Source organism: Perna viridis, chromosome 7 (genome assembly GCF_037379345.1).
Source record: "Perna viridis isolate PV_CMFRI_1.1 ecotype Kerala chromosome 7, ASM3737934v1, whole genome shotgun sequence".
Classification (NCBI taxonomy): domain Eukaryota; kingdom Metazoa; phylum Mollusca; class Bivalvia; order Mytilida; family Mytilidae; genus Perna; species Perna viridis.
In genome coordinates this window covers 11,008,301-11,296,658 of record NC_142451.1, presented here as the reverse complement: position 1 = coordinate 11,296,658, position 288,358 = coordinate 11,008,301, and the positions used below count along the sequence as shown (strand labels likewise).

The 288,358-nt window shown below is 32.5% G+C and overlaps 8 protein-coding genes and 3 pseudogenes across 16 annotated transcripts; 4 read left to right on the top strand and 7 right to left on the bottom strand.

Annotated features, from left to right (window-relative positions):
* The first annotated feature begins 13,895 nt into the window (after nucleotides 1-13,895).
* LOC148611315 (uncharacterized) lies at nucleotides 13,896-15,237 on the top strand (annotated as a pseudogene).
* A 1,582-nt stretch (nucleotides 15,238-16,819) lies between these two features.
* LOC148611314 (uncharacterized) lies at nucleotides 16,820-19,823 on the bottom strand (annotated as a pseudogene). Its single transcript, XR_015924586.1, has 3 exons — nucleotides 19,503-19,823; nucleotides 18,397-19,053; nucleotides 16,820-17,776 (listed from the first exon to the last, which is right to left on the bottom strand). The product of XR_015924586.1 is annotated as an uncharacterized LOC148611314 (transcript).
* Nucleotides 19,824-28,489: 8,666 nt separating this feature from the next.
* LOC148611312 (galanin receptor type 1-like) lies at nucleotides 28,490-84,405 on the bottom strand. The gene is made up of 3 exons (XM_088591749.1): nucleotides 83,741-84,405; nucleotides 31,226-31,343; nucleotides 28,490-29,351 (listed from the first exon to the last, which is right to left on the bottom strand). Exons 1-3 carry the CDS (start codon nucleotides 84,045-84,047, stop codon nucleotides 28,601-28,603), a joined length of 1,176 nt encoding a protein of 391 aa, XP_088447875.1. The 5' UTR covers nucleotides 84,048-84,405; the 3' UTR covers nucleotides 28,490-28,600.
* LOC148611313 (uncharacterized) lies at nucleotides 66,249-69,452 on the bottom strand (annotated as a pseudogene).
* Nucleotides 84,406-109,990: 25,585 nt separating the features above from the next.
* On the top strand, nucleotides 109,991-153,120 carry LOC148611311 (glycerophosphocholine phosphodiesterase GPCPD1-like). Of its 2 annotated transcripts, XM_088591742.1 has the most exons (19): nucleotides 109,991-110,138; nucleotides 116,149-116,456; nucleotides 119,120-119,283; nucleotides 119,855-119,911; nucleotides 120,565-120,716; nucleotides 120,997-121,074; nucleotides 122,342-122,452; nucleotides 123,089-123,242; nucleotides 123,827-123,962; nucleotides 125,727-125,781; nucleotides 126,530-126,622; nucleotides 129,629-129,703; nucleotides 136,197-136,236; nucleotides 141,283-141,410; nucleotides 144,936-145,066; nucleotides 145,635-145,770; nucleotides 149,000-149,160; nucleotides 150,391-150,453; nucleotides 152,355-153,120. In XM_088591742.1, the coding sequence occupies exons 2-19, from the start codon at nucleotides 116,257-116,259 to the stop codon at nucleotides 152,539-152,541; spliced, it is 2,121 nt and encodes a 706-aa protein (XP_088447868.1). In that variant the 5' UTR covers nucleotides 109,991-110,138; nucleotides 116,149-116,256; the 3' UTR covers nucleotides 152,542-153,120. The 2 variants fall into 2 exon arrangements, with proteins under 2 accessions (XP_088447868.1, XP_088447869.1); XM_088591743.1 differs by lacking the exon at nucleotides 150,391-150,453.
* A 2,277-nt stretch (nucleotides 153,121-155,397) lies between these two features.
* On the bottom strand, nucleotides 155,398-160,349 carry LOC148611310 (uncharacterized). Of its 2 annotated transcripts, XM_088591748.1 has the most exons (4): nucleotides 160,258-160,349; nucleotides 158,951-159,219; nucleotides 158,313-158,489; nucleotides 155,398-157,821 (listed from the first exon to the last, which is right to left on the bottom strand). In XM_088591748.1, the coding sequence occupies exons 2-4, from the start codon at nucleotides 159,186-159,188 to the stop codon at nucleotides 157,607-157,609; spliced, it is 630 nt and encodes a 209-aa protein (XP_088447874.1). In that variant the 5' UTR covers nucleotides 159,189-159,219; nucleotides 160,258-160,349; the 3' UTR covers nucleotides 155,398-157,606. The 2 variants fall into 2 exon arrangements, with proteins under 2 accessions (XP_088447874.1, XP_088447873.1); XM_088591747.1 differs by lacking the exon at nucleotides 160,258-160,349 and having other exon boundaries at nucleotides 158,951-159,932.
* Nucleotides 160,350-160,581: 232 nt separating this feature from the next.
* LOC148611309 (uncharacterized) lies at nucleotides 160,582-178,987 on the top strand. Of its 4 annotated transcripts, XR_015924108.1 has the most exons (20): nucleotides 160,582-160,636; nucleotides 160,727-160,816; nucleotides 162,768-162,812; nucleotides 163,236-163,310; nucleotides 164,667-164,771; nucleotides 165,232-165,302; nucleotides 166,370-166,482; nucleotides 166,833-167,023; nucleotides 167,344-167,411; nucleotides 167,971-168,074; nucleotides 168,534-168,773; nucleotides 170,540-170,601; nucleotides 171,485-171,551; nucleotides 172,498-172,626; nucleotides 174,177-174,305; nucleotides 174,663-174,794; nucleotides 175,301-175,453; nucleotides 176,033-176,112; nucleotides 177,150-177,232; nucleotides 178,032-178,987. XR_015924108.1 is itself a non-coding variant. In XM_088591744.1 (19 exons), exons 1-19 carry the CDS (start codon nucleotides 160,610-160,612, stop codon nucleotides 178,104-178,106), a joined length of 1,959 nt encoding a protein of 652 aa, XP_088447870.1. In that variant the 5' UTR covers nucleotides 160,582-160,609; the 3' UTR covers nucleotides 178,107-178,987. The 4 variants fall into 4 exon arrangements, 3 of the variants coding, with proteins under 3 accessions (XP_088447870.1, XP_088447871.1, XP_088447872.1); XM_088591744.1 differs by lacking the exon at nucleotides 176,033-176,112; XM_088591745.1 differs by lacking the exon at nucleotides 177,150-177,232.
* A 2,744-nt stretch (nucleotides 178,988-181,731) lies between these two features.
* Nucleotides 181,732-188,792, bottom strand: LOC148611308 (perlucin-like protein). 2 transcript variants are annotated; one of them, XM_088591741.1, is made up of 5 exons: nucleotides 188,672-188,792; nucleotides 187,924-188,018; nucleotides 187,243-187,366; nucleotides 186,813-187,011; nucleotides 181,732-181,814 (listed from the first exon to the last, which is right to left on the bottom strand). In XM_088591741.1, exons 1-5 carry the CDS (start codon nucleotides 188,775-188,777, stop codon nucleotides 181,787-181,789), a joined length of 552 nt encoding a protein of 183 aa, XP_088447867.1. In that variant the 5' UTR covers nucleotides 188,778-188,792; the 3' UTR covers nucleotides 181,732-181,786. The 2 variants fall into 2 exon arrangements, with proteins under 2 accessions (XP_088447867.1, XP_088447865.1); XM_088591739.1 differs by lacking the exon at nucleotides 181,732-181,814 and adding an exon at nucleotides 185,152-185,395.
* Nucleotides 188,793-190,609: 1,817 nt separating this feature from the next.
* LOC148611307 (ubiquitin carboxyl-terminal hydrolase 1-like) lies at nucleotides 190,610-209,146 on the bottom strand. The gene is made up of 10 exons (XM_088591738.1): nucleotides 209,035-209,146; nucleotides 203,024-203,168; nucleotides 202,362-202,465; nucleotides 201,673-201,800; nucleotides 200,996-201,061; nucleotides 199,142-199,245; nucleotides 196,600-197,831; nucleotides 194,667-194,862; nucleotides 194,208-194,312; nucleotides 190,610-191,071 (listed from the first exon to the last, which is right to left on the bottom strand). The coding sequence occupies exons 2-10, from the start codon at nucleotides 203,155-203,157 to the stop codon at nucleotides 190,663-190,665; spliced, it is 2,478 nt and encodes an 825-aa protein (XP_088447864.1). The 5' UTR covers nucleotides 203,158-203,168; nucleotides 209,035-209,146; the 3' UTR covers nucleotides 190,610-190,662.
* Nucleotides 209,147-215,838: 6,692 nt separating this feature from the next.
* On the top strand, nucleotides 215,839-235,850 carry LOC148611306 (protein lifeguard 1-like). 2 transcript variants are annotated; one of them, XM_088591736.1, is made up of 11 exons: nucleotides 215,839-215,917; nucleotides 217,852-217,939; nucleotides 218,364-218,442; nucleotides 221,041-221,094; nucleotides 222,280-222,370; nucleotides 222,710-222,747; nucleotides 223,916-223,961; nucleotides 228,185-228,226; nucleotides 228,653-228,742; nucleotides 229,352-229,399; nucleotides 230,211-235,850. In XM_088591736.1, exons 2-11 carry the CDS (start codon nucleotides 217,858-217,860, stop codon nucleotides 230,361-230,363), a joined length of 723 nt encoding a protein of 240 aa, XP_088447862.1. In that variant the 5' UTR covers nucleotides 215,839-215,917; nucleotides 217,852-217,857; the 3' UTR covers nucleotides 230,364-235,850. The 2 variants fall into 2 exon arrangements, with proteins under 2 accessions (XP_088447862.1, XP_088447863.1); XM_088591737.1 differs by having other exon boundaries at nucleotides 215,852-215,922.
* A 4,689-nt stretch (nucleotides 235,851-240,539) lies between these two features.
* On the bottom strand, nucleotides 240,540-254,682 carry LOC148611305 (uncharacterized). Its single transcript, XM_088591735.1, has 4 exons — nucleotides 254,522-254,682; nucleotides 251,023-251,219; nucleotides 246,449-246,839; nucleotides 240,540-240,646 (listed from the first exon to the last, which is right to left on the bottom strand). The coding sequence occupies exons 2-4, from the start codon at nucleotides 251,113-251,115 to the stop codon at nucleotides 240,591-240,593; spliced, it is 540 nt and encodes a 179-aa protein (XP_088447861.1). The 5' UTR covers nucleotides 251,116-251,219; nucleotides 254,522-254,682; the 3' UTR covers nucleotides 240,540-240,590.
* Between the last annotated feature and the right edge of the window lie 33,676 nt (nucleotides 254,683-288,358).

The following is a 288,358-nucleotide window of genomic DNA, read 5'->3' as shown; positions in this document are numbered from 1 at the left end:
TATTAACATTCGACATTCCGCTTGAATCTTGGTTCTTTTGATTACTCTATGAACATTCGACATTCCACATCCCCATTCCTATTCACCATGTTTTATTCCTGAACCTCCATACACCAATCAACGTTCAACACTCATATCACATAATCACAACTTATACGTATACGTTTTTATCAATTTTATTTACCACACTATTTCATCTGTGAAATATAAGCGCCCTTTTCAATATTTCTAATATTCTTTAAAAGAATTTACAAAAAGGTTTTCTAGTGATAAGAAAATGTATACTGCACTTTCGTTTAACTGAATATCTATTGCGGAAATAATATAAAAAAGTGTTTATTCTTAAACATGAGACATCTTTATTGCGGATACAGAATAATTATCGACCTAAAAAAATTGTAAGCAGTTCAATTAAGTCATTGAGCTAAAAATTTAGGCTCTCATGCAATGATGCAATGAAAGTGTGAGGTTCAGGTTGCTGGGAAAGCTTAGTTTAACCCACTTTTCATTTTAAAATGCCTTTACTATGTCAGGGCCTTGCAGTTGTTTCCTTCTCTCTAGCTTTTACACTGATGTTGCCATTTGTTATGCGGACTTCTTTTGACAATTCCCTTTGACTACTGCCTACATTTCTACCAGTTCGGTAATTATGTCATCACCTTTCGTGCAATGACACGAGTTATCTTAGTGTATAAAAATTAAACAAATCGTTATTGTGTCAACATCTACATATATCAGGCAAATCTTTACGACTGTATTGATTTTAATCTTATTGAAGACTTTCTAGGATAAATTGTCTGTAAGCAATACAGTTCAATCAAATTTGATTGATTATGACAATTGTATGTATAGCATAAAGACACTAGGGCTTTTATGCGTATAACATTAAAAGAAAATGTTAAAAGTCTAAGTGTAGGAGGTTGAAAACTATAATCAAAGTTCTTGACTTACTGAAGAAAAAAAAATTCTACTTTATACATCGTGGTTTTTCCATAAAAGATGGTACACCTGGATACAAATATATAGTTCTTGGTAGAGATTCATCATGATTTGTAAGAAATAATTCCAAATCATCAAAATATACAGAAGATGTTTACAAAATGCTGGAAATTTCAATCGACAACATATTTGTCCAGTGTGGTGGACGTGTTTTTCAACAAATAGTCGGGCCCCGTGCAGGTCCGGGTGTTAAAAGAATAGGCCTGCAGCAGCGCTAAGCTTGTCGTATAAGGCGACTAAATAGTGCTCAGAAACCTAGCCGGGGGCTAGGCGCTCTGCCCACAGAGCAACTGGGATGTGTGCCCCGGGTGGTGGAATGGGGTACCCCTGGCGTGTTACATGCTGGGGTTGTCAGGCTATAATACGGAAAACCTGACCGCAAACCATAGTGGTGCACCGTGTTGGGAAAGATGCCACGTTTCTCGCACGTTAAAGAACCCTGCTGTGGTATTCGATAGGAGTAGGAACCTCTGCGCTCCGCCACAGGAGGCTAAATTGCCCTACCTTACCCATCCTCCCTTTTTCCAGTGGCAATCAAAATTTGTCGACCCTATTATCCTTGTGACTCATCCCTTTTGTTTTCGTTTCATGTTCATTTTATCACCTATTTCATGTTCTTGTCTGAATATAGCGGAAATATTGCTGCTCGGACGTTAAACCCCAACAAACAAACAAAACAAACAAATCAACAAACGATCGGCATTCCAATGGGAACAAATTGTGTTCCTTTTCTTGCTGACCTATTTCTTCACTCTTATGAGGCTGACTTTAAGTTATAGTCCACCAATTTCATCATCAATTTGGAACGTACGCAAAAAGGTCCAACGCCAAGGTACAAAGTAGTTCCTTTAGCATGCCATTATAAAACAAGTTGACCATGTTTTTTAATGAATGGACTTTTTTCATAAAGGGAATTTTTTTCTGATAATTTTGAGCCCAAAGTATGCTGCCTCAAACTTAAATGAACTAATTTGATGGAACTATAAATAAAGATGGTCTAAATAAAGAAGTTTTAGGATTCCCCAGGCTATTTTTAGGGTAGATGAGTTTCGAGTGTCAGTGCTGCACTGCAAGGTAGTAAACCCCTTATGAAATTTTGAGCGGCATAGCAGTATATGTGTTTGTTTCAGGTGATAAATTGTTTTGGTTAGGTTAAACTTAAGGTAAACTACTGAGGATCCACTGAAAATGCGCAAATTAACATGGAGAGTAATGGGAATCTGAATTAGTGGCTTGTAGCCTTAATAGCTGATCTGATCCGAAAGAAAGAATAGCGTATAGCTAGATCCTTTAGGTAGATGACGTGTTACCTTTAAACAATCCTAATTTTGGTAATTTAATAATTGCATCTACCCCAAAGAACTTGAGCTAAAGGACACTACAGTCACTGTGAAGTCAGCCTCATATCTTGACTTGCACTTAGAAATCGATGGTAAAGGAAAACTATTGACCAAACTTTACGACAGACGTGTTGATTTTTCATTCAAAATTGTCAAATTTCCTTTCATTTGTGGCAACATCCCTTCAGCACCTGCGTATGGAGTGTTCATAACACAACTCATACGTTATGCCAGAGCTTGCTGAAACAACGCAGACTTTTTGTATCACGCTAGAATTCTAACAACTAAGCTTCTGGGGCAGGGTTATGTTGCTACAAGATTGAAGACGTCACTACAAAAATTTTATGGTCGTCATTATGAACTCGTGGATCGATCGTTAAGGTGTATCCATCTGCACCATGAAAACTGATTTGTTCAACTGTTCATAGTTTTCCTTTCCTCGTTTGTATACCCCGGACTTGACTTTTTATGAGCAACTCGGCTGGTGTTTCTAGAAAAGCAGAGGACGTTTACCCTACCGGTGCACCTGGTCCATGCTCCCAGTTTTTAGTGGAGTCCGAGTTGCCCATTTGTTTTGTTACTTTGTATGTATGATTTTAGTTACTGTATGTTCTTTGTTGTGTATGTCTGTTTTCCTTGTCGGATCTTTGTCCCTGGATTACATTCCTTTGATTACCGCTATAACCCTGGTTCCCTTGATTACTCTTTCTTTGTTTTCTATTTATTCAAAATCTTATTGACAGAGACAATATGCAATAATAATATAAAAAAACTAAAACTGAAACAATACAAACAAAAACAATAAAAAACAGAAAAAAACAAAAACAAAAATACAAAAACAAACACAATAAAAGAAACAAAATCAGCAATATCAACAAACAAACAAAACAAAACAAAACAAAACAAAAACAAAAGATCAAATATATGATCAAACCATTCTGGTTGTGGTTGTGAGAGGATCATAAAATCCTTACTACTGAAAAATGAATAAAAGATAAAAAAAAAGTTCTTGCGATGCATACAAAACTTTAACAAAATGCAATGCAATAAAATTGGACGCAAGCGCGGTATATAAAAAGATAGGACGGTATATCATTCTTAATGTAAAGTCTCCATCTGAATAGTATAACAGTCATTTGCTATTTTTTCTAGTACAATATTTGTCGTTGTTCCGGTTTGAATTCATATCTTTTGTTTTGAAACTTTGAATGATAATTAAGTACGTGCGTGTACTGTAAACTAAAACAATGATACATATATTCACGTGCATTTGTCATGGCGGACAGGGGTACATTTCCCTATACTGCACCCTTTGGCAATTCTAAAACAAACTATTTGTCATAGGTCTTCAAATACCATATGCTCAGTGCCCACATTGTCAAATTTGAGCATTTTGTCTGAGCATGTGTTTGTATATTTTGTCTGAGCATGTGTTTGTACAATGTGTCTGGGCATGTGTTTGTACATTTTGTCCGAGCATATTGTGACAGAGTCTGGCACGGATAACAACTCCACGACGTGTACACTGACTGCTACGCTTATTACAATAGTAGAAGGGAGGACCACAGAATATACAACATGTTCCGAATATATACTATTCACTTATATAAGACATATCCTTAATTCAATGTACATCTGGACATAAATCTGGACATAAACATTCCATGTGTCCAGTTAACTATTCACTTATATAAGACATAACCTTTAATTCAATGTATATCTGGACATAACTCTGGACATAAACATCCCATGTGTCCAGTTAACCTGCCTTGCGTATGATTTACTGACCCATTTATTATTTGTGTATAATTAATTATTTTGTATGTGCCTTTGCTTACACTTTAATTGTTTAGACTTAGGTATTTTTGCTATTGTATAGTTACTTGTTTTGATAATACGTTCTTTTAATTCCCACTTTTTGGTTGTTCCATACCCCAAGCATATATAATTCAATTTATAATTAACATGAACAATACTAATTCTTAAAGTCACCAACACATTCCTCCCTTTCTCAAAATAACAATTTAATCATTAATGTTAATGTCTAAGTACTGTTCTATCACAATATGTTTGTACAAGTTTGCCTCATTCTTACAGATTCCAACACTAAAATTCTAAAATACATCTAAGTGAAATAGGCTGTACTCCATCTAGTAATTAATTTGTTTGAATCAAGTATGGGTACCCTATTTGAAATCCATATAATGGTGAGATCAGAACAAATGTGAAAAAAAAATGTCCCAGTACTTTGTAGCATTTTTGTATATTTTTCACAATTTCAAATACCAACACGATTTATGCCATAATTCTGCCAAAGTCACTGAACTAATTTCTCTTAAAAAACTGATACGGAAAGAGCAATACTGGATATACAAACGGTTTGGAAATTGTTGAAAAGACAATGACAAAAGGAAGTAGAGGAAAAGGGACAAAAATGAAAAATATAAACTTAGAAAACAAACATCACGAATTTGCATTGCTTTCTCAAGTTCCACTAAAAGAACATGGGCATACATAACAATTGTATCTGTATTGGTTTGAAAATGCCATTTAGTCCTTTGTCTAAATGAAGAAAAAAAATCAACATTTTTGGTAAAAATCTCTTGACCGTTATTTATTTTAAACATAAAACAAAGGTTAACTAAAGAAACTGTTCATTGGATACCAAATTTTCGTGGTTTTCGTGGGTAGATCAAACAACGAAATTTGGTTTCCAGCGGAAAGGAGATTTCCATAGTTGTGTATTATGAAAACCTTCAATAACGAATTCAAGAATCCATGAACTTGTGTTCCTTCCTTAATCCACGAAAATTGGTATCCACGTATTTAAGTAAATGTCTTTGTAAGAATCATGCAAAATCTGAAAAATGTGCTACACCTCAAAAAAGGCTACATATTTTTATTTTTGTAATTAAGTTGTTTTATGGGTCTATACTATAAAATGTGTAATTATTCATTCAATTTTGCCTGCTCTTAGGAGATAATCGACATTGAAAATACATATAAATGATTCTATTGTATTTGAGCGCCATTTACAGATTTATCTCTCTTAATTTTGAAGTCTATAGTGCATTCTATATAATTTTTATCTCCTAAGAACACGGGTTATATGAAAAACCACATGCTTATTTCTGTTTAATATGACATTTCAAAAAAATATCAAAAATAAAAATATGTAGGCTTTTTACCCATGAATCACATTTTGCATGATCCTTAGCTGGAGTGCTACTTAAGTACTTTCACAGTACTTTATTTGTTAAAACACCTCGCAATTAAAAAAAATTATCAAAACATAACAAAGCATAACAAAACAATTAAACCAACAGTTCTTATAGCTTGAATGAAGCATTGTACATTTATATCAATGTTAATTATCATCGATATTTTTCTTGGGGGGGGTGGGGGGGAGGGGGGGGAGTTACTTATCATTTGTAATTAAAATCACTTGAGAAGTCAATGTTCCTTATTTTGTGACAATATATTTTTTATAAACGAATAAATCATTAGTCAATTGATTCTTTCTTATACATACATCCATTTCACAACCACTATGATTAACTAAGGATTTACGATATATCGCTTCGTCACTTATATTTCAATATCTTATGTTATGAAGCAAACCAAAATCGTTAAAATTTCCGATGTACTACTGAAGTAGGGATAATGGTTTATTTGGTTTTAGGCATGATTATAACATAGATAGAGAAATGTCTTACGCACTACATTTTTTTTAAAAATTAATAGGAAATGCCTTCTCTTGCTACTCAATTTTGACATTGCTGATCACACTTTCTTTTGGTATGAATTTTCAAGTCATTCGATAAACGAATCCATTAATTAGTGCATTACGGTCTCCACAGATCTTTTTGTTTCATTGAAACTACTTTAACTCTTTCGAATGAAAGTTGATTCAAGCTTAAGGTAGATCTCATAGAAAAGTATGAATGTAAGCTTCGAGCGAGATCATTATCAAAAGTTAAGGCGTACGATTCGTGTTCGATTAATTAGCCATTAATGCAATGAAATTGCCTTCAGCCAAAGTTAGAAACAGTCAATGCGGTAATTATGATTTATCTATATTTGTTTGAAGAAATGTTAACACTACTTGCATTTTTTATCTTTGCATAACCAACTTCTACGTGTATAGTATCTTAACATTGCCAAGAACGAACAGATGTGGATGCAGGTCGATTCGACTCTTACACTTTCTGAAAGAGTAATCAAGGGAACCAAGATTCTAGCTGAATTAAAAATAATGTAATCCATGGCAGAGACAAAGACCCGACTTGGAAAACAGACTCACACAACAAAGAACATTAAATACTAGTAACCAAAATATTACATACTAAGTAACAAAAGTAAATGAAAATATTTGAATAAAATCAGACAAATTAACATTTGGTTACACTAGGACGAATTATTTAACCAAAATAAATCCTAGTTTATGTTCATGTCATGATTGTTGTCTTCTTTATTCTAAGACAGGAGACATGTTGACGTGCTGTAAAAATATCTGTTTTGTATGAAATAATAATAAAAAGAACAATATGTTATGGACAAAAGCATTTATATCATTTTTCAAAAAAAAAAAAAAAAAAAAAAGTACAAAGAAAAACGTCATTTAGTCATAGAAAAATACATTACTTCTTTACAATTACTCAGTAAAACCCATCAAGCTTATTAATCGTCTTATTTAACTTTTGTATACATCCTATCCTGACATTGTCATATCAGCATATCTCGGCTATTCAACGACCCCAATTGTATCTGTCGTGTTCATTACAAAAGCAAAAAGAATTCACTTATAAGATATCACTGATTCATTAAATATTTCCTTCCCTCTTATGAAGCTGACTTTATAGCTGATCTGATCCGAAAGAAGGAATATCGTTTAGCTAGATCCCTTAATCTCAGTTCTGCCTATAAAGATGGCGTATTATCGCAAAACAATCCTAGTTTCGGGGATTTGATACATCGAATCCATCCCAAAGAACTTGAGGTAAATGATATTATAGACAGTGTGAAGTCAGCCTCATATCTTCACATACACTTCGAAATCGAAGATAATGGAAAACTATAAGGAATCTCTACCAAGAACTACATATTTGTATCTAGGTTTACCGTCTTTTTTGAGTAACAACGATGTATAATGTTTTTGGGTCGAGATTGGGGAAAGAGGTATAAAGAGTCGAAAAATCATAGGTTTTAATGCTATTGTATTCTGATAATAATCTTGAATTGAGGGTAACCAGAAGATCAATCGAATTTTCCAGGAACAACATTGAATTAATACTACGACAGGAGTAACAAATGTCGTGATAGGACTGTAGACCCTCTTTGACACTTGTGAGTATAGAAATTAAAAGTTTTGAAAGGGGTTTGGAAGTGCACTTTGCAAATCAAGCAATGTGAGTCTCCTCGCGAATCCAGTTATCGTTCGAACGACGGCCGGCTGATCTTGCGACATCGTCTCCTCAAAAGTTTAACTCCTCAACAATAATACCAAGTGTTCATTTATTTCTCGGGAAATCGACGTATCATGGTCATGCTCCTCCCGGCATTACGCTGGTATTCTCGAAGTGAAGTGAGGTAGTCGTGCTTCCATTTGTTCCAAAAATGTTTCAATAATAATGTCTTTTGCAAACACCTCTTTTAACATTTCGTGATTTAAAGTCTCTATCACCTCCGGGGTATGGAATGGAAGAAATGCGTCTTCCAATTTCGACGGAGTTAACGGATTGTCTATTGGGTCCGATGATACATACGTAAGCGGGCGGTCGTTTGGGATGTTTTCAACTTCGGTAACGATTGTTTGAAGATTTTCGAGGGTGATTAACGAGAGTCCTAAGATCTTTTTGATATAGTTCTTATTTAATCCTACCATCCTCTCCCAGTATCCGCCAAAACATGGGGCTCTTTTCGGGAGGAATTTCCATACGTTTCCAAAGTTCTTTAGTTTTTTCCTGAATTGCGGAAAGTCCTTTCATCTATTGCAATGCAGCCACAAACGTCGTAGTGTTGTCAGACATAATCGTTTTCGGCATTGATCTCCTGCTGGCAAATCTGCGGAACGCCAATATAAATGATTCCTCGGTCAGATCGGTAACTACCTCGAGATGCACTGCGCAGTACTAGCGCATGTAAAAAGGCATATATAGACCTTTTTGATATCTCCCTCGGTTGATCTCACATTCAGTGTACCTGTAAAATCTACCCCTGTGGCTGAAAAGGGGGGAGGGTGATTCATTGAGTCTTACATGGCAACGGTGGTGGACCTCCAGTTTTGTACGAGTGTCTGTCCAGTCACTTCTCTGCATGTTACGCACTTGTGTAGAATTCCATTAACGACTTGACGGATAGACGGTATCCAATAGTGTTGGTGCAATTGTGTGACGGTGTCTGACAATCCTGCGTGACAATATTGCGAATGTGCATCCATTACTATTAATTCTGTGATTTTGTCCTTTTTCTGTAGTTGTAAAGCAAAATTTGCGGTAAGCTCTTTTGGTACATTGTAAATGTGGCCTTCACAACGTATCAATTTTTCATCATCCAAGAAGAGTTTGAGTTGCCGGACTAAACAGTTACGTTTTGATCCTGTTTTGATTGTCTATAGGGTGTCCGGGAAGCATCTCATTTGTGTGTCTTGTATCCATGTTGAGGCAGCATGTCGTCAATTCTCTGGAGTTAGACTGACTTTCGTCCTTCTGCCTGTTTTTCAGTTATTACTGAAGATTTGCACATATGCTGTAACACGTAGAAGTTTCTTGATTGAGCTAAACCGGCTGACTCCAATGATCCTATGTACTCCAAAATTCGTTTCATCGTTCGTTATGAACATCCACTTGTATTTCATCATCGGAAATTGTTGACAGTATTTTTACTTCCTCAATCAAAGTTTCATTCCATATTGGCCAGTCGGTTCGGCGAGGCAACTATTCAGGTCCTGTGTTCACAGCTGTCAAAGAGGGTTTCCAGTCCTACCACAACACTTGTTACATCCGTAGTGGTATTAATTCAATGTGGATCCTGAAAAATTCGAAAGATCTTTTGGAGACAATCAGTTCAAGCCTCTTATATATGATAGCATTAAAACCTATGCTTTTTCAACACTGTATACTTCTATTCCACATACTCAGTTAAAATCCCGACTTAAAAAATTGTACATCGTTGTTTTTTCCAAAAAGAGATGGTGCACCTAGGTACAAATTTATATAGGTAGAGATTCCTCATACTTTGTAAGAAATAATTCCAAATCATCTTCCAAATATACAGAAGAAGATGTTTACAAAATGCTGGAATTTTTAATCGACAACATATTTGTCCAGTGTGGTGGACGCGTTTTTCAACAAACGGTCGGCATTCCAATGGGAACAAATTGTGTTCCTCTGCTTGCTGCCATATTCTTTCACTCTCATGAGGCTGACTTTATTGCTGATCTGATCCGAAAGACAGAATATCGTTTAGCTAGATCCTTTAATCTCAGTTTCCGATATATAGATGACGTATTATTAAATTTGGAGTTTGATACATCGCATCTACCCCAAAGAATTTGAGATAAAGGATACTACAGATACTGTGAAGTCAGCCTCATATCTTGACCTACACTTAGAAATCGATGGTAAAGGAAAATAATTGACAAACGTTTACGATAAACGTGACTTTTCATTCCAAATTGTCAACTTAGTCATCACTACGAAAGTTTTATGGTCGTCATCATGAACTCGTGGATCGTTACGGTGTTTCCATCTTCGCCATGAAAACTGATTTGTTCAACGTGTCATAGTTTTCCTTTCGTCTACCTCGGACTTGATTTTTTATGAGCAACTCGGCGGGTGTTTCTAGAAAAGCAAAGGACGCTTACCCTACCGTTGCACCTGGCCCATGCTCCCAGTTTTTAGTGGAGTCCGAGTTTCTTATTTGCTTTGTTACTTTGTATGTATGATTTTAGTTACTTTATGTTCTTTGTTGTGTATGTTTTCCATGTCTGGTCTTTGTTCCAGGATTACATTCTTTTGATTACCGCTATAACCTTGGTTCCCTTGATTACTCTTCCATAATGCGTTATCTTTCAGATTGTCCGCGGATAATCCTCTTGGCCGGGTTTGATTCAGTCGGGCAATATCTTCATTTCCATTCTTCAGTAAGGTGTTTTATCTCCGTTACTCGATTGGCAATGAACGGTTTTAGCGTTTTCATTGGGTTTAACCAGCTTAGTACGATTTGGCTGTCGCTCCATAGTCATAGTACAGCTTTTGTCATGCCTAGAGTATTTACGATATGGTTCAATAGTCTACTCCTTAGTACGGCTGCCATGAGCTCCAATCGTGTTATAGTCTGTGTTTTCAGTGGGGCCACTCACTTGTTTGCCATCATTAAACAGCTTTCATTGTCGGTAACTATGTAAGCGCATTCTCAATATGCTTTTGTGCTTGCATCAACGAATAGGTGTACAGTTGCATCTGTGTTTCTCTCGGTCTCGAAGAAGTAACGGTGAAATTTGACCTTGATGCCTCTTGGATATCTTGTTTGAATCCTATCCACTTTTCACTCATGTCGTTAGGTAATGGCGCGTCTCACTATAGTTTCTTCTCCCATAGAGCCTGAAGAAATATTTTGCTTCGCACTGCAACTGGGCTGTTTATTCAAAGTGGGTCGTAAGTTTTCGATGATTCGCTTAATACTCCTCGTTTTGTAGGATTTTCATCTGAGTTACTTGTGAATAGCGTAAATCCTAGTGTATCGTCTCGTGTGTCCCATAACAAGCAAAGTGTTTTGATGGTTGTACTTTTGTTCTGAACTTTCTGAGCATTTATAAGTTTCATCAATTCTTCACTGTTCGATCCCCACGATTGTAGATTAAATCCACCATTTGCGAAAAGATTTCGTGTTTTGTTGAAATAACTCGACAGGTCATTTTCTGTATCAAAGCTTGATATGACACTGTCCATGTATAAATCGTCGTAATACTGGAACGGTTTTCATTCCGATATTTGGACAAAACGGCGTTCAGTATGAAGGGGAGCACGTTGCTCAGAATAAGACAGCTCTGAAAAGGTAAGTTGATAATTGACTGTTTGGATCAGTTGGGTTCTCTAACCAGAAAAATCGTGTGACATTCCGGTCTTCTTTTTCAAGTCCAACATTCAAAAAGGCTTTCCCGATATCTGTTGATACACCATACTTGTGCATCATGAATTTCAAAATAATTGACTTTATATCGTTTGGTTTTGGTGGGACATCTTGCAGACATTCATTCAGGCTTGCGGAATTCGGAGTTTGTTTGCAGCTACAGTCATAAACTATCCTAATGGGCGTAGTTGTAGAGTCCTTTTGACATTGTAATGGGGAATGTAGTGTAGCTTTGTAGGTTGATCGTCTTTTTTTCATCTGCTCTTTCTTCAATAAATCCACGGTTGAGCTGTTTTTGGATGATCTCTTCATACTTCTGTAACAATGTCTGTTCTTTACTTAAACGTCGTATTACGTTTTCTGTTCTTCGCAAAGCGATAACCTTGTTTGTGGGTAGTGCAGGGTGGTCATATCTGTTCTCGTCCAATGTTATGCTAGTATGCTCGTATTCGTATTGATATACATCTCGTACTGTTGTTTCATTTCCGATCTCGTTTTTAAATCCTAAGGATTCTAATTCCCAGAACTTCTTTTTTCTTGTTTGTGTGAAATCAATAGCGTCCGTAATAAGTCCTGATAGTACATAGCCTATTTTGGATTCAACTGCGGTAGGTCCGTTACCTCGTATGATTTCGTTTCCAACGATTTGCCAATAGTAGTCAGCTCCAATTAAGAAGTTGATGTTGAACGATTGATCTGCTGATGATGGGTGCGCTAATCTCGATCCTCTAAGGTGTTTCATGTTACGACGGATTTGATATGCGTTTGTATTGGGACGGCAATTTCTGGAATGATCAATACGCTTATCGGAATTTTCCTGACATCACTGGTTGTAAGTCGACGTCGGCTTTCTTCAAGTGTCGGACTTGTCTGTTCTGTTTTCCAAATCCTGCCAAATGTATCACTTCGATTCCTGTGCTTTGTAAGTTAGGTTTACTTGCAAATTCCTCTGATATGAACGATCGTTGTGCACCCTCGTCTAGTAAGATGTTTGCGTCGGTGGAATATGCAACTGACTTCACTGCAGCTACGGCTGTTTTCAACAATACGGTCAATGTTCTCTGTTGGGCGAATGATGAGTGAAGAACGGTATTCTCCTGCTCCTGTGGTTTCGGTTTAGTGGTCTCATTTTTCGTGCATAGACTGATATGACGACGTTTATCACACTTTCGGCATTTTCTATTTGACCTGCAGTCACTGATTTTGTGATTGCCAAGGCAATTAAAGCAAAGTTTCTTTTTCTTGACAATGTTCATGCGTAATTCAACACTTGTGAATTTTGTACAGTAAATAGCAAAATGTTCTGGGTCTTCATAGAACGTACATAGCTTTGGACTTCTCTTTGAGTCGTTTCTGCTATTATCGGGTTTTCTTCTCTCGGGCTTCGGCCTCGATTTCGTATGAGTGAGGAAAGTTTCTGTCCTGTCTCTAACACATTTACCTCGACGTAAATTGCATGGCGTAAATCATTCAGAGTCCAATTTGTGGATTTGCGTATTCTTGCTAAGCTTTGACAAACTTCTGTCGGCAGTTTATCCAAAATTACGGGGACAAGTAGTGATCCGTATGACCCATTGGTTTAGCCTAGCGATTCAAGTCCTCGGACATATATCTCTGTTTGATCGTAGAAGTTGGGCATTCATGCATGTACTTGTAGATTGTGGTTATTTGACATTGATCATTTGGATTAAAGTTAGTAACATGTAGTTTGAGTGTTTGAGTTTCTGTTTGTGTTGGGCGATTAGCGTTCTTGTACGTATCAGGCAAATCGGTAATCTCTCGTAATTTAAAATCTAACTCATAGGCATACTCATCTGCGTCTTCGAGTTCCTGCGCTACGTTGTCCTCCGATGTCAAATCCAGAATTTGTCCATTAAGTTCCTCGAGAATTTCCTTCTTCTTGTTCACAGGGTCAATCATTATTGAAAGTTCTCTCAATGTCATTTCTCCGTTCTGTTGAATTTCCTAGAATCTTTTGAAAGTTTTCGTCAGTACCCCTCTGTGTCTGATAGAACACAATATTTAAAAGAGGAAATATGCCTTTTTGTGAATGTGCATATCATTATTCGTGGGCAGAGCTTTTTATATTGTACGGAAAACAACTCTCCTGAGAAGCTTGAAATATCATTCCTGTCAGCTGATCGCACTTCCTTTCAACAAGCGAAAACAAAACTACGTTACAGAACGTAATGTTTCGGCTTTTTCAATGTATCAACATATGAAGTGACAGCTAAAGGTAATGTTTATTAATTCTATCAATCGATATAGCGTTTGTACTGATTATTCGATATGGCTAAAAATAGAATATCGATTGCGCATGTTCATCCGCCATATTGATTTTCGGACAAACAATTCGGCAAACCCATTCCTGGCATACCATGACTTATGTAAAATTCTCCGATAAATAGCCTATTTTAGTTAAAAATGGTAACAACTAAGCATTGTTCCTACGGAGTATGTGCCAGCGACTCTCGATATCCTCAACCTGGGGTGTGGTTTATCGGATTTGGGAATGGCTTTCCTAATCCGACCAAGGACAGAGAAAAGTGTTTACGTTGGGTAAACAATTGTGGACGACAAGATTAGTCCATTAATAATGTGAACAAAGACACACACATTTGTAGCCTGCATTTTGTAGGTGGAAATGGACCAACAAATTAAAATCCCGATCCGATCAAACTCGGAATAGTGGTAGGTTTCAAAAAGTGGTTGAGTGATGCTTGGCTTCAACCCAGTGCTTGTTTTAATTGAATTATCAGCTTTTACTTGAAAAAAAAACTGAAATAACCCCGTTTCAAGAGTGTAATAGTTCAATTTACTGCAGTGTTTTGTCAACACGCTTGTAGAAGCCGTAACTGGTGCATGCACTGTCAGTTCATACTAAAACTTTATTTGACTATACATACATATAACATAATAAAAAAATCATATAAATAATGAACTGAAAAATTGACCTGTGTACCTGTAACTTTTACCTACATACATGTATACCTATCATCTGTTGTCAATTTGTAGGCATGCTCTATTCCGCCCGCCTTTATCTGTTAATTGCCTGTAATTGCATGTTCAATACCTTACTACATTTATAATTGGATATTTTATTTATATTACACGACCAAAGAAAAAAAGAGCTCCTGTTGAGAGAACAAGACCAGTGTTGTAAGAAAAAAAGAGAAAAACTGAAGGTGTTAGGGAAGTGGAGTCGGACAATATTGCACAGATTCTGCTCGATTTGTCTGGTAAACTGGAAAATCCTACTGAGACAACATTGGAAACTCCTTCAAGAGTTGATATTCCGACTAGTATGATTAAACCAAATCTTGTTGACAGCAGCACTCAAACTGATGAAAAACCGGTCTCTGAAAATGTGTCTTTAGCCATTGAAAATAAGTTGTTACAAAATGAAGTAGAGGATCTTAAAAGTCAGTTAGATTTACATGTACATGTATCAAGTTGTAAAAAGAGTAGGAAAGACTTGTTTCCTTATGCTGATGTTGAAAAATCTGAATACTGTAAATTTAATGAGACTATAAGTGTTGAATTAATGAAAGAGGAGGACAAAAAATTTCGATTTTACACTGGCTTGACATACACCAAGTTTCTTTCATTGTGGCAGGTTTTATGTCCTGCTGCTAGTAAGCTGAGTTACTGGAACACTGATGTCTCAGACCCAGAAAAGACTCCAGGTAAACGCAGGGATCCAAAGAGGAAACGTTCGCCTCAAAATGACTACTCCAAACTGATTTGGGATATCGATTCGACATAAGTAACAGTCAGGTCTCAAATTCTTTTAACATGGATACAATTTTTGTGTAAAAGATTCAGTATTCTAAAGTATGAAATGTTTACATCCAGGTATAAACTGAGACAGCATTTACCTAAGTGTTTAAAAAAATACTAAAACCTGCGTTGTATAATCGATTGTACTGAGGTACGCGTGCAGCAACCGAGTAATTTTGGAGCTCAGGGTAATGCGTACTCTTCTTATAAAGGACATACGACATTTAATTTTTTATAGGTGTGGCACCTAATGGATCTGTTATGTATCTGTCCGATGCATACGTAGGCAGACAAAGAAATAGTAAAACAATCAGGATTTTTTGAACACCTTGAACCAGGAGACCCGTGCGGGTCCGGGTGTCAAAAGAATAGACCTGCAGCAGTGCTAAGCTTGTCGTAAAAGGCGACTAAATAGTGCTCGGAACCTTAGCCGGGGGCTAGGGCGCTCTGCCCACAGAGCAGCTGGGTTGTGTGCCCCAGGTGGTGGAATGGGGTACCACTGGCGTGTTACATGCTGGGGCTGTCAGGCTATGATACGGAAAACCTGACCGCAAACCATAGTTGTGCACCGTGTTGGAAAGATGCCACGTTCCTCGCACGTTAAAAACCCCTACTGTGGTATTCTCCCGGAGTAGGAACCATAAGGCTCCGCCACAGGAGGCTAAATTGCCCGACGCTACCCACCTCTCCCTATTTCCAGTGGCAATGAAAATTTATCGACCCCATTATCCTTGTGTTCCATCCCATTTTTCAATTCATCATCATTTCATGTTAATTTTATCATCCACTTAATGTTCATCGCCAGAATATAGCTGAAATATTGCTGATCGGGCGTTAAACCCCAACAAACAAAAAAACAGACTGAACCAGGAGATGTTATTATGGCTGACCGTGGCTTCCTCATTAATGATCTACTTAATGAGAAACAAGTTAAGATGATTGCATCTCCGGGGAAGAGATAAGCTGACTCCTCAGGAAGAGTCCCTTACTAAATATGTTGCAAAACACAGGATCCATGTTGAGCGTTCTATTGAACGCACGAAAAGAATTTTATAGAAGGTCATACCTCTTTCCCTACAGCCTGTATTTTCACAGTGTGTGTTCGTAATTGGATGTTTAGTTTCCAAGATCCATTGGTACAATAATATTTCAAGTGTGTGTTCTCGTGTAATTTATGCAAAATACTTCAGTGTTGATTAAATTTTACTTTTTTTAACCACTTTAGTCTCGATTTTTGCCAGTTTAGATAAATCAATTAATTACTGCTTTTGAGAGACAGAAGGTGGCACAATGTATAATATGATATATGTGTTTTCTTTTGATCTTAATTATCATTAAGTTTTGTGTTAATCATAAACTTACATATGCAAGAACAAAACTCACAATGCCATAATGTACAGTTGTAATTCAAGAAAAAGTTCAACAGACATATCCAGTTAAACTGGATTTAATATACTAGTAGAGATAATCTATGTGTACAGGAAAAAGATTTTTAAAAGATGTAGCCAAGGACTGAGACCACAACAAACAAATCATACATGTACATTTAGTTTAATACAAGATGGTTTGCAACATAAAAACAACTGCTTTAACAACAGTATTACTGTTATCATTTAAACATGTGTCAGAACATGACGAGGTAACTGCGAACTCATGTATGTCAATTTACACACCTACATGTACAGGTACACACAGTATTCAATGAGTAGAACTGGATTTGGTCGGCAGTTTGATTGGTTTTAGTTCCCTTGGAATTTTCATTTGGAAATGTTCGGGACAAATGTATTGGTGGTGAAAAGAAATAATCTTTTTTCCGAAGAGAATCCCAAAATGTGTTGTCAATTTTTATCCTCTCAACAAACGTGCTTGCAGTTGACCATATAGCAAAATAACACTATTGCCTATTCATAAGGCCCAACTGCATTTGTACCTGAAAATAGTACTGGTGTGACCTTTTAAGACATATTTCCCCATCTTTTCTTTGTAAACAAAACCGTGCAAGTTGACCTTTGTCTAAAAAGATTTCGAATTCAAGAATGTCATTTTCCAAAAAAAAGTCCATCGGGATATTCTTCACTGTCATCGAACACTAATCCATCAGGACTACAACCTAGCTCGGGATATTTAAAGTTAATCCAAATGCCTGTTTCTCTACATTCAAGGTTTGGGTTGATAGTTTTCATATTTTTAACATAGTCTTTCCGTGGCATGTTTTCACTAGCTTGTCCATATACAATTGCTGAAGTTTTAATTTGGTCTGTATTCCACATGACTTTATGTAATATGTTTGATAAGCTGGATGATGACGTTTTGTCACTGACAGTTCCAATAACTTTAGCATTTGAAGCAGTTATTCTCAATCTTCTAAACAAGAACCAATCTTCAGTTCCCTGTTCATTGATCACAGGGTCAACTTTATTTGTGTCAGAACCCTTAACTACAGACAAATTTTCAAGTAATAAGGTTACAGACCACCAATTCAACCAATGAGCATTTGGAACGTACGCAAAAACAGTCCTACGCAGAAATTACCCCTGTTCCTCATAGTGCTGTGAAAAAAGTTCTCATCTTATTTAAAACAATTAAACAGTTTCTGAAAGGAAAACCATTTCTGTACAATTTATAGGTGCATTTTGCTTCTTGTGATGTGAAGCCTAATCTCCATAATGATTTCTATATATACCCCTATCTTGTGAAAACACTGGGATTTCCCATGCTATTTATAGACCCTTCACTTCCGGGGACCAGTACTGCACTGCAAGTCTGCTAACCCCACATGCCATTCTGAGGATTGTGAGCTGACATATGTAGAATCATGCTGATATATAGTCCTCTGCAGGTTAAAGTTAAGGTAAAGTCCAGAGAAGCCATTGAATATTGTGAAATTAGCATGGAAGCCTATGGGAAGTGGAATAAGTGGTTTCTAGCCATAATCTCCTTTGTTGTTCTAAGACGCCAATATCGGAATCGTCCAATTGAAAATCGGTACAATTATGAAACAAAATCGTGTTCCACATACTTTTATGCAATGTATGATCGCCTATGCTCCGTAAAAGTTCATTCTTTGAATCCTCAGGTGTGCCTTCTCGTAACGAAGGAGGTCGGGGGTCAAAGGCTATGACATCGTGCACTTTTTTCTTCTTACCAGATAGTTTGACAGAATCTTGAGCTTTTTGTGGATTTTTTTCCTCTTACGTCCAACATTCCATGTGCATTTTTATGATGTAGAAGCTACTTGCTCATACCAATACTTTTCAACAAAATCGAGTAGAGCAAATAGCAAAGCTGCGACGTGATTGCACCTTCCCATGCCAGAGGCTCTACAACTACACCATGCGTCTTTGACAAATCCTGATACATGAGATAAAGTGATAGTAGTGTCATACAGAACGTCCGTCTTGTATAATGCCATTACTTTTGCTTTCAAGAAATAAAAGTCATTTTTTCTGCAGTCTTTCATACCCTGAACATGGCAACTATTAAAATACACCTTTCCCTTTCTCATAGGTTTTGAGGTGTGAAAGTCCTCTACATCTTCACCACTGTCAACTTGCTCAACTGTTCCAATAAATTGTACAGATTCGACTATATGATGATGTATATGGCCCATATTAAAATGTTGTGGTAAACTAACTGACGGAAAAATCCCCCAACCGCTGACAGGCAGAAATGGCACCGTAGACTGTGAATACTCAATATTCACAGATTGTTTTGGGACAGAAACTTTTTTCCATACCACTTTACACCATCTATATCTACTGATATCTCTTTGTCATTCCCCGCAAGAATGCATGTGTTTACCCTGAAAGATATATAATGAAAATTACAAAATGTATGAAGACATATATGCGATAACGATGACTAGCCACGGGTGGCCCACTTCAACACGCATCTGCATGTAATGTCATATAATAAAATACATAAACGAATTTTCTCATATTAAATGTATTTTTTGTATTAATTTAACAGGTTAGTATATCACATTTAAACCCATAGCAAAAATAACTTGCTACTGCATGTACTATAACTAGCGTATTTACAAATTAGAAATTTCCGGTCTAATAGTTACGGCGGGGTTCAATATCTACAGCTCACACTCGATATTTATACCCATGTATTCAAAATATAGTTTACTGTTAGTTAAGAAAAAAACTTATCAAAAGGGAAACGTGCATCGGGTATAAAACTATTCAGTTTTTTATGTAAACGTTACATAGATCTCACACTTTGTTTACATATGATTCCTCTTACCTATTGATCAACTGAGATCGATTTCCCGATTTCGGCAATGATCTACATTTTCACCAACGTTGCAATTGAACATTTGAATGTTGTTCAACATCAGGATACACCAACTTCGCTCCGGGAACATCATTTTCAGTCCATGTAACTGCTTGCTGACATTTTGTTTACAATGCTTGTCCGAATGCGCGTGCTGTGCTATTTATAGACGAAATATCTGACCTTCATGACGTGATAGCCACTGTTATCAGTACACAAGCTATTCGATCATTTTTGCTCATACACAAAATTTTGCCTTTCCTTGATCCAAAAACGATGACCCGACTTCGTACACAATCTTGACATGTTTTTAATTTTCAATATCAAGGTTTGCCACTAGAGTCGAAACTGATTATAACCATGCATATCTTTGCAGTGTATAACCAAAGTTATTTCAGTCTTCGAAGTTATCACAGAAATATGGTACATTAAGGATAACATGTATGACACATATATCCATGTATATCCATGTGTCATGCTACATTCTGATCTATTCTCTGTGACCATTACATGTGTACAATTCAGCACTAGTCTACTAGTCTATAATAGTAATTTTTGATTTGGGTGTTTGATATGCTAGTGATGTGATATATACATGGAAACATGCAGACTAAAAACTCTGAAAACCCTTAATCATAATTACAGGACATTGCCTGTGAAATTGAAATTTCTGTACCAATGGTTTTGAAACTTTGAGAAAATTCTTGCAATATTTTGCCTTTAAAATGCATGTAATTTTGTTCTGCACTGAACAGCAGTTTAGATTAAATGAGGAATTTAGCAGTACATGTATGTGTATGTATTCAGGAATAAATTCGCATTGAGATTTCATAACAATTTTTCAGGAGTGTATTTTCTTTTAAACTGATTTCTTCTAGTTACAAATGCATTAAAAATTTTGAAAGAGTAATATGTTTGCTTGATTTTCATCAAAATATAACTGTTGTTAACACAAGATATTACTATGACAACCCATTTCATACATGTTTGCTATTTATCAGCAAAATTGTTTAATCAGCTCACAAATATATATTTTAAAGAAACACATGGGACTCAATTTGCATTTATAATTTTAGGACCCTCTCTTACTACCTGAACAGTTTGAACATGGATTATATACATACACATAAATGTATGTATGTATGTATTATCCAGTAGAAGATGACCAAATATGAAAGACATTTGCCAGTACAACCAGGTGATTTAATATATTTCATAATTCAAAATGCATTTTAAATTTACACTGACACACACAAGTGCATATAGGTGATGATGAATTGCAGCACTGTCCATTAATATTTCAATGATAACATCTTGTTAATACATGTATCTAAGTACCAGTAGTAAATGAGACTACAACTAACAAAGTACAATGTACATATTACCTGATTTTGATTTTTTTTAAATTGTCAGCTGTGTCTTCAAATGTTTCATTTTTAATTTTAGCAAATTTGTAAATAGTGTGATGTGCTGGCTACCACATTTATAAGGCATGTACCCTTCTTACAAATGTACAAGCACAATTACAATCATCTTGTCTGTCTAGTAATACTGTTGCTTGCAATTTTTTCTTAGCTTAATTTATTCTTACATATTTGGTCCATAGTTATAACATAATGTGTTTGATATTTTTTTTCTGGTTCTTATTATGGTGGACTTGGTTTTATTAAGTGAAAATAGTTAATACCTTGATATAAAGATTGTAATGACCTTTAAAGAACCCTGATATTAGGTGTCTTATAAGCTGAATATAAGATGACATGTACTCCATTACAGTGAGAGTCTAAGTATAGATGTATAACTATATTATGTATATTTATATATTTCAGGATGCACCAAAGTAAATTGTATAAAAGAAGTAATATACATATTCATACATTTTAGTGCTAGCTTTAAAAATTAAGTACATAACTTTGCACTTGAAGTGCTTTATTATAGTAATTTGTACTTCTTGAATAAGTTTAGATGTATATATATGATTCCTTTATATACATGTATAACAAAGTTATAATGGTGAACTAATTTATTTTAATTTTCTATGTATGACATTTTTTATTTGTATAATCACTATTACCACTACAAATTAATAAATCAGTTTTCTTCAAAAGTTACATAGTTTTCTCTCCATATAATTGTAAAATCCTCATTGTAGATGTGTAATGGTAACTGGTTTGTTTGATTGTTATAAACATGTATGTAAATGTAAAAGGGAACAGTAGTTACAGTGACTATACAAACTATAAATGTTACTATATAATGTTGGATCATAAAAATATGTCGTTTTACGACAAAGCTTATCTATAATCAATCATACAGACTGTCTAAGTTTTTTGAGAGAGAAAAATTTCATCAATACACCAGCTTAATGATTATCATTTATTCACAGTTAGATGTTCCTACATGTGTCATATAATTCGAAGCATGTTTAGGTGACACAACCCCTATCATTTTATCAATTTAGATTGAAAATCAGAAATGATAAAGCAGTCGCCAGAACCTGAAGATATGTAGAGCATGTTAGCATATAAAATTATCGCTACACCAGTGCAAGTAAATAGATCCATATATTAAAAAATCAAATTAGTTTCCGCATTTTTTTTACCCAAATAAACAAAAGAAAACCAGAAAAACTTGTTAATCTGAATAGCACATGGGCGGATTCAGGCGGGGGCGTACTGGGCGTGTGCCCTCCCCCCTAAAATTTGCAAAACATGGGTTGTCATGGGTATATTATGGCGGTTTTAGATTGAAACTTAATAAACCCGCTAATTTTACCACAAAAAGATATCTACATTGAACCCACCCTAGAGGAATATTTAAAAAAATTAACCTAAAGAAATTTTAACTGTGCGCCCCCCCCCCCCCGCCCCCAATATAAAAATACCTGGATCCGCCTCTGGAATAGCATATTATTTGGTTTGAATAAATAAGATTTCATTAAAAAGCGCATGATGTCTAACCTTTTACCAGTACCAGTTGTTCATTTCTATTTACATGTATTCACATGACTACACCAGTCGTTTACTTTCGATATTCAAGTTGTCTACAAATGTTGGACGCATACAAAACCATTTGATGTTTAACTAGGTAAAGAAACCCTATTAGATAGCACAATTTCACTAGTCCTAAAGGGAACAAATATTGAACGCCGCAACTGTCTTTTGTTGATGGTTTTCTATATATTTCTCGTTATACACAGTACATTTTATGGTATACATAGTGTATTTCACATTATACGTGGTCGTGGACTCTTTATACGCGGTGCATATAACTTTATGTGCAGTATAGCTGTCATTATACGTGGTGCGTTTTTCATTATATGCAGTACAAAACTGGGTATACGCAGTACTTTTCACATTATACGTGGTACATATATCGTTATACGCGGTGCATTTTGCAATATACGCTGTACATTTCATGTTATACGCAGTACATTTTCTAATATAAGCAGTATATTTCACAGTATGATGCGAGACATTACACGCAGTATTTTACGCCTTATTTGCAGTAGTTTCAACTTTATACATAGTACTTTGTTTTATATATGCAATGGAAAATTCACTGGATATACGTGGTTCTTTCGATATTATACGCAGTAGATATTTCGTTATGATGATGATCATTTATTCTCTTTACTTTCCGTAAATGTACGACTGTAACCGAGCCCGCGGACTATTTTGTTGGAACTTTTTTTACTCTGGCGCCCAAAATGTCGTCTGTAAAACTGAAGGCCTGTCTGGAAGAAATTGGTCTAGGAACCCTTCTGTAGAATTTCGTTGACGAAAAGATTGATGATAAAACATTCTCTTTTCTTTCTGATTTTGATCTCTCAAGGATTGATATCTCAACGATTGGGGACAGAGTAAGGCTCAGGGAGAAAATGCAGCAACTTGTCGCTACTACAGATGTACCAACCACGAGTAGTGGATCGACGATGTTTGGAGGTGACTTGTATTTTAAATAGCAGAAGGGGTCGTTTTTGCAGATTAACTTTGGTTGAATAGTCAAATCCATACATAGTAAATTTATGTTTAACAGGTCGGGAACAATAGTTTGTACGGCATTCGATTGCATGGCCTTCATTTATTTTAAAAAAGCGTCCATTAAAAAATGTAGACAATAGTTTGGTATGAGGCTTCAGTGTGATGAGTTGTACTGTGTATCTTTATTTCATAATGGTCGCGCATCAACCTCCTGTTTAACGGACATTTAACTTAGAATAACATGGCCAACACATACATTTTAATCAAGCATAACTTTAAAACCATTCATCAGAATGATTTGAAATTTAGTATGAGGCTTCAGTGTGATGAGTTGTATTGTGTTTCTTAATTTCATAAAATTCCTATTTTATAAACCTAGAATTATTTTTATATTTGATGCTCTAAATCTAAGAAACTCTTAAGATTGTAAAATTCTTATAAAACAAACAAAAAAGCAACAACAAATAAAAACACGGCAGTTCAAACAAACTAAAATCTGACAGTTAGGTTGAGACTGATCTCTATTTTAACCAATTTTGAGGGTAGTTATCGATCCATGACATCGGGAGCCGGGAGACAAATAACAATTGAACAAGTGGCTTGGTTATTTTAATAATTCAATTTTCCCACGAATTGTAGAAGTCTGCGGTCTTGTGTTATTATAAGTTGTAATTATTATTATATTTCGTTATTTGGCCACATTTTATGAAACGTTTTGTTATTTCAAAACTAGATGTAACTTGGATTATATGTGAAAAGAGCTGTACAAGAGTGTAAAGGGACTTTAAAATGCATAACTTGTGTTTCCTTCATCTGACCTTGTTGTTGAAATCATATTCTAAGACTTCGGATTTTATGTGCCAATTTGTAGCATTTCAGCTCGGTATGTAAATATTATCAACTGAGAGATGACAAGTAAATATTATGTGGTAAATGTATCTAAGGCTAGGGTTGCTGCTCAAGTTTGAATGAATTGACAGACAATTCAGGCCAGAACACAGGATGTTTGTAAGGGGGGACAAACCTAATCCACTGGAGGTCTGGAGGACTTTGATAGTCACTATTAAATCAAAGTGACGAGTTATATAGTACTCGTGCTTGTTTATTTTCATAGGGTCCGGCGCTCCCCTCTGTGAATGCACCTGGAATCTCGACTTTCTGTTTGCGACACTGAATTTCGTATTGAAGTTTTATGTTCTTTGATTTTAAGTGTACCATGCAATCACTCTCGAACTTGAAACAAACGCAAACTTGTGCACTGCTTCGATGCCACATGAACTTTTGTTTTAAATTAATGTCATTTATGCTGAGCATCATGGTGATATTTCATAAGTGGGTTTTATGTTAATAATTTAATACAACAAATTTGTGTTTTGATGCGTTGATCCTGGTTTCTTCTGTATATCTTATCCCTTTTTTATTCTAAAGTAAATTTTCAAACAAGCGACACAAATTGATTCAGTACATGAGTATTTTGATTTCAATTAGAACTTAATTATTTTCCATTTCTGCCTTCGTGTTTTAATGAACTTGTATCAAAATTTAGTTATTTAAAAAAGTGAACATTTATTTCAACATAATGAAGAAATACGCTGGATATGCTACTATGTCATATGTCGTAGTTATTCCATATCGAGATCCGATATTAGAAACTGATCACCTGAGCGCTTGGCAAAATATGGAAGGACGATTTTTTGCCACGATGCAGTCCTGGGTAATAAGCCCTACAGATTAACTCCTTCCTCATTTTTCAATAATCCTCGATAATATGGTAATTAAAAAACTGCTGTGCCTACGGATATTAACCAAGTATAAAGTTTGCAGAGCGAATTGAACAGCGGGAAAGTCAAAATTTTTTCAATGAATTTTATCAAAAAATAAAATATTAAAACTTGTTAATAATCGTAGGCATAGCACTTTTCTAAAACTACTTTAACGCTGCATGTTTTAAGGTATTGGTTATATGGATCTGTTGGGATTATCACGCAGGACTTTTCGGTTTTATGTGAAGTTTGTCCACATGTCTTTAAGTGCCATTTTACATGCTTACTTCATATTCTAAATATAGAAACAATAAATAAAGTAATTTTTATCGCTTGTTTTCTTATATCATAACTTTTACTGAAACATATTTATCATGTGGAAGAAATAAGAGAGGTTTAAAGTGATCCTTAAAGTACCTTAACTACCCTTCGTCCTAAGATGGAGTGATTTCAACGAAGACCTGACTAATAGTTGTTTTCCCTTGTACAATATGAACCCGGTTGATTGTAATTTAATCTGACCATTAATGCCATTTCACCTGATTTTAAACAATATTTATCCTGTTACATGTTCACTGGTATGACCCAATACCATTGTCACAAATTGTGGACAGAAAACAATTTCTTACCTTAGCGCACCAACTTGGAATAATTATAGCATAGTTTTCCGTCGTTAAATAAACCAGACAAGAGGTTCTTGTATACAATGCCTGATTGTTAATCTACTCAATCAGCCACTTCAAAAATTAAATAAAAGGCCGTCTTGTTTCTTTAAGCAATAGATGCAACTTCATTTTCTGACAAACCTACGAAGGATGTAATTCCTTCAGAAATTTCGTTTGCAGAATAAGCTCAAATTACAAAATGTACTGGATATAAGTTCACTTTCTTTGCTATTCTGGATGTGGAGGTTTTGACCAGTCTATCAAATTTCAGTCTTCATGATTATGAAAGTGTGTTGAAAAGAGCTATCGAGGTCTATAAAAAAATCATTGGTACAGAACGTTGAATGGACTACCTAACTGGAGTATCTACTCCAAATATGTAATATATGCTTTGTCAGATTTATTTTAAACTCGACTTGATAATGGAGTAGTGTTCGGTAATTTTGTTGCAACCCTTATATAAAATTTAGATAAAATAAAAATGATGTGTCAAATATTTATCATGGCAGAATGGGCTTGCGTAGATTTTTCAATGTACATAGTGTATGTATACAAGTTGTCCAACCATATTCAACAAGTCTAAGTTGTCAAACTGGCTCTTTGTGTCAAGCAAACGATTGCTTGCAGAATTGGGTATGAAGTCCAAAAAACCCGAAAGTCAAAATTATTGATTTGTCTTAGCTAGGTCAGACATTTTTTCATTATTTTAGCAAGATATCTTCCTCTCAGTGACAGTTACGTTAAGAGCATTTGGTATCTTATTGGTCAGTAGATTTTCTTTTAGAATGTGTGAAATAAATGACTGCATTCATTAAATCTATATTCGATGCGCTTCAGTGTAAATATTCGTATTTTTTTTTTCTTTACAAATGGTAAACATAATGATGGTTTAATAAAATAAAAAAAATAAAAACAAAACAACTCGAAAGACCTAAAACTTAAAAAAAAAGATCACCCAAACGTTAAAAAGGCATACAAATTTATTGTTAACGGATTTTATATATGTAACTTAGCAGTAGTATACATAAAAATAGACAGGGTTGGTTTATGCATGCCAAAATCATACTTAATTCATTGTCATTTATAATTAAGTACTAATTACAAACACATTACCAGGCTTTTTTTCTCCGGATGTTGCACGTTCGAGATAAAAAAATATATAGATTGTGAATGAAGTTGGCACTTTAAAAGTTAAGTTTAATTTGTAGATGTTAGTGGGAGATGAATGAATGTATAGTTGTCTAAAAAAAACAAAAACAAAAAAAAAAACAAAACGGATCTGAGGTCCTTTTCACAAACAATCGAAAGTGTAAAATTAGTCGTAAGTTATGATGTCCTAATAGAGTTAAGTATTGTGCCGTCCCAACTTACGACTAATTTTACTCTTACAATTTTTTGTGAAAAGGGCTGCAGTATACAGAAAGAGCTATCGTTACGGAAATCACCCTTTTGTCCATTCGACTTTTCCTTTGATTTTTGTTTATTTTGAACATGAATCTCTAAAAAATAAGCAGTATGTGAATGTGTTTCTAGAAAAGCAAAGGTCGCTTACCCGAGTTGTTCATTTACTTTTGTTAATTTGTATGTATTATATTCTTCGTGATTGTCAGTTTTCCATACCTGGTCTTTGTCCCTGGATTACATTCTTTTGATATCCGCTAGAGTCTTGGTTCCTTTGATTACTCTTTTATATGGATTTGTACTTAAATACCAATTTAATTTTTTATGACATGGGCAATTTTACAGTACATGAAAAAACATTCTTTTAAATTTTTCATCATACAATCATTAGCATTGATTACATTGACATTATATCTTGAAGTTTTATGATTTTCCGTTTGTTTTTTTATGAAAATCGATAATATTGTGTAAAAAGTCAGATTTATCAGTTGGCAACAAGTATTTTGTCATATGTCAGGTTTGTATGTCTCGCTGAACATCAAGTTTTGAATTATGTCAATTATACATAAAATGTATGTCGCTTTTACACAGTCGGACATTGATATGATAAATCAATTATAACCTATGGTGTGACGCCGTTCTGGTTTGGTAATTAAAACATACACAGTGATTTTGATAGAAACATGTCTAAATGCTTTCAATTACAACGTGAAATCATTTTGTAATGCATAAAAAGACGTCCCAGATTCTGTCATTAATCGGCAGATGCTTTGCCAGATATAAATAGCAAAAGTACAATTCTACAAATTAGCAATTTAGTTGTTAGATAAGTAACCTTCATACCTAGAGTCTGGTTGACATGTCGCTAGAGACAACAATAAAAAAAAAGGGACAATACAAACCGGTTTTAATTTTCTCGTGTGTCCATATCCCTTTGCCTGTACACCAACATAATTATTGTCGTGAACAACATCTTTAAAAACCATTCAAATAGAACTATATTCTCTTTGATATGTATTAATATTTTTGAAACAAACTGACCAGTTTCATTATGCGTTGTTTGTTTTGCTCATATGATTTGATTGTAAATATGGTACCTATTTATTATGTCATAATTTAATGTTATATTAACATTTAACCAAAACTTGAACAAAATAAAATATTTAATATAAAGAGCAATATTACAAAGTCAACAATATATCACAATAAACACTTTAAGGCAAAATATAAAAAAAAAACAAAAATCATTGATGACGCTATTGACTCTCATCAAGCTGGAGAGCTTCCGTTTCCTCAGTTTGATCAGTTTTCTGTTCTTTCTGAACTATTGGTCTCTTTTCTCTGACCCACGATTTCATTGCTCGGGGTGTTTGTGTAGATCTGTTTCTAACTGCTCTTAGTTCAATCGCACCATGATGTCTGTCATGTGTACTGACCACGGCGTCATCAACAAGTAATGATGACGTAATATTTATTGACCTACATTTAAAGGTAGCCTTGAAAAATTTTCTAAATGTTTTACTCATGAAAGAATAGATAAACGGATTAACAACTGAATTAGCATAAGAAAAACATGGTGCTAGGTTTTGAAGGTGATAAGTAAACGAGTCGTTTGTATTAACGCTGACAGAAATAACAGCCGCCATGTGTAGGGGAAGCCAAGAGATGGCAAAGGCCAGTGCAACAATTGCTACCAGTTTTACTAAACGACCTCTTCGTTTCATTGACACGAGTGTGACTTGATTTAATCGAGTTTTTGCCATCGTTGCTTTCATTTGACGAGCAATTTGTAAATAGCAGAATCCTAATATACACTCTGGTATAGCATAAAACAAAACCAGCATCGTTATCTTGTAGGCTTTACTTTCAGTCTTTGAAAGTTCCTCTAGACAATATGTTACAGGTTCGATGTATACCATTTCTTTATTAATAAATATGATAGGTATGAAAGCCAACAGGGAAACTATCCAAATACAGCCAATTACAACTATACATCTTCTTTTTGTCCTGAAAATATAGCAACAGTGTTACAGTGAGTTCTAACTGATGTTTTCCATGCATCTTTGCGGATGTTTCTAGAGAAGCAGAGGACGCTTATCCTAGCGGTGCACCATGTCTGATCTTTGCCCTTTGATTACATTCTTTTGATTACCACTATAACCTTGGTTCCCTTGATTACTCTTTCCAAATGACAAGCATATCAATTTTATGAAATAATGTCAATTAGATGCAGACAAGACAAGATGCGACCGATTTTCAATGAACTAAAATTGAATCGCATAAAACCGTAGTAATAGAATGAACGGGATCTGCCGCCGTACATAGAATTAATTCTAATTAGATCCTGTCATTGCATTAATTCCCAAGACTTAAAGATATAATGCTACTGGAGGAAGAGTCTGAAATATTGCATAAGAATATTCTTTTATTAGTTATTGATGAGATCGTTCTGAAGAGATGCTCAAGTTAAAAACTTAACTTGTATGGTACAGCTTATGATTATTAAAAAAAAAAGCGTTAAACTATCACTAAAAATGATTAAAAAAAGTCAAATGTTTACTCGTATTGCATTTGTTCAATTCCGGTATTTCTTTATTTTTAGTTATCTCGCCCTTTTAATAAGTATGGTGTTCTTTTGACAGACGACAAAGGAGCTTTTCCTTAATAGTTGTTCTACCTCCGTTCTACGTGCAGTGATGTAGTAAAACATATATTTAGTAATAAGGGTCTGAAATATTCCCAACGATGTTAGAACTGTCAAATTTGCTTCGCAAATTTTTGGTCGTTCCCTAAGCGGGACTCGAACTCGTACCGTTGTGCACGGAGATCTTTTAACCAAAACTCTTCCCGCTTCAACCTTTGTGGATCGCACCAGATCGTATTCTGTTCCACGATTAGGATTTGCACGTTGTTGAAATCCTCGAGGAGATCGTAGTTTGGTAAGTAACCGTAACCTGAAATGTTGACTTATTGGAAGTAAGGGCGTTTTGTGAGGTCGCGCCTGTGTCCATTTAAACGTTTGTGAGATGGTTGTTTGGATTTGTCAACATATTGGAGATCACAGACGGGACAGCGAAGTAAATACATCACATTTGCACTTTTGCATTGTACGTTACAAAATGTTTTATAACGTTTCCCCGTGACCATGCTAGTTATTCTTGACGATTGGTGCATTGTTTGTAGCATTTACACCTTTTGTCATCACAGGATCGACTTGCACCTGGAGATAAGCTGGGCTTTGCATATATTTATTACATATGGTGTAACAGTCTTCTTTGTTCATTGGTGATCATGATCACATGTTGCAAAGATATCCCACGTACTTGAAACCTTATTTCTATTTTTAAATATATTGACGCTATGTTTCTATTTATATGTTTATTAAAGATGTACGTTTTAATTTTTATACGGAATTACTCTCAGCCAATCATCTCAAGTCCATATCCAAAATACATTATCTGCATATGTAATATTTAAATTAAGGACTTTCACTCAGTCAATACCTTCGTTAAAAGTCCATAATTGATAAATATGACTAAGCCGTTTTCATTTCATTGCATTAAATTGGGATTGTCAACAAATCTGACAGTCTTTTTATGCCGATGTAACTTTAACAAAACTTTTACACTTAGAAGCATGAACAATTAAGTTTATCGTGTTGCTTTAAGTTTTTTGTTTTTTGTTTTGTTAAGTTTTGTTTTTTGTTTTGTTTCTTTTTTTGTTTTGTTTTGTTTTATTTTGTTTTGTTTTTGTTTTTGTTTTGTTTTGTTTTGTTTTTTTTTTTGGGGGGGGCGGGGTTCATTTGTTATTGAATTACTACTTCGATTCTGCACTAACATTTTTTTACAGTAAAATAAAATGTACTGGTATGTACAAATTACCTAATTGACAATGCAATAACAGGGTGCACAATGGCCAGGTACCTGTCTATTCCGACCGCTGTTAATGTCAATACATGTAACGATAAACACACTGTCATCATATACTGTACAAATTTACCTGAAAAAAAATGTAAAAAGTTACGCCTAAGATCGGTTTTCGTAATATATCTGAAAACAAACGAGTGTGAAAATCTTAGTTTACAATAGGTTTTCGTAACTGGTATAAAGAGGGAACGTCATGCAAAATAATAAAATTAAAATAATGTGGAAACGGCACAAAATGCTTAGATTTCTTGATATAAACAGAAACAAAAATATATTAAGGAAAACTACTTTAAAGACACTTTGTTCTTTCTCAAATTTTAATACATTTAAGACTCCTTTAATACAATTGATCTCAGATCTAAATCTTCAATGTGAGAGAAATAACAATTCTATATTATATTGATGGTAAGAATTACCTCCTATTCATATTGTTTCATATATACCTAGATATGTAATTGTGTTAAGTACATTGGCATTGTAAAAGTCAGAGAAGAAGTTGATAAATATTGAGTAGAAGCATTATAAAGTCTCTTATAACTGACAAAACAATCTTATCTCATATGCAATCATCTTTCAACTAATAACTAATATCAAGATCACTTACCAAAAAAAAAGTGGGCAAGAATAAAGAAATGAAGAAATTATCAATTAATGTCATACTACAATAGAACACGTAACCCAGGTCTAAATTACTGCCGTCCTAACCTTAATTCATTATATAAAAATAGCAAAGATAATAGATTGAAAGCTTTTCTAACGGCCCGACTTATATGATAAGTGATTTGACCTAGTCTTGCAATCAATCGTAATAAAAACAAATGACCGTTTGTCAATAATTTTGAAACAGAAGAAACAAAGTGAAGTGTACTTTTTCTAACAAGTCACAATATCTTCTTAGATGTATATTAGATTGAGACAAATGTAATAAAGCGTGCCGTAATTGCCTTAATACTCAAATGGTAAAAGAATCGATCTTTTGCTGCACATGAATGCCATAATACAAATTAAAAAAAAAACATTTACCATTTCAGTGTTACTTGCAACAGAACAAAGGGCTTATTTGTTTAGGTTTTTACAATATTACGACACAGAATTCGCCACAATTTAGGTTTTCATGATTTTGTAATTGATTTTATAAAAAAAAAGTAAATGTATGCGACGGTAATTGTTTCTGTACTCTACAGTAAGGAATACTGGAGTTGAACAGTTAGATGAAAAGTCAGGCATAAAAAATATAAATGACAAGTTTGTCTTGATTTAATATAAATGAGACAGACTTCAAAAATTAAGTATTATATACCGAAGTCGGTAGGAATAGTAATAATGGTCAAGATTTGTTTCATTTACTTAAAACCGAATGTGTAATGAATCAAAAGTTTTTTTTAATTAACACACATAGAATCAGCAAGTTTTTAATATATAAGTGCAGTCAAAACCAAAAATATTTAAATAAGAAGTCAAGTCCAACATCGATAAGTTCCATCAGAGAAAGTCAAAGGAGAGTAGATATTGTGAAAACTAATTGGAAGTACATAAAAAGGGAACGATTGGAACATAGTAAAAAACCATAAGCATTTCATTTGTGAGTGGTATGGTAAGGGCATCTATTGTGGGGCATATTTATGTTAAGATGCATGGTTGTGTTAATAAATATGACAAGAATATGATGTTGATACTTCGAATTAAAAAAAAATTCTTTCATACATTTTGCTCAAGTTTAGAATTTACTCCTGATTATATTTAAACAAACGGGTGACCTCGTAAGCTTTTAAACAAATATTTCATATATTATCTGTAATCCCAGATTTCATATGATACTATTACAAATATTGCCCGTGTTTCACATGTATTGAAAACCTGATATCATCTGGTTTATGTTCATTTAATATTATCCTAGAGATACATGTATTTCTGTACTGGATCATCCTTCAAATTTCTTTTCAGAAAATACCCTTAAGATGTTGATTTCATGACGAAAAAGGAAGTAGAATATGACAATTATCGTAACGAATGTTCATTGCGATTTAATAGGATGATGATACTGATTCTATCACAAAACCATATCAAATTGTCAAGTTTCTGTATCAATATAACGTTGAGCTTTTTAAATTAATTTATTTTGTAGCACTTACGTTTTTTTTGTTGTTGAATTGAATGGCCTTTTTTTGTCTGTAGATGAAAGGCGGAGGACAAGATAGGAAACCGATTGACCATTTTGAAATAATAAATTCAGCGTGCCGGGTCTAGATACTGTTGTCTATTGACAGCAGAGTTTGGTTTTAATTTCAGTTTAAAGGCAATTTTCACTTTGATTCAGTGCCCTGACCAATTTTTGAAGACATGTTTGTTACCATGTTCCGATTGTGTGAACGTCTAACCATTGGCCTACCAGGCAATGCTCAGTATAATAACAGAAAAGATTTATTTCCTTTAGAATACACTAGTTGGCCGAGTGGTATAGAGCGTTGGACTTATCGCCCTAGACCAATCGGCCAGCTAGGCCCTAGTGGTTTAGGGCGCTGGACTTTGTGCAGGCGGTGTTGCCATAGATGTCACAGCGCTACGAGTTCGAGTCCCGTGGAGGGAACCAAATAAACAAAATTGATTACCCGGTATATGTCGGTTTATGTTTATGAATTACTAAACTGTGCCTCTAGACAACATTTTATTAGTATATTTTATGAAGCGGATGTTAAGGTTTTTTTCATAATTTAGTGTTGAAAAAAACATACATCAAAATAGTCCCTTTTGGCTTTATTTTTTACGGTATTATCATTTAATAATTCTAAAGAAGTTTTAATTTCTGCAAACAAACTAATTAATTGTTTTATTTATAGAACGAAAAGTTGTTAAAATATATATAAGGTATCTTTGATGCATTTTACTAAACCCGCAGACCTCTCTACTAAATAACACCATTGTTTTAACGGTTAACTGAATCAATTATGTCAATGACAGAGAAGTTACTTTAAACGAAATATTTATATTTCTTGGTGTGTGTTTAATATACCTTTAAGTAGCAATTGATCAATTTATAATAATGTTTTTCTTTAAGTCTACCATAAAATACCATGCCTTAACAACATTTACAGGATTTCTTCCGTTCGAGTGATTGCCAGACTATGTGAACTTTTTTTAGGGCTAATATATCTATATAAGGCAAAATAAGATAGATGTTTATAGGAGCAAGAAAAGCTGCAGAGAAAGAGGTTGGTTTTGAGTCAACACAATTAAAGGCCTGATCAGAAAAGGATAACCCATAAAAAGAGACGATTTGCAGTATATTTTCTGCTATATGCCAAAATCTTTTTAGTACTACGACCTAAGCTACAATCAATGATTTAAGTAGCACAACCTCCCCACAAGAGAGAAAACAAACTGCCAGGTCATGCGACTTCGTTATAAATGTAACAAAGATAAATAAAACCACGGGTTTAACGCATCTCCCAGATCTCAACTTATTCTTAGTTAAATGTTGCTCCAGATACAATGAAATTCATCGTAGTCATTAGAAATCCGAATCTTCAAAGAAAATTTATTTCTGTTAATACAAAAAGATAAATGATCAACTAATGACTATTACATTGAGAGAACTTTAATTTTGGTAGTTATCGTACCTAAATGATGAGGAATCAGACACAGTGTTATGATTAATTTTAAACATATCCGTACCGTAGTTTTAAGTTTTAAATAAAAAAAATAACACAAGATACCTTGACTATATTATCGCAACTAGTAACTTGAATCATTCTCTATAAGAACCAGGTAAAAGGCAAAACATATACAGTTTTTTTCTATGCTCGGTTCGCCCCATTTAAACCACAGATTCGTGATCAATTATTGGCCCGTACCCAGTGGTTTCAATCAAAACCATACCAATTGGAAATTAATCAGTGAAAGACGGTTCGTGCAAACGCCATTTTAAAAACGAAATTTACCATGTTTAACATCTTAGTAAAGAAATAAATGAAGAATTTATCACAGCGATTTGAAGAAACAAATACCCCAATACAGCAAAATATTCTCACACTAATTAAAACACTTTCTACAAAGCTAAATAAGTCGTTATAATACATCGCTTTAAATGCAAAGAAATTGTCAGAACAAAGTTTCTTTTTATACATATTTGTTTCCTATTTATAAAATTTTACTACTTTGTAGCTCACATGGTCGTAGGTTATGTGACCTATTGCCATCACTTGGCGTCCGTCGGCGTCGTCGTCGTCGTGAACAATCTCATCAAATATCTTCTCCTCTGAAAGTACTAAATGGATTTCGATGAAACAGATGACAGAAAAAGATGATTGTTTTTTTTAGAGTATCCTGCATAAAATGACCATTTGGATTTTTGAACGGTTAAAAAAATGGCTGCCGTTACTGTAATAGAACATAGATGTCAGAAGCAGATTTTTGCATATATCTCAAAAACGGTGAGGTTTAACCAAATTCTGACAACGGTGAAATTATTCAACATGCCGAGATCTATCTGTAGTCAAATTTTGGTGAAAATCTGTTGACCCATGTTTGAGTTATTGTCCTTATGGACTTTTTTTGGTGATTTTGATGTTATTACTTTCAAAAATATTCTCCTCAGAAACTATTATACAGAATTCAATGAAAATTGGTATTTTTGTTTTTATATAGTATCCTAAATAAACTGACCGTTTGGATTTTTGACCGGTAAAAACATGGCCGCCGTTACTACATAGAACATAGGTATATAAAAAAGAAAAATTTTTTTTTTGCATATATTTCCAAAACTGTTATGTTCAGCCAATTTCTTTCAATTGCTGAAATGATCTTTATTATAAGGCTTATAAAAGTCTCCAAGGGATCAAAGTTGTCAGGTGATTCCATGTAAGAGTTATTACCTTTGAATGTTGAAAATTGACTTTTTACAGTTTTCATCCAATATCTTGAAAACTATGATAGATAGAATAAAACTTTCAATTGCTGAAACGATTCTTATTATAAGGTCTACAAAAGTCACCAGGATCAAAGTTGTCAGATGATTCCATGTAAGAGTTAATGTCCTTGAAATGCAAAAAAATACGTTTTTAGCAGTTTTCAGCCAATATCTTGAAAACTATAATAGTCAGAATGAAACTTTAAATTGATGAAATGATCCTTATGATAAGTCCTATCAAAGTCTTTATGGAGTTAAATTGTTGGACAACTCCTTGTTAGAGTTATTGCCCTTGAAAGGCAAAACTTTAACCAGGTGGGCGATTCAGGGATCCTGGGAGCCTCTTGTTTAACATAATTTAAATTACATAAATAACATAAATTAATCAATTTTCACAATTAGTATTATCGAATTTTATACCCCAAAATGAAACATTATGTTAAGCACGTCACGTCAAACCTTTATGCAATGTCATTTAGCACACTTTTAATGTATAAGTTTTAACGTTTCCTCATGCATGTTTAATTTACATACGAATAATATTATTCTAAGCCCACAAGTTATCTCTTTGGAAAGGAGCCAAACAAGTATCTCAAAGTTAACCCTGATCTTTGCTGTTCAGCTGAATGGAAATATATCTTGATATAAGGATGTGCTTTTTTCAATTTTTATGTATAATATTTTATCATTATATGCGTACAACCCCGTACTGAGGAGGAATATTACTGAAATAACTGGAAAATATAATTGTTCATTCAAAGACTTAGGACAATAAAAAATCACAAACTCATGCACTTTAATTGAACATAGATTCAAACCCAATTATAAACCAGACATTGAAATAATAGTTAAAAATTAAAGTGTCATTCATCTGTGCAACGTCGTATATCAGAATTCACGACTTTTCTTTCGCAGATTTTTATCAGTGGTACTTACTACTTATTACTTTTTGCATTCTAGATGGCAGAGCTTCTAAACAAGCGGGGTGGGGGGGGTAACTTAGTTATTCAGGAAACGTAGCAGTTAAATCTGCAAAGGAGAATGTAGACGAATTGATCATGTCATTTCCAGTGGTTAATGAAAGTATATATCATAGTTTACTCTTTATCTCATGAAGTCACCGTTTAATTACTATTTATATAGGATTTTTACAATACTTTCATTTGAGTGCCAATAACTAATACTAGTATTTGTCGAGTAAGAGTAATCAAGGGAACCAAGGTTATAGCGGTAATCAAAACAATGCAATCCAGGGACAAAGACCAGACATGGAAAAAAAAAGACATACACAACAAAGAACATAAAGTAACTAAAATGATATATACAAAGTAACAAAAGCAAATGAGCAACTCGGAATCCACTAAAAACTGGGAGCATGGACCTGGTGCATCGGTAGGGTAAGCGTCCTCTGCTTTTCTAGAAACACCCGCCGATTTGCTCATAAAAAGTCAAGTCCGGGGTAGACAAACGAGGAAATGAAAACTACGACCCGTTTGAATAAATCAGTTTTCGTGTTGCAGATAGATACACCATAACGATCCACGAGTTCATGATGACGACCACAAAACTTCTGTAGTGATGACTTCAATCTTGTAGCAACATAACTCTGTTCCAGAAGCCTATTTGTTAGAGTTCTAGCGCGATACAAAAAGTCTGCGTAGTTTTGGCAAGCTCTGGCATAACGTATGAGTTGTGATATGAACACTCCATACGCAGGTACCGAAGGGATGTTGCCACAGATGAAAGGAAATTTGATAATTCTGAATGAAAAGTCATCACGTTTGTCGTAAAGTGTGGTCAATAGTTTTACTTTACCATCGATTTCTAAGTGTAGGTCAAGATATTAGGCTGACTTCACAGTGACTGTAGTATCCTTTATCTAAAGTTATTTTGGGTAGATGCGATGTATCAAATCCCCGAAATTAGGATTGTTTAAAGATAATACGTCATCTATATAAATCGACTAAAAAGTATTTGGAAGATGATTTGGAATTATTTCTCACAAAATATGAGAAATCTCTATCAAGAACTAAGGTTCGAATATTAACCTAAATATGGCAATACAATACAAGTTACAAAAGTGCGCTAATACGGAATTTAGCCGACAAATACGGCCTTTGTCCATAACGGCCTGGTTAAAAGCCATATTAAACTGGTTAGTACATAAAAGTAAAATGAAAGTCGTTACCATTTCATGAAAGACAGGCATGGAGATATAACGAGAATAGGTATGGTAAATGTCTTAATTAGACAACAACCCCATCGGAATAAAAATGTCAGCCCAAGGCCTATTATTGGTCTTCAATGAACGACAAGAAAACCCTCACACCACAGAGCAGGCTGCAGCTGGCCCCAAAACATCATTATACATAGGTACAGCAAAAGACTTGTCACTATATACTCATGTAACATAAAAATAAATTAAAGGTGAGAACGAAACAAGACATACAGAGGCCAGACATTCCTGACTTGAGCCATGCGCACAAAAATGCAGTGGTATTAAATACTTTGAAATGATCACGACCTTCCCTTCAAAATCTGGTCACTGTGGAAAAATATAACACAATTAAACATACCTAAAAATCAGTTCAAAAAGGCCTCAAAATAAAGAAAATGAATATAAATAACACAATTGTACAAACTAAGGACTACTAACAGTTAACTGACATGCCAGTTCAGACCAGTTCAAACTTACGAAAAGTTATGTTGTCCCCATCTTATGAATAATCAATCCCAATTCTTCCCATGCGGGGTTGAAAACCATGGTACATCATAAGTCATACAATAAGGACACAACCAATTTATGTCCAAAACTGCTTTTATATATAGTTTTTTTAATTCCTATGTAAAGACCCTATGAGCGAATCAATTTTAATACTACAAAAATGCTATCGTAACTATTTGGCAACAATATCATTACTATATCCCTTACGAATGAGATATTCATCTGTTAAGTTAACTTATTGATTGGGTATCGAGCTTTCCGTCTTTTGTGTAGAATATTATCATACAAATGTACTCGCACGTATTAAGGTTACAGACCACCAATTCAACCAATGAGCATTTGGAACGTACACCAAAAATAGTCCTACGCAGAAATTACCCCTGTTCCTCATAGTGCTGTGAAAAAAGTTCTCATCTCATTTAAAAAATTTAAACAGTTTCTGAAAGGAAAAACATTTCTGTACATTTTATAGGTGCATTTTGCTTCTTGTGATGTGAAGCCTAATCTCCATAATGATTTTTAAATATACCCCTATCTTGTGAAAACACTGAGATTTCCCATGCTATTTATAGACACTTCACTTCCGGTGACCAGTACTGCACTGCAAATCTGCTAACCCCACATGCCATTCTGAGGATTGTGAGCTGACATATGTAGAATCATGCTGATATATAGTCCTCTGCAGGTTAAAGTTAAGGTAAAGTCCAGAGAAGCCATTGAATATTGTGAAATTAGCATAGAAGCCTATGGGAAGTGGAATTAGTGGTTTTTAGCCTTAAGCTGAGGCCATGGCAAAATGATAAGTTTCTTGGAATAGCTTTAAACTACTTGAATATCTTGTAAACTTTGCCATGAGAGGAATACACTACAAAAATCCTTCCAAATATGCATTTTTTTAAGTTGTGGGTCCAAATTATGGAAAATTGGTCTTTTTGGCTGAATTTTATGTCCTATCTTGTGAAAAGTGTAGAAAATTTAGTAAAAATATTAAATATTTAACTTTGAGGGCTATATTTACTTAAATATGGTGGTAATCAGCACTTGAAATCAAGTTTTGTGTAAATTTGAGCAAAAATTTGATTAGAAATGAGCAAAAACTCACTTTCATTACTGCGGTTAAGGACATATAAGCATTTCCCTATGGCAACATGGAAAATGCATTTTTGAGTACTTCTTTTGCTTTAGGTGCCCTTTACTTGTCATGTTTTATTGTGAAAACACTGTTTTTACAAATTTAAAGCCAAAGATATCACCTTTTGCGAAAATTTAAAGATTTAGGGTTTTTGACATGTGATCAAGAAAAAGGGGGAGACATGTCAGAAATAAATTTTTAAAAATAGACCAATTTTTCAGAAAATGACTACTTTTAAAGGCTATCTCTTTATTAATATTGTTAAAAAACAAGTTGTGATTGATTTTTTTTATTTGAAAAGTCAGAAAAAGTTCTTTGCAAATATTTAATGCATTTAAGTATGGTAGAATATTGTCACTTTTTTGCTCGCGCAACTTGGTTACCCTATATTTAAAAATCAAATATTTAAAAAAGTGCTTGTCACATTTCACTGAAACTTTGCAAATGCATTCAGTATGTGTATAGGAATATACTTGTATAGTTATTTATTTTTTCTAAGACAGAAAGTAATCCTTTAGGTTACAGACCACCAATTCAACCAATGAGCATTTGGAACGTACACCAAAAATAGTCCTACGCAGAAATTACCCCTGTTCCTCATAGTGCTGTGAAAAAAGTTCTCATCTCATTTAAAAAATTTAAACAGTTTCTGAAAGGAAAAACATTTCTGTACATTTTATAGGTGCATTTTGCTTCTTGTGATGTGAAGCCTAATCTCCATAATGATTTTTAAATATACCCCTATCTTGTGAAAACACTGGGATTTCCCATGCTATTTATAGACACTTCACTTCCGGTGACCAGTACTGCACTGCAAGTCTGCTAACCCTACATGCCATTCTGAGGATTGTGAGCTGACATATGTAGAATCATGCTAATATATAGTCCTCTGCAGGTTAAAGTTAAGGTAAAGTCCAGAGAAGCCATTGAATATTGTGAAATTAGCATAGAAGCTTATGGGAAGTGGAATTAGTGGTTTTTAGCCTTAATCTTTTACAGGTACATCTGTGTTTCAGAATTAGTTTCTTGTATCGGTAAAAATTTGAATGTTTTTACGAGCTTACCTTGATGCAGTAACCGTTCAGTTATATAAAGATTCCATAATTTAAAATCCGAAACATCATTAAAAATACAAGCAAATCTACCAATTGTAATATGAAATAACCATATGATGGTGACGGAAACGTCACCATCTAAAAACGGATAGTTGACAATAGGGGAATTAAAAATCATCCCTATTATCGTAAATTTTTGCTTTACGTTTACCATTATCTCAATACGAATACTAATATCAAGAAAGAGACATTCTTTATTTAAAGACAGTTCTACAGGATATGTATATCTCTAGTATGAATAAAATTCACTTCCTGATAGACAGATATGGAGCGAGCGTCCATTTTCTAATTTACCCATATGGAGAATCCATTCCAACCATGATCCGCGACCTAATCAGCGTGCTGCTTTTATCTCTATGTATACGATTTTGGGTTTGTCCTTTTTGCTTTGTGGAAGATTTTTTTCAGATATTACACCTTAGATCATACTGCGGATTCCACAATGAGAAGACAGTGCTACTTACTCTAAATGATGACATTGTTATTATATGATATCATGAAGGGAAGTAACACAATTACTGATAAACTTTAGGCAATTATCACAAAGACTATTCAGGTATAACTGCACAAGAAAGGAAAACTTATAATGGTAAAATCAAGATCGTTTCGTTTGTCACATGTTTTGTACTGAGATGATTACTGTCGTCAAAACTTTTTAAAATGATAAGGAGGAAGCTATGTCAGTAGTCTTTCATATATCTGATTCTGATGGATAAACGAAAAAGCAATTCTCTAAGTTTAGGGATATCATGGATCGAATGGTTGCGGAAATAGATAAGATAATGAATTGAAAATGTACCAAAGACTGTTTTTTTTTCTGAATAGTCCATGGCATGAAATTAAACAAAAAGACGCATTATTGCATGTTATCTTTCAAAAACAAAATTTTGTAATTTTTGTTTTCTTTTAAGACTTGTTGACCCTGATCATCGTACATTAGTATTGAACGTTTTTTATATGTTTTATCTGTTCTTAATACATAGCAGTAACAAAAGGTTAGAACACGTTTTACCATTGATGTATACATTTGAAAACTATAAAAGTCTCTTTGGACTAATTTATTGATAATTTATCAATATCAACACACAGTAAAATTTGTAATGGAACAAGAAATTTCCCGTAGGTGTTTCATTCATGAATGGAAAATTGAGTTTTCATTTAGCTGTGCGAACGTAAGGGTTTACGTTAAGATTACCGATCAACTTTGGAAAATAAATAAGATTTCTCATTCTGCAAGGTGATACAAACGTGTTACTTTGTTATAAGACGATAAAGGCAACCAAGGATACGAATTGGTTATTATTAATATTATATAATGAATAGCAGATTTATTAAACAACGATAAATATCTATGCAGTAATAAATGTGGTTCAAAAATTACCTAATTGACACAAACGGTTTCTTAATGCACATTTCAACCAATATAAGTAATATTTGTCCTTGATAAAAAGCTTGTCATAATGATATCAATCAGCTAAATACAAAACGGACACGATATTCTTATGCAAAACAAGCTTGAATGAACAGATATCCAGATAAATTATAACATGCATAGAAAGTTACACTCTTTACAGTTACATTATCATACCTTTTCAATTTTTATCCTTGTAGCATGAACACTTACCACAATCAATGTAAATTGACATAAAATATAATAGAAAGAAGATATAAACTTAGTTGAGATAAACTTAACGAAATAAAAAAAATATACCATAGGAATCAAATAAATTCTATTTATAAGCTTATTTCATCAGCATCATATTAAATTCTGCGGGCTAGGGAACGAGATATCGGAAAGAACTACATTATTCCATTAGACAAAAACATTAATTGCATTGAAAAATACATTTTACTTAAAAGGGAAAATCCTTTATATTGATATTATTGTTGTGGAAGTTTGTATTGCCTAAGGATACTAATTAACAACCAACTGTTAGTCGGTAGAACATTTTCTCATATTGTTAAATAAATTTTAACGAGTATAAAAATGTACAACCTACGTAAACTGGACCCTCATCTGACTAAAGATTTTGTTTGGTTTACACAGGTTTAAAAACTGTTGCCATGAAATTGAAATGAATGGAAGTAACACGTTTGTCTGGTTTACATAGGTTTCTGGTTTTCTAGAGTTCGATTTAGGCAGGTTTTCGGTTTTTATAATTCAGTTAAGGCAGGTTTCCGAATTTTCTAGAATTCATATTAGACAGGTTTCCGGTTTCCCTGAATTCTGTTCACTGTATTTCTATGTGTTGGAATTCTGAAATTAGGAAAGATTTTGCACACGTAGGCAATTGATCCAAGACTAAAATTATTGATAAATATGAGACTACACGGTTTTTGAAAATTAAAACCTTGATTGGACTTACATTCACCTTTCATAGAAAATGTGCATTCAGATATACTGCCAAACCTTATAGTTTCCATTGGCACAAACAAATCCTTATTTAAAGTAATATTATGAATCGGTGATTTTCAAATTGATTTTTAAATTACAAAGAAATTTTCTTCTTGAAAAAAATATAATTATAACTTAATTTCAATGATAAAACAATTACTTTGCCCATAGGAGGTAATCTTAGCAATTGTTGGAATTCTGAGTATTAATTTCTTCTTCATTCCATGTATTGCACATGAATCGTTTGATGATAGTTTTCATCTCCTATTTCGATAGTTTTGAGCACGTCTTGTTTCTATTAAAATTAATCTTACTGTTTACTAGGGTTAAAAAAATGTATAACATATAATATTTTGCAATATTAATATGATTTTAATACTGTTTTGTATGTTATTTTTCAAAAGACGCAAAAAAAGAAAGATTTCTTAAATTAAGTGAAATCAAAGTTCATTACAGTTGCAGATTTATGTAATTAATTCAAAGTTTCAACTAAAATTTCTCACATATTTTTTTCGAAGATTTTCCAAATAAAAGTTCTTTCAAAGATATAAAATTGAAATCTACAGATTCCCATCTGATTAAAAAGATAAATCAATCATTTGTTGCAGAATAAAACTAACAAAAGAAAATTGAATGGCGTTTTAGAAAATTTAGTTGTACAAAAATAAAGGTACGTGGGCGCCGATTGATTTGTTTAGTGCTGAAATATTACAATAGTCAGACAGTTTTATAGTATCGGTGTTATCATAGTGTGCTCTTTATAGAAACAAAGTGTTGTAAATTAAGTTTCCATATCAGTATCACAATCGAACCTTTAATAATTTACTATTAATCAATACTATTGCAGGGTATACATTATTGTTATTTTTTCTAAAATTTTACATTAAAATATAAGTAATAGATGTCTGGTATAGTCCGACTTTAAGTCAACAGGTTTCACAAACGTATAAAAGCAATAATATTTTAATCAATATTCCTATCGACGTGTTTGAATTCAAGGCTGATTTTCATCATAGAAAAGGATTTAATTGATAGGCATACTCATTTTGTTGTTAATATTTCATACATTTTCATATGTATATGCAATTGCTATTCATCGATGAAAGGTTTATCAACAAGCTTTGTATTGACCTGCATATTTCACACGTTACTTTTCCAGGGTATTAATTATTGTTATATTTTTTTTCTGCAATAGACAAATAACTGCAAGAATAGTATCTGTTGAATTATATTTTCATATTTATATACACTCCTCATCTATTAAAACCGCGAAAAGTAATATCCGTTTTTTAAAGCAGTGAACAGAGTTTTAAAAAACCAAACAAACAAACAAACAAACAACCCCCCCCAAAAAAAAAAACCAAAACAAAACAAAACAAAACAAAACAAACTAGCTAACGCAAAATAATGCAAAAACAGTTACTATATGTGTTCGAATGAAGTTTTTATTTTTTGGTTGATTAATATCCTCCAAACAACTGGACGCGTTTGTAAAGTAATCCACGTATACTAAGCTCAGATTACCGTTTACAAGATTGCAGTTTAAAATACAACTCTTCAGAAGAATCGGAATAATAGTTTCCAACATGTATGTCTGTCAAGTAAAGCATTTCCTATGTTGAAGTCGATTTCGAATCAAACACGTGGATAGGAATATTAGAAAAGAATCATTGGTTTGATATGTTTGAGAGTGTTGACTAATAGTAAGACTTTAACAGACATCTATAAGGGTTGGTTACCAAGGAGAATAAGCAATACAGTTCAACTGTAATAATTAAAGAAGCAAAATGCAAAGGAGCAAGTTAAAAAGCTTGACAGGCCGCACTTAAAGAATACTCCTGTTTAGCATCATATATGGCAAGCGCTTGATTAAAATAAACAAATGCCAAAAAAAAAATCTAATCCATTTTAAAGGTAGAAGAGAACGAGACTGAATGAATTCAATCAGTGGAAAAATCCTGGAACAAAGCTGCAAAGAAAGTAGATTGAGAATGACCACAATACCATGCTTCATGAGAAACGAAGAAAAAACTTGGTATGTAAGTATCAGTGATGACTTCCTTTGGAAAATTACAATAAACAAAATAACACAGATATAGACAAATGGTACAACACAACATTTTTGTTGACCAAGTTTCACAACGGACAATGTAGTAATCGAGACAAAATGCCTAAAGTTTAGAAGTGTCACATTTCTGATTCTGCTCGAATAGTCATTTTTCTTCCTTTCAAGCCAAAACGACATATAGACTTCTGAAAGAATTGCATTATGTAGATTGCTTAAATGAGAGTTATATAATTCTATTTATGATAAGTTCTAAGTATCTTTTATTCATGAATTTTATCAACGACAATGATATTCTCATTTCTAATTCCGTTGAACGTTTTAGTATGAAGAGGGAGGTATTTCTGTAGCCTTTTTATGGTTAATCTTTGTCATGAGATATATGTATTTCTTGAAATTATTCAACATTTAATACATTTCTGTCTCCGTTTCAAGGGATGGAATCTATTCTCACTATTCTGAGACAAGAATGGAAATAACTATTCTCTAGAATAACAATAATTAAATACATAAATTGTACATTTAAAAAAAAGTACGAGTGCGTTCCTGGGTCAACACTAGAAGTTTAATCGTAAGGGTTATCGAAAGAATCTTCTTCAGTCATTAACATCAGTAATAATCAATATCCCGATGTGTTGTGTTTTATGCTAAAACTTTGGATAGTACATTTAATAATAAAGTTATTCAACAGATTCCGTCATCTTTATGAACTTTCATTAAACATTGTGTGCCAATCATTTATTATGAGAGAAAATATGTATAATTTTCAATCTTGTAAATCTACTATGAAATTACTTTAGTTCGTGGAAAGGAAGAAACATAATTTACTGTTTGACAAACCTTTAGGCTAAAGATTACGATTTTCAGATAAAATATTCCATTAGTGTAAAACAAAGGCAACACCAACCATTTTCTTACAAAGTAAATATGTAAACTTAATCAGGAATAAAGAACTTAATAACATTAGGGATCCATTTTTTTCAATATCGAGATAAGGTTAAATAGAATTTAAATGAAGACCCAGGAAATTAGTGAAAACCTAAAAAGGGTTATTATGAGTTGATACGTCCTGAATGGTGTTTATAAACATACGTGACATTTAGTCACCAAAAAAAGTATAATTGACTATAGTTAATTAGGTGCAGGGGTATTTGCTTCAAGCACACTATCATTTTTTTTACCGTGGTACAATGGATTTGATGAATATAGGCTGCGTATACCGAAACAGATTATGATATTGCCTTTCCGTGAGTCCATACAAGGCTTTTTTTTCTTTTAAAAACAATGCAAAATACTTGATTCGTTTATTTATTGAATGGACAAACTTTTATCATCATTTGATTTATAAGAAACAAGAAAAGACAATAATATTTTATTCCGCAAATTATGTTTTAGTTCTTTATATGGCTCGGTCAGGTCTCGAGCTTAATTTTAGCACTGTTATAATCAAATTCCTGCTAAGAATACTGGAAAATACGAAATAATGATCATGCGATGCAGTGTATATATCTGTCATTTAACATGCGTTACGCAAAACCTTACATATATAGTATGTGTTTTGTAAAGGCAGGAGTGCAAGCTTTTTATCAAAATATATAAAAGCTTTCGTAAATGAGCCATTATGAACTCGATTTTTCTCATGTCATAGTTTTGTAATGGTTTAATCTCCTGAAAAAAGCATCTTGTAATTTATATCATTCTTAATGGCAAGGTATCATTTGCGCAGTTTAAGATTTTCTTAACTTCAAATTATGTAACATTTAATTCGATAACGATTCGAACTATCCTAATACACAATTATTCTCTCCATTAAGAAGTAATGAAAGTACAATTTAACATAGTTTAAGCTATTAGAGTTATACAATTCTGACAGTATTAAAAAGCTCATTGCATAAACTTAATACGTGTACATCTTGGCACTTAGTTTGTCTAGATATCATAATAAAGTTTTCACACAGAGAAAATTTCTTTTCCAGGAATGAATTTGTCTTTGGTTATGCTATTTTAGAGAAGAAAGTAGTCACATTTTATGATATCGATATTATATACCCATTTTCTTACATAGAAAAAAGGTTTTAAATGTTATTACAATGAGAATACGACCTGAATGAGAGATCAAAAACCCATTGAAAACAAAATGAAAAATATTCATTTCGGTCGGCATTCTAATGGGAACAAATTGTGCTCCTTTACTTGTTGACCTATTCCTTCAGCTTTATGAGGCTGATTTTATAGCTGATTTGATCCGAAAAAAAGAAAATCGTTTGTCTAGAAACTTTAGTCTCAGTATCCGCTATATAGATGATGTATTATCTTTAAACAATCCTAATTTCGGGGATTTAATGCATCGCATCTACCCCAAAGAACTTGAGATATAGGATACTAAAGACACTGTCAGGTCAGCCTCATATCTTAACTTACACTTAGAAATCGATGGTAAAGGAAAACTATTGACAAAACTTTAAGACAAACGTGATGACTTGTCATTCAGAATTGTCAACTTTCCTTTCATCTGTGGCAACATCCCTTCAGCACCTGCGTATGGAGTGTTCATATCACAACTCATACGTTATGCCAGAGCTTGCCGAAACTACACAGACTTTTTGTATCACGCTAGAACTCTAACAAATAGGCTTCTGGAACAGGGTTATGTTGCTACAAGGTTGAAGTCATCTCTACAGATGTTTTGTGGTCGTCATCATGAACTCGTGGATCGTTAAGGTGTATCCATCTGCACCATGAAAACTGATTTATTCAACTGTTCATAGTTTTCCTTTCCTCGTTTGTCTACCCCGGACTTGACTTTTTACGTTTACCCTACCGGTGCACCAGGTCCATGCTCCCAGTTTTTAGTGGAGTCCGAGTTGCCCATTTGCTTTTGTTACTTTGTATGTATGATTTTAGTTACTGTATGTTCATTGTTGTGTATGTCTGTTTTCCATGTCTGGTCTTTGTCCCTGAATTGCATTGTTTTGATTACCGCTATAACCTTGGTTCCCTTGATTACTCTTACTAGTTCATTTAGGTCATTTATTAGAACGTACTGAGTTGTTTATTATTTTGTTTTATTCAACCAGCTATAGCAGCATCTTAGCCACCATCGACAATACTGTAACAACATAATTCGAAGGGGTTAAAATACCGAAGAGTACAGTCTTAAATTGACTATTTACGAAGACTTTTTACTTTTGATCTTGGATTTCAAAACTACTTGATATAAATTGCTTCAAAAGGTTATGACAAATTATGGAACTGACAAAGTCTAAGTAATGTTCAAAAGGCCAAAAAAAACAAAAAACTTCACATAACAAATGGCAATATCAAGGTCAAACCCTAATATTAGCATATTGCCGATAATACTAACTACCAAACAACGGATATTGTTACCACTATTGATAAAACTATAACAGCATGACCCTGTAGATTATGATTTAACCATCCTTTCAGGGACTATAATGTCGAAGAGTACAGACTAAAATTAATATTGACATTTAAGTGTCAGTCTCTTTAAAAAAAATCATTCAGTGGGTGAAACATGGTATAAAAACATTATTTTGATAGCGTAAATTGGACTATTTGCACCGTCAGAATCACGGAAAACAGATAATATTTTCCATATCAAGTTGGTGCATAATTTCATTGAAACGCACTGAAAATGAACATTTCAAAGGTAGATAACTCTGTGAAAAACCTCATTTTACTAACATTCTATTGAAACATTTCTGACAAAGCCAGTAATGCAGAGATCAAATAATTATCTTTTCAAATAAAGAAAGCATCCTTGAGTGATATTATATTGTTTCTGATTTTTCCCATTTTGCCTGATACTTACAAACACTTACTCTCAAGAAGACTTTAACCTTACCTTGAATTACGACCCACTCATTGTGATTAAATGCTTATCAGGATATCATGTTTAATATAAAACAGCTGACAATGGCTTGTCACAAGCTCTTTACATTACGAGGCTTCCTTGAATTTAGTTATATAAATTTCTTATATAACTATAGGAGTTCTATTTATAGTAGAAATTTATATTACTAAAAAACAAGGATGTGCGTTAACAGCATAAACACAACGACAATGTGTGTTTAACGACGTATTTAATGATGCAATGTTTAGTCCCTTTGTCATATGATGGCATCGTGATATAAATAATAAAAAACACGATAGGCATTCTCGCCATTTAGATGTGCAATTGATTCAAACTTGATGGCATTCAACCGGAGATTAAGATATAAACAATATCTTTTAGGTATCTTGTTATTGCATAAGATGTGTAATTTATACCACTACTGCCGGTAAATGTTCTTTTATGTCTTCTCTAAATTCTCTAGGAGTACCCTTTCGTTCATTTTTGATTTTGAATTATTATACACCTTAAATAGCATTTTGATTAAAAAAAGAAGTTATAAAGATGAACTGTACATTTGATCAAAATAAACAATTACATTTGGTTAAAGACAATGGCAAAGATACGCGAAACGGCTCCAATAGCAAAGACACAAATGAACTAAAAACGTGAATTGATCCTAAAACATTTAGAGACCGATGATTAATGGAAGACGGCGATCATAAATCAAAAGAATGTAATCCAGGGACCAAGACCAGACATGGAAAACAGGCACACGCAACAAAGAACATAAAATAATCAAAATAATCAAAGTAATACACATACGGTCTGGGCTTAAGCCCTTTTGCGCCCCACTTTTATTCCGGCCAAATTAGAAAAGCCAAAAACATTCGTATACACATTTGCTTCAAAATTGCCAAAGTTTACACCCACCAAAATATTCCGTCATACGGAATCATTTTTATCACCATTTGAAAAATAATAAAATCCCCAATTTTTTATCAAGAATTAACGAATGTTTTTATAGGTTTGTGCTGTTTGTTTTTCTATGCATACTTTATTTGGTCCTTTATTGTTGTACCGTTGGATTGTCGTGTATTCCTCTTCGTCCTTTCAGAACTTAAACTTGAATTCGAGAACAATAGCCATCTTTGTAAAAATAATACGACAAACGAGACAACTTTGAATTTGAAATGAAAAGTTTCCTCCTTCCATGTGCAGTAATACCAGCTTCCCCTGCATATTGTGTTTATATTTCTCAGTTGTTAGGTAGAATGCACTGGTAGTCACTATTCTGATTTTTTAATACGTCATCGTTGCCTGCGAGGCAGGCTTGTGGACCAAATTTATAAATAAATATGCATCATACTCTGCCTGAAAAAAGTTTAATTTCGATATCCAGATATTATTGCGAAAATATTCTTTTTCTCTATCATAGATAAACTTATACACTAAAATTATACACCTTTAAAGTTTATATTATACTAGTTATAACACTATTTATGACACATTAATTTTGCTGATTTTTCACATGAATCTGTACTAAAATAGTTGCTAAGTATTTTAAGCAATTATTCATTTAAATAACCCTCCAGTTATTTCCAATCAAATTATTGCATTTATCGTTAATTCGCTTAGAGCAAATAACAAATCAATTAAGTGATATTTGCTCGTATACATCGTCATAATTTTTAGTGATGTTTTTTTTTTATAATAAATTATGTGAATATTGACAAAGACAAATCTGCCGTGAATAGACAATTAGTCAAATAAAGGAAGAAGTGATTTTTTTTTTGTCTTTTTGTAAAGGTAGTAGTTTTCATATATTATCCACGTTTTTGAGTACCTTATGTCCATTTAATTCAACAAATACTAATAAGTTGGAGTCGTTGTCCTCCAGTTCTAACACAACGTGTTATCGAACGAAATATTTCTTCTTTCAGTGCTTATATCGACATAAATACACAGGAATATATACATGTATTTCCAAATGTTCAATTTAGATTAAAGCAATGATGAAAAGAAGTTGTGTGCGAAAAAAGTCATGGCTAATCTAATTTAGCACAGACAATACAACTACGCAAAGACCTCCAAGTCTGATTAGTAGGAGTTGTGGTTTCTATATTTCGCTGTTTAGTGGACTCACATTTTTCTTTGGATTTCATTTCGCTGTTTACGTTCGCTTTTTTTACTTAAAAGTTATACATCACCACATTAATGCCATTACATAAATCCAATATAATATTAAGTTATGAAGACTTTTTAGAAAAACTAAAATTCAAAGTTCAAATTTACACACATTTGAGATGGAAATGATACCTGTTCATACACATATACACAACAACATTTTTTTTCAGTTTAAGAAAACCCGACACCAAATGCATCTTGATGGTAAAGAAACGACTCACATGCACAGTTTTACTACATATTCATTTTGAATTTCTTTTCTAAAAATCCCTCTAATTACCAAAACAAAGTATAACATTTTATATTCGTATGATTTTGATATTGTTTGTTTATTTTGATGTAATAACATCTCTTTTGTATAGTTCAATTGATAAGAGGAATGCAGCCCTGCTATTTTTAATTCAAATATTGTATCTATCAATCAAAAAAAAAGAAAAAAAAGTCACCGACAATATAAGCAAAAGAATGATTAATGTCTTAGTTTACTGTTGCAGGTGTAATCGTTATGGATGTAATCTTGCTTATTCTGATAATCAAAGTTGCATGCGATTGTTCGGAGTATTTTGTCAAAAAAAATGATTTGTTATCTAACTTAAATGTACCAAATAACACATGAAATTAAAAACACCCAACAACTGTAGTAAAATTGATCGAAAAATAACCCAAACCAAACCCAGTCCACTTGACTGAGTCTGCAAAATATCAACAACCGCGAAAATTAATTCTTTTACAGTAAAAGTGCCAACATACACTACACTTCATTCGTTGTATTCATTAAAAGAAGCTAACAGTATTTACACAGTTCGTAGAGTAACTGCAGATATAGTCTAAATCTTAGAGTACCTGAACCCTTCTCCACAAGCATACTACATTCTTTGTTATAACATAGGTTAAGTAATAAGTAATAAAATCTCAGTATACACTTACCCTGAAAACAAATGTTTAATATGAAACCTTTCTGTCTACAAGAAGTCATTTTATATTGTGTAATTGTGTATATGGACCTAAAAGCATCATTACCTCTATAAGGGAAAAGATAATTACTATTAAATAGACTTTCTTGACTGGCATTTACATGTACCAGCTGTTAAACATATATGATTAAATCAGACATTCAAACTTCTTTCAATGAGTCATAAAATAAACCAAGGTTATAAACCAGTTAACCACTTCCAGTCATTTAAACAGATAATTGATATTTAGTTTCTGTGCTAATGATTCTCTTTCATTATATGAAATCTATATTTCCAATCAAATTCTCAGGATATTTTTTTTTAAATATACTAGGACAATCGGGATTTTTCTGTTGAATTTTTTCTACACATCAAAACATTTACACACATTCTCTTGTTCTGTATAAAATATACAACTTTAATCGTCTCCTAAACAGAGCTTTTAAGCAATTATACAAAGAAATCTACAGAAATGTTAAAGTTGATATAGGGATCAAGAGCATCGGCTGCTTTAAAGTAAATCTTGTATAAGGTTTAAAAGGCCTTTATACTTGAGAGGATATAAGTAGAGAAAAAAAAATAACGAAAAATGTTGGTAGAATTATTGTTTAAAAAAATAACAGCAAGTTAGAGTTGTAGATATATTTTTATGAATGTCAGCATTTTTTTCCTTTGAAGTATACACGTTCTTAGGAAAATCATCTACCAAGAAAATAAATCGAAATCAATATATATCAACTTCAATGAAATATTTAGATGTAAAATTTATGACGTCAACAAGTCTAAAAATATCAACAAGTCTAAAAAAAATGATTTTTTTCTTAATTACCACAGTTAACCACTGTAAGTGTTATATTCAGTCTCAAACATTCATTTATAACTATAAATAAATGTTCGAGATTGAAGAATTAAAACTTTAATATAACATAAGCATAGTTCTCAATAACGGGGGAAAATATGTCACCCACTGTCCTTTGAGAAATATAATATATTCTTTTTCTTGTCTGGTATAAATCGATCTTGGTAAATAACATAATTATAAATCAAATATTTTATTTATATATTTTTTTTAAATTGTTATAAATCATATGATGAAATAAGAAGCCAAAACCAGCACCGGTAAGTACCGTTAGAGTATGCCATAGAAGTTACATTGGTGTAGTTCCATGTTCAATAGAAGGAATGAAGCCTTGGTGTTTTATTGGTTTCGAAATTTGTGCTACAGCAAATTTCGGTCAATAAAATATAGTTCTATATAATGTATCGACGCACTGTGAATATACATTTTAAAGGTATTTTATTTCTGTTACGTACTATATGTACTTTCCATGTATTATTTGTATGGATAGAATTTGAGTTAAATGTAAAAAGGGACTCCCTAAAAAAGACTTGAGAATTAGTATTCGGCAAAGGAACGCAGTAAATTCATCGCCAACAAATGACATGCAATTACTATGGTTATAAAAAAAATTCCTGAAAGATAAACTCCAGAGCGATCCTCTTAAGGCTATAAATAGCATGTAATTATTTGCAAACAGCTCTGTAAAGAAACATTTTAAAACCACTCAGCTCTACGCTAAGTAGGATGTAAATTGAATGTGTATTCAAGCGATGCCATTACTTTGATTTGTCTGTATATTTTCTATTCATTTGTCATTTTATCTATAGAAGCATTGAAAACATTGAGAATAATACCACACTGATCATTAACTAGAATAATTACTGAATCAAAGTTTTAAGAATTTACTAGTATTTGAAACCCGGTGAAATGTTCATTGCATAATTAAATAAACAAGTTAAAAAAGTTGATTTACTTTTTTTTTCCAAAAAAAAAAGACACCCAGTTTTAATCAAAATTGAAATAATCTAAGCCTAAACGTATATTGAAAATATGTTGAGAGTGATCACTTGACTATAAATGTTCATTTACCTCATGACGTTCCCAACACAGTGTTCATGAAAAAAAATGAAGATCACACAAGAAAGACACCACAGAAATTCGCATTAATATGATAGGTATTTTTGTATTTGATAACCACTGGGTCGATGCCACAGCTGGTGAACCAAAGGTCCTCGAGGATATTCACCGACCTAGTAGTCAGACTTATTATTATATCATACAGTATTTATCAAACCTCGCAGCGTTATAAAGGAGGAGGCGCTACAAGTCCATGAAAATGGCTTTAAAATATTTTGAATATTAGGAACTAAATGATCCGCAATATGTTTTTTTTCATTATCACTGACTATTTCAATGTGTTCTAACTACTGACATTTGATCCCATCTAGAGGTCAATAAAGTCGTCCTATGGCTTAATTAGTACCATGGGAAAATGATGTTACATATTTATAATGTCTAAGCAGTTATATAAGCCTCAATAGTGATCTTAAAATTATAAATAGAAATTTGGTGGATATATTTTTTAAATGTAGTGAAGCATTTAAACATAGACAGATGTGATAAATGTAATGGTAAAATGTGTGCATGGAATTCGAATGGCGAATGGTATCCAGAACGTTCAGCCCCAGCCGTATTAGGTTCCCTTCTCACCATCACCTGGCTGTTTTCAAAATACCATATTTCGCACGTACTTTCGAACTAAAATTGCGAGAAAAAAAAATTTTCATCCTGTGCTTGTGTCTAAGTGCCTGATATTTCATAAAACATAATATTTGGCTGTTAGTTTTTTAACTGCATCTAACTTTCAGTAATATTGCTTCAGTATGTTACCACGGCTACTATATTTTATGACAATACTCACTATATTACTTGAACCTCCACACATCAAGGATTAGGAAAATTGTATCCGTTGAAAACAAAACTTAATATTTCGGTGCTGACTGCTTTAAACAGATTCATTTCAACGAAATGAGACACAATTTGCAGAATTGACCTAAATATGTAGTACTACTTAATATACAGTCCTATAATACCGCTGTCACTCTCATAAACGTTTCCCATTCGATCGTACAAATATGAACGATTTACAAAATATCAAACAAAGCATAAATTTGCTTAGAGAGAAGATATTGCAATGAATAGAAATGCATGATTTATATTAATTATTTTTCTGTATCACCTTGTCGTCGCCATCGTTTGCATCCGTAAACTTTCGTAAATTAAGATTTATTTTAAAACAAAACTTTTCTGATATTTAAGAAATTTCAACATAACGTTTTCACGACATGGCCGGAAGACCTTTAAGATTTTCGGAAGTTGTTGCCCCAACCTCTTTTGAAAATATGGGATTAGAGGAGAAAATATGTGTTATCTGTAGATTCGATTCAAACCAGGTGTTGTGTTCATAACGAACTGTAAAACATTGTTGAAGTGTGTAAAAAACTAAAATAATTTCCACACTTGCCCTAAGTGAACAAAGTCCAATGTGCTGCGGTCGTACTATGCTGCGATTCTTTAAATGTGTTCATTAGGACAGAAACCAACAAACACACAAAATATTTTAAATCGTTAAAAACCAACAATAATGTGAACGGTTCAAAGAGTATGATCTAGAAATCAAAATAAAATTGTAACGGAGAAGACAGTTTTACACTTAACTCAATTTATTTGTTGGCGCATGACTGGCGCAACGGAACTGTAAACAACCAGAAATCAGTTTTTGTAACACAATGACTCTTCAATCTCTCTTCAACTAAACCCTACATCCGAGCTCATAACGATGATTGAATGTTCATTGAATCGCTTGACTTTGCACCATCGTCATGAACACTGGACACCCTCGCCTGTCTGGACATCTGAAGTTGTTTACTTGAAGCCTTATTATCACAAAAATGAAGTCAGTGTTTGTGGTAATGTTACGTATCATCGGACTCGTTTGTAAAATCGGACATGTTTGTGGAACGCGGACACGTTTGTGAGTCCTACATAAATAAGAGATAAGATGAATTGTTCTTAACCCACATTTATGGCCTTATCGCACCTCCTCCATACAAAATCCCTAAAACACTGAGGCTTCATTCCTTGTATTACAAATGGTAGAACCTCTTAATGATGGATTTGGCTTCCTATAGTTTTGGTTTAGAGTGCTACTTGTATGCAATTACTTTTGCATGGATTTAGATCTTCCTATTTAGTTGAATATATTGCTGCTGGATAGAGGTTAACTATTGAAACACGTGTATAGCTTAACTTGCAATATTAATATCAATGGTATTTTCAGCCAAAATGAGATAAAGTCTTGATTAGTTAAATTCATGCAGTGAGCATTTTACTAATGTACAAAATGTGCTTAATCGTTGTTTATCTCGTATGGTTTTGAATTTTCGAACATGCACCGATAATGTTTGTTTAAATCAAATGTTTTTTTTTTTTCTTTGTAACATTTATCACTTAAAGAGTAATCAAGGGAACCAATGTTATAGCGATAATCAAAAGAACGTAATCCAGGGACAAAGACCAGACATGAAAAACAGACATACACAACAAAGAACATAAAGTAACTAAAATCATATATACAAAGTAACAAAAGCAAATGAGCAACTAGGACTCCACTAAAAACTGGAAGCATGGACCAGGTGCACCGGTAGGGTAAGCGTCCTCTGCTATTCTAGAAACACCCGCCGAGTTGATCATAAAAATTCAAGTCCGGGGTGGACAAACGAGGAACGGAAAACAAAGGACCGTTGAATAAATCAGTTTTCATGGTGTAGATGGATACACCATAACGATCCACGAGTTCATGATGACGACCATAAAACTTTTGTAGTGATGACTTCAATATTGTAGCTACATAACCTTGTTCCAGAGGCCTATTTGTTAGAGTTCTAGCGCGATACAAAAAGTCTGCGTAGTTTCGGCAGGCTCTGGCATAATGTATGAGTTGTGATATGAACACTCCATACGCAGGTGCTCAAAGGATTTTGACACAGATGAAAGAAAATTTGACAATTCTGAATGAAAAGTCATCATGTTTGTCGTCTGGTTTGGTCAATAATTTTCTCTTACCATCTATTTCTAAGTGTAGGTCAAGATATGAGGCTGATTTCACAGTGTCTGTAGTACCCTTTATCTCAAGTTCTTTTGGATAAATGTGATGTAGCAAATCACCGAGGGTTGTTTAAAGATAATACATCATATATATAGCGGAAACTGAGATTAAAGGATCTAGCCAAACGGTATTCTTTCTTTCGGATCAAATTAGCTATAAAAGCAGCCTCATAAGAGTGAAGGAATAGGTCAGCAGGTGAAGGAGCACAATTTGTACCCATTGAAATTTCGACCATTTGTTGAAGAAAAACGTCCACCACACTGGACAAATGTGTTGTCAATTAAAAATTCCAGCATTTTGTAAACATCTTCCTCTATATATTTGGAAGATGTTTGGGAATTATTTCTAACAAAGTATAAGGAATCTCTACCAAGAAATATATATTTGCATCTAGGTGTACCACCTTCTGTGGAAAAAAACAACGATATATAATGTTTTTAAGTCGGGATTTTAACTGAGTATGGGAAATAGAAGTATACAGTGTTGAAAAATCATAGGTTTGAATGCTATTATATTCAGGTAATAGTCTTGAACTGATTGTCTCCAAAAGATCTTTGGAATTTTTCAGGATCCACATTGAATTAATACCACTACGGGAGTAACAAGTGTTGTGGTAGGACTGCAGACCCTCTTTGACAGTTGTGTATAGAAATTAAAAGTCTTGAAAGTGGTTTGGTGGTACATTTTGCACATCCAGCTATGAAACGTTGTTTGTATGGATTCTTGTGGAATTTAGGAATCCAGTACATAGACGGTAAATCACAATCATCGTCCTTGGTAGAGAGAGGATAGCACAGATTTATGGTTTTCCACAATCTCTTCTTTGGAGAGTGTGGTAGCAGTATAGACCTTATCACTGCTATTATTTTCTACGTCTGCCTCTGATAATAAACATTGGATATGAAACGGTTTGCAGACAAAAACAATGTTGTTTTGGGATTTGTCTGCTAGTACGACAACATATTTGTCATATATTGTAGACAATGTTTTTGCTACACCGGGGTTTGAAAACTGATGTAGCCTTGGCACTCATTGACCTACTTAAAACGTTCATTCGTTTCAAAATCAAAGACCTCACGGCCTTTAACCACTCTGACAGAGAATCAATGTCTTCTTGTTCTCGTTTTATCCATTTGCTTGCATAGTCCTCGATGGCATTTATAAGAACTTTAAAGTTATAATTCCAATTTATGGAGCGTGGTTCACGGTACTTGGGACCTTTAGAAAGGATATTACTCAGAGATTCATTTTCGATGATGGTTAAACCTCCCATAACGACGTGATCAGAAGGACCATATTTGAATGGAGAGCTTTTGTAGTCAGGTGGTTTTGCCTTGAAGTCCTCAATCTCGAGGTTCTGCAATAGCCTTTTATAATTGAAAATTTTGGATGCAATGGGTGAATTATAGGAATATGAAATAATTGGTATGGATTTGTCTTTGAAATATGGGGGAAATTTGTTGGTAACGTTTTATTGATGGAGGATGTTAGCCAAATTAATTGCATCTATACCTTTGTTGACAAACGATAGTGGAAGAAATGATCGTTTTTCTTCATCTTGACCTTTCACACAAACTGGTTTAAAGAGTCTGTGGAAACCAATATCCAAAATGATGGCAACAAGTCTGTAGAATGATGAGGTGGGGTCAGAAACAGGAGTGTCAAGACTTGTTTTGTAAAGGGAGTGTAGTAGAGTGAGAGGTATAGAATAAAGTTTGGTTCTAATGTGATGAAGTCCAAGAGGTTTTTTGTATGAAAGGAAAGAGACCATCTATGGAGAAATCATGTAACTTAGATGACGTATAGTGGCGATGGCCATGACTCTTTTCCCGTCTCGGATTTTTGTCAAATAAATTCATCACATTTATGCTATTGTTATATCGGCGTATCCTGTACTCCTCTCTTTCCCTACGATAGTTTTTACTTAGAACGGGATTGTTCGTAGGATGGTACATTTAAAAAAAAATGTCATCTGTAAATCTATATATCTAGAAATATCTCAAACCAAGGCCTTTAGAATACAATAAAAAATTTCTGGAAAAAAATTACCCACAACAAATAGGATTACCATAGAGACAATGCAACATATGCTAGAATTTGCGAAAAAGTTGATAAAATCAGGTTTAAGGATATCAAATTTACACAAAATATCCTATTTTTTTTTATTTCATGCCCTAAAACTGTCAAAACTTTTTTCTTGAAAAATCCCTTCCTTATATGGCATCGCCAGTTAGATTTTTTGCTATTTCAATTTGTAATCCACTTATCAAATTTAGCATGGTGAAAAATTGACTTACTTTCACTTTCACAATGAAATTAAATTGTCATTGAAAAAAAGCATTGAAAATATATGAAACATTGCAAAAAACTAAACTAAACTGTGTGGTGCTGGCTGAATGTGAACGACTGAAAAAAAAATGTCAAAAAAAAAAGAAAAAGAATTTGATTACTAGTATACAACTAGTTAATATCGATATATTTTTAACGAATTTATTTATAACCTTATACAAATCCCAATAGTATGTCTCGAGTTTTCCTACAAAAATCTCAGAAGATGGTGCGTGCAACATAATTGTTCTACGATATCATACGAAAAGAAATTATACTAATAATATGCATATTGATTGATTGATTGATTGTGGTTTTACTTCCTATGACAGACAGTTCATACATGTCAGAACGATCACGTTTTTTTAATTCAACTGATTCAAGTTTTGTTGTGCTTTAACAGCCGTAAGAGTTTATATATCCTGTCTGACACGCGCTTCATGGGATGCATAGGTTATCAATTTTAAAGTCTTATGCGTGGCCACATCGGTTATAGAACCTCGCACATGAGGAGAACAAGCTTCCATGAGACAAACGAGACGGTGATAAAAAAACAAAAGGAGAAATCTTTCTCTCACTAGAGAGACTTAATTGAAGTATGGTTAAACAACACTTGTTCTGATTAAAGATATATAAATTAGACATTTTATCCTAAACTAATAATTGTACATCAGTGTTTATGTTTAACAACATTTGGATAAGTCCTTACACTTTTTCAACCAGTGAAAGAATACAAATATCTATCGACAAAAAAATTCTTAAGTTATGAAAATATCTTCATAGTGTTGACATTTTCATGATATAAAGAGAAAGCTAAATCTTGGATAAACTGTTAGTTTTGTTAATGTGAAATGTCAAGGGACGAGAATCTAATAGAGGAAGGAACAAAAATATACAAAAGAAAGAACATCATAAGGGTGTTTCTATAAAAACAGAGGACGCTTACCCTACCAGTGCATCTGGTCCATGTTCCCAGCTTTTAGTGGAGTCCGAGTTGCTCATTTACTTTTGTTACTTTTTATATATGATTTTAGTTATTTTATGTTCTTTGTTGTGTATGTCTGTTTTCCATGTCTGGTCTTTGTCCCTCGATTACATTCTTTTGATTACCGCTATAACCTTGGTTCCCTTGATTACTCTTTGTAAAAAACGAGGTATGAGATAATGAAACAATCAGGTGGGCACAAGTTCTTCATTAAAAACGATTTCATTACAGAGAGATACTATATGAATAATGTGAAATCAATTCCTTTTAATCATCCTTTTATTTACTTGTAAATATCAATATTTTTCTCATTCTTTGTTTTAATTTCTCCAGTACGACTAAATTTTACTAGTCTCGAAAATGGGAAAAACGGTTTCTACATGTTACTTGCAAACTACAAATACATGTACACAGTCAAATTGTGTTCGCACAAAATTTAGTGAATGAAGCTTCCTGTTAAATTCAAGAGAAATTGATGTGAATTTCTCGTGAAAGTTTCCAACTTTGGGTTGGGTTGGATACCCTGATATTGTAACGTTTTAGGTGTGTTTGAATACTTATCAAATTCAAAATAAGTTAAAATGCCGTTCGTATCTGTTTTCACAGAATCTGAGGTGCTTCAATATTTATGACACATATTGAAACTTGATTGTTCTAAATTAACCGAACTACCTAGAAAACCTTAAGCCTAAACAACAAACGCAAACACTAAGTAAATCAACTAACCACTTAGCCTTAACCCAAGTTCCTGGAGCACCTAGCTCCCAAGACACCTAGTCCCCGAACACCTTGTTTCTGAGACACCTAGTCTCGAAGCAACTTACTCCCCAGACACTTATTCTCGGAACACCTAGCTTCCGAGACACCTAGTCTTTGAAACACTATGCTTCAAGCAAGCCCATAGATAGTTGCAAACCACCTGTTCGAGGGACTGTGACCATTCCCTAACTAGAGAAATTACAGTATCGAACAACCCGGTAGTTTGTAACTATCCTAAAAGCTTCTTGAACTACTTGTTTGTAAACCACAAGCTTCAAAATTATACTGGAATTTCTAGGCTTTAGTGAACCAAACTTACTTGTTGGCTTCTTTAAGTTTCAACTGTATCTACACTTTCGGTTATAATTTCTGTCAAACCTTTCTCTGTTGATTAAACTAACAAACTTTTGCAAGGAATTGCCACTTTATATACCAAAAGCGCGTACCTCTCCGAAAACATCCAGAAACTGAGAAAGCGTCTATAACAACCGCAAGCGTGAAGTGATGATTTCCAATAATGTTTCCTCTAAACCAAACAAATGGTTATCTTATTATAAATTTGAACATTTTAACAATCTGCAAATGATTTGTAATAAATAAACTGCATTTTGTCACATTACCCACGCCTCCGATTTCATGCGTCCTCGCATGACCAACAATTAAATATCATATTCAAGTTACTTTTGCAAAAGTAAGACCTGTAAATATTGAAACAATTTTGATTGTCACCGTTAAAGAATGTTTTATCAAAAAATCAAGTTCTGAAATTTAGCCTCGACAAGAAGCACTATTGGCTTACATGAGGGTTCTTTTACATGCACAGGGCGTGAGGTTTCCCTGTACATGGGACATCGGTTTTACGTCTCATCCGAAGGACGCATAGAAAAAAATAACAACAACTGATTCGCATAATTTCTATAATTTCTGGTTTCCTCCCTGCAAATACAATCAAAGTTTAACCATATGTACAGAATTCTTCGAAGACTGTCTGCTCTACTTCCTGTTATTTTCAATGTACTAAGTAACAGTTTTTTATATATTTCCTGCGCCGTAACCCCTCTACCAGTACGGCCTTATCTTCAAAGGTTCTCTTTATGTTTCTTGCTTGTGCAACATCTGGGTTAGACTCCTATTTTGTATTGCCGTGAGCAATTGTGTCTGGCTCTTTGTCACTAAACAAGTCAACACCTTGATCTTTCTCAACTTCAACATTTTTGTTGCTTTCTAAGCATGTGTCTAATGGCTCCGATACCACCTTCCTTGTTGGCGCAAATACTTTTGCTGTCGTGGTTTGCTCTTCTCTTGAGCACAAACAAGGACATGGTTCTTCAAGTCATCACTGTCACTACAGTCCTTCTTACATATGGGGCATGTCTCCTTAACAACAATCTTTACCTCCTAGGTAACCCTTCGTGTTGTCTTGCTTTTAGCCATATTCTACAAAATACACAGAAATTGCAAACACAATAGGACTCAAATCACACAAAAGGTTCTAGAGTTTCACCTCCTAAAACTACAGCATATACACTAGGCGACGTTCAACAAATAATATCTAGAAATCACAGACGAAATCCTGGTATCGTTCAGGACGACGAACTTCTCGTCTCGAGCGAAATTGTTCTCTAGTCTCAGGAACAGCTTGTTCCTCAATATCATATTCACCCTCTTGGTCAGAGTCCTGTTTCATATATAAGAGGAATCAAAATATTCCCCTCTCAATTTTTAGATAGTTTCTCCTTTAACCCTTCACAATGGATGATCTGTGATTTACAATCTCTTCCACAATCAATTTCATACAATACATTGGATATTTTCCTCAAAACTTTAAAAGGACCCCTCCAAAAGGATGTAAGTTTAGGCGAACAACCAACCCTTCTTTGAGGAAAAAATACGTAAACCTCATCTCCCTTTTCAAATTTTCGCCAAAACAACTTTTTATCATGATACGTTTTCTGACGTAAAATAGCCTGCTGTGTACGAGTCCTGACAAATGTATGGGCATCTTCTAGACGCTCCTTTAGTTCCCATACCCAATGGTTGACAGGCATCGATTTCACACTGGGATGCATACTATAAATCAGATCAAGAGGCATTGTTGTTTCACGCCCAAACATGAGCAAATTTGGAGTTCCTCCTATGGTTTCATGCTCTGCAGCTCTATATGCCATCATCACGTATGGCAAATGTGTATCCCAATCCTACATACGAACTGAGCATCACTTCTAGGGTTTGATTAAGTTTTCCACCATACCATCGGGCTTGGGAAATGTAGTTCTCGTCTTGTAAATTTCTAAAAGATTACACATTTCTGCAAACAAGTTGCTTTCATATTTTGCACCTTGATCTGAATGTATGGAATACGGTATTCCAAAACAAGCTACTATTTCTTCACCAAGTATCTTGGCCTCAGTTCGAGCTATCATATTTGGCGTTGGAAATTCCTCAGTCAACTTAGTGAAGCAGTCTGAAATAACTACTGTATATTTGTTATGGTTTTCCGTTTCAGGTAGTTTACCTACAATGTCAGTAGCTATTCTCTCCATTGGTACGCCTGCTTGAACTATCTGCATAGGAGCACGTTTCTTTTGCAATGGCCGCTAGCGCTTTGTACAGTTTTCACAGCCCGCGACATACCTTCGTACATCATCTTGCTGACCAGGCCAATAAAACCTTTGCCTTATCTTACCTAATGTTTTTGTAACTCCAAGGTGTTCCGACGATCGAACGTCGTGACAGTATTCAAGGATCTTTCGCCTTTCACTTAAAGGTACTATAGTTTGACGATAAACTATGTTTGTACCCATGATCTGCCAGACCATACAAACCAATTCATCCTCAATAGAAAGTTGGTTAAATTGTGTCCAAAGGCTTCGCATAAAATAGCAGGATGGTCTTTGACCTTTTTCTAACCATTCCTTTACCATCGTTATGTCCTTATCCGAACTCTGAGCTTCTTTGAGCACAGAAACAATCATGTCTTTGTTTGACCTTTTACTATTCTGACACGGAATGACCTGTAAATACCCTGTTTCTTTGTCTCTCACAACATTGTAATGATCACATTGTTTGCAAGGTAATCGACTAAGAGAATCGGGCTTTTCTATGTTTGACATCTGGTCTATGCTCGATTTCCATGTCGTAAGATGACAGGACCTGTAACCATCTCGCCATTTGTCCCTCTGAGTTTTTAAAATTAAGTAACCAGCGAAGCGAACTATGGTCTGTACGAATTTTGAAGGTTTTGCCATAAAGATAGTATTTTGAGAAATGAACCACTGCAAGAAGTTCTCTTCTTGTAACGCAGTATTTACGCTCTGATTTCGACAAGCTTGTGCTGGCATAAGCGATAACTTTTTCAGTGCTGTCTTGAATCTGGGAAGGTACAGCACCAATGGCTGTGCCACTTGCGTCAGTATCGAGTATGAATGACTTCGTGAAATCAGGATGAACAAAGACGGGTGCTGTGGTGAGGCACTCTTTCAGCTTTAGAAAAGCTTCATCACATTCATATGACCAATCAAACTTCTTATTTTTCTCTGTAAGTTTGTGGAAGGGTTTTGCGACAGCTAAAAACTCGCGATGAAACGTCTGTAGTAACTACAGAAACCCGGAAATGATCTTACCTCAGTTACGTTTGATTGCGTTGGCCAATTCTTAACAATTTCTGTGGATCAGTAGAGACCCCGTTCTCAGACATAACGTGATTCTACCTCTGTGGCAAATAGCGTACATTTTCGTGGTTTAAGCTTTAATCCAGACAATCTCAATCTTTAAAAAACTAATGCAAAATTTTTCAACATCCCCTCAAAACTGTTTGCAAACACAATGATATCGTCAAGATATATTAAGCATTACTCCCATTCCAACCCTGCAAGTACTGTTTCCATTAGCCTCTCAAAACTGCAAGAGCATTGCAAAATCTGAAGAGAAGTACTCTGAACTGAAACAAACCCTTTCGTGTTGCAAACGCAGTCTTGAACCTGTCTGAGGCTTCCATCTCTACTTGCCAGTACCCAGAACACAAATCCAGAGTCGAAAACAATTTAGCTCCGGAAAGTTGTTCAAGTGAATCATCGATTCTTGGTAATGGATATGCGTCCTTGACTGTCGAGCTGTTAAGCATCCGATATCTACACAAAACCGTGTAGAGCCATTTTTACTTTTTTATTAAAACAATCCATGAGGCCCATGGATTAACAGATGGCTCAATGATGCCCTTTTCCAACATGTCATCAATTGTTTTATCAACCTCAGTTTGTAAAAGAAATGGAACCCGTCTTGGTGGTTCCACGTGAGGTCTGACTTCATTTGTCTTGATGCTGTGTTTAACAACAGTGGTCCTGCTTAGATCAGAATCTGTTTTCGAAAAGACGTCTGAATATTTGATAAGGAAAGTTTTAACCAGTTTCCTTTTGTTCTCAGATAAATCTTTAACTGTATTAGTATACAGTTGCTGCATATGAGAGGGCCGTGCGTTCTCTGTCACAGTGCCCTTGGTTCTGGTGTAATTACCCCCTCGACGGGACTTAGTCGTCTTACTATAGTGCCTTCATGTATTGTTTGAATTTAATCGGACAAATTCATAAATCCAAGAGGAACCTTCTCACGATTCTTTACCAACATTCTACTTAATAAACCTTTATTTGAATCTACAAATTCTTGTGTTGGTTCAACAATACCAACTTCTTCATTGGAAAGAATTGGTTTTTTGACGGTCCCAGACACTAGTACTTCACTACGTAGGGGCAATTTTACAGTCTCTGCTATATATACCCTATAACGACCTACCTGAACTTCAAACTGTAAACTGGTTTCTGTACCTTTAACTAAAACTACCTTTAGTAACATCGAATGACACAATTTTGGGCTTTCTGAAAATCTATTCACAATATACCGTCAACAGTTATGTCAGCTACTACAGCTATGTTTGAACAGACATATCCATTAATGTCTATATCAATTATGGTTTTCCCACATAAAGTCAATGGAGAACCATTGCCAGTAAGTATTTCTCTGTCCATTTGTGTCATTACATGCGAATGCATGCTATCAAATAGTTTCTTTGATATGAGAGTTACTGTTGTCCAGTATCAATCAACATTTTTGCATTGGTACCGTTGACTATGGTTTCAATGAACATTCCGGCTTCAGTGGCCAGTTTGTTTACCCCTATTGTACCATTCTTTTTCCCAGATGTGGTTTCCTGAGCCTTCACTCATAACCCTACTTTCCGGACAATCTTTCTTGAAATGATCAAATTTCCCACATTTAAAACATCCAGCTTCCTTGTCCTTTTAAATCTGTTATTCCTTCTAAAAGGAAACTGTCCAGACCCATTGGAATTTTCCTTCAAAGTCTTTACTTCTCTCTGCAAGAGTAATCAAGGGAACCAAGGTTATAGAGGTAATCAAAAGAATGTAATCCAGGGACAAAGACCAGACATGGAAAACAGACATACACAACGAAGAACATAAACTAACTAAAATCATACATACAATGTAACAAAAGCAAATGAGCAACTCGGACTCCACTAAAAACTGGGAGGATGGACCAGGTGCACCGGTAGGGTAAGCGTCCTCTGTTTTTCTGCAAATCAGTCAGTGCTGTTTGCATATTCTTGAGGAGATCTAACATCCCATCGCTTGTCTCTATAGTGTCACTGTCAAGTGCAGTAGTCCTTAAGAAACCCTTATTCTCTTCTCTCTTAAGCTCTGCTTTATTGGAAGCTTCTAATTCGACGGCATGTCGTATGGCCTCATTTAAGTCTGATGGTCTAGCTTCTTTGACTCGAAGTCTCATGTCAACACGTTTAAGTCCGTCAATGAATTGCTCCGTAGCAAGTGTTTCACGAACGTCATTTGGACCTGTTGGATAAGCAAGGTTTGCTGAGCGCCCGATGTCCTGGCCTAACTTAGGAAGGCTTTCCGCAGCGTTTTGACGGCGTTCACGCAACTGCGTTCGATAAAGTTCAGTCTGGTTTGCAGGAGAAAACCTCTCCTCAAGAGACCTTACAAGCTCTTTATGATTTTGCCTTTGATCTTCAGACAAATTTCCTAGAACTCCCTGGGCTTGTCCCCTTAATGACACAGTCAGATACAAACCCTTTCCAGTGTCTTACTAATCATTTATACTTGAACAGGCATCAAAATGGGACTTATAATCCACCCATGGCCCCTTCCGGTCATTTAGGCTTTACAACATTTTTGCTTCAGGGATAGAGCTAATTTTCTTTTCAATTGAGTCCTCTGACTTAAGCACAGCATTCTTTCGTATTTCTGTGACGAAGTTTGTGTCAAGAACAGAATCAGAATAAGCTCTATTATCTTGGACTACTTCCAGTGAAGCAGAATCATTTACACTAGCATGATATAAAATCTTTGACTTTGCCCCTATCCCAACAAGTTTATGTTAACGCGTAGCCTTAGTTTTGTCAAAGTCAGGTTTTGGAGTTCTAGACCTACCAATCCCCGAGTCACTTTGCCTTGAACTCATTGTTGGATAAATTGGCGTGGATTGATCAAAGTCTGTGGAGTTTTTATGACTACTCATTCTCATGCGGTCTATTTCCCAGTTAAGCTTATCAATGTCCCTGGTCAGTTGTTTAGAATCATGAATTTCAAGGTCATACAACAGTTCGTCCCCGTATGTTCGGGACATTTTGGCAATAATATAAAGACAACGTATTTACGAATATTTTATTTCAAACAATCTATACGTTTATTCAATGACTAAATTGCTCCTTGCAAGCATATATATATTCTATCAAACAATGCACACAAAATAATGAAGTTTCTCAGATCCCACCCTGCCACCAAATTATGTAACGTTTTCGTCGTGTTTGAATACTTATCAAATTCAAAATAAGTTAAAATGCCGTTCGTATATGTTTTCACAGAATCTGAGGTGTTTCAATATTAAAACTTGATTTAAAACTAAATTAACCAAACTACCAATAAAACCTGGAGTCTAAACAACAAACGCATACACTAAGTAAATCAACTAACCACTTAGCCTTAATCCAAGTTCCTGGAGCACCTAGCTCCCGGGACACTTAGTCCCCGAACACCTTGTTTCTGAGACACCTAGTCTTGTGGCATCTTGCACCCGAGACACCTAGTCTTTGAAACACTATGTTTCAAGCAAGCCCATAGATAGTTACAAACCACCTGTTCGAGGGATTGCGACCATTTCCTAAGTAGAGAAATTACAGTATCGAACAACCCGGTAGTTTGTAACTATCCTAAAATTTCTTGAACTACTTGTTTGTAAACCACAAGCTTCAAAATTATACTGGAACTTCTAGGCTTTAGTAAACCAAACTTACTTCTTGGCTTCCTTAAGTTTCAACTGTATCTGCACTTTCGGTAATAATTTCTTTTAAACCATTCTCTGTTGATTAAACTAACAAACTGAACTCAATTTTGCAAGGAATTTGCCTCTTTATATACCAAAAGCGCGTACTTCGCCGAAAACATCCAGAAACTGAGAAAGCGTCTACAACAACCGCAAGCGTGAAGTGATGATTTCCAATAATGTTTCCGACTCTAAACCAAACAAATGGATATCTTATTATAAATTTGAATATGTTAACAATCTGCAAATGATTTGTAATAAATAAACTGCATTTTTGTCACAATATTATCATTTGCTCTACGGACTTTCCTTTTGACTGCTGCCTAGATTTTATCAAGATGGTAATTGTATTATTACCCTTCATTCAGTGTACATGAACTTTATGTAAAATAATAACAAGAAAATCACGTTTTTACATTAACTTTATGTGAACTTTTTCATAAATTTTAATTACCAATATCAGGTGAATCATGTAAAATTCACGTGTAAATAATTTCAATTAATTTTCATTAGACCAAATGTAATTTAGTGTTTTATACTAAAACATCTAACGTTAAACAATGAAATTGTCTTTGCTCGCACAATTCCGGAAAAAAAAAAAACTGATTGGTATTTAAGGAAAAGAACTTGCTGTTGTATATAATTTGTGTTTTTACATAATTTACATTGATTTAGCTGTGCAAAAAAAAGTACCATGGGTTCATTTTTTAGTTAATGAATGATGGTGCTTCCAGTAGACATTACGTTTGCTTTAAATTACAATATATTATTATCAAATGGGATTTGGGTATGTAATTCTTTGCCTACATAAAAGGATTTAAATATAACTCTACAATTATTTGGAAATATATGACTAAACAGGCTTCATGTTTCTCAATTATTTTGTTGATCAGTTGATATGAGGGTTTTACAGAATGCGTGGAGTATTTCCTCTTAGAAGAGGTTTATTAGGAACTTTCAAGTAGCATGACAACGACTTAATATAGTGAAACCTTTCTAAATCAAACCCCATTTAAGATATTGAATTGTTCGGTTTTATAAATACCCACCCTTTATAAGGAAAAGCAACGACCTTGCAAATTAAAAACACAACTCTGCCAGTAAAAGAAGAAACATTTGTAACGTGATGGTTGTTGACTATTTGAAAAAAAGTTTTGATTTGAAACCTTTACTGACAAACTCGTATAAATTGAATACCATGAAAACCTATCTAAAAAGGAAAATTTTGGAAGTCCTATATCAACCTGTGTATATCAAAAACCTGTCTAAACAGGAAACATTTGGAATTCCCATATGGACCTGTGTATACCAAAAACTGTCTAAACCGGACATTTTCACAGCCTAAATGGGGTTTGGTTTAGAAGGTTTCACTGTAGGTGCATTCTTCATATTTCCAGAACAATAATTGAAGAACGAATTGGGAAGATTTAATTAAATGCTATAAGCAATGATCAAATGTCATAAAATAAGCACCTATATGACAAATATTTCATTTCAAATGCTGTCTGTGCTTTAAGACTCGCACACTATAATCATGATATAACTTTACAATAAGCAGTCATTATGTAACCTTTAACTGGCATAATATTGCTTTTAAATGGGAACAGCACAAAATAATTCTTCCCCGTCGGCTTCTTTGGTTTTACAGCTTGTTCTATATAGTATTAATTTAGATCTATATGTTTGACATTTTACATGGGAAAATATAGATATTGGAGGAAGGGAAGCCGTACCAAAATAGCCATCAAATAGATGAAAGATCTGCTTTGAACTGTAAGTAGTTCCGATAGGTAAACGCAACAAACGTCTTCATTTCAGTTTGAAATCATACACTCTTTGATACATGAGATGCCTTAGCCATGTCAGCTGATTTCAAAAGACAGTTAACAGTAAAAAAAAGTGCCGTATAGTACATCATTTTAAAGTTTTTATTCGTGACTTTTTATTGTCAAACAAAGTCAAAAACACTGAGACATTGTCAATAGAAGGTGAAGGAAAACCAACCAAACCAAACGGTGCTTTCTATATCTACATCTGACATATTTTACGTTACTATAGTCCTTTCTGCTTACGTATCTGCATTTGTTTTATCAACCAAATGTACAACGATATATTTTTAAAGTGCCAAATTCACATATAATCTATATGGTTTTATCTCACACTCAAAAGTGCAACAACCGAATGACAAACTAAGACTTGTTATGTAGCACTCCAGCTAAGGATCATGCAAAATATGATTAATGGGTAAAAAGCGTACATATTTTTATTTTTGATATTTTGTTTGAAATATCATAGTAAACAGATATTAACATGTGGTTTTTCATACCGTGCTCTCAGGAGATAAAAATTATATAGAATGCACTGTAGATTTCAAATTTAAGGGAGATAACTCTGTAAATGGCGTTCAAATACAATAGAATCTACTAGATTTTCAATGTGGATTATCTCTTAAGAACAGAAAGATTTGAATGAATAATTACACATTTCATAGTAAAGACCCATAAAACAACTAAATTACAAAAATAAAAAAAAATATGTAGCCTTTTTTGGGGTGTATCGCATTTGTCAGATTTTGCATGACTCTTACAAAGACAGCTACTTATATGGTCTGTAACGGTTTCTAAATATGAAATAAAACTGAATATATCGGTTTTTATGGCATGCATGAATCACCTCCTGTCTGGTAGTTATAAAGGCTGATTCTTGAAGGGTTGACGCGAACAAGAAAATCATAAATCAATTGTTAATACTTGTTAAGCAAAGAAGTTTTCAATGTAACCATCGAGTCCAAAAATAGTTTTGTTACTGTATTACGTAATAAGTTTGTGATTATTTTATGAAGCTTAGCAAAAACGTTTTTCTTAGCATTGTCTTATAAATGATATCACATTAATATGCATATAATGTATTAGAATATTATTTTCCGTAAATAAATAGTCAACTGATTGTTGACTACTTAATAATATACTAAACACAGCCATAAGCTTTGAATTTATTATCGACTTAGAATAACAGTTACATATATGTTTGCTAATATTATGATATGTGAATAATCGTAAATGTGTCGGAAACGTGAATGTATTGCATATCTTTACAGCTACTGCTTATTGATTTATTGATAATTTGAAGAAAACATCAGAGGATGCTTACCCAACCAGTGCACCTGGTCCATGCTCTCAATCCAGGTTTGTGATTTATTTTTGTTTCTTTGCACATGTTATTTTTTTATAGTTTGTGTTCTTTGTTGTTTGCATCTTTTTCCTTGTCTTATTTACGGATTATTTTTCATTTGATTACAGTTATATAAGTTTTAATACAACCGTTACTATTTCTGGCATCATTTATATTTATTATGCGAATTTCTTAGACATATTCAAGAGCAAACCAACAACTCTCAAAACAATTCACGTCTGTTGATTTTAAGATACATATAAAAGAAACCACTTTCCTGTTCTATTATAACAAAACATTTAATTTCATAAACAAGCTAGTAAGGACTTTTTGATTGCTGTTGCATGTACAATTACTCCAGTAGTATAATAATGTTCTGACCCTAAGATGGGAGAATTGCCGATGTGGTAAGGCACTGTGTTTAAAAACAAGTTCGTCATCATTGAATCAGTATACATTACATAATTAAAAGATTATTTATTGAAAACAATCTACAGGGGAGGATGAACGCACAACCTTCCGTCTAAAAATTGATTTGTGTTTTTTTTTTAATTCTTTTTCTACGTTTATATTTGACTATATAATTTAGTTTTTTTTAAGCATTAACAACTAACACTTTATTTTATTTGTTTGTCTGATTTGTTTGTGTCGGCCTTCACTAGTGAACTCACATTCACAAGAAATGATGTTTATATTACAAAATTACTATGCTGTTTGAATTAATGGAGCGTGAGAAAATTGAAGCTAAATAACTTTTTCTTCTCGTTTAGTCCTATTATTTAGAACACATTATATATCAATAATCTTATCAATCTAAACAAATGGTACTAGTTCTTATTGAGTTTCAGAAATTCATGCATGCTTTTCTATATTTTAATGACTTACGACTTTACTTAAAGTGTCATCGGTTTGATAATAATTATCAAGCAGCTCCTTACTTTTAAGAAAGACAACCTTCTTGAAATCACTTTGCACATAATGAATTTGCCAAAGCGTTTTCAGTGTACATGGTAAATTATAAAATTAATAATAAAATGCACGAAGTTCAATAACGGGAAATAGATAACATTAAACACCACAAGAACACAGAAACTACATCAAACATTTTATATTTGTGTTTTTTATGGATATTGAATTGCTAAAGTAAAGTATGCATTCCATTACCATATAGACCATCTTCGGATTTCAGGTTAGATTATTTAATGCGGTGTTTTTCAAAGAAACAACACGTGATAAAATATCATGCATGCATTATGTAATGAGATTCCCTACAGTATAATACAAGGAAAATATCACAAAAGAAACCAAAAAAAAACTTATTATATGATTTCCTCCTAGTTCTTTAACTACACGATAGTTCTTCAAGCAAAAAAAAGATATACTATAATGGAAGTACTGTTTATGTGGTATCAATTGCCTTTATATTCTTTGTAAACCACGTTTATATCCCCCACTTATAGGAATTATTTTAAAACACATAAGCCTTATTGCCACCATTTATTCGACACGCACGATTCAAAACAATAGTGCTTGAACGATTTGTTTAATAGCAAAAGTCTGTATTCACCAACCAATTTGCAGCACACATGATGTTTACACGTATGGTCCTAGTTTGAAGTGTGAATCTCTGACCACCCTTCTCACACCCTCTATAAAAGACAGTTGGTCTAAACAAAGAATTGCGTTTTAAAGAAACCTACTTCTGATTAAATTTTGTTTATTTGAGTTCGTTAAGTACAAAATTACCATTCGTATTTTAGTTCATATTTCGATATGATGCACACATCATATATTTCGTGGAGTAACAGTAGCACCATTACAACAAAGTACTTAGTCGCAAAAATTAAATGAATGCAAGAAGTGCTCAAAACCAAAAACATCAAAATAAGAAGTCAAATTCAGCTCTAGCAGCGAGAGGTTCGACGACGTGCAGTACAATTAAGTCATTATTTAAGGAGTTTTGATAGTTTTTAACCGTTTGGACAGAGCGGGTAGAATGTGAGACTAGAACTTTGAATGGCTAAAAAATGTTCTGATAGAAGTGAGTGGACATGAAAGAAGATTGTGCGAGTGCGGATGCACTGACACAACTCTTGAAATCAGTAATATGCTTGTATCATATTCAATGTCACAAAAGCCTATCAAGATTTCGTTTGAAACAGAATGAAATCAATCCAAGTAACTTTGGTGCTTACATGTAAAATGCTGAATACAAACATTTCAATGATTTTAAGAGTCGTGTCCCTTACCCTAGGTCTACCTGCTTAAAACGCACCCGAGAAGTGGGATGGGAGGGGCGTTCATAATTGTATTATCAACTGGGTTCTGTTACCTGTTTACTACCAACAAAAGCATCAATGTCCGGTTTACGTAAACGAAGAGAATCTATAAAGAGTTAATCGAAACGAAGCAACTCGAAACAAAATGCATGAAAATGAATTGAACTCTAAAAAACGAATTAAATCGCGCCAGAATGAAACAAAACGAAATGAATTTTTTTTAAAATCTTAAGAAAAAACTTTTGTAGTTTATAGGTACCGTGTATTTAACCTATGCCGGACAATTCGAACGAAATATATTTCGGACCATATCAATAAGTATCATGTAACAAGAAATAAGGAGAATAAGTGAAGTTGGCATAAACTTATGTTTCTTTTTGAGCGTTTCAGGATTCACCTGTCTCATATTGATAATTTTGAAGTCATTGGCTATGTAGAAATGTATTTAGCTTTCCCAGAAGAAAGTGATTAGTTTCATAGTTTGTGGGCACACATTAAGCTCCGTCCATCATAGGCATAGCCTAAAATCAAATTGTAATAAAAATACAAATCATGATAATGAAGGGTAATTACAAAATTACTGAACTGATAAACTCTCTGCAATAATAAAAAGGAATAATGAAGAAAAAACGAATGGCAAAATCTTGGTGAAAAAAAAACAGAAAGTTGGAAAACCCCCCATCGTCCTAACTTGATACGGGCATTTCCAAAATAAATGTTGGGATAACTTGGATTTTATAGCGCACCTACCCCCTCTTTTCATTACGGTTAATTATTCCCGCTATATTTCAACGCAAAATACATGTATTTCAATACTAAATCTGTAAAATCAGAAGTCAAAACAGTACAGAGGATATGACCAATTAATTACATAAAAGAAACCAAAAACAATTAAAATTAAGCTAATCCAAGAAAGCACCAACTTCAAAATAAGTTATATTAGAGAATATTATAAACGTCGTCTCAGTAACCTAACATCTACTGCATGATATTAGAACCAAACAGAAAGAAATATTTTAATCGACAAATCAATCAAAAAGTGTCTTTGCAAAAAAAAAAAAACAAAACAAAACAAAACAAAAAACGATGAAACCAATAATTCTGAAGAAAATTATTGTGACTTGCCTGATTTTTACATGGATAACCTCTTATTTTTATACTAAACCAAGAATAAAATTATGATTTATGAAGACGTTGTAAAGGCTTAATATTACCTTGACATACTCGCGTAAGAAATGAAATGACTGCACCTATCGTATTGTCAGTATTCCAACTCCCAGTTGTATATTTTTAACTATTCCTTGTTTAAGTGGTATTAATCTTCCTTAAAAGTTGTACGCTTTTAGAATTGATATTGCCTATCTTGCATTTTTTCTTCGTGCGGAATTTCTAACTGATGGAAAAATGTTATGTATCCTCGAGATTGACTTTATTATTTTTTTCTTAAAGTTCTACGAACTCCACTGTGAACATGTTGTGTCCATCTGGACCTACAAATTATATTGGTAAAAAAAATTCCTCTCCTCTATAACATATGTGACGACTGTAATACGTAATTTATTAAAGATTGAACAGTGTGTATTCTCCGACACTCTAGATTCTACACACCACCCTCTCGGAAATTGTTTCCATAAGTTCGAAGTCAGGATAGCAAAATTTAAAAAAAATCTGATTCGGTTCCTTTCAGCAATTTGCCATATTTTTCTTTTGCTAAACTTTCCGAATAATGTAATACTTAGTATAGTTTATTTTTAAAGCCAGGAGTGATCGAACCGTGGTAGAAAAAAACGGACATTTTATTGCAGTTCTTGATCTGAATAAGCGCAAAAACCTGATGCTGAATTTTAGGTATTGATTTGAAGAAAGGAGACAAAGATGATATAGCAAGCATTATGAAGGATAGTAACTCTTCAATATTGCAAGTAAAATATAAAAAAAACCCAAAAAACAAGTACTATCTTTAAAAAAAAAGATAGCTGACGCAGTAAAATTTTGTTCTTTTTTACTTCTAAGTTTCTACATTTCTTTCAAGAAAATAACACATGGCACGCAATTTTTGAGGTTCCGATAAATTATTTTTCGAACGCAATTCCAAATTTTCGATACAGATTTTTCGAACGTCACTAAGTTATCAGTATTTAGCCAATCGGGAGAAAGAACTGCGATCAGGGGACTTGTGTTTTCATAGAAGAGCGTCCTTAAGGTGAAAAGGGTTAAAGGCAAAACTATACCGACAGCGTCGGAAAAAATGATTCTTTTGTCCAAATCCATTATCTCATTTTACCTAAAACATCATAAAACAAAATAATTAAGAACACAACCAGTCCGGAATATTTGTTTTCTTCAGATAATCAACAGGACCAGCCTGTATTTAAATAGATGTTCTAAAAATATCAGATTATGTTTTATGTTTTAACTGTTGATGCCCTTGAAATGAAATCGTTCACGAGCAACTCGGCGGGTGTTTCTAGAAAAACAGAGGGCGCTTACCCTACCGGTGCACCTGGTCCATGCTCCCAGTTTTTAGTGGAGTCCGAGTTGCTCATTTACTTTTGTTGCTTTATATGTATGATTTTAGTTACTTTATGTTCTTTGTTGTGTATGTCTGTTTTCCATGTCTGGTCTTTGTCCGTGGATTACATTCTGTTGATTACCGCTATGACCTTGGTTCCCTTGATTACTCTTTCATAAGACGTAAAAGGAGTTTTATTTTATATTCTGATAAACCTTTTTTTCAAAACCGAAATCAAAGTCTAGGGGATATATCTTTGAATAAATTGAATGATCGACATTTACCATGCAGCATTAACGATAGCCTGCTAAGAGCAAACGCCATTAATGAAGCAATGAATGTCACTCATGTTTCTTAAAAATATCTGCTTACTACGACAGAAAGCAAAAATTGATACTATAACGGTTTTGTTGCTTTACGATGGCATAAAACATTTCTGTTTTTTTATGTAGTGGAAATCAAAGGTGGCTGTGATTTATGTGAGTAGGCTGTCTCACCGTCGTTTTCAGTATTTTCTGGTACACAAACCCATCCGAAGGAACAAATGTATTTTTTTTACTATGTAGACACTACTTGTTCCCCAAAGTTTGAGTGTATTCTGAAAATATAATAAAGGATCTACAGTAGAAAAGAATATTTATTTTGAAATGCAATTTGTTTTAGATTTTCCCCGGAGATTTATAGATCTCAAACGGATCATTATAATAACTTTACTACATGACATAAGACACATTTAAGGTCACAATATAAAGATTGTAATTGGAAATGATTCAAATTGACTATGCATTATTATTTGGGTCGAATAGATTGATTTAAATTTATGATGTCATTTGGTGGATCAATTAATTCATATACGAAAACCTAAACCGTCTTATCGATTATGAACCTGATATTTTACTTAATTTGATTGTAATTTAATGTGCGAGGGACAGTCCAGGAAATACAACTATATATCCAAAAAGAAAGGAAATATTACTGTATCCTTTAAAAGTATGGGTCTCATTAACTACTTCTAACGGTTCCATTACTTTATATGTTAAACAAGTAATTTTCAATGTTTCAAAGTGAATTCCCAGGACAAATGACACCTTAAAGTTGCATACCATAGCAAAGCTTGAAAAATAAGGCTTTCAAATTCATTATTCTAATGTCACGATGACTATAGAAATTCTTCACAAAATTTGCCTGAATAAAAAAAATGAAAATCAACATTTTTACCTTTTCTGCTAACTGACAGCATGAAGGCAAATTACTCAAACATGTAAATAATATTCATACATTTTTGCAGTAAATTGCGCATATGATTATAAAGTACACATTCTCAGCTTTATTTTTGACTACTTTTGATCAGAATAATGCACCTACAATGCATATTTCTAGGTTCAGTGTGTTTTTTGCTATATAGGGAGTGGCCATTTGACCCAGAAGTGGTTAGCGAGACCATAACAGTATCCGTTCGAAATTATATCATGTTTGCAACAGTAATCAGGAAATGGATTCTGGCAGAAATCGAATGTAATCCATGGACAAAGTCCAGACATGGAAAACAGACACACACAACGACAAACATAAAATGACCAACATAATACGTACAAAGCAACAAAAATCAATCAGCAACTCGGGCTCAACTAAAAAATGGTATCATGGACAAAGTGGATAGGTAGGGTAAGCGTCTTCTGATTTTTTAAAAACGCCCACCCAGTCGCTCATAAAAAGTCAAGTCTGGGGTGGACGAAAGAGGAAAGGAAAATTAATACTCGTTGAACAAATCGGTGTTCATGGTGCAGAAGTAAACATCGTAACGATTCAAGAGTTCATGATGACTAACAAAATTTCTCATGTTTGAGTTTTGATGTACTTAATGCATTCTCATTCATTTAATGTAATTAAATTGAATTAAAATATTGACATAGAACAATTTGTCCAATTTGTGAATACGATTAAAATAGAACCATGCGCAACAACATACGACGTCATTTAACAGGACTTACCTTTACCTTTAGTAATGGGATGTATTCATAACTTAAATGTTACGCAATAGAACAATTTATGATACAGTATCTTCTCTGTTTTTTTTAATTGAGTTTGAAGAGCTTGTTTTTTTCTGTGTTTCCTTCTTTTTGTCTTGTGTTGTGCGACTTTCTCATCATGTATTTTTGTTATAGTGTTTCCATTTTTATAACATCAAGAAAATCCCCATCTTTGTACATTTAGTTTCACCACTATATCTATAGCTTGTCAATCCAAACAAATCATCCAGCTACATGTCCATCGTAGTTAGAACAGACAAATCATTCCATGAGGTTTTAACTAGTAAGGGAATACGTGTTTCTTAATATAAGAACGTCAACGCCCTGGAATAAACCCGATATTACATGCTGTTTTAGGCTACGTGTACTTAGTTAAATGTCCACACCTTACAAAAGACAGATGTATTTGCTGATTTGTTTTGAAAAAAAATGTCTCAACAGCTAACATTCTTTACCCTTTTGTTACCTCTTGTATACATATACTGTCCAAGGATCGATCTTCCAAAACTCATTTTTTCTTTATTTCCCTAAATTTTAAATTTTCCAAATTTTACTTCTTTGTGTTCAAGTATTATCACTAACGGCAAGTGTTTCAGGTTGTCAATTGACTATGAATATACAGCACACACCATCTCTTTTCAATATCACAACATTATTTAATCAATGTCATAACTTATTGTACTTAACCTTTATACATAACTTCATCATAGAATATCACAAGAAGGTACTTATAAGATATATGTATTACCTAAGTTTCTTTAAGGATGCTTGCAGATCATGTTGAGTCATTTTTGTTAGATTTTCGGGAACCAATAGATGCTGCTTGTAAGATCTTAATCGAAACAGGTGCAAAGATAAACGAAAAATTAACGTTTGAACATTTGCCCGATAAAAATGATACAGATACAATGACTTTGACATCGTACAAAAGGCCACTATAAGTACTGATTTCAGTGAAATTTAATTGATCCAGTTCGAGACCTCATTTTAGTCTTAAATCACATTTATTTACAACTTCATACATGTCTATAATTGTAAATTGTAAAAATGTGTACCGTTATGCGTAGTTTCATTACTGAGTAAGACAAGGTTTCTATTATACTATCGATGTACCTGGCGTCAAATTCACAAAAAGTCGTAAGTGTGAAATTGATCGTAAATTATGAAGTCACAATTCTATTTTAGGTTGTGACGTGATTACTTACGAACAATTTTACGCTTAAGACTTTTTGTGAAAATCGACGCTGGTATTTGCCTACAATGACCTGATGTTTTGTAGTATTTATGTGTTCAAATTGATTTAACTAATACCATATTGGGACAGGTAACGGTTTCTTCATGGCATGTACTGTGAATGTATTAGTTTTATTTAAAAAAATGATTAAATCAAATATTTCATGATATGCAAAATCATTTAGTTAAGATGCCAGTATTAAATTTAATTTGTTTATCATTTACTTCGTCATTTTACCCACATGTAAATAAATATATGACAATAAAATCATTGGTCATGATTACGTAAGTCTGAATAAACAAGAAACAGTTTCTTGTGGCTTTGACTCAAATGCATTCTTATGCTAGCGGCGACAGTATTCCTATATATCAAACACTAATACAAACATCATTACATTTTCGATTATACTGGTAGTGTTATTTTATATAATGAACTTGTCAAAACTGTTAGTATCTACACAACGTATTAACTGCATTATAATCTATCTGATTGTTTAGATAAATATGCGGTTTTTTTTTTATTTAATTGATTGCATTTGAGTATTTTTGCTGACGTTCTACAAAACCTTTTTTTTTTAATTTTATGAATGGGAAGGGTAACGGCAAAATTACCGAACACTAATCCAATCCAAAATCAAGTCAAGCCCAATATAAATCTGACAAACAGATCTTACATCACCGGAGTACTTGGTTCCACAATGTAATGGTCCTGACTTGGAACAAGCATTTCAAATGAAATAGTGGGTAAAATCTGGGATTTACAGCACGCAAAACCCCCTATTCCATTGCGGCTTGAATATACTGGTGATGATTAAATACCATATGCTTTAGTGTCATAATTGGTTAATCAAGTGATCATATCAGTAAAAGAATAATTTACAAATAGCAATCATTACTCATTGTTTTAGAAGAAACTTTTTCCACCAAGGACTGATATTTGAAAAAGAATTTGGTGAGAAACCTTTTCAGACATATTTCCTGTGGGGGTTTTCAAACAAATACAATGTTGTTTGAAGCTTTGTATGCAAGGCATAACATATGTGTCAAAGACTAAAGAAAGTCATTCAGTTGCCTAATGATTGTAGAAAATTGGCTTGGATCTTTTATTGACAAACTTCTTGAGATTTTCAATACGATCCGATCTGACAAGGACTAGACTTCTGGTACTTGGTCCTTTTCTCTCCTACTCAATGATTTAGCATAATCTTCAACAATACTCAGTTATTATGGTTTTGAAATTTATATTTCCAATTGAGACGTGTGGTTCTCTGAATTTTTGACCATGAGAAACTACCTTGCGTAGGAGTTTAATAGTATCAATGTCTTTAAAATATTGCATCATCAAAAATGAAGACATGATAGCGGTTATCGTTGAAACTGAATAAAGCCTTTATCATATACTAGTACTCCCGCATATGAATTGATTGAAGATTTATTTGTATCGACTCAAATACAAACGCGCTTAAGACAAAGATTTGTTGTTGACCTATTAAATAAATATACAAGATGTTAGGTTATCAAAACTATATGTCCTACATTTAACTACTTTATGTTAATCGTCAAAGAAACTGTTCTTTTTATGCTTACAAAATTACGGATATAATAGACCATCTGCATTAGAGCCCAGTTGTTCAAAACTTGATATACTGGATATCCTTATAGATTTTACTACACTTATCTAGCATATACATCTTTTGAACAATTACTGTGGTTCCATCCAAATAAGCATATGCTATTTACTACGCAAATCATTTTAACCCATTACCAAAAGGAGGACATTGAAAATCAAATAAACAATAAAATTGTGTTAACGTTTTGCTTTGACCGTATTAAGTTATCTCCTTTTGTTATAATGGTTCCCATGTCTCTAAAGGAAAAAAATATGTATATTTTCTAATCAAGTAACAAAATGTTTTATGCTTATGTGTTTGGGGTAGATTTCTATTCTTAAAAAACTGAAAACTGATTTATTCGACGGGTCATAGTTTTCCTTTCCTCTTTGTCTACCCCAGACTTGACTTTTTATGAGCAACTCGGCGGGTGTTTCTAGAAAAACAGAGGACGCGTACCCTACCGGTGCACCTGGTCCATGCTCCCAGTTTTTAGTGGAGTCCGAGTTGCTCATTTGGTTTTGTTACTTTGTATGTATGATTTTAGTTACTTTATGTTCTTTTTTGTGTATGTCTGTTTTCCATGTCTGGTCTTTGTCCCTGGATTAAATTCTTTTGATTGCCGCTGTAACCTTGGTTCACTTGATTACTCTTTCATAGGTTTGTTTTATGTCAAGGGTTTTAAGTCCTTTTAGTTTTATTCGTTAATGCATTCTGTAATATTTCATTCAGGAAATTATGTTTGGCTGGTTAGTTTTCAAAATACATCAATTTCAAACAAATATATAAGTAAGAATCGAGAAATTCAATCCGGTACATTTAAATCCTTTCGTTAAATCAATACATTCATTATATTATCTGGTAAGAGTAGAAAAAAAGTACATTATACAAATTATACAAACATTCTTAATAATATGCATTGCAAAAGAAACACATCAAGGATTCGATTTTAAATGTTATTTTTGTGTTTATTATAGATCCAATACAACTGAAACTTTCTCATTAAAAGGTATAATTACTAAGTTCCATTCTAATACAGTTAATAAACAAAGAAATAAACATGTACTATATTTTAACATGGTTTATACCAAACCATGCAGAATATAAAATTTGGGAAAAAATTTTCGTAACTAATGTAAAGTAAGAAACAAGACTTGTTCGCCGTGGGGTTTTTAAAACTATAAATAATTTTCCAATTCTTTTCCGTTTAAGGAAATACTTTAATTTGATATACAAAATGTCACTTCAATCGACCTGATTACAAATTGATTAAATGTTTCGTAGTGTTTTATAAAGCTTTCAACAGTTTTAGTTGGACCACGCTGCATAATTTACATGGATATAGCAGTCTACAAAAATCTAATCATAGAACAAAACCAACTATCAGAAAAAAACCTTTTAATTCATTTTTGGTAAAAAAATATATTTACCTCCTATTGATTATACGATTATCTATAATCATTACCCCCCCCCCCCAAAGGAAGATAAAAACAAATCAATCTACCATTTTTTAAAGAAAGTAAGGTAATACCATTATCATTAGCATAAGGTTGACTCTATCGAGACTCCCAAAGTTATGGTATTATTATATCTTCCAAATAAAATATAAACCGACCTTGTATGAACTCATGGTTGTATTTCACTTCCTTTCAACTGTTAATGTGCCCGTATATAAAGTGTGCACGGTTTCATTATACAAAATTTATATTCATTCAGTACGATTAACATTTGTTAAATATGTTTAATGAAATTTTTGTTTATACTTTACTTAGGCTGTCAATAAGGCTTATTTTGTTTTGGGTGAAAAATAACATCATCGCCTATATTACTGCTTCCAAATATTTTATCAACCTATAATTACATTACTTACATAAAGCATTGCCAAAAATCCAGTATCCCTTGTAGTAATTAGTAGCTGTGAATGGAACACAAAACAACAAATACATTAAATCTGTCACTGCTAAATTCAACAAAAACATATTAGTGATAGTACGAAATGTTTGGTTTTTGATAAAAACTAAAACTACTAGCCCATTGCCTAGCGTTCCAGTAAGCATAAAAATAATAAATATAGCCGGAAGTACGAATCTATATTCCCAATTTGGTTCATTTGAAAGAATATCTTCAGCACTAATATTAAGGTCTTCAACGTATTCAATCTCAGTTATATTTTCCATGATTGTCTCTATCAGTCTGTATCATTCTGGTTCTAAATCTCTCTATTGCATGGATCAATCTAACCACGTGAAGATGCTTTGTATTTTATGCGGTTATTAAGTTTATGTTGGTCTTCAGTTACAGCAACACAAGTTCCTTATGCGGAAGGCCAGCATGATTAGATTGCATTTCAAATCGGTTTAAAAAGAACATTTTACACAAACATCAGCGACAACCAGTATGAATGTAATTCTTTATATTTTATTGCCTTCCTACAACATTTGTCATTATAATAATTATTATATCATAGGCGGTCGATCAAAATCGGACCAGATTCCAAATAGACGTGACGAAGATAATATTTTGAGGATTATTTAAATGTCATCTAACTAGTACATACCTATCAATATTTCGTTCAATTCATAAAACATTTCATATACATTTATACACAATGCAATCTTTATACTCCTATTAAATTTCATGCAACACATGTTTAGTGTCATAATTAGCGCTTTAAAAATTAATAAAAGGGGTTATATACAATATCGTTATAGAAGTTGTACGATGCTAAATTCCAATCCTTAATTAAATATATCAATATTCACAACAATCTTAGACTGTAAAATAGAATAGGGTTCTTTAAATAGCTTTCTATTAATTTAGGCTCAGTTAAATTAGGAGCATTGTTAAAATGAGGACGATCATAAATAATCAGTATCTTTATTTCTCATTTATGGAACAGACAGGTATGAATAAATTATAGCCTTGGTATCTGATTGAACTTAATAAGAAAATATAATCAGGTATTCCAGTAGTAATCTTTCTATGAAGTAAACCTTGACTAATTCATATCTAGTTATCATCAAACATTTATCGAGCATTATTTAAAAATCATCTCCATCTCTTATAAGGATAGAGCGTCAGCAATGTCCTACGATTAATATGTGTAGGGAGTATAAATCAATAAACAGTTCAGAAACGTAATTCTAGAATATTTCTTTGACCTTTAAACGCAGCCGCAGACCGGTTCAATCGCAATTTTTACGCCGATATCAATTGCAAACAAGCTTTACGGTTTTGAATGAGAGATTCGAGCTTCGTGTTCGTGAAATGATGCTCAGAACAAATGACTGTCATTTAAAGGAATAGCCTTAAATCATAGTATGCATTGTTAAACCACTGACCACACAAGAATCAAAGCAGCTGGCGCAAACTGATTTTTGAATGTTTCTTTTTTTTTTTTTATATCCTAACTGTCCTTGGAACATTATTAAACCACTTAAACATTAGGGCTTCATTCTTTGTATTGAATTTGGGTCTATAATTCGGTATCTCCATAGACACACTCAGGTACATGTGTCGGTGCTGGATTTGGAATATTCGTTATTTCCATAGACACACTCAGGTACATGTGTCGGTGCTGGATTTGGAATATTCGTTACTCCATAGACACACTCAGGTACATGTGTCGGTGCTGGATTTGGAATATTCGTTATTTACATAGACACACTCAGGTACATGTGTCGGTGCTGGATTTGGAATATTCGTTATTTCCATAGACACACTCAGGTACATGTGTCGGTGCTGGATTTGGCTTCTTATTTTGATGTTTTTGTTTTTGTGTTTCCTGGTAAACAGTTCATATCTGATCTTGAACTTTCGTTCAAGTATTTCTTAATTTTATGCTTCTAATGAAAGGCCATTCTGTGAAACACGATATATGATAGATATTTTTGTCTTACCTTCCTACGTATATATCATTTTGATAGCTAAGACGTTTCTGAAGCGTCTGTGGGTATTTCCGTATGATAATAATACGGAAGTATAATTCTCTGTATTGTAATTTATGAAAATAAAAGCAGAACGATGGAAGACATTTAAATTACTATCAATAGATTCCCTAAGGGTATACTATAACGAACAATCTAAAGAATATACATCGGAAAGAAAATATATAAGTGAAAAGTTGTCAAAACCATATGAAAAGACATCTCAAATTTTATAGTCGCATGCAAACATTAGTCATAGAAACATTAGTGATATAAATAAGCCGTAAATGTGTAATAAAATTAAATTAAAATAAAAAGCATGCCAGTGTCTTTGCGCATACTTTTGCAATTTTTCGGTTTGTTCTATAGACGTATTATATAAAGTTGAACACAAATATTACAATATAAGATTATACCGTGTTCATTTTAAATTCTAAAAAGATGTGCAGAATTGATTTTTCATTAATTATGAAATTAAAATTTGGTATTTGTAATGATTACTAAGTATGAAATCATTGACCTGTGGTAGACATGATACTTACGACAATCACTCATCATTTTTTTTAAGTTTACTTTTAAATAATTTGTCTATCAATTATTAAATTTGTAAAATGATACAACATCATGTCAATCAAAATAAAACACCGATACGTACAAAATGGCAATCTAAATAAAACCATCTATATACACAGCATCATGGCATTTAAAATACATTATCGATAAATACAGCACCATGTCATTTTAAATACTGCAGCAATACTAATGTTATTTAATTTTAAAAAGTCGGAGGTAGTTGGTGTGTTGCAATTAATACAAAATAGTCAATGCCAACAAATTGAAAGAGAACTTTTAATTATTCCTTCTTTATTATTTCAAGCTTTCTTGGGATGAATTATTGTCAGAAATATTGAAATCTATCATTATAACGAAATTATTTCATTGAATTGTAATGGTCCACATTTTGTTTAAAAAGGGCAAGTTATAGCAGAAAAAATTGTTGAATTGAAAATGTTTAGTTGCTGTTAAATTGATTAAAGAAGCAGTCTTGAGGATTTTTAATGCTCTACAAACCTATTGAACTCACTCTAAACAACTTCATTATGTTATTTAAAGGGAGCAATATTTGATTTCTTCGGGGAACATTGGATGTAAATCAGACACTAACCATTTTCAAACGAAGATAGAAAAACCAGCGTTATTTAAACAATCCCTTTTGTTTGATATAACAGCTGTTGTTTCCGGTACATTTTTGAAGCATTCATGTCAACACTACGTGACGAAAATTCTTTAACAGTGGAATCTGTTCTTTCGACATTGATATATCAGTTCATTTATTGTTAAAAAATGATTTAATTACACATGCAACATATAAACAATATATCAAAGGACCCAAAAATGAATATAGACAATTCAATGTTCTGAAATAATTTGATTTTGGATAAGACGTTTTACCTTCAAACAGTATATGTATATATAAATATTTTTGTTACGTAGAGCAAAATTAACCAGTGCAGTAATCTTGTTTTGCATCATATCACTACTGAATTCAACTATAGACGTATAATTAAAAAGACTTGCAACTGAAATCTCGCATTAACACGCGGCAAGAAACGAGATCTTGCACTTACTTTATCGACAATGATAACTTGATTTTAAATGATCATATCTCAAAAAAGAAATGCGAATATTTAAATAAAACCTTCAGTTTCACACTTTACGACATCTAAGCCCAATTTTTCTTTCTATCAAAACAACCGAAAAAGAAGTATTGAAAACAAGTTACCTACCCTCAATTTTTACGAAAATGAAAATAATTCAAAATTAAATTAATAATTTTCACATTAACCTATTACAACTTTTTAAAAAGATATTTGAATAAAGCCTTTAGTTTCCCATTTGTATGTCTTATGAGCATGTGCTACAATCATTTCATCAATAGAGGAAAAAGTAATTTGATTAAAAAGAGGAAATGTCAGGGAATTTTGTTCTCTGCCGCGTGATAATTTGATCGATAAACCTGCTAACATTTTTTTTTATAATTATCTCTTTAATTATAAGTTAGTTTCTGATACAACACCTACTGTTTGTGTAATTTTACTTCATAAGGTTGTAATTTTGTGCATAAAGTTGTATCACATAGTTTCCAAAAACCTTGGAAAAAAACAACTGCAAATTATGTTAAAATTGTATGTAATAAAGGTTTATCTCAAAATACGTCAATAATCTCATTTATTATTTATATCAAATATCATGGGCAAAAAAGTTTTCAATAAGCTGCTTTGTATGAATAATTCACGAAACTCATTCAATAAATTTGAGTGGTTTTTATCCTCAGTTTTAGTTAGGAAGAGTAATCAAGGGAACCAAGATTATAGCGGTAATCAAAAGAATGCAATCCAGGGACAACGACCAAACATGGAAAACAGACATACACATCAAAGAACATAACTAAAATCATACATACAAAGTAACAAAAGCAAATGAGCAACTCGGACTCCACTGAAACTGGGAGCATGGACCAGGTGCACCGGTAGGGTAAGCGTTCTCTGTTTTTCTAGAAACACCCGCCGAGTTGCTCTTAAGAAGTCAAGTCCGGGGGAGACAAACGAGGAAAGGAAAATTATGACCCACTGAATAAATCAGTTTTCATGGTGCAGATGGATACACCATAACGATGATGAGGACTATAAAACTTCTGTAGTGATGACTTCAATCTTTTAGCAGCATAACCCTGTTCCAGAAGCTAATTTGTTAGAGTTCTAGCGCGATACAAAAAGTCTGCGTAGTTTCGGCAAGCTCTGGCATAACGTATGAGTTGTGATATGAACACTCCACACACAGGTGCTCAAGGGATGTTGCCACGGATGAAAAGAAAATTGACAATTCTGAATGAAAAGTCATCACGTTTGTCGTCAGGTTTGGTCAATAATTTTCTCTTACCATCTATTTCTAAGTGTAGGTCAAGATATGAGGCTGATTTCACAGTGTCAAGTTCTTTGGGAAAGATGTGATGTAGCAAATCCCCGAAAATAGGATTGTTTAAAGATAATACGTCATCTATATAGCAGAAACTGAGATTAAAGGATCTAGCCAAACGATATTCTTTCTTTCGGATCAGATTAGCTATAAAAACAGCCTCATAAGAGTGAAGGAATAGGTCAGCATGTGAAGGAGCACAATTTGTACCCATTGGAATGCCGACCGTTTGCAGAAAAAAAAAAACGTCCACCACACTGGACAAATATGTTGTCAATTAAAAATTCCAGCATTTTGTAAACATCTTTCTCTGTATATTTTGAAGATGATTGGGAATTATTTCTTACAAAGTATGAGGAATCTCTACCAAGAACTATATATTTGTATCTAGGTGTACCATCTTTTGTGGAAAAAAACAACAATATATAATGTTTTTAAGTCGGGATTTTAACTGAGTATGGGGAATAGAAGTATACAGTGTTGAAAAATCATAGGTTTGAATGCTATTATATTCAGATAATAGTCTTGAACTGATTGTCTCCAAAAGATCTTTCGAATTTTTCAGGATCCACACTGAATTAATACCACTACGGGAGTAACAAGTGTAGGCCCTCTTTGACAGCTGTGAGTATAGAAGTCAAAACTATGTTATTTCTGATATAAGAATATAAGAACAAATCTATTTTTTTTTAACAATATAAAATTATATGAATCTAACCTTAACTGTTTTCCATGATCCAAGACAGTGACTGTGGTATACTTTTTTTCTTTTTGGTTTAAACATCCGTGTATACTTTCCAATTATAAATGAAAGTAACAATATTATGAAAAAATGTGTGTTTCGATTGAGCAGTTTAGCGTATATAGTCGTATACCAATAGATATTGCGTGCGTGCGTGCGTGCATTCACACTAAAGCATGATCTTGAAATAAAATGAAAAAAAAATTGCCAGCATCTCTGCATCACCCTTTATTATTTGAATAAATAAACATGCAAAGGGACATTTGCTCTATGTATGTTCCATTCATTTCATGTATTATGTATAAATATGCTTAGCTTCTGAATTCAAGGAGTTCAGACTCCAGTCAGATGTAACTCTCTCTACCACAAGAATGTTTAAAGGTTTATTTTGCAATCTTTCCCCAACATGCCAACTTGATTATAGCTGTGTTAATTAAGTTTTGAGTTGTCTTTCTTCTAATGGGGATATTTTTTTATTTATAAATTAAAGAATTATTCAGTGCCTAAAATAAACGGAGTGTGTATGAAAGTAAATGGAACTCACTACCTAATCAGGTGAATACCTGTGCCGTATTAAAATTTTATTGTCAGTTAACAAAGATCTTGAACATTGTATTATAGACACACGTTGTGTGGTGATCTTGAACATTTTGTAAAACTATAAAACTAAAAATATTTAAAAACACTGTAATAAGAAACTATACAAAATAGGAAAAACTTATTGGTTTTTTTTTCATTAATTCTGTGTGGATGTAAAACACGAAGTTCTTTTATCCAAAATCCCTCCCGCTTCACTCCCTGTAGATCGCTCCAACATATTGAAGGTCACAAATGGGACAGTGAAACAAATATATTACATTAGCACTCTTGCAGTGCACTATACAAAATATTTTGTAACGTATCCCGTGACCGTGGTGGTGGATTATGATCAGTAGTGAATTTGGTTGCAACATTACACCTTTGTTACCACAGGAGCTACTCTCGCCTCTAATCAAGTTGGGCTTGGATATTTCAGCCCCCACAAGCAGACTACGCAAAGAAGAACTAAAAGTTTTTATCGCACGTGCCAATAATCAACATCTTTCAATTAAGTTAAATTAAATTAAATTAACATCTCATTCCTCGATACCTCTAGCACCTTATTGGGAGGTGAGTTCTCCACGGACCTATTTTCCAAAGTTAACTGTCAATAAAATTTTAATACGTCACAGGTATTCACCTGATTAGATAGTGAGTTGGCGTCCGTCTTCGTCTGTAGTCGTTACCAACTTTTCAAAACGCTTCTCCTCTGACACTACTTGACAAATTGGAACCAAACTTGGTATGAATGTTCATTGGGGTATCCTGCATAGAAATGATGTTGTGATTTTTATCCGTCGTAAAACATGGCTGCCGTTACTAAAAATAGAACATAAGGGTCAGACAGTCGTTTTTCACATATACCTCCAAAACCGTTAGGTTAAGCCGAATTCAGACATGAATTGTGTATAAGTGTTCACTATGATGAGATTTATCTCTGGTCAAATTTTCGTTTAAATCTGTAAAGCTATGTGAGCTATTGCCCTTTTTCCAGGTTGTTTGCTACTTTTAATGTTATTTCTTTCAAAAATTCTCTTCTCTGAAACTACTTGACCATTTGGAACCAAACTTTTTATGAATGTTCCTTGAAGTATTCTGCATACAACCGACTTGGGGATTTTTGATCCGTGGAAAAACATGGCTGCCGTTACTAAAATACAAAGTAGATCATATGGGTCGGACATATTTTTGCATATGATATCTTCAAAACCGTTAGATTTTGTCAAATTCTTTCAATTTCTGAAATGATCCTTATTATAAGGCCTGTAAAAGTCTCAAGTTGTCAGACGGCTCGTTGTACGAGTTATTGCCCTTGAAAGGTGATAAATGACTTTTTTTTTAAAGTTTATAGCCAATATCTTGAAAACTATTATAAATGGACAGAAAATTTCAATTGCTGAAATGATCATTTTGATAAGTCGTACCAAACTCCTCTTGAGTCAAAATTGTTGGACGACTCCTTGTTAAATTTATTGCCCTTGGAAGGCAAATTTTAACCAGGTATTCAGAATCTTGTTATGATACTGCAACTTAATTGAGAGGATTTATGGAAGTCACCTATCCCTCAATATACCTAAATAGCCGATCCCTGTCACAATATACCTTAATAGCCGATCGATCCCGATTCCAGTAGTAAAGGGTGAAAATCCTTATTAAACCTTTAAACATTGTCTTTTCTTTGAAAGATAATGTTGACGTTGTGTTGGGCTTATTGTAAACCGTGCTAAACCTGTTGCTTTTGAAGCAGGGATGTGCAAGGCAGTTTCAGGCAGCGTCAATGAGTTTAAAGTTATATGTACATTTTCTTTGATGTTCTTTACCATGGAACCTGTTCTACACAAGTGTAGAAAAAATATCAGAGGACAGCAGTTCTATTGCTTTACAAAAGAGTGCAATCCCAAGAACTCTACACAGAAAAAAACTAACATGCATGTACAAAAGCAAACCTGATTTAACAAAATCATCAGTGGCATAACAAACACCTTATCAAACAAAAAATGAACCAATTTACATGGACAAAAACGGAACAAAACAACCATAATATAAATATCGTATTCCTGAGAAGTACAGTACAGAAAGGCTCTGTCGTTTTGTATGCAATGATTTACAGTATGATTACTGTGCTCTTTTAAAAGGCATCGTTCAATTTCAATGCAGGAAATAAATACTCACCCAGTCATCAAATGGGTGCTTTTAAATTAAATTTTTATACTGGGGTTCTACCAGTATTTAGTTTGCTTCTTTTTTCATGACGTCTTAATTATAGACTTTTTAATGACTGATTTCCTGGGTCCAAGGAAGCAAATATGTGTTGATATAAAATTATCAATTCTATTTCTATTTTTTTTCTTTATGGTGTGACTATGTATATTTTGTTGTGTCATGGTGTATATTTTCTAGCTTTTTGTATCTATATTTTATTTGTGTCTACAAGCATATTATAATATGGTCAGAAACCGATAAAAATCATATGTTTGCTCGACTGTCACTAAAATAAACCCCTTTTAAATTCGATTCTGTTGAGATTCTATTTCTCTTTAATATTTTGATGTATAAATGTATTTCAGTCAATAGAAAACTGCTAGACGAACGCATAGAAATGCCGTACTGAAGTAGCAAATGAGTAGAAATTCTAATATTAGTGATAATTAAAAAAAAACATCCGGAGCCATTAAAGAAGCAACTAAAAATCGGGGATGGTCTCAAATGTTCTGTGAAAGGGGAAACATCATTGAAAGATGAAGGTCATTTGTCATATGAGAAACTGCATGAAGGTCGATCAGGTCATTTGTCATATGAGAAACTGCATGAAGGTCGATCAGGTCATTATGTCGAAACAACATGATAATCCATCAAGGTCGGTACTGCACGATTATCCATCAAGTTCGATCAGGTCATTATGCCAAATCTCAAGGTCGATTAGGTCATGATAATCCATGACGGCCAATCTGGTCATTGTGCCGTACAATCGACAATTATTTTCAAAACCAAAACCGTAGCTAACTGGTAATATAGCTCTGTCCAAATATCTTTCATATCCTAAGCTTCTGTGTCCTGTCATTAAAATCTATTTGTTACAAATACAAAAGGGTTGCGTTAGGAGATAATAACCCTACATTTAAAGGTAAATCAGGAGAATTGAAATAATAATTGTAATAATAACAAGTGGCTCTCAATAAGAGCCTGCATCGCTTACCTGACAAACCATACCCTAAGTAAGTATAGGTATCGTGCTTTGTTACCACGTTTGACAAAAGATTGCTGAAAAAGAGCATATATTGAATAATGCTGGAAGATAAATAGCGTACCTAACCACTAAAAAAAGTTTGAAATGCCTTCGAAGTGTTTTTAGAACATCTGGAAAAACTTTGGCATGGGTCCCCCGTATACCCTGTTATTCGTTTACTATATAAACCAATTATCTTTGAAATCAAAGCAAGTATAAAAATTAGCGGAAAACTGACCGCCAAGAACAATTTTTCGTCATCACCATTCAACTTAAAACACATAGTTTCCTAAAGATCTGAGTAACTGGTGAAAATGGTCGTAAAATGGTAGCCATTTTGAAAATGGCCGCCTAAAAAATAAATTCTACATTGCCCGTCAACTAAAAATATTATGTGTATCTTATGGGTAGCTTTCATTTTCATTATTCTTCTATAGTTGAGAGAGAAAAAAACAAGTTTCAGGGTCATAAATCCTACAACAGGCAACGAACCATTTTGAAAATTTTGGAAAAGGTCCGTTTGGCTAAGTTCAAGGTTTTTTGAGTTATTCGCAGTAAACCGTATTTCGACCCCTTTGTTCTATTTTAGTAACAGTGGCCATGTTTTTTTCATCAATCAAAAATCCAAACGGTCACTTTGTGCAGGATACCATAAAATGAAAGTAATAACATCAAAAACAACAAACAACATCCAAAAAAGGCAATAACTCCAACATGGGTCAACAGATCTTCACCAAAATTACATCACAGATGGATCTCATCATACTGAATACTTTTTGCACAGTCAGACTTTGGTTAAAACTAACGGTTTCCGAGGTGTATACAAAAATCTGCTGTCTTACCCCCTATGTTCTAGTTTTAGTAACGGCGGCTATGTTTTTTCACCAATCAAAAATCGAAACGGTCATTTTGTTTAGGATAACTTCGATCAATTTCACACCTACGACTTTTTGTAAAATTGACACCAGGTGATCAGGTAGGGTAATAGTACTCAGCTTTTCCAGAAAAACAAACGAGAAACTCCCATGGTGCAGTTAGGTACACAACAACGATCTTAAATGTTTTGAAGTATCATTTGCAATCTAATTTTACTACACGGAAATATTCGAAAAGGTCAATATATACACTAAGGAGTTTTTTTTCACACAGTAACATTCGTGTCTGTAAATAACAAAATCCTATAACGTGTGTTTTAACTCTTAGGTATTAAAGATAAAAATCACTTATTAATATTAATAAAAATAAACAAAAACAAAAACAAAAAAAAAAGCAAGAACAAATACATCAAAACCGACTTCCCAATTTTAGTAAAAAATTATATTCTGTATCTTAGACAAAATTTTGATGTTAAATTCCTGATTAAGTAATTGTTAAAGTAAATTTGGGCTTATTGAAAATCGTGTTAAATTTCTTGTAAGTATATCTTAGAGTAACCAAGGTTATAGCGGTAATCAAAAGAATGTAATCCAGGGACAAAGACCAGACATGGAAAACAGACATTCACAACAGAGAACAAAAAATAACTAAAATCATACATACAAAGTAACAAAAGCAAATGAGCAACTCGGACTCCTATTTAAGCAGGGATATACATGTTTTGGAAAAGGGTCCTTCATTTGGGTCGGCGTAATTAATGTGAGGACATACTTGATTTCGAGTTTTAAACACAGTTCCATACAAAAAACAAACTTTGAATTGCACTTGTGGGTTCTTAAATAAAAGTTTAAGGCGTTTCTCACCCAGTTTTTACAGGGATATAGTCTATGAAGCACATTCTTTGAAACAAACAATAATGGATTCATCAACTGCCTTAACAGACTTTTACGTGAAGAATACGATTTTCAAAACATTGTCTATTCTTTGACCCTTGTTTTGTTTTGTTTTGTTTTGTTTTTTTTTTTTGTTTTGTTCTGTTTTTGTATTTATTTATTTATTTTTTTGTTTTGTTTTGTTTTGTTTTTTGGGGTTTTTTTTGGTTTTTTTTTTTTGCAAAAAGAGATATTCGACCCTTAGTGTATTCCTATGTAAAAACTAAGTCTTTTTTTAGTATTGCAGTACATCAAATCTTGCCTATTTATTTCTTGATGTTTCTACTCCAGAAAACACTGTCGACTGGCATGACCGATTATTTCTATAGGTGGTTATTTTGATTGCCATTCTGTCATATGTTCAGAGATAGCTTACCGTGGCCATTCTTAAAGGGAATACCCCATTTTGTCTATATCGTGTATATTGATGCATTCCAGGGGCAGAATTTGATGTATTATTGAGTGACTTTTGTGATTTGTTTGTTTGTTGTTTCGGTTCATGTTTGACCTTACTTTAAAGGGCGGTAAAAGCTTGTAAAACCAGTTTATCACCACCGCAGATTTCATACCCCTCTCTACAGTCAGGAGATGCTGGTCATTAATGTGTCTTTGTGTCGTTATGTTTTTTTTTAGTTTGATTTAAAAAAAATGTCATTGTTACTTTGCTGACATCAGCGTATAACCTAAATAACAAAAGGTCTGTGAAAGTACTTACTATTTTGGATTTAGGTTATACGCTGATGCATTTTTTTAGAGTTGCATCCCCTGATTCAAACAGATTTGTGATTAAAGTTGTCAATGTAAATATGGCGAGCCGCAAGTCTGCTCCTGACGCAGAAACACGATTTGCATCGCTTTCTGAAACAATAAAAAAATCGAGGATATGGTTCCTAAATGAAATAAACATAATAGTTGTAGATAAACTGGTCAATATCGTGATATTTAGACTGTCCGTAGTCTAAATATCACGATATTGACCAGTTTATCCTTCATCTATCATACAAATAAAATTCATGAACAAATGTTTAGATTATGTACACAATTGAGAAGGAAAGTGAATACCACTTAAATATTGACATGCAATTTCTCAAAATTTTGATACACTTTATATCATCTTACTATTGAATAAATCAATGAAACTAGCAACAGGTGAAAATGTATGTCTTTCATCATTGAAAAAAGTACAATAAAATCTGTAATGAAATTCTTCACCGGATTGTTCTCAGTTACATAGATCACAGACTCTTTCTAGTCTATCTATACTAAAAAGCTTCCTCTTTTAATTGGTAACCTATGACTACTCGTCTAAATTTACTTAAGTTGTACCTTAAATCAAATGAAAGTACAGTTCAATAATTTTCCAAACCGAAATCAAATTACATGTATACATTCATACCTTTTTGTTTTAGTTTTTTTTAAAAAAAAACTAAAACTTTTAAAAGTAACATGAATATATTGGAGCAACTCTTTCTTTGTACCTGTGTATAATGATGTTTTAGGACCTGCCCTTTGGTATACAGATTTCCTTGTCTTTCATTGAAGATCAATGGGTGGCTTTGGGCTGACATTTTCATCCCAACAGGGCTGTTGTCTCTTTGGTATATACACCATACCTATTCTCGTTATATTCTATAATTTAAACATTAAGATGTAATAAGTATTTGAACTTTCTAATTGTTTACAAATTGTGGTAAACTTATCAAGATTGATTATTCCAGGCATCAACCTATCCACATTCAAGTAGTATACTTTTTAGTCAACCATTTGGAATGATATACATTACCAGTCAAGTATATTCATAACATAAAGAGTGCTAGAAATTTTCTTATTTTTGCCCGTATTAATACGTTTCCAGAAACAACCATTTTTACCTCGATACAAAAAGACATGGGTACTGCATTGCAATTAGGTGTACAATTTTTAACTTTCACAATATACTTACAAAATTCTATCTTTAATGATTCTATCATATCACTTTTTTTTCATAACGCAAAACCCAGCTTCAATATCACTATAGGTGCAATCATACCATCAAACAATGTAATAAGCAATCTATCTATTAGCAAATGTTTCTTCTTGCTTTACGCAAAATATAAAACCTAGCTTTTCGGATTTGCTGTACCAGTGTAGATTTATTACAGTGAAAAGTACCTTTTCAAGACAATTCATTATTGTACATGTACATAAAATAAGCATTTTCAGCTTGCCTTCTCCTGGATATTATAACAGCATGTATTAACTTCCCATTTTTGACAGTATAACTACATTGCATTCAAGGCAACTGTAATTCAGCATATGATTCAGCGAAAATGACAGCGTCGTCCTTGTCAGCTTATGAAAAAAATAAACTATAATATCATCATCAAATAATAACAGTGACATGCTATAAAATCACTTAAACCTATTATCTTGTGGCATGAAATCAGTTATATCATTGAGAAAGATAAAAAAAATAACAGAGTTGAAAGGTTTTCTACTTACCTCACACCAATGTTTAATGCAAATAAGATCTGTGGCCCTTTTCACAAAAAATTCGTAAGAGTAAAATTATGACGTCACAATACTTTTATTTACTATGACGTCATGACTTACGACTAATTTTACTCTTACGATTTTTTTTGTGAAAAGGACCACAAAACAATTAGAGCCATCTGTTACACATAACTTTTATATACAAATTTTGTACAACAATCAGCATTTTACCATCAATACTATCACATAATACTTCTGTCACAATAAAACTCTGTTTACAGAATCAAAAACTTTGCAATAATCGACAAAGCCACAAAATTTTCGAATTAAAGATATGGTCAATAATGCCATATCCTTTTCTAAAGCATACTTACTCTTCGAAATGCAAGTCTAAACTTTCTAAATAATTAAACAAGCTATAATTCAATATACAAGTAAACAATACCAAAGCAGTTATATGTTGTAATTTAAGATTTGAAGAATCACCTATCTATTCAAAATCGTATTTACGGTCAGACACCGATGTGAATTGTATATTAGCAATTACTCGTATTAGGGAATACTCGTTACATATTTGCCATTATATACATGTACTTATAAGACTTTGTGCAGACGGTGTTGTCACAGATGTCGCAGTGGTACGAATTCGAGTCCTGCGGAGGGAACGACCAAAAGTGTGCTTTGCAAATTTGACATCGTTGGGAATTTTGCAGACCCTTATACACGATGTATACATGATGAACTGCAGGATTTGTTGAGGACAGTGACGTGAACCATCCACATAACAACTGAGCCAACCAAAATAAAATCTTGAAAAAAAAATGAACTTGACTATGATACACGGTATGGTATGACCAGGAAGTCACACTGGTGTAATGCGATATGAGGTCGCCGCACACCGCTGTACCTACTACATAACCCTATGACTTGGCACAACATCAATAACTATTAAAAGGAATAGTATGACCAGCAAGTCACACAGCGGTAGTTTAAAATGTGGTCACCGCAAACCCTTGTAACAGTTCTACAACCCTATAGCTATTGTCACCGACTGTGTAGAATGGTGTGACCAGCAACACGCACTTCAATAGTGTGTTATGAGGTCTCCGCATTTCATGCAGCAGTTTATGTCCCGTTGTCGTCCTAAGTTTAATATCAAACTAGCATTACCACTAAATTTATAAAGCCAAGTTGCAGAATTGATTAAATTAATAACTCTGCAAAAGTCAGGTCAGTTTTTGATACGACTTTATATACTTGAACTTAAACTTGATGCAACTTTTTCATACCTAGGAGATGCTATGCCTTAAAATTCCTCTAGATATTCTGGTTTGTCTGTAGTCAGAAAGAAATAAGTAGTGAAACTGATGCCATATTTGTCGAAAGGTAATGAAGAACCTTAAACACACTGAAAGTACCACTAACTGACCAGTACATTTGTTTATATAACGGATGAAAATGGCGCAGATCTGTATAGAACGCCTAAATTGTCTGATGAGATACACATTTGTTTATGTGTTGTCAATTTTGTATAACTTGCTGTGGTTTTATTACATGTGGTCATTTTGTATTTACGTTATATAGAAACATCTTTACATTATGTCGTTTTGTCTTTACGTTCTGCTATTTCGTCTTTACGTTCTGTCATATCGTCTTTACGTTCTGTAATTTTGTCTTTACGTTATGTCGTTTTATGATTACGTTATGTAAACATATATTTACGTTATGTGGATTTATCTTCACGTGCAATGGTTTTCTTATAATGTGAGGTCGTTTCATCTTTACGTTATGTCGATCTCTAAATACTTTATGCGCATTTTCTTTTCTTTACGTGCAGTTATTTCTTCTTTACGTGATGTGGACAAAAATTTCATGATGATCTGTGACCCCAGAACTCTTTGATCGTGTAAACAACGCCGATTAGGAAAATGCTGAACGAAATACACTTGAGTAGTCTATCCAGTCACCCTAGAGTATTTATTCTATAGTCAAAAATAGCTTATTAGCTATTTACGTTCAATATTATCACAATTGATACACCTGGGACTCTGTTGATGACTTATGTCGATTTTCGTAGTCAGAATATATTTTTCTTAATTGCAAAAACATGGAAATTTCGACTCCCGCGAAAATTTACATAAATTCGACTCTACAAGTTATTGCGTGACTAAATTTAATTTTCTACATTAATGTAAACCACTAAAACAAATTTTCAAGAAAGAATTTTTAAAACTGTTAAAAATATAACCCCTACCCTTGGAAAACTGGTCTCAGTATCATACATAATTCTCAGTCACAGCATACCGACATTGTGAAACTCATATTTTAGGTATTCATAATTAAGATAATGATTTACTCAACATGTCTGATCAATTCAGGCGTTTGAATTTCTTTATAGGATTGCATTTACTATAAAATCAAGAAAAGGGGAATTTACAGAATTTCTTTATCACCCGTTATTATCTTTCTACAGAATACTGTAGTTTAAACAAGTGTTTGTGTGATACAGTGCACGTATATAGTGTCTAAGCTTTCAAATGAGCCAAAGTAATTGATAATTTAACTTTTCCAAGTCAAATAAAGTGAGAAATTACTACCCCTATCCATGAACAAAAATACCTCAACATGAACCAAAATGTTAGTTTTAAGTTTATTAACGGTGTGCAATAGGCATGCTGGGTGCTATTGTTTTCATCATTGATATATCCAACATTACTGCTCATTTTATGAGCATATTATTTTAGTTTCAAGGCGACAATAATGTGTTTTCGTATATAGAGGAATTTTCGGAATTTCATTTTTCTTCCATTTCACTTTTAATTGGCATATTTTTTTAAAGTACCGTACTTCAAAAAAGCTTTTGTAAATAAATACTACTTTATAGTTTAGTAGCATTCTTGTCAGCCTAAGTTATAAATATTTGAACTTTTTCAAGTCAAGTTAGTACAAGAAGTACCCCCTACCCATGAAAAAAAATACCTCAACATGAACCAAAATGTTTTATTTAGCATATAATCGATGATAAAAAGACATGCTGGGTACTACTGTTTTAATTATCGACGTATTCAACTCATTTCATAGGCGTTTTGTTTCCAGTTTCAATTTGCAAATATTGTGTTTTTCATAGTAAAGAGGGGATTTTTTTTTTTTTTTTTGATTTCATATTTTCTTTCATTTTAAAACCTGTTATGTGCAATTGTTTTAAGTACCGTACTTCAAACATGCCTTTACGTATCTAAACATATTTTTTTAGAATCTTAGCTTTCTAATAAGCATAGGAGATGTGCCGTATTAAGGTATTTTTTATGATGGGTAGGGGCAATATTTGCACAGACTTGACTTGAAAAAGTTCAAGTACTTATATATCTTGGGCTCATTACAAAGCTACTACAGTATATAGTTGTATTTTAATATACAAAAGCTCTTTTGAATTACGGTATTTGGAAAAAAAAGTACGCCAATTAACGGTGAAATGGAAGAAAAATGAAATTCCGGAATTTTCCCTTTTTATGAAAAAACACATTATTGTCGCCTACGCTCCTGAAATTAGCAAATACGTTGGATGCATCGATAATGAAAGCAATCGCCCGCAACATGCCCAGTGTACGCCGTTTATATGTTAAAAATTAACATTTTGGTTCATGTTGAGGTATTTTTTTTCATGGGTAGGGGTGGTAATTTTTGCACCAACTTTACTTGGAAAAGTTCAAATATTAATTACCTGGCCAATTTGAAAGTTTGGCAATATACAAATCTACTGTATCACACAAAAGCTTGTTTAAACTACGATATTATGACAAAAGTCAATAACGGGTGATATAGAAGAAATTCTGAAATTCTGTAAATCCCACTTTTTACGATTTTATAGTAATTGTAACTATAAAAAAAAATCACGCGTCTGAATTGTTCAGATATTTTGGGTAAATAATTATCTTTTAAATTATGAATGCCTAAAATATGAGTTTCACAGTGTCGGTATGCTGTGAATGAGAATTATGTTTGATACCGAGACCAGTTTTCTCGGGGAAGGGGTTAAACTTTTAAGCATGTAAAAAAACAAATCTTTCTTGAAAATCAGTTAATGGTGCTTTATTAATTCAGGAAATTTAATTTCTATCGAAATTTGAGATTTTTTAGTCGAGTAATATTTTGTAGAGTCGAAGTTATGCGACTTTTTACGAGAAAATTGAAATTCCCATTTTTGCATTATTTATTTTTATTATTATTATTATTATTATTTTGTTTTTTTGTTTTTTTGTTTTATAAATTCTGACTACGACAATCGCCACAAGTCACCAACAGAATCCAAGAAGTATCAGTTGTGAATATCCCGGACATAAATAACAAATACTAGTAAGCCATTTTTTACTGAATAATAAATACTCTAGAGGTGTTGACATTGAAAAAGATGTCAACTTAAGCGATTTCTATGAGACAGAGTTCCATTGCATTCATTTTGATACAAAACCCAAGTGTTACCACAACTTTCTAGGTATCATTGTAAAGCTGAGACATTTGGCAGCATATGGATACATAAGTGTGTGAATTTACTTCGTATTGCAGAAAAAAAAGAAGTTTGAAGTATAAAAAACGGAAACAAAATGCTCCAAGGACCCCAAATAGCTCACCTAGTTATTTTGTTTTTCAAGGACAACAACTCTAACGAGGAGCTGTCCAACAATTTTGACTCAATGAACACTTTGGTAGGACTTATAAGAAGGATCCTTATATCAATTGAAAGTTTCATTCTATCTATTATAGTTTTCAAGATATTGGCTGAAAACTGCTAAAACAAATCTTTCAAGGGCAAAAAATGTAACAAGAGTTCATCCAAAAAGTTTGATCACCACAAACATTTGTAGGTCGTATCATAAGGATCATTTCAACAATTTAAAGTTTTATTCTATCTATCATAGTTTTCAAGATATTGGCTAAAATCTGTAACAAAAAAAAATCATTTTTCACCTTTCAAGTGCAATAACTCTTACGAGGAAACGTCTGACAACTTTTCTCCCAAGAGACTTTAGTAAGCCTTATAATAAGGATCATTCAGCAATGAAAAGAATTTGGCAAAACCTAAAGGTTTTGGAGATATATACAAAACAAAACTATTGTCTGACCCCTATGTTCTATTTTTAGTAACGACGGTCATGTTTTTCAACAAATCAAACCTCCCTACATCAGTTCTATGGAAGACACCACAAGGAACATTTATACCAAGTTTGGTTGCAATTGGTCAAGTAGTGTCAGAGGAGAAAATTTTGGAAAAAATAATTTATTCATTAAAAATAGCAAAAAAACATGGGAAAATGGCAATAACTCCATCATGGCTTAACAGATTACAACGACAATTTGACCACAGATAGATGCAAAATACTTTTAGCCTGTCAAAATGTGGCCAAATTTAACGGTTATGCAGATCTATGCGAAAAAATACGGTATGACCGCTATGTTCTATTATTAGTAACGGCGGCCATGTTTTCGCCGAAACAAAAATTCCCATTTCAGTTCTATGTAGGATACCACAAGAAACATTCATACCAAGTTTGGTCCTAATTGATTAAGCAGTTTCAGAGGAGAGGAGTTTTTTATAATTGTTAACGACGACGGACAGCGACGGGTGCCAAGTGAAGGCAATAGTTCACATGGTCTTCGGACAGCTGATCTAAAATGATTGTTGCCTCAACGAGGTATAAAAAGTAGCCAAAAATACAAAAAAAAATTTGTTTTGAATTGATCAGATATGTTGAGTAAATCATTATTTTAATTACGAATGCTTAAAATATGAGTTTCACGGTGTCGGTATGCTGTGAATGAGAATTATGTTTTATAGTGAGACCAGTTTTCTAGGGGTAGGGGTAATATTTTTAACATTTTTTGAAAATTCTTTCTAGAAAATTAGTTTTGGTGGTTTATTAATGTAGAAAATTAAATTTAGTCATGTAATAACTTGTAGAGTCGAATTTATGCAACGTTTCGCGGGAGTCGAAATTCCCATGTTTTTTTAATTAAAAAAATATGTATTCTGAAGTCATCAACAGAGTCCCAGGTGTATTAATTGTGATAATATTGAACGTAAATAACAAATAAGCATTTTTATAATACAGAATAAATACTAAGGTGACTGGACAGACTACCCAAGTGTATTTCGTCCAGCATTTTTCTAATCGGCGTTGTGACGTCTATTTTGCCTTTTACGGACTGATTTTAAGTTTACACGATCGAAAAGTTCTGGGGTCACACGTCATCATGAAATTTCTGTCCACATCACGTAAAGAAGAAACCACATCACGTAAAGAAGAAATCACTGCACGTAAAGAAAAGAAAATGCGCATAAAGTATTTAGAGATCGACATAACGTAAAGATGAAACGACCTCACGTTATAAGAAAACCATTGCACGTAAAGATAAATCCACATAACGTAAATATATGTTGACATAATGTAATCATAAAACGACATAACGTAAAGACAAAATTACAGAACGTAAAGACGAAATGACGGAACGTAAAGACGAAATGGCAGAACGTAAATACAAAACGACATAATGTAAAAATGTTCCTACATAACGTAAATACAAAATGACCACATGTAATTATAAAACCACAGCAAGTAATATAAAATTGACAACACATAAACAAATGTGTATCTCATCAGACAGTTTAGGCGTTCCATACAGATCAGTGAACCTAATTAACTTGTATCTGGGATTTAAAATACAACTATATGCAATATGGAAAGTATTATTATTGTAATAAATGATTTTGTTTTATCAAATAAAAAATTGTTACAGCTAATGTATGTCTTTTTTTAAAAAATGAAATTCTATTTTTGTTTTGTTTTTTTTGACACATTTAAAACAATAATGAAATTCTATCTTTTTTTTTCTTTTTTTTTACACATTTAAAAAGGCAAACAATTGGAAGAACATGTAGAAATAGAGCATAACCCTGTCAAATTATTTTTATTTATCAGAAAATAATGAGTGCGTTGAGATACAACAGTTTTGTGCGCTGACACTGTTGAAATTATTCAATACGGGTATGAATTATTGCAAATAAGAAAAAGAAAGACGTAGAGCTTGCTCTAGAGTTATCTTCAATGCCCTCTTAAAGATTTTCAGGCCAGTTGGGTTTTATGAGGTGCCAAAAATAACTACATCTATGACAAAGAGAAGGCTTAAAAGGCTTATATAACACTTTCAAGAGACGTATTTAAGAGAAGTAATTGTACACTTGCATGTTTATTATTTTAGAACAATTTTCATTATTTGTCATTTAGAAAGGAATTATAGTATGCATGCATGTTAGCATACCGATATCACTCCTTTGGGTATGTCTTGTATTGATCGTGATCAGAGTATTTGCGGCAAATTAAGAAACGATCCATGTAAAACACAGACAGATCTCACGCAGTAAAATTCATCCCACCATGTTTCGTTTTTGTTCAAATATCATGTTAACTAAATTCATTATGATGTCAGGGGAAAAAAACTTTTGTATCGAAAGCGGATGGCTAAGATATGTTCAAAGTTCCTTAACAAATCAACAAAATCGCGAACATATTAAAGAGTTATTTCCCTTTATTTCAAAATGTATTGTGCTTTCTATCTGACTTATTTTATTCTTCCCATTTCAATAAATTGCACACCAACAATCATTTCTTAGAAAACATTACTCTATTATCTCTAATTTGCGATTTTTTATTTTTATTTTTTAATCAAAATTCGGCATGTGCCACCGCTGCCTAGGTCTTTCATGGACACCCTCCTAAATATATTAATTAATGTGAGATATATAGACTTGAGTAGTCTATTGATAAATGCATATAAGTTATAATTTTTTTATCTATATATTTCAGTATTGTTAATTATTTGAAAAACTTTAAATACGGGCTTGTAATTTATGTTTATATACAAGTGGATCATGCTTTATGCAGTTACATTTGTAACTTCAATTATGCAAGGTACAATATTACTTTATTTGGTAGAAGTTAACAAAATGTCCAAAAACTAATTAATATATATATGTAAATCTAGAATTTCTGCGTATTGACTAACAAATAATTCAGACCAAACGATGAAAAAGAAACTGTCAAAAAACAACCAGTCATACTTAGTCAACCTTTAGTTAAATGTGTGGTATTACAAATGACTATAGCTAACTACATATTTTTATGTGTACTGGTTTTCTGGCGAGGGTGCTACAAAAATTAAATTAAAAAAATAAGATGTTGTATATTTATGTGGGTATAATCATGTGTTACCACTATAGTTTTTTGGTCACTGGCTGTATGTAACAGAGTTTAAAATACAAATTAGTACAAAACACAAATTAAACCACAGATCGCGATGTGTGTGGAAATATCAAGACCTTATAATTTGATATAAAATGATAAGAGGGGACTATAATAGCGACAAGAAGAATTTCAAATATATGTAAATATTAAACTTAATCGTCCCCTAAGGTACTTATCATGTTTTACCGGCGGGGGAGGGGACTCCTCATTTCTGAGGAGGGTTCATTTTTTCTTGAAAGAGTAATCAAGGGAAACAAGGTTATAGCGGTAATCAAAAAAATGTAATCCAGGAACAAAGACCAGACATGGAAAACAGACATACACAACAAAGAACATAAAGTAACTAAAATCATACATACAAAGTAACAAAAGTAAACGAGCAACTCTGACTCCATTAAAAACTGGGAGCATGGACCAGGTGCACCGGTAGGGTAAGCGTCCTCTGCTTTTCTAGAAACACTCGTCGAGTTGCTCATGAAAAGTCAAGTCCGGGTAGACAAACGAGGAAAACTATGACCCGTTGAATAAATCAGTTTTCATGGTGCAGATGGATACACCATAACGATCCACGAGTTCATGATGACGACCATAAAACTTCTGTAGTGATGACTTCAATCTTGTAGCAACATAACCCTGTTCCAGAAGCCTATTTGTTAGAGTTCTAGCACGATACAAAAAGTCTGCGTAGTTTCGGCAAGCTCTGGCATAACGTATGAATTGTGATATGCACACTCCATACACAGGTGCCGAAGGGATGTTGCCACAGATGAAAGGAAAGTTGACAATTCTGAATGAAAAGTCAACACGTTTGTCGTAAATTTTGGTCAATAGTTTTCCTTTACCATCGATTTCTAAGTATAGGTCAAGATATGAGGCTGGCTGAATTCACAGTGTCTGTAGTATCCTTTATCTCAAGTACTTTTGGGTAGATGCGATGTATCAAATCCCCGAAATTAGGATTGTTTAAAGATAATACGTCATCTATATAGCGGAAACTGATATTGAAGGATCTAGCCAAACGATATTCTTTCTTTAAGACCAGATCAGCTGTCAAGTCAGCCTCATAAGAGTGAAGGAATAGGTCAGCAAGTAAAGGAGCACAATTTGTTCCTATTGGAATGCCGACCGTTTGTTGAAAAACACGTCCACCACACTGGACAAATATGTTGTCGATTAAAACTTCCAGCATTTTGTAAACATCTTCCTTTGTATATTTGGAAGATAATTGGGAATTATTTCTTACAAAGTATGAGGAATCTCTACCAAGAACTATATGTTTGTATCTAGGTGTACCATCTTTTTTTAAAAAAAAACAACGATGTATAATGTTTTTAAGTCGGGATTTTAACTGAGTATGGGGAATAGAAGTATACAGTGTTGAAAAATCATAGGTTTGAATGCTATTATATTCAGATAATAGTCTTGAACTGATTGTCTCCAAAAGATCTTTCGAATTTTTCAGGATCCACATTGAATTGATACCACTACGGGAGTAACAAGCGTTGTGGTAGGACTGCAGACTCTCTTTGACAGTTGTGAGTATAGAAGTTAAAAGTTTTGAAAGAGGTTTGGTGGTGCATTTTGCAGATCCAGCTATGAAACGTTGTTTGTATGGATCCTTGTGGCGTTTAGTAATCCAGTACATAGACGGTAAATCACAATCATCGTCCTTGGTAGAGAGACCAAAAGAGGATAGCACAGATTTATGGTTTTCCACAATCTCTTCTTTGGAGAGAGTGGTAGCAGTATAGGTCTTATCACTGCTATTATTTTCTACGTCTACGTCTGATAATAAACATTGGATGTAAAACGTTTTGCAAAAAAAAAAAACAATGTTGTTTTGGGTTTTGTCTGCTTGTACGACAACATGTATAGTAGACAATGTTTTTGCTATATCGGGGTCTTTGAAAAACTGATGTAGCCTTGGCACTCATTGACCTACTTAAAACTTTCATTCGTTTCAAAATTAAAGACCTCACAGCCTTTAACCATTCTGACAGAGAATCAATGTCTTCATGTTCTCGTTTTATCCATTTTCTTGCATAGTCCTCGACGGCATTCATAAGAGTTTTAAAATTATAATTCCAATTTATGGAGCGTGGTTCACGGTACTTGAGACCTTTAGAAAGGATATTACGCAGAGATTCGATTTCGAAAATGGTTAAATCTCCCGTAACGACGTGACCAGAAGGACCATATTTGAATGAAGATGTTTTGCAAGAACAGTCAGGTGGTTTAGCCTTGAAGTCCTCAATATCGAGGTTCTGCAATAGCCTTTTATAATTGAAAATTTTGGATGCAATGGGTGAAGTATAGGAATATGAAATAATTGATATGGATTTGTCTTTGAAATATGGGGGAATTTTGTTGGTAACGTTTTTGTGATGGAGGATGTTAGCCAAATTTATTGCATCTATACCTTTGTTGAAGAAATGATCGTTTTTCTTCATCTTGACTTTTCACACAAACTGGTTTAAAGAGTCTGTGGAAACCAGTATCCAAAATGATGGCAACAAGTCTGTATAATGATGCGGTGGTGTCAGAAACAGGAGTGCCAAGACTTGTTTTGTAAAGGGAGTGTAGTAGAGTGAGAGGTATAGAATAAAGTTTGGTTCTAATGTGATGAAGTCCAATAGGTTTTTGTATGAAAGGAAGGAGACCATCAATGGAGACATCATGTAACTTAGTTGACGTATAGTGGCGATGGCCATGACTCCTTTCCCGTCTTGGATTTTTGTCAAATAAATTCATCACATTTATGCTATTGTTATATCGGCTTGAAAGGTTTCCTATACTTTTGATGTTGTCATTGCATCCGTAAGGTATTGCAGTACCTAGCCTGCGTATCCAGTACTCCTCTCTTCCCTATGATAGTTTTTACTTAGAACGTTTACTGTTCGTAGGATGGTAATTTTTTTTTTCTAAAAAACGAACTTTCATGGAGAGGATTGAATGATCTTGTTGATTAAAGTGTTGATAAACTGTCGGGAATTTGGTGGTGTTAATTCGCGAACGATGACCGCACATTTATTAGTTCTTGCGTTTCTCCGACATATATTAAACCAAATAAGTTGCATTCTAATCCATATATTAAGTTTGTTGATTTGCAACTTAAGTCATCGTGACTTCTTGTATGGGAGGTTTTGTTTGTAAGGGAACTGGAGAAGTAAGGGTCGGTTATAAGAATGTTGCATGTTTTGCAATTTTTAATACAACATTTTGATATGGTACAATGTGGTTCGGCATCATTGTAGTCAAGTATATCGTTTAAAGTGATGGAACATGGTTTGATAATTTTTAAAATAGTCAGAATTTTTGTACTGGAATAGATGGTCTGCAGACTGAACGTGTGATTGGGTACTTTTAGTTGAATTGGTCGGAGCACTTTCCAGTGTGCTAAGATTCCCATCTGTGGACACCACATACTTAAAAGACAACAGAGTGTCCGATCTGTTGTCAGGTTCGGACTTTTTTTATACTTGAAGCTATTAATGGGGGATCATTTTTATGTAGAAAATGAAAAAAGGGGGAGATAATATTACAATAAACGGGGGTCAGTTTTTTTTTTGTGTGTAGTTGTGTCAGAAGGTCTGTCCAAAAGGCGTTACTTGTAAAGAAATTTTAGTACAAATCATGATGGTAAAACAGAAACGACAGATGAAAGTGATGAGGAAAAACAGTCACGAAGAAAAGGAGGATATGATGTAGGTGCGTAGGTATTAAGTCTCCAGCTTTTTGGAGTACCTGCCAATATTTCATTAAAATTTTAACAACCTTGCGCTTATTAACCCTACTTTAAATAAAAATTACTTACTTACTTACGTGTCCATGTCAAAGTGGAAGATTGATCCGCATAATTTGCATGTTACATGAATTCATTGCTACACCTGTCCAGGGAGTGAATATTAGATTCAAAGGCTAGAAAATTGTCCCGTTCAATTATTTTATAGTATACTGTAAAAAACTTAAACATACTCCAGCATAAAATCTGAATACTTTTAACTACTGTATTGTTATTTTTAAAAGAACGGAGGCTTCAAACCGGACACGAAATTGTATTCATTATTTTTTCTTTTTATATGGGTCCCTGTCAACCTACATCAGACAGGGACCAGAAGACAAGGAGTAGTCACGGATGAGAGAATATTTATCGTTTTATTCATTAATCTTTCCATGATTGAGACATCAATGAATGAGTAAAGATTATGGAAATGGCGTAAAGGAAGATATGCACTGGAGATGGTAAGTGGTATGAATTGTGTGTATATTGTCAAAGCTAAAGCTATTACGAATATTTCTATAAAAATATTCGTGAAAAAATATTCGCCCCTTGACCTTACATTGATTTTTTACTGTCATGTCATGAGCAAAGTTTTAAAGAAAATTTATTAGAAAAACTGTTTCTACATTCGTGAATTGTCCAATTCAGTAGCATTGCACATCCCTTTTGTCAATAGAAAGAACCTGCAAGTCTTGTAGACATTGTAAAATGTACAGAATGTATATTATTTGTACTGTATAATGGATAAACATGAGAAAGAAGACAAGAAAGCCTTAGATTCTTTCTTCAGAACAGAAACTGATACTATGATAATAGTTGACATCCGAATAATTATTTTGATAAAAACATTGCTCCTAATAAGTAACATCAAAACCATTCGTATTGTTTATAAAATGGATATAACGTGAGAAAGAAAACAAGAAAGCAATATTCTTTCTTCAAAACAGTTATGAAAATAGTTAAAATCCAAACAAAACATTTTGAAGGACACTTTAATCCTAGTAAACAACATCAAAACCATTCATATTGCATAAAATGAATAAAACGTGAGAAAGAAGACATGAAAGCAATATTCATTCTTTTAAATAGTTATGAAAATAGTTGACATCCAAATAAAACATTTTGAGAAACACTTTACTGTTTACGTGTATAAATAAAGTCAATATTGAATTTCCCAAATAAAACACAAAGTGAAGGAACTCAGCAAGGAATTTGTTTTTGTTCCTGCACATAAAGCTGCAAATAATATTGTTGTAGCTGAGGCTAGTAGCATGGAAGATTCTACTACAATGTATGTTCTGGTTTCCCAAACTTCACAAATCACCTTATAAATATAGATTCATTTCCTCTTCAAGTCATTGCTCTACAACTAGACTTTCTATTTTACTTAATAATGTGCTCAATACCATAAAAAATCTTAGTGTAAATTTTTGTAACAAAACTTACGAAAATAGTGGAATTCACTTCAAAGGGTATTTTTTTGAGTGTTAAAAACTTACTTGAGGTGCTTGATAAATTACATGTCCATGTGGGATCTTTGGAATCTGTTCAAAGTTTTGACTTTTCTACATTACACACTACACGTCCACACAATCTCATGAAACAAAAATTCACATATCTATCAGATGATCATTGGATAAATCAGGGTGTGATTACATTTTTTAAAATATTTGTTCGAATTCTTTTAGATCATGTTTTAGTAACGTTACATTTTCGTACACTTCGGCAAAACTGATTATTGTCAAGTTATTGGGATTCCCATGGGGACTAATTGTACATCACTTATTGTGGACTTATTTCTGTACTGTTACAAATCACAATTTATTGCTAGAATAAATAAAGACCCAAACAGCATTTGGTAAAAAAAATTAATATTTCTTTTAGATATTTGGACAATGTTTAGGCTCTAAACAACGATGACTTCAGTATTCATACTAAATATATTTATCATGTAGAACTGTCTTTGAATAAAGCAAATATTGATAAGAATGTCCATTTCTTGATCTTAGTATTCATATCGATAATGGTAAACTTAATACTAAAATCTATGATAAAAGGGATTGTTTTTCATTCCTTATTGTCATCTATCCGTTTTTAGATGGTGATGTTTCGTTGTCACCAAGGATCCGGAAACAGTAAAAAATGCCAGTCATTGACAAGTAAATTTTGCAAATGACTGACGACCATTTTCCAATATCGGGCATAAAAAATTGTCAACCCTTATAAATTATAGTCTGCGTGGTTTTATTAGTGTATGAACCTGTATCGTAATTGTTTATTGGATATCAATTGACAGCTGTGCATCAATATTACCTGATGTGCAGCCACCTATGACTGATTTAATAACATAATTAAATTAACGGTACACGTGCAGACCCATTGTGTGTACAAATTAATTGAAGTGACTCAGAGAATTTTCATACATTTTTTACTTGATTTATTAAAAAAAAGGTTTACAAGTCCATCATTTTCCCGCCAATCTTTCAGAGGTAACAAAAGCACATGATGAATCAGTGGAAGTTTATGATTATTAATTTTTTTATTGAATCTTTTTAACAGAAGTCAACAGCCCATTTAAATCAGTATACAAAATTTATTCACGATTTTCTTTTATAAAAATCAACATTTTTTTTCACCACTCAGAAGTTTTTCGGCTGTTTGCCGATGTGATGAAAAAGTCTAAGGGATACAATGTTTTGTTTACATTTTAGACCATCCACATGTGGCTGAAACCAAACTCTTCCACTCGTTCCGATATTTTGTGAAAGACAGAGTATGTTATGAAATAACACAAATTCCAGTTTTTATCTTAAAATACATTTAACTACATAAAAAGTTTTTTTCAAAGCTTATTTTTGATCTGAGCATGTAAAAGACTGACACAAAGGTCTGCTGAAGTTTGATAAAATGACCGGAGTGGGCTGTCAAAATTACTGGGCCCTTGCTTGTCACTATCGTATGGTGTTTTCATATCATAATTAGTTTGATTTGCTCATATTTGTAACAATGTTTCAGATTTTAACAATAGGAATCTTTATGTACAATGTAACAGAGAAATTATTACATCAAGGTTTTTGATATCACAAGCTCCTAAAAACATTCACAAAATTTTTTAACTGATACAAGGAATTCACTCTCAAATACACATGTACAAAATGTACTTGTAAAGGATTTATATGTGTGGGTATCTCTCACCCTTCGTTTTACGGTAATATTCTACACAAAGCACAGAAATCTTGATACTCATTCAACAAGTTAACTAAACCATTGAATAGACTCATTTGTAAAGGATGTAGTTATGATATTGTAGTAAAATCGTTAAAGATAGCATTTTTTGGTTTTTGAACAAAATTTGTAAATGTGTTTGAAGTTGGATACCATTTAACTATCGATGGCCGATTTTACTTAAGAAATCAGTAATTGATTGACATCAGTTTATTTAGAAAAACAGTCGTAAATAATATGGGAAGTGCAAATGTATGATTATAGTTTATTTTACATCATTTAATCTTTTAAATTTTGTTCATGCTACATGTAAAATTTTCATTAGAATCTAAAACCCCCAATGCTAACAGCACTTTGATTTGGTATTAACATTGATTTATAGGGTCTTTACATAGAAATTAAAAAATAAGAAGTCTTTACATAGAAATTCAAAAATAAGAAGTTTTTGGCATGACATGTCATGGGTTGTGTCCTTATTGTATGACTTACGATATATTATGATTCTCAACCCTGCATGGGAGGATTTGGGATTAATTTTACTTATAATGGGGACATATAACTTTTTGTAGGTTTAAATTAGTCTGGAGCTGGCATGTCAATTACAAATGTACATGTAACTGCTAGTAGTCCTTAGTTTGTACATTTGTGTAATTTATAGTCAGTTTCTTCATTTCCATTGTAACAAGGGACTCAGACCTTTTTGAACTGATTTTTAGGTTTGTTTAATTGTTTAATACCTGTACAGGTATTTTTTCTATAGGGGCCAAATTTTAAAGGGGTAGGGTTGTGTATATGTATATTACAAATCTACACAATACCTATTCATATTATATGTTATATTACTGTTCAGATTGGCTCCACTCACTTGCTTTAAAATTAACACACTATGTCATCCTGCTATTAAAAGTGCATGTATTACATGTAGCATCATGGAATCCTTCTTGAAAAATCTATGGACATCTGAAACTTTTCTGTCAATACTAATACTCATGACAACCATTTTTTTATTACTATTTTATGCATTTATAACGATTTTTATATGTTTTAAAATTGACAAATAGAAATATTTGAGTTATTGTTTTTAAAATCCGGTTTATTTTGAAAGTCCTTTTGATGTTGTTATTTATAATAAATGCTTTTCTATAGGGTATGTACATTGCAAGTTGCATAATGTCAAATGACTCCATGGTTTCATAAGAATGAGTCCTTGTCTACTATTCAAATGCATGGTGATTTGTCATTAACATGCTGTTGTTTAGTTTTAAAAGCATTTATGTCTTTTTGTGTCAAAATACCAATGAAAACTGAAAAATATATAATTTTCTCTAATTTTGCTTCAATTTTCATACCGCTTGACTGATTTGGAAAAAAATGTTCTCATCACTAGTGACTTTTTTGTTCTCTGCGTTCGATTTGCTGAGAAATCAATTGTCTTGGACTCCTTCTTCAGGAAACATTGTGTTCTAAGTTGAATGGTGATGATGAAAAATTATTTTGAGCAGCCATTTTCCTACTAATTTTTATTCTTACTTTGATTTCAACGATATTTGGTATATAAAGTAAACATGGTCTCATGAGTTGAATGGTGATGATGAAAATGTTGTATAGCCATGGTTTAACTTCATTTTATATTTTTTCAGCAAATGTATACTAGGCTAATGCACCCTCAAACCCAGTGGAATAACAGGGCATAGGAGGACCCCTGCCCAAATTTTTCCAGAGGTTCTATAACACTTTGAAGGCATTTTCAACATTTCATAGTGCCTTAGGTCCTCAGTTGAACTGAAAGCATCCATCAATATATGCTCTTTTTCAGCAATTTTTTGCCACACATGGTACAATTTAACACAGCATGATACCTTTACTTACTTAGTTAATAGGGCATGATTTTCCAGGTGAGTGATTCGGGCTCTTCGAGAGTCTGCTAAGGCCTGAGTCTCCCTTGTAAAAGTACATTGTAGCTAAACAGCTGTACATGTACATAACTAAGGTTTATGTTAACCCTTTTTCAGTCCACCCAGCTGTAAGGGCAATATGAGCTATTTTGCATTCGTCCTCATCAATGGTCATTCTGGTCTATTGTTGTTAACAATTTTTGAAAAACCTTTGATAAGTTCAGTACTATGAAATACAGGTTACTGTACATGTAAGTTCAATTTTTAGCAAAATCCAAAATGTAGTTTTTGAGGTAGACCATTTTGAACATTTTGGGATCCCTCTTTTTTCACCATTACATGGGGGGTTACATTTAATGTTCCCTTTATTCTCTATTTTTTGCCTTTATCATGTTTATTTCAAAAACCGTTACAAATATACAAAATGTAAGAAAACTAAGAATTCTTAGGTTCTTCGTCTGAGTAGATCCATATTCCCTACTTTTAAGTTATTTGTATGACACATATACTATGTAAGAGTTATTCTTCCTTTTATGCCATTTTTACTATTTCTTCATAATTTTTAGTTCTTTATTTGCAAAAATATAGCAGTTGGATGGAGATGTTTTCATGAAGTTCTGTTGACCTTTTTTGGATTGATTGTCCTTTTTTATGTTTCTTTTTGCATTACTTATGTTTTCATTTTTAAAGATCAACTCCTTAGAAACTTCTAGGGCCAATGTTTGAAACTTTATAGGGAAATTGAACTCAATGCTCTTTACAACTGATTCATTGTTCATGTTCAAATGGCGTAGCAGATAGCAGGAATGGTATAAATACATATTTATAGGGTCTCTTTAATTGATGGACTAAATGTATTTATTCTTCCAGGTGAATGATTCAGGCTCTTTATAGCTAGGAGTTAATTCAGTGGGTTTTAAAAGCACTTTTCAATAGTCATTATTCATGTACATGTACGTGACTTGCATAAAGGATTGCAAAAACTTAAGTATTATATATACAATGTACGGTATTGCCTAGCTCAGTCAGAAAAATGTAAGTATTCTATGTACAATGTACGGTATTGCCTAGCTCAGACAGAAATACTGGCAAAGTACAAGATTATTTTGGTTTTACTGGCTATGAACATGATGAATGTAGTAATTTAAAAGAAAAAAACTGCTTCAGTCACGTTATTATACGGTTAATGAATATTTCATTAAAGACTTTGTACAGTCATGTGCATGCATATAAAAACATCATATCTTTGAACACCATTTCAAGTACGGTGTACAGGTTTCCTTACACAAATTACAAAAAAAAAACAATATTACCTTTCTAATTTCTGAAAATTTTATCATTTTTATTTCAGGAACAGGGTCTGCCTTGCACTAGAATTTGATAGAGTTAGCTAACATATAGCTGCTTCAGAGGAAAGTCAACTATTTTGTTTAATAAGCTGAACATTTTTATTGTGAAGATGCATATGTCTGTATCATTTGAGGTTACATTTTGTGTGAATGCTGACACAGAGCCTGGTGAGACTGTATGTATAGTTGGAGATTGTGAAAAATTAGGGAACTGGAACCCGCATCATGCTGTCAACTTGAAGAGAGTTTCTAGTCCTTTCCTTGGTAGGAAAGCTTATAATGAGAAGAACAACAAAAAACCCAGTGGAGTGTAAGTTATACCTTACATAATATATGTTATGTTGACTATTTAACTGATTTATTCTTCTGTCCTTTTAAATAAAAATACAATTTCTGCAATCAAGCTAATTACATGTACATGTGTATTTTAAGATGCCTAGGCATGTACATTTATACCTTTTGTACCTGCCAGATTCTACATGTGTACATTTATACCTTTGTACCTGCCAGAATCTACATGTACATTTATACCTTTTGTACCTGCCAGAATGTACATGTGTACAATTATACCTTGTGTGTACATTTATACCTTTTGTACCTGCCAGAATGTACATGTGTACATTTATACCTCTTGTACTTGCCAGAATCTACATGTACATTTATACCTTTAGTACCTGCCAGAATCTACATGTACAGTTTGTACCTACCATTATATCACCATGTTTGATGTACATCATAACATGTATACTTTGTGCCTGTCAATATATCACCATGCTGAATGAACATGTACAATTTATATCTGCCAGTACAAATATATATTGCGATGCTGGATGAACTTCAATATGTACATTTTGTACCTGCCATTATATCACCATTTTGGATGTACATTGTACATTGTATATTTGCGCTTGCCAGTAAAACTACAATTTTGGATGTACATGTATAAAACTGCATGAATATAATGCATACAAAAGCTGATGGATACATGTATAATGGCAAAAAGAATGGATATAGCAAAAAGCAACAAATGCACCAGTGTATAATCTAACTCAAAAATAGTAAATACTTTCCAAAATTACAGGTCTTCATCAAGTGTGAACACACCTTTAAGTAAACTCTGAATATATCTGCCATTCAATATACAAAAAAATGTATATGATAGAATTTGACTTTTTAGCTAGACTAAGATGTACACGTACACTCTACATTTATATACATGTACATGTACTGGTAGATCTGTTATTAGTCCCCTACTGGTGACTTTCACTGGAGGGGACTTTAGGTTTGTACTCTGTCGGTCTGGAAAATCAGTTTTCCACACTTTTTATCATGCTTGCAGATATGCATTTGGTATTTGATACTTTGCTTAACCATGGCAAGTTACAGTTCAAATTTTGTTGAGGTCCATTGATTGTTTTGCTGAGTTATAGCCCTTGGACTTGTAAAACTATTGTAAACTCAGATTTCACACTTTTTTCGTTAACAAAACGCATGAAGTTTGCATTCTGTTCTCTTCAACATAAATTTCTTCTGGTAAGCTCTGATTATTGCTGATTACACTACATGTACATGTAACTATGATATAGACTGAAATTGTTGAAACGGTCTGTTTAAGGTGTATTTATTTACTTTAGATGGTACTAGTATAGTAAAAATCCGTTTAAACATTCAATCAATCATTTTCTTTTTAAAAACATCTGTGGTTATGTAAGATCATTATATATAGCTTAAACCTAGTTACAACATGTAATGGGTAACCATGTCCTGGTATTACATTGGAGAATATTTTGTTATTTAATATATGTTCCTTAAATAGCTTTGATAGATGTAAATGTCTTAAAAGGTACAAGAATTGCAGTGTTTTTATATGAAATTTTGTATCTAAATGATCTCGATCACTATTAAAATACCAGTTTAAGCTTTCTTTAAGTTTAGATACAACTATGCAAAAATAACTAATAATTGTGTTGGTTAGTGTAAAATAATGATTCCTGGTCCAGTAGAGATTGTCTCAACATAATAAATCATTTCAGTTAACCACAAAGAAGTGGGGTCACTTCTTGGGAAAATGCCTATGTGAACTAGGGAACTGCTTATAAAAATTATGAACACTCAACATTCTTATATATTATTTCTAAATTGGGAAATCATACCCAATCATAAATTATCTATGTAAAACCAATGACGACAGAGGCTATCAGCTGCTGCAGGCAATTATAAGTTAAGCTAGTAGGAGTACAGCCTATTGGTTTGTACATGTAGATGTATATTGATTTCCTAAAACTACCTCTAATTGTCATTTAAAAGCATTACAGTACTTTTGGTATTGTGGTGTACATCATTTGTGATGGTGGAAAAATCAGATGATTGATCAAAATAAAAACATTGATAAATCTGTATTTTTGAAAGGATAATTAATTGGTAATCATGAATACCCTAACCGTTTTCACTCATGTTGTGAATGCTAGAGGATTGAAGTTACACACTATTTTTTACACAATCTTTAGCCATTTCTGTCATAATCTTAATGTTCTTTAGCACTCAATACTACATGTACAATAAATTTTGTTACTTACTCTTTCCAACTTATTATCCTATAATTCTGCTACCTGAGGAGAATAAGTAAAACTATAAAAGGCATACAAATATCGCCGCATCCAGAGACAGTACAACATTCTTAGTCCAATCATCTTCCACTTTCAAGCCTCCACTTTAAATCAAGATAGTTGCACTTAGGTTGGCACCACTTTCTGAAAATTGACAACAAAATTTGGCAGCTTGTAATTTTTCTGGCAACATGATAACAACCCCCGAAAAATGTGATTAATGATCATTCCAAAGATGCACATACATGTACACTTTACTTTTGTGAGAAATGTCTTGGTTACAGCAAAATAGTTAAATCAATTAAATGAACATACATGAGATAGGTCACATTTTCAATTAAATAAATTGTTTATCTCTGTATTACAGAAATCTATGGAAAAGAACTGTGAAACTTACGGATGGAATGCATGAATATAAGTATCGTTATTTTATCGCTCGAATTGTAGAATCAGATAGTGAGGAAAGTGAAAAAACAGTAGATGTCATAAGATGGGAAACCAACATACGACAGAGAATATTCTCACCCAGATGTATGTTACTGATAAATTAAGTCCTTTTTTTGTTATAAATTAAAAGTGGAGTATATGTATTTTTTATCTGTTATTATTTTATTATTATGTTATTTTTTTTTATTTCAGAAATTTTTGGTGATGTATGACAAATTTATAAAAAGCAAAGTTGCAGGTTGAATGTACCCATTTTTTTATTTTCTTAATTTGATACCTTTTTCAAAGTTTAAGTAAAATATAGGTTATAAGTATGTTGTGTGTTAAACACCTTATTTATACTGAAATGCCTTATAAGATCAACTGGACCATATATATAAGTATTAGCAAGTATTGAATTTTAGAATGTGTAATACTGCACATAAAGTTCTTGTCGCAATTTCACAAAAAGTCGTAAGTGTAAAGTTGATAATTAGTAATAACGTCATAAACTAAAATAGCATTGTGACATCATGATTTACGATCAATTTCACACTTACGACTTTTTGTGAAACCGACGCCTGATCTATAGCAGTGTGACTCAATTTTTTTTATGAACCTGTATTGTTTTTACTTAGTAATGTGTATGTTATAAATATTTTTACTATATTTTCAGCTTATCTAGATGAACCTACAAAGTATGAAAACACAGTAGATACCTTTGGTGAATATGGTATGTAACAAAAAAAAACATTGATATCTCAAATATTTCAACAATATTTTTTGTTTTATATTTTGCTGTGGCCTGCCCTACTACATGTATATGACAGTTTTAGTTTGTTATATATTCTAAATTTTATGTGCACTCATATTTCTAGATCATAGAATTTTTTGTATCCCCCCATTTCTAAGAAGTGGCTTTAGAGTGGGTATACTGATTTATCCCTGTCATTCTGTCTGTACATGTATGTTCATCTATCCATAACATTTTTTTTTCAAAATAATCTTTCCACAGTAACTTGATATTTTTACACACGCTTTATATTGCCATTATTCAAATTTCTCCCTGCTTTAAGGGAATTAATTATTGGTATAACTTCATTAAACCCCTGAAAACAAAATTTTTTAGATGTAATTTAGCAATCACCATCTGTTCTTTAAAATATGCTGCTTGTACTAAAATGTTTATTGAACTTTAATGGTACTTTATAGAATGGTTGGGTGTTGTATGTAAACAATTATTGTCTGATATTTGAAATGGGAGATAATCCAGATTAAAGATTTACTAGTTATAGATAGCTATTGAAGGCAGATGGGGTATCTTTTTGTGGTTCTGCTCACAGTTATAGATGAAAATTGTGCTAAAAATTCTCCTTTGGTAAATAGGGAGTAAGAAGCATGTGACCAAAGGATGGTTGATTGATCAGACTGAGATTCATATACGTCTCCATAGCAACCCAATACAGATGTGGAAACCACGTCATCGCACACAGACGTACAGCATTAAATGTACACCATTAGATCACAGATTCAGAGATGTAAGTATTTTATGGTTTAAACTTTTTCTTGTATGGATAAGAATAAATAGGATTTAAACAGGTCTCTGAATGCACATGTTTTATGTTTTGTTGTGCTTCATCAGAGATTTAGTGAATTTAGTGCATATTATTACTTGTTTACACCTGAATTTTGTTAAATCATTTTTATTAACTGGTCCAAGATCTATTTATTTTATATTTAATTTGAACTTCTTCCATTGGTAAATGTTTTATACTATATTGTTGTTCTATGTTCTCAATTGAGTTTTAATAAATACAGATTATTGATGATGATGAGGAAGATGACTATAAACCTCATACTATGCCTCCACAGACATTTACTAAAGTTTTTGTTGCTGTAAGTATCACTAATCAGGATCTTGGCAGAAGTGATCATAAATTGAAAAATTTGTGGGGATTGGCAATTGCCTTTTTGGATTGTGACACTACTATCGTGATTTTAACAACATAATAGGCTAGAATTGCATTTCTGCATGCCAAAGTATGGCACAAAGTCAGAACTGAAACATTGCTAGTTACTGCCTCTATGTTAGTCCATGCAAACTCAAAGGGAAGTAAAATTTTGTTGGTTTAGATTATAAAGAATGTGTCTTCTCAGTTTGATATGTTTGTGACTGGTCCTTGTATCAGCTATCTATTAGTAAGATTTGTTTCAGTAAGTAGGTTTAAATGGTTTAAGGCTTTGGTACTTAAAACACTAGAAATGCCTGCCAATGGACTACAATTTATCAAACAAATATCAGTTGTAGAGACCATTAGTAGTAATTCACTAAACATTTATTCTTCATTTAATGATTTTTATTGAAATAATAAAATGCAAAATTTTTGTTTCACATTTGTGGTTTGTTATTTATTCATGTATTCCACCTGCTACCATAGTGGTATGATATATTAAATCATATACATTTTCTCATTTCATATCTTTTTAAATACAACACAATTTATAAAGTTTCCATTTTCCATATACATTTTGAAGTCATATATATTGATTCCAGTCTCTTTTTTAATTTTTTATTAGAACAAGTAACCCTGTTTTGACTTTAATTTTTTTCAATACTTTTCAGTCAGTTGTCAGCAATTTTTTTTTTTCAACTCGTCTTTACAGACATTTAATAATATACTGTTGTCTGTGTGTCTGTTCCCCTGTGCTACAATTACTCTAAAATTCTCTCAGCAATATCAGTAAAACTATGTAGTGAATTGTTAATTATTCTTCCTTCAAACTAAGTATATTTTTATTGATATAAACCCCCTTTTTATTTTTATCAATTTCTAATTTTACATTTCTGGGTAATGAAACTTATATAAGGAATTTCCGCTTTTTGTTTTTGTTTTGGATAATGCCCCAAGTTTTGAGGAACTTAAGTATAGATCATTTCTCTTGATGTAGACTCCTGTGTGAGTTTTTTAAATTTCTAATTTTACATTTCAGCAGTTAAGAAACAGTGGTTTTTTCTTTTGAAGACAGAATCTTTATTGATTTTTATAAACATCTGATTTAAAATTTATGGAAATTATAAATAAAAGATAAGGTGATAATTGGAAGGCTTATCATGCACCACTGATAATGCAGCTATTTAGTGATATATATGTTGTTATTACAGGAATTAAAAGATGGTAAAGAAACCCCTACAGTTCAGGAGCATTATGGATCTATCTACAGTTCTCATGATTTCATGATCTTTTCTGCTAGAACACTAGATCCGGAGTATTTGGTAGGATAGTTTACAATGGTCTGAGCAGTTGGCAACATTCAGTGTAGGGTCAATCAATAAACGATATTTTCAAATTACAACATTTCCCTCACATTCATCAATGAACATGTTGGAAGATGAACTATTGACATGGTAATGCCCTAACATATAGGACAATGCTGATGATACATTGACATAATCATTGCCCTTACCTATATGTAAGAAAATTGCCAATATTAAGTAGTTTCTTTTATCATCAAGACAAATTTTGTTATTGTATTTAGAAACGAAATTTTTCGTCTTCTAGGAGCGTGTTCTAACATTACAAAATCCCTAGCACATCATCAAGGCAACTGTTTCATGAAAATCAGTTGAAAGTGTTGAAGTTTGAAAATTATCTTGTTAAAAATCTGACTGGAATGTTCCATATTTTCATAGGACTTCATTACCGATTACTGTAAATTTATAAAAGACAAAGTAATGTTTGTATAACATGATCCACATCTATAGCAAAAAATGTGATTTATTTTTGTAATTAGTAATGAAAATTACCATTATGGAATGTTTACATCATTTAAGCTTGGTTATCTGTTAATGTAGTAATTAAGTGATAAGCACTGTTTTTAGTAATTTAGAATTAAGTTCTCATTTTGACAGGGATTTCAGTTTGATTTCTTTGTTTATCTACCTGAGAGGGAACCTAAACATGTTGGTTACAGTTACCTGTTACCCATGGAGATGAAAAACTCAAATGATACCAAAGTTTTACCTATCACTGGTCTCAAACATAAACCTATTGGACAGATTAAAGGTCTGGCTAAAAAATATGCACTTTTACTTTTATTATAAGTCAAGTAAAATGTATATAATTCCACTGAATTAACTTATACTAAAGGAGAAGGTTAGGTAAGGACTCCCTTTGGCCTCATAATTCATGCATTTTTTTAAAATTTGATTAAAGCTGATTTCTAGGTAGTAGTAGAATAGTAAAATGGTCGCAAACTCTGAATATAAGATGTTTTTTGATGAGATTTATGCTGTTATTCCAGAAATAACAGTATGCATTTTATTAAACATTTACAAAAGCCTGTAACTTTTAACATTTCTGCAATATTTTAGATAGTTTTTTTGTGGAACAGAAGTTGCCACACATATGTTGACTCAAGATATTTTTACACAAGTTGTAACTGACAATTATACACAAAATTTATGAAGTACAAGAGTCACCACACATTTGGCAATTGTTAAAAGAGTGAAAAACTGCACGAAATTTTGTGTATCCCAGCCATTTAAAAAAAAATCTCAGCTATGTTTGAAGGGTAAATATGACAATTTATGTTCAAATTATTACCATAAATCAATCAAATCAACTATAAATACATTTCTTTTTTTCAGTGGATTATCTGTTTATTAAGCCTCTAGTTGGCCTGCCTATGTCTATGGAAGTGTCCTACCAGAACTACTGGAAGTTTGAACGTGCTGCTTTAGATATCGGACATAAAGGGATGGGTTCTTCATACAAACATAAAAAGTAGGGTACTTTTGTTTAATTGATACTACCTAACAGGAAGAAGTGTTTCTTCATTTATTATATAGATAGCAATCCTTGTGTAATTCATTTCCACAATTCACAATGTGAAATACATTTGGTGCTGTCACTCTAAGACTATCTCCCCACCAAGATGTCATAGCATGAATATCAGTATGTAGATCACAAAATTTAAAAGTCATGTTAAAAACAGCAATAAATGATGGAGTAAATCTCTATGATAAACTGGATAATCAAAATATAACAAATTAACACTTAATGATATAATTCTTTTGTGGAATCAGATGAGGGTGTTCTTTGGCATTCATGATCAAATTTTAGTTTTTCATTCTTTCCAGTGGATTATCCTACATGTATTTCTATTTTGATTTTTTTCTGTTTACTCAGCTAGCTTTCAAATCCAGTACTGTATTTAGCCCTCCTGGCCAAAGGCCATGTGAGCTATTGCCATCACTTGGTGTCCGTCATCATCCGTCATTGTTTGCAATTTTTCAAAACTGTTCTCTGAAACTACATGACCAATTAGAAACAAACTTAGTATGAATGTTCCTTAGGATATTCTGCATAGAACTGATGTGGGAATTTTTTATCGGTCCAAATACATGGCAGCTGTTAATAATAGAAATAGAACATAGACAGAAGTTTTTCCCATATATCTCCAAAAGCGTTAGGTTTAGTAGAATTCTGACTAAGGTAAAAGTGTTCAGAATGTAAGATCTATCTATGGTAAATTTTTTGTGTAAATTTGTAAAGCCATGTTGTAGTAGTTGCCCTTTTTCTATCTTTTATTGGCTATTTTGAACGTCATTTCAAAACTCTCCTCTGAAACTTCTTGACCAATTTGAATTAAACTTGGTATGAATGTTCCTTTGGGTATTCTGCATAGAACTGATGTAGGGATTTTTGATCTGTTGAACTGCATGGCTGCTATTACTAAAAATAGGACAGAAGGGTCAGACAGAAGTTTTTGGCATATATTTCCAAAACTGTTAGCTTTCATCAAATTCTTTCTATTACAGAAATGATCATCATTATAAGGCCTACGTAAGTGTGCACTGGATTAAAGTTATTGCACTTGAAAGGTTGAAAATGATGTTAATTTTAGTTTTCAGCCAATATCTTGAAAACTATGATAAGACAAAAAGGAAACTTTCAATTGTTAAACTGATCCTTGTGATAAGGCCTACAAAAGTGTGTGGGGATTGAAGATGTAGGACGACTCCTTGTTAGAGTAATCACCCATAAAAGGCGAAAAGTTATGTTTTTAGCAGTTTTCAGCCAATATCTTGAAAACTATAATAGATAGTAAGAAACTTTCAGTGGATGAAATTATCTTTATGATATGTCCTACCAAAGTCTTCTTGAGTCATAATTGTTGGACAACTCTTTGTTAAAGTTATTGCCCTTGAAAGGCAAAAATTTAACCAGGTGAGCGATCCAGGCTTCTGGGAGCCTGTTGTATCTAATGTTTTGATTATGAATATATGTTATTTGAATCAATAAATACATGTATATATGTTAAATTAACATAAGCTCCCTCATGGATGTCTTTTGATCCCTTAAATTGAATGCGATGATCCCTTAAATTGAATGCAAAAAAAAAATCATAGGATTTTATTTTATTAATTTTATGTGAATATTTTAGAAAAATTCTCTGGCATTTTACAAAATACCTCTATATATCAAAAATGTCTAAGTACTTTTTCAAATAGACAATTAAGGTACATTGGTAATATATTTGAACAGATCAGATGCTGTGAGAGAGAATACAATTACATCTTTACAGTCAGCTGGTAGTCATGTAAGTTTTTTGCATTATAAGACGTAGGAATGTTTGTAAAAAATTTGAGCAAATTCTAAAAGAAAAACAAATAGGAGCATGAGGGCTAAAAAAATATTTATCCATTGCCCAAAATATACATAAATAAAAATGTCTAGTAAAGCATGCATGCTCTTTTAAATCTGACATTTTTTTTTAACATTCATACAATAAATTACAATAATCTTAATTATTCATTTTAATAATTTTACATTTTACATTCAGTTCATCTTGACTGTAATTTATTCCTAGGGAAACAATGAAGTTTAACAAAAGTGTACAGTTGATTTAAAATTTTGACATTTTGACAAATATAAGGAATTTCATTAAAACATGATTTGAGGCTTTGCTTATGAAGGACAGAGTAATTTTTGCTGAACGTCTCATTAATATTGTAGCAATACACAATTGATGCAACCGAAGCTTTATCATAGATTAGCAAGAGCAGGCAATATAATCCTAATAACAACTTTGTTGATTATTTCATGTTAGTACGGGCTATATTTTGACCAGGTGACATGCAAAGCTTTTCACCTGCATTAAAAGGTCAAACAATCATTTTTCAAAGAAAGATTTAGTGTCGTTCATGTTCCAGACCCATTTAGATATATATATGTTTTTTATGCTCCATTCCTATTATAAATGTTTTTTTAACTTCTATTAGTTGAATTTGAAAAGTTGTGTTTCTACTGGATACTTATTAATTCAATGTTCATTTACTTCTATATAGGGTGCTGACTTTGTAGAGTTTGATGTAATGCTCAGTAAAGACCTTGTACCTGTTATTTATCATGATTTCCATGTTCTGATTACATATAGAAAGGTAAACTTCAAAAATATTATGATGCTTCTAACTGTAAATGAAGAACATTTTTCTTATCTACACTGTGCTCTTCCAATTAATGCACATACATGTAACACACAAATACCCAAAGTTCATTTTCAGAAATTAGTTAAAGACACCGGTAGCTGAAATTTGTAGCATGCAAAACAAAGCAATATATTGGCCTACTGAAACATTGTTACACTAACCAGTGAAAATTACTTCAACTTTGAAAGAATTTTGAAGAAGATTAAAGCAAAGAACAAAGCTTTTCTATCTAACAGTTTACTCACTGGATTCTCATGTAACTTTATACTGAATACTGTATGTGTTCAATTTTGACACTATTGGCTCTAGACAGACATTTTCAGCTGGCCATCTGACATATTGTTTTCATAAGGAACTAAATTTAGTGTTAAGTCAGCTGGCCATCTGACATATTGTTTTCATAAGGAACTAAATTTAGTGTCAAGTCAGCTGGCCATCTGACATATTGTTTTCATAAGTAACTAAATGTAGTGTCAAGTCAGCTTGCCATCTGACATATTGTTTTCATAAGGAACTAAGTGCAGTGATAAGTCAGCTTGCCATCTGACATATTGTTTTCTAAATGAAGTAAATGCAGTGTTAAGTCAGTATATATAGATTTATATGCTCTCAAGAATTTTTCGATGATTTTTGTAAAAGATATGCTTTTGAATTCATTTTACAGCTTGTTGTCTGACAAAATGTCAAATAATGATTATGTTGTATTTTCATTTCACATTTTGATTCTAAATCAAGTTTCTGTATGTTATTTATCACAACCTGCTAAACTGGAAGGAATTTTCATTCTCTTCAAAAACCACTGTTTTTGAGACACCATATTTTTACTAAAGAAACAAGAAAATTTCCTTAGCCAGCACTCCACAGTTTAGTTTAGTTTCACGCATTTGGCTAGGGATAAAAAATGACATTAATGGAAACCGGTGGTTACTATAGTGATTAAAAATGAAGAATCTATTGTGGATAAAACATTTTCTGAAAAAGGGGACTTTTCAAAGTATTTTGCAATGTTTTATATATTTTCAATGTTGAAGGGGCTTTTTTCAATGACAATTTGACTTCATTGTGAAAGTGAAAGTAAGTCAGTTTTTTACCATGCTAAATTTAATAAGTGGATTACAAAGTGAAATAGCTCAAAATCTAACCAGCGATGCCCATATGAGGATGGGGTTTTTGAAGGAAAAAGTTTGGACAGTTTCAGGGGATGAAATAAAAATTTAAGATATTTTTCGGGAAATTTGATATTTTTAAACCTGCTTTTATGAACTTTTTTGCAAATTTTCGCATATTTTTGCATGGTTTCTATGGTAACCTATTTGCTGTAGGTAATTTTTTCCAAAAAATTTTTGCTGCATCCTGAAGGCCTTGGCTTGAGCTATTTCTAGATATATAGATTTACAGATGCTTGACAATTTTTTAAAGTGATAAATGTTATAAAGCATCAGATTACAAGACCAAAATTAGACAGTTCTACAATACTGTGGAGTGCTGGCTTAAAGGGAGTTGCCAATACCCCTACTTATTTAAAAAATTGCTTTACATCTTAGAAACTAGTGTTTTTATGCTATGCTTTGATACAAGGGTTAAAAAAATGTAACTTATGGTATGGACCTATGTTGTTGTTAGCTAAGAAGTCCCTAGCAACCAATTATGCTGATTTTTCGCACAGTAAACAAAACAATCATTGAACTGATTCATATGTGAATATGGCTCTTGCCATCACAAAGAATGGAATATATTTTTAAAAGCTAAATATTTGTGCAGGTTACATGTAAAATAGTTAACCGGGCAACTTTAAAGTGCACAATAAGCAAAGGTTTAATAACCTTAGACCTAGAGTGGGCATTTGGTTTTCAGTCCATTCAGATTTCTGTGATTTTTCATGCGATGAGCTTCAAATGCACTATTTTGGCATAAAACCTGTGTTAAAAGCTTACAAAACCATAAATTTAGGGTTCATAGGTACATGGGTTATAATTTTATATGTTTCAAGTGAAAATTTTCATTTAAAAGATGATTATAGCAAAACAAGTGAAATGCATATCTCTACTAATGATGGAGATAGTCTAGTATGAGAATGCCTCTAAAATTGTTATGAATTGTCCAATTTTGATAAATATGGTATCATTTTTTACTCGTAAGGCAGTAAGCTTTCAAAAAATAACTAGAAAGTTACAGTATTTTATATTGCATTCTGCTTAACACACCCATGGGTTGAAACACAATATGCGCTTTCCTGTAAAAAATTGGCACACTTGAATTAAGTGTAAGTATTTGTAAGAATCAGGCAAAATGGGAAAAATCAGAAATATGCATGTCAAAATCCCACCGATCTGACAATGTAATATCACTCATCGATGCTTCCTCTATTTGAAAACACCATTATTTGATCTCTGCATCATTGGATTTGTTCAGAATTTTTTCTATAAAATCTTAGAAAAATGAGGTTTTTATTACAGAGTTATCTGCCCTTAAAATATTCATTTTCAGTGAATTTCAATGAAATTGTAACTCAATGGTTCAGCATGATATGGAAAATCTGGTTCCATGGCAAAACATGGACTTTGCCTTTTATGAATATTGGGTACCTATCTGTCATCTTCAACTCCTCCTACACCATAGAATTCATATTTCATAGAATCTTTAATACATGTACCACCAGCAATTTTAGATTTTTTTCCACCATATATTTTCTGGAATGTTGAGCCAGATATCATTTAGCCAGCATAGCTCACAATTTTCTAATTTATAAACAACTTTGCTTTTACTTTTTTTATGCAAATTTAAGCTCATGCGTCTTTTAATGAGTAAAACGGGAAAAGAATTATCTTGGCAACTGATTTCACATTTTTACAACTGAGTATTAATGAATGAACTTTCATTAAAAAAAAAACAGTTAGTAAAACTGATTTGTAAATATTCTTTTCAAGTTGAGTAAATATGTTCAATTTTTATTTACAGAAAAAGCGACACGAGTTGGAGAACTTTCAGATATCTGTGAAAGATCTGAATCTATCAGAACTTCAATCTATGCAGGTAAGGACATATTACTTACTTCCTTGGTAATCCAACTGCCTAATTCATGATCTCAGTCCTTTCATTTTTTAAAGCTTTGGTTCCTTAATTATCTTAAAAATTAAGTTATTAAATTACCATAAGATATCCATGTTTAAACTGTTGCTCTAAGCAAAGGTTTGATTGGTAAAATGACATTATAATTGGTGCTACTTCTTCTGTTCAACAGTGACTTAGACTCTGTCAAATCTTTGATATTTTTAATCCCTAAGCAATGGATGCATGTACTTAAATAATCTAAATGATTGAAGGATTCAAGCAATAGGCTTATGTTTACTTCTTCCCACTTAAAAGTCACAATATATTCCATGAATTAACATCAAATGTTACCATATTATAATAAAACCAATTTCAAATCATACAATACTAACATACATTAAAGCCTTTTTGTTATTTATTTAGATATTCAACAATTTATTTTTACATAAGATATTACTGTCTTGGAATTAAAAGAAATAATTTCATTAAGTACAAAACTTAAAAATCATTTTTTTTGGTTACCTATATATTTTTTTGGTGACCTATATATTTTTTGATTACCTATATATTTAAAAAAAAATAGTCTAGAAAATGTTGTAGTTTACACAGTTCATAATAGTCATGTGCAATTGTATGGAAATAAACTTTTTCAAAATCTGTTCACTTTAATTCCTCATTCTGCATATAAAAATAAAAAAAAGGGATTTAGAAAGATAACAGTCGTTTAAGTCAGAGACATTATCATTAACAGATTATTTTTTCTTGTTTGCTTTGGTTATTCAACCAGGATGCTAATTAATTACTGATTTGTGTTCTGATTTCTTGAAATTCATAGTTGTAATTTATTGGATTAATATCTTGTTAATATAGTTAAGTAAAATCAGGGAAACTTTACAGTAGCTTTCTTTGATGATACATGTATTCAATTCTTTACCACATTGTTTTAGGCTCCGATGGGATACAAATTTATGAATTATGTCCCTTGGTAATGCATTGGTAACTTCCTGCTTATTAATATTGGCTTACAGGTTGTTAATAGGTTTTAATAAACTAAATATATCTCATTTAAGAATAAACACTTGTTATTAGACCACATTTTATAACAATAAATACGTTACCATCATGAATTCTGAGTAAGTCCATCTGTGCAAGTCAAGCAGGTGGAATCCCCTATCTAAAAATTTCATCCAATGGGATGACATAATAGTAGCCATCTACCCTTTATTCATCCATTTAATTTCTGCCTGTGCAAGAAGACGCATGTGGTAAATTATATTGTGAATAATATTGAAATTTTGTAATATTAGAAATCCTTTTTTTTTTGAGGAATTTTCTTTTATATATTTATTATTTTTGTATATTGATACTTTATTATGGAGTTTAGTGTTAATAGCCTATTTCAAGCCATTACTGGCAATGAGCCCCCTATTGAAAGATATTGCTCTTCCTCCTGAAGTAAAACCATTTTTACTTCAGGTTGATGAAGCTCTAGCCTCTTCTAAGCTTTTACTTATGGGAAGTTTGGCAAATTTTACTTTATCCAAAATATCTGAGATTCTAGATAAAGCTAGAGTTTCAGACAGCCTGAAGGATTCGTTGTTAAAATCTCCATTGGATGACGAACTTTTTGGTCTTCCTCTTGTCGAGATTCAGAAACAGCTTAATCATACTCCAGCACCAGTAAAGGTGAACGTTTCTCTCTCGGGAAATAATTCTAAGAGAGGTGGTTCTTCTACTGGTGGTCCTCCTTTCCTTCCAAAGAAAAGAGAAGGAAGGTTTTCATTGAGGGTGGCATGAAAGGTGGTTCTAAGAAAACGGTTACGAAACGCCAAACAGGTAATTTTAAAGGCGGTAAAAGGTCTAATCCTTCCACCTAGGAAGTTACCCTCCCTTACATTACTGACAAAACTCAATCATCCAGAGGTTTTTTACAGAACTCCTCTTTTTCAAATCCCAGTAGGGGCGAGGTTAACTCATTTTCTGTCAAAAGATATTACCTCAGATTGTTAGGTATTGTCAGTAACTTTGGGGGGGATTAACTCTAAAATTCAAGGAACTACCACCTCTTTCACCAGTTTCAATTCCAATGTCCAACATGACTGATCTGCAAAAAATATCAGCAGAGATAGATTGTCTTATGACAAAGAAAGCAATAGAGGAAGTTCCTGTATCATCAGTAGATCCAGGTTTCTGTTCTTGGATTTTCCTTGTTCCAAAGAAAACAGGAGGAATGAGACCAGTCATCGACCTGTCCATTCTCAACGTTTATCTGGTTGTTCCCCATTTCAAGATGGAGACCAATCGTTTTATCAGAGCTTCAATACTTTCAGGTATGTGGACCACTTCCCTGGATTTGACAGATGCTTATTTCCATATTCCAATATGTCCTTCTTACCGAAAATTTCTTTGTTTTGTCTGGAACAACAAGGTTTACCATTCAGAGCTTTACCATTCGGCCTATCTACTGCAACTCTAGTTTTCACCAAGGTTATGCAGACTGCCATAGCTCATCTTCACCCTCAGGCCATTCAGATTCATTCTTATCTAGACGATTCTTTGTTGAAAGACCTTTCTCAGGACAAGCTTCTCGTAAACATAGATCTTGTCATCAAACTGTTTCTTTCCCTGGGATTCATAATTTCCTGGAAAAAGTAAGGTTTGATTTCTTCTCAGGACTTTACTTTTCTGGGAGAACATTACCTGACTCATCTAGGACTAGTTCTACCTCCTCAGGAAAAATTTCAGAACCTCAGCTTGAAAATTCATCAGTTTCTTTCTCAGGAAACAAGTTTCGGCTCACCAATTTTCTCAGCTACTAGGTCTCTTGAACTCTTTAGCAGATGTTGTTCCACTTGGTCGACTACACATTCAACCTTTCCAATTTTATCTACTTCAACATTGGCTCCCATCTTTTCAGAATTGGGAATATCAAATTCTAATTTTTCCTCAGGAATTGGCTCCCCACCTTTTATGGTGGACTGTTCAGGAGAATGTTTTGAAAGGCCAGCTTCTGTCCTTTCCATTTCCCAATCAGACTCTATTCACAGATGCCTCCAACCTCGGTTGGGGGGCATATCTGGAAGGTCGTTCAGTATCAGGGGTCTGGAGCCCAGACTTACTGAAAGAACACATCAATTTTCTAGAGATGAAAGCAGCTCTTTTGGCAATCTCTCATTTTCAGCATATTCTACAGAACATGTCTCTTGTTCTTGCATCCGACAATACGACGGTTATTCTTACTTAAAAAACCAAGGGGGAACTCATTGTTTCAAGCTATTTCTTCTTGCAAAAGAAATTCTTCTTTTTTGCAATCAACTTCAGCTTCAGCTAGTAGTTCGTCATGTTCCAGGGAAACTCAGTGTCTTAGCAGACTCTCTATCGAGAACTCTAGCCCCAGTGAATACAGAATGGGAACTTCTCCAGTCAGTATTTCAAGCAATAACTCTTCATTAGGGGTCTCCTCATGTAGCCCTATTTGCAACAAGTCTCAACTTCAAACTTCAGGTGTTCGTGTCTCCTGTCCCGGACCCAGAAGCTTATGCAGTAGACGCCATGAGTTTTCCTTGGGAAGGAATGTTTGGATATGCATTCCCTCCATTCAGATGTCTGTCAGCAGTTTTTTGGAAGATTGCTTTGGAGCAATGTCTGATCATTCTTATTGCTCCAGCTTGGCCCAAGTAAGCTTGGTATCCAGATCTTCTTCAACTGTCTTGTGCTGGTCCACTCTTACTACCGGTAAGACCCAATCTTCTTTCCCAGTTCAAGGGCAAGATTCGTCATCCCAATCCAGAGAATCTACATCTTTTCGCATGGCTTCTCTCAGGGATAGTTTCCAGGAGAGGCTTTTCTGAACGAGCAGCCAGACATCTCTCACGAGCAGTCAGAGGCTCTACCACTATCGCATACGATTCTAAGCGGACAATCTTCAGTAGTTGGTGTAGTGAGAAGGAAATTGATCCTCTCAAAATTACTGTTCAGCAGTTAGCTGAATTTCTTATCTACCTTTTTGAAGATAAAAAATTCCATAATTAAAGGTTATCGTTCTGCTTTTTCCAGAACTATCCACTGGTCTGGATTTTGGTAGTAATGAGTACATTTCTATCATCTTTTATCATCTTTAAAAACCTTTCCTTTTGAACCAGCTGAAGAAGTAGATATCAAATTTTTGTCATATAAATGTTGTTTTCTACTGGCATTAGCTTCAGGTAGAAGAAGAAGTGAAATACATGGTCTGTTCATGTCTGATTCATGTCTATGGTTCAATAGAGATAAATCTTCTGTCACTCTTTTAACTGATCCAGCTTTTTTAGCCAATAATCAGATTCCTAGTAGAGGTTCAGAGCCAATAGTTATACCTTCATTGCCTATTGATACTACTTGTAAACTACTTTGTCCTATCAGAATTTTACTCATTTATTTACAAAGAACCTGTAGTATTCAAGCTGAGACTAATACTAGGCTATTTATACCTATTAAGAAAAATGTCAAAGATTTATCAGCAAAAACATTATCTATCTGGATTTGTAAGACCATTCAGTTAGCTTACAATTCTTCTAGTGAAGAATCTCTGTCTAGTCTGAACATTAAAGCCCATGATGTTAGAGCTATTTCTAAATCTCTGGCACTGTTTAATAATACTTCTTTAGAGGAAGTTTTATCAGCAGGTTTCTGGAGAACTGAAAATTCATTCATTTCTCATTACCTAAGGTCATTATCTTCCTAAGCCGAGGGCTTATTTTCATTGGGACCTTTGATAATGGCACAAAAAGTTGTTTTATCTCCTACATCTTCTGGTTTAGGGGATTCAGCTTTACGTTAGATTCTGTTTTACTCAGAATTTATGATGGTAACGTATTTATTGTAATAAAATTTAACATTTTTAAAGTAAAATGGGATTTTATAAAATAAATACTTACCATCATAAATTATAGGTCCCTCCCAGCCTCCCCTTCATCCCCTGTTATTTTTTGTATAGATTCTTGCTCACTTTTGAAAATTAAATGGATGAATAAAGGGTAGATGGCTACTATTAGGTCATCCCATTGGATGATATTTTTAGATAGGGAATTCTGCCTGCTTGACTTGCGCAGATTGACTTACTCAGAATTTATGATGGTAAGTATTTATTTTATAAAATCCCATTTTACTTTAAAAATGTTAAAATTAATATCATTCCTTGGGCTAAAGCCCTCTGGGCTGATAAAAGTCCTTGAAATGGTATTCAGGTCAATATGAAAAAGGCTTTGTATTAATCATTAATTACACATTTTATCTATAGTATATATATATGTTACCTATATTAGTCTTATTTCATTGTAAAGGCTTTTCCGTGGTTTTAAAAGAAACAGGAATACTTGTACATAGATTCTTATAAAGGTTTACCTTAAAGCATGGAAAAGTCTGTAGAAAATAATTGTTCAATATAATATGCATGATTTACAGTGAAATCTGTCTCATCAAAACTTTGTCTACTTTTCTACTGGTGGCTTTTTTTTTCATTCCCTTTGTTTCAAACAATTCTTTTACAAACTATGTTGTACAAATATGTACTTAATTCCTTATACAGTAATAGACTCCTTTGCTGTATAATTGCAGGGGAGTCTATGAGCTTGTGACATATACTTCTGCAGGGTATGGAATGGTATAGAACAAAAGAATTGTCCTCACAGAAGTATGTTTTATTCATGCTCATGACTACCCCACAGTTTACAAAAGGTCTAAAAGTTACAATATGAATGGAAACACTATGTACTCATCTAGAGGAAAAGTGTAAACAAGTCTGTTATGACTGGAATTTTTACTTCCATATTTTGTAAAATTAATGGTAACTATTCCATTTGGCAAGATTCTGTTAAAAGTGAAACAAATGCCTTAAAATTGAGAGAATTGTGCTATTAAGATTCATACATGTATTAGAGAAAATGATTAATCTTTATTAAATTAAACCTTTGGAGTTTTCCATTATGTGGTTCGTTCTATTTTTAGTTTGTTCCCAGTTGTTCATCTCAGACACCATACCAGACAAACCAAAAGTAGAATTATTGAAAGTTGGTTCATACTGTTCAATGGAAATCAAGCTTTGTTTGTTCACTCCTTGCCAAGAAGTATATTAAGTCCTTTTGAGATCATATTTTTACCTTTGACAAAACTTGAGGAATAAATATTAGATTTAACCTTGTTGGCCCACTCTTTTCTATGATGGAGTTGTCCCTTTGTGTACATATTTTGGCTTCTGATTAAAGTTAAGAAATAAACACCAAAGATAGAAAGAGTTCAAAGTATACCCTTGCTACACTTTGAACACTTAAAATAGAAGGAAGATAATTTCCTGATTGTTTTATTATAAGTGTTTGAATAAGCATTTATTATAAGTGTTAAGGTGAGCGAGTCAGACTGTGTGGCTGTAACAAACATGGTACTATACTTTGGGGTTTGTGTTTTATGTGAAAATGCTTTTCAAGATTCTCTTTTTTAGTTGTCGAGTGCAGAGCATAAGATGGATGACAACGATCTTGGTAAGTGGGGGCATCTTCACGAAGTAACTTATTACCTATAAATGATATCGGTTTGATACCTCTTTGAAGCACCCATCTATTTCCTTTAGTACAATGTAACTTAAATGAATTCAGATTTGTCAAATGTATTGTACTTCTGTAAAGAGTCTCTTCATAATGCAATTACAAAGCCTTTTCATCTTATATTATTCTCAGTGAAACCTGTCTAAACTGAACCCTGAATAATAAGAAAACCTGTATAAACAGGACACTTTTTAAAACTACTATATGTCAATTAAAATGTGTTTTGAACCTTGGTAAACCAAACACATGTCAAAATTGAACCAGTACATAAGTGGTTTGTTTTAGACAGGTTTACATTGTAACTCTATTTTCTAAACCTTTGAGCTTTATCATATTTTCACAAGGTTTTACACTGTTGAAATGGATGTTGCTAGAGATACCCTTAAGGGATAAAACATGTAAAGTATTGAGAAGTGCTGTAAAGTTATTAACCATTTTGAGAGGGAGGGGAAAGGGGGGTATGTGGTTGGATTTTTTTCTTTTTTTTGGTGGGGGGAAATGTTCAAGTTATTCATTTATTGAAAAAAATTCCCCCATAAATTCACAAGACAGTTTTTTAAATAGAAATATTGATTTTGCTTGCTGCTTAAATATGAATAAAAATATTGCACTTGCAAAGCAAAAATTTTCATCCAGGTCAACCCCCCTCCCCCCCTCATTGTAATGTCCTTTATTATTTTTAAGAGTCTCAAATAGACAGTACATATATGGTAAAGTTCATGGTGCTCGCTGGTTTAGGCAATGCCTAACCCATATAAATTGGTAAAGAATACCTTTTGTTGCCAATATAAGTTGTAAGCTCCCAAGTGACCGTCTGTGGTTATTTAGATCGTCAGTAAATTCTGTTGGAGGGTGAGGCATTAATCAAATCCCTTCAACAGATCTACAGGCTGTCTGAATAATTATAGACAGTTATGGGAGCTTATAACATTTTTGTATGATTTTGCTTGTCTATATTATGGGAAAAAATTAACTATATTTCTGTGGATTATTTTTCAAGTCATTTGACTGTTACTATTTTTGTCTTGGTGTCCAGGTCAAATAATTGAAATGTACACACTAACTGGTGGCATGATTGAACTATAGAACCCAGGTCAAACTGTTAAAAAGTTCACCATCAGCGTGATTTGTCTGAACTGATTGCTATATAAGTGTCATTGTCAAGGTCACATTAATAACAAACTGTTTATACTATTGTTTTCATTGGTTGATTTTCCCTTTAGTGTCTTCATTAATATGTAGTTCCAGGGCATGAACATTCCGATTTCTCATTACCTGAGGAAAGTGAAATATTGCACAGGAAAGCCAGGTTGTTTGCAGTACTTCCCGTTGGAAAGTCATTTTTAGTTCACCAGGCCTATTGCCATCACTTGTCGTTGGTTGTCGTCGTCGTCCACCATCGTCTTTAACGATTGTACAGAACTCTTCTCCTCTGAAACTACTTGACTGATTAGAACCAAACTTCTTATAAATGTTTCTTGGGGTATCCTGCATAGAACCTGTGTGGGGATTTTTGATCCGTCGAAAAACATGGCTACTGTTACTAAAAATAGAACATAAGGGTCAGACAGTAGTCTTTCGCATATATATCAAAACCGTTAGGTTTAGCCAAACTCTTTCAGTTGCTGAAATGATCCTTATTACAAGGCCTTCAAAAGTCTTCAGGGATCAAAGTTGTCAGGCGACTCCTTGTAAGAGTTGTTGCCCTTGAAAGATGATTTTTTTTTTTTTTTTTTTTTCAGTTTTCAGCCAATATCTTGAAACCTATAATAGATAGAAAGAAACTTTCATTTGCTGAAATGATCCTTATGATAAGTCCTACCAAAGTCTTCTTGAGTCAAAATTGTTGGACATCTCCTTGTTAAATTTATTACCCTTGAAAAACAAACTTCAACCAGGTGAGCAATTCAGGCTCCTGGGAGACTCTTGTTTACAAATAGTTTGATTCTGTCTTTCGGTAAAAAGCTGTACAGGGCTTATGTTTATTAATGGATCCAACCGAATTTCCATGTAAACTTCGTATTTTTTTTTTGGCATTTTACTAGCTGGTACCAGATGTAAAATAATTTTTGTAGTTCAGAAATTACGTTATGTGAACCAGTTTAGGTGCGTTCAAGTTTCAATCAGTGGATGTCTACGAGGATCATTATTTTAGGGTTACATAAATTGTACCAGTAATGCCTGTCCTTGTTGGACAGTTACCAACTTTTGTAATATACAACAACTCTGAACTTTAATGAGATATAGCTTACCCGAAGTAAGACAATGGTTTACAGTGTATTCATATTTCTAGCCATAAGCATTATATAGAAACAAATTCAAACGCATCTGCACTGGTTTACGATAATGTGAAGCATTTCAAAGGGTGACAGTTGTTGTAACAAAAATGGACAAAATCGACATTTTCCCAAGCATATAAAACCGCTCCAGGTAGGCCTCAGAGTGCAGGATTTTGCATCTTGTTTTTTAAATTTTCTCTGGTGGGGTTGGGGGCATGCCCCTTAATTCCTAAGGGATTCAGCCAGGGGTAGTGAAATTTCTTCAGGGAAAGTGAATTATTTTCATAACCTACCCAAGGGAAAGTGAGGTTTAAATAAATTCTTCATGCCCTGAGTTCAGTGATCATTTCATCAATGGTGAATGGATTTTCTTCGTATGGTCTTCAGTTGCATATTGCTGCTGGTTATTTGGATGAATGGTTTTATCCAATTACAACTGATCAACACAGTGCAAAAATCTTACAATTTTAATTAAACTCTCCACATTAGGTTGAAAGTTAGTTAATCTATAGTTCTAAATTACTTTTTTATGTCAATTGTTTTGTTTTGATCCTACAGTCTAAATGGGGTCAAGCACCTATCTCTTTATACATTTATTTCATTATAAGCAATGCTTGAAAGAAATAGACCACTTTCATATGTTTTTCTGGTTGACATGGTTTACCACTATGTTCCATTTACAATAAATATTGATTTTAGAGTCAAGGCTGTTTAAAATACTTTACAAAGATTTTTTTTCATAAAGACTGCTAACAATTTAATTTTTAGCAATTTAATCATTGCATAAATAAAACCCCAAGAAAATGTATGTTGTCTATAAGTCCCACTTTTTGCAAGTTTGGTGCTGTATCTGTCAGTTCTATGATTATCCCTTTCTTGTCATTGTTTATGTGTCTAGATAAAATATCTTCCATCAATATCTCAAAATCACATTCTAGAATTACTCATTGTTTCTGACAGACATGACTTTATTCTTCTGAAATTCATCTATATTGTTGATCACATGACCTCGATATACTGATGATGATTTGCCATGATATCACCTAGAGAACTGTTTGGTTGTCAGGATGTTATATATACTTTACTCATTTATTAATAACATTACACTCTACACGTTGACGTACTCCCAAAGTTAGAGTGGGGAAACACTCTCGGACCCACATGGGGTCTGGGAGTAGGCCAGAGCATCAACACAGCAGCCCAGCTGCTAGTAGGACATACTCAGACTGAGTTCTTCGGTCAGGTATCCCAAAGGCTGGGCTCCGCTACCTTCTACTACTAACCGGCATTACTAACAGAATCCATGTAAGGAGCGGTCGTGCGAGATCCGAAAGGAAAGTCAAGATCATAAAAACCCCCAATTATCATTAATAACATTAGCATACTTTACTCCTTTAAATTGTCAAGTTTTGGTTCAACTAAATACAGAATTTCAAGCTACAAAGTGAAATACTTGTAGATTGAAAGTTTCTTTTTATTTGAAACTTAAGTTCACATACTAGTAATCCAAAGAGCATTTTCAAATGCTGTTCAGTTGTATATTTATATCTGTGTTCATCTGCCTATGGCTTATAAATTAATTCACAATTGCTTTAGGAATTCACATAGTTTCACTTTTTTTTTTAACGTGTGTTGATGAAATATACGCTCACTTTATTTATTTGTTTTGAGTTATAAAGCTTTGTTATTGTCAAAATATTGGCAACATCAACTTTTTCCTTCTTACCGCAAGGATTTCTGGATATTTTCTATTTTTTTAGTCTGTTAATGACCTAGCTTATACAACATTCTAGTACCAGCATCAGTATACCATCAAATTACTCCTCATTATAAATATATATGTTGTTATTAACCCATGACCAAGTACAAAAAATTTAAAAAAAATAATTTGTACTATTTTACTGTTTGCAAAATGTCATTATCCCTGAAATAACAATGTGATACTAAACATTGTATATTCATACAACTATTATTGTCAACATAGTAATGAAATGTTTTTAAAGATGTATATTTAAGTACTAGAATCTATAAGAATCAGGCAAAATTCATGCACAGAAAAAAACACATGAATTTAACAATGTGGGCACATATGTCATGGTCTGTTGAAGACAAATTGACAGTTCGTCTGTCTGAATAGTGTCAAAGGATGCAGGAAAGTGAGTTTATAGTGACAATGAAATGATAGGGGAATAGTGAGTTATCTCCCTTTGATGATGAAATTGCTATTCATTCAATTTATACCGTACTTCATATTACTGACACTTTAAATAGCAATGAACTCCATTTCTGCATTTCAGATAACATTTTGAATAAGGTTTCATGTGTCTTTTTTTCCCCCATGATTCACTAACTGATTCTTACAGAGAATGTAACTAAAAACAGGTTTGTAAAGAGTTATGATATGATGTTGTATATGGGTTTAGCTTCTACTAGCAAATACGTTGCTGTGTCTCAATGACGAATATTTCCCTACATTTTTTTAGTATGAATGTTATATATTATACCTGTTGACTTCACCCAAATACATAGTTTGATGTTATAGGGACCAGTTTCATGAAAATTTAAAATTACAAATGATTACATGTGAGAAGTCTCAACTGTAATCAACGACTACTGTTATCATTTGTAAACTTGAAATTTTCAAGAAACTCATGGGGAAATGTTGTGGCTCTGTTCTAATGGCATTGTATATATGTCTTTCCAGATGAGAAATACGCTGATGATAGTGATCCCTTTGATCTTCAGCCTTTCCCAACACTAGAACGCTGTTTTGAAGCAGTTGATCAACATGTTGGGTTTAATGTGGAAGTTAAATATCCCATGGAGAAATTGGTATGTTACATTTTTATTTGACCAATATTGAAATTTTACAACAGTAAAACAATTTTCTGCAGGAGTTTTAGTTAGTCTTCTTATGATTGGATGACCATTACCTGATGAACTTCCTTAGGTAGTTGAATGGATAATCAAGTATTAGGGTATTTCATTACCTGATGAACTTCCTTAGATAGTTAACTGGATAATCAAGTATTGGGGTATTTCATTACCTGATGAACTTCTTTAGATAGTTAATTGGATAATCAAGTATTGGGGTATTTCATTACCTGATGAACTTCCTGAGGTAGTTAACTGGATAATCAAGTATTGGAGTATTTCATTACCTGATGAACTTCCTTAGATAGTTAACTGGATAATCAAGTATTTGGGTATTTCATTACCTGATGAACTTCCTTAGGTAGTTGAATGGATAATCAAGTATTGGGGTATTTCATTACTTGATGAACTTCCTGAGGTAGTTAACTGGATAATCAATTATTGGAGTATTTCATTACCTGATGAACTTCCTGAGGTAGTTAACTGGATAATCAAGTATTAGGGTATTTCATTACCTGATGAACTTCCTTAGATAGTTAACTGGATAATCAATTATTGGAGTATTTCATTACCTGATGAACTTCCTTTGGTGGTTGAATGGATAATCAATTATTGGGGTATTTCATTACCTGATGAACTTCCTGAGGTAGTTAACTGGATAATCAAGTATTAGGGTATTTCATTACCTGATGAACTTCCTTAGATAGTTAACTGGATAATCAAGTATTGGGGTATTTCATTACCTGATGAACTTCCTTAGATAGTTAATTGGATAATCAAGTATTGGGGTATTTCATTACCTGATGAACTTCCTGAGGTAGTTTTACTGGATAATCAAGTATTGGAGTATTTCATTACCTGATGAACTTCCTTAGATAGTTAACTGGATAATCAAGTATTGGGGTATTTCATTACCTGATGAACTTCCTTAGGTAGTTGAATGGATAATCAAGTATTGGGGTATTTCATTACCTGATGAACTTCCTGAGGTAGTTAACTGGATAATCAATTATTGGAGTATTTCATTACCTGATGAACTTCCTGAGGTAGTTAACTGGATAATCAAGTATTAGGGTATTTCATTACCTGATGAACTTCCTTAGATAGTTAACTGGATAATCAATTATTGGGGTATTTCATTACCTGATGAACTTCCTGAGGTAGTTAACTGGATAATCAAGTATTAGGGTATTTCATTACCTGATGAACTTCCTTAGGTAGTTAACTGGATAATCAAGTATTGGGGTACTTCATTACCTGATGAACTTCCTGAGGTAGTCAGCTTGATAATCAAGTATTGGAGTATTTCATTCCCTGATGAACTTCCTGAGGTAGTCAGCTTGATAATCAAGTATTGGAGTATTTCATTCCCTGATGAACTTCCTTAGATAGTTAATTGGATAATCAAGTATTGGGGTATTTCATTACCTGATGAACTTCCTGAGGTAGTTAAGTGGATAATCAAGTATTAGGGTATTTCATTACCTGATGAGCTTCCTTAGATAGTTAACTGGATAATCAAGTATTGGAGTATTTCATTACCTGATGAACTTCCTGAGGTAGTCAGCTTGATAATCAAGTATTGGAGTATTTCATTACCTGATGAACTTCCTTAGATAGTTAACTGGATAATCAAGTATTGGGGTATTTCATTACCTGATGAACTTCCTTTGGTAGTTGAATGGATAATCAAGTATTGGGTTATTTCATTACCTGATGAACTTCCTGAGGTAGTCAGCTTGATAATCAAGTATTGGAGTATTTCATTCCCTGATGAACTTCCTTAGATAGTTAACTGGATAATCAAGTATTGGAGTATTTCATTACCTGATGAATTTCCTTAGATAGTTGACTGGATAAACAAGTATTAGGGTATTTCATTACCTGATGAACTTCCTTAGATAGTTAACTGGATAATCAAGTATTGGAGTATTTCATTACCTGATGAACTTCCTTAGATAGTTAACTGGATAATCAAGTATTGGAGTATTTCATTCCCTGATGAACTTCCTTAGATAGTTAACTGGATAATCAAGTATTGGAGTATTTCATTCCCTGATGAACTTCCTTAGATAGTTAACTGGATAATCAAGTATTGGAGTATTTCATTCCCTGATGAACTTCCTGAGGTAGTCAGCTTGATAATCAAGTATTGGAGTATTTCATTACCTGATGAACTTCCTTAGATAGTTAACTGGATAATCAAGTATTGGAGTATTTCATTCCCTGATGAACTTCCTTAGATAGTTAACTGGATAATCAAGTATTGGAGTATTTCATTCCCTGATGAACTTCCTGAGGTAGTCAGCTTGATAATCAAGTATTGGAGTATTTCATTACCTGATGAACTTCCTTAGATAGTTAACTGGATAATCAAGTATTGGAGTATTTCATTCCCTGATGAACTTCCTTAGATAGTTAACTGGATAATCAAGTATTGGAGTATTTCATTCCCTGATGAACTTCCTGAGGTAGTCAGCTTGATAATCAAGTATTGGAGTATTTCATTACCTGATGAACTTCCTTAGATAGTTAACTGGATAATCAAGTATTGGAGTATTTCATTCCCTGATGAACTTCCTTAGATAGTTAACTGGATAATCAAGTATTGGAGTATTTCATTCCCTGATGAACTTCCTGAGGTAGTCAGCTTGATAATCAAGTATTGGAGTATTTCATTCCCTGATGAACTTCCTTAGATAGTTAACTGGATAATCAAGTATTGGAGTATTTCATTCCCTGATGAACTTCCTTAGATAGTTAACTGGATAATCAAGTATTGGAGTATTTCATTCCCTGATGAACTTCCTTAGATAGTTAACTGGATAATCAAGTATTGGAGTATTTCATTCCCTGATGAACTTCCTTAGATAGTTAACTGGATAATCAAGTATTGGAGTATTTCATTCCCTGATGAACTTCCTTAGATAGTTAACTGGATAATCAAGTATTGGAGTATTTCATTCCCTGATGAACTTCCTTAGATAGTTAACTGGATAATCAATTATTGGAGTAATCATTGTCATTTCTACTTTCTATTTGTTTTCATATTGATTTAGCTGTCCTTTTTTGGCTCAAATTGTATTTGTTTATGTTCTCTGTATCAATTTATTTGTGAGAATAAAGACATACAGTGAGGATGTTGATAAATATTGTGACTGTAAATATTTTTCGCTATGTACTAATTTTTTGCTATTTTGGCAGTGGACTGAAAATCATGAAAAATAGTACCCATGAGATTGATTTATAACACCATGTAACAATAATCATTGTTTAAAACTGCAAAAGTTGATATCTGTGAGTAAATCTACTTGACAGAGTCTGCGAAAATTGATATGTTTACAGTATCGCCATAAAAAGTCTTTGTTTTCGAGTTTTGAAACATCCAGGGTTCAAGGGAACTTTCTTTTGGTAAAAATATTCAAATTTCTCTAAATTGTGATTAATATGTGATGTGCTTACTGTAGGGTCTTAATTTTTCAGGATGGCACCTTTGAAGAAATCAACTTCTTTGACAGGAATAAATACGTAGACACCATTCTGCGATCAGTTTTTAAGAATGCCGGCACCAGAAGGATTGTTTTCTCAAGCTTTGATCCTGATACTTGCGTTCTGTAAGGAATGTAAAAAACTCTAACCACTAATATACACAGAAAATGAATACAAACCACAATATTAATCCATAAAAATGTAAGATGATAGCTAAGCATATACATGATATACTTCAGTGAATTTTGTTTTTAGCAGTCTTCTAGATATTCATTTTTTGTATCAAAATAAATTGTTTTATAATATGTTTTTTACACATTACTGACTTGGAACTCCTGAGTTCAAATTAAACTTCAAAAGCACAAGCTGTGAACCTTTCAAAGTTTGAAATCAGTGGTCCACTGATGTAATACCAAAACTCCTTAAAAAAAAATATGTCAAATTCCAGGACTTTGGTAAATTAAATGTCAAAATTTTTAGGTTGGGGGAGGATCTCTTACCACCAGAAAATTGAACCTCTGCACAACCTAACAATAATTTACTGACCTGAGTATTTCCTGTAGTGAATTAATTTTAATAAGTTTCAGTATAGGCCCTTAAAAATTACATGCAAAATATTACATGTACATGATACTATTTTTTTAATTTTAAAACAGGTGAAATGCCAGTAAAAATAAACTCCTCTTTTCACAGGTTGAGATTAAAACAGAATAAATACCCAGTATTGTTTTTGACTTGTGGACAATCAAGGCATTCCAGTGATTATGCTGACCCTAGGTCTAAACATGCTAAAACAGCAATTAGTTTTGTCAAATATGCTAACCTGTTGGTAAGTTACATGTATATTTGCTCATATTTGTTCAAAAATCAGCAATTCAACTTACACTGCACATCAACTGAAAGATAAATCACACTATTGTTTATTTGCATTGTATGGCGCAAACTATTATATCGTTGTCAATTTGTGACATTGCTTTTTGCATGAAATTCGTGATTTATCTCTCTTTGACCGTAGAAGCAATATGACGTTGAGATTCAAGGGCCACTTTGAAAAATCTTCCGTAAATGACATATGTCCGTCTGTCCTACACAAACTCACGACTACAATTTCACAGTGGATTCCGAGGAAACTTATACCAAATGTTAATAATACTTTGACTTTGAAAAAATGATAATCAGCATTGTACAATAGTTTTAGAAGGAGTTATGCCAATTTGATTATCAAACATATTAGTGAGGATCGGATGGGAGGTATGGAACAATGTTCTTTTCTTGGAGAATGTGAGTTAGTTTTTGTAATTCTGACAAGATGTTTAAATGAGGAATATTAAACATAGTCCTGTATTATTGCAAATAAAACATAATTTTCTAGTACATTTACTGAGGTAAAAATGTAGTAAAAGTTTCATGCAGAGTATCTAATCAAGGCATGTATTCAGAGAGCCGGATCCAGTTAATGCTCCTTCCTTGAAATTTAAGGATATTTTTTTGTATGAAATCATGATTGATTGTCGTCCATTTGCAAAAAAGTCTATGCAGTATCAGAGTAGGAACAATGAAAAAATAAGATAGCCTTACAATCAGGACGTATGTTTATCGACAAGGATGGCCTGCCAATATATTTTATTTGATTCTTGGATCAAATTTTCTGTCCTGCCCTTTTTTTTTTAACTTTTTTCTTCTGCATAGAGCGCCGAAATATTATTTAATGTAAAGGAAAAATATTAGGACAATAATAGGTCATGCCTTTTTATTTCTTGAAAATTTCAATCCTGAATTTTTATTTCAAAACTGACACAAAATACGCCACAAAAAGACACAAACTTGTACAACTTCACATTGGAGGTGCACTCTCTTACATGGAAAATACTTCACTGGCGGCTGTTGTGCGATATTTTCTTCCTATTGTTTAGTAAAAATATTACTACTAACTGTTGAAACGCACTACATACATTTATTCAATGTTGAACTTTAGATCCCGATAAGTCATTCGCCATTGAAGTATTATAAATAAACATTGTAGTACGTGTACTTAAAATATGAATACTAATTATAACATGTTCATGCGAAGAGACATGGTCATGCAACCAGATTAGTTTTATGAATATATCGCCTTTTGCCCAATTTTCTGTTCTTTCCAGTTGTAATTCTTTTTGTCCTCCACTTATTTCTTCACAGTCAAGTTTTGTATTTCCGTTTTAATATTCTATTTATTCTAAAGACATTCCGTCACTGACTATGACGTAACGTCATCCAACATAACATTTGGAGCAGGAAACATCCAATAACCAAACAAAATTCTGCAGAAATTGTACTCAAATGTGATGAACTTTATTATTTGATCGGTGACCCCCACTTATAAAGAGTTAATAACATCAGCTAATGGATACATTTTCATACCGCAAGTTTGAAAAATATCTTAACGTGAGAAGTATTTCAGATTATATGGTTCAAAAGTTAGTTTTTCTTTTGGCGGGAAACAATAAAAGGTTCTTTTTAGGTGAATGAAACTCATTGTATTTTGTTTTTAATGTTTTATAAATGAAATACAGACAATTTTCAAGCTACTGGTATATGGCATGTGTCATTCATAAAAATATTGGCGTCTGAATTGAATTCGGAAAATGACAAAAACTCCTGATTTTACGAATTTTTAAACTGCTAAACCTTTGTTAAAAGCAGGGTGACGTATACTTTTTAAAAGCCTTTAGACTGTAAAACCTGTCTAAACTGAACCCCTCTTGAATTTAAAACCTGTCTAAACTGAACTCCCTTTAGACTGTAAAATCTGTCTAAACAGAACCCTTTAGGTTTTAAAACCTGTCTAAACTGAACCCCTTTAGACTGTAAATCTGTCTAAACTGAATGCCTTTATACTGTAAAACCTATCTAAACTAAACACCTTTAGACTTAAAAACCTAGCTAAACTGAATGCCTTTAGACTGTAAAACCTGTCTAAACTAAACACCTTTAGACTTTAAAACCTCTCTAAACTGAATGTCTTTGGACTGTAAAACCTGTCTTAACTGAACCCCTTTAGACTGTAAATCTGTCTAAACTGAATGCCTTTATACTGTAAAACCTATCTAAACTAAACACCTTTAGACTTTAACACCTATCTAAACTGAATGCCTTTAGACTGTAAAACCTGTCTAAACTAAACACCTTTAGACTTTAAAACCATTTTAAACTGAATGCCTTTAGACTGTAAAACCTTCTAAACTGAACCCCTTTTAGACTGTAAAACCTGTCTAAACTGAATGCCTTTAGACTTTAAAACCTGTCTAAACTGAGCACCTTTAGACTTTAAAACCTGCTAAACTGAACCCTCTTTTTACTGTGAATCCTGCCTAAACTGAACCCCTTTAGACTTTCAAACCTGTTTTAACTGAATGCTTTTAGACTGTAAAACCTGTCTAAACTGAACCCCCTTAGACTGTAAAACCTGTCTAAACTGAATCCCTTTAGACTTTAAAACCTGTCTAAACTAAACATTTTAGACTGAAACCTGTCTAAACTGAACACTTTGACTGGAAAACCTGTCTAAACTGGACCCTTTAGACTGTAAAACCTGTCTAAACTTAACTCTCTTTTGACTGTAAAACCTTCTAAACTGAACCTTTTATATTGTAAAATCTGTCTAAACTGAACCCCTTTAGACTTTAAAACCTGTCTAAACTGAACCCTTTAGACTGAAACCTGTCTAAACTGAACCATCTTTTGACTATAAAACCTTCTAAACTGCTGAACCCTTTAGACTTTAAAACCTGTCTAAGCTGAACACCTTTAGACTATAAAACCTGTCTAACTTGAACCCTCTTTAGATTGTAAAATCTGTCTAAACTGAACCCCTTTTGGACTTGAAAGACCTTAAAGAGGATCTGGTATAGACAGCTTTTATTGTATTTGTAATGGGTTATATAAGTTACTGATCAAGTTCTCTGTATGTGTATATCTGAATTAAATTTCATGAGTTTATTCCTAGTTTTGTAGAATAAGGGTGTTTTTTTTATTATCAGAAAGCCTTCTATACATTTTATATTGTTCTGTTTTTGTAGGGTATAGACATTGATTCTAACTTCGTATTGAAAGAACCTGAAGTACTGAAAGACATTAAAAAACATGGACAAGTCGTGTTTTGTTGGGGAGAGATGAACAATGACTCCAATGTGATAAATGAACTAAGACAACTTGGAGTTGATGGAATTATTTATGACAGGTGAGTTTAACTAAACTGAAACCTGGAATTAATTTATTGTGAAAGTACTTTAAATTGTGGATACCAATTTTCGTGGATTAGGAAAGAAACACAAGTTTGTGGATTCTTGAATTCCTGGTTTTGAGGTTTTCACTATACACTTCAATAGAAATCTCCTGTTCATTGGGAACCAAATTTCATGGTTAGGCCTACCCACGGAAACCATGAAAATTGGTACCCCATGAACAATAGTACTTTAACAGTAGATTACTGAGAGAAGGTTTTAATAATTTTAAGCTGGAAATTTGCCATTATACTAGGAGTTTGGTAATTGTATCACACCAATATACTTTAAATGTTTTGGTATCTTTGTGTCAGGAAATTATTCTGGGTTTACCAAACTGCATGGGCTCTGATTATTCTGGGTTTGCTAAACTGCATGGGTTCTAATTATTCTGGGTTTACTAAACTGCGTGGGTTCTAATTATTGATGACCTGAGATTCTTAGAAATTTTATTTACCTGGGTCCTGGAAATTCAACTCATATAACACTTCTGTTAACTCAAGTAGACCATTGATTTGAAATTATGAAAAGTCCAGGACTTTGAAGTAAATTTGAACCCCGGGTAAGACTTAGACTTGACAGATCTATTTGGCTCCATTTTATGAATGACTAACTGAAATTGTTTTTGAAGTTTCACATATTTATGAAATTTTACAGCCAAATGTGACACATGATAATCATGTGATTTACCTATGTTAGTATGAATGAGTATCATATTATTCTCATGTGTTTATTTTGCCTGTGAAACATGATATTATCATATCACACATGTTTCATAATATTACCACATGATTTTCATATGTGACACTTTTGGTTATGTAGGTCAACAAAAAATGTCTGTCTTAAAGGAACATTTTGATTTGAGGTTTTTGAATGAGTAGAAATATGAGAAAAATCATTAAAAGATAAGTTACTGGCAATATTTAAACATTTTCCATTGTTCTTTTTTTTTATCACAGCCATAGGCTGGAATAGAATTTATAATGTATTCTATTCCAGCCTATTTCTGTAATAAAAAAAGTAAAATGACAATTTCCTGTGTTACTGCTATTATTCTGTATTTAAATTGACCATAGCTGACTTCACCTCTGCCATAATGTTAGGTAGAAGTTTGTTTTCCCAAGGTTATATTAATTAATTTAGTGTTTTAATTGACTTTGTGTGACAGATAAACCTTGTTATTGCAGATGGTTGGTACATGACGACATTCATGAATTGTGGGAGTTTACTGATGACAAAAAAATAATTGGGTAAATTTGTGTGGATTTAATTTAAACCTTTACTGTAGTGTCTCACTTTAGTCTGTTTTATATTAGAGGTTGACCATTTTTAGAATTTTTTTTGACGTCTAATATAAAACTTTTCGGTGTTTCCTGGTAATTTAGCCACATGTTTTTGCTGGGATGATTAATGAAAAGAAACTTTGTAGTTTGTATTCATTGTTTTACTAATTAAGTCTTAGTTTCCTCCACCACTCATTTAGATTTAAGAGATTGTTAAAATTATGTATTATGTATTCATTTGTATAAAATCTACACATTGGATCTATGTGTGTGTGTGTTCAGAAATTTTTTTTTCCTGTACATTAAAGCTAGATTTAATGGCTTCATAATTAGATCCTATTGAATATCCTCACAATTTATAATTTGTGTACAAAATATATCCAGTACTCAACAGGGAAGTGATTCTAGTGGCTTGATAGTTTAAAATGGCTTTAGAGGGAAATGGATATAGAGTTAGTTTGCTTCTATGTACTGTCAGTAATGATAGAGGCATATTACAGTAGATTTTAGAAAATGTGTCTGTCTGTCTGTTCATCTGCCTCAGATTCTGATTTGTACTGAAACCCTGAAATACTCTTTATAAATGGTATATATTATGGCATACTTTAGTACAACTGTCCATCCATTATTCATACTTTGACAATACATTTGTAACTCAAAATCACTTTCAGTGATTTCCACCATACTTTACTGTATTGTTTATTTCCATAGGTGTTAGATATAAGGTATATAAATTTTGTATTTTACATTTCCCAGTATTGGGATATTATTCAAAAGAAACTGATTTTTGTTTAAAGACAATTACTCCAAATCACTTAAAACAGTTTCCTTGACACTTTGATGAACTGTTAATGTCTGCATTTGCCATTTATGTATGTAAAGATGAACTAAAAGGTAATGTCATTGGCTGATTGCACAGCCGTCTTTTTTGTATATAGAGAGGGTCAAATTTGTTTGGTACACATTTAATATCATGTATCCCATTAATTTGATCTGATTAGTGGTGCTGCAGTGATGTATTAACACATTTTCTTGTGCATCTTCTATTTACATAATGAACACGTTAAATGATAATTTAATGAATTAAGATGGACTTGTTACATTATACCTCTCCCAATCATGGTTAACAGACTTTAACTGAAGCCTGCCCTGTGGTGTGAGGGTTTTAAGGCCCATGGATGGTCTTGAGCTGACATTTTTTATCCCAGTAAGGTTATTGTCACTTTGACATATTCACCATTTCCATTCTCATTATATTTAAGTTAATATCATATCCTTTATAACATCATTAACTAAGAAACTTGTGTTGCTGTTAGAATTTTTAATTTTTCCAATCACCAATTGTTTCAATAGCAACTTCAGTGTTCAACTTTCTCCCTATAAATTATAGGAAGATCAATGCCATACCATGAACAATTATATCACCTTTCAGTAATGATAAGCATTTTTCACTCCTGAATGGTAGAACATTAGAATTTCCCTTAAATAATCCCTATTTAGTGACGTTAATCTCTTAATGAATTAACGCATCATGTATCTACTATAATTGTTTGTTTTATATAACTTTAAATGTTATGAAAATGATTTGGCAGCTATACTCGATAATGACAGCTATATATTTTAGTATTAAATCTGAATCTTTTTTGCTTTATGTTGAATATAATTTTGTTTAAATATAACCAACTAAACTTTATTACAGTTTCTGAATTTCTTGCAAAATAGCTTACCATGTTTTAACAAAGAAAACTTTTTTTCCATCCATAATTTGTAAATTGAAAAAGTATAATGATCCTGACTCTTGTCTGGAGTTAATTATGTTGGTATTAAGATGTCAGTATCATTTTTTTTTTTTTTTTTTTTTATTGCAGAATTGACAGATTGAAAGGCACAAAAGAAAATGTTTTCATGGTGGAGAAAAGAATAAAAGAGAAGTTACTGCAACCATTAGATGATAATAGGATAGGGAATGGGACAATTACCAGTGAGTCAGACATTAGTGAATCTGACACTCCAACTTCTCCGATTACCGACCCTATGACAGGTGCCCCTTCGTAACAAAATTAAGGTCACAACAAACTCAGATATGCAATGTACTATTTGACATTCATATTTTAACTTTATTAATTTGTGATGCTGTGTATTTGACCAGTAGTACATTTACATTTTATATGTACATTTTTATTAACTGTATTTGTATTAACATCTGTTTGATAATTGATTATTACTGTTTCTCACTAAACATCTATGGTAAATCCAGGGAGAGGGTTCAGGGTTTTGGAAGTTGATTTTGTTGGAAAACTTTGTTAATTTTGTGCAAAGTTTGGACAAAATGACCAAATGATAGTCTTTACTCCTTTTATATATCTCTTGAATGGATCCCTCCCCCCTTTTTAGAATATATTTCTGGTTCCATCCCTGACAATGCAGTTTGACATTACAAATGTTAAGGGACTGAAGATCTTTTTTTTTAAATAATTTGACCATTTGCTTTGTACTGTTCATTCCTTGTCTTTTGTTAATGAGATTAAAGACCAATTTTTGAATGAGATTGTAAGTTTCAACAGTTGAAGTAAAACCAATAAATTTAAAATAGGTCACTGCTACTTATGTGTACAATAAAGATGTGATGATTTATTTTGTTGTACATTTGTAGAACATATCACAGAATCTCATATTGAAAAAGGAGATTGAAGAATTATTAAACGGAAAAAACAAACATCTGAAAATGCATGTATTATGGTGTTTTAAATGGTTCTTTAGATTGAAAAAGCTGTTAGGTTATTGATTGTAGAGATCAGATGTACTTTTATGAGTGTTGATTGAACTTTAGAGTTCTGCAAGTTCAAAGTGCATAGAAACTGATTGGATGTTTGGTTTGGTTTTTACAGGTATTTGGTTATGCAGGTCTTGTTTACACAGGTTTTTTTTTTTTTTTTTTTTTTTTTTTTTTTTTGCATTTGTAATCATTGCATCAACTTGATATTGTTTTCTGACTGTAATTTACATGATATGTTTTAAAAGGTTTTGGTATGTTATGTATACACTGATTTGAATTGTTATTGTTTTAATTCTGTCATTCTTTGTTAATTTGGAAAATAACTTTTATGATTTTACTATTGTTTATATACAGTACATGTAGAATGTTGGTTACAATAACTAGGAAATTTGTACATCCTTAAAGAAGAAACAAATCTTATTTTAAATGTTTACTTCTTCTAGTATAAACATTGAATTTCAAAAGATTTCACTTGGTATAATTTATAGTGAATTTTCACTTGCATTAAAAAACGCTTTTCTTTATTTTAATATAGGGCTAGCAGTAGTAGGAACAGATCACAGGGACTAGCTTCCCCTATCAAATATGCATCCAAGCTGATATGTAAACACAGAATTATGTATGTTATACTGCATATTAATAGGGTGAGCAGCACTGTGCATGTACTACAGAGATCTCCATGATCTAGAGCTATATGTATGTTAATAAATATAATCTATGTATTTTGTTCAAAGATGTTTATTGAAAAGATACATTAAAAATGCTGGTCATGACTACATAAGTTCAGAAGATTCAAGAAAATTAAAATTACATAGCAAATAGACCTCAGTGTCTTGAGACATCTTGTGATGTCTTGAAACATGTTAAATTATGTCTTGAGACACATCTAAAGACACGTCTTATAGACACATCTTCAAGACAAGTCATCAAGATACACTTGCCGTGTCTTCAAGATGTGTGTCTACAAGACATGGCATAGTCCAATTCACTGAAATAAGTTTAAAATCAATTTTGGAGGCTCCTGATCCTTTTTTGACATCATGTCTTCAAGGCACGAAAAAAAAAAATTTGGTCTCGAAGTCATTTTTGATTCCAGGGATGTCTTCAAGACATGAGTCTTGAGACATCTCAAGACACATGTCCATTTGTCCATTGTACAATAATACAGTGGATTGGCTCTTTGTTGATTATTATAAACAAATTACTACATTGTACATGTATAGCTCTATTTGAGCAAAAATGGCATAGTACCTATAGAGCTTTACATGAAAATTACTAATATGCATTTGTCAACCTTGTGTTCATGCATTTAACTTCAAATGAACAAGATATTATTTGAATTTGAAATTATTGTGTTGAGTTTAGAAAATAACTAAGCAAATTATTTGTGATACTTACCCTTATTATGGTAGTTAGTTATGTAGGTATGGCTAAGGTTTTTTGGATAACAAGGAAAACCTACTTCAAAATATTATTTTTATACCTTCCGTTTGCAAAGTGGTTTATTCTCCTAAATCAAAATAATGATAATTCCAAATTCAAATAATACTTCATTGAAGAATGGCTTCAACATCGTACTTATTGATTGGCTTATTTTTGTTTAGATTTATATTTAACATTGGCTAACCATTCATGTGTTCTTGTTCATGTTCATAGATTTTTATGTTTATGAACAAGCTTAGGGTTTTTCCATAATGTCCTCCCTGCTCTAAACAATTAAAATTAGACATGGACAAAAATTGTTTGATATGTAGTAGTTATAAATGACTTTTGGTAAGATTCAAAGTACCATGATGTAGTAAGCAACACATAGTTGTCTCGAGAAAATTAATAACATAATCATATTTCTTTCAAGTTTTTATTTTCTTAGAGTAAAGGTAATGAACGAATCCTGATGATTTATTTAGTTTTATTTCATATTGTTCCACAGTTTTTTGTCAAGACAGATTGTGATAAAAAAAAATGCATTTTCTTCTTTTATTCTTACATATGATTGATTAAACATGGAGCCTTGGTTTCATTGAAGAAAAATCTCAAATCTTTGATTTCAAATGATCTCAGTGAACAAAGTTAAGATGGTCTTGTGTACTCTGTAGATGAATAGCTCTTATGCTTTCTATATTATGAAATGTATGTTTTGTTATTTTTTTTTGGTGACACATTGTATGCAGTTCAACTTTCAATTTATATACTGGTTATTGCAGATTCAAAATACTGTTATCAGCATTTTATCTGTTTAAGAAATTGACTACACTATGCTACCATCTAGATAACTTGGTGAGAATACAGGTGATATGTTTGTTTAATTAAAGTAAAAACAGTAAAGTAGCAGATTCCTTATTTTAGGTAGTACATATGACCTGAACCAAAAAAATTGTAACCAAAAAAAAGTAGGGTTTACATGTACAAAGAGACTTACGGGTATCCGATATCACCATTAAATATAATACTAATTATTATAATATACCAGTACATGGTAGCCTTCTAACACTACACTAGTATAGGTTCTCTTTTAGTCATTCTTGGCTCTCAAAGATTTTGTCCTATAATTTTGAATATGTGTCATGTAAAGTTTTGTTAAATCTGCATGATGTAACATTTAATCGTTTGTATTGTCATTAATGTGGTTTGAAGATTCAATTATACAATGAATGATATTAGACTTTATTTTATTATACATGAATTACTGGGGTAAGTTGAATTGATTTGAGTGTGGCCGGCGACTGGTCTAGGAGCATTCTATCATAGAAGGTAGAACAAGTCTGCTTTAGTTATGACTACCTATTGAAGGTTGGTTAGCCATTCAGAGCTAGGATTTATAGTGTGTTATTAATTAATTATCATATAGATTGATCAACAATGTATCAATTATAAAGGTTTTGGGACATACCATATACAGTGATAAATTCAGAAGTTTGATATCTTTATGCTGTAATCACAAGCCTTCATGGTATATTCAGGAGAGGGTTATTTAAGTTGGACTCCCCTTTTTGTTATTGTAAGGTTTTATAAATTTTCTTAAAATGATGTATCTTGAGTCCCTGTGGGATTTGAGTTGGACCCTTGAACCCAATTGTGTGATGTATATGGTAAAAAAATAACATGAGACACTGTTGTTCAGCATGTTCAGTTTTAGATGAATGGTCATTCACAAATTTGTGAGACAGTGCAGTATACCGGTGAATGATCAATACTCTATAAAGCCTTTTGTTTCCTTTCCGTATGAAAATCATACCCAGTTATATTTCATTCATAATTTTAATTTACACTCATACAAAGAGCAACCAAGGGAACCAAGGCTACAGCGGCAATCAAAAGAAAGTAATCCAGGGACAAAGAACAGACATGGAAAACAGACATATGCAACAAAGAACATAAAGTAACTAAAATCATACATACAAAGTAACAAAAGTAAATGAGCAACTCGGACTCCACTAAAAACTGGGAGCATGGACCAGGTGCACCGGCAGGGCAAGCGTCCTCTATCTTTCTAGAAACACCCGCCGAGTTAATACATCTAGATATAAACAAGAAGAAATATAACCCCAGAGGTGATCTACAACAAATAATGATAAATGGTGGTTAAAAGTGAAGCTTAAACCAGAAAAAAAAAACACATGAGTAGAGTATAATTATGCTGAACACTATGTAACAGTTACTAATGTATTTCATTTTTATGTAACAGTTTGTTCTCTTTATGAATTATTGCACACTTGAGGTAATATGAATATTTCAATTATATGTTAGATGTACTTTTATGAGTATTAATATTGGGTTAACCCCAGAAAATGATAAACACATATCTTGACAAATAATAACTACATTCACATGAATGGATTTGTTTTTAATTAGCCCAAATTCGGTGTAATAGGAGGTTTTTTTAATCGAGAAAGTCTTCATCTTGTATTTATGTATGGAGCATATATGTAGTAAAAATTGTATGAACTTCATACTTTGCAAAAAAATTAAACAGAAACAAAAAAACAAAAAAAAACTTCTAAACCTGTGACTTAAAATTGCCTGAAGTGTCTTATTTTAGTTTATAGGATGTGCCTAACGGGGAGGGGTGGAATCCAGAAATGTTTTTAAAAAGGAGTCCGATCCAGGTAGTTGTTAGAACGGGGTTCAGGGTTAAATTTGCTCATGTGTTCCAAAATTCTGCGCAAGAAGGAAAAAAAAGAGTTAACACTGGGGAGGGGGTCCCACCCCTGGATCCCCATCCACCACTGCCTCAGCCATTGTAAGCAATTAGTTCTTACTTATATTACTCAATCGATCTACATAATGATATAGTTAGGAATACGACTTGTTTAAAAAATTCACTGAAGTTGAAATTTAATTTGGTTACAGAAGTATCTGACACACATATCCCATCAAATCAGTGCCTGAAACATCCACCATTTTTCCGTTGAACGCATTTAATGCAAGATAGTTCCCATTAGCCCCAGTTCTCCCTGGGGACCACTCAAAATGAGTAAGCATTTCTCCATTATCTAACCACCACGTTCCTTGGTCATCTTTTATTCCTTGTATAAAATAATTCTTTACATAACCATTCCCTAAAGAGAAGTGAATTTACTAGATTAGTTTTCAGGAGGGAGGTACTAGTAATCATTTCCAGGATGTATTAGTGATCATAGTAGTCACTGTTCTACTACTTCCATTAGTTCTATGTTTAAATAGACTGTTCAATACCTTCCTTCCCATTTTGCCTAAATACAATATAATGTCTTGTTATTAAAAAAAAACGTAACCACGGGTAGTTGCTCCTACTATCAAAAATACAACCCGACGACTTTGTAAACGCAAACACTTGCACTACTAATATACGAATCGGGCTAAACACTGGCATTAGCTAATATAACGGTATGCATTCCCTGACTGCTTTAAGGTGTTTTCAATTAGTTCATTTTCTTTATCAGGATGGCACAAGCTCAGAAAAAAAGCTTGCCAGCCAAGCTCTAGTATTACTATATTCTAAACTTTCAGACACACACAAATGTAGTACTTAAATAGTCTGAGCATAATCTTATTTTGTAAATTAATTTACCAATGACAGATGCAATGAAATTCAGGTCATCGTAATCGCGAATCCTGGCCAGCTCTGCTCCCTTGCGTTGACAAAATGCCCTTGCGTCTGCATTGTTAGCAAAGTTGGTGTCGTACAGATGTACACATGATTCGGTTACCATACTATAAATGTACCTGTGTATCTTTTCACACACTTCTTAAATAAATGTTTGATCAATTGATTGATTGATAGATTGAATAAATATGATTTAAAGTCCTTTTGCTGATATTTCATGCATTTCAGGTGAATTAATTGTTTGAAAAAAATACCAGTGTACCTGTGTATCAATAGCTTATGTACAAACTATTCAAACCGTTTTATTATATTGTTTTTGTTTTGTTTTATTTCTGTTTTGTTTTTTTTTTAATTTAAACTTTTGTTTTTGTTTTGTTTTGTTTTGTTTTCTTTCTTTTTGTTTGTGTTTTGGTTTGTTTTTTTTTTTTTTGGTTTTTTTTGTTGTTGTTTTTTTTGTTTGTTTTGTTTTGTTTTGTTTTGTTTGTTTGTTTTTGTTTTTTTGATTGGTTTATCGTCAGAAAAGCGGAAAACATGATAAAGCGTTACAAATATAGAAATATAGCATTTTATAGAATTGAAAACATCTTCATATAATCATTTACCTTTAGGCGTATATTCTGCCCTCCTGTAATATCTGGAACCATAATTAGGCCTTATCAAATCCGTTTCATGAATCGCTGAGAACGGAAAAAGTCGACAGTAACCCGTGTCATTGTGATAAAAGAGAGATCCACAACTGTCAGTCTCAAGACATAATCGAGCACATCTTACCAATGTCGCAATATTGTTTGCATCCCGCAATATACTCATATGGTCAGATATTCTGTTCTGCAGGGGCATATATTCTTGTATGCGTAATGCACCTAATTTGCTAGAATCAAATCCTAAACTATCAGCAAGCCTTGAAATCGAACAGATTAAATATAAAACGGCGAAATGAAGCATCCTCGGTTAACTTTTGTAAAAAGAGACATAAATTTTACTTTCGTCTTGATATAACTACAAAATTATTCGTACGAATCTAAGATTAACAACTTAAAGAGTGCATATAAATTCATTTATTGAATAAGTTTGTTTCAACTTAATGTCCGCACATCACTGATTTGCAAATTAAAATAGGTTTAAGTTAAACTATGAATCCATTGCCTTCTTTTTTTTCAATAGAACAGTGGCTTGATGGCTTTACGTGGACTATTTGTTTCTATTTTGAACCGAATGTTCAGTGGGAGATCATCATTCCTAAACAAAAGTTCATATAGGAATAACCTTGTGACCGAATGTTCTTTACAAGTGTCAACATAATAAGAATATAGATTAGTTAATGAGCATGTGCGACAAATTTGAACTGCTTATTTTTCCCGATTCCCTATAGCTAGGTTACCGTATTCATGGGGCAATCTTTTAGCCAAATACGATCACAAGTTATCGATCCAAACCTAAACCAAGAAAACGATCATATAGGCTTTATTTTATTTTATATTTAGTTTTGTATGGTAAGCTCTTAATACGATACTATAAACAGTTTTTTTTATTAATTTTATTTGTCGATATCTTCCACATTTTATAAAACATCTTCAAAATTGCTATATCTTTTAACCTTCATAAGATATCGAATAAAACAAACAAGATATTTTTACGGTGTGTAAGATATTCTGTATATTATAAACGTTTAAAGTGTAAATTTTAAAATGTTATGTGAAAACTAGTACACCATATTAAGATTTAGGAGTTAATATTGAGAAAACAAAACACAACAAAACAACCTTATACTACAAATGAATGAATTATGTATGTATAACCCAACCACCAATAAAAACACCAAACAAATAATGCTTATAAGACTATCTGAAAAAATCTAATTCCATGTTAATATAATCCCTGTTCTACAAAATGAGTTTTTTATACTTACATTTACCAGTGTCACCTCTCAGACTGACGGTTATGTTATGTGTAAGTTGCATGTGTATTTACGTATACGTATTAAATTGTACAATCATTTAACTTAAAAACAAATAAAACCGACAGGTGCGCGAAATATAAATAATTACAAATGTGAATTTTAAAATTTCAAAATATGGACAACATAAAGAAATGTCATTTTTGCATCTTAAATTACCTAAGTTTTGCCCCCCCCCCCAAAAAAAAAATAAAATAAAATAAAAAAATAATTCGCTTGGCGGATATGGTGAAACTCTAAATCCGTTTTGGTTTTTTTTTCTTACAATAAGAAAGGCGACACGCATGCGCAGTAGGAAAGCTTCATGTTGTCAAGTATGGAGAACTACAAGGTACTGAATTACGCTTCTTACTCGAGAAGTTGGTTTTACTTTTGTAGTTTATTTGTTTTCTTTGTTCTAATTATTCGATTTACCTTTCAGTTGATTAATCAGTTGGGGCAGGCGGCCCAAGCTACGATTTATTTGGCAGAAGACATAAAAAATGGAAACAAGCAATGTGTTCTAAAGAAGGTAAATAAATAAAATAAAGTCTTAACCAATCGGTTTACTAAGTAGTTATCAATTAATAACACAATTGTATCTGATATAAAAGAAATATTAACATTGTGTATAATGAGCCTTCCAAACAAAAATTACAATAATCAACTGATCAACATGAAATCCAAGAATATACTGGTCATGAAGCAGTTTGAAGTTCTGTCTATTTTCTTGTACATGGTGGTTTGGGGACTGGTACCTGCTATTGAAGCAGAAGATTACCAGAGTCCAGTCCAGCAAACATGCCTCATAAGATCTAAGAGATATATTGACTTTCAATCCCAAAATATCATTGACAAACAAGTGGGGAACAATTCAAAGTGTTTTGAAGTGCCTCCTAACTCCTAGTAAATGAGTTGCTCATTTACTTTTGTTACTTTGTGTGTATGATTTTAGTTACTTTATGTTCTTTGTTGTGAATGTCTGTTTTCCATGTCTGGTCTTTGTCCCTGGATTACATTCTTTTGATTACCGCTATAACCTTGGTTCCCTTGATTACTCTCTAACAAAACACAACAAAATTGGAACTTTTTTGTAAAACCGTTATTGAGTGGATTCAACTGGATAACACCACAATAAACTCCACTAGCACAGAGAGCTTCAAATCCACTCACTAGCGACCACTAAACTAGTTGCTCTCTCTCCCCATCAAATAATAGCCAGATTTGAGTTCTACGACATAAACATTGTACGTACAGGTACAGTTCTTACTGGCTAGTAATTCTTATATGTATAAGTTGTAACATGAATATAACATTAAACGCAAGTTCTGATGAGCTTTCAAAACTGCAATACTGACATGCAAATGTATCTACATTGTAGTACATACATGTAAGATAAAACTATACAAGGAATGTAGTTTACCTTAAAAAAAAAGCCAGAAAGGGATTGTTTAGTCTATTAATTTGATAATGGAGAAAATTTTTAGACAGTGCGCTGTGCTGAGTAATCCTATTTTGGTCATGTCACCAACAAAGAATTCCCAATATTTCTTGTTGTACCACTGGTCACTTTTAAGGCAGGAAGATTTTCAGTATCACCGGGTATACCGAACTTTACATCTCTACAAGTTTCTCTAGCATACTAGACAATATTCCTCAGTAGACAATATGATAGCTGTCAAGCGTATTCAAACTAGTCAGGATCCTTTTTAATACATTAGGGTGTTAATAGGCTTTTGGCATATTTTCATATACACAAATTTTGAAATTTTAAAAGACAAAAGTTAAAATAATCTCCAAACTAAACATTTTAACCTCTTCACACATGAGATGAGAAAGGGCTACAACTTAAAAGAGGGTAAATTAGTTTTCAAAATACATTATAGCTAGGTCTTTTTTATTGTCCTTTGAACATATAAGAATGCCAGCATACAAATAACTGTTTTGGGTACATAGCCTACATGCTGATCTTTCCTAACCACTTGTTGAAAATTAAATATACTGTGAAAGTATTAATGTTCGTGAGGTACCAATTTTCATGGTTTTCATGGGTTTGGTAAACCATGAAATGGTCCCAACAAAACGGAAATTTCCCATTCATTTGCATGATATAGTTCTTAAATCCATGAAATCAAGAATCTACGAACTGTTCATTTTCCCCTAAACCACGAAAATTGGTGCCCATGAATAAAAGTACTTTCACATTTATGCACAAGGCTTCTTACATAGAAGAATACGTAATAATTTTTTTTGATGATATGATGTTGTTTTTTCTGAATAACAAAAATGAGGTCACAAATCCTATCAGTTGAGGTAACTCAGGTTACTTTGCATTGTACAGTAAGGTTTTCATAAATGGTTGATACATTTTGTACATACAAAACTCAAAATATCTGTAAGAACCCACCTTCGATTTACATTAATACATGTAGGTGAGAACAATCCAACCTTTATATTATCAACTCTTGACTTTTCACTTTTAGGTTGAATGTTTCGATGAAAGTGAAGCAAACAGTGCATTTAGGGAAGTAAGTATTCTGGTTGATATAGATAAATCTACAAAATTTTCTACAGTGGTTTATATTCCTTTTGATTTAAAACCAGAATAAAATAAATATATGTTAAAAGTGTAATCAATTTCCTGAAAAAAACATAAGAAATTTTGATAGATTTATCTATAATCATTGATTGGAAAAAATGCTTACAGCAGTTTATTCATTAGTTAATAGTAATTTGCAATTGTTTTATTTTACTAATGAATCATTAGTCAAGCCCTTGCAAGAGGAATTTCATTGACTTAATGAAAAATATAACAAACCATGTTCACTTAAAACTATTCATTTTTTTATTAAGATAAGACAAGTTGAAGTTTCACCCTACACTTGTTAAAAAATCGGCATCTCTTTCAACATGATAATCATGGTATTTAATCTAAGCATGTTTTCTTGTAGTCCATAGCACTGCAGAACTTGGACCATCCTTATGTATCAGGCTACAAAGAATTCTTTGTCATGTGGGCGAAAGAGGTAATTACAAGATTCTTATAGAATCAGTTAATCTTAGTTCCATGGTGTATAGTTTCATCATACATGTATAAATGTTACAAAAATTACCAGCTTTTGCTTTGTAGCATTGCTAAAAAATATGAAAATCCCAGGCCATGGTGAATAAAGTTATTAGTTACCAATAAAATACTTGAACAACGTACATTTTTGCCAATTAAAAATTGTTCACTGTGGGACTGTATTGCCGATTTGTATTTTTTAATTACTGTAGGTAAATTTTTTTGTTACCACTAGCTTAGAAAGTTGGATAAAAAGCAATATGATAAAAATCATAAAAAATCAGCACAAAGACTGTTTAATTTTATCAGAGGAATGCAACTAATATCTGAATATTTTATAGGATTAAACACTGTTTTTTCCAAAATTTATCAATGTGTAAAATCCGACCATTCACTCACAAAACAAATAAAAGTCCAAAGGACTTTTATATCAGGTTTGTAAGTGAATGGTCCAATTTTACACATCCAAAAATTCTTGAAAAACAGTGTTTAATCCTTATGATTCCAATCCCTAACTATCTGAAATGTAGTTATAGTTTTTTTCTTGTATAAATGCTCATTCTGTGAAATTGACACCTGAAATCATTATTGCAAATGTCGGCATTCAACCCACAATGTGACATGGTTGTCATTTTCATATTCAAAGCATTTACTTGCTACTTATAACTATATTCATTAAAAATTGTTGTTTTGAATGCTCAATGTCCAAAATGAATGGAATAAAACAAATAATGCTATTTTAAGTCTCTAAATGGCTCTATCTTTTGTCAAAGCAATGATAGCTACATCGTTTACTATTTGTGCATTGAATTTACACTGTTGTAAAAGCTGTCATTGTTTAGGTCTGTAAAAGTGGATAACCAATCATAATGCACGGAAAAAGGCATATGTTAATTAAATTGTATAAAGAACTTACGTTCTATTGTTGCAGAATAAGTGCAGGTTTATGTTATGTGTAAATCAAATCAAAGTTCTTTATACCAGATATAAATTGATATTTTTGGCAATACTATGATAAATTCATATTAAGTTATTCCAATACACATGACTTTTTTCAGACACAATTATTTCATTGGTAAAAGTAGTTCTGTTAAAAGGGGCATGGTTTAAAGTTCATGTATTTGTTTATTGATCAGGTGATAGGGAAATTATGTATCCAAGATAAAATAAAAACAATGGCATCTATTAACAGTGAAAGTGTTCATATTGAATTATTTCCACATGCAGTCCAAATGCAAGCATAGTAAAAAGTAAATTACTGTAAAACAAATAAAAACTGTTTCTGTTATATCTTTTTCCCTTTTTCCCCCTAAAATAGGACTCATCAATGTACATGTGCATTGCCATGGAGTTCTTTCCTAAAGGCCATCTTGGTGACTATATAAATGAAAAACGACAGAGCAAGGAAGTTATTGAGGAGGAGGTTAGTATTTTACATGAACACTAACTACAAGAAGTTATCCTTAAACCAAACTATGTTGCTTACAAACAAATAAGGAAGGTTCCAATATTTGAATCCCTCCTAAATTTTTCATGTACTTTTGGGACATTGATTAGATCATTGCAGCTTGCTGTTGTGAACATTCAAATGCAGGTCAATTTCTATTTAGTTGGATTATTTGCATTTGTTTACTCTTCTGTTGCAATTGTAATTACACTTGTTTTAAAAGTTTGGAATGCAGGGATATCTGTGAACAGGTAATAATCTGTGAGTTTGTCATTTACAAGTACTGATGTCAGATTTAACACACAAATTGTTTACTTTTTTTATTAAAAAAAAACTTGTTTACAGATATATGGTAATGAAGTCAATTTGTATGACTAACTAACACAACTACAATATAAAAATTTCAATTATAAATTAACCAAATTGTTTATTCCAGAAAATCAAAAACTGGATTGGACAGATTATTGAAGCTTTAGTGTATGCTCATGAAAAAGGAATTATTCACAGGTAAAATCAGTTTTAAAAAAATCTGTAACTCATGTCCTTTTAACTGACCCATTTTTATGGCTTAATTAGTGATTTCGGCAGAAACATTTGGTTCTACATTTAAAAGCAGTGATAATTGAACTTTTACTGTAACATACTTATTTAAATACTGTTTTGGCCTTTTTTTGCAACTGAGCAATCATTAAATGTGCACATGATAATTACATCCAGTTTGTCACTGAAATGGGAAATAGTTCAACCAAAATAGGTAAAGAAATATGCAAGGCAGCCATTGGGCTGCAATATTTAACCAATCTTGTTTTGTAATTGATTTGGCCATTTTATGATCTTAATCTTACAGAAGAAGCTTGTACACTGTGAGGAAAATATTTTGTCCTTTAACAGTGCCAAATATAGACACTGATGACAAGGAGAAGTTTCAGTAAATTCTGTTTGAAAAATAATTATATTGACATTTTTCTATGTAATCTATTACAAAAACTTCTCCCTGTCAAAGACAAATGGGAGAAATGAGCACATGCAAGGAGAAATTTTTGCTCATTTCTCCCTTTAGATGAGCAAATTTTGGACATACTTTTATTTGAATAGGAGGTACAGTATATGTCAAAATTTTCTTGTTTCAGACCTGATTTTTTCTGCTTTAAAACAGAATTCCGTTTTTTTTCAAATGTGTATTTAACTGTTATGTTTTTCTTTTTACAGTATTTTATACTTCAGATTTCGTCAATTTCTGCTTTTTTGTTGGCTTCATAAAATTGTGTCTGTTGTTTTCATTTTTTATAGTAGTGTTTACAACGTTAGCTTTTTAAGTTATTAAATGGGACACATATTTATGTACATAATAAATAATTGATTATAGATTTGGCAAAATCTTATAAATTTATGGATTGCATGAAGCATGAAATTATTGTTGAAAATTTTATTGCATTTAAGTATTTTTGAATCAGCAATTTAACAGAAAACCTTGAAAATTAGCAATCCATAAACTTAAGTTCTTTAATGTGTATCATTTTAAAAGGAATTAAATAGATATCATATACTTTAAATAGATTTTTTTACTATTTCAGAGATGTGAAACCAAATAATATCTACATGAATGAGGATGGTAACTTAATACTTGGAGATTTTGCTGTGGCCTCGGTTATGGGAGATACCAGAACATGCACAAGGTCGACATTGGGTAAGAAATATCAGCAGCTTTTAGTAATTAGCTTACACATTGACACAGAATATGAACTTTCAGTAATACAACAACAGACATGTTAAATTTGTTACCACATTTTCATAAACAAATACAGGTAAAATTTGTAAAATGTCTTAGGTCTTCATTTTTTTTTACCAAAAAAATTGAAAATCTTGCAATATTTAAATTGTGAATGATGTATGAGATATGAAGACAAATGGTTAATTAGGCATTTACCAGTTAAATTGTTATGCAGACTACATAAATTTAGTTGTGTAGCATCAAGCATCATAACAGAATATTTTGTCCAAGTTCAGAAAAGGAGGTCAATATATATTATATTGCAGATATCACTAATTTCCTTGCACCTGAAGTGACAGACAAATTTACACAGGCTTCTGATGTGTGGGCCTTGGGATGTATCCTATTAGAGCTGACCACAACTTCTCTGTACACCAAGGAAGAAATCATGGAAAAAATCAAAGAAATTAAAGAAGATTCTTTTGTTATGGAGCAAATATTTGAAGAAATTTCAAAGGTAAAGGAACTAGTGAAAGAATGCGGCAGGCTCAATAAGTTTGGTTGATTATATTGAAAAAAATAGAAATCACTGTAGGGGTGGCCTTAGGCATCACCTACCCCTTTTCAGAATTTCTGGATCTGCCACTGTATTTGAAAGATGTCATGGCTGATTTATAAACCTACTTCCCAATCTTTTACAAATTTATAATTTATTTCCAAAATAAATAATTACCTTAACTTATTTACATGTAAATGAATATCTCATGTTTTAAAGCAAATGATTCACATATACATATATATGTCAATATGATCATTACAATTTATTCTGTCTTCCAGTTCTATTCTGGGGAGATAATCACATTAATAAGAAACACCCTGAAGAGTAAAAACAGACCAACAGCGAGGTTTGTATAAGTTAAGTTTGTGTGTTATTTATGGGGTTACTATTGTGAAAGTGCTATTGTTCATGGGGTACCAATTTTTGTTTTAGTTGATAGGCCAAACCACAAAATTTGGTTTAAAACAAAAAGGAGATTTCTATTCATGTGTTTACTGAAAACCTCAAAACCAAGAATTCAAGAATACATGAACTTGTATTCCATGAAATTTAATATCCATGAATTGAAGTACTTTCACAGTATATTTTATGTATTTAAATCCTAAAATTTGATAATGCTTTTAACTTGTGATTATTGTACTAATCTCCCTGCCTACAAGGGATAATATATTACTACAGTACCTTCCATAACACCCTTTTGATGAGATAGAGTTTTCTTCAAACCAAACTTACATACTTTATCCTATAAAAAAATCTTATACACTGTTGAATTTGAGGATCAAAGGTCAGATATCAAGGTTACAATTTCAAAACAGCCTGGGGATGTCTTACTTTGCATTTCAAGCCCTGTATGATATAAAATCCTATTAACTTTCTAGTTAAAAGGAAAGATTTAATTGTTTCAGGGAACTGCAGGATAAAAATGCTTATGTAAAGGAATGTGTGAAGAGGAGTGATGCATCACAGTTAGAGAAGAGAAAGAGAAGAGAATCTCTAAAAAAAGAAAGAGGTAAGAAAAAAAAGGGACAGAAATGACCTTAGCTTCATTGTATATATTCAATATATATAGCGAACCACTTGGTAGATCTTTTTTAATCAGCATTATATACTACTGTGTTAAAGTATAATATAATATTTTGTTAAATAAACATAGTCTTCCTAACAAAATGTGTCTTAAAGTGCTGCAGTTTGTAAGGCTATGATGTTGTCTTTAAGAAAGTCACATACTGTAAAAGTACTATTGTTCATTTGGTACCAGTTTTTGTGGTTTTCGTGGTTAGGCCAAACCATGGAATTTAGTTCCCAACGAAAAGGAGATTTCCATTGATGTTTATACTGAAAACCTTAAAACCATGAATTCAAGAATCCACAAACTTGTGTTTCTTTCCTAATCCACGAAAATTGGTATCCAGGAATTCAAGTACTTTCACATAACTCACAATTATGCATTATTTCCTTATTAATGCAGCTGAAGTTCCAAAAGACCAAGGAGTTCGGAAGGTTGTACAATATCTTGCCAATATGGTTGATTATGAGGACTGTGTAAGATCCGCCTTAGAGTATTTGGTTGAGTTAGCCAGAGAAATGGAGGTGTTTGAGATTGATGCAAGTGGAAAACGTATGATCAAAGCTGCTATGAGAAATAATCTGCTAGATAAAGACATACAAATAGCTGGCTTTAATATACTTAACAGTCTTATAATTACAGGTAGGATAGTGTTAGCTGCTTAGTGTAATGTAAATTAGTGTATTGATTTGTACAGTAAGGTATTCTCATCAAATCTGCAAAATAAAATTATGCAAACTGTTGTAAGTATTATTGTCATTAACCTACTTTTGAAACTACTAGAAATTTTAATTTTGAAATCATATGTGTTGATTACCTTTTTAGAAGGCAACATTTATAAAGATAGGGAGATAACTCAATGATATTTATGATTAAGGGATTTTTAGCCTTGTAGTTTGAAGGAAGAAAAACTAAGCTAGATCAATTTAACTTAGTTGTTGGTAGTATATTAGATAACAAAGTTACCATTTACATTTTAGCCTTGAGAGAAGGTACAATGTGTTAATGATACACTGTATGATATACCCCTCAACTCACTCTAACATACATACTGCTTTACTGATGATTAGTCACTAAGGGAAGATCTGCTAAAATCATTAACAGTAATGTCTTAGTTCTTATAAATATTCCCAAATGAACCTGTGTTTAAAAGATGGGTCAAGAACATACATATTAAGTTCAATACAGTGCTGGTCCATGTAATTAGTCTATTCATCTGGTATACAGAAACTGAAAGGTCTTATTAGAGAGATATTGCTATTTTTCTATCTTACCCAAAAAATAACTTTAAATTATTGAGCTTTTGTTTGAAGATACTTGTATGTCAAACCCATTTTCTCATTAAAATATTGCTCCTAAGCCTTTTATACATTTGCTATGATATTGTAAACCTGCCCTTAGTGTTAATTTAACCTTCCCAAATCTTTTTGTTATAATTAAAAAATGATATTTTGACACCTAAAAAAGGTTGGATCAGGTGAAGCTCATGAATCAGTCTTTACATAATAATTTTTCCACTTTTTGTCTCCCATTGAAGTGTTATCACATTCACAAATCCTACACGTGTTATTCAGCCATGTTTTTGACTCATTGCTAAATTTGTTTCACCAAACAAGAAACAATCCTAGAATATATTTACTTCTTATGCTTTATCAATTTTATAATATTTGGGAAATTCATGTACTGAAGATATTTAAACTGCTTTCAGGCTTCATTAGTAATGAACTTAATGCTACCGAAACATTTTTTAATAAGAATTAAAGATACATTCAGTAGAGGAAAATGATATTAGTTTTATGATTCTAATGCTATTTGTATTTATTAAACATTGTATATAAATACAAGTATAATAAGATGTGCATGTTAAATTATGTTATTGACAAGAAGGCATAGTTAAATGCTATTTAGATTTTTAGTCTAAATGCTATGGTAGCATTAATGATACCTAATTAAGAAGGCTAACACTTTGTAGAGGGGAGGAGCCAAAATAGATATAAACAAGACATAAACATGCACTTCACCTTGCCTTCAGAATTGCTCGATTTGAATATAACATTAGAATACTTTATCAGCATGAAAAATCATACAAGTTCCTCGTTAGAAGACACTTTGTATAGAATAAAATTTGGAACAAGTATCTTTACTGTAGTTTGGAATGAGAAATATGATTATGTTTCTGTTTTTAAGGTAGCGGTCTGTGCGAGAAACCACTCGCAAAAATTAATTTCTCTGTGTATAATTCTTTAAATAGTAAATAAAGACCATATCTGTTTTATCATGTTGTATAAATGAATAATGATTCAAGGCTTTGTCAGCCTCACTTCCAAATTGTTCAAAACAAGGGCAGATAATTCAGTAAAAGCCTAGTTAATAATGCATTAAAATTTTATTTTTTATATTTTTTTTAGCTCAAACAGATGATATTTTATTCACACCAGAAATCATTTCTATTGTTCCCATTGCAATGGAGGTAATGTACAGTTAACTTATACATTTGTACTTATATAAATAAGCAGTATGAATTTAAGTTTGTCTTGAGTGAAATTGTAATGAAACTCATATAGTACCTGAACCAATACATGCAACAAAAATTGTGATCGGTCATCGATCTCGATCAGTTTCCTATCATTCATTGATACGGCAAACCAATCCATTAAACCGGTGATAGCATCACATGACTACATAGCGGTCAATATATTTTATAGTTCCCGTTGTTTTCTTTGTCAATTTACACTTCTTTACATAATGCAATAGATTTAAACATCAATTTAATAATTTGTTTTACATTTGTTTTATTTTTGAAAGATCATCCATCACTTAACGTAACAAAACTGTAATCAGACTGGTTGCCGGTCATAGGTTATCGATCCGTCAGCAATCAGTTCAAGGACTGTATCACTTTGTTTAAATATTTACTGGTTCAAAAATACATGTTTTATATCCTAAATATAGGTTAAAAAAAACTTATTATCATTGTTTACATGAATGATAGTTCCCTAAATCCTTAACATTTTTCTCTAATCAAACATACTTACTAAAAGCTTGATATATTTCTCCTTGCAAATCAAGTTGATAGTATGTGACGTAACTGTGAAATATCTGAAGAACTGGATGACATTAAAACAGTTTGTAAAATATGGATGCAGACAGTTTAGGATTTATAATTTATATAACAAAAAATCTTAATTTGAGATATTCCTTAAATCTTTCCATAACTGGATTTAAGACCAATCAACTATTTATAACTTTGATATTAGAGGAATACTCAATGGTTTTAGGATAATCTCAAATTGAATTTCTTTCAGAAAGCCTGGTAAATTTAGTTTAAGATATATTTTCCTGTGTATTTGCAGCATCATGTATCATCAGCAGAACTTCAACAGTCAGGAGCAGCACTACTGATGGCATTAGCATCTCAAGGTATAAGTTAAATTAAAAACATTCTGAAAGTTATGAATTTATTGTAAAAAACTAACATGTTTGTTGCCATAGCAACTTTTGGAATCCTAATTACTATTCACATGATAAGCAAAATTTAAGTATGCAGTAATAAATGCATTTAAAGATATTTTATTGTGAATTCAGCTGTTATTACTGAAATAGTTTCTTTAAATGGTAATCTCAACAGAAGAATGTTTTCTGTCTATAGAATCTGCCATAGAAGTGATAGGTTTATATGGTGGCTTGGAACATACCATCAATGCTTTAAAGAATGTTTTTTTTTTCTTAGGAGCTGCCATAGTTTGGTGGTATGGAACATACTATCAATGCTTTAAAGATTTTTTTTTTCTTAGAAGCTGCCATAGTTCGGTGGTATGGAACATATCATCAATGCTTTAAAGAATTTTTTTTTATTTTAGAAGCTGCCATAGTTTGGTGGTATGGAACATATCATCAATGCTTTAAAGAATTTTTTTTTTATTATTTTAGAAGCTGCCATAGTTTTGTTATGCTTTAAAGAATGTTTATTTTTTAATACATGTATTAGAAGCTGCCTTAGTTTGGTGGTATGAAACACATCATCAATGCTTTAAAGAATGTTTTTTATTATTATTTAGAAGCTGCCATAGTTTGGTGGTATGGAACATATCATCAATGCTTTCAAGAATGTTTTTTTTTATTTTAGAAGCTGCCATAGATATGATAAGTATATATGGTGGCTTAGAACATATCAATGTGTTTACAATGGGCTTTCTATTTATAGAAGATGCCATAGAAGTGATAGGTTTATATGGGCTTGGAACATATCAATGTGTTTACAATGGGTATTCTATTTATAGAAGCTGCCATAGAAGTGATAGGTTTATATGGTGGCTTGGAACATATTATCAATGCTATATGGAGTGTTTTGTTTTTTCTTTTATAGAAGCAGCCATAGAAGTGATAGGCTTATATGGTGGTGTGGAACATATCATAAATGCTTTAAAGAAACATCCAAATAACCCAGAGTTATGTGCCACTTGTTGTCATGCTCTCTGGAGTCTAGCTGTTGTTGGTAAGGTTTTAATGAAAATCACATTACTGTAAACATAATTATTATTATGAATACGTCTTTTGTGTTTAAGGATTTCAAGTCAATTCTGAGGCTATTTAGATTTGCAAAAAACACTATTTATTCATTTATTCAATGATAGAGGACTTACATGTTTGTATTTGCTGTGATCTATTTTCACAGGTTTTTCTTTCTTGCAATATTATGAAAAAATGATTGCTTACAAAAAATTGTTTACAATATAATTTTCATCTTTTCATCAGTATGTATTTTAGCAACCATAATGCAAGGAAAGATTGGCATATTATTCGAGTCTGTACTAAAATACTTTTTCACTTATAGCCACTACAGCTAATTTTTTTCCTATAGTTTTCTCTGTATATTCAGCTTATGATTATTTAATCGTTTGTCACTAGCTCTTATTTTTATACACCCATTTCAGACAGGATGTATTATGTTATACTGTTGTCCATCTATCTGTCCGTCAGCAACACTTTGGACAATAACTCATAAACAGTTTCACCAAATTTTATGAAACTTTGGTGAATTGTTCATATCTAATGACGTAAGCTCTGTTTCGATTTTTGATAAATTTCAGATTTTTCATTTCCGTGTAATGAATTTTTATATTTAGAAAAAGGGGATTTACAAGTTTTCAAACAGTACCTCAAAAACACTTTCATAAACTTTCATGAAACTTTAGTGAACTGTTCATATCTATTGCCATAAGCTCCCTTGCATTTTTTTTTTTTTTTTATAAATTTCAGATTTATTGTTTTCATGTTATGAATTTTTATACTTTAAAAAAGGGGAATTTTCAAATTTTCACACAATAAATCAAAAACACTTTCACTATCTTTTAGTGAATTGTTCATATCTATTGAAGTAAGCTCCCTTCTGATTTGTATAAATGTCAAATTTTACATTTCTGGGTTATGAAGTTATAATCTTTAAAAAAAGTCTGAAAGGTTGAAGGAAATTTATTCGTTGAAAAATTGTTGAACCATTTGTTATGATAATGCCAATTTTTGTGTGAATTTTTATTTCCTTTTTTGTGGATGGGGAGGGTATTTGACAGGACTCGTAGTATTTCTCGTTGATCATATAAATTCATTAAAAGCAAAAGGACAAGTTAAAAGGGCAAAGGGCTTAAAGCGCAGCTCTTTATTTTCACAGTAATCATATGCATGGTATAGGGCTACTGATTAAAGTTTGGGATTCTAAATTATTTTAACTGACTGTCTAACTTACAAACTAAGCATGATAAAATTGTTTGAATTTATATACATATGTACATTGTAGGTCTCCATCCATATTTTCATAGTGTTGTTGTGTAAGTGGTCATATTCATACATTCAGTTGACAGAGCTGCGAGTTTATTCACAAAAAATAGTTCACAAAAAGTTAGGTATAAGCTTTACTCAACTATGTGTTTAAGTAGAGCATTTAGAACTATTGTACCTCACTTGCTTCAGTGCCTGGTCTTTAAAAGGAAAACAATGAATTTTTTTAGGGGCATGTGTAGTTTCATAGATTTTATTTTACTTTTTCAGAAGATAATGTAAGAATAGCCACAGAACAAAAGGCCCTTACCCATATTTGTGAAGCTATGAAAACACACATGAACTCTGCAGATGTAGCAGAAGCAGCTGCAGCAGCCATAATGTCACTCACATTAAATGGTATATTTATGTATATATTATTGTTTATAATGGTAATGACTTATTGTCTGTTTCCTTTAATTTGACCACTAGCTGTAGCTTGAGCAGTAATAAAATGGAGTTTTGGCCTTTGATTTGAGGTAAAGTGGAAGTTAAGAATATATGATTGATGTTTTATGGCACATAGCACTGGTACATGTTCACCAAAAGAATTTCTTACATTCACATTTGCACTGGGCAAAATTTTTCACAAAACATCTTACATTTGGGTAAAGTATATAAATGATATGATCAATATTTTACATACAATCTTAAGCTTGATACAGTACACACAGACAATAAACACTGATTATTTTGTTCCTTTGTTTTGTTTTTAAGATGAGAACATTGATAGTGTTGGAGATTTAGACTGTGTGGGATTATTGATCAGTGCAATAGAAAAACATATGAAAAATGCTAAAGTTGTGAAGAATGCCTGTCTGGCCTTAGCCAGCCTGGTAGAACCTGATGGTAAGATGTACACTGCAATGTTACTTTATAAGTATACTTTGCTTACCTTGTCAAATATGGAGAGGAAGGTGAAGATGGGGAATGTTGTCAAAGCAACAACTACTGTGTAAAATAACACCCAAAGTATTGTTTATTGTGGGTAAAAATGTTCACGTACAGTCAGTCTAGTTCTGCTTAAAAGAATTCCATGATGTTAAAGTGTTGTCAGACCACATGATTTGATATGAATCATTATAAAGAAAAAAATCAATTGTCATTTTGTGAAACTAGGTGATTGTCCTAGCATTTTCTTGTTTTTGTAACATTTTTGGGGCAACCATTTTACTTTTTTGAGGTGGTTGATTAGGTTTGAAATAAATTGGCTGTACTAAAATTCACATTAGAAACAGTAATTAGTTCTATTAGACAGCTTTAAATAGAAAAATTAAAGTAAAAAATCAGGACAGAAAAACAATTAAATAGTAAAAAGGGAGACAACGTATTAGAAATTATTGAACTGATTACAGAGGAAAGTGCTTACAGAGTGTTGACCAATGAAATACCATCTGGGGGTCATGTGGCTGGTGTACCAATCATAATGAAGGCGTATGAACTTCACAAGGACAATGCTGAAGTTGTTGAGAGTATAGTTTCACTTGTAATGGAGCTTGCAGAATATGGTAAATACCCAAATAAATCAAGTAAAAAAATTATAACATAGGAATGCCTGAATAAACTGTTTAAGTATGTTCAAACGTTTTCTCATATACAAATGCAATTTTGTTTGTTATTTTTTATCACAATCTTACCCATTCAGCCATTCTCTTTGCACGTATGAATTATTTTGAATGTGCAAGATGGAGGCCAGGAATTCATGCTTTTTTTTGTCAATTAGGATCTAGTTTTTTTTCAACTGGACTGGTTCCATTCCTTTACAATAACCTACTTTCTCAGATTTTTTACAAGTTCCAAAATTTTAGGCAGCACAAAAGTTGTTAATGTATATTGAAATCTTGCTATAATTTTTGAGTGCCACCTATAAAACAGAACTACTTTTTGGTTACAGATTGGTAAATTTCTTGCAAACAATATAAAATTAGTATAATTTTTCAGAGTACTGGTAGGAGAAATGGCCAAGGAGCTTTGATTGTTTTTATTCACATACTAGTAATTTTCATGAATGGTTCAGGTTGTAGTGCACAAAATTATGTCTTATAATTGCTTTGAAGAACATTTATCAATATTTGAATGTATTTTAGATGAAATTTGTGGAGATTTGTATTACTATAAAATTGGTTTTAATCTTTGGGAAATCCAACAAAAGTTCACCAAGAATAAGGTGAGAGACATGGGCATGTTGTGTTTACTATGGGAATGATATTGTATGTTTTACAGTGTTTGCAATGGTGAATGGATTCATCCTTGACATTGAATGGCAGATGTGATCAATACTTAATTGCTTTTATTTCTTGCTCTATGCTTTTTATTAATGGAGTGACGCAATTATTTGCATGGCTTAAGTTATGAAAATTTATGCCAGTTGCAAATATAGAAAATTGATTTGCACTGCAAGATTTTACTGAACTGATTTAGAAATGAATGTAATTCAATTGGACAATGAGTCTTACTCAAGGTGCATAAAATTGGCTATTTTTTAAAATTCATTTCTCAATCAGTTTTGGAATATTGCAGTATACTTGTAATATATTATAGTGTTGTCAACTCATACTATGAACTTTTTTGTTATTTTAAAATGCTTTTTTTCATGTTGCTTATCTTCATATTTACTTAAAGCTTTATTTACACCTTAAAAGAGTTAACTAGATATTCAAGATGAAGATTTGTTTATTAACTTTGATAATATAATCATCACCTACATGTATTTTTAAGAACCATTGCCCCCCATTTTTATGCGCATAAATTTTCTCATGACGAACATTGACTTGTACCTTGAACTTTTTAAACACTGCAGATATACCCTTTTGGACACAAATATGATAATTAAAAAAAACTCAGTGCTTTGAATGATATTTTATTTTTGTTCCTTTTCTATGGTATTCACAGTTTTCTTTACAGAGTTGTTAGACTTTAAAAACCAAAAAAATGGAGGGCCTTGGCTTTTTCAAGGTTTAAGTCAATGTTACTCTTACAATATTTTGTGAAAATGGCTGCTGGACAACCACTAATTTGAAACTCTTAACTATAAAATAATACTCTCCACATGTTCTCTTTTATGGTTTATTGATTGGTAAATGAGAATCTAATGATTTAAAGTAACTGTAATTGAAAAAACTTTAACATTGGAGTATGAGTTGACATCAGTAGTGTGTTGCTTTTTTGTGGTGATTGTTTTAACCAGAGTGATGATGTTTACAGATGATGTTTGTGCAGAAATGAGACATTTAAATGTAGGACCAAACCTTTTATCACAGATATTTAAACGATTTAAAGAAAACAGGGTAAGGTTTAACATCCATTGCTGCAGTATTATAAATGTTTTTAAGAAACTTATTAACACATTCAATGGGATGAATGTGAAGTAATCTTGTTAAAGGGAGATAACAAATTGAATTGTGAAGTGATGCCAATAATGTCAATAATGTGATTTTTAATTTATAGTTAAACAAATTAATTTCCTGAAGCTGTATGATGAGGTCAATATCATTTCTTAATTACATAAAACTGAAATTTAAAACTGCAGTTGTGTATTGTTGCAAGTGGTTAATAATTTGATGCAAGTGTTAAAAAAAATTGATAAACAAAAATGTTATTACTGCATGGTCACCCATAATTTGTCAGAAAATGAAAGTAATAATAAACTAGTAAGTTTGTTTTTTTACTTAAAGAATAAGCAGAAATTTAAGTATGCAACTATTTTGCTTAATTTGTCATTTGGAGAAGACTCTGGCACCATTATTTTTTTTTTAATTCAGAAGTTTTAGTTGATCAGATTAGACCCTTTGAATTCAGAAATTTCCAAAAATATATAATTGAAGAAATTTGTCTGCCCAACTTCACTGAATCTACTTTACAGAATTTCATAATACAAGTGATGGGTAGTTTGGAAATATTTTAGATATTTTGATCATCTATATACTTTGTGGAAGAAGACATTTACCAGGTAAAAACAAACTTGATTTGGAATATGCATTTAATATTTATTATACCTTTTGAAAGTCACAATGTCCAGACAAATAAATACTTTAATTTTTACCAGCATTGTACTAATTCATTTAACTTCTTAATGTTTAATTCCAGGACATAATGGAGCCATGTGAGAAAGCCTTAGGAAAACTACAGTTGATATCAGGTCAGAAATCAATTCCAGCATAAAGACTCTATTACCTGACTCAGAAATATCAATACAATAACTCTGGGAAATACTATACAACTATTGTGTTTCAATGCTAATGACATTAGAGAAAGGTCTTGCACGCTTCAAAAGATAAAAATTAGTCATTCAATACAAACTTGGAAATGATAAATATTATTTCAGATAGATGTGGGTTACTTGATTTTTTCTTATTTCATTCACTATAGCTGCCAAGAAATGTTTATTGACTGTCAAATATGCACTTAAGAGATATTGGTAAGAAATATAAACTTTGAAACACTTATACATATGTTACTTAGGTACATTTGAGTAGTTATTGACTAACATTCCAATATTAGCCTAAATATGATCAAAACTGCCAATTCAATACAAAATAGGGAAGTGCACCAATATTGGATTTAGCCGTTTAATATGTCATATTGGCCTGGTTAAAATACATATTGGCCTAGGCCAATATACCTATTGGACTAGATAGCCAATAGAGGTATAATATTGTTAGCAGAGGACCAATAACTCAGCCAGTTTGGAAAACTTGACGTAATATATATTATAGTACTACTTAAAAAACATCTAACCATTTAAGGGATTAATAATACAAACTGTAACATATCATAGCTTTTTGATAATTTATCAATATTCAAGCTTTACTTTTAGTTTTGGTATTTAAATTCACTATACTTATAAAAAAATGCACTAAATTTATACCATTTGAAATTTATGTACAAAATGCATTTTTATAACTAGAGAGTTTTATTTTGTTATAAATGGTACATGTAATCTGTGATATTGACATAATGATTGTTTTTGTTTTGTTTTATAATGTTGAATTTGTATGAAGATATGCAAAAAAAAAAAATAAACTGAAAAGATAAAAAAAAAATAACTTGATGGTTATTTGTTTGTCTTCTGTTTTTAGGTTTATTTTTATCTGAAATTCCATTGCTTTTATTTGTCCTGTCTGATTCCAGATTCTTGTAGTTTCTTTGCATTTTTGTTATCCCATTGTTTTCAGTAAAATATAGACCACAATACAGGGTTGATGTATGAAAGTGCTTCTATGAAACAATATTTCAGTTTTAAAACTTTTGTCCCATGAAATTATAAAGTCTTCCAAATTGATCAATAATGAACCTGGCTCCGTTGATCTACCAATTTGTGGTACAGGAACTGAACATTATTGAAAGGTATGACCATCAAGCCAAACCAGTTTCATTTTTTACAGCAAAAAATTAGCAGTTTCGTAATGGTATGGCTCTGTTATCTTCAGTATTATCTTCATCATCAGCAGACACTTGGTTTTTGTGCCATAACTTGAATATTGATTTTTATCAAGTTTTACAAGAAAGTTCCATTCCACAAAAGGAAGATTGGTGTTGATTTGAGGGGTGGGGTAAGAGGTTTATGGCCCTACCCAGTTTTGAATTAGGGGCCAAAAACAAGTATTTCATAGAATTTAACTATACAACTCCAGTAAAAGCATATCAATGTCTCTAATATTGTACCAAAATACTTAAACCTACAAAGATAAGACTGTGGTTTAGATTTTAACCATTTAGGAAAGATGGGCCAGAAACCAGCATGTTCCCTATGTCTGGATAATACTTGACTAGTATAGTATAAATAAATGGTTTCTTTTGAAATTGTACCATAAGGTGTCATACCACCAAAGGACGGCTGTGATTAATTTTGGGGGTTGTGACTTAATCAAATGAAGAATTTGTACTAAAAAGGGGTCAGAAACAAGCCTTTTACTGATATTTGAATGATAAATTGAGTAAAAGCAAATTGTTTTCTGAAATTTCACCATAAAGTGCCAGAGCTAATTAGAGGCCAAAAAAAGGGTCACTATAATTCTGGTAAAATTCTTACCCTGTGTAAATAACTTAATTGTCCCAATAAAAATTCAAAGCTGTATCAAGCATGAATGGTGTGTCGATCCATATTTGCCTCATCTGTTCGGGTCCTCTGTGGTCGTATCAGGGTACGTATTGCGTAGCATTTTATTTTAGGTTTGAAAATGTTTTAAATAATCATACAAAAACTACTGAAATTGAATTTCAGCTAAGGTATTTGATATTAATAAAAATCGGAAACCTTCATTAAAGTGCAATTTCAAGTGCATCATGTAAGATAACATTTCATGTTTATGAATATATTATTAATGTCAATGGATTAATAAAAAGGAAGACGACTGTAATGAACTACATATCTCAAATTCACAAATGGTCTTACAACGATATATAGCTAGATTTGTCATATATTTCATTTATCTAAAGCCTATTTTATAATTGAACATCAATGTGAATATTGACCATCAGAGTTACTAACACAGGTTATACAAAAATGACATAAATTCCGTAATATTAGTAATTGAAGTCTACGCTAGTTAGTAACTTACTTGACTACAAAGCAAATGCATTATGATCATTGATTTCACTAACTATCATACCTTTATATAAATTCTACATGAGGAATTGAAATCTGAAATAAGAGACGTGATAAATGTATGCATGTATACCCGGTAGTCGTGTGGGCAACTCTCTCTATTTCGTAAGTATATACTTGCGAAGTGCTTGGAATGAAAGACACTATATTTGTCCAACATGGTCAAAGTTATCAGGTTATTTTGTCAATTACTTATTTGTTTATCTACATACATCACAACTACCTCACTGACAACAACAAACTGTCTAGTTACACAACTCAACCGCACCGATGTCAAATTACTAAACCAAATCGAGGTAAACGAAAAAAAGACGGCAAGTAAAAGTTGTGCACCTTATGTTATCAAAGTACGGAATGCATTAAAAACTAGAAGCCCTGTTTGTCACAGAAGCCCCGCGTCATTTGTTAGGAGTGATTTTTTTAAATAAATCAAATGTGTCTGTAAGACACTAATGATGCCCCCGCTTGCTAGATATGCCAAATTCAGAATATGTTTATTTTTGTATGAAGACATGATTAAGGTTATGTACTGTGATGTAGTAAATATTTGGTATGTTAGTAGGCTAAGCACTGCAAAAATACTTGCTATGAGAAAAAAAGGACTGATGGACGGACTGACGGACACATACAAAACGTTGATACCCCCAATAACAAATTCCTAAATTTGTTGCTTGGGGGTATATTTCTGACAAAAAAAAGTCCAACTATCACCCACTTCCGTAATATCCCCCCCCCCAAAAAAAAAAAACAAAAACAAAAACAAAAACAACAAAAAACAAGATCATTTGACCTTGCACATCATCATTATGTGTAGAAACATCCTGCAAAAAATATTTCAGATATATTTATAAAAAAAAAAGCCGGACAAGCCATATAGCCCTATTTCTGATGAAATTGACTGACTATCACCAATTTCCGTAATATTTCATGAAAATCAAAATCCTTTGACCCTGCACACTTTCATCATGTGTAGAAATATCCTGTAAATATTTAAGATGTTGTTCAAAAACTGTACGAGGAGGACAAGTCATGATCCATATATTTCTGTGTAAAATGACTTAGTGTAACTATCACCAATTTCCATATTATTTCGTGAAAATCAAAATTCTTTGACCCTGCACACTTTCAACTAAGATGTAGTTAAAAAATTGTACGAGGAGATAGCCGGACAAGCAATGATCATGTGTAAAAATTTTTAATTATGGAATCTTTCGAGTTTTCTTTGGTTGTATCGTTATCCAATAATTTCATGTCCAGTCAAACTGCAAATAGAATATATATACATAGGTTGTATAAATTCAGTGTTCAAAAATTTTTCAACACTGTATACTTCTATTCCCCATACTCAGTTAAAATCCCGACTTAAAAACATTATACATGGTTGTTTTTCCAAAAAGATGGTACACCTAGATATAAATATATAGTTCTTGGTAGAGATTCCTCATATGTTGTAAGAAATAATTCCAAATCATCTTCCAAATATACAGAGGAAGATGTTTATAAAATGCTGAAATTTTTAATCGACAACATATTTGTCCAGTGTGGTGGACGCGTTTTTCAACAAACGGTCGGCATTCTAATGGGATCAAATTGTGCTCCTTTACTTGGTGACCTATTCCTTCACTCTTATGAGGCTGACTTTATAGCTGATTTGATCCGAAAGAGAATATCGTTTGGCTAGATCCTTTAATCTCAGTTTCCACTATATAGATGATGAATTATCTTAAACAATCCTAATTTCGGGGATTTGATACATCGCATCTACCCCCAAAGAACTTGAGATAAAGGATACTACAGACACTGTAAGGTCAGCCTCATATCTTGACCTACACTTAGAAATCGATGGTAAAGGAAAACTATTGATCAAACTTTTAATTACGACACGCCCTGGCTCTCACCAACCTTGCCCCACCTATGGGTTAAATAGATCACTGCCTTGTGATGGACTGTTGAGTCAAAGGCTACGGGAGACAACCCAGACAGAAAACGATGGTCAGACTGGGATCAAACCTTTGGAAGGGAACCTGTCTAGGAGAGGAAACTCTGATGTAAAACCCGGCTAGAAAGGAGTCGTCACCCATGGTATGGAAACTATCTAGGAGAGCAAACTCTGATACAAAAGCATGTGAGGGACTTGCTGACCACCACATTAAAATAAAGCTGAAGCTAGAGGGCCAACCCCCCACTAGTGGATCCAAATGGTTACAGAAACGATTACAGTAAAAGTCATTCCTCTGACTCGTCAACGACTAGAGAAAGAGGACCAAACCAAACATCGAGGACAGCAAATGACGCGAAAGCCGATGAAGTTGTTCTCACCAAAACAACCAACAACCATAGGCACTTGGAATGTTAGAACAATGTATCAAAGTGGCAAAAGCTTGCAAATTGCGAACGAAATGGATAGATACAATATCGAAATTCTAGGACTCAGCGAAGTAAGATGGAATACAGCTGGAATGACAACACTATCTTCAGGTCATACGGTAATATTCTCAGGAAATCGAAATGAAGACGACATACATGACAAAGGCGTGGGATTCATGCTTACAAAGAAAGCCAAGAAATCGCTTTTGGAGTGGAATCCAATATCTGCAAGAGTGATATCAGCTAGATTTGACACTCGATTCCAGAAAACAACATTTATACAGGTGTATGCACCAACAAACACCGCAGACGAAGATGATAAAAATGACTTCTACAACTTATTACAATCAGTTGTTGATGCCGTTCCTAAAAGAGACATCCTTATCATCTTAGGAGATCTGAATGCCAAAGTAGGTGATGACAGAGGAGGTAGAGAAAGGGAGATAGGACCACATGGAATAGGGCAAATGAATGAGAACGGAGAGATGTTTGCTGACTTTTGCGCTATAAACAGTCTAGTAATTGGCGGTACTTGGTTTTCACATAAATCTTGTCATAAAACCACCTGGATTTCACCATCTGGAGACACTGAAAGCCAAATAGACCACATAACAATAAGCCGTCGATGGAGATCTTCATTACAAGATGTACGAACAAAACGTGGAGCAGACGCAGCATCAGATCACCACCTTGTAATTGGAAAAATTAAACTCAAGCTTTTAACAACAAAGAAAAGAGAGACTACAAAAAAGAAGTTTAAAGATCAGAAAGTGAAAGAAAACTTCCAAATTACACTCAGGAATAGATTTAGTACTTTATTAGATCTTGACAACGAAGAAATGAGCAATGATATTGATGACATCTGGAACTCAACAAAGACAGCCATTCTGGAAGCATGCGAAGAAACAGTTGGTTTCATTCAAGTGAAAAGAAAGAAATGGATGTCAGATCAAACATGGGATACAATATCTGAAAGAAGGGAAATAAAAGAAAAGTTGATGAGTGCCAAAACCAGACAGCAAAAGAAAAACCTGCAAGACCTTTACAGCGCAAAAGACAAAGAAGTGAAGAAAAACTGTAAAAGAGATAAAAGAAACCATGCTGAAAAGTTAGCAGTAGAAGCTGAAAACGCCTGCTTAAAAGGAGACATCAAAACATGTATAACATCACAAGACAACTCAGTGGAAAGATCTCTCAAAATGAAAATTTACCAGTCAAAGATAAAAACAACAATACCCTCACAAAGCTAGAAGATCAGCTTGACAGATGGAAAGAACACTTTAGTGAGGTATTGAACAGACCACCACCAACAAATCCACCAATACTTGAAGAAGGTCCAACACTTAACATAGAGACTGACAAATTTACCGAAAATGAAGTAAGAAAAGCCCTAAAACATCTTAAGAATGGGAAAGCAGCGGGAAGCGATGGCATACCACCAGAAGCCCTCAAGTCCATGAATGACACTACCATTCAATATCTTCTTGGGCTATTAAATCAGATATGGGAAAAAAGAAAAAATTCCAAAAGACTGGCAAAAGGGACTCTTGGTAAAACTACCTAAAAAGGGGGACAAATCCAATTGCAACAACTGGAGAGGAATAACTCTTTTGTCCATTCCTAGTAAAATCCTATGCAGTATAATCTTACAAAGAATGAAAGAAGAGATTGATAGCAAGCTGAGAGATGAACAAGCTGGATTTAGACAAGAACGATCATGTGTCGACCAGATTGCTACACTCAGAATAATTATTGAGCAAACGATCGAATGGCAGTCATCCCTATATCTAAACTTTACTGACTTCCAGAAAGCATTTGACAGCATAGATCATCAGGTCTTGTGGAACATTCTAGGACACTATGGGATTCCACCTAAGATTATTTCCATGATTAAGTTACTGTATGAAGAATTCTCTTGTCAGGTCATACATGCTGGTACATTGACGGATCCTTTCCCTGTAACAACTGGCGTACGGCAAGGATGCATTCTCTCTCCCCTTCTCTTTCTCATAGTCATCGACTGGATAGCAACAACAGCTTACAACGACCCTCATGGTATACATTGGACACTTAACATCTCGTCTAGAAGACCTCGAATTTGCAGACGACATATGCACATTATCGCATCGTCTTCAAGATTCCCAACACCAGGTCAACCATCTCGAAGAACAGCTAAAAGAACAGGATTGTATATCAACACAGCCAAAAACAAAGCCATGAGAATCCAACAAAACCAGATGGATCCAATATTGGTAAATAACCAACAGATAGAGAATGTAGATAAATTTACGTACCTTGGAAGTGTCATGAGTACAACTGGAGGCACTGACGAAGATGTACAAGCCAGAAAGATGAAAGCATTACAGGCTTTTTCCATTCTAAAGCCAGTATGGAAAAGTAGAACACTGAGGACGGCTACTAAGATCAGAATTTTCAACAGCAATGTTAAGTCTGTCCTGTTATATGGTTGCGAGACCTAGAGAGAAACAGAAAACACCATGAAATCTATACAAGTCTTTGTTAACAAGTGCCTAAGGAATATACTGAATATCAGATGGCCAGAAAAAATAACAAACAAGAAACTCTGGCAAAGAACAAAACAACAACCAATAGAAAACACCATTCGAACACGAAAATGGAAATGGATTGGTCATACTTTAAGGAAGAACAATAAAAACACTACAAAGCAAGCTTTAGATTGGAATCCCCAAGGGCAAAGAAAAAGAGGAAGACCAAAGAACACCTGGAGGAGGGGTTTGAACTCTGAACTGAAGAGAGTAGGACTAACGTGGAAGAATTGTAACACCATCGCCCAAATCCGAAGCGAATGGAGAGAAACTGTAGTCGCCCTATGTCCACCCATGGACGAAGTGGAATAAATCCAAAAAAAATCAATTACGACAAACGTGATGACTTTTCATTCAGAATTGTCAACTTTCCTTTCATCTGTGGCAACATCCCTTCAGCACCTGCGTATGGAGTGTTCATATCACAACTCATACGTTATGCCAGAGCTTGCCGAAACTACGCAGACTTTTTGTATCGCGCTAGAACTCTAACAAATAGGCTTCTGGAACAGGGTTATGTTGCTACAAGACTGAAGTCATCACTACAGAAGTGTTATGGTCGTCATCATGAACTCGTGGATCGTTATAGTGTATCCATCTGCACCATAAAAACTGATTTATTCAACGGGTCATAATTTTCCTTTCCTCGTTTGTCTACCCCGGACTTGACTTTTTATGAGCAACTCGGCGGGTGTTTCTAGAAAAGCAGAGGACGCTTACCCTATCGGTGCACCTTCTCCATGTTCACAGTTTTTAGTGGAGTCCGAGTTGCTCATTTGCTTTTGTTACTTTGTATGTATGATTTTAGTTACTTTATGTTCTTTGTTGTGTATGTTTGTTTTCCATGTCTGGTCTTTGCCCCTGGATTTCATTCTTTTGATTACCGCTATAATCTTGGTTCCCTTGATTACTCTTTGTATTTAAAAGGTGGACAGCATCCTAAGCTAGAAGAAAATAATAAATATCGATCCCGTACTGTCTTTTATATGCTGTTGATATTTCAATTGTATAAATTTAATGTTAATATGGTATGTTTGATTGACTACTAAGGACATGACTGTATTTTTCAAACTAAATAGTTACACGTTTCTTTTTCTGAAGGCGACAATGGAAGTTGGCTAAACACGTGAGTATGTGTTTTTTATACAATGAATATAAATAGATATAAAAATATCTGAGTGCATGCTTCAAGAGAATTTGATCTTTTATATAATATCCAAAAAGTAAATTTGTACCAAGCATATATCGAAAGTCTTCCTTCATTGAGTTTCGAATTCCTGCATTGTTACCGGGAGGACCCGAAAAAGAGACTAATGATTTTCTCACCTCTTTTCACATATGAAAAATTCCTCTTGTGTACATACATAGTCATTCCACATAAACTGCTCGTGAGAATTTATATGCATGCATTGTTCGTGGTTATTATTTGGTTCTCCTGGAGCCCAGAAGTTTTGTGTTATTTTATGCCCGCTTTCGCTCCAGGTCCAACCGCCATGTGGAGCTTGTCTTCCACCAAGCCAATAACCTAAAGTTACGAATATTCGTTGTAAATAGTTCAAATAATGGCATTGTTTTGACTATTTCAACTCACCATTTAATTATTAGAATGAATTTCGGTATGAAAAATTATATGGTGACGCACACATTTAGGTCATATGATTTTTTCCAATACATTCCGATTGAGATTTGTCAACCTATATATACAGCAAAATAAATCTTAAAGTTGTTTCGTGTAAACGTCATTTTGTGCCCTTACCATAAATAGTGACACCATGTGACGTGTTGGCATGGTAATTGTGTTGCGCCAGATTCCGAATATAGCGGTTTTCATCGGTGGTTGTTATTTCTGCCAGATACCCACTGAATTCTCTGCAGTACTCCTGTCAGTTAGGTTAAATAACAAAAAAGTGAGAATATGACAAACAGTATATCAAATTCAAATAAATCTAGATATCATACTTGAATAAATGCAGTTTGTGTTTGATCAGTGTTTTGACTTACTGATTGATTGATTATGGTTTATTATCCCATGGCAGATATTCCCACGTGGATGTTTCATGTATTTAATGACGGGAGCGATTGAACAATCGAACAGACCCTGCCTTGTACCTGTCCGACTAGCTCACAAAAGCAACAGTTTTTAGACTGGTTCCCAATCGCAATATACAGTATGTTACACATATACAAATATATTGAGAGTGTATTGCTAGTAGCTAATACCTGGAATGTAGTCCCGGGAACCAGGATACTCGTTTTTCAAGTTTGAAGTAAAGTAATTTTTTTCTAACAGTGTTTGGAAGTTGTTTCCTAGTCAATATAATTGTTACATAGAAAAGAAAAGCTATGCAGAAAAAAAATTGCCGAGCATGTTTTCATCGTCATGAAGTGCATCATAAATAAGATACTTTTTATTACCAGAAAACTTCAATAAACAAACCTGTGCATTTGTCCAGGTTGACACGAATGTACTGAGGTAGTAACAACTTGAAGAATGTGATGACCATTGTGGTGGACACTCAGAATAAACTGCTCCTTAAACAGCACAAACGGACGCAGATTATCATACGACACATATCGAATACTGATTTGTAAAAATAAATGCAAAGGAATTCATCAAAGTGATAAAAGAGTAATCAAGGAAACCCATGTTATAGCGGAAATCAAAAGAATGTATTCCAGGGACAAAGACCAGACATGGAAAACAGACATACACAACAAAGAACATTAAGTAACTAAAATCATGCATACAAAGTAACAAAAGTAAATGAGCAACTTGGACTCCACTAAAAACTAGGAGCATGGACCAGGTGCACCGGTAAAGTAAGCGTCCTCTGCTTTTCTAGGAACACCCGCCGAGTTGCTCATAAAAAGTCAAGTCCAGAAGCCTATTTGTTAGAGTTCTAGCGCGATACATAAAAATAATGCGCTAATCAAAATCTTCAAAGCCGGCTTCCAAACTATAACATTATAAATATAGTACGCCAAGAATTCTAAGTGAATACTTAGATAAGACGCAAAAAAACTAAGCAAAAAGTGGCCAAGATTTTGATAGTTTTAGGAGAAATGTTTTCGAATATACACCACTTGAAAGTATATTGTATTCCGTTAAAATATCTAGTACATGTATATTTTCTGTGTTTATTTTTACATTTTTGTAACTTATCGACACATATCAGAATACTTGCCAAGTAAGAAATGTAAACAAACCAGAAACCTTGTGTTCATCGTCGTTGCTCTGTGTCTTATCTGTTTGACCTCTATTATAATATTACACTGTCTTAGGTCGGACATATGGTCTATTGTTTCAAAAATATAATTTGTCTAGCAGGATTTCTTCTGTTAGAGAGTACTTAAGTTCCGTTATTAAATATTTGCAGACAATAAGACAATAACACATATTGTACCCTCCCAAGATTTTCTATGAAAGCAGCATTGGTTCAAATCATGAGACATTGCAGTAAAAATCAGGTAAAATAGGTGTGGAGGGGGCCTATTATAGATCATACAAGTATAAAGTTCAGGGGAGATAGTGTGGAGGGGGCCTATTATAGATCATACAAGTGCAAAGTTCAGGGGAGATAGTGTGGAGGGGGCCTATTATAGATCATACAAGTATACAGTTCAGGGGAGATAGTGTGGAGGGGGCCTATTATAGATCATACAAGTATAAAGTTCCGGGGAGATAGTGTGGAGGGTGCCTATTATAGAGCATACAAGTATACAGTTCTGGGGAGATAGTGTAGAGGGGGCCTATTATAGATCATACAGTTCCGGAGATATAGTTGGTCTTCCCATGATTAGATAACAATTACCTGGTGAACATGCCAAAGTCGGCTGGACAAATCGAGAGATTTTAACTTCTTTTGACATCTATTGCTGTCGGATAGAAGACGACGGAAACCATAACAATCTCCAAGCATAATCATTGTATGCGCTGTAATATTACACAAACGAAAAAAAAACAAACATGTTGAGGGTGGCTTGTAATTAATGAATCTACTGATTTTTGTAGTGCATAAAATCAGTTTTTTGTACCCAATATGGTACAGATCTAGACTTATAATTATACAAAACCAAAAGCATATTAAGAAGCCTTATTACTTATTAGTTTCACATATATTTATATTAATCTCATAATTTGTTTTTTACGGTCTCTCATTAGGTCTACCATTGTGTGGGTCCTTTTTATCATATTCCTTTGAAGTGAAAACATTGAATTTGACCTTGAACTTTTTATGTTTTAATTGTTACAGTATGTTTTGGTTTACAATATTTCAATGTAGCTATCCCTTTCCTTGTTAATTGTGTTAATCTTTCATTTGGTTATAGCCACTTCACTATTCTTTTCTTTATACTGATCTTCAGATGGTAATCTCAATTTTTGCACAGCTGTTGCAGGGAAAAAATCTCTCAAATCTATTAAAATGCTGGACAAGTGGTCATCATCACACCATCTTTAATGTATACAGTCTCCAACTAAAGGGCTCGCCAATAATAAGTGGAGCTCGATACAAAAATGGTTGAGATATTAAATCAAAATCACACACAGGAGAAGATGGGATGTTTCCACAGATAAATGGGAAATTCAAATTAAACGTAAAAAATTGAAGATATTTTTTATGTTTTATATGTATTTAATATGTATGTGGTTCCTCTATACCTTTTAGATTTGGCTTTTGTTCACTTATTTATTATTCTTATCTAAGCCACTTCACAACATATATTATTTGTTATTTTTAAATGGGAAATTAACATCAGGAAAGGAAATATCAGGTTTCTCTAAGAGTTTATTCTGAAGATTTCCACTTGCGATCATTTTTAAAAGTAGGCAAATTCCAAGATTCAGTTAACATCTGGCATTAAATTGAAAATTATAACATTAAGGAAAAAAAAAAACACAATTTACTTATATTTTCAAGGTCTTTAATCAAACTGAACTTTTGAATGTCATATTTATATTCTGTGGAGTTGTTTTATTACATATAATATTTCTGTGAAAGCATCTATAACAGTCAAAACTTTCTTGATTTTTTTTTAACTTCATAGATCCAAATGATGCAGAAAACATGAACAATACAGGCACAAAGATTGGGATAGTAGAATGGTAACTAACAATTTCTTCAATATATACTGACATTTTATTTTTGTTAATACACATACATGAAATTCCATTTCATTAGATCTTAGGACACAATACTTTATGGTAAAACAGTACATAGGGTGTCCCTAACAGCGACCCTTCTTCTCCCTTCAACATTTGACAAAACTCTTCCTCTGAGTGTACTTTGATTGCCTCATCATCACATTCTAACCAACTTCCTTCATACTTCTCAGATGGTATCAATACAAATTTGGATGGACTCCTGGACTGGAGACTAGCTGGAGAACTAACAAGAGCTTTCTGAGATTGTGATTCCAGAGAAAGGTGAGAGTTTCTATTGTAGGACTTGGATGGGGATTGGTTGAATTCATCTGACCCTATCACATGATTTTCCAGTTGATTTCCCTTGACCTTCACATATGTCAAATAATGTCCTGAGGTTAAGGTCACACCTGCATGAGCTATTAAACCATATAACTGGTACCTAAAGAAATAAGAGTAGATATATTTCAGTAATAATGTTTGTGTACCATTACAATTTCCTTATATTGGTACATGGACTTGATCAGATCAAAACAATAATGATTTAGAAAACAAGAGGCTCCCAGGAGCCTGAATCGCTCACCTGGTTTAATTTTTGCCTTCAAGGGCAATACCTCTAACAAGTTGTCCAACAATTTTGACTCTATTTGATTCATTGGAGACTTTTGTAAGCCTTATAATAAGGATCATTTCAGCAACTGAAAGATATTGGCTCAATCTAACAGATTTGCAGATATATGCAAAAATCTGCTGTCTGACCCCAATGTTCTATTTTTAGAAACAGTGGCCATGTTTTTTAACCGATCAAATATCCAAACAGTCATTTTGTTAAGGATACCCTATAAAAAAAAATACCAACTTTCATTGAATTTTGTAGAGTCATTTCTGAGAAGATTTTTGAAAGTAATAACAGCAAAAACGTCCAAAGAGGGCAATAACTCCAAAATGGGTCAACAGATTTTCACCAAAATTTGACCACAGATAGATCTCATCATGCTGAATATTTTTACGCGGTCAGATATATATATGCAAAAATCTGCTGTCTGACCCCTAAGTTCCATTTTTAGTAACAACAGCCATGTTTTTTAACAGAACAAAAATCCAAACGGTCATTTTGTGCAGGATACTCTAAGGAACAATCATCTTAAGTTTCATGCAAATCCATTATGTAGTTTCAGAGGAGAAAATGTTTGAAGAAATTATTAACGATAATGACGGACACCAAGTGAGCTAAAAATGGCCATTTTATTTTCAAAGAACGATTTCAATTAAATATTTTAAATGTTTTTTTTTTTCAATTGTAAAAGTAATTATATTAGAACAAGAGGACATCAACATTTATAAAATCTTTTATAAAATTTAGTAATTACAAGAAGTTTCCAAGATAACAGGTAAATTAGTTGTAAATAGAAAAGCAAGCTACTTAATAATAGAAAAAATGATCTGACAAAAGTGAATTAAGAAAAAATCCAGAAAGGTGTTATTGTAAAAATTTTTTTAAGGTCAAAGGTATATGAATAAATGAACTAGAGGCTCAAGAGAACCTGAATCACTCACCTGGTTAACCATTTGCTTATTTGAAAAACTTGAGGAATGAGACAGGCTAAGTTAAAATCAACTGAACTGTCAAATGTAGGAAATGCTTTTAATAGCATTTTCATGACCTGAACCAGAATTTTGCTAAAGGCAACATTTTTTGTATTATTTTCAAAAATCTGTCTTCCGACCCCTAAGTTCTATTTTTAGTATAGGCAGCCATATCTATTCATGGATTAAAAATCACAACAGTCATTTTGAGCACAATACACTGAAGAACTATTATGCATATTTTCATTCAATGATCTTAAATGGTTTTAGAGAAGATTTTCAGAGTTGTACATGTGAAAAAAAAAAAACAACAACAAAAAAACGGTTTCAGGGGCCATAACTCCTACTTCAGTCAATGAATGGTTTTGAAAATTTCGTCATAGGTCCTTCTCATGATGCTTCACAATTTTACCTTTTTTTTGAGTTTTTTGCAAACAACTGCCATCTGACTCCTATGTTCTATTTTAAGTAACAGCAGTAATGTTTTTTTCACAAATAAAAAAACCAAACGGTCATTTTGTGTAGGATACCCTAAGGAACACATATGCCAACTTTCATTGAATTCTGTTCAATGGATTTTGAGAAGATTTTCAAAGTTGCACATGCCAAAAATGCAAAAAAAACTGTTTCAGGGGCCGAAACTCCTACATCAGTTGAATTGTTTTGATAATTTCAGCATAGATCATGATACTGAACAATACAACCCATGCCAGAAATTTGCTAAAGGCAACGGTTATTGAGTTATTTGCAAAAAACTGCCATCTGACCCCTATGTTCTATTTTTAGTAATGGCGGCCATGTTTTTTCATGGATCAAAAATCCCAATGGTTATTTTGTGCAGAACACCCTAAGGAACAATCATGCCAAGTTTAAAACTTGTCAGTCTAGTATTTTCAGAGAAGATTTTCGAAAATTTGTCCACGACGACAACAACGGACGCCAAGTGATGGCATAAGCTCACTTGGCCTTTGGCCAGGTGAGCTAAAAAAAGGTAAAATCAACTGATCAAACAATAATAAATCTTGGTATATTGACAAACAAAATGTCAGCATACCAACTGTATGAAAAGCAGTTTTAGTAAAAAGTAGATATTATTGAGATGAGAGCCATCTCTGTGGGCCTTGCTGTCAACGGTTCTCAAGAAATAGAGTGGACACAATTTGTTAAGAATGGACGGATGGACAGTGCGACCAACAGACAGACCTTTGACCTAGTAATTTGTACATACATTATGACATACCCTCTAGCGTTGGTTAATATACATGTCAAGTATAAACTTTGAAATCATAACGGTTCTCTAGATATAGAGTGGACATGATCTTTACCACAGGACTTGGGGTTGTCAACTGAAACCAAAGTTTTTGACCTTGACCTTTGACCTAGGAAGTTGTACATACATTGTGACACACCCTCTGGTGTTGGATAATATATGTGTCAAGTATAAACTTTGAAATCATAATGGTTCTCAAGACATAGAGCCGACACAATCTTTACCACAGGACATGGGGTTGTCAACAGAAGCCACTTTTTTACCTAGACCTTTGACACAGGAAGTTGTACATACATTATGACACACCCTCTGGTATTGGTTAATACACATGTTAAGTATAAAGTATGAAATCATAACGGTTCTCTAGATATAGAGCGGACACAAATTTGTTACGGCGGACGGATTGATCACTATGGGGCGACCTGCCTATGGAGGGGCCCTAATTATCGTCTTTCATGCAATTCATAAAGTCAAAGTCCTCCCAATTTGTCAAAAAATGTTTAAACATAGCCACAATTACACTTGATCTGTAAACCATAAATAATAGTAATAATAAAACCAGACATTACTTCAATATATGCTACCTATTCTAAAGATTGATTGAATGAGTTCACACCTATAGCCCACATTCCAAAAGCCAATAGTGGACTAAAAATTGTCACACTTGAGTCATAGATACATACTAAATTGGTACAGAGGAGACAAGTATTTGATGACCTACCTATGGTCAGCTCTGCTACAAGGTCTGGGACACTTGTGTCGTAAACATGGTAAAAATAGTGGTATTCTGACATGGTCATTTATTTTTGATGCATAACCAAATAATCTGTAAATTAAAAAAAAATAATTAGAGGTACTCTGTAAATGTGTTTTTCGGAAGTATTTGTCTACATTTTTTCTTAGTTTGCTACTACTATAGACCAACCTTACTGCTGATAATATTTAAATGTCATTTGATAAAAGGTTGTCTAGTAAAAATGACAACATGGCAATAATTAAAGCACCATTTTTTTTTTCTAAATTTACATGCCAAGTTAATTGGTCTATAAATCTCTTTCTCCCTGAATTTGTTTCATTTGTTCATGAACGAACTAATATACATTTCTAACAAACTCAAAGAAAAGGGGATAATAAGATGTGCCTCATTATAATATTTCTCTACTTACAAACTTATGCTTACCCTGATGATGCTGAGAATCTTTTAAGATGTACACATAAAATATCTGGTAAAACATTGTAGTGTAGAGACCTCTCAGCCTCCACCAGATGTTGACACTTGTCACAAAAATATTTGTTATCTCCCCTGAGTCTCTCTACCTCACTGAAAGATTCCAGCAGCTTTGGCAGGGATGAGTGATCCTTCTCCTCCTCTTCATCTACATGTATAAAGGTCAATAAAGGTCTTGAGGTCAATTGGACAAAGGCCAAAATAGATCATAAAATACCTGGTTTTTTTGCCTATTGAACTTTTTACATGTAAGAGGAAAACATTAAACAGATATTCTCAAGTCCAATGCAATTCACTCAAACATAAGAACTTAAACAACAAGAAATTTGGCATGCACTCCAATGAAGACATTTTAAGTATTTATTAGCATAGTAATCATTCACTAAAAAAAATATGTTTTCTCCTTATGGAAAGACCTCGTTCAACTCCAGCAATTAACTCTATGAACTCGATCAAAATTAAATTAGGCCTAAAAAAAATTCTGTGTTTCCAGCAGCATCTCCTTCAAAATTAGAGTTCGTAGGTAGGGTTTTTAATGAATTTGCAGGACGTTGAAACCTACCAGTTTTGCTGCCTCCATTTAGTACTATGACACCACTGTAATATGTATTTTCAAGTACAACTTGCAAGTACAGTACTTTCTACATTTTATGAATTTTGAACCTCCACATCGGAGAGTAGGTGATTCTAGTAGAATTTCGATGACAAAAATGCTGAAAAAAAAAATCTGTATTTTTGTTTTGTTTTTGTTTTTTGACACCATAGAAAATTAGGGTCGGCAGGAAAAAATAGGGTTGGTCGGGTTACCGGAAACACAGAATTTTTTTAAGGCCTTAATACATATGTAAGTATATCACTATTAAAATGAAAAAGAACACCTCCCCCCACCTAAAAAAAAAACAAAACAAAAAAAAAAAAACAATACCACAAATATTCTTCTTTATTCAGTGATAAGTTTTACATGTACATTTGTGTATTTATCATTAAATTTTGGTCACAATAATAAAAGCCTACACAATTTTAAAACCACTCAATTGTAAATAATAATGCCACAATACTGGTTTTTATTCTATCCTTTGCTGTTCTGATGTAATGTTCAACTTCTTATGATGACTCAGAATAAATGTTCATTAACAAATCAACCAGATTTAAGGTCTCACTAACCCCTTCTAACGTTTCTATTACTTTACATGTTAAAAAAGTAGTTTTCAAAGTTTCACTGTGAATTGCCACGACAAATCACATCTTTAAGTTGCACACTATTGTAAAGCTTGGAAAATAAGGCTTTCAAAATCATTATGTTAATGGTACAATGATCTTAGAAATTCTTTACAAAATTAACTTGAATAAATAAACCTGAAAATCCATTTTCACCACTTCTGCTACTTGACAGCATGGAGGTGAATTACTCACACATGTAAACAATATCCATACACTTTTGCAGTAAATTACAATTATGATTTTAAAGTAAACCTTCTCAGCTTTATTTTGAATACTTTTGATAAACATACACAAAAATTATGCCCTTACAATGCATAGATCTAGGTTCAGTGTGTTTTTGGTACTATATAAGGGGTAGCCATTTGACCCAGAATTGGTACAAATGTAAGTGAGACCTTAAGTAAATCAAAGAGTTATCTCCCTTTGTTTTGGATGTTTTGAGTGTTTTTGTTGTTATTCATTTCAATCTTACCATTGCAGTAACTTACAAACCAACATTAATGTTTAAAAAAACATGAGTTTGTGATCTCAAATGGTAATTAAAAAATATAAAAAAACATAATTCTTCCTTGGTCTTCCAAGTATACCCTCTTAATACACTCAAGACTGATAATCAAATTGTTTACATGTCAACAGTATTTTTTCTTTCTTAAATGATACTAACCTGATTTAAATCCCTGATCCCCATCCTCTGTATCTGAATCATCTTTTTTTTCTTTCTGCACTGCTACACTGATGTCATGGAATTCCTCTATCTTCTCTCGGGAAAACTCACATTCTGTGCATCTCGTTCTAAGCATCAGTGTACCCATGAACAGTTTTTCAACAAAATCTTTCTTCTTTTTCTCACTTTTCTTACACATGTATCTTTTTTCTGTAAAGTCCAACTTTGCAATTGCAGTTGAAATCCTTGATCTTGGAGAATTCAATTTCATGGGACTGAGAGTTTTAGTTGCCATGGTAGCACTTACAGATTTCTTTGGACTGTCACATACATGATCACATTTTTCTAATTTAACAAAAGGCATACCAGCTTTCAAAGGAGATTTTTTTCCTATTGTTTTCCTATGAGGAGAGGAACTATTGTCTATTTTCATCTTTTTCAATATCTGTAGAGAATTTTTACTGTCAGGGTTACACTTTCCCACCTTTTCAATAAAATCCTCTTTTCCATTTTGATACTGATCAACAGATGAACAGTTTTCCATCTCAGATGAAGAGTCTAATGCTGATTTACCCTGATAAAGCTCTTTGACACGACAATTTTCTTCTGTTTTGGAACAATTATTGCTACAATTAATGTTAGTTTTCCCCTTTACAATAGCTCCCCTCATTCCAAGTCTTTTGCAACTTCCATTAGGTTTTAACATTGTTAAAATAGACGGTTGGTTTTCGTCAACTTTCTCTTCTTTTGTATCCCTATTTTCATCAGCATCTTGAGTGAATAACTTGGGCTTCCTTTGTCGTTTGACGTTTAGGAAGTCATGGTCTCCACTGCCATCTCGCTTGACATTGTTCATTAAAGCAACATCAGCTATTTGGCATTCTGGGATTTTATCAGAAGTGATATCATTAGAAATAGTAGCTGCTTCACTTGTATCCATTTGCAAAGTGGGCTCTACCTTTCTAGGGGAGGAATATGATGACATAGTTTGAAATATGTCATTTTTTGCTGGGGTTACAGAATTGATTTTGTCTGGATGATAACTCTTATCACTAGATTGTGTACCGTTTTGAACAAAAGAATTTGAGGTATGACCATTAAGTAGTTTAGGTTGAATCGATTGTTTTAGTTTGATGATATCCTTTTCAGCATCTTGTAGGTAACACAGTATACATCGAAGCAATTCCTGGGCATCATGTTGCATGTACCCTTCAAACATTGGGTTTAGTTCCCTGGAAAATGTACATAAGTAATACAGAAATTATTATTACGTTTTGTATTTACAGTACATACAATAATGATGTTCAGGGAATTAAGACCACATGATGATCTTCTAAATGTAACTGGACAATTGAGACGAAGATTTCAACTGTCAATTGATAATTAAGAAATAAATCACGGAAACTCCATTTTATCATTATTTTACCACAGGCTGACAATTTATGCTGCATTATTTTACCGTGAGTGACAGCAAGGTGTAAAATAGCAATATAAATGATCAGCCCGTGATAAAATAATGATAAAATGGAGTTTTTGTGATTTATTTCCATTTTAATAGGGCAATTACGGTACTTTTTTACATTTTCGTGACCTATTACGGTAATCTTAGACCTGCCATATTTGTTCATATTTGGTTGCACACTTTACACTAGCTATGTCAGTTGAAATGGTTGTTAGTGAAACTTTGCTTTGTATTTTTTATAATGAAGGAAAGGGCGAATTAAGTAGAACGATGTTAGAAAAGGCAATAGTCGTTTGCATTATATGGTCACAGTGTTCATGCATGGACAGGTACAATGTTTCATTCATTGACGATTGTTATTATTTGGTTTCATACATGATGGCACAAGTGGCACGAGGCGAATGCTACCAAGTATGTGTGTAAGTGATTTTTACGGAATATAATAACTTTTCCAAAACATAAAACATTTAATATTTTTTTATTAAATATGAATTTGATGTTGATTCACACTACTAAAATGAATGAAAACAGCTGATATACATCAGAATGTTACATGTGTTTGTTTACATGATTAAGGTGGGTAGTAATTTACACACACACAAGCCACGCCTAGTAAGTCATGTGCTGTTCATATAGCAATCCAAAATAGACAACAGTTGTGGTTTCAAAGCCTGTTATGGACATCACATTAGAACTATAGAGTTTTAATCTAGTCATTAGTTCAGTTAACTTCAGGAAGTTGATTGGTTATCCAATCAAAAGAAGACTAACCCCTTTCCCTTTAAGTTTAATCTTTATTCATGGCCAAAATCTAATTCATTTGTAAGCCAAGAATCAGCTTAGAGTGTTTCATGTTAAGACTATATAATAAAAATGTAATATTGTTTTTACGCATTTAACCCTGAAACAGCTAGGGCTTTATTATGCCATTGAATAGTATATCATAACAAGAGAATACAAAACCTTAACTATACACAATCTACTTGGCTGATTTGGAAATTTACATTATATTCTGTTATTATTGATAAGGTCCTGTCACTATAGTTCATTCACCTTTGCGCCAGAGCAATGAGGACTTACCTGATTGTATTGAGTATTCTTTCTGGTCTAATGGCCATAGACATAACATCAGCGGTGGCTACTTCATTGTGATTACCTTCTCTTCTATCCATCCTCATATACAACTGACAAAAAGAAAAAAAAGCTTTTATTCATACAATAAACTTAAAACCAAGCCAATGAAGATACATTAATGATACATCCTTTTCTTTTTCACAAAACAGAACATTTGATTATCCTAGAGGCCACTTTACTACTTGAATCAATAAATTGTAAAGAAAATAAATTTTTCAAAATATGTATACGTATAAAAAGGGTTTAAAAGTAGATGTAGAGAAAGAGCAGATGGCATTTAACAAATGTGACATATTAAGCATATTTCAAATTAGAATTTGTTAAAACCTTTATCGTCAATTTTGGAAAGAAATATCAAACAGTTATCACTAATCAAATGTATTTGCAATGATAAATGAATTTCTGTCGGAGATGCCTGTACCAAGTCAGCACCATTGCAGTCTTTCCAGTTTGTACCTTGATATTGCCATTTGTTACACAGATTTCCTTTATTGACTAAATATATATTTGTTTTGACTATTGCCTAGAGTTTATCAGTTTGATAGTTTTGTTAATAACTTGCAATAAAATTACCGACAAGACAATCTACTGTGTAAAACCAAACTTAAATCAGATACCAGTTTATTGGTGCTCTATTACTCTTTATTATGTATTGTAAATACAAGTAATTTTCATAACATATTAAGAAAAGACTATAGAATAGTGAGCTGCCATGTGAACACAACAATAGTAAAGTAAATAAAAAGTTTTGCAGAGTGCAGCATGATACAACAATAGTTAGTTGAACTCTGTTCACTTGAGGCAAGTGTGAACACAATATTACATTTTGACACACTAAACATAGGGTTTACAGTTCATTATGGACACAAATCATCTGGATACAATATTGCACAATAGTTGGAAAATTTAAGTGTAAAAGTCTGCTTCAGGGTGCATTCATGGATCACCTTGTACCTCATTATCTCAAGAACAGTAAATGATAGGATTAATTTGGTAACCATACTTCTTAAAGCTCTTGTATTTAAGCTCAGATTTTCATATAAATCCAATAAAAAACATTCTAAATCACACAAAAAAATTTTCAAAATCAGACCTGAAATAAACAAGCTATTGCCAAGAAATCAGAAAAAAACATATTGTATCTTGCCCCTTTGTGACCCCTTATTCTTACTTCGCTCAAGTCACATCACCAAAAATCACCAAAAATCAATCCTAGTCTTCCTTTTGTGGTATGACACCTTGTAATACAATTTCAAAAAAAGATTCATTCACTAATAGTCAAGTTACTATCAGTATTTGGACATCAGGAAAATGCATGATTCTGGTCCCCCTTTTAGGTCCCTTATTTCTGAAAACTTCAAATCTTTACCCCAAAAATCTATCCTAGTCTGTCTTTAGTCTGACCACAGTGGTATTGAATAATATACATTCCTACAATTTTTATTGCAGTTATACAGTTAAATTCCATGAAATGCTTTTTCAGACCTCTTTTTTGGCCCTTTATTCTATAACAGTTGGGACCATAACACCAAAGAATTGTTAAAAACCTTTCTTTTATATTTTACAAACCTTGTTACAAAATTTTTTAAAGATCAACAAAGTAAAACTGTGCCAAAATCAAAATGTACAGAACTGTCCAGATTTGGTCATGTGACTAACTAGAATTCACATGATTCCCATTCCTAAGTGAAGTCACATTGCAGACAGAATTTATTTCAGCTCCAAGTATACCAAGTTAGATATCTGTACCATATTTGCCAGCAAGGCTTGCATACTGATATACTTAACATTTGGACTTACATCATGTAAGAATTTAACTAACTCTGATGTTAGAGGCAGCTTAAAATCTTCATCATCACTGTCATCCTGTAATATACACAGTTTTTTAGAATTAATTCAGCAATCGAAAATATAATTTCAATCAATTTTGTTAAATAATGATATGTTCTGCATCTAAAGACAACACATACTTAAAACTTTGATAAATTACATTTACCTGATGAAATGCCTTAGACAGTTAATTAACTGAACAATAGAAAAGAAGATTGAAAGCAGAACAATTAACTAGCAGTCTTTATAAAAATCTGACAGGACGTGATTCACTCATATCAAAAACCCACCAGATTCAGTTTAATTTCTTTTCAGAAACAGTTACTGATCACATAACCAGTCTAAGTTTTTCGTTCGATTGTTGCACTTTTGAGATAAAAATTATATACATTGTGCATGAAATTGGCACTTTGCAGGAGTTATCATTCTTGATTTGTTTAGATTTGGTTGGTTTTAGTAGGAGATAAATGTATGATTTTCTCAAAAGTGCAGATCTGAATACAGGAATGAATCTTGATATGAAAAAACACAGCGTATATAGACTGGAAAGGTGTCATTTGTTTGGTAGCTTTTTCTTCACCATGAATCACTTTACTAAAAGTGTCTGAATTTTATGTGGACTGGTACTTAAAAGCAATCTATCAAACCTCTTCTAGATCTTTGATTTTCAATTTTTCTGTCACAATGAGTTCTTGATACAGATCATCTAGCCTATCGAGGAAGCCTGGGGTATACCTCAATATCTGTAATACACTGTTCAGAAAGCAGGTGTTTCCTGTAATAAAATTAAATGCAAAGACAAAATGACTTTTTTAAGTTGTCTACATACACTGTGAAGATAGAAATTCAAACAGTACTGGACAAACATGCAAGAAATAACATAATGCACAAAACAGCTGTAAAACTATGATCAGAAAAACTTCTAATGTTCCTATTTCCCTAATAAATATCTATACATTGCAATACTAAGATTTTGATCTGATTTTTTTGGTTCAAAACAAACTGTGCTATTTTAAATTCAGGTGAAGATAACTAGTGTAAAATATAAATTGGTGATGAAGTACATATTACATCACAGACATTATCAGAGCCTTAACTTTACAAGTCAAAATGGATAATGGAATATATATTTTGCCATTTAATCATAACTCTATATGGCTTGAGAGTGAACAATTTTATATTCACAAGTCAAATTGTCTCATTTAGCAATTTTACATACACATCCACATGAATTTTTGCCCATATGTGTATATACCAAAGTTTAGTTTCATTTTTTTTTATATTTTCTATATATATTTATAATTTATGTGTTTGAGATGAATTCATGTAATCTCACCCATATTTTGTAATGAAGTGACTGCAGGGACCACAGAACTATCCTGGTAGCTTCCATCACCGTCAAATATAGAATTTTTATCAGTCAAATCTTCTTTGACATCACTGTAAATAAAGAATTTCTTTAAATTTGTACCAACTTATCTGTTATTGATGTATCAAAATAATATGACATTTACATTCATGACTCTCAATTTTTTTTAAAAATTTTAATTTAATGACTAAGTCAGAGTTATTGAACACTCTAAATTGTAGAGACGTCAATTCCTTTTTCACATACTGAACCCCAACAAATAAACACTCAGTCGACTCAAACCTATAATTTAATTCACAAAAATGGACGCTTAAATTCCATAAATATTGTAAACTATTCAGTTTCGCTAAACAATTTATCAATCACTATATAAATGAATGTCACTATTTAAACTGGAGAGATTTCCAAAATTGTATGCCTTTCAAATGAACAAGGCAAAAGATTTGAAAATGGTTCTTTTGTTTTCTAATTGCAATTACAGCAGAATGTGGGATAGGTAAAGCTAAAAACCTGGGAGACAAATATCCGTACTTAAATTTAACACAGAGCATTGAGATTTACACCTGTCTCAATCTCATTCATGTACATCTATATTTCATTATATAATTTCACCCTTCAAAAGATCTTACCCAGCAACCAATGGTTCATTTTTTACAACTGCTGTTGATGGACTACTTGACCTATTGTCTTTCTTGCAAGGCTTAAGTGACAACTTGGCTCTTTTTCTGACTGGGCCAGGACTTTCAGCATCTGCTATAACCATGGCTAGAGTGACTGTAATTTTAAAAAGTTACAGTACACATACATTCATAAAATAAGAGATTAAGTGTAAGTATTTGTAAGAATCAGGCAAAATGAAAAACATCTGAAACATGCATTCAAAACCACACTGATCTGACAATATAATTTCACTCAATATGAAAAGACCATTGTTTGAACTCTGCCCAGAAATTTTTCAATAAAATGTTAAAAAACAGGTTTTTGACAGAGTTATCTGCCCTTGAAATACTCATTTTCAGTGCATTTACATGAAGATATCTCAGTATAAAAATGATATGGAAAATCTTGTCTTTTTTTTCTTGATTCTGATGGTGCAAATGGTCAAATTAAACTTTCAAAATGTTTTTGTTTTTCATACCATGTTTCACCTACTGCATGATTCTTACAGATGCAGACACTTAATACAACTGGCTACAATCACACTGCGATCAATAGATGCAGTCATGTTGTTGGTTAAATTTCCAGCACCAAACATGTAACTCTTACAACTCTCATAAGGAACATGTAACAAATATTAATGAAGAAATCCTAGCTACAAAGATACAGGTCCTGCGACATATTCTGACTTAGCTGAGCTCCACAAAACATGCATAGAGGTCTTATGGCTCATAATGGAGCAAACATGCTTTTTTTCTGCAGACATTAAATAATAAAGTCGGCATACATAAATTTTAGAGGTTAACTTATAACTTTGAAAAATTGAACTTCTCCAGGGCCTAATCTAGACGTCGACAACAATAAGTTTTAGTAGAGTGTACTTGAAAAATAACAATACTGACATTTTTGCTCTTGTCATCTGTTACAAAAACTTCCCCTGTCAAAGACAAGTGGGAGAAGTGAGCACTAACAAGAAGAAATTAGAAAGTTTTTGCTCATTCCTCTTCTAGATTAAAACATAGTTCTTGGTGATTGACTTGGCTTTCTACTTTGATTATTTTGGTTTTGAGTATTTCTTGTATATACTCAATTTTGGTATTTTGATCTAACTATATATTTGATTATAAAGCTGCTGATGAGAGGTTACTCCATGAAACGTGTACAGCATATCAAAGTTTATGAATATGAATATGACTGGTATTTCTGTCTTTAGAGCAATACCATGAGTTTAAGAGGATTGATCTTAGTTTATAATACACTGTATTTTACTATAAGGTTCCTTACCAAAAAAAAAGATTTTGACTGATGTGGTGGTAAGAGGCTGTGCATGTACATGTAGAAACCAGGCAGCTGCAATAATATGGTTGGCACATGGTAAATCTTATCCAACTGATTTTTTGTTCCAGTGTAATTATAATTTCATTGGTGTGTCAAATAGTATAAAAAAAATTAAAAATTGACAATGGATGGGTCAGAAAATAATTTTAAGGTTCTATAAGAAAGCAATCAAATTTTGCACAAAATAAAAGAGTTATCTCCCTTTTTCATTGAATATCAATGCTTTCTACAGAAGTTATTTCTCTTTAACTGTTGCAGTTAATCAAAAGGCAACATTTGACTTGAAAAATCATGCATTTGTGTATGAAATGGATGAAATTTTTTTTTAAAACAAAATTATTCATATGCCACCCACTGCTGGTTTTTTCTTGAATGCCCTCTTAAAACCTTTCTGGTTAGGAATAGGACAATGTTTGTTTGTTTGTCTGTTGAGGTTTAACGTCCGAGCAGCAATATTTCAGCTATATTCAGACGATGAACATGAAATTGATGATAGAATGAACATGAAATGATGATGAAATGAAAAAGGGATGGGCCATAAGGACAATGGAGTCGACAAATTTTGATTGCCACTGGAAATAGGGAGAGGTGGGTAGGATCAGGCAATTTAGCCTCCTGTGGCGGAGCCCTATGGTTCCTACTCCAGGAGAATACCACAGTAGGGTTCCTTAACGTGCCAGGAACGTGGCATCTTTCCCAACACGGTGCACTACTATGGTTTGCGGTCAGGTTTTCCGTATTGTAGCCTGACAACCCCAGCATGTAAAACACCAGGGGTACCCCATTCCACCACCTGGGCCACACATCCCACTTGCTCTGTGGGCAGAGCGCCCTAGCCCCCACCTAGGGTTCTGAGCACTATTTAGTCGCCTTTTACGACAAGCTTAGTGCTGCTGCACGCCTATTCTTTTAACACCCAGACCTGCACGGGGTGGAATAGGAATAAAAAGTGGAAAAAAGCATTTTCAACCTTCACTAAATATCAATGTATGAATATACAGTGTATAAAATGTAATGTGTATGAATCTCTACACTACTGTTCTGTAAGGTTCCATGCCAACACAGTAAGTGTGTGAATGATTTTGCAGGTGCTTACCATACCTGTGAAGGAACCAAAATGGATCAAAATCCAACAAACTTCCGATTTCTTGGCAGTAACTAGATAAATAGTACATAGATTTCTCATAAAATGTAATAAAAGGTTCCATACCACTAAAGTAGTGCTTTAAGGGTTTAAAGGTTTATGGTCCTTACATGCACAGACATGATTGTATAAAGGTAAAAAAAATAAAAATTCTGGATTAGAGAAAAAAAACAAGAATTCTGTTTTAAGAAAAAAAAAATGGGTCAAAGACAGAAATGGCAGAATTTCATTAAACAGGAAGTAGATGTTTGACAGGCCTGAAATCGGATTCCATATTATGGGACTTGTACCTGATGCTGAAAACCAAATATCACGAGACTGCTATTAGTATAGTAGTTTCTTAGAAAAGTGTTACAAAAATAATTTCCTTGCCTGCTTGCTTGCCTGACCACATTCACCATACTGTAACCCAATTTTCACTGTGTGAAATTCAGCCAAAAAAAGAAGAAAACAGCATTTTCTTTAACTTCCTATAAATTGCATATCTCTCGTCTAAATGCAAACATCTAAGTTCTACTTCTATGACTACTCTGATTCATATCACAATATGAATTAAAAAATGATATCAAGTTTGAATATTGCGTCCAAATTTGTCCAAAATGCTCTGATTTTGACATCAATGGGAGTATCTAGCTGCAGTCTTGGAAGCATTCCATTGTGTTGTTTTTTAATAAAGATAAAAATTCATTTCTACTTAGTTTAATGTCCAGAAAAATGTTTGCATGCAGTCTGTACTGCCATAACCCCTAAAATCAACCCAGATCCTGACATTTTTGGTATAGAACATTAAATTGAACATATTCCTTCATTACCTTGACAGCAATTTTTCTAGTGTTTGTCATTTCTGTCATTGACAAAGGACTTTTCAGAATGACGAAAAACTATTATCATTATGGCCTTTTTTTTGTCATCTGTATTCTTTTAATTACAAAAATTATATTGAAAGTTGTATCTCAAAAATTGGTTCAAGTGACAATTCTTTTATCCTTAGCTACATGTACGGTACAGCTTGCATAATAGTCTGATAAATGCCAGGTAAACCTCTTATACCTGGCACAACTCTCAGAAGTTTGTCTCTGTAATTTCTAATATACAACTTATTAATTAATTGAACATAAGTTGTAGTATCTCAGGTAAATTTTACCTGTTCACCTGGACAGGTACAAGTAGCTAAGTTAAATAGGTACTTCGAGAATTATTGATATTCAGTTATGATTAGTATTTTATGACACATAACACTTGAAGTAATCAAGTTGATGGTTTATCATAATAAGAGCAACAACAATATTGAAAATTCTAGTCTTAAGAATAAATCCATATGTTTTCATTCAAGAGACTGGTTAGTCCTTTAATAAAATAATGCATAAAATGAAAAAAAGTTATTTTCAGTTTCTTCCAACACAGAAAAATGCTTTTATTTATTCAAATTCAAAAGGGAAGTATGAAATTTATTTTTGAAAAAAAAAGTTACATATGTCACAGTTTTGGTTCTCAAACTTGTATTCAGAATGAAATTGGAAAAGTAGATTAGAATAATTTATAAAAAAAAAATGAATTAACATAAAACGTTACAAAAGTAATAATACAAGTACATGTAAATGAAGGCATCAGTGTTGAGAAAGTTTAAACTGATATTAATTTTTGCTTTTTTTAATGGGCAAATGGTGATCGGATTAAAAGGTGGGCCATACATTTTTAAAGAAATTTTTAACAAAAGTGATTGATTGCAAAAGTAAATTGAAGATAATTAAATGATTATTTTATGAACTCTTAAGTTGAAGTGTAGCAAATACTTTTCTTCTCAAGAGTTAAGAGACACAGATTTTTGATGCAATATTAGTTGGTTTTTTTACACTTAAAAAAATGCAATATTATATAATAATTTAATAGTGGATACACAATAAAGTAAAATCTATATATATCAAGTAGTGGCATCTGATGTTAAAAGTTTATATTAAAATAAAAATTCATTTAAAACACTTAACAAAATTATTTTTAAAAAATTCTTAACATTCAAGGTCAATAAAAGACTTAGGTCTAATGCTGATCTATTAAATTTCTTTACTTCTCATTAACTTTACATTAAAATGCCATTAAAATATAGAGAATAGTTATGGTGTATATGTCAAAGACACAACAACTCCACGGAGTAAAATGTAAAAGTTTATTGTATTTTATTTTTGAAAATCAGTTGGGCATAAATAAATGTCTGTAAGGCAAAAAATACCTACCCTTAACATTTTATGGCCATTTTGGCTCAAGCATTATTAAAATCTAGATAGTTTCTGGAAATCTGTGAAAAATAAAATAATTCCTCTACCTACATGTACCTACCTCCCCTATAGTTTTCTTTCTAGTAGCATGAAACAAAACTATTTTTTTGGCATTATAGGTCCCTACATTTTGTCGTTGATCACTGTGATATTTACAATTTTGAGAATATTATTTATGAACTCCTCAGAGACCAATACTTAACAAAACTGTGAAATAATGACAAAAATTTGTCATTAAACTCGTCTGCTTCCAAAAGCTCACAATTACAATGTACATTCACAGTTGAAATTCAAACTGCTCTAAAATTGAATCTCTAATTGAGGCAAAATACTTCTTAAAAAATATTTAAAACTGTCCCAATATTCCACATGTTGGTACTGTGCATGTCACTTTAATGTATGACCAAGTTTTTGTCTATACCTACATTGTACGGTACTAGCAAATGTATTTTTTGTGTTTTTTTTCTACAGTGACCATGCATACATATGTATGTCAGCATTCTTTTCAATGAAATTTTGAAATAAAGTCAGGAATGTACTATGAGGTCCATGACTAAATACAAGAGGGTAAAGAGGGTTCTATTTTTTATGATTAAAGGCTATTGAGTTTCTTTTTTTAATCAAAGTTCAGGTTGTTCCTTTTTGGATTGTCTTGAAAACATATACTTGCATGATAGTTGAAAAAGTAATGTACTTAATATTGTATATGTCAGATGCAAACACTACATTAAATAATATTCCATTAAATTTGTCCTTCTTTTCATATGCTAGATGGATGATGTAATATTTTGTAGGCAGTTTTAGGGAATGCTGCCTGGTTTCTTTGTTGACATTATGAAGAAATGATTTTTTTTTATCTATGCAAACAAATCAGAAATAGATGAAATAAATAAAAAGTAAATATACAGTAAAAATGTATCAGGGAAAATTAAGGATTTGAAAAAATCTGATTTTGTATATAAAAAAGAATTTTGACATTCATGCAAATTAATTTGTAGAGGCGCCTAACAACAGTTTGAAAACTGTATGACTATTATGCATACACTAGCTTACAGTCGTCTCTAGGTCAATGATTGGCGCATCTGTGAAGGTATTTTCATCGCTCAATCATTGTTAAATTTGTTTTGTACTGCCTAATAAGGCATTTTCACCATCGTTTCAGGACTATGTGTGATAATTTTATAACTTCTTAAGATTACCATCGATGAAGTGTTTTCTCGAGAATTACCTTTATATATTTCGCCACTTTTTTAAGAAGTGAACATGGTTCAAATTCATTAAATAAAATAAATTGTATTTTGCCGCATTTGTTCAAAACTACCGGAAGTTCTAACAGTAACACAAACGGAAGTTCTTGGTCATCTCGCCCCTGTACAATTCCCGTCACTTTTCCACACCACAATATTATTCATTCTAAGATTTGGTCATCATCTTTACTCATTGTCTCATGACCGATCCACAGTGATTTTCATAATAGCTTTTAAACTTCGGTAAATAATGTTTAGCCCAATAGCATTAATATTTTCAGTGACATACAAGACACCAGAGGCCTATAATTAAATTTAATTGCAGGTCTATTCATGAATGCACACAATTTATGTCTCTCAGTGATATTTTGTAACCGTAATAAAATATTACTTTACCATAAATACAGGTCTATGCCGGGGGTCTATTTTAATTGATTTTACTGGATTGAATTTGTGAGTAGGAAGACCAGGTAAGCAGTTTAATTGCGTTGCGAAAAATATAGGTAACAATCAAACGAAGGTAAATGATGATCATCCCTGTATTTTGGCTATTAAAGACAATCATCCTAAATTAGCTGCCAGCCCTATCTCTTTTTCACATATCAACGAAAATTTTGTATGTAAAATGTCACAGATGATTTATTTAATATATTTTTCTCATTTATTCATTTATATTATTTCACAATTATTGTCATGTTTGTTTCATATATATATTCATACACATTCATATCTCATATGACTTGACCTGACATGACCTGCAATGACTTGGCGTTTTCTTACACGTAGTAAAATCTATTTGCACGACTAACTTTGCATGCTTTCACACGCGAAAAGTTGTAGTTTTACAGGTACTAACTTTTCACTATTACTCTTGGTTATACTGTCTTTGTATAAGGTCGCTGTATTATTACACGGCTGTTGTATTTTCAGGTATTTATACTGTAATATTCTATTTGACTCTTGGAGATTGTTATTTCAATTTGGATAAATATTTAATTACGGTCTGGTCATATTATTCATATTGTCGTTTCTGTAATATTCGCCGTGGAAATTTGTATTTGCAGGTGTTTGAATGATTCTATCTGTTGTTCATGAATTAAATTGTTGTATTTTCAGTATTGAAAATAAACGTACTTGTATATGATGATCCTATCAAGACTTATAGCAGTAGTATAGCCATTTTGTCAATTCATCGCTTGGTCCCAAATACAATGCAACATAAAAGAATAAGAAAAATCAATGTAAAAACGGCAACCGGTATTGACGGAATATCCCCAAACTACATATTGCTAAACCCAGCATTACCAAACCGATAACAACATTGGTAAATTTATGTATATCATCATCTACTTTCCCTGACTGTCACAAACAAGCACAAGTTGCTCCTATCCATAAGAAATGTAGTGTTCTTGAGAAAGACGACTGCATCCTCGTTATTGTTCTACCTACATGTATCATATCAAACATTTTCGATAATGCAATTCAAATTAAGCTAGTAGAACACAAAATCTTCAATCCATTTCTGGCTGCATTTCGATTTTGGTTTTGGATGTCAATCAACCTTTTTATGTGTGATTGAAGATTGGAAAAAAGCTCTTGACAACAGAGAATATTTGGCTGCATTATTAATGGATTTATAAAAGTCCTTTGACTGCTTCCATTGCGATCTGCTATTACTTAAAATGAAATAATATGGCCTTTCAAAACCTTCAAATGATCTTCTTGAAAGTTATTTGACTAAAAGGAAACAATGTGTAAACATTGGTCGAGGTATGAGCAGTATGTTGGATATTTTTAAAAGCGGTACCTCAAGGCTCCATACTGGGGACTGTTCTTTTCAACATTTTTATAAATGACTTGTTTTTCTTTGTAGATAAGTGTTCTCTTTATAATTATGCAGATGACAATACCCTTTCTAAATAAATCTCTTATTAGATGGTTCTCAAGAAACAAAATGCAGGCTAACCTTAAGAAATTCCAAGCTATTTCAGTTGGCAAAAGGACTCATGAGAAAAAAAAATAGAATTTGACTCTAATTGTGTACATATTACTTGTGATGAAGAGGTTAAATTACTTGGTGTAACTTAAGATTTTGAATTAAACTTCAACTCACATACATGTATATCAAATATTTGTAAGAAGACTGCAAGACAATTAAACGTTTTAAAAAAGAATTGGAAAACATTTAAATAGACTTGGGAAGCTATCTATATATTATTCCATTATTAAGTAAAATTTAATCTATTGCCCTTTGATCTGGAACTCATGTAGTGAGCAAAATACTTCAAAAATTGGGAAAATACGAGAGCGAGCGCTCCATTTTGTTTATAATGATTTTACAAGTTCTTACAATTTACTTTTGGAACAGTACAAATTAACATCTCTGAAGACAAGAAGGATAAGCATAATTGCCTTTGAGACATTCAAAATTATAAACAAACAATGTCCAATGTTTTGCAAGATTTGGTAACTGTTAAAATAGTAACTATAATTTCAGGTTTGTAAATAAGCCGAGGTACTCCGACCAAAAACCATGCACAGCCTACGGTAAAAAAAATCCTTCAGATGTGAAGCGGCACAGATATAGAATTTGCTTTCAAATGATGCAAGGACTCTGACCTCCTTCGATCAGTTTAAAGCTTACATAAATGTTTGGTTGGGGGGCCGGGGGGGGGCAATTATGTCACTGTAATGCTTGTAAGTATCAACCCGTGCTGTCTCATGTCAGAGGAAATTTCTTGCTTCATGTTTTATGTGCTTTCATGTTATGCTCTTTTCGTTTTTGTTATTTATTTGTTTTTATGTTGCATTTTGTTTTATGTTCTCGTCATATTAATTTATTTACTTGCGTAAGTTTTTGCATGCATGTATGTTTATTGTCTTGTTTTATGTACTTGTCGGTAAGTATTGTATAGTTCCAGATATCTTTTAACTTATAGTATAATTTAATTAACATACAAAATAACTCATATAATATTAAAAGATATTCTTATGTTTTATACAATTTGAAAGATCTATTTGAGACCTATAGATCCATGGATCTAACAAATAATGCATACTATATCTAATAAAAATGTACAAATAAAATAACGGGTGTCGAATTTATTCTTAGAAATAACATTGCACCTATAAATATATGAAGGCTTAGTGGCAATACTACATTTACCTACATACCTACAAAAAAAAAAACCTACTGGACTATTTCTTATTAAGGGAAAATTTAGTTAACAAGATACATTCTATAGAAAATATTTCTGAGGGCACATTAAGTCTGACTTCAGATCACTTATCGGTGTGGCTGCAGCTACATCTACCACTGGTTATAAATATCCTCGGTGTTGCATGTAACAATATGACATTGACGTCTTAGAATTAAGAAAGCAACTGTTCACAGCCTGGCATACAGGGTACAACGAGCTTACAGGCGACGCGTTTGATCCGTTGTCGATGTCAATGCAGAATACATATAGACTCTTTTAACGATAATTGACAGACAACTTTCTTTCATGTATATAACTGTTACTTTACCAACGTCCAGTTTTAATTCATGGACAAAACCTTACTGGAAAATAAACGTGAACGCATAGCAATCAGCAACAATTAGCGCGTAAAAATTACACGGTCAATACTTAATTACCGCGAAATTGACGAAGCAGCCGAGAGCGAAATCAGACTATTTTGGGAACTATTATCACGCCAAAGAAAGCGGAAAAGTAACTGTGTTCCCGAAATTAATTTTCAAGACAAAATAAACAAGACACCAGAAAACATCTCAAATGCATTTGCTGATCTATCAAGGTGTCTTCACTCCGGACGCTAATCAGAAATTCGATGAAGCATTCAGATGCAATATGTCCCATTTTGTAAAACACACCCTCGATGCATGTGCATTGGATGAGGGCACACTCTTAAGAGAGAAAATAAAACTTACTGAACTCGATCTGTTATACTCGAAAAACTGAAACTTTGAAAAGCACCGGGTCATGAAAAGCTACAAAACGAGAAAGTGATATACTGCAAAACTGAGTCATGTGAAGCCATTGTTCGACTTTTCAACGCATGCCGGTACCGTCCACTTGGAAACAAGGTTTAGTCTTTCCATTGTATAAAGAAAACGCAAAAAGTAAAAAAAGGCTTCTGAAAAATCATCGTCCGATGTCACTACTGCCTGTTCTTTACAAGCTATTCGAATGTGTATCTAAGAACCATATCTGAAAAGTCCTTGAAGACTACCCTTTTCCAAATGAACAACAATTTTTTTTAAATAATTGCAACTACATATTAACTGCTTTTTTAATTACCAAGAAACTATTTATTACTTTATGAAGCTGAGTAGCAAAGACTATATACATTCCTTGATAGTTTACTTGCGTTCGACACTGTTTGGCATTATGGTTTATTCTACAAACTTTTTTCAGCTTGAAAATGTTATATTCATAATCTCACAGTGTCAAATGACCATTTATCACTACTGTTTAAGATAGGTTGAGGAGTTAGACAAGATGGTGTGCTATCTACTCTACTTTATTTAGACTGATTACAACTGCAAATATTCCCATTGTTTTTACCGGTAATCTAGCGTCTGCGGACGATCTAGTGTGCATCGGAACATAACCACACAGACTACAAGTCCTTCTGAATTGTGCTTATAATTATTTGCTGAAATGGTAATGACAATAATAGCTTTAAACTTGGACTTCGAAGTATCTGTATAGTAAAAGAAACAAAACATCTTGGAATACATCGTTCTAAATTAAGTCACGTCACCTAGTTCCAGTGTCCAGCAAACCTGCAGAAAAGGTCTTAACGCCTATTTTTACTATTGTTGGTTAACAATTAGTGACTTAAAACATCTTATAAAAACATCATCCCAAGTCAGGGTTTTGGGTCCACCTTAATAATTTCGATAATAATTCGATCAACGGTTTAAAAAAAAAGATTTTGCTGTTTTTTTTTTTCGATTAACGGTTCTGATAGGAAATCCATTTATCACAAATCCAGATCTAAAATTCCCTTTGCCTGTTAAAAGAACGAAAACATCAGCTGCAAAAGGTTGTTAAAAAACGCGTCCACCACACTGGACAAATATGTTGTCGATAAAAAATTCCAACAATTTGAAAACGCCTTCTTCAGCATATTTGGAAGATGATTTGGAATATATAACAAAGTATGAGGAACTACACATTTGTATCTAGGTGTACCGTCTTTTTTTGGAGTAACAACGATCTTGTATAATGTTTTTCAGTCGGGATTTTAACTGAGTGTGGGGAATAGAAGTATAAAGATTTGAAAAATCATAGGTTTAAATGCTGCTATTTATACTCTGATGATAATATGAATTAAGGGTTTCCAGAAGATCTTTCGAAATTTTCAGGATTCACATTGAATTGATACCACTACGGGAGTTACAAGTGTTGTGGTAGGACTGGAGACCCTCTTTGACAGTTGTGAGTATTGAAGTTAAAAGTTACGAAAGATTTGGTGGTACATTTTGCAGATCCAGCTATATAGCGTTATTTGTATGGATTCTTGTGGAGTTTAGGGATCCAGTACATAGACGGTAAATCACAATCATTGTCTGGTAGAGAGACCAAAAGAGGGCAGCGCACATTTATGGTTTTCTACTATCTACTCTTTGGAGAGCGTAGTGGCAGTATAGGTCTTACCACTTTTATTACGTTTACCTCTGATTATAAACATTGGCTGTAATACGTTTTGCAAACCAAAAATTGTTTTGGGCTTTGTCTGCTGGTACGACAACATATTTGTCATCTATAGTAGACACTGTTTTTGCTATACATCGGGTTATTTTTTGAAAACTGATGTACTCATGTAGCATTGACACTCATTGACTTACGTAAAGGGCGTGGCAAGGCTCATGCACGGAATGTCGACTGCCTACCCGTTTCGATATATATTTTGTTCCTTTGGGAAAACTTGCTTATGGTAGAGTCTTGATGGATTGGTGGTGTTTTCTTACTATGTCTGGCAATGTTTTTGTTTTGTGTCCGTGGCCCGTCAGACAATGTGTGCTTTCGAGGCTAGCCTGGTAAATAAAGATACTTTAATTTCTACACTTTATTTGTCCAAACATACACAGTGATCCAAATATATTTTTCCTGTAATATTACATACGTTTTTTAAAAATTCAATTAATAAGAATTTTACTATTATCGTTTTCACTTTAAATGCAACATTCAAGCTATAAACTTTACTTTAATCATTATAATTATAAAATTCAGAAATCAAATATCAAATATAAATTATTTACGTACCTAATTACGTAAATAAAGATATTGAGTTTTACGCTTTATTTGTCTAAACATACTCAGTGATACTGCGGCTGGGTAGAGCTCCCTTAAAAGCACAGTATCAAGGAAATTTTATATACTTTATCAGATATCGCATATATTAAATAAGATATCTTTCAACTGAACATTATATGAGATATCTTGTAAAATTTACCTAAATTTTATAAAATATCTTTGAATCGGAATAAATACGGCGTGCCATAAAGCGCACCACTGTTTTAACCTGTAAAGAGGTCATTTACATGCTTAAGACACAGGCGTTATTTGGAGCAGATGGTTAATTCCGACCAGACCCCTTTTTTCTCGAGAATCTTTATTTTTTTCTGATCCATAAGTCTGTCAGTTTCATTGAAATTATAACAAAGGAAATATATTGCGCCACAATCTAATAACCCACCCCGATCCGGAGTTTGGTACGATCTAATTCAAGTCCGAATTGATCCCTGAAGTTATTTGTTCTTAATTACCGTTTCACTCCCCAAGAAGATATATACCAAAATTTTCCTCTTCGCCGATTGCATATTTGTACAATTTCACCTGTCAAAGCAATTGGGTGTGGTAAATTACTCTTTTGAAAATTAATCATTAATGTCCTAGTAATAATTTACTTAATCAAGCACATTCGTGAATCATAAAGTGTTATGACTATATTTGAAGACCTTGATTGAACTTAAATTGAAAATGATGAAAATGAAAGTAAAACGCTTCGGAATAGACGATATTATAAATAAAAATACAGGAATAATGGAATGTGTTCATGTTTGATTTGTCACATATTCATATTTCAGTCATTACACCCTTTTATTGTTGGACAAAATGTTATGCTAAAAAATTTATACACGTCCGCAACAAAATATATACATATTTGGCCTTAAATATTTTAATTTTGGTTAGTAACTAGAATGTAATTAAAAGTAACAATGAAAAAATAGAGTGACTTAAAGAACTAAGTAGTGAAGTCCAACTTCAGGACGAAAAATTGCTACTGCTTTCATTGTTGAAGACAAGTGAAAGCCAGGTGCTGGATATGCTTACAGGCCAAGAAGGAATATTGCTGAATTGTATTTTTAGCTCATTAACTGATTAATAGACTAAAATTTGATATAATTTTTTTCGTTTCTTATTTCTGGTCAGTCCTAGAACAACATTTCACACATTGTCATGCAAATACATACATGTATATACATTTTATAATTATGTTAGTCTTCTGATTATCCCTATTTTTTGGTTGCCTTTTACAATGTATATTGTATATTTTGTATATGTACTTCTGTGAGTAATTCTAGTCATTGCCTTTGTTTTGTTCATTGATCAGATGTATCTTTATTTACAAAAAATATATTTTCTTTGGCCATAAAATGGAATTCACTTTTTCAAAACCCGAATTTACTGTTCTGTTTCTTTTTTACCATACATGTATGTTTACTTCTAATTTCTTTTTTTTTGTGGCTTAGTAAAATCACATATGATATATTGACTTTTCCTAAGGTCAAAATGCAGAATAGAGAATGATAACAAGTACTCCAAATTAAACTACCCATTTCTATTTGAAATAATTCTTCAAAATTCCCCCAAAATATTGTGTTAAACCCCTAGTTTTGAACCTTTATTGCTTAGATTTTAACATAAACTGTCCCCAAGTTGCCACACAATTACTGAAATTATCTTGGTCAACCTAGATACAGTCCATGGACTGATCTGCACAACTATTTGACAAATCAATGACAGACTGGTGACCAGTGACTTATCTGATCGAAGTTTTGTTTTGTAAAATGAAGGGTGATTGGTTTAAGTACATTTCAGAATTTTTATTGGAACAACTCCAATATAAATTTAATACCATATTAAATGTTTTTATTTTAGCTTAAAATATTAATTTGACATTGTTTTTTTTTTCATTACAAAAAACTTATGCAAGATTAAAATGATTAAGTTCATGGTTAAATTTTTATCATTCTGTAAATATGTGTGAAAATGGGAAATTGAAACAAACAATGCTGTAAAATATATCAACCAATCAGCAGTCATTGGAGTACTGGTAAATGGTAGCTATCACTGGTTTAAGGGATTGGCATGACAGATCATAACTGATCAGAAACTGATCGGTGACCGATGACAGATTGCAATTATAGTTGCATGGATTGGTTCAGGTGCTGTACACATACATGTACAACTGTATTTGTAAAATTTTCGGAACTTTAATAATTCAATTTAAAGAAGTTGACCTAGGTTGAGGGACACAACTCTTAAAAGTCATTGGAACGTTTGTATTCAGCATTTTACATCAATCTTATGTAAGCATCTAATTAACTAGGATTGATTTTGTTCTGTTTCAAATGAAAGCTTGATAAGCTTTGATATAATTGAATATGATACAAACATATCACTGATTTCAAGAATTATGTCCCTTGTCCTAGGTCTATCTCCTTAAAGAATAAATGTGTATGAAGTAAAGCAAATAATGTTTGTTTCACTTTTTGTCTTCAGATATTCATGATGTATCAGGATGCAGAAACAGGTTACTCTGATGATGCTTTCAATGAAAGTTCTTTTGGGGAGAAGGCTGTGCGAATGGGTAGATATGTTTCCTTTTCATACATCCCTCAATGACAGGTCATATTACACAAATGTCCTTCCATCATATTGTAAACATCTGGCACCATAACTTGAGAACACCTTGTTCAGTATGTGCCATACTTAACACAATTGTTTGTTATAATTGACTAATTGTCTGTATATTTTTGAAGATAAATTTAAAAAAAGGCACAGCTTTTTATAAAACGAAATAATTAAAAATCACACTGATGAATTCTTACTATTACTGAGCCCTTAATTGGTCAGATAAACTTGTCTTCCTTGTATTCCTTCGTATTTCTTTAAATCATAAAAAGTGAAATAATCTGTGCTGAGTATTGACAGTTTGTAGTGCTGCTTTTGATATTTCAATATTTTTAACAGTTTTAATTTCATATTTAATTCAGCTTTCTGTTTTGTTCCAGGCTTTGTTCGAAAGGTGTATGGAATATTACTGTGTCAGATAGCTGTAACCATGGCAATAATGGCCATTTTTATGTTTGTGTAGGTATTATTATCACAAAGTACAAAGCAAGCATAAAAAAGATGAATTAGAAAATCTCTAATTTATCCAGTATTAATAATATGGAAAAGAACAGTCTTCAAAAGAAGCAACCAGCCAGAAAACAGAACATACATGTAGGAAATGAACCTAGGGACATTTGATTTGGGGATCATAGATAGATAGATCCCCACACAGTCTAAGTGTTTTAGGATCATCCAGGGCAACTGCAATTCTGGTGGCAAAAAGTTATATATTTTATTTTCCATTATCCTTTCTCTTGAATTTCTGAAAGAAATTGGTAAGTTTCCGAAAGCAAACATTTATCTTGTGGGAGTTTAAAGGTTTAATTTGGAGCTTTATAATTTATCTAAAAACACTTCATTCAGAATGCTTAAAGTGAAAAAAAAGGCCACAACTCCTGAAGGTTAATACAGTCCTGTAGAAGAATTATTATTCATGGGTACCAATGCATTGTAATGGCTTATGTGGCTGAATCAAACCATGAATTCAATTCCTATACAAAATGTTGAATTTCACTCAAAACTGTGGAAGTCCAATAACATTCATGAGTTCAAGGATCAACAAAATAACTGAATTTTCACAAACCACAAAAATATACCTACATATTAAAGTACCTTCACAATTTAGAACCACAGTAAAAACTGGTCAATGACCAACAATTTTGTATTGAAATGATTAGGACTAGTGGTTTTGTTAGTGTCATCTGAAAATAGTAAGTATGAGCAATAAACAAATGAATGAACAGGAGGATCAAAACATGTTATGACTTTAGCGAAAGTCTTATTATTATAACCTTACTTGTGATAAGGATGTTTCTCCTTCTTTCCATTCATAATTTGCATCATCAACTCCTCTTAGACCACCTTATCAATTTTTATGAAACTTTCAGGGAATGTTATTCCATTGTGTACCTAATATTTTTATTTTTTTATCTGAATGATTTTTGGTTTCCATTAGACTAGCATGGACTTTCTAATTAAATTCAATGAGGTACCCATTCTTTATCTGAACAATGTTTTAGCTAGGATGTGATAATTTAGGGGTACTTTAGTGTGCTTTGAGATAGACTTACTGCACCCAATCTCAGGTTTATCAATTGTTTTTTACATAACTAGTATACATGTAGTAAGCATATGACACATAAAGGAAAAAGAACATTTTTATACTTCACCACATGAAGTGGTGAGGTACTATGTGGTACCCTCAGAAAAGTCCATCTGTCTGTCTGTCTGTCCTCCCCCAACAATTTCCAGATGATAACGTGAGGATGGATTAATGATTTTTTTTAAATTGCACAGTTGTTTAGTACCATGGAACACTCATCACTTTTGATTTTCATCTAAATCAGAAGTGTAGTTTTCGAGTTCTGAAGATTTAGCCATCCCCTTTTTTCACCATTATGTCATTATGTGGCAGGGTATGCCCTACATGTATCTTTTCACTGTCATGGGATTTAATTTATTTGAGCTATAATCACAGGCTTTGAAACTAAAGATTTGTAAAAATGATCTGTATGTACTGGATATTAAACTGCAGGTACATGTACATTTCACCTGTTTTATTTTTAGATATGTTTATTGATATACATTTGTAAATATCCTTTCTCGTGTTCAACTGTAATTGATGGCTATAATTTTACACAGCATAATATGAGTGAAATGGGTTTGATGTGAAGAATAGGTATAATTTGAAAGTTAAAAAATAGATATTTTTTTTGCATAATTTGCTGTTCTTTTTCATGCACAGTTTAAAAGAATTATTTCTATGGACATAAAGTTTCTTTTGTCTGATATATCTTCTTGAAAATGTATTTTTGAAACAACAGCAATTTTATACCAGCCCAAAAATTTGGTGTTGTATAATGCTATGACGCTGTTGTCTGTGTTGTCATCATCCTTAGACAAAGGAGCCAAAATAAGCATTTCATAGAATTTAACCATATACATGTAACTCCCGTAAAAGCATAGGTTTGTCTATGACATTTTTTCACAATCAGGGGTCAGTAGGGGGGGCAGAAACAAGCATTTTCCTTATGTCTAGACAATAACCTGACTATTAGTGAATGGATCTCTATGAAATTGTATTACAAGGTGCCATGTCACCAAATGAAGGCTGGGATTTATGTTGAGGGTTAAGACTGGAACCTTTTTGGAATTAGGGGATTGATTTTAGGGGTTGTGACTTGAGCTAAGTAAGAATAAGGGGCCATACAGTGGCCAAAAACAAGTTTTTTTTTCTAATTTTTGAATAATGACTTCAGTTAAAGGGAATATATCACTTTGAAATTGTACTAAAAGTTGTCATACCCTCAAACGAAGGTTTGGATTGATTTTGGAGGTTTTGACTGGAACCATTTAGGAGAAGGGGCCAAGCATAGACCACTTCAGTTCATGTCAAATTCTTATCCTGTGTCAAATATCCAATTTTAATCTAAATTCTAAGCTGTATTAAGTTTTAATGTGGTGTCCATACTTGCCCCAACCATTCAGGGTTCGACCTCATACGGTTGTATCAAGCTGGCCCCGAGAAGCATTTTTTATTCCTTTATTTTTTGTGTTATTTTTGTATGTTTTCAGACCACCAGTAAGAGAATACTCAGAAAGGAATCCTTGGATGTGGATTGTAGCATTGTGAGTATTTATTTATAGAAATAAATCAGAATTAAATCATACAAATGATAGTTTAAGGATGTAGACCTAGGGTAAGGGACATAACTCTTTAAATCAGTGATATGTTTGTATCATATTCAATTTCACCACAGCCTTTCAAGCTTTCATTTGAAACAAAATGAAATCAGTCCAAGTCACTTTGATGCTTACATGAGATTGATGTAAACTGTGTCACCTACCCTAGGTCTACCTCCTAAAACCATATTTTATTCAACATAAAATGAAATGTATACTGATTGTGATAGACCTAAACAAAATCCCAATTAAAGGTTTTGAGGGTCTTTTTTTACTCACATTTTCTACATCTCTATTACTTTTTTAGATTTTAAATTTTTTTTATACAATCAAGTGCTATTTATTCCAATATTAAATACTGTAATGATGATGGATCATAAGAAATTTGTATATAGCTTAGTAAAACATGTTTAAACTGAACTCTGAATTACCTGAAAACCTGTTTTAATGTTCCTTGAACTTTTTAAACCCAAAACCTGTCTAAAGCATTCCTTTTATTTCAATTTTAATGTTCCTTGAACTTTGTTAAACCCAAAACCTGTCTAAAGCTGTCCTTTTATTTCAATTTTAATGTTTCTTGAACTTTGTTAAACCCAAAACCTGTTTAAAGCAGTCCTTTTATTTCAATTTTTATGTTCCTTGAACTTTGTTAAACCCAAAAACCTGTCTAAATGTAACAAATTTTAATGTTCAAAAGTAGTTCAGTTTAGTCAGGTTTCATTGTAAGGTCAAGTAAACTTGGTAGGTTCTCATTCAACCTTCATAAAAAATTTGGGGTGAGTGGGAAGATTTTAATTTTTATATCTTACCAGAAATTTTGCTAGCCTAATTTCAGCTGTTTGAAGTATAGATATGTTCAAAATCGATAGCCACATCAGTTTCAGAGAAGAAACATTGTTTCAGTCACCAAGAAATGAAAGATTTGATTTGGATGTTAAAATATCTCAATACTAGAAACTGATGCAAAAAAAAATCCTTCTTTTGAAATTGCTGCACTATTTTCATTTTTTTAGGGGATGAGAATATACTAATTAACTTTATTTGGCCTAATACATAGTTCCTACCAATTAAGGATGAACAAAATACTTTTGAAATTAAGTTAACTAAGGATATTATGTAATTTTATTTCAGTGTACTGACTTTTGTCATAATAATTGTGTTGGCTTGTTGTGAGGGAGTTCGAAGGACATTCCCTCAGAATATGATCTTCTTAGGCATATTTGTAAGTATGATTGGAAAAATATTATTAAACAATATGAGCAATATATAGCTGATTTTTTAATGCTAAATTGTAAACCAATTTTTTTTTGTACAAAATTTTAGATTTGTAGGTTCTCAGTTCAATTCCACAGCTGTTAAAATTTCTTGAATATTAAACATAAGTGTAAAATTTTCCACATTAAGAGTTTAAGGTACATGTATGTACTGATGGTTATACTCATTTTTCTTTCTATCCATCTGTCCATCCATGGGTTAATTGCACTTTTGGTTGGTTAATATCATTTATATCATTACTATATGTTTGTAAGTTTGTGGTATTTAATTTTATCATACATTTCAGACACTGTGTGAAGCCTTCCTGTTGGGAACTGTTGCAGCGTATGTGTACTTCTGATTCCTACATAAATTTTTATAGATGTACCTACTAACAAAATGTTAAAATATCATTACTCTAAACAATTTTAAATTACATTTAATAATACAATAAAACTTATGGTATAAGAAACTGTTAAGTAGCACTCCAGCTAAGGATCATGCAAAATGTGATTCATGGGTAAAAAGCCTACATATTTTTATTTTTGATATTTTGTTTGAAATGTCATAGTAAACAGAAATAAACATGTGGTTTTTCATATAACCTGTGTTCTTAGGAGATAAAAATTATATAGAATGCACTGTAGATTTCAAAATCTGTAAATGGCGCTTAAATACAATAGAATCTACTGGATTTTCAATGTCGATTATCTCCTAAGAGCAGGCAGATTTGAATGAATAATTACACATTTCACAGTACAGTCCCATAAAACAACTTAATTACAAAAATAAAAATATGTAGCCTTTTTTAGGGTGTATCACATTTTTCAGATTTTGCATGATTCTTTCAAAGACAGTTACTTAGATATTCAGTCAACCAAAAAAATGCAAAATATTTTGTTAATCTATTGCTTAAATTGTCACTATAGTCATATATGTGTGTCAAGTTTTAGTAGTAGTGATTTTTTAGGTCAGGTCATACCTACATATATGAATATGTAGTAAATGCTTACTAGACTAATATATATGTATGTGATACGAAAATGTTTATAGACTACGGGCTCACAAGCAGAATTCTGTGTAGGAAGACATTTTTTCATAGGGGCATTTTTAAATACTATCTATCATTACAAAACAACACATGTTACTGTGAAAGTATTTTAATTCGTGGATACCAATTTTCGTGGATCAAGTTAGAAGCATAAGTTCGTGGATTCTTGAATTTGTGGTTTTTAAGTTTTCAGTATAAACATCAATGGGAATCTGCTATTCGTTGGGAACCAAATTTTGTGATTTGACCTACCCACGAAAACCACGAAGATTGGTACCCCACAAACAATATTTCTTTCACAGTATTTGCTAAAATGTTTTTTTCCAAAAATTCATGATATATCCGAAAATGGACATTTAACTGTTAATGGTTTAGTAAATAAACTTCATATTTTATGAACATGTACTGATCCTATCGTTCTTGTATTAGTAATTAAACAATTGTTCTATTGTTATATTTTAGACACTACAGAGCTGATGATGTCATGATTGCTGTTGGAATAACAGCTGTAAGTAATAACAAATAAATGCCATATGAATATGTGTGAATTTAATCATAGCATTAATACACCTTTTTTTTGATAGAGTAATTTATAGAGAAGTCCATAGCAAAGAGTGAATAAATGTAATATGAAGAAGAGTGCCAATGAATGCCAAGATTATAAAGTGTGCTGAACTTGATAAGGGCAATAGTTAATTCTCGAATATCATCTATTATTACATAATTTAATATGACCATTTTTACTGTTAGAAAAGCTGTCAATTTTTTTTTTATGGGATTCAAAATTTTTCTGTCACCCTGCCAATACACAAAGTCATGAACTTTAAACCACACCCCTTTTAACTGGACTACTTTTGTAAATGAAATAATTATGTCAAGTTGCATGTGCATTGGAATAAATTAATATAAATTTATCATGGTTTTTTGCCAAAGTATTAAATTTTTAAGAAATACAACTAATATCTGAATACATTATCGTGTATATAGAGCAGTGTTTATTAAATGTTCCCTAAGTAAAAATTAACCAATTATTCACCCTGAAATAAATTCAATAATTTCAAGAAAATGTCACAACATGAGTATAAATCTTCAATCTCAAAACTGAAAATTTATGTTGAATATAGCACTAAATTATGGCAAAAATATATATAATAAAAAGGATAATCAAGTGGTTATTTGTGATTAACCAAAATATAATTACTCTTGCCATGAACACTTATAAAGATTTAACTTCGTGTGTGGAACAAGATCTGCTCACTCATTAAATCTAGGTATTCTATGGTATTTATGATCATATTTTGATAATTCAGTTTTTCTAATTCATATTTTATTATTCACTGGAAAAGAGGAACATGGTGCTTTCACAAAAATTCAAATAATAAAGTTATAGACAACTACACTCAAGCTATCTCAGGTTGCGGTATCTTTAAATGTGTCAACTTGTTACGCCACCTCCATGGTGAAACTAGTCGACACATAAAAAGATACCTGTTGTTGTCTATAAATTTATTCATGTTGATTATGCAAAGACAATCACCGTATACTGCTAGGTATCTACTTTAGCCATCCAACCAAACGTCTACTATAGATAGGTGTTGGTTCACTTTCATATCCTCTAGGATAAATACAAAAAACACCAATATTGCAAATTTCAGTGTGCTGTAAAAAAAAATGACTGTAACTAGTGTAAACCAACTTACTGGAATCCTCTGGTTTTAGGATATCAATGCAAGTTTGCTTCAATTTAATCTCACGACTTACCAGTACATTTTGATAAAGGGATTTATTAGTGACAGTAAATTTTTGTGATTTCCTTATTTCTAGCAAAATGAGCAAAAATGAATTGCACAAGAAAATTGGCAGTCATTAGGAGGAGTTTTTTATTTTGCAACCCTATTTTAAATACAGATATATGTTTAAAACCTCAGAATAAACCTGTACACACCTTCTTGATAGTAACCTTGATGAACCATACAGTAGATCGTAGCTTTGTGTAGAGGCTTGTAGACAAATCTCTCTGATCAGCTAATTCCTTAATTAATTTTGGATTTTTATGTGGGTCTTAATCAGTAGACAAAGAGGTTAGTTAGTAGATAATAGAGGTTTTCATTTCATTAAAACTACTAGTAGCTCTTTATTTTTGAAGAATAATGCTGTGTTATTAAATCTACTTTTCAAAACACTGACTACCTTGAACATTCAATATAGGATAAAATTAGTATAATGTGTTTTGTACATGTTTTTAAGTCGCCAAAATTATTAGCAACTTCTTGCACTCATAATTTTAGTACTCTATATTCGCATATGATTTACGTAATTATATATTAATACTCCACGTTATGCTGCAGATCTGTGCCGTGTTTACCACTATAGCATCATAGATCAAGCTTCATACGAGAGAAAAAAGTACCTCGTATATGTCATACACATGTGTTCTATGTGTGATTCTTGCTTGTATGGGAATGGGAAGTTTACATGAAATGATTGGTTGGCATTGAACATTACCCAGTTTTTGATTCAGGCACAGAGGCTTGTTACAAGACTATATAGGTCATATACATATTCATTAGCAGGTCCCCGATATCTATGAATATTCATTGCTAGTTGTTTAATCTAGTTCCTTATCTGGTTCCCTGGTCAATATCATAAGCGACCCTAAGATCGCTACAGCTTACCTCTTTTAAAAAATATCATACACATGTCTATGTGTGTTTTTTTGCTTGTATGAGAACAGGAAGTTTACATTAAAAGATAAAATGATTGGTTAGCATTGAATATATGTAATATTACCCAGTTTCAGATTCAAACACAGTGGCTTGTTATAATTGACTATATATAGGTCATACATATTATCAAGACCCGAATATGTGTATCTATATATGTTTAGCCATTGCTAGTTGTTTAATCTGGTTCTGGGTAATTAAAGACTTTCGGGTCATCATAGTTAAGAAAGAGTACACAATCATAGCAAGGGAACCAAGATTTTAGCGGAAGTCACCTGATTGCATTTGTGCCATTTCGGATGTTGAAAGTAAGCAAAATTTGATGACAGAGAATATTTGACAATTAGCGACTTTGAAGACTTCAGTCTTTGATTTTTATTTTCTACAGGTCATTACTTGTCCAGAAATATTGTACAGGTAATTACTTGTAATATGGGACCTTATAACCTGTACTGTCTGGATTGTGCTAGTAATTACATGTACAATTTTCTCACTGAACAATAACTTGTATAAGGACAGAAATTTAGATTTACTTGCTTGAATTTTTCCTTTTCCTTTTTTCCACTGAAAAGACAAAGCACACATATCATATCTGCAAGTGATGTTAGATATTAATACATCTGTATGAAATACTAGCTGTGTCATGAGTTGAAAGAAGACAATACTAAAAATATAAATTAGCAATTCACACTATTCTTGGAATTCTTGGAACATGAAAAAGGTGTGCTTGTAAGATATTTCTTTCAGTGTGATATTCATTTACATGTGAAATTCCTCCCATCCATCAATTAAGTTAGATGGAAAAAATATCCTTTGATACATCTATCAGTATGAAATCTGCTACAAGACCGTCTTACCTATTAAAGAACAAGAGAATTAGATACCAGCACACATTGAACTTTGATAATCTGGTGTTTTGCGTATGGACTGAATGAGACCCTAAACTCTGAATATTTGTTAGTTTCTATCATGTAGACTTGTATTCTGCTAGGCCAAAAATAGCAGATTCTCGTGTAAACTTTTATGGTTTAATGTTTTCTTATGATATGAGACAAATTGAACTCCTTCATTGTCATGAGTCCATAAAATGACCATCCTTTATTTAACCATCTGTGGTCGCTTTTTCTATAGATCCTTTATTATTCGTTCATCCTATTAGAAGAGAAGAAAAGTAAAATTTAAGCCAGGAACTCTGAATTACTGCCTTTGTACAAGTTATTGCTATTTTTTGCTGAGAAAATTTGACATCTAATTACTTTTACAATCCATATTGTGCAAGTTATCATACAAGTAATTGCTTTTACAATTTTTTCATACAAGTACACATAATAACTTGTACAAAACTAGAAAAAAACTGTGTGATATCTTGTCTCCACTCCACAGAAACCATATAGGAAACCCAATAAATGATTTAAGGCATTCAGATAGAAAAACAAAATAAGAGGTGCACAATGGCATCATGTGATACAAACATTTTGGAAAGTTTCATCAAATTCCATTTGGCACTTTCGGAGGAGTTGTGGATTAGATGATGGTCCCTCTTTGTTGACGGCACTTTCAGAGGAGTTGTGGATTAGATGATGGTCCCTCTTTGTTGACTAAGGACAAAGTTCATGCCTTGTATCAGGAAACCACAAATGTCATTCAAAAACAAAATCAGAGGTGCACAATTCCATTTTGTTATAAAGAATCTTTGAAGATTTTATCAAATTCCATTGACTAGTTTCAGAGGAGTTGCAGGTTAGAACTGGAAATGAATGAATGAAGGGACAAAAGGGGGGTTTAATGATAGCATGTAAACAACATATATGTGCCTGTGTGAAACTTGGTCTGATTGAATCCTTACACACTCAACCCTCATAAATAATCCATTACTGAACATTAATATTATATGGTAATGTCAGGTTTTTATAACATATATTTTTTTTCTATTTCCAATTTTGCCTTTTTTCTCTCTAAAACAGGACCAAACATGTTTCATGGAATAGTAATCCTATTGTGTTTTCAGGTAGTTGTGTTGGGACTGACCATCTTTGCTTTTCAAACAAAAGTGAGTAACCTCTATAGAAACGAGCGAAAACCTGAATTGTCAGTAAAAATTACAGAAAAAGTTATGCTGTATATATAGATCCAGCATTTTAATTACTAGGATAGGGAGGGATTCTGGAAATTAGTTCATTTTTTGTACTTTGTGTTTTATATGAAAGAAATAATCTTGGTGTACCCTGCAGCTTATTTCAAAGTCTTTAGTTAAGTAATGCTTCAATATGCTTTGAATTTTTACAAAGAAATTTCGAAAGTATGTAACTATAGCCATAAAGGTGTATAAAATAAAAGAAAATTCTGAGTAGAAGTTTGTTTTTGGTAATACCATTCACTCTATGTTAACTAGCTCTAAATAACATAGTCAAAAGTATAAATTTGAAATGATACCTTCATTACAAGTATTGTAAATATTAAGGTTTATATATTACAGTGGGACTTTACCATGATGGGAGGGATACTTTTTGTTTTCCTCATTGTCCTATTCTGCTTTGGCTTGTTGTGTGCTATCATACAGAACAGGGTAAGTCTGACTATTAATAGTAAAGGATTAATCAACTGTGAAGTGGTTTAAGGAGGTAGACCTAGGGTAAGGAACACAACTCTTTACAAATCATTGAAACATTTGTATTCACCATTTTACATCAATCTTATGCAGGCATCAAAGTATCTTAGATTGATTTCATTCTGTTCAAATGAATGTTTGAAAGGCTTTGGTGAAATTGAATATGATACAAACATATCTCTGATTTCAGGAGTTATGTCCCTTACCTTTAGTCTACCTTTATTTGATAATTGTCTTCATTCTGTGTACATTAAGGATAAGTAGTTGAGATCCATCAATTTTCAATGTCCTAGCAATTTTTTAACCCCCTTTTAATAGTTGATGCTTACCAAATGTGTAGTTTTAATTGCCTACAGCAAGTTGATATATTAAAAAGGGGGTGTTCAACAATCATACTGAACAATATCCCTGATATTCAACCATAACTGGACTACCTCTTTTTGTTATGACTAAATAATATATGGCTCTATTGAAGGCATATTGCTTTAACTTCTTCCTGTTTGATGAAACTTTATGTTATATGGTGTGCATTATAAAATGAAGAAATTAGATTTGTTTTTATTATAGTACCTCAGCTTGGTGTATGCCTCCATTGGTGCCCTGATCTTTAGTGCAGTAAGTATGTCATTATGTGTAAATAAGGGTTATACACTGAAAGGTCATTGCTTTAGTTACTACAGGCTTCAAGCACATCAGGGAAATATGAGAAAGCTGTGAATTAGAAATCATTGCCCCTGGCTAGGATATAACTTGGCTAAACTATGGGTAATATTCTAGATTTGAAGCACTTCTTTTGTTTTGTAGACATTTTGTCCCTTTTAGTTTTGTTTCATATGATGGATTGGGTCACTTGTAATTTAAGGTTTATGAGATAAGTCATTTAGACAAGTAAAATAACAAATTTGATTGTGTTTACTTGCAACTATATTTTGCCTGTGTTGAGACTAAAAATAAATTGTAGCAGTCCTTGGAAAAACTGGGTAAAAATTTGTTATCTTCTATGTCACAAAATGAATTTGAACCCAGTTACTAAGTAAACAAATCAGAAAATGATAGTTCATTGTCAACTGATACCTACAAATACTCTACAATAATCTTTCCAGTCAGCACAGGACAAATTGAGTTCTATGCTACAATGTATAATTATGTACATCATTGTAAAAAATTGGGTAGTTTCTAGTAAAATATTTTGAAAAACTTAACATTGCCGGTATGTACATTAATATATATTTCTTGAGTATAGTAAAACAGGACAAGCAAGAAAATTTCTGTTACATGTATATGGTACATGTATATATGTTACATAGGCTTCACTGCATATTCTTTATATTGTTCATCTTTTAATCCACTTAAACAAAAGAGAGTTGAAGGACTTGTTTAGTTCTTTTTTAACTAGATTATTGTATACAATCCTAATTTATTTCAGTACATTGTGTTTGACACACAGCTGATGTTGGGAGGGAAGCACAAGTATTCCTTATCACCAGAGGAGTACATCTTTGCTGCTCTCAATCTCTACCTAGATATTGTCAACCTTTTTCTCTTCATTCTATCCATTGTTGGTGGCAGTAGGGATTAGATAATGTCTGTATGTCAGTTAGCTGGGTGGTGGATACATTACATCCATGGTGTAAGGTTGCAGGGACTGTTCTTGGTTCCTTAGCAGTGCACTGGATTAATTGGCTGTTGTAAACTGTTGTATCAATGGGGAAAATGTTATCAATTTATATTGCATATTCAGTGTTATGTATAAATGTTAACTATCATTGGTCAGTTCATTTTAAGTTTAATTTTTTGTTTATCTATAGATTTTCATTCAATATGGGCAACTTCATGAACTTGTAGTGGAACTGTGTGAACTGCAGTATTATTACCTGATTATTTCCAGTTTCTCAAGTTTCAGTCTCAATAGTTCTCCCACACTGCTATCATAGGTTCTAATCCCAAGTAGAGAAATAAAAAACCAAAAGGCAGATTTATTATTTTTTAATATTACACTTAAACTATAATTACTAATATTTTAGTATAAGAATTTATAAGAATAAGGCAAGGGTGATTTTCAGTGAATCACTGTTTTTATGTTAACTACTGGGTTTTCAGAAATAGCAGTTCTTTAGGCCATTCAGTTTAATTCTTTTAAGCTTATACTTTTATCCCTATATTGATATAATAAGACCAAGAAGCTGTTTCATGATTCCATCACTGATAATCTGTTATCATACATGACTATCAATCGTAAAGATAATGATGTAAAAACATATCTAGTCAATATACTATTTTTGCAGTAGGATAAACATTCACACATGTGTCACACATGTACCTATATAAACTGTAACAGGTGTTTTACATGTATATTACACATGGGAAGCCTGCATGATACATTTGTACTCATGTGTTAACCTGTGTGTGACAAACATATGAAATACATACATCATGCATGTGCACAGGCATTTTTGCCAGGGTATACTAATCCTGAATTTTCAGTATTTGCAATGGTTTCTGTGGTTTTCTATCATTATGATTATATCCTAAATTATTATTATTAGACACCTGACAATTTATGCTTCATTTTACTGAAATGTAGCCAGGCATTAAATGATGCCAAGTCAGACCTTAATATCTTGTTAGTCTTTTTTATTGTTATAACCAACAAGATACACCAGGATTCTGTCAGAAGATATTAGACAATAATGATGCAATTTAACCACTTGCTGAAATTGTAAGAGAAACTGGTATAAGGAGTTAAAAGTCTCAAGGTTATTACAAGAGAACACATATACTTTTTTAAAAATTTATTCTCATGTAAATGTTTTAAGTAAATTGGTTTGCACATTAAATCTATCAAAAGAAATTTGTACACAATGTATTGATTTTTTATTGTCCTGCTAAATCAAATGTTATTACAATTACTCTCAGTGTTCTACAGCTATTAAATTTATTTTTTCAACATTTATGTGAGAGTAAATTAAAACATGATGATTGTTCAAATCAAAGCCTTCTATCAACCTTTTTTATGGTCCACCACAAGTGGTTTTGGCATACAGTTTTATCTGTGTTTGTCATTCCATCATTCTGGGACAATCAGTTTTATTCTTTTATTCTAAATACCTTGAGATATTGAACAGATTTTTTTAATGCAGGTGTACATTGTTACAGATAGAAACTGAATTTTGTTGGTTGATTTTTTTTATGGAGTAATCCCCCTTGATCTAAAAAAAAATGCTAGTCAGTGTTTGTTTTTCAGACTTTTTTTCTAAATGCCTTGAAATATTGAACTGATGTTTTGTATGCAGGTTTATACATGTATTGACAAGTTACAATCGGAGGTTGAATTCTTTTTGGGTTTGTTGATTTTTGATGGTGTAATGCCCCATGAACTTAGAAAATTGTACTGCAGGTGGGGGGATTTGTGTTGTGCTGACACATCTAGTTTTCAATATGGGAATAATAATGCATTCGTTGTTGTAGCCTCTTCACATATTAAAGACAAGTTTTCAAAATGTTCTGTTCATAAAAGCATATTTTTGATGTAAAAATCCTCCCACAAATCTTATATGGTTATCAAGTAGAATCTAAATTTTTCATTGATTTTTGTGGGAGACTCCCCCAATGTAGGAGGGTTAGCAGGTATGGATTACCAGATCAACATTTTTGTGTTGGTGATGTGATACTGTATGATAATAATTTTTTTAAACACGTAATCACTTGTAATATTTGCAATACATTTTTTTTTTTTTTTTTTTTTAAATTTCAACAGAGGAAATTTATCACATCTTTTCAAGAAGAAAAAGTGATTGATTTTTTTTGTCATGTAATATACTAGAATCAGATTTATTAGCTTTTCAAATATTTTTTCTTATTTTTTTTGTGATTTTAATGTCAGCAAAGAATAAATGAATCTCACATAAATGTTTTATATAAAGTAGGTTTTCAAGTTAAAGGTACAATTTAAAAACTTGTAACTATTTTTCTTTTTCCTATTTTTTTAGGAAGGGTTTGTGGTTCAGAGGTTTTATTTTGATAAAATTTTCCAAATTTAGAAGTGCTGAAACAATTTTAAGCCCCTTCTTAACATTTTTTGCTTCCAGTTAGGGGATGTAGGTCATCGTACCCCACAAATGCAGCCTGGGTTTGGGCCTATTTTCAGTAATGACATCTTATTTCTTTTCTGAGAGTCTCAATTATTTTGTCAGCAGTTGAAATAAGCTTGCATCATAGGTAGTTATAAAGTTGGTTTTTAGAAATTTAAGTATTTGAAACTTAAGTGTTTGTCGTAACATGTAAAAGTCTTGTTTTAACATTTCTTTACCACAAGAGCTAGATGAAGTAGTCAAAAGAGGCACAAATTAAAAAAAGATTGATATTAAACTTTTAAAATTTAGACGTGCTATTTGGGATTCTTTGATTTCATTATTTTTCTTTTTGGTTTACATATCCTGTTTTCTTTGGAATAAACAGTTCTACTAAATTTTGTAATTTAAAAGCATAATACCCAGTAGCGTTTCTTTCATTTTATGTAACTTTATATTAAAAGGTCATAGAACAACTGAATAATTCAAATATATCATAATTATGTATTTCTTGTACTATCCCACAGAAAGTTTCAATGCCTTGTTTTTTGGAGTTTGTGTTACAGTGTATATTGTCCATTGTTCAGTTTTCAATTTTAATCATTTATCATGGTTATTAGAAATTCAAAAATATTGCAGTGATTTTATTGTTCTTAAAGATTGTGTCTTAAAATCATAGTGATTAAGTTTGCATGATGGACTTTCGAAATTGTAGATGTGGGTGGAAATACAATATTAACTGAAATAATGAAACCACAACTATTGACACAAACAATTATTTCTGACTTTACATAATCTAATTAAATTTAGACCTATCAGTTGTTCCATCTAGTCACTGCATGTAGGATCTAACAACACTCCATTCTACTTTCTGTTCTGATTACCTTTCTGTTTCACCTGTCATGATTTTGAAAGTGGTTATCAAAGGGAAAAAAATTCTGAAATGGTCATCTGAACAGAAAATTGAATGAAGTTTTGTTAGATCCTACATACAATGACCGTATGGAACTCTTGATAGGTCTAATTTTAATTATATTCGACTTTACTGTATATGATTAGACACCTGGGCCATATATGTATATTAGTCATTACAGGAAAATTTACTCTTTTTTCCTCAACATGATTTATCATGCTACAATCAATAAAGTTTTAGTGTGTGTAATTTTAAAGGATTTTGTTCATTAAGGTTTACCGTGAAAGTACTTTATATTGTAAATACCAATTTTCTTGGATTAGGAAACAAACACAAGTTTGTGGATTCTTGAATTCGTAGTTTTGATGCTTTTAGCACTCACATCAATGGAAATTTCCTTTTCGTTGGGAACCAAATTTCATGGCTTGGCCTACCCAAGAAAACCACGAAAAATTATACCTCACAGACAATAGTACTTGCACAGTACATTGATTACAGTTAAACAAAACAAAAATTATTCTGGTGGTCAAAATGAAAAGAAGGTTATTCGTGCTTCATTTATTAACATCCTATAAAATACTGACATACATCTGTACGACCATCAAATACAAGTTCATATTTTATTAATAGCTCTCATTTCTTCTAAGGAAAATTATACTTTAGAAATATGAAAATTGAAGCACTGGGTTAATTGTACTTTGGTTAGGAAAATACCTCCATGCTTTGCAATATTTAATGATAATATTTTAATGCAATTAAAAACAGAAAATTGAAGCACTGGGTTAATTGTACTTTGGTTAGGAAAATACCTCCATGCTTTGCAATATTTAATGATAATATTTTAATGCAATTAAAAACAGTACTACAGAGAGTGTTGTAATGAAATTCTTTGAAATATTATATACGATTATGATATAATACAGAAATCTATTACAACCTGTAGTATGCAATTTGAAGTGGGTCCAGATACCAGTGCAATTTTTAAAGCTGATTTAATGGGAACTTCATGGCATTTGGTAATATTGTTATTCAATAAAAATGGTTGCAGTATGATATTCTACACAAGGCAACATTACCAAATTATGTAATTGAATTAAATCGTTATTAAATTAGTCATATTCCATATGTTTTCATTATAATTTTTTTTTCAAGGATACCTCCACTGTATGTTATATAATATTAATTCAATCTTGATTCCTTGATTAATCTTACATATTGTTAGGGTTTTATTTTAGGAAAAATCAAATAACAAATTTCAAATGTTTTTTTTATTTGTTTTTGAAAAAAAAAAAAATAATAAAAACACACATATCTGATTACACTTATTAAATATACTTTGTTAAACATTCCAAAATTATTTCTTGCATTTTATTATTGCAGTTTTTGATAACAGAATTAGTATTTATTGTTACAGTTAAATAATTATGTGTTACTGGAAGATAAGGGAACGTTTAGTATGCTGCATTTATATTTGATATTTATTCACTGATACATTAATCAGCTATATTGATGTATTTTTTACAGTTGTTTTCTTAACTTCCTAAAATAAATTGAATAAAACTGACAAGAACTATCCGATATACTAAACAGTTTTTACTAAAGTGTTTTTTTTAAAGACTATTAGTAGGATAGTATTAAAACTAGATAGTTTCAAACGAAAAAATGTCATGTATTATACAATGAACTCCAATGCAAAGCCTTGGTTGTTCAGGAATAGAAATTTATTAAGTAAAATTTACAATTAGGCCTCTGAATTACACATAAATAGTTTTGTACCGTTATACGTTATATTCTTTTGATTACATATTTTATTTAAAAAAACTGCACACTGAAGTGATTTTATCACAGTTATTTGACAATGAACTGGGCAATGGGCTTGCATTTTTTTTTTAATAAATTGCAATTTCTCATATGGTTAGCCAGTATAGATTGTATATTAAAAAAAAAACAGAATTTAAACATAATTGTAATTGTCTTTGAATTTTTTTTTTATGATATATAGTTTTTGTTATAAATGTGCATTATGTGAAATACTTGCTGTATAATTTCGTATTGTGATTAAAATTGTTTACTGTAAATACTGCTTTAGTGTTGATGTGCTGTACATGTGTTACAAGGAGTAACCTCTCATCAGCATCATTAGAATCAAATGTATAGGAAGATCTAAATCCAAACTTAATTGTATACAAAAAGTACTCAAAACCAAAACTATTAAAATGGGAGTCACTGATGAATATTTTTGCAACCCCCATTTGCAGTAATAGCATTCCTAGCTTACTATTGTGACGAAAGCTCACAAGAAACTTATGTGGAGTGTTATTTGATTTGCAGGTTTAAAACGGAGCATTTTGATCATCATTCAGTGTTCTAGATTGTTCTTTTTTATTTGATAATGCACAAATTTACCATTTTTAATTTACAATTTCAACATCAAAATTTTGAATATGACAACAATTTTCATTCCAGTTTCTTGACGATCATGTACGATTTACGTTTTACTATCCATCATTTTGTATTACATCGTGTATAGTACACAATTAACCATGTAACATTTCTCATTGACTATTTTACAATCTTAAATTTTTATGGTTTAGGCATTTGCTAATTCTTTTTACCACTTTTATATGTGTATAGATATAAAATAATTTCAATGTTGTATGAGCCCCACTCAACAGAGATCGTTGAAATATTCATATTTCTTTGAAATGATAATTAAATATATATAATGATATACAAAACATATAAAAATGAAATAAAAAATAGGAGATGAAGTATGATTGCCAATGAGGCAGTCATTCTCTGAAGTAACGATCAATTGAACTCCTATAGGTCACCACATCGTCTTCAGTGATGGGCAAAACTTAAATATGGTTTGAACCGTAAATGTATTTTATTGCTTTTATCATTCTGCAACCCACTGACTTGCATGTACACATTTCTATATAACTTTCCTCGTTCTTTAAGATACATAATTCATCAGAATAATTTTGAAAGACACAGCTGAGGAATATGCCATAAAATGGGCTAAAAGACAAAAAAAAAGTCGAGACAATGGCGTATTTGATTACAGTATATAAAGTCATAAAATGCTTTAAAAGGGTTAGGAAACGTGACCAAGTTGTCATCGTTCCTTCAAACAAAGCCCTAATAACTGTGCCCGAAAAATACACATTTATCTCCTACTGAATGCAACCAAAATCAAACCAAATCAAGAACGATAACTATTTCAAATTACCAATTTCATACTTAATCTGTGTATTTCCGCCCTACAAAATGCAACAACCCAATGACAAACTACGAATGGCTATATGGTCTGTAAGAGTTTTTAATATGAAATGGGTATAGACATGCATGAATCACCACATGTCTGACCTTTTTTAGCACACCTGGCCGAAAGCCATGTGAACTATTGCCATCATTAGGCGTCCGTCGTCGTCGTTAACAATTTTTCAAAACTCTTCTCCTCTGAAACCACGTAACCAATTGGAACCAAACTTGGTCTGAATGTTCCTTGGGGTATTGTGCATGGAAGTGATGTGGGGATTTTTGATCCTTGGAAAAACATGGCTGCTGTTACTAAAAAATAGAACAAAGGGGGTCAGACAATAGTTTTTCACAAGTATCTCTAAAACCGTTAGGTTTAGCAAAATTATTTCTATATCTGAAATGACCCTTATAAGGCATTCAAAAGTCGCCAGGGATCAAAGTTGTCAGGTGTCTCCTGTAAGAGTTATTGCCCTTGGAAAGATGAAAAATGGCAGGTTTTTTTTACAGTTTTCAGCCAATATAAAACTAAAAGAAAGAAACTATCGCTGAAATGATCTTAATGATATTCCTACCAAAGTCTTCTTGAGTCAAAATGGTTGGACAACTCCTTGTCAAATTTATTGCCCTTGAAAGACAAACTTTAATCAGGTAGGCGATTCAGGCTCTTGGGATACACCTCCGCCTGCTTCATGCCTTAACCTATAATTTAACTTATTCGTATATGATTCAGGAGGTTTTCGTTATAGCGTGCATATGTTGTGTACAGTGCATGTGCTTTGATTCTTCCTGTGCTGTCTTCATTTTCTTATCCTCTGTTTTTACATAAAAATGTATTCAATCTTTTATCTATATTATGTATATGGATCGTCTGTGTTTCATGTTTTACGAGCGGGTGTTTCTGGAAAAGCAGAGGACGTTTACCCTACAGATGCACCTGGCCCAGGTTTTAGTGGAGTCCGAGTTGCTTATTTGCGTTTGTTACTTTGTATGTATGATTTTAGTTACTTTATGTTCTTTGTTGTGTGTGTCTGATTTCCATATCTGGTCTTTGTCCTGGAATACATTCTTTTGATTACCGCTATAACCTTGGTTCCCTTGAACACTCTTTCACATTTTGCCATGTCTTTGTTACATAATAATGTATGCCGATATTTTCCATCTATTTGGAATTTGCTTGCCCGTATAAACTTCCCTCTATTTTTCATGTAACATTGAATTATTAAGAGAAACTATTCATAAATCAAGCAGAAAAGAATACATACTAGGAGTTATTATGATGTAACTCTTCCACTCATGCGAATAAACCAGCACAATCACATTTCAGATATTCTAAACATGTTAACAAAATGTTATCCTATGTTTATCAGTCTACGATTACCATCCAGGGTATTTCTGTCTTGTTTGTTACTCGTTTTTTTTTTTGTTTTCCTTGTCTAACCAAACTGCAGCATGTCTTTTTGTGATAAACTTCAATTTTCCAAAATTAATTTTATTAGACAGGTGACACTTTTTCAGTTGTATCGCAGCGACAATTTTGCTATATCTATAACATCATACTCTTAAGTATTCAAATAAACATTTAGTCTGGCAGTAATGTCTTAATTTTGTCAATAATTGGAAAAGGGGTCATGACATTTGCTTGAACACCTTGCTGCTTTTAGATACAATTCATTACATATTTGACAGACTTAAATAGCTTCACTGTCGGAAATATCATTTTGTATTTCGCTAGGAAAAGTTTTATGAAACCTGGACGTGACATTTCATGAGCAACTCAGTGGGTGTTTGCAGAAAAAGAACTTATCCACACCTTGTCCATTCCCTCAGTTTTTAGTGGACCCCGTGATGCTCTTTTATTTCTACCTTTTTTCAATTATTTGCAATCTATATGTATTGACTGCATTTTTAATTAAACATGGTTCAACCGTCTCCTTAGGTTTTTAAGCAAGGCGATTGACTAAGGAATTTAATTCACAAAACTAGAGAAATGGTAATAAGTTACGTAGCTACAGTGGAAATTGTGTTCTAATTACGGATAAAGAAACCGAATATTTTGAAAGGCATGAATTTGATGACAAAATTGATACAATATTATTCAAACCTTGTGTTAAAATCGTCAAAGCAGAAGCAAAAGGAATGAAGTCCGAAACCACAAACATAAAAACAAATGTAATTAAAACATTCAGGATTACAGTAAACTAGCAAGCAAGACCCTACAAAAATCTGGAAGGAGGGACCGGGCGGATGTAATCTGTCCAATTACTGATTTTTAGGGACACCTACCGAGTTGTTCGTGTCTTTAAATAAGAGATGTTTGTTTTTACATGTTTAATTTCATTTTGCTATCTATGATTAGTAATTTATAATGGCAAACCAAAATTTTATTATGAACGGACCGTTTCTTAGACTAAGAAAAGGAATTCATCTGTTTAAATATTGACATTCAACACAAAAATATACAAATGATACTGCTTACGAACGTAATATGGTTGTCAACAACTTTTACTGGAATATAAAATGTATGTAGAGATTTGGTAACCTCAAAATTTCAGACAAAGTGAAAAAAAAACAAAACAAAACAAAACAAAAACAAATAAAAAAAAAACAATATAAAACAAAACAGCACAAAAACAAAACAAAACAAATATTACACAAAACAAATATAAAGAATAACCTTTCCTGTTAAGGTAAATACATAGATCCAAAACACAAACAAAACAAAACAAAATACTTGCATGAGTTTCAAGGTTGGCAGAGTATGATAATGGAATGACATTCAATATTCTGTGTTATTAAATTTTAATATGAAATTACTTGATTAGAGATTGAGTTCAGCACGTAAAAGAAATCACGTAATATTGAAATTGATACATACTGTAGCTTTGTGAAAATATGTTTCTTTGGGTAATTTTTGTTTTTTTTTTAAATCAGTTTTCCTATTGAATAAAGTCCTTTTTTTCGCAAACATTCGATCAATTTTACACTTAACATGCGTTAAAATTAGTTTCTGATAGACATATTTAAAACATTGTGAAAAGTTGAGTTTATTGCTCCCAGTTTTTAGTGGAATCCGTGTTGCTCATTTGCTTTTGCTACTTTGTATGTATGATTTTAGTTACTTCATGTTTCTTGTTGTATGTGTCTGTTTCCTATGTCTGGTCTTTGTCCCTGGAATACGTTCTTTTGAAAAAATTCCCGACGATGTTAAAACTGCCAAATTTTCGATGCAGGCGGTGTTGCCATAAATGTCACAGCGGTACGAGTTCTAGTCCCGCGAAGGGGACGACCAAAAATTTGCATCGCAAATTTGACAGTTCTAACATCGTTGGGAATGTTTCAGACCTTTCTATATATCTGTTTTGTTCTGATTTTGAAGACATTATGAACATTGTCAATATTTACAAATTTGAAAATGAAACTTAACAAAATAATAGCCCATATAGCTGTTTTTTTTTTCAGATAAAAATATGACATAAAATGTTTATTAAGCATAAATGTATAAACACATAAGAACATTATTTATTAGTAAACAATGCAGCATTATAATTGTTTTATTTTATTTTCCTCGTAGAGCGTGGAATCGGTAATGTTGTCTCTTGTCCATCATGAGGTCTGAAATAGAAAACAGACATGCTTAGCTTGAAATGTCCACAAAATACATACATTTAACGCACAAAAATCAATCAGTTGAAACAGCAAAATATAAGTTTGTCATAAATGCATGATGATTATGCAAATGCACTCCCTCTTCATAAAGGTATATAGACCAAATATATTCTAATATTTCCAACATAAACAATGATAGTTGCATTGCGGAACGAAGCGATTGAAAAATGATTTTAAAGAATTGGCTTGCAAATTACAATATTGTTGATTGTATTAATTATCACTTTTGGACTCTACATTGTCCATTACATATTAGATGACCACTAGCTTTATTTGTTTTCTATGAACATTCAAACTTATTATACCGGTTCACCTTGTCAATGCATTTAATTTGGCTGTACTTAATTTAAGGATTAATTTACTTGTTTTTTTTTTTAAATTGATATTCATAAATCTTTTGTAATTTCCGTAGATTTATGATACTTGCTACATATAATCGGTTAAATGCGGTTGTCTTTGTTTTAATTTCAATTTAGAAAAGATTATGAATTTGTTAAATCCTTGCATCATTGTGTTAACGATATATAATCTTAAACGTCTCAATGAACGGTCATTGTTTGTAATAAATTCATATATAGATAATAAAGGAATTCGTATTAAAGAGCAGTAAGGCCAATGATCAGAAACATTACTCCTCTCACTAAACCGTCTTTGTAAAGTTTGCATGTCTGGCAATCCAATGTTGTAATCTGACATCCCAGGGGATTAAATTGAAAGGGAAGTTTATCATTTCTTAACGCTAGTAATGCAAATTTTCGATCACTTGTTTCCAATTATCACATACGGTATATGAAGTTTAGGGTAAATTGATACGATGTCTCGTTTACTTTGGAGGTTTCATATGGCAAAATATTAATTTTGGTGATTAGAATATAATAATTGGGAAACAGCTGATCTTTACATAACAGACACTAGCACTAATTGATTTTTGACTTTTTCTAAAGATAGATCTTTAATTAAAGAGTACAATTCCAAATAGTATCCATGTATACCTTGCTGGGACATTAAACGAAAATATTTAAAACGAAATATTTTGAACACCACAGTACTTATATTGGGATTCTATTTCAAGAACACCGCAATATTCCATATTTGATTCTGCTGATTATAAAGACAATATCTTCTCAATTATATACTCTTGATGTTTATACCTTTAGTTATTTTAAAAACGAAAAAAAAGTGTTCATCAAAACGATTCAAAACCTGTCCAAAATCGTACTACATAGCGGACATCCATTTGTTACGAGCTACGATGTTAATGAAATCATAACACCAAATGCAATAAGAAGAAAATACCTTTTTTTGTTTTCCATAGTTTTACAAGTACTATATCATTGGAGTAGTAGCATTTTGAAAAAAAATATCAAACGTACGACATGAACTGTCATGGAATTTTTATCTTAAAAGGGCATAAAAGCATTTTTTTTCAATTAATTCAATCATTTAATTTATTGAGCGTGAAAGTGTGTTATGAACGTTTTGTAATCTAAATGTTTATTTCAGACTCCAGGAAAAACATTGGGAACTTATAATTACTGTAGCATTATATCATGATAACATGATGATCAAAAGAAGATAGGAATCAAACGGTCCCTGCGAGGGCCAACTGGTTTGATGAAAATTGTTTATACTTAAATTTCACTCGTGGGAGAACATATTTTCAAATTCAATAAAAAAAAAACGATATCATTCTATATTTGAAATCCATTAACGAAGCTGGAACACAGTTACTTATTATGGTTTCTTGAAACGCTAATAGTAAAAGTTGAATTTTAACATTTTCCACTTACACAATATGTAGGTTAGCATTTTAACAAACGCAGAAAACTTGACAGGAATTAAAGAATGACTTTATCCATTGAACTAAAGTAGAACTAAAACTAACACATAATAGAAAAAGTAGGCTGTTTAACCATAATATAGAATATTTATAAAGTTTATTTAAGAATTTTAGAGAATTCGTTTGTACAATTGCACTCCTAATGGTCGCATTTTCCCACCTTTTAAACGGTTTCCACAAAACAAATCCATCGGAGTGTGTAGAATTTTCCTCGAAAGATATTTTTAGCGAATATTGGATAGCATCTTCATTTACTCAATGGAATGCATTAAATATTCTGTTGACGGACTTTTTGGTTAAACAAAAGGATAACAGTGGATGCTCAAGTTTAAACAAATTTTAATCAAATACATCATGTTTAGACATAACCTATAATCCCAACTAATAATCTGTCTTTTTGTCCTGACATCGGATTAAAAAAATGATTATTTTCTCTTTGTAGTACAGATAAGAGATAAGCTGTTGTTTACGATAAACGTATTAAAGAAACAGTGTTTAAACGACGGAGAGTTTTCACGCCTCATATTTTGTTCTTTTGTTCAAACTTTGCTTCTTGCTTTTATCAATTAGTAATTTTCTACTTGTTTGCACCCTCGCAGTAGATTCAGTAGTTTTTGTAGATATAAATCGTAATACCGGAAATAATATAATTTCAGGTCACATAAAATGTTGTGTGCATTTTATTCCATTAATAATGAAGAAACTACAGAATTTGGTACAAAGCAGATTAACTTTTGCCACGCAATAAAAAAAAAGAAATGAAAGTGACTAACCTTTGATACTTACGTTTATTACAAATTTTAAGTTGATTGAATCTGAGTCATGAAATTTGTTTGATATGTAGAATAATACCCCAAAAATATTAAAGTTCATCAAGCAATTTAGAAATAGAGACCAAGAATCGAACTGTGAAATAGAAACACACTGAAAAGAACACGAAACAAACCAGAATAACACATACAAAGGTCAAAAGCAAATGGACAACCCGGCCTCTACTAAAAACTGTGAGCGTAGTCCAAGTGCACAGGTGGGGTTAAGCATTATATGCCTTAAAGAAACAGCAGTCGAGGTGCTCATAAAATGTCACGTCAACGGTAGACGAAGGAGGAAAGAAAAACTCGCTGACCTATTTCGCTATTAGGATGACGTTTTGTCTTCAAATAATCTTGGTTAGGGGATTGTGTGCATCGTATAAACCTCGAAAGACATTGCGATAAAGAACACTGCAAACACTATGAAGATAGCCTCATGTCTTAACCTATTATCAAAAGTTTTATGGTCGTCATTATGAACTCGTTATTATGGTATAACAATCTGTGCAATGAGAACTGCTTTGTTCATCGTGTCGAAGTTGATAGTCTTTAAATTTAGAAGATGATTTGGAATTAGTAATTAACTATTACTTATTTGTATCTAGGCGTTTTTTTTTTCTTTTTTTTTAAGTAACAACGATAGACATCAGTAACTTATTGATTTCTAAGTGATAGAAACATTTAGAAAGAACATTTGTTTTTAAATTAAGTTGACGAATTCATTATCTATTTCTGCATTGTCTTTTGTTTTTTGCCCGCCCCCTAAAACACAAACATTTTTAATTTGACAATGTAGGTAAAGGAAAAGTCAAAACGTCGGCAAAGACAGAAATGAAAATTGGTGTGCAAAACTTCCGATCTGCTCATCAATTTTTAATGACTTTTAGTGATTTCACTTATTCAGCGTCCTGTATCATCGTGGTACGTTTTTATGACTTGGCCAACAATTCAAATCTAGATTATAATTGTTTCTAACCATAAAGATGGTATCGCCAAGCAAGGGAATTAAGATATTCAAAGATAATATCAAACCGAAAAAAGTATTTTAATTACATTATCATTAAGGTTTTTTATGTTTAATGTTAAAGTACTACTTTTCGTTTACTTTTCGTTCAATATATCGTTTGTAATTCAGCCAATTGATTATTCATCAGTTTTCAGGAAATTTTATTTCATAGCAAGAGAAATAAAATATTTTATCGTACAAATTATTGATATTTTGATAAATGTCGTCTTATATGACTGATGCAAAATACTGGAAACGTAAACATTTATTCTCACAGCTACATCACTAAACAATACTTAGACATTTTGTGTATTACCAAATGACTCGAAGGAAAAGGTTTAAAAAAATAATTTTCCGACCTGTATTGTTTAAGTAAGGAACGGCACCTTTTTGCAAGAGACATAAAAAATTAATATTTTACTGCTTATTTGGAGTTGAGGACCGACAGGTAGTTGTAGATATATACATTCATGAATGACAAAATAAAAAATCTATGATTCATTATGATTTTGAAGACGCGTCTTACAGTATTTGTGCATAGTTTAACTTTTCACTGTTATTTAATAGCAGTTAGTAAAGTTAGTGAGAATAAATGTCAAATATTTTCTCAATTATAACCGGTTTTCAGGCTACTGGTAATAACTTCACTGACATCATCATATCAATGCATTACGTTCAGATGTTTAATATATACATACTAAATCTAGAGAGCTTTGAGAGAAAATCTCATTCAGTAATACGTAAAAACGTAGTAATTCAATTCAATTTGTTTCAATAGATTCGCTCTCAAAATGTCAAATCAACTATGTATTATGCATTTTAAGAACGTAACAGCGTGATATAATATGGGTTAACCAATTATATAAAATCATCCTCTTCAATTAATGAAAAACATGAAGGGTAAAAAATTCTCGTTATTGTCTGACGCCTTGTATCACATGGCGTGATATAGTGCGGACGGAAGATGATAACAGTGTTAATTTTGCTCTCAGGTCGAACCTCCCCAAAGACACCACTGTCATACAAATGTTCCTAATACGCTTTCTATTGACAAAGTTACTTTAATCACCAGTAATATCCATTGGTGAAGGGTTTAATTTGTATTGCAACAAATAGGGAAAACCATTAACTCCTAATACGAGATGATAGAAACTGTCTTAGTGAGAAGTGTAAGGCATCAATAGCAGAATATGAGTGTTATTTGACAAATAGATTGTACAACCAATCCCTAGTTTCAGGAGTCATTGTGGATGACGTTCCAATCTCTGAAGACGTAATCTTAATTTTACTTCGCCGACGTCTCAGATTCAAAGTTTAAGACAGAAGACAAATCTATTCTACACCTTCCGACTATTTGTTGATTAAATATGGCTCGACCACTTTAACTTAAGGATCTCAATATCTTTGTTGATGATTGAAGTAAGTTACAATGGAAGAAGACTGACATGAAGTATCATCTTAGGTCATTTTTCATTCCTTATATCATTCAATGATGACTTTTGGTAAACATTTGTAATGAAAACTATTCATTTCATTGTCAATTGTGATACTAACGCGGTTACATGATGGAGACTGGTTATTTCGTGGTCATGAGATAAAATCATTCATTTAATAGTGCTTTGACAAAACTTCTTTGAAAAGATTTAATATGAAATATCATTTAAAAGGCTAAAATGATAGAAAATACATTTTAAAACATATTGTATAAAAATATGAATAAAAATAGAGAAAACTTTTGTATAAAATTATTAATTTGCGCGCTTTAAATCATTATACTAGAATATTGCATGTTACTTCACATTTCTTTCCTCGTTTAATTGTAATTAGAACGACATCAAATTACTACCAATATTTAAATTGTATTTATTAAAAGAACCACTTTGAAAGGAGGATGTATAACTTTCTCCATAACTCTCCTTATCTAGCTCCAATACCCATTAGATAACCATATTCAACATTTGAAAAGGAGAACGTGGAATTTATTTCCGAAATACTTAAGTCGAGTAATTTGCGTACAAACTAGAGACATGCCGCCTGGGGCCATTTCAGGTCACACCTTTTTTCATACAGTAATAAATTACTTATTTTACCTTTTGCCTTATCGTTTGACATCTTAATTGTCTGGCCAATCACTCGCCTTATCAATGACTCATATCTCGGATCCGGAAATGGGAACATAGATATCATTCGTTTGTCCCTTGACTGTGAGGAATCTGAAGGGAAATTACCAGAGAGGTCTTCTCTGAAAATATTGTTATCGTCAGAAGTAGAGTACTCATCTCCTGGTACCCTTTTACCACGAAGGGCAAAATAAGGACTTTGTCGGAGCTGCCTTGGAAAAAGCGAACGACGAGGCTTATACGGTAGTGACGATAAAAATGAATTTTGATCCTCAATGTCATTAAATGAATTGTAATTTGTCCGTTTTGATCGTCCGTCCGCTATCAGATCAAGATCATTTATACCATTTCTGTTATCGTCCTGAAATTAACAAAAATATATTCATGTAAGCTATAAATACATTTATTTGCGCAAAACTTGTTAAGAATATATATATATATATATATATATATATATATGAATGTGACAACTCTATTCACTACACTGCTACATCGGATCAAATTGATACAGGGGAGATCAAGTAAACTTATAAAAGGATCTTAAAAAGTCCCAACGATGTTAGAACTGTCAAATTTGCGATGCAAATTTTTTGTCGTTCCCTCCGCGGGACTCGAACTCGTACCACTGTGACATCTATGGCAACACTGCCTGCACAAAGTCCAGCGCCTTATATATATATATGCACGAAAACCGTCCACTTGAATGTTTTATACTCAATTATACGGGAATTAGGTTTTAAATGGTTTTAGTTAGGAATTATTCTTTGCTTTAAACATACTGAGCTTTTTGTTTGAGCTTTATGTTATTCTGTTCCTGGTTTATAAGCTGAATTTTATCATCAGGCCTTTAAACTTCAGAGTGTCGATGACGTGTTTTACATATCTTTATTTATATTTAAAAACAAACAAAAAATAGTGCAACAATAAGAGAAATATTTGTTCAAAAAGGAATTTTTTTGTTAAATATTGACATAAACTTACAACTATAACATTTTTTGTAAAAAAAGGAAATCGACGTAATTTTGTCAATATCCGCCCAAATATTAACGCCACCAACGCTGAGAGTACAAAGTAACCTAATCTAAGAACACATTCTGTCTGCTCGGACTATATCCAATATCCTGTCGGTAGCCCAGGAAGTATACAACATTTTAAGCATTAGCTAATCAAATACTATCAAAAGCTTGTTTCAATGATATATGCCTATATGTGGAATGTAAATAAAGATACTGTTTATGAGAAAATATGAACCAATGTGATAAATTGTTGCTATATAAAAAATTGAATTGTTATAGATCATGGTGCTTGTTTTACTTTCAGTTGTTTCTCATTATTGTCTCAATTAAACTAGATACTTTCAAAAATAATTATTGCTTTTTATTGCCTTTGGTTTCTGTTCCATGATTAGGTAAATTACAATATAAATGGTCAATTTTTAAGAAAATATATTCAAAGTTTTAAATCATTGTATGTGTTCCTGCACCAAATCAGGACCATCGAGTGAACTTAACGGTTGCCACCTTGATATTGCCATTATTAACACGAAATTCCTTTTTTGACTATCCCTTCTGACTTTTGCTTAGAGTTTATCAGTTCGATAATTTCGTTTCGCCTTTCATATATACTAAGGAGAACAGAATCATGATCATATCAATTTGCGAAATTCACTTAAGTTTTGAATCGTCAAGGATTAAAGAAAAATGAGAGTGTGTAGATTGAAATAACAAAAAAAAAAAAAAAACATTCAGGAACGGAAAGAAAAGGCTACAAAAATTGGCAAAAAATTAAAAATTTAGGTGTAACATACACCGGGGTAAAACTAATGTGATTTGTTTTGGTAACGTCCAAGAGAAACGTTTGTTGAAAATCGATGGTATATCAGCTTTAACATTATTCAATAAATGTCCAATAAATATATTTTGTTGAGAGTTCAAGCGGTATGTCCGCATTGCCTTTAATTGCTTAGAAAAACATAATACTGTTTTTCTTCTATTTTCTTGCCTGCTTTTGTGAATGAACAACTTCTTTAATTACGTCTAGACAAACTGCAGTCAGTTTGAAATTAGATGGCTATTTTGGATTGAATTACACTTAATATGTTTTGTGCTACTCATTGACTGCAAAATTATGAGGCATTAATATTTTATAAATTTTACGTGGTCCTCTGAACGTGACTTATAAAAAAAATCATTCGACTATTTTGTATTTTTTGATATTTGATACGTCAATAATACTTGACACTAAAGTCGTGACAATGTATTAAAAGAGAAATACGTAGAAATATCTAGTTGTTTCATTACAATTCAGACGAAAAAGACTGGAAAGATTTCTTCAACTGTTAAATATCTGACGAAATTACCACACTTTTGTTTAAGCATATTGCAATTATTTCGTGATTTAGTGCAAAAATGTAACTATGTTAAAATATAAGCATATATTCCTCTTATATCAAAACATTTATTTCCTTAATTTTAAATACTAATGGCGTACCATAGATGGAAGTCCACAAAAATGAAGTTTAAGTCTTACTCGGATTGATCAATGTTTTGTTAAATCATTTTGGTTTCGGAAAATTTAATGCCGGGGTCAGCCAATTTGCCTCTGTGTCATATGAGAAGAAGACCTTAATCTTAGCAATGCACATCAATTAATTTTTCCTGCGCCTGTGCAAAAACAAAAATGAACTAAATGTAAATGCCTTCTTCAACGGAAATTTATATCTCTATATACTATGTTATCTTAGATTAACATTCTTTCATTATCCTTTTTGCAGTAAACCTTTAATGTACAGTCTACAGCACTTGTTATGATCAGCATTACACTATAGAAAACATTTAAAGAAACAAACATAAAAGACCAATATCATTTGTTCAGGAGATGTGAATCCGTGAGAAGCAACACTGTATTCATACTGTACTATGGTGATAGTTAGTGGTTAAATTGTATTTTGGAAACAAATACTGCCTGGAAAAAATGTACTAAGAAACAAGTTATATATTCGTTTCAGCAAAAAATAAAACCTGTAAAGAAGACACACGCTCCGTTTGTAACGTAATGTACAAAAAGACCATTAGTTAATTAGATATCTTTGGTTCTCAATTTACCATGGGAAGAAAATTTGATAAAGTATGGTCAATCAGATAGAATATTGTTAAAAAAATGTATCTCGTTCTCTGTCAACATCGTTGGTAAAGCATTATTTTTTAAATATTCCATTAAATTTCAGCATGGCTTTCAATTTATAAATGGATAAAAGGTTGTAAGCCAACGGATTTCTATTATCGAACAAGCTTATTATAGACTTTATACATGCTTTATACTCTTACAATTTTATGGGTGTAGGAGGGACAAACAGACTTTGAGTTTCCAAGATTATACTCAATATATATATCAATATCTCCTTAGATATGTTAGACATTGAATAAACAGTGGTCAATTATACAACTATGTCATTTATATGAATTCATAGGTTCATTATTTGTTCGTTCCCTGGATTACGGTTTATGTTATTATGTTTGTTGTCATTTGAGTTACGAAAATTGGGTGTTTTGACTAGCAATTAAATTGAAATGTAATTGTTGTAAAACGCATATCGCACTTTGAAATTATGATAATAAGATAATAAAATACATATAGCAGAACTGTACTTTTGTCTAGAATTTTGGTTCCCTTGATTACACTTAATACCAAACTTCACATTTATGTCTTTACTCTTTTTATCATGTACTTTTTTTATAGCTAATGTGTATACTACTGACCAATAATCGTATGTAATACTATGAAAGTATTAATTTTCGCTGATTCTGTACAATGAACATATTCGCGGGTATCAATTTTCCCGGTTAAAATAAATGATTAGTGTTATATACTAGTGATAAAAATCAATTTCACCGGTACATTCTTTGCTATTTCAGTCCACTGCGAAAATTAATATGGAGCAAAACATAGTTTGTTTCTCCAATCCTATTCTATTTATTTTAACAAGTAAATGTATTGTCCTGTTTACAAGACCTTGAAATCCTGAACTTTTTATACCTGTCTCATAACTAATTTGTTTTTGGAGGACTTCTAGTCATTCCGATTGAAATCATTAATTCAAAAGTGCATTAACTTAGTTGAATATCAATGATCCCATAGTCTTACCATACTATATTTAGATTTTTACGTTATTAATAGACGTCAGGAAGATAATCGAGTTTTCGTGTAGTCTTGGATGTTTACCGAACTGATCAATTTTGTATGAAATAAACATTATGCTATTTGAAACCGGATTTGTTTTGGAATGTAAGGGTACTCTTGTCTAATAATATGATACCTATAACATTGTGAAGAAAGTTCCCGTATAATTGATTCTTCTGTTGATTTATTTTAGGCAAAAGAAATGAAAATACAACCAAACTACATTGTAATACAATTTTGATATAAATTTCTTCTCTATTTCTTCTTTTTATTACATCAATCGGTCAAAAACATAGAGTTAACCATAGGAACTGTGCAGAGTATCTATAATAAAAGAAATACATGTAAAGGTGTTTTGCACCTACCTGATTTGATGTAAATATTTCCTTCGCTGACACGTGACAGATCAGGACGAAGATAAATGTCAATAGTAAAACACAAACGTCTTTTATGTACATTATAATTCCACGAAACAACTATAACTGACTTGTAGTGGTGGAAATGTGTTTTTTTTCTTAGTCTGGTAGTCTAGTGCTTCTTGTTTGTTTTATTTTATTTCAACCTAGAAAACAAAAAAAAAAACATTAATGTATGTAAACGTAATAACAGTCACCAAACTCAAAATAGTAAATCGTGAAAGGAGTGGGTGAGTATATCGTATATTTGAACAATACTGTCATTCTATTTTTTATAATATTTATAATTTGTATCTGGTTGAAAGTATGAATGATTCTATAGTTAAGCACATATTTTGTTGAAACGACAAGCGTGGCAATTTTCTTAACAGGTGCCTAAATCTATTATTTTAGCAAGTGTATCTTAACAAACATGAGATCAAAACATGCTTTGCAATATTTTAAGTATGCACCAATAAAATATAAATAATATTATAAGGCAATATACACTAAAGCGTGCTAGGAGAGAGGGGTGGACACAGATACTCTATGAAGCTATAGAAGCGTTAAGCACTCCCTTTATTTATTTACAGTTTCTACCTGGCTTTTCAACACTTAAGATAATATCCAATGTGAACACCCAGTAAACTAAATCAGTCACGTAAGAAACATTCGCGCACAAAATATTTTTATTTCAAAAGTTTCTGTTTTAAAACCTGAATAGACACGAAAACCTGTATAAATCCCGCGTTTTTTATTTCAATATAAACATTCTAATACAAGAAGTTTACTATGACAAGTTTTTGACCTTGGTGTTTTATTGAAATCCAACGTTTATACCACCCCTATTGAAATAACAAATACAATTACCTGAAAAAAATAAACAAGAGTAAATTTCTAGAACTACAACAGAAAACGTTACATACAAAAATTAATACGCATGAAAATAGCCTATGCATATAATAATTGTGAAATTGAAAGTTGTCTAAAGATTCTTTAATCGATGCATATATGTTATGATCTGAAACCTTGTCTAGAATTATCACTTGTATATTTCTGGTACAAACAGGAACAGTAGTCAAGGTTAATTCTAAGCTTACTTGATTTATTCTACTTCGATTATCTAAGTGACCTTGCACATAGACACATTAGAAACGTTACAAATTTAGACAGACAACGCTTTGATTGAGAAAATACATACAAATATTGACGAGTATGGATTAAATTACTTCTGTAATAGATTAATTTCCGTTGTAAGTGATGACCATTTCAATTTTTTATTCTTAACTCATTTATGCAGCAATTACTATAGGTAAAACATTATCAGACGGATAATGCGTTTTAAGGAGGTCAACCAATGATAAGGGACATAACTCTTGAAATCAGTGATATGTTTGTACCATATTCAATTTCACCAAAGTCTGTCAAGCGTTCATTTGATACAGAATGAAATAAGTTACTTTTATGCTTATATGAGATTGATGTTAAATACTTTACAGAAACGTTTCAGTGATTTGAAAGAGTTATGTCCTTTAACCTATGTCTACCTTCTAAGTGATGTATGGTAATTTAACTCCAATGATAAACTTTATAGTACATGTAAAGTATAAAGGGCTATATAAAGGTTTACTTCCTTAATTATAAGGATGAAACCGTACTTGTTTTTATTAAAGCAAGTTTCAGTTCAATAATCAAAATCATCGCCATTGAAGAATAAAAAAAAACCATGATTAAAATGATATCTTAGATAAAGAGTTGAAAGTGTAAAATCTAAAAATATGGAAACACGCAACATCCGAGATAAACACAATAAAATTAAACATGCAACTCATATTATTATTTTCATTGTTTTTTATTTGAAAGCGTACTCTTTTCTTACTTTATTTGTTTCACACCCGGATTTTCGGAAGATCTTCTAAGATCGTTAACAATGGCATTAGAAATGGGATACTCAGAAAAAATGAACATAAAAAATAAGAAAAAAAATCTCCAGTTGACAGATCATCGTAGGTCAAAACAGGAATGATGGTTGTCTTGAATATTTTTGTTCAAATTTCAAATTTAAGTCAATGCTAGAACTTGAACGATATCCTAATTTAAATAATTGCGACACGTGCCTACTCTTAAACAAGATTGGGTTATAGACATACTGTCAATATATCATATCCTATATTCATTTCTAACTATCTCAGAATCTATCCTCATATTCAGAGGTGAGCATGCATAAAAATGACATTCTCTTGTATTTATATGTTTTTTTAATTATATGTTTATCTAAAAACCTTCTTTAAACTTCCAAATACCATTTTTACGATTTTGGCTACATTTTTCCAGCAAGCATTTAATCAACATGTCCAAATAAAGAACGCTTAAAACCTGATTATTAAGAATAAAAACATTGACTTGTAAAGACAGAATGTATATGCTTTGTCACCACTACTTGAATTTTATCATTACCACTTAACTCGGCGGGCGTTTCGAGAAAAGCAGAGTACCTTGTTATGCTTGCATTTTTATTGGAGCCTTGGGTTTTTCATTTACTTTTGTTTCTTCATACGTACTATTTTGGTTACGTACTTTGCTGTTTTTTGTCTACTTTTCTTGCATAGTCTTAATTCTTTTGATAACTCCTCGAATTTTTATTCCCTTGATTACTTTTCCAAGGCATTGTAAGGGTACTATATACCAGTATTTTTCTAGATTTGTACTATTTTTATGTTAAAAATCACAATACAATCATAGTAAAATTCATAAACGAAACAAAGACACGTAGAGTAAAAATTGATAGGTGTTATCAATACCTTGTAGAATTAATAATTTATGAAGTATGTCAATAATTCACATTAAGACTGAGTTGACCGCCTGGTCGTAATTGTCTTGTAACATTTCTCTCATTCATAGATCTATCGACTTTTGTGATTCAAATAAAAGAACCTGATACTCAAAGGCTATTTCTTGGGTAATAAAGCCGAAAAGTATGGTCAGACATGGACAACTATTATGTACATGAGGTTGAACTACTATAAAAAATCGAACTTTATTTATCGGATTTACAGAGGTCAGTTAAGATAAAAAGAAAGATAAAAACTATAAAACAAAAGCAAATAACGAAAATAATAATATGAAGATTAAAATTTATCTTTATAAGACGTTCAAAATTGCAAAACCAGATTGAAATACTAGACGTTATAGCTGCAAGACTTGCAAACTAAAATTCTGTATCAATAAAAATGAGCATAGATACAGTTTGTTTCCTAATTATTTTTTTGCAGAACTTTATAAATGCTCAAATGGCAAAGATATTTGACACTGGATGTAAAAAGACATTGATGATACAACTACATGTCGAAGTTATTTTGCACAATTTGTCATATAAAAAAACTATAGTTGAACATTAATTAAATGCATTCAAACAGCTTAGACAAATTTATAGTAAGTTAAGATGAGTTAAGATGAAATGCATATTTACCCGTTACAGTTAACAGTCCTTAAACATTCATTATATGTTCGATAATTTCAATCCTCTTCTTCCCTAGACAACTCCACAACTTAATATTGTTCAACTATAGACTAAAGCATATTATACAGATTTCATTTAAAAATATATAAAGCAGAGCGTTGTGGGTTGAAAGCAAATATAACTTTCCAATGTACTCATTTTACTAACTGACAATGCGATCCTATTGGTTGAGATTACAGCTCATCAATATTCATAAGTTGGTCTATCTTTGGCATTAATCAGCACCTATCAGCGTCATATCCCTGCTTGAGAAAGTCATCGATTTGATGACACAGAGTGGACTTATCAGCATTGTAATCAATATAATCAATTATGGAAGAGACACCTGTTTTTTTTTATTTGATGGTCATTTTAAAATTTGCGGTAAATCTTTGTTTCTGATTAAAATAATTATACAATAATTAGAACTGGGAAGACTAAAGGCGCTTGATGGATATACCCAATTTTAAGGTTTTTTCCAAATGACATTTTAAAGAAAAACATTAAAATGTGTACTCTCTACAAGTTCCAATATATTGAACTATCGTTACTATGATAATTATTCGATACTACGTAAATATAAAATAAAAAAGATGATTGATTTTAAGTCACTATAAAATTGAACTGCAAGAAATAATCGAATACTCATACTCAATTCATAGTTATAACAAAAATTGATTGTTCAAATGCTTCAAATGTTTAAATGTAGAGGATAACTGCAATTGAATAATGCATGCGAGGTGTTTTATAAACTTTTTATTAGTTTTCAGGTTTCGGGTAGTGTAAATATTTTGTTTTGACTTGCGTAATCGTTATACAGAAACTCCAATAATACCCAATGTAATGCAGTTGGTATAGAGCTCTTAGTGTGCTTAATATAATCATTTTCTAAACGGTGATCGTCTGTACTAGCTACAGTTTACTTAATATATTTCTTGTTTACTTAAGTACCATTACTAAAAAAAACTAATACAATGCAAGTTGTGGTGGTGATTCATGGTGTTGAGAAAAAAATATCAACAAACGATATTTTTGTTTTATACATTTTATATTTTTACGTAACGATAATATTTCTTTTTCGGACGTGTGATGTTGAGGAAGCAATACATAAATCTCCAATTTAATTCAACCACATCAAACTAAATCAAGAACCAACCAAGGTGTGCAAAGTGCAAATTTCATACAGAATCTTGAAGATCTTTACATCGAAATTTTTAACTAGATATCTTGATATTGCCAACTTCCCAATTTTGACGGTCCTATTATTCAGAAGTTTTGTTTTGCCTACTAATAAGGCAAATAATGTATTGCCTTAATCATCTATCTAACCCAGTTCTCTCCAGTCATGCAGACTCGATATCAAGTTTTCGCTGATGCACTCAATTTAAAGAAGCCAAACAATAATATATGGGTGTAAAATTGAATGGCATTATGATATAGCAAATGTTACAAGGTACATTTAGCTATTTTTCTTAAAACAGTCATTTAAATACTGACATAACTGTCACTTGGTTATTATACTAAATTTAGATCCTCGAGAATTTTATCAGCTGAGTTTCTTTTTTTAATCGGTCGCTAAACGCGTCGTTAAATGGGTTGAACACTTTGTCATAGTTGTGATGCAAACATCAAATATAAATACATGTATAGATTTACAATAAGTAGCCATATAGAATTTACAATAAGACTTTTAAAAGATCATAACAGTTATATTGCATATACAAACTGGTTGAGTGTAATAAATGTTGATCTTAAGATATGAGTAAGCACTTCGTTGGTATTTCTAGAAAATTTCAATGGAAGACCTTGATAGAGGTTGGCACATTCAAACTTTTGTTTTAGAAAACTATTCATCCAAAAGATCATTAAATAACGTTTCAAAATGAAGGGAAGACAAACCAAGGGAACCAAGGTTCGAACGGAAATCAAAAGAAAGAAATCCATGGACAAAGACCAAACATGGAAAACAGACTTACACAACAAAGAACATCAAGTAACTAAAATAATACATACAAAGTAACAAAATTTATTTGATTTGCCTTAAATCGATGCATTTTTGCTCATAATAAGCCATTCAGAGGAATTTAAGATTCGACAAACGATGGCTTAGTTAATAGATTTGTCTTTAAAAATACATTACAAAAAGTGGTTACTAACACTTGGCTGGTTCACCAAATTTAACTCATTGAGTTTTTCTCTTAAAACGGTCTTTAATGAAAAAAACCAAAAAACAAAAAACAAAAAACAAAACAAAACAAAACAAAACAAAAACGGGCTAATACTTCATCATAATGATGAAATTAACGTCAGCTATATAAATTCATTTATAATTTTAGCATAAGTATACATATAAAATTTGCAAAAGGAGTGAAGCATATCAGTCATATACATTCATTACTATTTACAGTATACCTGAATCACATGCATTTTGCTCTCTGCAGTTATCATTTCACCCTGTATATTAGATTATACAAGGTGCGTAATTAAGTAAAACGAGTTTAAGTTTTGGCGGTATTGGCCACGATTATAATTAAATTATATACAAACATGTATTATAAACAATACTTGAAATTGAGAAGGTGCAAAAACCATTAAATGGAAATTTAAAGAATTATTTGTTTATAAACCGGAAGTTGGGGAATCCTAGGATACAAAGATTCCCCGTATCACTCTCACTTAATGTTGAATAGGTATAATCTGTATTCTTGTTGTTGATACGGATAACTTATCAAATATATCACTGAATATTTAACAAGAAGTGTCAGAATGAAATGTTGGACCCTGGGTTACAGAGGTCCAGTTATACTGTTTCAATGAAATTATGTCAGTGCGCGAAGTACGTTATGGTTGTATTACGACGAATCGTCAGCTAAATGATTTCTTTGAAACCCTTGGTGAAGAAGCCCATTTTGCAGTATGAAGTTCCGCCTCTGGATACACGCAATTGTTCTTTGGTAACATTATTAAAAAACAGTCTTTTGAGTTCTATCTTATGCATCCAGTGTTCTAATTGTCGACAACGATTGGTAATTGTCTATCGTAACCGTGGAGCTTGAAATTACATAGTACATGTTACATCTACTAGGCACCAGACAATGGAAATTCAGCTGAAATTAGAAAAAAAACCTAAACATCAGTATCTGTTATATTAAATGAGAGCGGGTCGGTGGGTTTTTAATAATGTTTAGCCAAAAGTATGCTTCCACCCAGCTTAGATCCTAGCGCGAAAAAGAAATTACGTCGATTTGACGTCACTAAAGATGCATACAATTACCAATTGCAAAGTAAATTTATGATATCTACGCTCGATAACGTACCACAAATGCTGGCCCTTGCACAAATCAATTTTTGTTTCATATTACAAAAATTGTATTATGTATAACATATCTTAAATGCAAGTCTTTTCTTTATTTTTATTACAGAGTAATCAAAGGAACCAAGATTACAGTGGTAATCAAAAGAATGTAATCGAGGGACGAAGACCAGACACGGAAAACAGACATACACAACAAAGAACATGAAGTAACTCAAATCATACATACAAAGTAACAAAAGCAAATGAGCAACTCGGACTCCACTAAAAACTGGGAGTATGGACCAGATGCACCGGTAGGGTAAGCGTCCTCTGCTTTTCTAGAAATATGTCATGTTGCTTACAATTGATATGTTTTGTAAAAGCTATAGCTGTTTATGTTGATGCAATAAAGTTTCACAGCCGATACATTGCGTACAGCGAGGAAATGTCCGTTGTGTTCTGTAAAAGTTGATAAGAAAATTAGTAGATAATGATAACACTTATTATTTTTAAGGAAATACTACTTCATGCCAAAATTCTATGTAATAAACTAAAGTGTAACTAAGATAGAACAGTTTCTTAATTATCCCAACTCTCATGTGACATTAAACAACTTGATAAAAACCATATATTTAAAAAATCTCACAGTGATGACGAAGCTGTGTTGTGTTTTTGTTAGAGAATATTTAAACTTGTTTCATATTTTGCATTGAAAACAAGTTTTGATGGAAATATGTAACACTGTAGTGAGAAGTTTTAATATGGTGTTTTTAACCACAGTGAAACTTAAACAATTAAAGAAGCAGTTTTATAGCAGATACATCTTCCACTGTTAACGATCATTTGTTCATACTTTCAGTTTATCATATGTTGTTCTTTTGCTCAATTTACATTCAGTATTTTTTAATAAGCAGCAAGATATCTTACAACCAATAAAGTAGAATGGTTTAACTGCAAATGATAATGTTCATGGCTACATTAAGAGTACATATTGTTAATAAAAGTAGGTATCACTAAACAGCAAGTTTCAGACTCATTTACGACGAATTATGTTGACTGCGTTTTTTAGCCGACAGTTCTATTATTTGAGTTTTGAATGCAGTAAAAATTCCAACGGTGTTTTCCGGCAAAATGTCGTATGTTTTTTTTGTTTCAATTCTTTAAGGATTTAAGTGAAAGGAACAATTTGCGTCATAACTGCTGTCAAGTTGTGATGTTCAATAATTTTCACAATGTTAATTCAATTACGAACGATTGCATGACATTATGGTGACGTAAGACCAAAAATGAGGTAGCCATCAGAATAAAATGGTCAAAACGGGGTCATGCAAGGAGCTAGAGCTGCCAATTCTTCCAGACCACTTCAATCAATCCCGTGTTAACATTTATGCTTTCCATAACTTGTTACATATATGTATACATATTTATTTGTCACTGCTTGTGTGTATGTGTTTGTTTGGTTTGGTTGTACGTTTCCAGCCTTTTTTTCGGTCCTCTCAAAATTTGGTATATTACTTTTTTTCTGAACAAGCTATGTTAAAAACAATTAATACATTTCCTGCGAGTTCTTAAACATTCTCTAACAGGTCCATTTTGCTTATCATACGGCTTTCTACACTGAATGTCACCAAGAAACCTACTAGATGCAGTCGTGGAACATACTTTTGAGACCAACTAATGGACTCTGTCAATATATCAGGTTTCTGTTGCTAACACGCAACACATCTGTAAATAAGACTCGATACACCAGAAAAAAAAACAATTTCCCAAAGATGGACAATGAATGAGATTCTCATGGAAAATATACCAATAGAAGAAGTGTAATATCATCAATAGAGAGATTAACGAGAATTCTGAACGATTGGTTGATTGATGGGTCTTTACAAATAGAAAATAACAACAGTTTGTCTGGTAATAAAAACAAGTGATAAATAACTTAAGACCAATACAACTATTGTTACTGTTATGTAACCAATTAAGTGGTAGTTAAGACTGAGAAACAGGCAATATCGTTCTGTTACTCATCCTTTGGAACTTAACCGTCATTTTTTCAGCTAAAAGATATTCCCCATTCCTCTGCAGGGGCGGATCCAGACATTTTGAAAAGGAGGGTTGCCAGGCGGGGTTCCTCAGATAAGATCAGCATAGATCCTCTGACACAAAAAAAATCTTTAATGGGTTTATTCGGGCTTCCGCGATTGTATGGATTTTTGTGCAGTTTTTTTGAAAAAAAAGTTACAAGCACGTTTAACGTCAAGTGAAAAGCTATCTTGTTTATATGCCTTGTGATTTTCACATCGGAACTACTTTTTATTTGTTAGGTCAGGGTTCACCCAGTTAAGGAATTTTTGGAAAATCATTTAATATCTGCTTTGATTACAGGCCGAAATATCATTTTAATTGCCATATGTTTATATGGAGTAATTCTATGCAATAAAGTGAGCGAGCTCCGGATCTCAATGTGTCGTTAAAGATGTTACGAAATTACACTGTAATCGATTAAGCATCAAGATCGTAAGAAAAATGACTGAAGGTGGTGATCAGGAAAAAGAGTCAGCCAAGTAAGGGGAATCAAAACAAAGCAATGTCTAGAAAACCATATCGCACAATACAAAAGAACAAAAACATAATTAGGAAAAACAAACTACACGAATAAAACTTAAAACGGATTTGATCTTAGGTGCACCTAAAGAAGAGCAGAAGCAAACCAACTATGCATGGAAATGAATGACAAATAAATAATACTGTAAACTCAGAGTATGATGTGCGTTGAATGGGGCAATTTTTGTCATTTTAGTAAAAATATGAGGTTTCAGTTAGTTATATTTATTAGTAAAAACATTGTAAAAATTTATGCAATTCTTACAACGCTGTGCAAAGCGTCTGAGATAGTGTCAAATGTCAGACATTCTTCGTAGCTCGATAATAAACAACTGGAAAATAACACTGAAACTTACCCAAAATAAACATAAATTGCGTTGTAATTCAATAATGTTAATTAAAGCCTATATGGCCAATCTAACATCCGTAGAGAATAAAAAAGGATGGAATACAATAAAAGTTCGATGTAAGGTTTGAATATAAAATACATCTTGTTATGTCGAATGCATTTTTACATAAAAAAACTACATGCTAAAGATGAAATACGTTTTTAAAATTTAATCTATCATCTTATTTTTCTAAATACAAAACATTCATTTGTGCTCTTTTTAAATTTACATTGTATGATTGTCTGCTTTGTTTATAACGTTATAATGTTATTGATAAGATCATCCTTTTACGCAGTGGCAAAGACAGATTATATAACAACTTTTCTTTTTCGTGGTTGCAAGAGTGAGGTAAATCTACCCCACACCTGTTTTCCCGATAGACAAATTATCACTTAGAGAAGTAACAGTGAAGACACTCTTAAAGAACTGGTATTTGACACCATCATCACTTTTTTTAAACGGTAACTGTAATGTTGTATTGGCTTATGAAACACAACAGCCCTTTGCATTGGCGTTAGAGTACTGTCATTCACAGTAAAATCACAGTACCATTACTTAAGGTAGTGTTCCATTACTGAATTTTACGGTATGTTGTCAGTAGTGTTTGCAATTTGTTTTTGTTAATACATTTTATAGTACTTTTTAGTACTGTGTTTTGCAGTGTTATTACAGTAGCATATGTATAAAAGTAATCAAAGGAACCAAGATTCTAGAGGTAATCAAACTAATGTAATCCAGGCAGGGAAAACAGATACACACAAAATATATAAAATATAAAAATAGCCAAAATAATATGTACAAAGAAACAAAAGCAAATGGGCAACTCGGAGTCTACCAAAATTCTGGGAGCATGGACCTGGTGTAACGTTAGGGTAAGTATCCTCTGCTTTTCTAGAAACGCCGGATTGCTCATAAAAAGCAGATGGATACACCGTAAAGGTCAACGAGCTTATGACGAAAAACCAGAAAACTTCTGAAGTGATGACTTCAATCTTGTAGTAACAGTGTGTAATGTCCGTAGCAAAATTGTATTTAATGTCAGCAAAAAATCAACTTACCTTGACTTTTATCTCCATTTCCGGTGCGCCCTGTTGAGATATAAATCGTACGCCATCTACACTTTGCGTGCTTATTTAGACGACAATACAATTATACTTTATCCGGAAATGACAATTATAAACATGGAAAGATAACTTATATGTCACCTTTTGTCGACCCTGGAAACAGTAAATAGTTTCGATTTCTCCAATTAATAACCAATAAATTGAAAATAAATATGAACTTTACTTTGGTGCATAGAAGAATGTGTTTTGTATTGATTAATTTTGTCATCATGTTTTATTGTCAAGATTTTTTGTTTTTATTTTGTTATTTCGTTTTGTTTTAATTGTTTGTGTGTTAGGATATTATTCTTAGTTGTGTGCCCCAGGGGGTGAAATGGGGTACCCCTGACATGCTACATACTGGGGTCGTCAGGCCATAATACGGAAACCCTGAATGCAAACCATAGTGGTGCAACGTGTTGAGAAAGATGCCCTGTTTCTTGCACGTTAAAGAACTCTGCTGTGGTATCTCTCCATATTTCCAGTGGCAATAAAATTTGTCGACCTTATACTCCTTGTGTCCCATCCTATTTTTTATTTCATGATCATGTCATGTTTATTTTATCATCCATTTCATATTCATTGCCTGGATATATTTGAAATATTGCTGATTGGGCGTTAAACACCATCAATCAATCAATAAATTAATCAGTTTTCGAACTCTTTCCCTAGATAAGTTATTTTATCATCCATTTCATGTTCATTGCCTGGATATATTTGAAATATTGCTGATTGGGCGTTAAACATCATCAATCAATCAATCAATTAATCAGTTTTCGAACACTTTCCCTTGATGAGTTATGATATTAATTTTCTTCGCATTAGTTTTTAGAAGAGGAAGTTGCATTATTTTCATGTTTTGTTGATGGCGTTTCATTTAATTTTGAATAAAAACTCTTTTAGTATCAAAAGACCAAAATGCATGAAAACAAACACACAAGTTGAACTACACGGGGGCAAATTGTTGATCCTGTATTTAAATTTCTATCACTCTGTTCATCTTACTTTGGTCACATAAAACAAATTGAATTCCATTTCCCCAGGTTTATTGAAAAGTAATGAAATAGTTATTCCACAACATAAATATAAAGTTCACGCAGCTTTCATAGAAATGTCACATACTCGACGAATATTTAGTGTACATTGTAGAAAGCAAATGGATTCAGAAATTCTGTAGTTTACTCTAGACAAGAAGCATCTTTTCGTTGAATAAATACTGGCTTATTAAACTTGATTTATCACGGCTACATGAAAATTAGTTTATTTTGTGGGGCAAACAAAAGACGAACATGGCATTTTGTAACGTCTCTGCAAATACATTATACTTCAAAAGATCAAAGCTTTTCTTTTCAATGCATAAGCATGTCTATAAATGTACATTTGTATTTCTTTCTCTTTCCTCTTTCGTTTACCATGGACTTGACTTTTTATGAGCAACTCGGCGGGTGTTTGCAGAAAAGCATAGTGGAGTCCGAATTGCTCATATACTTTTGTTACTTTGTGTGTTTTATTTTGGTTATTTTATTATCTTTGTTGTGAGTGTCTGTTTTTCATTTGTGGTCTTTGTCCCTGGATTACATTATTTCGATTTTAATAAATCTTTGTTCCCTTGATTACTCTTGTAACGATAATATAATATTATTTGAAAAATATATCAGACATTTGAATCAAACCTGTCTAACATACCACAATATGTGATATCAAAATACGTCTAATGACCATACCGTAAACGTACTAATTATTGCTGATTTGCTATTGACAGAAAACCACGAAATTATGAACATTATATCACGTTATTACTTTTTTTTTGAAACCGCGAAAATTGATACCTGCGCATGTTTACTTGACAGAATCCTCAAACACGAATACGTTCACAATAGTTTACTCACATTTGAAACGGTATGTCAAGAATATAAATATGTCATTAACTATTATAACAACAACTAAACAAGTTAAAAACATGTTACATTTCGTTTTTGTCTTTTTGATTACCACCGTAAAAAACATTGGTTTTCTAACGGGCCTTATTTATACTTGCAAGGATAAGTTCCTTTACTGGAGATTAATTTTTTAGAATATTTTTCAGTCGGAAATTAAATGTATTTTAAATTAGAGTACACTTGCGCTTCTTTTCAATTACATTTTGATAATGACTTTAACAATAATGATGCACTTTAAAACAACAAAAAGGCAAAATCTGAGGGACTTTAGAAGCGTGCCATGGGTATATTGTCGGCATACTGGTAAGAAAATATAGTACTACAGGTCGATTTGATGTTATCATTGTTATAGCTGTCATCGTATTTAGTTCAGTGATCAAACCTGACTATGTGTATGTGTTAGGATTCTTAAATGAGTTAATGAACAGTATCACTCAGGCTAACAAAAAAATTTTAGTTGGTAGATCCATCAACAACGAGACAAATTGTATCATACATACATATCAAGCTCTCCCTTGCTATTTCTGTGTATGACAGGTTACCAAAAGAAGATGTTTTGTGTCAAATTCTAACATTTACCGTCAGATGGTGTTAGACCTGTGATAAAACTAAACCCTGGAGGCTAGTCGTCACAAATCCATTCCATTAATGTTGTTTAGATCCAGAAAGCTATCGTAATTTACTGTGATGGTATTATAATTACTTTACTAGAATCACAAATTGATACGTAGTCAAATATAATTGAACAATGATAAGGGTATATACCTTAGAGCAGACTACTTGCATTGAATACAAAATGCCAACAAGTGTGGGTTCTTTAAAAGTAAAAAAAAGAAACACGAAGGAATATTGAAAATACAATACAGAAAAAAGAACAAAGGAATTATTGCACATATGAACGCGATTTACCATAGGAGTTATATACTAGTAGGTTTTGACACATGCCATTGTTGGATATTTGACACGTCAACAGGATTACCATTCTATTCATTTCCCAGTTGAATTCAGCAGATTCGATATCATTTCTGTATTTTTATGAATATCATGTTTAAGTGTACCAATGTTTGATAGACTTTTGAAGTCGCAATTTCGCCTGTTGATTAATTTTCTCTTCTCAGTCTCTTTTTTTTTCGCATTTGTTTTTTATATATGCTATATGCTCTGGTTAAACGGATCATAGTAGAAAATATGTAAATTAACCAATCAGATTACTTTGATTATCAATTGCAGATAAATTATAGGAATGTCATATTGACAAGATATTCCCAAAATGAAATAACAGATTGCATGTATGACAGCAACAACCGTCCACCAACTAATTTTGTTTCTATTTGTCAGTAATTTATTTCTTTAATTGTTAAAGAATTTTGGACTGAGGCGTAGTTATAAAATTTAACTTAACCATTTATTGCAATTCAGCCATTTGAACTAATTGTTATATGATTTTTTCTCAAAAGTAGTTAATGATCCAGTATATGGAATATATCATGTGGAAACGAGAGAAAATAATACATCACTTTTGAAACCATGGCGTCACGTTTTGAATTAAAATCGAGACGGTCCATATGACGTAAAAGACCGGTAGTTGTATTTCAGAAATTAAACAACTACAAAGTTTTTTAGTATAGTATTTGAAATTATCGATCAGATCTGCTTATTTATATTCACTAATTAGGTAGGAGCTACATATGAAGTGAAGAATTGGAATGTGCATAATTTGTATGGACGACATATCTTGAATATATTTGCTCTTAATTTCAATGTTCATTGTTCTTAACTCTTATTGACGAAGCTAAATCTGTTCATGCACCGGTTTTCAGTGGAGTTTTTTTGTACGCTTTAATTGTTACCAGAATTGCATTTTTCCAGGATTGACTCTAGTTAAAAATTTGGGCTATTGCTACTTCTTCTTTCGTTCTTTACAGTTCAATAGATCAGTTCAATTTCTAGTTATAGATACTTGCTTTAAGATGATTTATAATATTCGTTGTTTCTTTCTTCGTTCTTTAGAACTGATTTTGATTGACATATTTCCTATATTAAAATATATATTTTATTTTTTAAAAATCGTTTCACTTTTACTACCAGAATAACTAATCGGGAATAAGAATATTAAACTAAAATGGTATCTATTGATATTTTCTAACTCTTTTCTAACGAATTAGGTCAACGAAACCAGTTTCCTGTGATTTCAACAGATGTTAAAGTCCTAACTGATATCTGACCCTGTTGGTTGACATTCCAAAATAAACATAAATTCTTGATTAAGTGTTGACGAAAAGAATTAAATCATCAATGAGACTGAAAACAAATAACAGAACATTTCTAAAAAAAATCAAAAGGTATCATCATTCCTACAAACAATCGTTTGGAAAGATAAAAAAATCAACATATAAAACAAACCCATAGATAAAGAGCAGGTATATTATTTTTTATGGAGGCCGGTATAATTTTATCGTGGTGAAAATACTTGTTTTATTTTCATCTATGAATCTTGTGAATTATTTTTCACTTTAATCATTATTCTCAGAGTATTCTATAATGCTTGAATGCATTGTTCAAGTTTTCAGTTCATTCATTTGCTCAGTTACAATACTTAATTTCATTCTCATTGATTCATTAACATAGAACTAAGGGTGATGTGCTTAAAAATGCGCATTTAATAGAATGCTTTTGATATGACCAATGTTCAAGTAAAGAAAGGGCAGTATTGTTATTAAAATATGGATACTAATTTAATAGAAATAAGTTCATAATACAACATTCAAATCGTCAAATTCACAATACAATAGGCATGATTTGCACATAATACTAAATACCATGATAAATATATGAAAAATACTTACACTCAATCGCTCGATTTTAATTCAAAGAAATATCATTTGCAGATTGCATTTTATATTTGTATATGTCTTATCGGTAGATTTGTTTTAGGATTTTTATTTTATTTTTACTTACCCTCCTGGTGCATATACCATTGTTATTGCCACGGATTTGGGCCCATGAACGCTTTGTTTTTATAACTGGTAAGACGGCTATGCAAATATTTTTTAAAAAAAGTCGAATTTCCTATTATTCTATATATGAATGAATATCAAGTGGCAAAGAGTAATCAAGGGAACCAAGGTTATAGCGGTAATCAAAAGAATGTAATCCAGGGACAAAGACCAGACATGGAAAACAGACATACACAACAAAGAACATAAAGTAACTAAAATCATACATACTAAAATCATACATACAAAGTAACAAAAGTAAATGAGCAACTCGGACTTCACTAAACATTGGGAGCATGGACCAGGTGCACCGGTAGGGTAAGCAAAAAAGGGAATAGAGCTTTGTAAACAAAATAACGACCAAACATTACAACTACTGAAAACAAAGATCTCAGGAACACACTCAATATTTAAGAAGATAGAAATCGATGACTTAGAGGGTTTACATTCAACCACCAAGTTACGAAATCATGATAAATACAGGAATCAATCTAAAAAATACAAAATAATTAATCCAGCATTTCCTGGTGCCCTTGTCATGAATATCAAAGTACCACGATAAACAGAGAAAAATGACACTGATGATAGAATTTAAGTTGCTCCTTGTTCCTAAAATGAAGAAAAAAGAATTTGATGATTAATATTTAATGTTTCATGCGCTTTAAGAATCAGTTATCAGATTTGCAAGATTTAAAACACAGTACGCACGATTTCGTTAACAATTTATATGGAAATTAAAGAGATTCTGTAAGATAATGTGATTCTAAAGGAGTTTTTAGGACATTAAAATTCATTTCTTCATTACGTGGTCATGCAGCTCTTCTTTATTTCACACAGGGAAGTGATAATTAGCTTTACAATTAAACTTTGCTGGAGGTAATGACAATTCCTATGCACCATGCACAAATTATTGCAATTATAACCATGACAGAGTGGGTGGTATTGTTTGTTCTGGTATCATATACCCTTGATTAAAAAATGTAAATACATTTTTTTTCTTATCATGAAACATCACTAACACATGCTTAACATTAAGTTTGAATATTTAAAAGTAATATCAAGGTACAACACTTAAATAGTAATAGTGTGAACTCAAATATCATTGGACAATATTAAGCGTTGGTCAGCGGAGGTGAATTATTGTATCTAGATTCTTACCGGATTTTATTCTTGTAATGTGACGGGTGATGCTTGAGGAGCAGGACATGCGCACCTTTTCGGAAAACTAGTGTCATTCCCGAGTTCATAGGAGTTTATATTGCTAAATATATTATAGTGTTGTAGTTTTTGTGGGGTTCCCCTACCGTCATTTTCAGTTTTTGTTTTGTCTATTATTCTGGTCCATGCATTTTGTATGTAAATCGATCCAGTTTTCTGTTTCATCTTTAGGCCATGCATTTTAATTACTAAACTGACCTTTTAATTTTGATGCCTCGGTATTTTTGTAAATACATAATTATCATAAATTAAGAAAGACATATTATCAACAACATGGATATCCCAAGTATAACAAAATAAAAAAAGATATCTTTACTTCCACCTAAAAAGTCGAAATATTTTCATGCAATTCACGTTTAAATTGTGATGTTAAAAATGCATGATTAAAGGACATTCAGCTTAAATGACGTTGTCACTTCACTATAGATATAAATATATAGCTTGTAGAGACTACCATGTATATACAGGCAATTGGTGTAAATCAGGAAATTATTGAATTAATTAAATTATTGCGAATCATGCGATACAGTTGCAGTCATTATTGCTAAATATCACCATTTCTATATTCACCGGCATAAAATTAAAATTTGAAAACTTAATTTTTCAACACTCATATTTCAAAATTCGTTGAAATGAAAATAGCATTGAACATAACATCATCTCTATTAACGAGGAAAATGACTGATTGATTTGCTGGTGTCATACAATCATACAACATTTTGCTGTGGTTAAGTTTTTTTTTTTTTTTTTGTTCTTTGTTCTTTGTTTGGTTTTTTTTTGCGTGTGTGTGAAAGAATTTTGGTCTGTTGACAACATTGTGTGTGTAGATCGTCATTGTTTCATGTGGTCTCAATCAGGCCATTACGTTGAATTTTGTCGTGTTTGAAAAATCCCACTACTGGCGCTTCGATATGACTGCAGACATTAAGATTTAACTTCGACCTCTATAATCCTTAACTTTCATGATTGACATCTATAGTAGTGTTATCTATCTATTATCTAATATACCTTTTTAATGGAAATTGAAATGCCAAAAAAATTCATGAAAAAAAAACTTTTCAAACAACGAACGGTGATTGATCCCAGCGTTTTATTATATATTTTAAAATGTCTAGTTCAAATTTCGCAGTAAATACTTGTTCTTTTCCAGCAAAGTCTTTTGTTTATTTTAAATGCTGCATAAAGTTGTTTTGATTTTAACATGCTCGCTGGCGATTGTATATTTAAATCAAAAGTAGTATATTAGTTTATACCAGTTTTCGGCTCTGTTATTAACCGAAAGCTTACCCACTGAAAAGATTTATAGAGATATTTTTATGTTTCAATGGTGACTAAAACAAAGACAAAAAGATTTACGAGCATTACAACAGTAACGTGACAAAAAGCAAAATTCATTAATTCTGAAATCGGGAAGTTTGCAAGTGGATTTTTTATCCGAACATATGGGCCACATGCTTCAATAAACTTAACATTTTTTAAAAAGTTGTCTTCATACAATAAAGGATATTGATGTTGTTGATGCATTTGGCGAAAATATCTTACAACAATAATATAATGGAAAGAAATGTTTTCAATTTGGCAGAATTTACATATTTGTAGTGCAAAGTTGGCGAAGTCAGCACACATTTAACTTCTTAAATGCAACACCCATACTGATTCGTTCAAGTTTATTTTCAGGGCCGAATTTTATATTAACACAAAAATACCAATTATATCTTAACAGAAAATACTTTTACTATTTTGATTGATGAAACATTTATCTATTTGAAGAAGAATCTATTCATAAAATAATTTAACAATTAAAACTTACTGATCATTATTTCAATTTGAACATTTTGTTCAAGCTTAGTTACATTCAGGATGCTTTGTCAAATGTATTGATTTTGGTTGTAATTACAATGTAATACGTGCTCAGGAAAAATTGCAACATATATTCCCATATATTTTTACGAGGAAAGGAAAACTATGACCCTTTGAATAAATCAGTTTTCATGGTGCTGGTGGATACGCCATAACGATCCACGAGTTCATGATGACGACCATAAAACTTCTGTAGTGATGACTTCAATCTTGTAGCAAATAACCCTGTTCCAGAAGCCTATTTGTTAGAGTTCTAGCGCGATACAAAAAGTCTACGTAGTTTCGGCAAGCTCTGACATTACGTATGAGTTATGAAAGGAAAGTTGACAATTCTGAATGAAAAGTCATCACGTTTGTCGTAAAGTTTGGTCAATAGTTTTCCTTTACCATCGATGTCTAAGTGTAGGTCAAGATATAAGGCTGACTCCACAGTGTCAAGAGTATCCTTTATCTCAAGTTCTTTTGGAAAGATGCGATGTATCAAATCCCCGAATTTAGGATTGTTTAAAGATAATACGTCATCTATATAGCGGAAACTGAGATTGAAGGATCTAGCCAAACGATATTCTTTCTTTCTGATCAGATCAGCTATAAAGTCAGCCTCATAAGAGTGAATGAATAGGTCAGCAAGTAAAGGAGCACAATTTGTTCCCATTGGAATGCCGACCTTTTTTTGAAAAACTCGTCCACCACACTGGACAAATATGTTGTCGATTAAAAATTCCAGCATTTTGTAAACATGTTCCTCTGTATATTTGGAAGATGATTTGGAATTATTTCTTACAAAGTATGAGGAATCTCTACCAAGAACTATATATTTGTATCTAGGTGTAACATATGGAAACAAATGTTTAGGACTAGTATATTACAAACGTGTTTTGGGGTTTTAAAAATACATGAAATCATGTGTTTTCAAAAATCATATGAAAACAATACTCTTTTCATGTATGAAATCTTACTAAAAATCGTAGTCCTTAACATATGATAAACATATGATAAACATGATTTCAGGTGTTTTTAAAACATGAAAAACATATTTCCTGTGTAGTATAGTTTAAAGATTTTTTTTCATCAAAACTGAATGTAATGTTTTTGTTTTATATTGTAATGGTCTACAAATAAATACCAATGAATGTCACATTGTTTTAAGTTCTCGATAAGTAGTGTATGGATATTTTGTACAATCAGGGAAAAGTCAACCTAATCGTATTCATTTTAATAGCCATAAAATATATATCTAGGTTGACTTTTCCGATGTATACTGATAAAAGTATAAAAAAATTGCGCTTTTAACTCCCACAAAATTGATTGTAAGGATCGTTGCTCTTTTTCATCGGTATATTGCTATGAGAGAGACATATTGATTTCAAGTCTAATCTGATTGTTACTAAGGTCCATTAAACCGGTGGATATAACACTAGTTTCTATTGGATTATTACAACACGTTAAACACTAACATAAAAACTCTTTTAAATGTTTGTTGATTCAATCTTAGTAAGTATGTTTCTTCTATTACCATGTAAATGGGTTATCAATCTGCTCGAGTTCAAAAGATGTTAAATGATGAAACCTGAAGCTGGAAAAGGTTTTACCATTGTTTCTTTAAGCCGTGGCTGAATTAGAAATTAAGGGAAAGTGTTATACTACTCCCTTTCATGTGTCACAAAGCAACCATTCCTTCTAGAGGAATTCTGAAGTATACATTACAATTAAGAACGAACATAATTCACCTTCCTTAAGCACTTCCTGTGAACAATTTTGACGTATTTGAAGGGATGAGGTTTAAAATGCACATACATGGTTCTATAAAGGAAATAAGTTGTCAACAACAATTAACCAAATGTTGTTAATTTGCATTCAAAATAACTCTGAAAAACAGTTTTTTGAAATCTATAGTATAACTACGGTGTAGCGTTTACAGTTAATATGCATTTAATCAACGCAAGGAGGAAACCAACGTAAAAACCCAAGGACTGTAAAGAAAATATATTCCATAAATATCATCACTACGTCAAAAACTACCATTATAACGTTTATATGTCCTTCGCCAATCTGTCGTATATAGTACAAAAAGTGCACTGAAGTGTGGTTATGAAAAATTAAATTGTAGAAATAAAAATAAATATGGTATATTTGTCTTTAAAATTAGTATGTCGTGTTGTGAGGTTTTGGCGGGAGAATATCCAAGAGTGAAATTATTGAACCTATTTTACAACGTGACCTATATTTTACGCAGTGAACATTTGAAAAATTCCTGCTATTTATACAATAAATGTAACCAACGAAATATCGAATAATCTCTTTTCTATTATTACAGCTCTTTGTAGAGCAAGGATACTATAAAATAAGCGTAAACGAGAGTGGATATGTTCAGCCTTTGTTGCTACCACAATTTGATTGTCAAATATTAATTTTCTATTGATCTCACGTGATAGCCTAATATAAAATATCTTCAGTCAGATTTCGCCCAGTGCGGATCCGGGTGTCAAAAGAATAGGCCCGCACCAGCGTAAATGGCGACTAAATAGTGCTCAGAAACCTAGCCGGGGGCTAGGCGCTCTGCCCACAGAGCAACTGGGATGTGTGCCCCAGGTGGTGGAATGGGATACCCCTGGCGTGTTACATGCTGGGATTGTCAGGCTATAATACGAAAAACCTGACCGCAAACCATAGTGGTGCACCGTGTTGGGAAAGATGCCACGTTCCTCGCACGTTAACCCTGCTATGGTATTCAATAGGAGTAGGAACCTTTGCGCTCCGCCACAGGAGGCTAAATTGCCCGACCTTACCCATCCCCCCTTTTTCTAGTGGCAATCAAAGTTTGTCGACCCTATTATCCTTGTGTCCCATCCTTTTTTTCATTTTATGTTCATTTTATCATCCATTTAATGTTTATCGTCTGAATATAGCTGAAATATTGCTGTTCGGATGTTAAACTCCAACAAACAAACAAACAAAATCTTCAGTCAGATTTCATGTATTCCCGAACAGACAACCCGCGAAACGCTTACCGAATTTTACTTACTCACAATGTAGAGGAGGTGCTGCTGTCAGAGCATCCCCTTCCGGTGCCCTCTTGTCACTGTTTTGTGTGCGTATTTTTTTTTTTTTTTTTTTTTTTTGGGGGGGGGGGTGTTTTTTTTTACTTGTTTTTTGTTTTGTTTGTTTTTAATTTGCTGATGACATGGCGAGTGCAGCATTGTTTTCAGTTTTATATATGCATTTGTATTTTGATCTATGTTCTAGATTGTGTATGCATACCATTTCTGTTTCCTATTTGCGCGTTTTGACCGGACCATGCACTTTAATTTTGATATTTGTGTTACGCCTTTCTATTATGATGCTTCGGTATTCTTCGTCAATATTTTAATCAATGGAATTTAAGGGCTTAAAGGCCCAATAGTAAATAAAAAAAATAATGGAATGTAGCTCATACTTAATCCAGAGTTTAAATTATGATTTCTCAACGAAATCTGGATATTGTAGTAAATTCAAATTTAAAAACGGCATTAATACATCACTTGTACATTTTCGGAATACCGCTGTGAATTTTGTCCAAACGGAAACGCATAAGTTTAGGAACCATAAATACGGAATGACGGGGCAAGCTCCATCATTTTCAATGTACTATCAACTACATACCTATTTGTGTACAAAAAAACAGATATTTTACGAACTATACGTTTGTTACATGTATTGCAGGTACATTGATCGACTTGCGTAATTGAGGACAATGTAATTTTCATTCTAGACATTTGGAATTATAAATGTATGGTGAAGCCTAGTCTTTTCCATCAGTTCCAATATGATAAACTAATGAATAATCGCTTTCGATATTAGTAGAAAATTGGGAGGTAATATCTTATCATTTATTTAATTATAAACGTCCGTATTGCCATATTTAAAAAGTTAGCTACATTTCGAGAGTTAAGAAACATGCAATGTTAGAAATATTTTCTTAATATCAGACCATCTTAAGGGTCCCGGTGGGTGTCATTTCTCTTATAAAGTTTACAACGATAAATCCATTTGTGTCTTTTGACGTGGCGTATAGTTTTAATGTCATTATTTTGGTTTGGCCAAAAGAAGCACGACGAATTAATTAAATCAGATATTATCCTCCTATTTCAGTTTTGTTAATTATCCCATTAAGATACAATAATTGAATTTCTCATGTCCTTTAAGGCTCTTCTATTTTAATTGACCCAATGTCTTAAATAGCAGTACATAACAAAACACCAGAGAAAGTTTTAAACGACCAAAGAAAAACATGGGGGAACATATTGCAAGTGCTATAGTGTCTTTGTCACCTTTTCCATATATTCAGTTAAGTTTCGTTATGTCATCATATTTTGTTCCTATGTCCTCATCGTGTGTGTAGAACTTATCTGTTACCTGGTTTTCACGTTCTGGCCATAAAATTGAATTGTAAAGTCTCTAAATTGTCATAATGTTTTGATTTTTCAGTATATTTCTTACTTTCTTTAATGCTGTGTTAAACAAGTCTTACATTACCTTTACATAAAGGATGTTCAATGGTCACTTTTATCAAATTTTCTGAGACCTCTGTTTTGTCTATTCCATGGCATAAATATTTTTGCCAAATGACCTGAACTTTTCTGTTAATAATTTCATTGAACACACCTTATTATGTTATTTGGGAAGTTTTTATGAAATCCTTGTTATATCTTCAGTCAACACCTACCAAGACAAAACCTATGGAAAATGTAGAGAAATCCTTTTCCCGCCAAACTTTTAAAGGCGTATATCTAAAAAGCGAACACACTGACCCATCTATTTTTTTTTCTTATGTTGTTCTTATATGAAAGATCTTAAAGATTCCACAACCATTTGAAGTCCTTGTTATTCTTAAATAGACCAGGAAACATCCTTAAATGGGTATGACTCAGGTAACATCCTTAAATGGGGATGTTCAGGAAACATCCTTAAATGGGGATGATTCAGGAAACATCCTTAAATGGGTATGATTCAGGAAACATCCTTAAATGGGGATGATTCAGGAAACATCCTTAAATGGGGATGATTCAGGCCTTATAGTTCAACCCCACCAAAGGTTTCATTCCACAATCAAAAGATGTTATTAATGTGTCGTTGTATATTTTAAAGTTTGATTATGAGGAAATGCGGTTTTTTTTGTTACCGTGAATATTTTACTTTTGATGTCGCGCTTTCACGGCTTGTTTAATGATATGTTTACACTTATCCTAAAGAACTTCATGTGACCTCTTAAGGTTTTGGATTTGAGTCATATGTTGGCGCATTTGTTTCTTTTCCCATATCTGTTTATATCGTCTGTTTATTCCATAAGCCTACATTAAAGTATTTATGACCTTCCAAACACTGCATATATTTAGAGTATGTTGTTATGTACTTTGTTCAAATTCAACAATCTAATCACAGTTACATGCCTTTGGAAATTGTTTGTATCAGTACATTATTTCACATTTCTCGTTATAAATGTTGCATTAATAGTCATGAATACAACCTTATAAACGTTGTATTCATGACTATTAATGTTGTATCGTGTAAATTTTCTCTGAGTTGATGAAATTGATTGAAATCTTAGCATAAGTTCACCGGAAAAGAATACAACCGGGACGATTATGACATTGAAATAAATCCAGTGAACTAATTGTGATGGACCTTTAAATTAAAAAAGCAAAATCATAGTAGTGTATAAAATCCAACAAATTAACCATAAATAAATTCTCCTCGTTGCGTTTAATATACTTTCGTGCATTTCTCCGCTTTTAGCGTAATTGTTTTAAACATTAACTTTGGAAATTCGATAGATTAATTGCGTTTTATCCATGATATATTCCTCCGATACCATCTAAAAAGGACTATGTGTTAATACAGAAATCAAAAAGATTGTCTGAGGCTCCTTCAATATTAATCAAAATGTATTTGTATTAGGCAATTAATAAACGCAAAATTACATCACTAAATTTGAGTTTTACACGAATTTGGCCCATATGCGACTCTAAAACATGAATCGTTCCTCATTATCTTGTTAATAAAGTGTATTTTAATAAACTGTCAGTTTATTTAGAATTCTTTAAAGAAACAAATCAAATATTTGGTTGCTCTTTCAAAATGTAGCACAGAGAAATATTTAGAAGTATTTTCGACGTGCATCATTCATTAAATCATAATGTTAACAAATATAGGATTGGAAGTAACACAGTTAGCAATTAAAAAAATCTAGTACTATAACAGATGTAACGGGAAATTAAAATGTCGTGAATATTGTCTTGGAAGAACATGAATACGAATTTGGGAATTATCGCAATTTTAAATCTGCGGGACTGTTCACAGGAATCGCGAAAACAGGGCAAAAATTTCCCGGTTTACATGAAATATAATAAAGAGAACTTTGTCGTTATTCCTAAAATTTGGATTGTTTTATTTAGCAGACCTTTTTACTGATGTTAAAGATATATATATAATTCGGACTCTTTGTTCGTGAACAAGGTTATTTATAAATTACTGTTTTAGAATTACTACATATGGTCTTTCTAAAAAGTACCTACAGTAATTAATCTAGAGGATACTGTTTTTTTTTTATTATTTTTTGGAGGGGCGGGGAAATATATAGTTTTGTTGTTGTTTATTTTCATTTTATTCTTATTTTGCCTATTTTCTTAAATTTTCCCAAATGTTTTACTATAGCAAGTTAATTGTTTTCGTTCCCATGATTACTCTTAGAGCGCCGGGGCACCAACAGGACGACAATATAAAAGCAAACAAAACAGCACAAAATAATTATGAAGTACACATAGAATGTTGATCTTTTCAAGCTATAGGTTTGCGAACCATTTATAGATTGACATGTGAATCTGTCTATCAAAATATATATTTCACTTGAAAAACGTGCAATTTTATTTTAAAAAAGTTGCTGTCCTTTTGTCGTAGAAGTATTTGATCATACTCTCATTCAAATAATAATAAAATAATTGTTCAAATCCACCAAATCCCATCTTTTTTTATAAAGGGGTTGATGTAGAGTGAATTCTAATAGAATTCATTAAATTTTAATTTAAATATTCTCATAAAGAAAGAACATTTTGTTTTTAATTCTGTACTTTTGCGTGTCTTGGAATCATGCGAACTTCAGACTTGTAACGTGATCTTAAAATAGCTTTCAGAGCCAATTTGCTAATGTATCACTGTAATATGTGTTGTAAATGAACTAATTTCATCAATTCAGTGGTAACAAAAAATAAAGACCAAGAGAGCTATATCGCTTCATTAAATCACATTTAACCAATATCAAGGAACACGTCCTCATCATTTCAAAAGTGTTTCAACAATGGCAATATATGTCGCAGTGGAATTCTCTCAGGTATTTCAGCGTTATACCTGTAATACGTCATCAACATTAGAATGGCCCAAAGGTAAACTTCTATTTCTAATCCGCAAACCAACAACCATTAAACATTTCGATTCTTGTCAGTGCTTACGTCATTTAAAATGTTTTAATTAACCACGCAAAGGGACACCATTAGGAATGTACACACTGTAAAAAGTCTGGTCTCTATATATAAAAAAACCAGATCAAATCTTAGGGTAAATAGTATAAACAAACATGTTTTAACTTTATAAAATTCCACTTAAGCAACAGGAAACTTTCGTAGAAGAGACTTTTTGCAATTGTAGGGAGATCTTCCAAGTTGGAAAAGAAGACTGAGATGAATTTCCTGAATCACCTATCGAGATAATATGGTAGTATACCAAGTACAATTTTAGATAATCAGACAAACATACATTATCGAGAAGTTCCATATTGCAACCGTTACCTAAACTGTAGCAACGGTCGGGCCAGTAAAACCGTCTCGAAATGTGTAGAGTTAAACAAAATTTATAACATAGAAATTGCGAATAAGAGTAATCAACAGATTCAAGATTCGAACAGTAATAAAAAAAATAAATTCTAAAGATAAAGACTAGACAGGAAAAATAGACACACAAAAAAGAACGTAAACATTACAAACTAATGCGTACAAAGAAACAAAAGTAAATGAGCAACCAGGAATCCACGGGCATGGGCCAGGTGCACCGGTGGGAAAAGCGTCCTCTGCTTTTCTAGAAACACCCGTAGAGTTGCACATAAATAAGTTGCACGTCCAGGTAAGATTAAAGAGGAAAGGAAATTAATGACACGGCGTACAAAGCGGTTCGCGTGATGCATATGTACGTAGTGAACTAAAGTATTTAAACATTAGAATCTTAACTTCAAAAGTACATAACATGTAATTATAGCCCTTCTTAGAAACATTGAACGAAAAAGAAATATTTTGACGATATTTAAGAAATACAATCGTCGTCAAGTGATGATTAGACCCATGTCAATATTGAATCGTCAAGTGATCGGTATTGCTAAGATCATTTTGTGTCCGTTTACATTTATTTGACTTTGTCACATCTTCCTTTATATGATTTCAGTCATTTTTTGTTGAAGAGGATTGGTAATGTTATGTTAATAACGTAGAACGTATGTTCATTTTCAAGAAAATAATTGTTACCAAACAAGATAACTTAATCTATCCTTTTCTAGTATGTTTGAAAATGTGTGGAAAAACTTTTTTTTATGACTTATTTGGTTTATACTCTTTATGTGGTGTTCAAATTGATCGTGTATGTTTTGGTTTTATACACTATAATAAAATATCAACTGTATCTCTACGAACGGAACCGGTGTGCTTGTATCGATACGTTATCGGTTCATCTAACCTGGTCCGTGTTATCTCTACGAACGGAACAGGTGTGCTTGTATCGATACGTTATCGGTTCATCTAACCTGGTCCGTGTTATCTCTACGAATGGAACAGGTGTGCTTGTATCGATACGTTATCGGTTCATCTACCCTGGTCCGTGTTAACAGGTTGCTTAAAAAGTTGTCATATTATTGGGTTTTTTTTGGGGTATTTTTTGTTTGTTTTTTTGTTTTTGTTTGTTTATTTGTTTTTGTTTGTTTTTTGTTTCTGTTTTTGTTTTTGTTTGTTTGTTTTTTGTTTTTTTTTGTGTGTGTTTTTTAATAACCTACAGTATGGATAAATCATGTTTTTCGGTATTGTCTAACAATGTACAACAGTAATTTTCTGTTTTTAATAGCATAAAGTATGAATTATCATGTTTTTCGGTATTGTGTAACATTGTAAAAGAGTAATCAAGGGAAACAAGGTTCCCTCGGAAATCAAAAGAATGTAATCGAGGGACAAAGACCACAAAGAACATAAAGTAACAAAAATAATACATACAAGGTAACAAAAGTACATGAGCGACTCGGACTCTGTCTGGGAGCATCGACCAGGTGCACCGGTAGACGCTTTTCTAGAAGCACCCACCGAGTTGCTCATAAATAGACAATAAGGAAAACACACGATTCATTCGCATAAATAAGTATCTATGTGTTTTATAATTTATGCGAAATAAATTTACATGAGGATATTTCATTACGGAAGCTGCTTATGGGGGATTTATTATCGTTTTTAAATTTCATTAGGAAGTGGGTCATTCGGTTACTTAACTCTATGACATAACTGTTTTTTTTCGGTGGTGCATATAAAAAAAATTAAATCATTTAATACAAAAATACATGTACCAATTATATAATTCCATCTTATGGTTCTACTTCTACTAGTTTCAGTTTCTATTCCTATTGAAACACGTCTGTTTTTATTTTAATTCAACATAACAATTACTCTATGTCTCACAGTAGTCTTGTTTAACACACTGATATATAATGTCTTTGGAATACACCACTTGATTTTTAATATTTATACAGTGAGCTATTGGTCTAAAAGTTGATCTGAAAATGGTTCAGAACTGTTTAAGAAAATTACAATTTCATATATAATTACAGATGTAGAAATTAATGACACGAACTTGGATACAATGTGTCCAGTTCCAGTTTTCTTTTCATATATTTTTCATCTCATTCTTCTTTTCCTGATTCCACTTGAATACGTTGCCATTTATAAAGAATATTAGAAAAAACTTAACAGTACAATTCAGATTTTGTTGAAGCGTAGATAAGTGTTTTATAAATGCATTTTATTGTAAAAAAAAGTTTTCATTGATGTTATTCTTTTAATTACATAAATGAATGTAAATCATACTTATCGTCAAAGAATGTTTAATTTGTCATCCGGTAAAGAGTCCTGATGCGTTCCGATAAGAAATTACCGTAATTAGTGATGATCCGGAAGTGTCGTAAATCTCTTGTATTTATTCTTTGTCTAAAGATTATGTTCTCACATATGGATTTCAGCGCATTTGCAACAAAGACCCAAGGAAAGCATGGAGCCAAATATTCCCTGATTTCCTTCAGATAAAAAAATAATGGTAACCATTATACCACTCATTGACTTAGAACTTTATGAAAGGAAAATATTGTTGTAATAGCACGCTTTTGGTTTATTTATTCTATTTGATGGTTTTTAAACAATGTATAATTCGTTATGCGGGAGGTGACTGTTAGCGTCACAAGTCATTGTTAATACAGTGCAAAAACACACTGGGTCAATAATGACAGAGGAAACATTAAAGGGTCAATGCTTGGTTGAAAATACACAAATACAGAACATACTTTAATATTTATTTATTTTGTTTTAAACAATATCCAGGGGATTGCAATCATCTCTTACACACTTACACTAATCACACAAGAATATCTTTTGGTTAAATGGTGCTAATTTAGAAACTAAGTGAGACATTGATGATGATGCAAAAACTTTCAACAATTTATGCAACGTACGACAAAAGAAAACAAAATTACTTCAAACGTATTATCAGCGAAACAATTCACGTTGGTCAATTATGTTTCGAAAGATATCAGACATTTTACTGATTGTTTTGTTTGTTTGTATTGTAGTTATATTTTTACATAAACACAATTCATTTTAATTCGCAAAATATTAATCAGGAATCTCATTTAATTCATGTGTTATACTTGCAGTAGTTTTAAAATGGGAATCTCAATCTAAATACTGTGTGTCTTTACTCTTTACGTTGCATTGCATCTAGTGTGTGGTGGTAAGTGAGAAAAAAATCATAAAATAGAAAAATTCTGTTCTTTAAAAAACGGAATTTACTCGTTGTAGTTTAGCACTGTTGATAAGATAACCTTTAATTTTTTTTTTTATTCTTTTTGGAGAAGGGTATGTTTGGCGATGCAGGAAGAAATGTTCTGTGTCTTCTTTTACAAAATTGACGATCACTGATCAAAACATGAGGGTTAATGTAATTTTGAGTGTCCAGATCTCAGTTGATTAATAACTTTGACGCCTTTTTGTTCGGTTAACCCTTTCAAAATTTTATTTTTATCTTGTTGTAAAACCTGTTATAATGCCTGTCTGATCCACAATTTTCGGATCGTTGTTTCAATTTCGGAGAACATTTTTCAGGCTACTCTTTAATACCCAGTTCTGTGTAATGTAGTCTGAAACTTGCATGGTTTCAGCTTTTAAATCTGTAACTTTTGCTAATGTGTCTGATATCTTTTTCCAATAATATATGCACGACCAAATCTTAAACTGATTAACGTATTATCATTAAACAATCCTAGTTTTGGGGATTTTATATATTGCCTCCACCCCAAAGAACTTCAGGACACTACAGACACTGTGAGGCCAACCTCATATCTTGGCCTAAACTTAGAGCTTGATGGTAAAGGAAAACTATACGACAAACGCGATGACTTTTCAGTCCGTTTCGTTTTGTCAACATTCCTTTCATCTGTTGCATTATCCCTTCAACACCTGCTTATTGAGTTTTCATATCACAACTCATACTTTATGCCAGAGCTTGCCGTAACTACGCAGATTTTTTGTATCGCGCAGGATTTATTATAATTAGGCTTTTGGAACAGGATTATGTTGCTTCAAGATTGAAGTCATCATTACGAAAGTTTTATGGTCGTCATCATGATCTTGTTGATCATTACGATGTATCCATCTGCACCATGAAAACTGATTTGTTCAATGTGTTACAGTTTTCATTTCCTCTTTCGACTGCCCTGGAATTGATTTTTATGAGCAACTCTGTGGGTGTTTCTAGAATAGCTGAGGACGCTTATCCTATCGGTACACCTGGTCCATGCTCCCAGTGTTTAGTGGAGTTGCTCATTTGCTTTTATTACTTTGTATGTATTATTTTGGTTATTTTATGTTCTTTGTTGTGTGTGTTTGTTTCCCCTGTCTGGTCTTCGTCCTGGATTCCATTCTTTTGATTTCCGCTAAAATTTTGGTTCCCTATATTACTCCTCCAGAGTAAATTCACACATATACATTTATTTTCTATTTCCTAGATTTCATTTATTTTTTTAAGGTAATTTTCACTTATCTATATTCAGAGTAAATATTCTTAATGCTAATTGACTGCTAATTTTTCAACTTTTGTCTGTATTTTTGAAGAAGGTATATGGTCTAGTAGTCTATGCGATTTATGCTCCTAATAATATTTATACGTGTTTTGAACCAGTTTGATCCACTGTAAGAAATAATTAACAGCACCAGCCCGAAGGGTCCAGTATTATCATTGCATGAACAATCAGTGAATGCAATCATACAGTTTTTTTTTGTATATTCAGAATTCCAATCATCAGGTATTTTCCTTCACTTGTCAGTGCGAATTGATGTTAATAATTTGGACAGATGCTTTGTGAATACATTTGGCAATTCATTTCATCCCTTTTTATGGATACTTGTTGAGATTTTGTATTCAGTACATGGATGGAAGACCATAATTACTGCCATTAGCAGAAAAAACGAATGACATCCAAATCTGCTTAAGCCAGTCAATTTCCAGTTACGATAAGTCGCACTGTCTGTCTAAATCCTACCCAGTGTGCTGACGTACAAAGTTTTAAAAATATACGATTTTTTTCATCGTTGCGTTTGCAACAGTCCAGTGAAAATATTAAAACATCAATAAGTCACTCACGATTTTCTTCTCGACGGCAGGGGGCCAGGGTTTTATGTTCAGTTAGAAAGAAAATAATTTATTTTTTTATCAACAGCAGCCTGAATAAAAAAAAATATGTATGAAAATCTACATTGTTAGGTAATAGTGAAATAATTCAATCTTAATTTTACTTTCTCTGTACAGGGCTGAGTACAAAATTAGGGTAAACATTTGGAATTATTTAATTTTTTGATCATAGTCAACCCCGCTTACTTAAAAAATGGTCTTTCATAGTAAAAAAAAATACGATCTCCGAATACACATTCTGGTTAATGACCTTGGTAATTTGGTCTTTATGGATCTATGCATTTAACACCTTTCAGATTAATTCATTTTAAGGGGTATTTTTACAGCAAGTGATACTAGTATATGTTACAGTAGGGATTATAGTTAAATTTCCTTAATTGAATAACCATTACCTGATAAAATGTGATGGTGATTTTGACTTTCCTTGTCAATGTCCAGTTAACTACATAGGAAAGTTCATCAGAAAATTTTCGTATTCAAAGTCTTTCCCATGAACATCACCATTGTGTGCGCTGTAATAAATGTCATTTTTTAATCACTGCTATTGGTAATTAGGGATGTGATAGCGAGCTCTCGAATCGTCGTTTCATAACAATATTATGGAATATGCCTTAGTAATTTTTCATGTTTGAAATATTGCAGATTCAAAAAGAATGTGTCAAACAATTGAAGGTAGACGCCTAATGATAAAAAGATGAAGCGTGGTACGTGGTTTGAGAACGAAGGCTTTAGAACTGAAAATGAAAACAGATTATTTGATGACTTTGTTTTATTGTTGCTCAAAAGTACGAAGTTATTATATACCTAATGATTGATCATATGATGCCTAAGAATCAGTGGAATGTATATAATTCATTTATCAACCAAAACTATTGTGGCTCTTTGATAGAAATATGTGATGCCATTTCAAATCTATGGCTTTAATATGGCATGAGTGTTTTATAGTCATCATCAATAATTTGATCCCACTTCTGCAGCTAGTTGTTCAACACCAAAAATAGTAAGGTTACTGTATGTTTGCATTTTCTATTTGTTTTAATTTTCAGTGCTGAATAAATAGAACATGTGTGAACTTTAAAACATGTAAAATACAGTTTTTGAGAAAACTTTTTATATGGTTTCGTCCATATTTATAAATATATGCATATACCTGACTTAAGCTATGTGCATGTATAGTACAATTGAGGGAAATATGAATAGAAGGGGAGAAGGTCCGATCTCATGGTATATACCACCATCTGCTAGTTTGAATTACATAGAAAGAAGTTAATCTACTCGAGAGGTATAAGGTCTTATTTCGTTATGAACTTCCCATTTGGACAAACGAACTCTATTTGTCATATGTATCTCTCCTTCGATGGACTTAACTTGGCCTTCATAGCGGTACGCCCTGAATGTCCTGCAAAAACTGAAAGAAATTGCCCATCTTTGCACATGTGGAGAACCCGAATTACCCGAATTAACATATACATCCCCCGGTTTAGTGATGTTCAAGCTGTTCAATTTACTGTATGCACTGTTTAGTTTTTATGTATGTGTGTGTGTGTGTGTGTGTGTGTGTGTGTGTGTGGCATGCGACAAATTGTTTTGTTTCACTTCAGAGACATTAGGAACTGCATAAGGGACTGGGTGTTAACTAAAAATTCGTAGGCTCTCGTTTCAACAGTAGTCTTTATTGAGATTGCTCAGGAGTTAAAAGCTCCGTATCAAATATTGGCGTTCAGTTTTTTATTTTTTGTTTGTTTGTTTTTGTAGTTAAGTTTGCAGAAAGTTGTGTTTCGTTATCGTTGCTGGATTTGGGAGCTGATAACTATGCCCCATTTTATCATTTATAAAATATATATATACATCTCAGAATGTCACAATTCTATTCGGTACAACTAGTCCACCACATCAAATTGATACAAGGAAGATAACGTAAGGATAGAAGGGTCTGAAAAATTCCCATCGATGCATGTGAGAACTGCCAAATTTGTGAAACAAATTTATGGTCGTTCCTTCCGCGTGACTCAAACTCGTATCGCTGTGACATCTTTGGCAACCACAAAGTCCAGCGCCCCTGACCATTCGGCCACCTAAGCTATATAAAATATACGTCTTTCGCTGGCCGAGTCACTTCTCCTCGTATGATAAATCTAAATTGTAACTGACAGCTTCTCAGTATTGTTAAGTAGGATAGAGGATCAAATTAACAATACATGTCACAGTAAATCAACATTATACATACGTCTCAGAATGTGACAGCACTATTCGCTACACTGTTCCATCGGATCAAATTGATACAGGGAAGATGACGTAAGCATAGAAGGGTCTAAAAAATATCCAACGATTTTAGAACTGTCAAATTTTTGGTCGTCCTCTTTTTTGTCAAATTTAGAAGATTGGAAACTTGCTTTGAAACAAAGTGAATATTTGACTGCTCTACCTATGGACTAACCATAAGCGTTTGATTGCCTTCCCCGAGCCATGATATTCTGATCTGTATTAAAACTGTCCTTACATGTCCTGTCTTCACGAGGACGCTTGTAATATATATATGTAGAAGGGTCTGAAGAATTCCCAACAGTGTCACATTTGTAGAGCTGTCAAATTTGTTCATCGTGTCATAGTTTTCGTTTCCTTTTTCGTCTACCCCGGATTTGACTTTTTATGAGCAACTCAGAGGGTGTTTCCGTAAAAGCAGTGGACGCTTATCCTACCGGTGCACCTGGTCATGGCTCCCAGGTTTTAGTGGAGTCCGAGTTGCTCATTTGGTTTTTTTTACTTTGTATGTATTATTTTAGTTAGTTAATGTTCTTTGTTTTGTATACAAGTCTGTTTTCCATGTTTGGTCTTTGTCCTTGGATTACTTTCTTTTGATTTCCGCTAGAACCTTGGTCCCCTTGATTACTCTTGCTGTGGACATATATTCTAACTTGTTTTAGTTTTAGATCTGAATAAGTATAGAAGTTATGATGCTTTTTTGGCCTGGTCAATGACTATATATATGACCTGTGAGATGAATCTTGGTGTAATCATGAGACTTGTTATAAGGCAAACCTATAACAAATCAAAGTACTGAAGTACTGAGTCAATGAAGCCTTCATAGTTTGCTCTGTTTCTTAGTGCACAATCACATTGCTATTCATAAAAAAGGATTGTAAAGTTTAAAACTAGGGAAAGTAATATTTTTAGCATTCAATCTTTAAGAAGAAATACTTTTCAAAGACCATTTATTAGCAGAGCAGCCATGGCTTCTTGAGTTGACAAGACGAATGGGGGAAAATGACTCACAACCTTTTCTTACTTTTAACACACACAGATTTGATGATACACATTTAAAATGTACATATCAATTCATTCTTCCATGTTTTTTTTTTTTTTTTTTTTTTGTTTTTTGTTTTTTTTTGCTTTTTTATATCACTTCACTACATAGCTTTTGCATTTACTTATCATAGAATTATAGAATTGAAGCAAATATTTATTTTCCCTCAGTCATACATGGACAAAGACTCTTTAGTTAAACCACTGTTGAATCCTGTGTTCCTGTGTCAAAGCATGTAAATTTGCCATTTTTGCTGTCTAATTACTTTCAAAATTAATTATAACCATACAATCAGACCAAAGCATCAACCAAGGTTCTTCCACCTCTACTAAATAGAGTTACTAACAGAGTCATCAAATGGAGTAGTCCTGAGAGACGCAAAAAGGGTATTCAAGACTGTGATAGAAACAATCTGTATTTTCATGTCATTCAAACAGTACTAATGGACCCCGTATATTTCTTTAATGGCGAAATCAGATAACTAGTAAGTCCCATCCATATTAAATGCAATGCTGTCAAAATATTCTAAATATTCTATTAAGATGACAAACAACGATATGAATACATCAACTGAAACTAGGTTTTTGTACTGTTTACAAGTAACACACAGTAAACAAGTCTTATCTTTCAAAAAGAAAAGATAACAAACGCAGTAAAATTTGTTCTTTTTACTTATTATTTTCTACATTTCATTCTAGAAATAACTGCGTCGGAAAAAGAATACATGTTACAAGTATTTGTTGGTACATACAATGTATGTACCGCATGCAATACCTATACTTTAGCTGTTGTTGCATTATCATAAATTGATTCAAAAAGTTCAAACCTTTTTAAGTGTGTAACATGAGTATAATCATACATTACACAGCAAAAAAGGGTAAATTATCGGGACCATGAGCTCATGATAGATTCATACCTATTTATCATAAACTAACAAAGTACAAGGAACATTTTACAAATATTGTACATCAATGATATAAAAAAATTAAACAGGATTAATACAGAAGATCTGACATGATGCTTGTCTGTTGAGATGCATGCGGGGTGACGCGAAAGTACTGTACTAACGGGTTGACTGGCATAATAAAAGGATTCATTTTCCCTTCAATACTAAAATATATGAAACCTTGTCTCTCAAATACTATTTTCAGCTATTTTAAGTCTATATCTTAAAATTGTCAGGCAAATTAAAGAATATATTTAGATTTGTCATGCTGCGCAACTGGAGAAATCCAAGATGGCGGGATGACGCGAGGGTATCAGCGGAGGCTATAGATACAGGAAAAAAAATCCATTCTTTCCCTCAAGATAATCAAATCTTGTTCGCAAATAGTATCTGTAATGAAAGAATTGTGTCTACATTAGGGAGTGCTTTCGTGCAGTAACCCACCTTATTTAATCAAACTATTTCCCGTTTGGCGTCCCCTTCAGCTTCAGAAACTTTTCTTCTAAGGTCACGTGAGATATTCATACGCATGAAATGGGCGGTGACTGTAACAATTTTTCACTACGTGATCAATAGTCCGAAAAAACAAGTCATTAAATAGTGCATAAATATTACACGGATTCCTAAATAAAATGAAAGATGCTAAATTTCCCTTGCATACTGTTTGATTAACTATCAATTTCATGGTTATTTTTACTCCTTTCCATTTCACGTTTCACTCTTTTCCATTAACAATGGGTATTGATCGCGGATGCATGTGAGTGCTACCGCAAATGATATTTAGCAAGATTTTCATGTGATGCCTAGGTCAATTTCAGCCACTGTCGTGGTTTCATTGACAACCAGTCGTTTAAAACTACAAGAGGTTATTTTGAAAAGAAAATAATAAGGCTGATTTTATGTTCCATTGTAAAAATCTTCAGGTCTTGAAAATCTTAACAAAAAGCACTTGGTGAACATTTAATGAATCCATATACTACCCGACGATTAATTTTGTTCTCAGTTATTCATTTGTGCAACCATTATTAACCAGTAATGTAAATATATATACAACTGTACATTCCAAAGGAAAAGTGTCTCTTTATACCAAATAAACCAAAACACAAAACAAAAACAAAAACAAAACGCGCTCAAACAAAAA

Coding starts and splice junctions, on each gene's coding strand:
- LOC148611305 (XM_088591735.1), bottom strand. CDS start 251,115: ATGTACATAAAAGACGTTTGTGTTTTACTATTGACATTTATCTTCGTC. Junction 246,840..251,022: donor AAATATTTACATCAAATCAG/GTAGGTGCAAAA, acceptor TGTTAATTTCAG/GACGATAACAGAAATGGTAT. Junction 240,647..246,448: donor GTCAAACGATAAGGCAAAAG/GTAAAATAAGTA, acceptor TTTCTATTTCAG/ACCTCATGATGGACAAGAGA.
- LOC148611311 (XM_088591742.1), top strand. CDS start 116,257: ATGCATATGTCTGTATCATTTGAGGTTACATTTTGTGTGAATGCTGAC. Junction 119,284..119,854: donor GAGAATATTCTCACCCAGAT/GTATGTTACTGA, acceptor CTATATTTTCAG/CTTATCTAGATGAACCTACA. Junction 145,771..148,999: donor TCAAATATGCTAACCTGTTG/GTAAGTTACATG, acceptor CTGTTTTTGTAG/GGTATAGACATTGATTCTAA.
- LOC148611312 (XM_088591749.1), bottom strand. CDS start 84,047: ATGGAAAATATAACTGAGATTGAATACGTTGAAGACCTTAATATTAGT. Junction 31,344..83,740: donor GATTTTTGGCAATGCTTTAT/GTAAGTAATGTA, acceptor ATTTTTTTTCAG/GTAAATTTGTACAGTATATG. Junction 29,352..31,225: donor GTTATTGCATTGTCAATTAG/GTAATTTGTACA, acceptor CTATATTTTCAG/GACAAAAAGAAGATGTATAG.
- LOC148611308 (XM_088591739.1), bottom strand. CDS start 188,777: ATGTCCGACCTAAGACAGTGTAATATTATAATAGAGGTCAAACAGATA. Junction 188,019..188,671: donor TTGTTTACATTTCTTACTTG/GCAAGTATTCTG, acceptor GTGCTGTTTAAG/GAGCAGTTTATTCTGAGTGT. Junction 185,396..186,812: donor TTTTTCATATGTGAAAAGAG/GTGAGAAAATCA, acceptor GTTTCTCTCTAG/GTCTCGCAACCATATAACAG.
- LOC148611307 (XM_088591738.1), bottom strand. CDS start 203,157: ATGGTTATAGCAGATGCTGAAAGTCCTGGCCCAGTCAGAAAAAGAGCC. Junction 201,801..202,361: donor CACTTCATTACAAAATATGG/GTGAGATTACAT, acceptor ATTTTATTACAG/GAAACACCTGCTTTCTGAAC. Junction 197,832..199,141: donor AGAATACTCAATACAATCAG/GTAAGTCCTCAT, acceptor TACATTTTCCAG/GGAACTAAACCCAATGTTTG.
- LOC148611309 (XM_088591744.1), top strand. CDS start 160,610: ATGTTGTCAAGTATGGAGAACTACAAG. Junction 168,774..170,539: donor TAACAGTCTTATAATTACAG/GTAGGATAGTGT, acceptor TATTTTTTTTAG/CTCAAACAGATGATATTTTA. Junction 174,306..174,662: donor AATGTCACTCACATTAAATG/GTATATTTATGT, acceptor TTTGTTTTTAAG/ATGAGAACATTGATAGTGTT.
- LOC148611310 (XM_088591747.1), bottom strand. CDS start 159,293: ATGCTTCATTTCGCCGTTTTATATTTAATCTGTTCGATTTCAAGGCTT. Junction 158,490..158,950: donor GGCAGAATATACGCCTAAAG/GTAAATGATTAT, acceptor CATTTATTTAAG/AAGTGTGTGAAAAGATACAC. Junction 157,822..158,312: donor TTTCATTGCATCTGTCATTG/GTAAATTAATTT, acceptor ACTTCTCTTTAG/GGAATGGTTATGTAAAGAAT.
- LOC148611306 (XM_088591736.1), top strand. CDS start 217,858: ATGATGTATCAGGATGCAGAAACAGGTTACTCTGATGATGCTTTCAAT. Junction 217,940..218,363: donor GGAGAAGGCTGTGCGAATGG/GTAGATATGTTT, acceptor GTTTTGTTCCAG/GCTTTGTTCGAAAGGTGTAT. Junction 228,227..228,652: donor TCTTTGCTTTTCAAACAAAA/GTGAGTAACCTC, acceptor TATATATTACAG/TGGGACTTTACCATGATGGG.